This window comes from Sturnira hondurensis, unplaced genomic scaffold (genome assembly GCF_014824575.4).
Source record: "Sturnira hondurensis isolate 20B ecotype Veracruz unplaced genomic scaffold, ASM1482457v3 Scaffold0020237, whole genome shotgun sequence".
In the NCBI taxonomy this organism is placed as follows: Eukaryota; Metazoa; Chordata; class Mammalia; order Chiroptera; family Phyllostomidae; genus Sturnira; species Sturnira hondurensis.
The window spans coordinates 1063083-1317028 of NW_028092868.1; the positions used below are offsets into that span (position 1 = coordinate 1063083).

Genomic DNA, 253946 nt, shown 5'->3' on the forward strand with positions numbered 1-253946 from the left:
TTTCATTCCATTCTTTCAGGTCTCGATAGTTGAGCGACCAACCAGCTGGATGTGTGAATTAATATTAGTAGTCCAGCTAGACACTCTAGAAAAGACAGAATTGCTCTGGACCTCCCTTGCTAAGGACATATCATGACCAGCTCCCAGATACAGCATCTCCCAACTCATTTCTCTGCTTGATCTCCCTCAGAGTTGGGTCACCTGTACCTGGGTTTTCATTGGAGAAATGGTCCAGGAAGGCTCCCTGTCCACACCTGTGCCTGAACCGGAGCCTTCAAAACCCTACTCTCAAGGAGGAACTAGCGGAGGTATTGCAGACACAGGGCATTAGTGAGGGGATATTCGGAGGCAGGGACTGCACCAGTCAGCAAATGCCAAACCAAATCGGAACACCCCTCTTGCTCCTTGTCCACAAGCCAAGTCCTTCCATACGCTGGCAGAAAGGCCCTGGTGAGCCTGGCAGAGTGGCAGATTTGTGTACCAGGACCCCAGGAAGGGAAAGATGGCCGTGAATGCCCCCTCCCAGCTCCACAGAGGCCCGCGCTTGGAGCAAGGGGGAGATCGACCTGCAGTTACCAGTGCTCAGTTCCAGGCCCGAAGGGGTGTCAGGTGGGTGGCAGCTTCCCCCTGAGTGGCCTTTATCACCCCACTGACTGAACCTAGAATGGGGTTTCGTGTGGACAAAGGGCTTTCACTTCCTTTTACATTTTATTTACACACAAAAAAGCTTAGAGGTAGAAATTAAATTAAAAAATTGTATTATACATTTACTAAACCACTTTAATTGAAAAGAACCAACTTATGTACTATTAAGACAAGCGGTCACAGTACTTACATTTTTCCTTTGGTTGGTGGTTTGTGGATCAGACGTGATTCTTTTCCCAAGGCTTTGTCTCCCCCAATCAAAACACCACGGGTGTCTTCAAAATGGACCTAAACATTCGGCACAAGCTACCCATCGAGCCACTGTTCAGCAAGTATTTATTGAGCTCTTACTACGTGCTAGGTGTGGGGCTGGGCGAGAGGCATGAGCAAAATGGACCCTGCCCATGAAGAGCTCCATCTACCCAGGACAAGCAAAGGGCTTCAGCTACCCAAGTCCTTGTTATGTCCACCACGAAACGTGCTGCAGAGGTCGGGTTTGTATTTTATATTGATGATATAATAGTCAAAGTCTAAGAAAAACCTCGACTCACCCCTGCCCGTAACCTCACTGCCTTAGCAGAATGATTTCCACTTGCCTTTTCCTCTGGTTCGAAACCACAGCACGCATGTTGTCCTTTCGACCAGCAGCCACCATCACAACCTACTTACCAGATACTATTTTCCCACCATTTACATTTTTACATATTCCTGCCTGGTCTTATAATTAGCTTTTTCAAGGGCTACCTGCTATTCTATCCTGGTTCCTGTGCCAGAATTACACATTATTTCCCCATGGTTGGAGCTTTACCTTTTTTTTTGTGGTGGGGGGGAGGCAATGTGGAAAATAGTTGTGCCCATTGACTCAACAATGAGTGAGTGACTCTGGAGTGCCACTCGGGGCCTGTGCTGAGAGCACCAAGGGCCCAGGGGACGAACAACCAACTTGGGACACCATAAAGATCAAGGTGCCATTAGCCCTTAAAGTCCCAAGGAACATTGGCAAACCATTGCAGTAAAATGAAAGGATACCTGGGAAGACATACAAAGTGAATTACACTAAAAATCCCCAGCAGAAGGGACTCAAGTCTGAGGGGCTCCAAAGAATTCTCCATTTTCGAAATGACTGAAGTAAAGTGTTTGAAGAAGTCCCAGCTCCCAAGTTTCAGTCACCAGCGGAGCTGAAACTACCTCCGCACAAGTTGTATTTCTAAATGGCAACTCTTCTGATTCATTGGTGACCGAGGGAAATTCCCTTCATTTCAAAATGTTCTCCCTGACCCTCCTGACCAGCCAGAAAGTCCCAGACTCTCCTCCTGCCTGCGGGAGAGTGAGGCCAGCCCGTGCTCAGGATGGCAGGGCTACCTCGTGGCCTGGCCTCTCTGGCCCTTCTGTGGTCTCTCCACTCCTCACTCCACACGGGGCGGGAAAGCAGCCTAAAAGGGGAACCATGGCTTGGATTTCCTCATTAACCAAGTTTTCCACTGCTTCCTTAGAAGTAAAAGAACGCCCATTCACTTACTCTACCCCAGGACTGTCTCTACCACAAAACCCCATTCTCTGGTAAAACCTCTATCTCAGCTGCCAGAAACTGAGGTAGAATTTTAAAATAAGGTGCACAGCCCAGCTGGAAACTTCAGGTCTCAGGCAGCCTGGGGCAAGTTGGTGAGTTTGTGGGTTCTCCTGCTCTATATTCTGAGGCCCAGCTGTGCGCCAAGTAGTATAGTAGGAGGGGTGGCTACTGGTCAGATTTGCCCTTCTGGAAACTTCCACACAGCAGAATTCCTCCTCGTTTTCCCCTCCAGGGCTAGCTCCCCTTGGGAGACCTGGCAGAGCACTCGCAGCATAGGATTGCGCCAGGTCGGGAAGGGCAGTTCACTTGCCCCTGCAGAGCCTGGAGCCCTGGGGGCAGACACAGGTCTCACAGGGACAACCTGGTCAACACCCTAGAATCAGTGACTCAGGAGCACCCTCTGGAAGCTTCACCCCCTCCCTGTCTTTACCAGATAGGGGATCCAGGACAGGTCCCGTCCAGATCCGGTCCGGTCCAGGAGACGGGACCCTCTCCACCAGTACGGGGCTGCACACTAAGGACACGAGGCAGTTTGGTCTGAATTTCCCTGACTTCAAAGCATTTCAGAAAATGAAATCTCCCACTAGACACAGCTGAAGGAAGAGGGTTCCGCAAAGGTAGGTACTCAGTAGGTACCCACCACTGAATAAATGCATGTCTTTTTTCTTGGCAAGCCCCAGGAAGTGGGGATAAGGAGCATCTGCGGAGCTTCTGCAAACCACAGCCAGAAAGAGCCTATCAGAGGAGGAGCCCAGAAACACTGCACCTGGTTCGCAACCTCGGCTGAAAGCTGGGGAGCTACAGCTTTAAGAAACCCTGATGTTAGAGGAATGGGCGACTCGAGCCAAGTCGAATGGCCCTGGCAGAATCCAGGTGATGAGTATTTGGCTATTCACTGTCAAATTCTTTGAGTTTTGCTATATAATTGAACATTTTCATGATGCAGTGTTGGAAAGAAAATCCTAATGCCTGGGCCCCAGAGATGGATTGATCTGGTGCAGCCTGTACGCCAGGAGCTGAAAGAGCTCTGAAGTGATCCTACTATGCAGCCAAGGTCAAGTCCCTTTGCTGTATGTGGGCCAAGTACGGTTCAGACCAGCAAAATCAGCATTACCTGGAAAATTATTGGACACGTGAATTCTGGGGTCTCAACCCAGATCAGCAGAATCAGAAATTCTGGGAGTAGACCCAACAATTGGTATTTAACAAACAAATGCCTTCTGGTGCACACTAGCTCAAGTCAGTTGTCCTCGAACTTGGCTGAGGAAATGGGCGGAGGCAACAAACAAGCCCCGACTGGTGTGGCGGTGTCCCACAGAGCAGCGGGCTGCTGGTCAGATTCCCGGTGAGAGCACACGCCTGGGTTGTGAGTTTGGTCCCCAGTTGGAGCGCATGCGAGGGGAGCCAATCAATGTTTCTCTCTCACATCGATGTTTTTCTCCCTTCCTTTCTCCTCCCCTTCCCCTCTTTCTAAAAATAAATGAACAAAGTTCTTTTTTAAAATAAATGAACAGCCCTGGTTGGTGTAGCTCAGTGGATTGAGCGCGGGCCTGCGAACCACACAATCGCGGTTCGATTCCCAGTCAGGGCACATGCCTGGGTTCCCGCAGGAGACGCACGAGGGGCAACCATATATTGATATTTCTCTCTCTTTCTCTCTCCTTCCCTTCCCCTCTAAGATTAATAAATAAAATCTTTAAAAAAATGAACAAACAAGATTCCAGAACCAGCCTCAGACCTCCTACATTAGGCCGCCGGAGTCTATACAGTCAGCTCGGTAGTCTATACAGTCAGCTCGGTACTCCTCAGCTTCCGAGCTCATCAAACCCAGCACGCGTCGCATTTTGATGAGAAAAAAGGGTTCAGCACTTGCTGCTTGCTTGGGAATTGTCCCATTTGCCAGAACTTATGTAAGTCATGACCCCGCCCTACAAGAGAAAATTTCTTACAGAAAAAATTCCTTCGGTACATGCCCATTTCAGCATTTGTCAGTAGTTCCTTCAGAAGTTCTGGAACAAATGAACAACTAGTACCAAGCTACTACTGTATGCTTTTTTGTAAGTTCCCCAGTGATTCTGACATTAACCAAGTTCTGGGCCCAGCCTCAACTCGTGTCAGTCTGGAGCTGAGCCCATCAGAGGGCCTGAGGGCGGGGCCTGGGCCGAGGCTCCCAGAGTCCCAGAGGAGGGGGTGAACAGGGCCTGTCTCCTGGCTCCTTGCTCCACAGCGCTCTACACTCGCTGTGTTTGCTTCTTCTTTCTGTAGGTCAGGTGGTCTTGTGGGAGCCCGGGATGACAGCTCCCTTTCTGTAGCCTCCTACTTCTCAAACCTGGCTGCACTTTGGGGTTACCTAGAGCTTTAAAAAATCCAGAAAGCTTTCTCTGAAATAAGTAGGGTACAAGAAACATCCTCTGGTATCATTCCACCTGTAGAGAAACCTCCTCTCTCTCCGGCCTGCACCTGCACCTAGTAGGTGAGAAGGGAATTCCATAGCTGCCTACTAATCGCTAATTCTGCCCAACCCACTTTGTGAGCCAGCCACATTTGTGGAACCCAAGCATGAGAAGTAGGGCTAGCTTCTGCTCTGATGTCAGCCTGCCCTGCACCCCCGGATCATTCCCTGGGTTCCATGAAGTCACCAAGGAGCCTCGAGGAGTCCCAGCTCCTTACCAGATAGGGGATCCAGGACAAGTCACGTCCAGATCCAGTCCCGTCTAGGAGACGAGAGGACAGCAGGACCCTCTCCACCAGTACAGGGCTGCATTCTAAGGACACTAGGCAGTTTGGTCTGAATTTCCCTGATTTCAAAACAGTTCAGAAAATGAAATCTCCCACTAGACACAGCTAAAGGAAGAGGGTTCCCCAAAGGTACGTACTCAGTAGGTACCCTTAAATGGGGTGACTGGCACAGAATTCCTCACCTTCCTTGTCTAAAACTTTCAGCAAGTAGTGTCCCCAAAATAGTACTGTGAGAGGTCATTGGAAAAGGGGCCAGGGGAGAAAATGAGGCAGGAGAAGGACTAAAAACTCTGGGGGAAGAGAAGTTCCTCAGGGTAAGTGCAAGGCAGGAGGCTCAACATTAACACAGGAAAGGGGCCCTGCGTGGATCAGGAGCAATGAAGGGCATGCACTGCCCGCAGGGCAACCCAACGGGACCTGAGACATTCCCTCTCCTGAGCTTGTCACCAAGTACCCGGGCAAGGAGCTAACAGCGTGGTGGGGATCAAAATGTGTCAGGGTCCCCATTGTGCAGGCAAGGAATCCCAGGATCAGAAAAAAATAAAGCATGTCGTCCTAAGTCATCCACCAGGCAGAGAGAGGGCCAGCTCTGTCTCCAAAGACCCAGCCCTTTCGGCTTCTAAGTAGCCAGGCTCAGACCAGGCTCCAAGTCTGGTGCTCTTTCCCCGTAGTAGCCGCAGGAAGTTCTCAAAGCTCCTAACGAAAGTCACAGCCAGAAGCCCTTTTCACAATAAGGGTCCTGACAGTGAAAGCTCCACGTTTTCAGTCCCCAACCCCCAGCCTCCTGCCCCCCCCCCCCCCCCCCCCCCCCCCCCCCCCCCCCCCCCCCCGGAACACTCTCCACCTGGCTGCCTTCCCAGCCTTGAGTCCCACTCTTCCTTTCTCAATTGTTCCCAGAGCCTTGATCTGGGTCTTTCTTGGCCAACATGTCTGAGGTCTAAAACACAAGGATTGGCCCGGTGACTTTTTTTTTAATGGTCCTTATTGTATCCCAAACCAAACAAACACCCAGGAGAATCACTAGTGTATGACAGGAAAAGGCAGGAAAGTTTGAACTTCTAGCCACTCACCCCTCTCTGGCTCCTGTCCCTGTCCCTGTCCCTGTCCCTGTCCAAGCTGGGCTACCAAGGACTAAAACTGAGCAGGAGGTTGGGTTCCTTAACACCTGGCAAAGTCAGGGAAAGCTTGAGTCTTTACGTTAGATGGAACCCCCTTCAGGTCAGCTGACGGTCTGGTCCAACAGAGGGCTCAGAGATTGTTACTCAAGGTCTGCTCCACGCCCAAAGCAGAGATGTGCAGCCAGCCTGGGAGGTGGTGCAGGAGGGGGAGGCCAACAGGGCAACGAGGCGATAAGAATCCCACGTCCTCAGGCCTTTTTCTGTGCGAGGGTTCACGTCTCACATTCGTGACTTGGTAAAAAGTACCGAAATGAAATGCAGGAGATGGTTTCACCTATCGATCCATTAATCTATTTATTCATTCCTCACTCAATTCATTTATTCACTCATTCAGTAGATAGTTTGGGGGCATCTGCTGTGAGGCTGGCACTGCTGTTCACAAGGAGAACAGTGACAGAACAGCCTGAGGAGTTCAGTTAGGATTGCCTCAAAGGAGTTCATGCCCCTCAAAGTGTTCCTAACACCTAAGGCCGTTCGCTACACACGGCCTAAGACACCGATGAAGCCTCTTCTCAGAAAAATGACAGTTACCATAAAACTGTGCATGTAATTTTAGAGGTTTTAGTGAATGCTCAGAATTAGACCTCCCTGCCTTCTACCTAGGACCTTCATCCAATTCTCCATGACTGGAGGATTTCCCTACTGTAGGCTGCAGTGTCTCCACCTATAACATGAATTTTCTAGACTCCCTTCAGCAGACAATCCCGGAGGTATTGTCTCAGATCTGTCCCAGTTCTCAGATCTCAGAGGTCAGTCATTTCAGAAGCTCTCCCTAACCCCAGGATTCAGAGAACTGGCCCGTTGCAGTGAGATTAGGAGAAAAGCAGATAGGACCTTGAAAGATCTTGAGGGCAAACAGAAGGTGGAGGGCATAGAGCATTATCCTTAACAGAGATAGAAGGAAAGAATTCTGGGTCTCAGCCCAAGGTACACACAGTCTCCCCCCAGGGCAAAGGTTGTCTGGATAGCACAGTGATAAGTTACTCTGGAAAGCTTAGCTTTGGTGACACCCAGTAGCCACCCCTTCAATCAGAGGAATTCCCAGAAGTATGAGGTCATCAGATTCATCTGTGCATTCAAATAGGTAATTATGGAGGGGATATTATCCAGGGATACCAAGTAAATGACCCCAAGAAGGTCCCTGACCTCATGGGCTTCCTTTTTAGGGGGGCAAACAGCAGACGACTCACATGTAAGACAAGCAAGAGCACTTTAGGTAGTCATAAAGTGAGAAGAAAATAGAACCAGTAATGGGGTAACTAGGGCAGGGGCTACTTAACGTAGGATCCACTGAAAAGGTGAAGTTTGAGGTTAGAATGACAGCAACGAGCCAGCCAGGAGAAGACGGGAGAAAGCCTTTCCAGGCAGAGGGAACAGCAAGGGAAAAGGGCCTGAGGTGGGAAAGAATTTGGCAAAGCAGTGAGGGGGAAATGGGAGGGGGCTCTGGTGTCTGAGGGGCAGTGGGGTGACACCATGTCAAACTTTGCAGGTGAGAGGAGCTAGAAGCCACCAGAAAGTTTTCCAGAGAAGAAAGAATAAATGACCTTAAGACCGTAGGGGGTGTCCCTTTCCTTTACCTCTTGGACCTCATTCCTTCCCTCTCTCCCCACAGCCACACTGACCTCCTTGCTTTTCCACAAACAGGACCGCTCCAGGCCAGTCGCCTTGCGTCCTTCTCAATGGCTATTCCCTCTGCCTGCAACACTTTCCCCCCAGATATCCACGTGGTTCACCCCATCATCTGCCAGTCTTTGCTCAAATGATACCTCTCGGAGAGGCCTTCCCCACCTCCAAACTTATAATTGCAACTCCTCAACCAACACTCACTGCCTCCCTCCTCTGCTTTATTTGTCTCCAGAGTACTTACCATTTGCTAACACATCAATCAATTTGCATATTTGTTTGCTTACTGTCTGACTCTGCTGGAACATCCGCTCCATGAGAGCAGGGATTTAATTCACATGTTTTGTTCACCACTGATCCCCAGTACCCAGAAGAGTGCCCAGCAGCACTAGACGGTGTTCTGTAAATACTTCAGGAATGAATGATTACAGTAGTTTAGACACAAAATAATGGGGGCTTGTAACAGGATGGTGGCAGAGCAGATGGAGGCAAAAGGCAGGGAGAATTCTGGAATGTTAGGCCGAGCGAGTCTAGAGCTGGCTGGTCCCCTGGCCACGTGCTCTGCACGACCCCCCACACATTAGACCTGTGGAGCCACAAGCACGGGGATCCCAGTCTCAAACCTGCGTGTCTCCTCGCTCCGTCTTGCTTTTCTTTTTAGCATCGCATCTGAACAAGACCAGGGGCCAAAATAAATAAATAAATAAAACCACGGAAAACCACCTTGTTGTTGAGACTAAGACCAGAACCCAAAATCCCCTACAAGATGTAAATAAGTAGCCAACCTAAATTTATGTAGAACTTAGCACCTTGTTCTCACTTTTATTGTTTTTTTTTTTTTTTAGATTTTATTTATTTATCTTTAGAGGGAAAGGGAAGGAGAGAAGGAGAGAGGTATCAATGTATGGCTGCCCCTCGTGAGTCCCCTACTGGGAACTGGCCTGCAACCCAGGCATGTGCCCTGACTGGGAATTGAACCGCGATCGCGTGGTTCGCAGGCTCACGCTCAATCCACTGAGCTACGCCAGCCAGGGCGTGTGTTTTTTTTTTTTAGATAAAATTTACATACCATAATATTCACCCTTTCAATTCAGTGGGGTTTTTTAGTGTGTTAGTATCCATCACCACTAGTACCAAATTGCAGAACATTTGGGTTACCCCAAAAAACACCCCTGTACCCATTAGTAGTCACTCCTGTAAGACATCTCACAATGGCATATGAATGATTTAAAATTAAAATCACTTGAGAAGCAGCAGGAGCAGGAAGAGCTCTCTGATTCTCCTCTAAGTTCAGGACACAGATCTCGCGACAGCTGCCCTCCCTGAGGCTGAGAGACAACTTTATCGCAAGAGTTATAAAACCCAGAGACGACAAAGCCTGTATAAACCAACCTTGCAGCTCCTTTACTAATTTATCACCCAGGCCCAAACCTAGCTTAGCGTCCTTGCTAATGAGTACTAAGTTTCTTTGTTCTGTCAATGTCTCAGAAACTCACTGTTCCTTTGTCTAAAAAGTATCAAAACGTACCTAGCTTGACCATTTCTTTCAGCCTCATTTTACGATCTGAACTGTGATTCTCCTCCGTGCACATATTAACTTGGTTTTTCTCTTGTTAACCTAGTCTTGTGCCCAGTTTTATTCTTTTGTAAATAGTCCAACCGTAAGAACTAAACGATGGTAGAGAGTCGATTCCCCCCACCCCCACCCCCACAGTCCCAACTCCTCCTGCTCTCCGACCCTGGCAACCACTAATCTACATTCTGCTTCCACAGACTCGTCTATTCTGGACATTTCCTGTAGACTGAATTGTATAACATGTGGTCTTTGATGACTGGCCTTTTTAGTTAGCGTAGTGTTTTTGAGGATCACTCATGCTGAACACGTTACCCACACTCCATTCCTCTTTGTGCCCAGTGATACCCCACCGCATGGCTGCACCTCATTCCGTTGCTCTGTTCGTCTACTGAGGGACGTCTGGGTTGCTTCTGTGGTTTGGCTTGCACAGTCATGCTGCTCTGAGTGTTCATGTACAACCTTTGTGTGAACATATATGTATTTCCCGTTCTCTCGGGTAAATACTCAGGAGTAGAACTGCTAGGTCATCTGGTAACTGGATGTTGAAATTTGTGAGGAACTGGTGGACTGTTTTCTGAAGTTGCACCTCTGTTATCATCCTCACTTTGCTGATGAGGAAACCTAGGTGAGGAGGAAACTGAGGTGAGGAGGAAGTAAGGAGATGTGCTCATGTTCACCAGCTTTTTTTTTAGAGAGGGGAGGTGAGGGAGAGAGAGAGGGAGAGAAACATCCATGTGTGATTGCCTCTCACTCACCCCCAACAGGGAACCTGACCCCACAACCCAGGCATGTGCCCTGACTTGGGATTGAACCTGTGACCCTTTGGTTCATAGGCCAGCACTCAACCCGGTGAGACACACCAGCCAGGGCCATATTCACCAGCTTTCGAATGGCGTACCACAGGGCACTGATGGGCTTGCTCTTGAAAAGGAATCCTCTGCTTCCCTCCAATGCTGCTTGTCCGTTTTTAAAACTTTGGAGTGACTTCTGTGTGCTAGGTGCTAGGATGGCCTCAGAGGTAGAGATAAACCTAATCTTTGCCCCCTGGGAGGCACTGTCTAGTGGGGAAAACAGACGGTAAGCAATGATTACAATTTTGATGAGTGTAATGGTGCTCTACGAGAGGAAACATCGTGTGACTTATCCTGTCCTTTGCGTAGCAAGAGTCTGGGCTTGGAACCAGCCTGCCCAGGTTCAAATCCCTGTTCCCCATGTACTAGCTGTGGGATCAGCCAGGAAAGCTCCCTAACCCCCTGCCTATGTCTCTGTTCCTCATAAGGAAAACAGGCTAAGCCCCAGTACTTAATCTGAGGGGTGGAAGGTGGATTTGATGCATCAAAACCTGTATATCTCTTAAACCCTGGCCCAGATGAAGTCCAAAAAAGTACTAGCTGCTGAGGTTGCCCTTACACTACACCTAACCCATCTTTCAGGGGTACGAATCCTGGTCCCTCTGACCTGCACTGCTTCCCACCGCATTTCCCTGCACTGACCCTACAACACTCTGGACAGAATTAACCCAAATCCCCTCAGGGCTCTATCCCAGCATCTGCACTTCAGCTCATCTGGTCTGATGCTCCAGTTAGCACTCCCGAACGCCAGGCTCCACGTTGCACAATGAAGGAAATGCTTTTTCTCTATTTATCTTTTCTTCTTAACTAGATTGTGAGCAACTTGAAGCCAGACTTTCTCACTCTTATACTTCTAAAAAGAAAAATTATTTGGCCTGAAAAACAAGCAGAGGCAGAGTCATAGTGGATGGTAGGGTCACAGGCTCTGGAACCAGACAGGACCAGGTCTTAGTCCTGCTCTTCCACCTCCAACCACCCGACCTGGGCCGGTTGCCGAGATCCTCGGAGCCTCCTTTCTCATCTGTGCAATGCAGGTAGGGGCAGCTGCCTCTTAGGGCCATGGCAGGCTCTGCAGTGAGCTCGGCGCCCTGGCTGGGCAGCACGCCCAGCAGAGGCAGCCAAGTACAGGAAGTACAGAAGGTCAAAAATGAGCTCGCGGAGATGTCCTTTGATCATTATCGTGCACATTGATTGGGTCGAATGGAATAGAATTTGCTGTTTGGGCTACTTTCCCCTCCTAACCTCATAGATGCTTCCTTTGTTATTTTTATTAAACAAAACAGGAACAGAAAGTATTCATTTAGCTGTACGTCCAGAGAGCTATGAAGAAATGCAGCGATTGTGTAATTCCCAAACTGCCATGCTGCACGTCATCGCCCACCAGTGCGAGAAATGCTCTAACTCCTAAACTCTACTCTGTCCCTAAGGAGTCTCCTGGGCTGGCCTCCACCCTTACTTCAGAGGTATGACAGAGGATATTAAAAATTCTTCCCACTCAGTGATGCAAAAGTGATCACACATTGGTAGTGCATGTCCCATATTTAATCTTCAGAAGTTTGTGAGGAATAGTAAATAACGTCTCTGCCTTTGAAAGGTGCCTTTTCTTCAAGCGGATTTCATTAAGGATGAGATGCTTATTTCTATCAAGAGCAGTCACAGAATTTTTGTATTGCAATGATGGAGAATCCAAAAATAAATGCCATACACACACACACACACACACACACACACACACACACGAATGAAGTGGCTTTCCAATCTTTTTCTGTTGCAATTCCAAGAGGCAGCAGCCGTGTGGGGGAGGGTTCTGGCCCCCGCGAGTCTCACCGAGGTTGGTACCTGAGGGCACTGGGGCGTCAGAAGGAGGCCATGGCAGCTCCTGCTTCCTGTCCACTTTGTATTCAGAGGCATCAAAAACCAGGAGAATTTTGCATAAAAGGAGCCCCCATATATAATTCTAAATTCAGAAAAACCTCGCTCTTTTTGGCAGAGGTGGAGCTGGAATCCACCCTTATTTGGACGAGTGAACTGTGGGTTAACGATATAAGAAAATGTGAGAAAACAAATTCTGCCAGGACCCCAATATAGGCAAAAGACATGCTAATCATAAACCATTCTTACCTAGAGTCCTTTTTCAAATATTCTCTAAGATAGACTTTTCATCAATGAGTTTTTAATTTGATTGTGAAATCAAACATAGATTGAAGGCATACGGCACAGGAAATACAGTCAATAATATTGTGATAACTGTGTAAGGTGGCAGGTGGGTACTGGAATTATCAGGGGACGCCTGGTAACATTTATGACCATCTAGCCACTACGCTGTACCCTTGAAACTAATACAAAATAATATTAAATGTAAACTGAAATTGAGAAATACAATAAAAAAATAGGTTGGTGGTGACTAAAACTGGGCAACTCAGAAGAAGAGGAGAGGAATGAACCGGCCCAGGCTGAGCTGATATTTAACAGACGCAAATCCGACTTGGAGAGTGAAAGTCGGGGGCAGTCCCCAAACCCACACACGCCTCCATGCACCGTAGAGCCCTGCCCACAGCAGGCACCCCAGGGCTTTGCTCCAGACCCTTCGCAATGACGGTTTCGGAATCAGTCACCAGAACACACGACTGAAGGGATATAGCATATCTGAAATGAACACTTACTCGGAAACTCCCACTCTCCTGAAAGGCAACCTCAGACCCCCATAGTCTGAATTACCCTTGGGAGGGATTCAGAGCCCCAGAAGCACACTCCCCACCCTTTGCTCCTTGTTTCCAGGTGGAGGCAGTTGGGAGAGGGTGGGTGACCACTACTTATGTCCAGTATGTTCCTTGGGTCTCTAGCAGTCCCTTCATCACTGCCCAGGGGTGTCCAAGGAGAGGAGTCTGCCTGGGCCGCCCAACTCATGCTGAGAGGGTGCCACGTTCAGGCACCCTCGGCACAAATGCCTCCCTTTCAGATTTCAGCACAGCAGACACTGTGGTTGCCATGGTTTGTTCTTGTTAAAATCCTCAAACCCTTCTCTGCTTGAGGAGAGAGTCTTGGATCCAGAAGAAGTTAGAAGACTCTTTGTAATCTTCCAGGGCACACCTCAGGGAGCAAACCTCGTGGTCTTCCGAAGTAGGATCAAGAACTGGGAGGGAGGGTGAGGACTGGGGAGAACTAGATGGCTCGGCCACCTTTGGTACATGCGGTAGCCTGTGCTTATTTCTACCAGTCGGATTCCCCAGTGTGGTGTGGAACCAGAAGCGCAACCTCCCTCCAACCCACTTCTTCCTCTCCAGGGGAGATGCTGACCGGGAGGGGAAAGGGCAACAGACTAAGCCAGCAGGGACCTGGGGGCCTGGCCCTGCCTCCAGCTGTGCAGTGGATCATAGGGAATTCATTCCATGTCTCTAGCTTTCTTCCTTTCTTTTCTAAACATGGGGCTTCCACACTTTAGGTGATAACTTCTGGAATAGGGTGCAGTATTCAAATAATACGTGGACATTCTTCTGGAAAGAAGTGCCTGTGCCTTTGCCAGGGGATGGAACAGTGTCCTGACCTCATGTGGATAAAAGGTCACGACTGAGGGCCCTGTGCTCTGACTCTGGGTGGCATGGTGGCCATCCCCTGGGCTTGCCCTTTGATGGGGTTTTATGCAGGTGCTCACCGCAGTGACCATACACTGCAGCTCAGACACCACCAGGGCACCCCGCTCCGGGACTCCTTCCACCCACAACCGTGATTGTTTTTATTGAAACACATCTTGTTTGGGCTGCAGAACAAGAGATTGAGTTCCCCATGGTGACACTGCCACCTCTCCAACTGGTCGCCAGTGTGCTTGCCTTTCACAGGGTGCGTGTTCCCAGGGGCAGGGGGAGAATGGACTCCAAGGACGCTGTTGTCAGCTGCACAGTTGACACTCCAGCCTCTTCTCTATCCAAGACCTTCGTCCTCAAGCAGAGGAAATGTTCAGGATCTTAACAAGAACCAAACCATGGTGACCTGGTGACCCAGAGTGTTCGCCCTCACTGAAATCCGCAAGGAAAGTAGGGCAAAGGCTTTTGCATCCAGGCTGCCTGGAAATGATGCCTTTTCTGCATGAGCTCAGCAGCCCAGGAAGCGGCCCGAGCTCCTCTAGCTCCTTCGTGTCTCTGCTTCTCGGTCGTTCTACCAAACAGCTGTGGCCCACTGAGCACCCCTAGACAGCCCAGGAATGGGTGTGAGAGTGTGGGAGCATCATTTCTCATTTACCCATTTGTTTCTGATTTGCTCTGCACACTTATACCCGCCCTCAGCACCATGCCTTTCTACGGTTGTGATCTCTTCCTACTCTGAATTCTTGGCTCCAATACCCTTGCCAGCCCGTGAGTTCCCTGAGGGCGGGGACTGCGTCTGCCGCACTGAAGAAGGCTCTAAAGCAGCACCCTCAGAAATCCCTGGGACACCCCTCTCCTTCGTCTGGCTGACAGACCAATCACAGAGACGGGCGGAAAGGTGAGAAGGCAGCAAGGAGCCTGGAGTCCAGAGAGACTCGGGGAACTGTCACCCTCCTGCAACGCAGGCTCTTGTTTCTTGTTTTGAGTTCATCTAGGGATGAACTCAAAATTATATTTCAGGGTGCCCCACAGCAGTCGTGAAGTCATATGAAAATGTCTGTGATTTCTTTGGGTGACAGTCACAGGCACTACTGTGGTTTGACACCCACATTCACAGTGGAAAAAAACGCTCAATTTTAGTTGGAGGTTAGTGGAAATTAACGTATAATTTATTCCCACTCACGTTCAGACTCCTTAAATTCTCTCTGTGGAGCTGCAGGGTTAAGAGTCCACCACCCGGACCTTCCCTGGTTGTGAGACGACAGCAGGACTTCTAGGGCGGTGGCTCCCATGGGCCACACATGAGAATCACCTGGTGAGGAGACACTGGCCCCACCCAAGTGGAATCGCTGAGGATGGCGCCCTGGCACCCAGGGTTCTGTTGTTGCTGTTGTTTTAACCCCCCAGGGGATTCTAGATTCTGCTGTGCAGCCAGAGTGAAGAGCCACCAGCTAGAGGGAAGAACCAAGGGAAGCGAGCCTGTGTTAGAGGCTGGGCACAGAGCAAGCCCGAACTCTCCTCACGAGACTGGAGCCTGGGCATCACTGCCCACCCGCCAAGCCTTAACCTATGGGGAGTTGATCCCAGGTTGGGCCTAGTGCTGGGCACAGAGAACACTACAGAGGGAGGCTGTCCTCAACCCACGCCCCTTCTGGCCTTGGGCTGGTGATGATCTTTCTTGGGTAGAGCCCTCCCTCCAAGCTATCATACCCTGCACAATTGTACCTCCTCTCTTTTCTGAGCTCCACACCATGGTCCATCTACAGCCTGTCCCAGCCTGCCTCACCCACAGGCGACCACCTTGAAGAACTCCAGGGACACCACTTACACTGGGTTCTATGAAAACGGTGCCCCCTGGAGTTGTTCAAAGAGGGAACTGACCATCCCGATTAGAATGCAAATTCCTTGAGAGCAGCTCTGAGTCCAGCTCTACTCTCCGCTGTCTCTCTGCTTCTAGCACTGACTCCGGCACAGTCTGCAAGTGTTCTAAAAATTCCTTTCTGTTCTCTACATCTCAGCTCCCTTGTAGAGGAAGGTGTGGGGGAGTAATCATTCTGGACTCTACCATTCTTCACCACCCATTCACTTGTTTATTCATTCCAATCCACAAATATCTGAGTACCTACGATCTGCTAGGTGCCGTTCTAGGGGGTCTGAGCTATATCAGTGAAGAAAAGGTAGAAATCTTTGCCCTCATGAAGTTTACAGTTTAGCAGGATGGGGATGGGGCGTGGGTGAGACACTGACATGTCATGCCTACGGAGGTTAGACGGTGTGGTAGGGGAAATGAATGAAGGAAAGAGGTGGTCAGAGTGAGATGTGCTCTTTTTAAATAATGTGATCAGGGGCACTCATCTGAGAAGGAGACATCTGAGTAAGGTCTTGAAGGAGGTGAAGAAGTGAGCCAGATGGAGAGCTCACCCCTGCAAGGGCCTGGAGGCCACTTGCCTCCTCCCAGAAGAAAACAGAAGCCAGCCTCAAACCATGAAGGGACACAGTGAAAAGTCTCAGGCCTATCCCCAGGAGGAAACAAGGGAAAAATGGAAGAGGGGGTTTTAGGAACTTGAACTTCGATACCAAGTAGCAAAAAAAATTCAGCTCTTATTATCTGGCAAAGACAACGTGAGAATGGCATTGCACTGAGAGCCAGGGATGGCCAGCCTCCACCCAGCGAAACAATGGGGGAAGTGGGGCTGAGGAAGTGAAACTCATGAGCCAGAAGACTTGGAAGGCCTGCCCCACCCAAGCACAGCAGCTCTGGACAGAGGGCTGGATGCCCAGCCCCCAGCCCCGGCCTTCCCACTGCTCCATTCTGGCCCTGGCACCTTTGGTGGGCCACCCCTATCACCTGCCCTCTCCCTGTGTTCCTTGAACTCATCAAACACAGTTCTATTTCAGGGCCTTTACATTTGCTCTTGTCTCTACCCTAGACCTCTAGAGGCAGAGATCTAGGGTAGAGATCTCTGACATTCACTGTGACCTCAATCCTGTTCTCAAAGACCTCTTTGCCTCAGAGGTCTTCCTTGTGCATCTTGTACTTTAAAAATAGCTCACCACCACTCTCACCCTGTTCCCCTCCACCCCCCACCCTGATTTCCACAAGCTAATATCCTGTTATATATCAATGCACTGGCTGTGTCTTAAGGCAGTAGAGAGTGAGCTCAACGGGGCCAAGACTCGTCTTCATCACCGTGTGGACAAAAAGGGGCCACATATTAAACCTCATCAGCTCAGCAGCGGTCTGCATGGCAGCCTAACAAACTCAGAGACCTAAAGCTACCACATAGGATGGTCTGCAGTTAAAACTTTCTGACTAAAAGCAGATCATGTCGTGTCCTAGGCTAGAATGTTCCCTGACAAAAGCCCATCTTTAGCTTGACTGAGCCTGTCTATCACCTTTGCGCATCTATGATAACACACCTTTGGAATGCCAAGATAATTTCCTTTTTTCGGACCCCTCAAAGCACAAGCAGGGCACTAGAGGAAAGACCACAAGCCCCCTCATTGTTATTGTTATCATGTTCATTGTTGACTGTTANACCAATGCACTGGCTGTGTCTTAGGGCAGTAGCAGGTGAGCTCAACGGGGCCAAGACTCGTCTTCATCACCGTGTGGACAAAAAGGGGCCACGTATTAAACCTCATCAGCTCAGCAGCGGTCTGCATGGCAGCCTAACAAACTCAGAGACCTAAAGCTACCACATAGGATGGTCTGCAGTTCAAACTTTCTGACTAAAAGCAGATCATGTCGTGTCCTAGGCTAGAATGTTCCCTGACAAAAGCCCATCTTTAGCTTGACTGAGCCTGTCTATCACCTTTGCGCATCTATGATAACACACCTTTGGAATGCCAAGATAATTTCCTTTTTTCGGACCCCTCAAAGCACAAGCAGGGCACTAGAGGAAAGACCACAAGCCTCCTCATTGTTATTGTTATCATGTTCATTGTTGACTGTTAACCATCCCGTACCCACCTGTGTGAAAGAGGTATGTGTCTATCATTTTGTGATTTTATCCAATCCCAGAGGCCCCCCCTTCCCTCTTTGTTTCCTCCCGCCTCCCTAATCCGTCATCGATGGATTTCATGTAACCCCCTTATGCCACCTCTTTTGACTGTAATGTTTGAAATAAGATGCCAAACTGCCGATTTCCAGAGCATTTCTTCAATCTGTCAAGGTTTTGCTTCTGAGCAATTGCCATCAGTCTGACTCAAATAAATTCATAAAAATTCTTGCAGGTTTGGACATTTCTTACAGCCCTAATCCAATTGTGTTTTGTTTTGTTTTGTTTTTAATGGTAGCAGCATGGTTCACTAAGCTGTGCCTTAGTACAGGCTCTGGGGCTTGCCTGTGGTGCTCTTGGTGCGCAAAGCCCGGCCGTTCTGCCAGTTCTTTCTGAGCAGTGACACCAGGAACTTGACAGTGAAGTGGATGTTGCACACAAGCTCAGCATCTGTCATCTTTACATGGCCACCAGCCACTTCGAGACACAGTGCTTTCTTCGTCTGGGACTTAATTGTGAATGTCACTTCACCGACTCTGGCCACCATGTTCTCATTGTGGCTCAACAGGGAAGGGAACTTGATTCAGGCCTGGGCCCAGGCTTCATGGGATCTTCTTGATCAGAGACTCTGAAGCCAAAAAGGTGTCATACTTCTTGGCCAGCTGATTGACCAGTTTCTCATTCTTGTTGATTTTCTTCAGTGCCTTGATGTCCACATGGGGGAATGTCCATGGCCTTGGCCTCATCACAGCGTTGCTGGTCCCCCAGAACACACACAGAGAACTTGGAGTAGGGCGTGGACCTAAGCCTGACGGTGCCTGAGAAGCATCTGCCCTTCTCTAAGGGTCATAGTTCTTCGAGCCGTCTGCAGCTCCACCCAGCTTGCACTGGCTCCCAGGCAGGACTTCCTGCTCCACCTCGTAGCGGGGGTCAAGGGAGATCTGCTGCTCGTGATTCCTCGTGCTGCAAAAACTGGAACAGAACTCCAATTGCCTTTATAAGTAGAAAATATTTGGATAGGGGGAAGAAGATGTGAGACACAAGGAGAAGGCTGTGTGACCACGGTGGCAGGGATTGGAGTGGTGCATCTACGAGCCGCGGGTGGCAGACGCCTGCCAGAAGCTAGGAAACGGGAAAGGATCTTTTCCTACAGCCTTCGAAGGGAGGAAGGCACTACTGACACCTAATTTCTGACTTCTAGTCTCCAGAACCGCAAAAAAAATTTCTGTCTGAAGCCAGTCGGTTTGTGGAGCTTTATTAGGGCAGCCCTAGGAACTAATGCGCCAGTGTTATCTGGAACTCCAGTCCCGTAAGTGGCCAAAAATGGATCACTGCATTTGCTGGGTGCCCATCTGTGGAGGACCCCAGCCACAGTAGACATGTCCCTGCCCTCAAGGAGCTAGTGAAGAACACACGATTTACAGCTTGTTTACAGCTTGCAAAGATTTCCCTGCCCATTCTCGAAACAGCATCTTCCAGAAAGAGGAAGCGATGGACCTGCAGTGAAGCAAGCTGACATTGTGAAGGCACATGCTGACTCAGTGGAAAAGGCCTCAAGTCCCAGGTCACAGGAAGTCATCACAGAGCGGCCCTGACTGACGCAAACATAATGCCAGTCATGTATGTCATTACAAATGTCCTCATTACATTTTCAAAAAGCAAAAGAAACAGGTAAAATTAATTTTAATATTTTATTTAACCCCAACTATCCAAATCACCTTTTCATATAGTATAATCATTATAAAAACTGTTGAGGTAGTTTTATTCTTATTTCATACCAAGTCTTCAAAATCCAGATGAGCACAGTACACCCCAGTTCAGACCAGTCGAGTTCCAAGCGCTCCATGGCCACATGTGCTAGAGGCCACCGCACTAGACAACGCAGTCGTAGAGGCTTCCAGGCACACTGACTGGGCTTAACATAGGCCCACAGACCTCTAGGGCTTTGTCAACGAGCTTTGGAAAGCCCCTTCATTTCCCTGAGACTATGAGCTAACATTTGAGTCCATGTGCTTTTCCCTCAGGAGAGGATTGATATTTCTACTGGATTTCAAAGTGGTCTGGGCTCTTCCAAAGGGTTAAGAACCCCTGCAGTGGTTACAGACTTACAGGCTGAAGTCGGAGCCTGGCTCCTTCCTTTTATGGTCCAGGAATCTGTGGACAGAGAAGCAGGGTGCCTTATTCAAAGGATCATATCCAGGTCTAGGAAGGTTCAAGCATACTGGTTAGGAGTATGGGTTCAAAGGACCATACTGCTTTGTGATGCAGTTTGGACTAAAAGCCATGGTTCGAGGCTCTGTTAGTCCCCCACCCACCCCCACTGCTCATGTTCCCAGTCCTTGAGGGCAACTGAGATTCTTGTGATATCAGCAGTGGGGAAGGCATAGTTGGCGGAACCAAAGTCTGCAAGCAGCAGTTTCCACAGTTTCGTGTGCCCACAAGTGTGACACATTCTTCTGCACTTATCTTTTATGTCATATGAGTTTCCACAGAAAGAACTTTTCCTCTTTTTTTTTCTTTTTTGCTCTTGTCCCATCTTCCTCATCAGGAGCCTAGCAAGTGACCTCTGTAAGTGACCCCCTTGCCACTCAGAGAGAGGCTCCCAATAGAAACACTTTACCCCCTCATTGAGGGTGGACCTACACTGAAGGCTCCTTTACAATGGGAGTCCACAGATCTGGCTGGTCATCAGAATCACCTGGGAAGGGAGGAGTTGGGGAGTCAGACCCACACACCTGAATCCCTGGGAAAAGGGCCCAGGAATCCGCTACTGAGAGGCGGATCCGTTTGTGTTTACCTTTGGATGTGTTTCTTTGCCCTAAGGACGTGGCCTGGCAGAGTGAGAGCTGGGCTTTGACGTCACCTGAATTTCGAAGCTGCCTTCCTCTCACTTTCCAGCTCTGAGACTTTGGGCAATTTTTGTTTTCACTTCTCTGAGTCTCCATTTCCTTACCTGCAGAATGGAGATAACATGAGATTAAATCACCTGCAGCTGTTAAGAGCCTTGCTTTCCTCCCTTGCAGATTCCAGCCTCCTGGTCCTCGCCCTTGCCTTCCCAGCCACCGCCAACCGACTCCCCATTCTCCCCCATGTGACTGGGAAGTTTCTTTCAAGAATGTGGTCTAGTGGCTTGAAGAAAAACCAGATGTTTCAGACACTGGCATATTTAGGGTGAAGACACTTCCTTGAGTTCCTCCTAAGATGCCAAAATAAAGACAACCATAGCTATCCCCCAGAGGATGGAAAAGAATATTCCTGAAACCAATTTCAGAGTCTTGACAGGATCCAAAGGAACACTACAGATTTCCCACAAAGTCAGTGGCTGGAATCCTGCAATTTCCTTCCACAGAATGTTAGTGTTGACTCATTTAGAGATGATGTACTTTTTTAAAGTCCATAAACTTTCAAGGAAGAAATGGTTTCAGAAAGTCCCTTATTGAATTACTCTGCAAGATCCTCCGAGGGGGCCGGCCCAGCTCTAGCAGTCCTGGCCTCCCAGAACATCTGACATCTACACCGTCTTCCACTGCCCTGCCTCAGACCTCCACTCCACGTCGGCCAGGCTCCTCCTGGTGGCTGAACACCACCAAACCACGCTAGCCTGGGTCCTCATCACCACGAGTGCCTTCTTGTCCTCCCCACCCATTCTCATCCTTCAAGTTCTACCTCCTCAGAGAAATTTCCAGGTCTCCCCAGGTCCCCAAATTTGCAGGCTCCTTCTTCTGAGTTCCCAAAGTCTTAGTTACCGGCACTTCCTCCCTGACCTCTTTACTGGGAGCTGACTGGCAGCCTGGGTTCTTAGGCAGGGCCCAGTGCAGGGGCCCTGAACAAAAGAAGTGCTCTATAAAGCTTTACTTGTTGCTTTATTTGATAAGCCTTCCAAGGGGTGGGAGTGGAAATTCAAATTAACTTAGGGTCTAGTCTAAATTGTATCAGCCCTGCATGACTTGGTTTAGGTCAAGTCCTAGTCTAAATTGTATCAGTCTGAGACCTGCATGACTTGGTTTAGGTCAAGTCCCATTGAACCTGAAGCTGCAAAAGAGGAAACAAGAGTTTCAACAAAACAGCCTAACCACAGTGTGCACATATCTTGTTTGTTATCTGCAGTGACGCTTTTGGTTTCAGACACAGAAGCCTATTGCAAGATTAGTTTTCTGGTCCAGGAACTAGATCTCTGCTATTAGATCAGCTGGAGACAATGAGGATGAGCCTCTACTCAGAGTTTAGGACCTGTCACTTTCAGAAAAACTTTTCCGTAAACGGGCTTCTTTTCAGCAAAATGAATCACAAAGTCAAAGAGAAAGCATATTGAGAAGGAAAAAAAAGTTCTGCCCAGGGTGTGTTTTCCTGAGTCATTAGCTTGTTTTATTTCATGGAAATACTATTGAATTGTGTAACTTTTCCCGTTGGTTGCTAGAAAGCTCAGAGTTAGTCCTGTGACCCTCCAAAATGAGGATGTCTATTTCTGTATTAGCCTCTTCACTGGCTCCATTTTGTGTTATCTTCACTTTTTCTCTATTTTTATCACCAACCTGCTGAAATTTGTCTTAAGTCCTACTTAGAATAAGGAGGTGGGTAAGAGAAGGAAAAAAGTGGTCCTTGCCCTTGAGGAATCAACACTAGATAAGTAAGGAAATAAGTAACACAAAAGGAAGTTAACATTTATTTAGCACTTACACAAGGCAGTAGGGTATATACCATCTCACTAAATTCTCCAAAAGTCTCAACAGGTAAGTAAGCACAGAACTGTTTTCCTCAAATTGAAACTAGAAAAGTTGGCGTTTTTGCTGCCTGTCACTACAAGAACCAATAAGTAGAGACAAGGATTGGATCTTCATGGGTGTTTTATTCAGATGTCAGCCATCTGAGAAGATGGCAAATTCTTTAACCTCAAAGACCATCTTAACATCTCGAGCCAAACTTTTTTATAAGGAGAAGGAAAGGGTAGGTAAGGGGTTTGGGAAAAGGGTAATCAAATAAGATTCACAGTCCTGTCACAATTTTCCTAGTATATCTGCTGATCAACTCTACCTGAGTCACTTCCCTCCCTGGAACACAGTGGCTCAGAAACCATCTCCACTGCTTCCACACTCCCGGGGGCACAAAGGCTGAACTACTCGTAGACGTCTTAGAGTCAGGAGGTCCTGCACTCCAGTTCCTGGAACAACAGTTTTCCACATGCATTAATCACCTAAGCCTATCAACTATGACTGAAGCTAAAATCTTTAACTCTCAAGTTTCCCTATCAAAATTACTTTTATAGATGGGAAAGAGAAGCCAACAGAGTCACGAGACCAAGATCACACAGTTGCCAAATAGCATGTCTGGGACCCAAACCCAAGTGCAGGTGATAACAAAGCTTGGGCTCAGAGGCACAGTATTTACAATCAGATGTTAGGGGCCAAAAGCAAAGCGCTGCATTGGTTTTCACAGAGAATCTGTGGAGGTGCCAGCAGTAACTTCAGGCTAGCCTGCTCTACAAAATGCAAATGTCTTTCACTCAAACAGAGAACATTATTACTAGGTTCATAGTATGTTGGCAGTATTAACAACTACCTTAAAAAGCAAAGCATGTGCCCTGGATGGTGTAGCTCAGTGGATTGAGCACAGGCCTATGAAGCAAAGGGACGCCGGTTCAATTTCCAGTCAGGGCACATGCCTGGGTTGCGGGCCAGGTCCCAGTGGGGGACACATGATAGGTCACCATGCATTGATGTTTCTCTCCCACTCTTTCTCCTTCCCTTCCCCTCTCTCTTAAAATAAATAAACAAAATATTTTTTTAAAAAAGTAAAGTACCTGAGGGTCCCAATGCTAATGCTCCCAACTTCCCCTCAAACCCAGGCTTCAGGGAGGACACAGGGACTGCACACCTCTGAGGGCAAGGACAGTGTCTCATTGTTGACACCGTGCAGATGAAGACAGCTATACTCAAACCCACGAAATTGTATCCTGATCACACACATAACACACGGAGACACATTCAGACCCCACAGATTTCTATAGAGGCACCTGCCTTTTCCATTATAGCACTGCTCACAGATGTGGTCTACAGTTTTTCAAATTTCAATAAAAAGGGAAAAAATAGTAAGCTGGCTACTTTATTTACAGAAATAACAAATTAAAAACAGAACTGTCCAACTTGATTTGGGGGGCAAATCCAAAATGTGTAGGGAAGGCAGCAGGCTGGATGACCACAGGAGTTGATGTTGCAGTCTTACTTCAAGGGCAGTCTAGAAACAGTATTCCTTGTTTCTGGGAGACGACAACCTTTTTTTTCTTTTTTCTTTTAAAGGCATTCAACTGATTGAATGAGGCACACACTATGGGAGGTAATCTGCTTTATTCAAAGTTGACAGATTTGAATGTTAATCTCATCTTCAATGGACTGATTGTTTGTATCTTCCAAAAAGTCATATAATGAAACCCTAAAGTGTGATGGTATTAGCAGGTGGGGCCTTTGTGAGATAATTAGATCATGAGGGTGGACCCTTCATGAATGGGACTCGTGCCCTTATAAGCAGAGGCCAGAGAGCTAGCTCATTCTTTCCACCAAGTGAAGACACAGTCAGAAGACGGCTGTCTGCAACCTGGAAGAGGGCTCTCACCAGAACCCAACCTAGCTGACGTCCTGACCTCAGGCTGCCAGCCTCCAGAATGGTGAGTAATACATTTCCATTGTTTTTAACTCTCTATGGCACTTTGCTATAGCAGCCTAGACAAAGACATCTAAAAAATACCTTCCCAACAATATCTAGACTGTTGTTTGACCAAGTAACTGGGTGCCTAGCCAAGCTGACACACAAAATTAACCATCTTGGGCACTTAACTAGTTTTGTGACTTGGGCCTCAGTGACAATACCTGCTTTGTAAAGTTGTTGGGAGGGTCCAACAAGGTGCACACATGAGTCTGCTTCGCACAGTGTCTGGCACACGGTGAGTGGGGAAGGTCAAAGTGGGGCCCCTGGCAGCAGTGTATGAAGGGGCCAGGCCTCTGGACTTCCACACAAGTGGCAGTGGCAGTTGAACCACCTCACCAAACAGGGAAATGCACTCTGCCAGCTCTGAGAGCCACATGGGAGCAGGGACACATCATCATGACCCATACTTTCTGGGAACACAAAAGCCACAGTTGTCAGCTGCCTCTCTCTAGATGACCTGACCATAAGGTCTTTTGAGCTCTAAGCTGAGAGCACTGATGCAAGTAATGCACCAACTGAAGGGGAACAAGATTCCATCCCAAGGGCCAGCCCAGTGACCTGTCTCTGTGTCTTTTGGCACCCTACAGGAAGGAGCAGGCCATCAGATACATGTATTCAGGAAAGGTGAGGAAATCCAAGATGGAAAAGGAGTGAGTGGAAGCTACACTAACCTCCTCCAAGGACCAATCTGGAATTACAACTAAATTGTGAAGAAATCATCTGGAATAAACAACTGAACAATAGCAGGAGAGAAGCCTTATAACCACGGACAGAGAGAAGAAACCGCTTCACCACAACATGACTGATACAGAGTGCGGAAAAGATGCGAGAGGGCTGGCTGGATTTCCACTGGCGGCAGCTGAAGTTCTGGAGGAATATTTCAGTAGCCAGGGGATGCCCCTGAGAAGTGTGGGAGCCCTAGCTGGGCTCCTCAGCCTACAGCACTGGAGCCTGAAAAGTACACAGGTAACATCCAGCTGTGAAAAGCAGCGGGATTTTTCTTTGCCAGAGATAGATGGTTGGAGAAGCAAAGAGTAGTTTAAAAGGCCAACACACAAATATTCATATGCAGCCACTTACCTGAGTTCCAGCAAAGGCGGAGGACAGAGTGGACTAGAGACAGTTGAGAGACTGGAGATGGTGGCTTTGGAGAGAACTGAGAAAGCAGCTGCCAGGATTGCTGTGCTGAGTCATTCCCCATACTGTAGGAGCCATCTTGTTCAGGCAGAGCACTCCTTTCCAAGTGGAATCAGCCTGAAAGGAAGCAGAAATACTCTGCCCCACCCTGTGGAGCTTAAGCCTTGCTGCTGACTACACAGTGACTAGATTAACAACTGAAGGAGGGGGCAGCAGACTGGTAGATCCCTGGTAATCTTCTTATGGCCAGACTGGAATACCATCTGACGTCACCAGAGGCAGATCTATAAAGGAAAAACAGTGGTAAATACAAGATGCTACCAAGTCGAAATCCACTGAGTTCTACTCCATGATTTGTGATATTTTCTTTCTTGCATAGCTTTTTAAGATTAATTTCTTATCCTTCAAGTTTGTGGATATTAAGTCACTAGATTTTATATTATAGTCTATTTCAATTCTCATAATTTTCTCCTCCATTCTCTCACTGTATTTTACTTTCTTCTTTACTCTTATTATTTTAGTTTCAAGTTTTGTTTTCTCTCTTGCTACAACTTTTTCCCATTCTGTACTCTTATTATTTCTTCCCCATCCAGCCTCTCAAAACCAATTTTCTTATTTTTCCTGCTCTTAAAATACCTATATTCTCTCTCTACCTTTATCAATCTATATTTGTTTGTTGTAGATAAAGTAGTTGTTCAATTTTTTCAATTTTATCTCACTTTTCAATTTTATATCTAAATCTTCAATATTTTTGTATTTCAAATCTCAAATTTTACTATTCCCCACCCCTACTCCATTCTGCCTTCATCCTGTCCTTTATTTTTTTTTTTTGTCTCACACTTTAACTTTTCCCTGTCTTAGTCTGGTTTTCATTCTTCACTCTTAGTATTTCATCTCTCTCTGTCAAAATCACTTCCCTTTTCTCAAGATATCTCTTAAGCTTTTTTCCTTTCTTTTTTTCCTCTTATTCCCATCCCACCTATATTAATCTTAGCTCATTTGTTATTGACAGTGCTGTGGTGGATCTGTTTCTCCAATTTAGTTCCTTTTTATTATTATTTTTCCTTCTCTTTTTCTCATTTAAAAAAATTTCTGCTTAAACCTAATTCTATATGCTTCCTTTCTTACTCCACTCTGCCTTCTTCATTCTCTTTTTTATTTATGATGTAAATTTTACTTTCTCTGTTCATATTGCTCTGATTCCTTCCTCTCATTTTTGCTGCTCCCTCTACACTATCAAAATCATTTTTCTTTCATTTAATCATCTCATATTTGCTTCTCCTTCCTTAAAATATTCTTACTGTCTTTACATCCTTATTGATACTGGTTCATTTGCTGTTGATAGTGGGATTGTGGGTGAAAGTTATTTTTGCAGGTGTGGGTTTTTCTGGACTGTGTGGTTTTGTTCTGGAAGCACCTGCACAACAGCATATAATATTTGGTGGGTGTAGTGACCCTCAGTCAGTCAGCTGGAGAAAAATACCCACCAAAGAATGGCCCAACATTCAAAACCCAATTACATCCAGAGAGTCAACATAAACTGCATACAGTGCATCCCAAAATCACTAGGTTTGGGAGATCAAGGAAACTGCACCACTACATCCCACAGGTCTCCTACCATAGAAATTCACACCACAAAGACATGGAGTCAAAGCAGATAAATTTAAGAAGTATAAACACAAAAAAAGTCTTCCTTAAAATGGGGAGACAAAGAAATACTCCCCAATTGAAAAGAAAGGATGAATCCCCAGAAAGCGTGCTAAATGAAATAGAGACAAATAAACCATCAGACACTGAGTTTAAAAAAAATGGTTATATGGAAGCTCAATGAGCTCAGTGAGAATTACAAAGAACTACAGGGAAGCTACAAGGAACTTACTGCAAACTATATCACCATGAAAAAAGACATAGAAACTATCCATAAAACTCATGAGGAAATGAAGGATACAATTTCTGAATTGAAGAACACAGTAGAAGGAATTAAAAGCAAGCTAGATGAAGCAGAGGATCAAATCAGTGAGCTGGAGGAGAAGGTAGAAAAATATTCCCAGACAGAACATACAAGGAAAAAAGACAAAAAGAATGAAAAGGGACCCCGGATGGTGTGGCTCAGTGGATTCAGTGCTGGCAGGTGAACCAAAGGGTTGCTGGTTCAATTCCCAGTCAGGGTACATGCCTGGATTGTGGGCCAGGTCCCCAGTAGGGGGCACATGGGAGGTAACCACACACTGATGTTTCTCTTCCTCTCTCCCTCCCTTCCCCTCTCCAAAAAGAAATAAAATATTTTTTAATATTTTATTTATTTATCTTTAGAGGGGAAGGGAAGGAGAGAGGGAGCGAAATATCAATGTATGGTTGCCTCTTGTGTGTCCCCTGCTGGAAACTGACCTGCAACCCAGGCATGTGCTCTGACTGGGAATTGAACCATGGTTGTTTGGTTCCCAGGCCTGCGCTCAATCCACTGAGCTACACCAGCCAGGGCTAAATAAAATATTTTTTTAAAAAAGAAGAATAAAGGGGGTCCAGGGAGCTGCAGGACAACATGAAACATAATACTATCCATGTAATAGGGAGAACAGAAGGAGAAGATGAGAAGCAAGGGATAGAAAATCTGTTTGAAAAAGTAATGACAGAAAACTTCCAAAAATGTCCCTAATTTGATCAGAGAAAAAGTCACACAGATCCAGGAAGTACAGAGGGTCCCAATCAAGATGAACCCAGAGAGACCCACTCTAAGAAACATGATAATTAAAACAGCAAATTTTCAAGACAAAGAATCTTAAAGGCAGCAAGGGAGAAACAAGAAGTAACACGCAAGGGAGCTCTGCTATTGCTATCTACTGACTTCTCAACAGAAAAACTATGAGCCAGAAGAGATTGGCAACAAATATTCCAAGTAATGAAAAGCAAAGGTCTGCAACCAAGACTATTACAACCAGCAAAGCTCTCATTTAAAATGGAAGGTGAAATAAGGAGTTTCCCAGACAAAAGAAGCCTAAAAGAATACACCCCCATCAAACCAGCACTGCAATAGATGCTAAAGATACTGCTTTAAGAAGATGAAGAAAAGAGCGAGAGAGAGGAACACAGGTACAAAGGGGAAAATGGCAATGAATAAATACCTATCGACAATAACCTTAAATGTAAATGGATTAAATATGCTAATCAAAAGACATAGGTAGCTGAATGGATAAGAAAACATGACCCACACATATGCTGCCTAAAAGAGACCCATCTCAGAACAAAAGACCTACACAAACTGAAAATGAAGGGTTGGAAAAAAAAATATTCCAAGCAAATGGACAGGAAAACAAAAGCCAGGGTAGCAATACTTATATCAAACAAAATAGATTTCAAAACAAAGGTCATAAAGAAGAGACAGCAGAACACTTCATAATACTCAAGAGAAGAATCCATCAAGAAGACATAAACATTGTAAACAAATATACACCCAACAGAGGAGGACCCAAATATATAAGGAAAATCTTGGAGGAACTCAAGAAAGATATAGACAGCAACACACATATAGTAAGGGATTTTAACACCCCACTGTCAACAATGAATAGATCTCCCAAACATAGAATCAACAAGAACCTTGTAGCATTCAATGATGCACTAGATCAAATGGACTTAATTGATATATATAGAACCTTTCACCCCAAAGAAGTGAAATACACATTCTTTTTAAATGCACATGGAGCATTTTCAAAAATAGGCTACGTGATAGGATATAAAACAAGCCTAAACAAATTTAAGAAAATTGAAATTATAGCAAACATTTTCATGGATGACAGTGGCTTGAAACTAGAAACCAATCTCAAGGCAAAAACTCAAAAACAGTTAAATTCATGGAGTCTGAATAACATGTTATTAAAGAATGAATGAGTTAAGAGTGAGATCAAGTAAAATCAAAGAGTTTCTGGAAGCAAATGAAAATGAACTGACAATAGTCCAAAATTTATGGGACACAGCAAAGGAAGTCCCTAGAGGGACATTCATAGCAATACAGACCTACCTAAAAAAGATAGAAACATTTCAAATAAACAACCTAACTCAGGGGAAGAATCCATAATAATACTCAAGGGAAGAATCCATCAAGAAGACATAAACATCTCCATAGCTACAAGAACTGGAGGGACAACAACAAAGCCCAGAGCAAACAGAAGGAAGGAAATAATCAAGAACAGAGCAGAATTAAATGACATAGAGACTAAAAGAACAATTCAAAGAATCAATAAATCCAGGAGCTGGTTCTTTGAAAAGATAAACAAAATCAATAAGTTTTAACCAGACTCATCAAGAAAAAAAAAGAGAGAGAGGACCCAAATAAATAAAATCAAATGAAAGAGGAGAAATTACAACTGATATCACAGAAATACAAATGATTGTAAGAAATTACTATGAACAACTATATGCCAAGAAATTTGAAAACCTGGGTGAAATGGACAAATTTCTAAAAACATATAATCTTCCATAACTGAATCAGAAGAAACAGAAAGCCTGAACAGGCTAATAACAGCAAGTGAAACTGAAGCAGTAATCAAACAACTCCTGGCACACAAAAGCCCTCAACTGGATGGTTTCACAGGAGAATTTTACAAAACATTTAAGGGAGAGCTAGCCCCTATCCTCCTCGAGCTACTCCACAAAAATCCAAGAAGAGGAAAGACTCCCAAACTCTTTTTATGAGATCAGCATAATCTTAATCCCAAAACCAGGCATAGACACAACAAAGAAAGAAAACTTCAGGCCAATATTGCTGATGAACATAGATGCTAAAATCCTCAACAAAATATTGGCAAATCACATTCAGCAATGCATTAAAAAGATCATACACCACGACCAAGTGGGATTCATCCCAGAGATGCAAGGATTGTACAATTTATTTGCAAATCGATAAACAATACATCCCAGAAACAAAATGAAAGACAAAAATCACAAGGTCATATCAATAGATGCAGAAAAAAAATTTGATAAAGTACAGCACCCATTTATAATAAAAAAAAACACTCAGCAAAGTGAGAGCAGAGGTAGCATACCTCAACATAATAAAGGCCATATACAAGAAACCTACAGCCAACATCATACTCAATACGCAAAAACTAAAAGCTTTCCCACTAAGATCAGGAACAAGACAAGGGTGTCTGCTTTTACCACTCTTATTCAACATAGTACTGAAAGTTCCAGCCACAGCAATCTGACAAGAAGAAGAAATAAAATGTATACAAATTGGAAAGGAGGAAATAAAACTGTTTACAGATGATATGATGGTGTACATAGAAAACCCTATAGACTCCACCAAAAAACTACTTGATTTAATAAGTAAATTTGGAAAAACAGCAGGATACAAAGTCAATATTCAGAAATTGAAGGCATTTTTGTACACAAGCAATGAAATATCAGAAACAAATTAGGGGGAAAATTCCATTTACTATAGCAAAAAGAAAAATAAGGTACCTAGGAATAAACCTAACCAAGGAGATAAAAGCCCTATACTCAAAAAACTACAGAACACTGAAGAAAGAAATTAAGGAAGACACATATAAATGGAAGCATATACCATGTTCATGGATTGGAATAAATAACATCATTAAAATGTCCATACTACCCAAAGCAATTTATAGATTCAACATAATCCCTATTAAAATACCAGTGACATTTCACAGGTATAGAACAAATATTTCAAAAGTTTATATGGAACCATAAATCATCACAAATAGCCTCAGCAATTTTGAGAAAAAAGAACAAAGTAGGAGGGATCATAATACCTGATATCAAACTATATTACAAGGCCACTGTAATAAAAGCAGTCTAGGACTTCCAGCCAAGATGGAGGCATATGTAAATATGCTTTGCCTCCTAAAACAAGCAAAAGAAGGACAACAAGCCCTGGCTGGTGTAGCTCAGTGGATTGAGTGCGGGCCTGTGAACCACATGATCGAGGTTCGATTCCCAGTCAGGGCACATGCCTGGGTTGCAGGCCAGTTCCCAGCAGGGGACTCACAAGAGGCAACCATACATTGATATTTCTTTCCTTCTCTCCTTCCCTTCTCCTCTAAAGATAAATAAATAAACTTTATTTTAAAAAAAGGACAACAATAAATTTAAAAACAAAACATAACCAGAAGTGCCAGAAAATCAAACTGTATGGAAGTCCCACAACCAAGGAGTTAATGAACAAATATTCATGAGACTGGTAAGAGGTGTGAAAATAGGCAGTCAGGGGGGAGAGGACTCACGGCAAGGCTGCAGCTGGAGGACTGGGCAAGGCAGCAGCTGGTGTAGCAAGAGGTCCAACATTCATGTGTGAATATATTGGAAGGAACAACGGGTGAGCAAGACAGGCCATGCAACCCAGGGTTCTATCTCAAGGAAATAAGGCCTCAAAATTTCTGACTGAAAAAATCTGTGAGGGTTGAGACAGCAGGAGTAACTCCTAGCCTCACAGGAGAGTTCTTTGGAGAGACCCACAGGGTCCTACAAAGTACCCTGTGGGTCTCTCCAAAGAACACAGAACCATCCACCTGAGAATGAGCACCAGAAGGGCCCAATTTGATTGTGGGTTGTGGGGGAAGAGACTGAAAGCCGGCCAAGAGCTGAGCAAGTAGTACTGTTCCCTCTTGGACCCCTCCCCCACATACAGCACAACAACGCAGCAACGTGTGTTGCCCCGCCCTAGCAAATACCTAAGACTCTGCCCCTTACAACTTAACATCTGTGCCAAGATTAAAAAAAAAATATACACACACACACACACACATACACAGTCCTATTGAAAGGACAAATCAAAGCTCCAAAAATAAAACTAAGCAATAAGTAGATAGTCAACTTACCAGATGCAAAGTTCAAAACACTGGTAATCAGGATGCTCACAGAAATGGTTGAGGATGGTCACAAAATGGAGGAAAACATGAAGGCTATGAAAAGAGAGATGAAGGAAAATGTACAGGGAACCAACAGTGAAGGGAAGGAAACCAGAACTCAAATTGACGATTTGAACCAGAAAGAAAAAATAAACATTTAACCAGGACAGAGTGAAGAAACAAGAATTCAAAAAAAAAAAAAAAAAAAGGAGAGGCTTAGGAACCTCCAGGACAACTTTAAACATTCCAGCATCTGACCATAGGGGTGCCAGAAGAACAAGAGTGAGAAATTGAAAACTTATTTGAAAACATAATGAAGGAGCACTTCCCCAGTCTGGCAAAGGCAATAGACTTGTAGGAAGTTCAGGAAGCTCAGAGAGTCCCAAAGAAGCTGGACCCAAGGAAACACACACAAAGGCACATAGCAATTACATTACCCAAGATTAAAGATGCAGAGAGAATACTAGAATCAGCAAGAGAAAAGGAGACAGTTACTTACACAGGAGTGCTCAGAAGACTGTCAGCTGATTTCGCAAAAGAAACCTTGCAGGCAAGAAGGGGCTGGAAAGAAGTATTCAATGTCCTGAAAGGCAAGAACATATATCCAAGATTGCTCTACCCAGCAAAGCTATCATTTAGAATGGAAGAGCAGATAAAGTGCTTCCCAGATAAGGACAGTTAAAGGAATTCATCATCACTAAGCCCTTATTATCTGAAATGTTAAAGGGACTTACCTAAGAAAAAGAAGAAAATAAAAAATACGAACAGTAAAATGACAACAAACTTACAACTATCAACAACCAAACCTAAAAAAACAAAAACAAACTAAGCAAACATCTAGAACAGAAGAGATTCACAGAAATGGAGATCACATGGAAGGTTAAAAGCGGGGAATGAGAGGAGGAGAGTAGGGGAAAAGGTACAGGGAATAAGTAGCATAAATGGTAGGTACAAAGTAGACAGGGGAGGTTAAGAATAGTATGAGAAATGGAGAAGCCAAAGATCTTATATGTACAACCATGGACATGAACTAAGGTGGGGGAATGATGGTGGGAAGGGGTATACAGAGTGGAGGGAATAAAGGGGAGAAAAAGTGGGACGACTGTAATAGCATAATCAATAAAATATATTTTTAAAAAACAGTCTGGTACTGGCATAAGAAGAGACACATAGATCAATGGAACATAATAGAGAGCCCAGAAATAAACCCATGTCTTTTTGGTCAATTAATGTTTGACAAAGGGGGCAGGAGCATAAAATAGCCTCTTCAACAAATAGTGTTAGGAGATGTGGACAGGTGCATCCCCCCCCCCAAAAAAAATGAAACTAGACCACCAACTTACACCACACACAAAAATAATCTCAAGGTGGATAAAAGACTTAAATATATGTTGTGACACCATAAAAGTCCTAGAGGAGAACTTAGGCAGGAAAATCTCAGATACTTCACACAGCAACATTTTTACTGATATGTCCCCTAGAGCAAGGGATATAAAGGAAAGAATAAACAAATGGTTATTTACAATAGTCAAGAACTGGAAACAACCTAAGTGCCCATCAGAAATACATGGATCAAAAAACTATGGTACATTTACACAATGGAATACTACACAACAGAAAGAAAGAGGGAGCTGTCCTTTGTGACAGCATGGATGGAACTGGAGAGCATTATGCTAAGTGAAATAAGCCAGGAGGTGAAAGACAAATACCATATGATCTCAACTATAAGTGGAACCTAATCAACAAAACAAATAAGTGAGAGACATGGAACCAGAGATATGGAAATAAAGAACAAACTGACAGTGACCAGAGGGGAGCGGTTTGGGGAATAATAGGGAAAGGAAGGGGAAGAGTCAAGTGAGGGAACATGTATAAAAGACACGGACAAGGGGGGGCGGGGAGGGTTGAATAGAACAATGATAAGGTTTTTTTAACTCTCAATAAAATAAGACAAAAATTGAACTTTCTTTAAAAGAACAAAAAGGATCACCAAGAGGCATACAAAAGGATTACAGCGAGTTCACCCTACATGAAAAAGTGGGGGTTTTTTGCATGTTAAATTTAAATCTAAAAATACACAGCTTATAGCAAAGGCACATATAAAAGGGAATTATTTCCCTAAGAATTAAAGTGTTAAAGTCCAAGTGAAGCTTGGAAAATTCCTTGGCAAGGTGAGTAGGGAACCTGAGACAGATCACTGAACACATTGACACCCTACTTACAGCAGATGATGGTCACCAGGGCCGAAGGCCTCCAGGGACTGGCAGGGGCAACACTGAGAAAACAAGGACTTCACCCCCAAGGCAACTTCTCTTCCCTAGAGACAACATCTAAGTCTCAGAGATATTTCTGCTCCAGGACCAACTGTAATGACAAAAGACAAAAGACCCCCTGCTCCACCACTGACCAATCAGAGGAGACCATGGCCCTGAAAGGACACACCTGGAGAACTGGTGAATATTCTGCTGAACCCCTCCCCTGAGACCTGCTCTAAGATTCCCACCTGCAAGAGAGCTTTTGACACCATACAGCTTTTAGAATACTATTGATTATACTCTCTATGCTATACTTTTTGTCATGAGGACTGTTCTGTAACAACCAATTTGTATTCCTTAATCCCTTCACCTTTCTCTCCCACCCTGCCAACTCACCTCCCATATGGCAACCTGCAAAACGTTCTCTGTATCCTGTTCTGCTTGTTCATTTTGGTTTTTAGATTCAATTGTTGATAGATATGTATATATTGCCATTTTATTGTTCTTATTTTTATCTTTTTTTCTTTTTTTTCTTAAAGAAGACCCGTTAACATATCAAGTAATACTGGTTTGGTGGTGATGAACTTTATCTTTTTCTTGTCTGGGAAGTTCTTTATCTGTCCTTCAATTCTAAGTGATAGATAGCCTTGCTGAGTAGACTAATCTTGGTTGTAGGTCCTTGCTTTTAATCACTTTAAATATTTCTTACCAATCCCTTCTGGCCTGAAAAGCTTCTTTTGAAAAATCAGTTGACAGTCTTATAGGAGCTCCTTGATAGGCAAATAATTGCTTTTGTCTTGCTGCTTTTAAGATTCTTAAATTAACTTTTAAAAATTGTTTATTTATTTTTAGAGATAGGGGAAGGGAAGGAGAAAGAGTGGTAGAGAAACATCAATGTGTGGTTGCTTCTCAGTTCCCATACTGGGAACTGGCCTGCAATCCAGGCATGTGCCCTGACTGGGAATAGAACCTGCGGCCCTTTGCTTCACAGGCCTGTGCTCAATCCACTGAGCTACACCAGCCAGGGCTAAAATAACTTTTTAAAAAGGGGAAAAAATACAGTTCTGAGTGTAAGTGTAAGTAACATGCAACAAATTCTAATTTGGAGATAAGTGAAATAGAAAGATTAAGAATCATATATGGTGATAACCAGTATCTTTTAAAATGGATGAGTTTGCTCCTGGGAGCATAGAGACTAAGAACCTAGGTCAGAATCCTTAGGATTTCATCATATTTAAGTGACAGATTTTAAAAGCTCATGAAAGAAACACAAGAGTTGCCTGGCAATGCAGAAGTGAGGGGAAGTGCAGTGTTGCGAAAGAATGAGGAAATTTTTCAAGGAGGGAGCATCAGTCTGTCAGATACCACACTATTGTTAGGTAGGATGGATAGCAAACCAAGGCCCAGAGGAGTAGGGAGACATGTCTCAGCTACTAACTCAGCAACCTGAGCCTGGTCCATAATCTTGTCAGGTGTTACATCATCACAAGATATACCATGGTAACTCAGGAGGAGGACTGTCCTTGGAATTCTGTGCATTGTTTCCACTACCTGGGAAAAAAGCCTTTGAAACTGTGCTTTCGTTCCAAGTCCTGAAAGGATGGAAAGGACCCACAGTGCCTAAAGGAAGAGACCAACAACACCTTTGGTTACTCCCACCCCACCCCCAAAGCTGGCACCACCTTTACCTGTTAATCAATATGTAACTTCTTCACTCCCATCCTACCAACTATATAAGCCCTCATAACAAAAGACTCTCCATTCTGTGGCCTCCCGGCCTCAGGCCACCCAGCCTCTGGCTACCCCATGCTTTTGCCGTCCTTGCTTTTGGCTTTCTCCACCATTTCAGCAAGGCCCATTCTCTTCCATGAGAACATATCACCAATAAACCCTGCTTGCCTGCTAATAGACATGCCAATTTGTAATTCTTTACTGCATTAGCAAGAACAGGGTTTGTCCTTTAATACCATCAGGAGGTCAGGAATGATGACTGAAAAGTTTCCATTATATTTAACGGTATGGAGGTCCCTGGACTTCTGGTCAATGGCCTAAGTCCATCATATGTTGTATGCACATATATATATATTGGTTTATTGGACTATGCACTATAGGTATATATACAGGTGTCTTGGACTGCCTGGTTATAGAAATAGGAGGGAAGGGTTCCATTTTTCTCATTTGGAGGTCCAAGCTCCTATCCACCTGCCATGTGGCCCTCCTCCTCTCTATATGTATATGGTACTAAATGCAGATCCAAGTTACAAACATATGTGTCTGTCTTGCACTTTGCGGATATCCCTAAAACACTCTGTCTACCACTGAAGAAAGAATTGCATCCCCATAAGCAGGTACTCAATTTTCATTTTAATCGGATGTGACCAGAACATGGCCTTTCTTGGGTGGGAGAGTCAGGGAATGTGAATATTTGCTCCACTCCAAACTCATCAGGTTCCTGAGAGACAGTCCTGACTTTGTATGCAGAGTAGTTCACATCAGGCCACTGGGACAACCATATGGGGATTTCCATTCAAATCCCCCAAGAATTTCTGTTTTTCAGTCTGTTTCTCAGCAAACAGCCCCTCTTTCCTTTTTCTTGCCTCCCTTGAGGCATTTTAGGATATTCTGCAAGGGTCATTAGGGAGTCCCCAGCTTTCATCTAGAAGGTTTCCCCCTTGGGCCCTAAGAGATGGTAGTGCTGTGCTTACTGATCTCAGCCCCACACTTGCATACACCCAGCAGACTTCTCCTCTTACTGCAGAAGGAGATCCTTAAAAAACTAGGAGGAGACTTCTGGCCAAGATGGAGGCGTAGGTAGACACACTGTGCCTCCTCACACAACCAAAAGTAGGACAACAATTTAAAAATAAAAAACAACTAGAACTGACAAAAAACTGAACTGTATGGAAGTCTGACTACGAAGGAGTTAAAGAAGACACATTCATCCAGACCAGTAGTGGGGCGGAGCCAGGCAGCAGGACAGAGAGGACTCTCGGCAAGGCAGCTGCTGGCAGACTCAGCGAGGTCGAGGATTGTGGAACAGGGAACAGTGCACAAGGCAGCTGGTGGACCCTGCAGTTCCACATTTGCATGCAGATAAACCAGGCGAAACCAGGTAGTGGGACAGACTGCACAACCCAGGGTCCCAGCACCAGGAAATAAAACCTTAAAGCACCGACTGAAAACCCCTGTGGGAGTTGAGGCAGCAGAAGAGACTCCAGCCTCACAGGAAAGTTTGTTGGAGAGACCCACAGGGTTCTAGAACACACACAAACCCACCCACATGGGAATCAGCATCAGAAGGACCCAGTTTGCTTGTGGGAAGCAGGGGAAGTCACTGAAATCTGGCAGAGAGTAGAGCAAACGTCATTGTTCTCTCTGAGACCCCTGCCTCACATACAGCGTCACAACCCAGAGATGTGGGCTGCCCTGCCCGGGTGAATACCTAAGGCTCCGCCCCTTACTACATAACAGGTGCGCTGAGACGAGAAAAGTGGCCCAAACGAAAGAACAGATCAAAGGTCCAGAAAAAATACAACTAAGCAATGAAGAGGTAGTCAACCTATCAGATGCACAGTTCAAAACACTGGCAATCAGAATGCTCACAGAATTGGTTAAATTTGGTTGCAAATTAGATGAAAAATGAAGGCTATGCTAAGTGAAATAAAAGAAAATGTACAGGGAACCAATAATGATGGGGAGGAAACTGAGACTCAAATCAATGGTGCGGACTGGAAGGAAGAAAGAAACTTCCAATCAGAAAAGTATGAAGAGACAAGAATTAAAAAAAAATGAGGAGAGGCTTAGGAACCTCCAGGACATCTTTAAACATTCCAGCATCTGAATTATAGGGGTACCAGAAGGGGAAGAAGAAGAGCAACAAGTGGAAAACTTATTTGAACAAATAATGAAGGAGAACTTCCCCAATCTGGCAAAGGAAATAGACTTCCAGGAAGTCCAAGAAGCTCAGAGAGTCCCAAAGGAGTGGGACCCAAGGAGGAACACACCAAGACACATCATAATTACATTACCCAAGATTAAAGATGAGGACAGAATACTAGAATCAGCAAGAGAAAAGGAGACAGTTACCTACACAGGAGTGCTCAGAAGACTGTCAGCTGATTTCTCAAAAGAAACCTTGCAAGCAAGAAGGGGCTGGAAAGAAGTATTTGACATCCCGAAAGGCAAGGACATACATCCAAGATTGCTCTACCCAGCAAAGTTATCATTTAGAATGGAAGGACAGATAAAGTGCTTCCCAGATAAGGTCAAGTTAAAGGAGTTTATCATCACCAAGCCCCTATTATATGAAATGTTAAAGTGACTTATTTAAGAAAAAGAAGAAAAAATACAAATAGTAAAATGACAACAAACTGACAATTATTAACAACCACGCCTAAAACAAAAACAAAAACCAACCAAGCAAACAACTAGAACAGGAACAGAACCACAGAAATGGAGATCACATGGAGGGTTAGCAACGGGGGAGTGGGAGGAGGAGAAGGAGGGAGAAGGTACAGAGTATAAGTAGCATAGATGGTAGATAGAAAATAGCCAGGGGGAGGGCAAGAGTAGTATAGGAAATGTAGAAGCCAAAGAACTTATGACACATGGACATGAACTAAAGGTGGGGGATATGAGTGGAAAGGGATGTGCAGGGTGGAGGGAAGTGAAGGGGGGGAAATGGGGCAACTGTAATAGCATAATCAATAAAATGTATTTTAAAAAAAGAACTAGGAGGAGGGCCTTGCAGCTCCTTGGCTACCTAAAGCTCCTGGGAATGTTCATTTTTGTCCTGTCCCCAGGCTGGGTTCTCCTTGAATACCAAAGGCACAGAATAACTTTCTGGTTCAGGATGCTACTCTCTATAAAAGGTGTTCCAATACACTCTAGCTTTAGCATCCTTCTCGTAATTCTTTCTTTTTTTTTCTTAAAGATTTTATTTATTTATTTTTAGAGAGAGGGGAAGGGAGGGAGAAAGAGGAAACATCAATGTGTGGTTGCCTCTGAGCGCCCCCTACTGGGAACCTGGCCCTAAACCCAGGAAGGCCCATGCCCTGACTAGGAATTGCACCAGCGACCCTTAGGTTTGCAGGCCAGCACTCAATCCACTGAGCCACAGCAGCCAGGACACCTTCTCGTAATTGTAAGAGCAGAGGTTCTTGCACTTAATGTACATGAAAAATCACGTGTGGTTCTACTAAAATGTAGATTCCCGGACCTCAAGCTCAGAGTTTCTGATTAGTTCTGGGCTTGATCCTGGGAGTCTGCATCTTAACAGGTACCTCAACATGATCCTGATGCCATAGGGCCTGGGACTTGACTCTAGAAAACAACTCCCCAAACCTATTATTGAAACTATGACCTTAGGTATAATTATCCCAATTCTTCAGTAGTCATTAACAGTCACTCAATAATTATGTAAAAGAAAATCCATGCTGCCAACCCTGGAACAACCCAGAGTTGCCCCTATGAGAAACAGCTTAATTAGCAATCAACACTTGAATTTGGGGCTCATATTTAAAACCTATTTGTTTTCTCTGTTTCTGGCAGCTCAGTACCTTCTCTCTGGAAGAGTGGTCACCCAAGCACACACCTTATTATCAGCTGCCCTTAGGAGGTGTCTGCCCAGGTCTCTAAGCACCCCGAGGAATCTCAGAGTGACTTTCGTTTATAATGTCAAGTAAGATTGTTTCAAACATACCTCTATATTTGGCATACATACTTGATTAAATTCATGTGATGAGATATATTATTTTCAAGGTAAGAAGGTAAAAGCAGGCCCATCAAATTAAGTTACAACTTGGAACGTCTGTCACATCCCCAGTGAGTGAAATTTAACCTACTCTTCCAGAAGAGGTTGGGAATCATTTCTCCTTATTTTAAAGTGGAATGTAACTAGATTTTATGGGCCCTAAAATAAACAAACAAAGGATTAAACATTCAGAAGCAGAGTTCAAAACTATTGAGCCTAAAAGAACAATAAGTTCATAACATAAAGCCATTTTATAGTTTTGCATGATCAGTAGAGCAAATTGATAATTTATTCACTTTCATTTTTATAATTTCTTACATGATTGTACTATTTTCTTCGTGTCTAAGAAACAGCTTTTGGGTGAAAGTTAAAAGCAAAAAAAATCATCCATACAAGATTACAAACCCCTTCGGAGGGTGATGATAACAAACCCTGACTCAGGGTGGTAACAGGAAAGGTACACTGATGAAGACAACCAGTGGAGAGGAAGTGAGTGGGATAATGCGGAAGGAACGGCTGGGGGGCGGGGGGTGGGGAGTGCTCTGTGCCCATCCAGTTGGTGTGTGGCTGCCACAGGTCACGGCAGGCTCAGAAACTCATCACTTAGCAGGTTCTCTGGTTTGTTTTTCTTAACTATTTTTTTAAATATTTTATTTATTTATCTTTAGAGGGGAAGGGAAGGAGAGAGGGAGAGAAACATCAATGTATGGTTGCCTTTCATGCGTCCCCTGCTGGGAGTTGGCCTGCAGGGAACTGGCCTGCAACCCGGGCATGTGCCCTGACTGGGAATTCTTAACTATTTTTTGACCCTACTTTCATATAGAGCATGTATATGGCCTTATCACTTCCTGTAGATGCAGAATTAATACTGGGTCATGACCTTACTGAGAAAAAAAAGTTACTGGTTTAAACGGTCTGGTTGGCTTATATGGGTTGAATGGGTTACATGGGTGAGATTTTATGTGAACTGTGCTTTGGGATTTCTCCTTCATGCATAGTTTCTGGTTGCTTTCTTGAATTTTTTTCCCATTCTAGGTTTTTTTCAAAGTCCAATAATAATAAATGGTAAAGTAATTGGAATGGCTATTATGATCCCCACTTGATTTTTTCCCCTAAAAGATTACATCTTTCTGAATTGTAAAATGACTAAAAGCCTCATCTGTGTACTGCCTCTTACAATGTAAATGCAGCTACATACACTGAGTCATTTAAAAAATGTTGAAAACTAAATAATAAAAATGTCCTTACCCTAGCATACACACTTGAGTTTTGTCTCTTCATATCTCATGGTTAGTAACTTATTGTGCTACTCAAAAACAAATTGGAGCCTGGCTGGTGTAGCTCAGTGGATTGAGTGCAGGGCTACGAACCAAAAGATCACAGATCGATTCCCAGTCAGGGCACATCCCTGGGTTGCAGGCCAATTCTCAGCAAGGAATGAACAAGAGGCAACCATACATTATTTCTCTCCCCCTCTCTTTCTTTTCCCCTCTAAAGATAAATAAATAAAATCTTTAAAAAATTGGAGCCCTGACTAGTGAGGCTCAGTTACTTGGGCATCATCCCACATACCAGAATGTCACAGGTTTGATTCTTGTTCAGGGCACACGTCTGAGTTGAGGGTTCGATCCCTGGTCGGAGCACATACAAGAAGCAACCGATCAATGTTTCTCTCTCACATCAGTGTTTCTCTCCCTTTTTCTCTCTCCCTTCCCCTCTCTCTAAATATAAGGTCTTAAGAAAAGAAATTGGAAATTTAAAAAAAAGCAAATTTGCAAACATTGCAACAGGTACTTTGCTACAAATAATTTTCAAATAACCTGTGTATATCTACACAGCTATAAGTACGGTTTGGACAATGTATGTTGTTAGGTTAATCTTCCCTTATTATAGCTTCTACCTGGCCTAATGGCTTCTCAGCAATTTTACTTGAGCTCTCCCTTTAGGTGTAGTTGTCCCTTCTCAATGTCCATTCTAACTAAAGTTGATAGAACCAACTTAACTTTGTGAAAGACATTCACATAAGACTCAGGGCAAGTCCCCAAAGCTCTTGATAACTTGTTCCACATTCTGTAAAAGGAGAATTACAATATGCATGTCAAAGTTTTTGAGACAATTATATAAAATAATGCATATAAAATGCTTGGCAGAGGGCCTGGAATAGATTAGATAGCGCTCAATAACATTAGCTTTTGTAACTATGTTATATATAAAGTACAAACAAACTCTAAAAGTAAATCAGAAAAGGCAAGAGTTGGCAAAACTCTGCCTACAGGCCAAATCCAGTCTACCACCTGTTTTCGTGAGTAAACTGCCTATTTTCATGAGTAAGGTTGTTTTTCTTTTAATTTTTTTAAAATTTATTTATTTATTTACTTAAGAGTAGTTTTTTTTTTTAACTATACTTATTGATTTGAGAGAAATATTAACTTGTTGTTCCATTTATCCACGCATTCAGTGGTTGCGTCTTACATGTGTCCTGACCAGGGATCAGACCTGTAACCCTGGCATACCAGGATGACACTCTAACCAACTAAGCTACCCTGTCGGGTCTTGTGTTTAAAGCTTTTCTAGAACCCAGCCGTTCATTCATTTGCACATTGGCTACAGCTGCTTTCACAGCAGCATTGAATAGAGGCAAGACTGTATGGCCCAAAAAGACTAAAATATTTACCATCAGGCCCTTTATAGAAAGTGTGCCAACCCCCAAGTTTCAGAAGAAATTTAATTGGCCGAAACTAATATTACCTGAAATGTGGACATGTGTATTTTTTTAATATAATTTTTATTTAATTCTTGTTCAAGTACAGGTTTCTGCCTTATATTCCCAACCCTGCCCGCCCCCGGCCCCATGCTCCCCGCCTCCCTCCCCTTTCCACCCCCCACCCTTTGTTATTGTCCATGTATCCTTTATACTTGTTCATGTGAGTCTATTCCCTTTTCCCCTGTGATTCTCTCCCCTCTCCCCTCTGGACCCTGTCAGCCTGTTCCGTATTTGAGTAAAAATATGGAACGCTTCACGAATTTGCGTGTCATCCTTGCGCAGGGGCCATGCTAATCTTCTCTGTATCGTTCCAATTTTAGTGTATGTGCTGCCGAAGTGAGCACTGGACACGTGTATTTTCTAACCACAAATTAAAATACGTGTCTATCAAGCCCTTCCTCTCACATGATCCCTGATATGATTCAAGGAGATGCTGACAGCTTTGATTCAAACTGTGATCTGAAGAGCAGAGATGAACAAGGTGTGGATAACCTACAAGAGTCCACTGAGTTAGAGGCAATTGCAACAACTTTCCTGGAGGAACTGCAAGGGAAGAGGAAAAGTTTCTCCTTCGTCCAGTGTGTGGTTCACCAAAAATAATAGCAAAGAAATGAGACTGGCATTTAAACAAACCTGTCATTAATCACTAGGATTTTCTCCAAAAGACAGTCCACAACGTAAGACCCTAAAACTCACATACGTACAAATGTCAGCAGTTTCTGAAACAACTGCTTGGGTATTATGTAGTCTTCTAATAAGCAGGCATTCAACATATTCACTTCTTTAAGTGAATAAAAGAAGTGAATGAATGGATGAATGATGTCTTTAAGCCCATCAGTTGTCTAAATCCAGCAAGACGAAAAGGAAAATTGCAAAGATATTTTGCGTCAAAAATCTTTTTTTTTTTAGCCCTGATTGGTGTAGTTCAGTGGGCTAGGCATTGTCCCACAAGCCAAGGGGTCACCAGTTTGATTTCTGCTCAGAGCACGCACCTGGGCTGCAGGCCAGGCCTCCAGTTGGAGGCACACATGAGACAAGAGATCTCACACAGCAATGTTTCTCTCCTTCTCTTTCTCCCTCCCTTCCCCTCTCCCTAAAAATATAAGATCTTTTTAAAAGTCATTTTGTATTAGCTCAGTATTTAGTCTTGATCTAATAACTGGTTTTAGGGATAAGGAAAAGAGGAACAAAAGGTTATTTGAAATCTATGGCTGTGATAGGTGGTTTACTCTAGTGCAAATTCTATCATGATGCCAACACTTCTAAGGGTTCTGGGCATATGTATTTCACGTAAGACTTGACCAAATTAGCCTAGAACAGTGACCAACTTGTAAGGGCAAGCCTCTACTACCTTTTAGTGGCTCTATTGTAATAGGGACAAAAAAACCCACAAGGACACAGTTTGTCAGAGTTCAAGCAGATAAAACAATGTACGTTTTTAAAATTTTTATAAGAGCTTATTTAAGCCAAACTGATGAGATACGCTGGGGAGCAAGATCTCCAGTGCTGCAGAACAACACGAAAAGAATCCAGTGCTGCCAAGAAATCTGATACACTCCGTGATAAAGTAACAACTAAAGACGGGGCACTACCATGACTCCAGACTCAACCAAAACTAGTGCGAACGAAGTAACAGATTCAGGTTTTCCTTTGGATGGAGACCTTGGCCAGCCGCCGCATTTGAAGTTCCCTAAACCGGCCTTCGAGGCCCTCTGTCTGCACAGCGCTCAATCCAGAGCAGGCTAGGGTACCAGCTCTCAGAGGGTTCCAGGGACCCTCCAGGAGGCAGTGACCCCAGTGAAGCTATTTCATGATCAGAAGACACTACCTTTTTCACCCTCGCTCTCTCACAAATGCAGAGCAGTGGCGTTTTCCCAAGGCCACGTGACATGTTATACCACTTACAAAAATCAACCTCTTTCCTTTTAAATCTCTTTTATAAAGATATTTATAAAAATGTAGAATATGCCACTCTTTTTTTGAAAAATAGTCGTTTTTCATAAATGATTCTGTTTAAATTCAAGGAACTTATTACTGTCATTTTAACATAAATTGTTAACATTTTCTTAATTTGAATTTCAAATAGGGTAAATATAAAAAAGATATAACCTATATAAATAAACAAAAACTCTTTGGCATTCTCACTCTTAATTTTTAAATGTATTCGAGAGAGAAGGAGAGAGAAAGAGTAAAACAGATTTGTTGTTCCACTTTTTTATGCATTCATTGGTTGATTCTTGTATGTGCACTGACCAGGGACTGAACCCACAACCTGGGTGTATCAGAACAATGTTCTAACCAAGTTACCTCACCAAGGTGGCATCCTCAATTTTAAGTGCAAAGGAGCTTTAAGATCAAAATGTCTGACAACTGCTAACATCTAGGGAAGCAATGAATTCTCAGAGGGCGGCTGTCTTTGGGAAACCATACTCCGGAAATGCAGTTTATGGAACAGGCTACATGAGTACTGTGCAAGACTGCAAAGCAGTCAGCGAGATGTTCTGCTGATAACTAAAGACAAAATCTTAATATGTGAAAAGTCACTACAAACAGTAAATGACGAACAGCAGAGTATATTGATGGGTGTTAGGATAAAGACTGGTTTTAAGACCAGTGCCTGTTATACTTGAATTTTATCTCTTGAACTCAACTTGAATCACACTGTTGGGAAGAAGAAAAGCTATCAAGATTTTAGAGGCTGTGACTTACAGATCATATTAGAGTTTAGCACAAGGACTAGCACACAAGAGCTCAGTGAGCTATTTGTGAAAACGAATGAATGACTACATAAGTGAAGTCATTAAGTTGAATAACGTTGGTAGCAAAGCCCTATCAGGAAGGGCTTACGATGCCAGTAACTGGGGTGCAGAGCTGTTATCATTATGACCAAGAAATCGCCTTCTCCTTTGCCTCCTCCTGATCCTCTTTACTTTCCTTTTAAAGTCTGATGAAGGGATGTTATTAGCAATCATTTAACCTCAAGCATCCAAACTCAGTATGACCTGCCCTAGCCAGTGGCTGATTGGTTGTTCATCATCCCATACACCAAAAGGTTGTAGGTTCGATCCCTAGTCAGGGCACATATTAGGTTGTGGGTTAGATCCCCGTCCAGGGCATGCACAGAAGGTAACTGGTGGATGTTTCTTTCTCTTTCCCTTCCTCTCTAAAAAAAGATTGGTAAACATGTCCTTGGGTGAGAATTTTAAAAAATCCACTCACTCTATGACCTAACCAGAACTCTAATTTTTGACCCCACATCTCCCTCACAAAAACATGCTTCTCCTACGTATTTCAACTTAACCTGGTTCTTGATTCTTTTCCCCTCATGCTTTACATGTAACTTTTTAGCATGTCCTACGATTCTACTTCTAAAGCACAAACTGTATTTATCCACTTCTCTCCATCCCTAGTCTATCACCCTAGTCCAAACCGTTTAGATTAGTCTTAATTGAACCTAGCTTGTTTTCCTGCTTCCCCTCTGGTGCCACCCTGTCCCCCTACAAACTGTTCTTCCCCCAGGCACCAGAGTGGTTTCCTAAAAATGCCAATCAGATCACACCACCCTTCTTTCAACAATTCGATGAAGCGTTCCTCTGCACCTGGAATAAAATCCTACTCCTCTCCCTTACCTACAAAGCCTCCTCATCTGGACTCCTCACCCCACCCCTGCCCCACGCCCTCCCACCCCCACCTCTTTTGCACCAGCCACACTGGCCTTTCCCACCTCCTAAAAGGCCCAGTGCCAAGCCAGCCATTGAGTCTCTTACCTGCAAGTGTTTCTGCAGAAATTTAGAGAAAGTTGGCAATAGTAAAACCATGTTACAAGCCTGAAAGACCTCGAAGTCATTAAGGTCCCTGAAAATAGGTATAAGAAAAAATGAAAAGTAAAAGTAAATAAAATGTCCAACATCTTCCAAAGTTTGTTCCAGCCTGAGGGCCTAGCATTCTCTGGAATACTCTACCGAGGAATCTTTACTTTGCTGCCTTTTTTCCCTACTAGTTCCAAGCTCAGTGTCAACTCCCAACTTTTCAGAGGCCTTTTCAAATCCCTGGAGCTAAAGAAGCCCCCTTCCCATTGAACATTTTCCACATCCCTCACTATGTGAGTGTTCCTTTCTGAATAACACTCACAACCTAAAATCAATCATCTTCTGCACTGTTTCCTTTCTCCATGGGAGCAGGACTTGGTTTATCTTGTTCATCACTCTCTACTTAGAAAAGCGAGAACAGTGCCTGTCCCATGGTAGATATTTAATAAATACTAAATATTCAGTGCATTACCCATTGCTGTTACACTCAAAAGATTTTTTTCCTGGCTGATGACCTCAAAGAAAAAGCAAGGTCTTCATTACACATATATAAAGACTACAGAATCTCAGGGGTGACCTAGTCCTAATCTTTCTGAAACAAATTAATAGGCAAGTCAACACACAGACCTATTCTCTGTATAACATTTTACAAATGATCTTGATTTTTCCACTGGAAAGGGACTCCATTTCAATTCTGCATGTCTTAAAATGACTAACATATTAACAATGCCATCATGAAGTACATATCCTTTTCCAACAGTTTTTATTTACTTATTTATTTATTTATTTATTAGAGAGTAGGGAAGGGAAGGAGAAAGAGAGGGAGAGAAACATCAATGTGTGGTAGCCTGTTATGTGCCCCCTACTGGGGATCCAGCCTGAAACCCAGGCATGTGCCCTGACTGGGAATTGAACCTCGATCGTATGGTTTGCAGGCCCATGCTCAATCCACTGAGCTACACCAGCCAGGGCTCCTTTTCCAACAGTTTTTAAAGATTTATATAATATACCAGGATTCTCTGATGAGAAACAGCAGCCAATTAGGATTTTTTCTGACACATGGTAGTATCCCCAATATTCATTCAATAAATGAGATTTTAATGTTTTCTATCTGTGCAATGTTACTGAAGAAATTCTTCTCTAACTCCACATTAAGGCAATACCTCTGAAATATCAAAAATTGATTCCTGCCCTGGCTGGTGTGGCTCAGTTGATTGAGCACCAGTCTGCAAACTGAAAGGCTGTCAGTGTGATTCCCAGTCAGGGCACATGCCTGGGTTGCAGGCCAGGTCCTCAGTTGGGGCCGTGCAAGAGGCAACCAATTGATGTTTCTCTCCCTCTCTTTCTCCCTCCCTTCCCCCCTCTCCCTCTAAAAAAAAAAGTACTAATAGTTAAAAATCAATTCTTAGAAGAAAACAAGAGTAAATGAAAGCTTTTATTAGTGAAACAAGTAAATTTATTACATTTGCAACAAGGCCCTTTCCTCCTATAAATGAGACAAACTACAATACTTTACAACATAACTTAGTTTTTTGATATTTTCAAAAAGACTTCTTTGGGAAATTAGGAAAGTAAGTATTTGAGAAAGAATAACTACAGAAAGTTACTTTTTCAGTTTTAATATAACAGGCTTGTCTACCAGGTATGCTACTCTGCAATTTTTCTCTTAAAGAATCCATCAATTACTAGACAACAAAGAAACTATGTTCAGAAATGAGTCAGGAAAGGTTTATTTAAATAGGAAACAAGCAATCTAAAATACCAATCACATGTCACTTTAACAAGGCAATTTACATAATTAGGTATTAACTTACTATCTTTACGTTGATTAAGGTCCTAGTAAAGCCTCAATTGGTATGACTGTATCTCAAGTTCAAACTATACTCATCTGGCTATAAAATTAAGTACCACAATGGAATTAAGCCCGTTTGACTGAGGGAAAAAATTCTCTTCCATATTGCACATATTCTTTCATAAATATATAAGGATTGTTAAGTCGGGGCCATCTTGGTTCTGAATCTCTCCATTTTTGTTGGAAGAAGACTCACCATCTCTTTACTAAGTTCTAGCTCAACTTCTATTTCCTGGGCAGCCTCAGGGTGCTTTTCACAGTAATCAACAATAAATTTATAATGTTCCAAAGATGTTGCCAAGTTTTCTAGCTCTTTCCTGGGATCTGAAGTGATGATTCTACCATAAAGACGGGCAACTCGAAACTTAGCTAACATAGCAGGGCGAAGAACATCTTCCCCTATATGCTCAGGAAATACTTTATTTGGGTCTCTGAGGGAGTCTAGGAAGAGCTGGTAGTACTTCAACGCTGATTTATTAAGATTATTTATTTTTTTTATGATGTGTGAATCAGGATCCCTTAGCTTGTCGGCAATGGCAACCTTCAAATCCATCATATCATAGTAAGCATGCGCAATTTCAAACTGAATCTGTCTGTTGACCAACAGATAATACTGCGGATTCAGGTCCACAATGAGCGGCTCTAGCATGGCTATTCTACGTTTATGCATCTTGCACCGTCTCTCCATGTCAGTTTCAAAGAAGGCAAGAACCTTGAACAGAGCACTGTGGTCTTGGACAACTTCAATATGGTCAGTGACATAACCATCGATCTGAAAGAACTCTTTTGCCTCGGAGACGTAGTACTGACCCAATAAGAAAAGTTCTCTGGCTTCTTCAAAATCTAAAGGTCTCAAATAGCTCACTTTCTCTTCTACTGCAGAGATGGCATCGCAGAGTTCACCGGTTCCAAACTGCACAGCTTTTTTCCTAACACTTTCTTCTTCATCTAGCTCTTTTTTCCTTAAAGCTCTAAGTTCAGATTGTTTATCAAGATCAAGCTCTCCTATATTGTCCTGAAAGAAAAAATAGTCATGGTTAAGTACGACACTGACCTCCTGGTGTCAAATAACATTAAAGCAACTGATGAGTAAAAAAGACAAAACCCTCTTATGTCCTAGCCTGATTTATGGAGGCATTATACTTTTAAACATCTTTTAAAACTTCTTCCTTCTAATTATATTTCAATTATATTAAATTGAATATAGAAGTTAGGAAGAAGTAAATAGATAAACCACTTACATACTTTATTCCTCTTTAGGGAACTCATATTAAATACATATGAAAGAACATTAAAAAATGTGAAACATTATATGCATGTAATATGTTATTGTTAGCATTAAAGTAAAACTGCAATATAAATCCTAAAAATATTTCAAACATGCCATTAAGATTAATGATATGATATTTATGCTATAACTTATTTAGTGAAATATATTTCAGAGAAATGCTCTAGGTCTTTTAAAGACACTAAAGTGAAGAGAGAGTTAAATCCACCTTTGTAGTTAGTTATCTCTCCAGCCTTCTGAGACACATATATGTACACAGATAGCTAAGATGGTTAAGAAATAGAATAAGCTCATTCTCCCCTTCCTGGACAACAAAATTAGTCATCTGATCCCTTAATGCTCAGCCTCGAGGTCTGTTCTTTTTCCTCCTGATTTGGTCCCTCTAGACTGCACTGTTCAAAGGAGCCATTCACCACACTGAGAGTGACTACTACCTGAAATGTGGTGAGTCCAAAATGAGATGTAGGCTGTGTAAAATAATACTTATCCAATTTCCAAGAAAAGAAATGTTTTTATCTTCACCTGAGGAAATGCTTATTGATTTTAGAGACAGGAGAGGGAGGGAGAGAGGGACAGAAACATCAATGTGAAAGAAAAACATCGGTATGAGAGAGAAACACTGATTAGCTGCCTCCAGTATACATTACAACCAGGGACCAAACCTGTTACCCAGGCGCGTTTCCTGACTGGGAATTGAACCCATGACCCTTTGGTCCATAAGACAATGCACCAACCAACTGAGCCACACTGGCCAAGGCTCCCAGAAATTTTTGTATGAAAAAAGTTCTAATTAGGACCTCTTAATTTTTAAATATTGGTGACATAGAAATGACAATATTTTTTGATGTTCTGGGTTTTAAAATAATTAAAATTAACTTCACCTGCTTCTTTTTTTTTCCTTCTCTAATGTGGCCACTAAAAAATTTAAAACTACACATGTAGCTGGTATTCTATTTCTGCTGGACAGCACTGCTCTAAACAGATGACTCCACCCACACCACGGCTTCAGTTCCATTCATGGGAGGAGGACTCACTAGTCTACAGCTATAGCCCAGACCTCTTTTCAAGCTCCAGACCCAGAACTGCAGCTCCCTTGACGACATCTCCTCTCAGAAGATTCAGAGGCATCTCATCCGCAACACTCACGCCCCTGTTCTTCTTCAGCAAACAGGTTCCTATTCTAGCGTTATTTTAGGGAAGAACATTTCATCTATGTGGACGGCCAGCAATCTAGGAATCATCCTTGAGAAGTCCCTCTCCTCTCCCTTTACCCCATACTTCCAATCTATCACCAAGTACTTAATATTTTGCTTTCTAAATACCTTTTGAATCTAATCTTTTTTCTTCTTCACATGTCACTATTTGTATAGTGACAAATAGTGACTATACGGTGACTATTTGGACTGCTATGGTGGTCTTCTAACCACTCTCCCTCATTCACTCTTGCTTTCCCTCAATTCACTCTCCATTTTGCTACCTAAGTGACTGTTCCAAAAACCCTTCAAGGCTTCCATTCCTTAAAGGCTCTGCATGTTCTAGCCCCTTTCCAATCTTGTATCACATGCTCCCTCACTCTCTTCCAGCCTCACAGGGCTCTGTTCATCCCTTCTAATACCATGCTCCTTATGCCCTAGAACTTTAAAACATGCTGCTTCAGCTCCTTGGAATGATGCTCCCTCCTTTCTCCAGTCTAGTTAATTGCTACTCAATCCCAGAGCTTCCTTCAAATGTTCCTTACTATTATATCTTTTCATATCACGCATCTTTGTGGGACTTGTCAAAGCTGCACTTTCACACAAAATCAAAAACCAGGTTTTTTTGTTCATCAGAGTACAATGAGTAGCGCAGAGCTGGCATAAACATTTACTTAAATACATCTGTGTACATTTAAGTTTAACTGAAGAAGCCTTTTGAAATAAACAGATGATCAAATGACGAAGTTAAAGTAATAAAAAAGGTCAGATTGAAGAAAATCTGAGTAATTTTTGTAGCATGACAACTATTTGGGTTTAATGCAGTCAGGTGGCAGGTTCAAGTGCCCAGTCTGGAAAACGTCAACTAACTGAAAGGTAAGAGTTAAACCACGCATACTTTGCTTGACACAGTAACTTCCAATGCAAGCCATAAGTCTCTAAATCTTGTTTACTTACTTGCTTCCTGGCTGCTTATTTATTTGCATGCTTTCTGTGCTGCTTTTTGAGCAGAAGAAAGCTGACAGCTCTTCCTGGCTCCAACTTCTCTAAATACAAAACTCCCTAGTTCTTTTCCCTACTTTCCCTACCCTCCATCTTTAAAATGCTCTCATCTTCAAAAGACCTTTGCTCCTGGGGTTTTGTAGTTTTACTTTGTGTGATAATTTTATAAGTTTCTGTGTTATTTACTGACAAAAAGTATTTTATTTTAATGAATACAAATAGTAAAAATGAAGCATAATAGCTCCTTCAGGCAAGTCTCTGTTTCTACACTTAGTATAGTGCATCCAAATGATTTCTTTTTTCTCTACTTTAGTGGTTAGAAACTAGGATTCAGTATGGATCCATAATGATGATGATGATGGTTAACAGTTATTGAGAACTTGGTACATCTCGGGCACTTTTCTGAGACACACACATACAAATTTAACTCTCATAACAACACTATTAAGTACATACTATTATTACCAGTGAGGGAATTGAGGGACAAAGAGATTGAGTAAATTGCCAAGAACACAGAGCTACAAACTGGCAAGGCTGTTTCTGGATATATTTATATTTATCACTATAAAAATATGTATTTACAGGGTGGGGCAAAAGTAGGTTTATAGCTGTGAGTATGCAAAACATAATTTATTCTTATGTTATTATTTATTACTTATTGCATTATTTCCCATATACACTATAAACATACTTTTGCTCCACCTCGTATACACTGCATAAGGTATACAAAGATTAGTAGAGTTTTTTTCCTGCCCTCAAGTTGCTTATAGTCTAAATCGAGGTAAAGGAACATGAATTGGAGTAATACAAGGCAGAATTTAAATGACTTATGAAGGAGTAAGAAAATTTCTACGAAGTTTAAAGGAAGGAAGTATCTATAAAGGGTGAAGAACTATGAATTTAATAATTATTTGAGAACCTATTGTACCTGGAGATAACATAATATATATGATGCAGACCTCACTTCTCAGGAAATTATATTCTTTTATTTCCAAAAGATTTTATTCATTTATTTTTTTTTTAAAGATTTTATTTATTTACCTTTAGAGGGGAAGGAAAGGAGAGAGGGAGAGAAATATCAATATATGGTTGCCTCACATGCGTCCCCTGCTGGGAACTGGCCTGCAACTCAGGCATGTGCCCTGACTGGGAATCAAATCGCAATCCCTTGTTTCACAGGTCCGAGCTCAATCCACTGAGCTACACCAGCCAGGGCTTTATTCATTTATTTTTAGAGAAGAGAAGGGAGGGAGGAAGAGAGGAAGGCAAACATCAATGTGTTGTCTCACACTCCCCCAACCAGGGACTTGGCCTGCAACTCAGGCATGTGCCCTAGACTAGAAAATGAACCGGCAACCCTTTGGTTCACAGGCTTTTCTTTGGATAGAATATAACTTCTCAAAAGACTTCAGGCCCTGGCTTGTATGACTCAATGGACTGAGTGCCAACCTGGGAACCAAAAGGTTGCTGGTTCAATTCCCAGTCAGGGTACATGCCTGGGGTGCAGGCTGGGTCCCCAGTTGGGGGCATGTGAAAGGCAACCAACTAATGTATCTCTCATATATCAATATTTCTCTCCCTCCCGCCCCACCCTATCTCTAAAAATAAGTAAAATCTTTAAAAATACATATTTATGAGAGCATTCTGCATGTCTTGCATAATAAACATGCAGTGAGCCCAATAAGCTAATTCCAATTTTAAGCTTTCACTATGTCTTGTTCATTTAAGAAAAGATGGCTTTTGACTGCATTACCTGCATTGAAAGTTGAGCATTCTGCATGAGCGTCAAACAGTATTTGATCCAGCATCTTGCTATTTCCCCTTTTCTTTGATGATAAAGCTCTGGCACATCTCCTTCAGCTTCAGTAGCTAAAATTACAAACATGATTTGTCTAAGTTAATAGTCACAACTGTAATTTTCATTGTGCACTGTACTGAATTCTTTTTTTATATCACTTTTTCCTGTTATAAAAGTACAGATCATCACTGAAGCATTGGGGCAGGGTGGGGGGAGTCCCACTCCAAATCCCTACTAACCACAGGCATTCACTTATATTATTTTTGCATATTTCTTTCTGATTTTTTCTTATGTCTTATCTGTAGGTGAAGAAGGTCATGATATATATATTTAGTTTTAAATACAGCTTTTTCTTCCTATATTATACCTCTAACACTTTACCCATATCATTATCAACCCTTTAACATCATTTGTAAGTATAACATGATATACAATTAAATAAATACGCCATTCTTTAACCATTTTTCTGATACTGGGCATATGTTGTTTCCAATTCTTTCCATTACAAATCACTCTAAACATGAAAATTTCTGTGCATAAATCTGTCTGGATTTCGGGTTATTTCCTTAGGACACATTCCTACAAGCAGAGTTCACTGGGTCAGAGTTGACATCATGTAGAATGTTCTTGATACACACTGCCAAACTGTCTTCAACAAATACTCTAACCAACATTTCAGGCTGCTCAATGAAAGCATTTAAAAAACGTTGGACACTTATATTTTTAACCTTACTATTTTGAAGAGTAAAAATACAATGACATCTTACTGGTAGTTCAGTTTTTACTGATTTTGGGGGAGGAATCAGTACCTCTTAGATTTCAACCAATCTACAATGAATTCAATGTAATAAATTAAGGGGGAAAAAACCAACTATGGCAAACCCTTGAACAATGTGGGTTTGAGCAGCATGAGTCAACTTATATGTGGATTTCTTTTAGTAAATATATTGGAAAAATGTTGGAATTTGTGACAATTCAAAAAAACTCCCTGACAAATCATAGCCTGGAAATACCCCCAAAATTAAGAAAACGGTGTCATGAATGCATAAAATATATGTACATACTAGTCTACTTTGTCATGTACTACCATAAAATACACACAAATGTATTATACACAGTTAAAATTTATCAAAACTTATGCACAAACACAAACCATACATGGCATCATTTGCAGTTGAGAGAAATATAAACAAATGTAAAGATGCAGTATTAAATCGCAATTGTAATTTATGGTTTTAACTGTAAATTAACTGTGATACATACTGTACCACTGTAAAATTTCATAGCGACCTCCTGTTGCTACTGCTGTGAGCTCAAGTGTCGATCTGCTCAAAATGCTGTGTAAATGCTAAGCATCCCTGAACAGTTCCTCTCTCTAGTAAATTGCATATTGCAGTAAAAAGTGATCTCTCATGGTGCTTGTGTGTTTTTCATATTTAGTGCAATACCGTAAGCCTTGAATAACACTATGGGACCCATATGAAGTACCTCTAGTGATGCTGGAAATGCTCCCAGGAAGCAGAGAAAAGTCATGTTATTATAAGAGTAAGTTGAATTGCTTGATATGTACCAGAGATTGAGTTCTGCAGCTGCAATGGTCTGCTGCTTCAAGATAAATGAATCCAGCATAAGGATCAGTGTAAAAAAAGAAAAGGAAATGTGTGATGCCATAATTGCAGCTACACCAGTAGGCATGAAAACCGTGAACTTTTTGAGAAATAACCTTTTTATCTCTTACTGAAAATGTATATTTTTGAGTGCAGGATTGCTTAAGAAAGGCATACCTATAGATTTGAGGCATACATAATATAATTTGAGAAAAAGTAAAGTCATTACATGACAATTTAAGGCAAAAGGACCTAAAGCTGGCGAATTTAATGCCAGCAATGAATGGCTACTTTTAGAAAGAAGTTTGGCTTTAAAATGTCAAGGTGACAGAAGTGGCAGCTTCTGTAGACCAAGAGGCAGCAGGAAAGTTCCCGAATGCCATTAAGAAAATCATCACAGAAAAAGGGTATCTGCCTGAATAGGGTTTTGTTTTGTTTTTAAAGATTTATTTCTTTTTAGAGAGAAGGGAAAGGAGGGAGAAAAAGAGGGAGAGAAATATCGACATGCAACAGAAACATCAATGTGCAGTTGCCTCTCTCATGCCCCCAACCAGGGACCTGGCCCACAACCCACGCATGCGCCCTGACTGGAAATCAAACTTGCAACTTTTCAGTTTGCAGGATGATGCCTAACCCACTGAGCCAGCCGAGCCAGGGCAGGGCCAGGTTTGTAATGTAGACATGAAATGCCCTATTGGGGGGGATGGGAAATGCCACAAAGGACTTCTATTAAGGAAGAGAAGCAAGCACCATGACTTTGGGCAGGAAGGGATAGCCTACCTCTACTGTTCTGTGCAAATGCAGTCGGGTTTATGATCAGCAGTGGCCTTATCTACAAAGCCACTAACCGGAGCCCTGAAGGGAAAAGATAAATACCAGCTGCCAGTCTTCCGGTTGTATAAGAAAGCCTGGACTGGTTCCATTGATGCTTTGTCCCTACGGTCAGGAAGTACCTTGCATGCAAAGAATTGCCCTTTAAAGTTTTTGATACCACAATGCCCCTGGCCACCCAGACCCCATGAGTTCAACGCTCAGGGCAGCTAAGTGATCTACTGCGCCCAAACACTTTGCCTCTATTTTAGCCTCTGGCTCAGGGAGTCATAAACACCTTTGGGGCTCATTATACACAGTGCTCTATGGCAACTACTGTCAATGCTATGGCAGTGAACCCTGACAGAACATCACGAAAGTCTAGAAGGATCACAGCACTGAAGAGCCATCATTGTTAGAGGAAAAGCCATGAAAGCCATCAAGCCCCCAACAGTAAGTCCTTGCTGGGGAAAACTGTGTCCAAATGATGTGTATGACTTCAGAGGACTTATGACAGAGCCAATCAAGGAAATCATAATTGTGAATGTTACAGAAACAGTAGGGGGGTGATGAGGGTTTTAAGAATCTTAGAGTAATTCAAGAGCTAAAAGACACACCAGAAGGCAACTTGATGGAGATGAGTGCCAGGTTACAACATCGATGCAACCTGGCAGCCAAGGAGAGTGGACTGGAATGTGCACATGCATGAACAATAATGACTTCACTGTACTAGTCATTGGGGGAGGGAGATGCCATGTTGAGTGAGCATGTGTACTGTGTGGGCATTGCATTCAAAATGGCCAAGTAAGTAGAGCAACAAATCTGCATCAAATTTTGTGTTAAGCTTGAACATTCCTCTGTGGAAACTATTCAGATGATTCAGGAGGCCACAGCTATGGGCAGCTGGGGACTGGCAGCTCCATCACAACAATGCACCTGTTCATGCATTGTGTCCCCTGCAGTTTTTTGGCGAAACACCAAATCGCCCAGGTAACTCAGCATCCCTACAGCCCAGATTTGGTGCCCTGAAACGTCTGGCTTTTCCCAAAACTAAAATCACCTTTTTTTTTAATTTTTATTTTTTATTGTTATTCTAGTACAGTTGTCCCAATTTCCCCCCTTTGCCCTCTTCCACCCAGCAACTCCCCTTCCCACAGTCAATTCCCTCACTGTTGTTCATGTCCATGGGTCATTCATACCTGTTCTCTGATTAGTCCCTTCCCCTCGTTTCCACCATACTGCCCCCCTCCCCACTGGTCATTCTCAGTCTATTTCATGTTTCCATGCTTGTGGATCTATTTTGTTCATTATTTACTTTGCTCATTAGATTTCTCTTATAGGTGAGATCATATGGTATTTGTCTTTCACTAAAATCACCTTTAAAGAGATTTCAGGAACTTCCGCCAAGATGGAGGCATAAGTGGAAACACTGTGCCTTCTCCCACAGCCAAGTTTGAATACAACAAAGGTTTGGAGAACTAGGACACACCCAAAGACCAGAAAACGGAATTATACGGAAGTCCGACAACTACGAACCGTTCAACGGGAACGGTAAGAGAGGCGGAGCCAGCAGTGGAGCTGGGTCGGGCAGGACAGATCCCCCGACCTAGGCGCCCAGGCAGCCCGGAACCAGTCGGGGTGTGGGGCAGACTGACCTCGGTCACACATTCGCGCACAGTGAGATGGACCACGCAGGCCCCAGGGGGCGAACCCAGTGGTGGAGGGCTGACGGCGTTGGCACATTCGCGTGCAGTGGAACGAAACGTGTGGGCCTGGTGACGGTGGTGGCTGTGGTGGCTGAGGTGCTGGTGGGGGCCACGGCGGCAGGCGGCAGAGGGAAGCCATTGTCCCTCTTTGACCCCACCCCCACATACAGCATCACAACCCAGTGACTGAGTTGCCCTGCTCTGGTGAAAACCTAGGGCTCCGATCCTGCTACTTAACAGGCACGAACAGCCCAAAAGATGGTGCAAGAAGAACTCAAAGTCCCAGAGCCAATAACTCTAAGCAACCAACAGATTGCCAGCCTCTCAGAAGCCTAATTTAAGACACTATTTATCAGGATGCTCACAGAACTGGTAGAGTACAGTCATAAATTAGAGGAACATATGAAGGCTAAACTAATTGAAATGAAGGGAGATGTCCAGGAAACCAATAGCTCAGAATGAGGAAAGGAAACTTTCTGAACATAATGTTCAGAATGATGGAAAGGAAACTGGGACTCAAATCAATGGAATGGAACAGAAGGAAGAACGAAACATCCCACCAGAAAGGAATGAAGAAATGAGAATTCAAAAAAATGAGGAGAGGCTAAGGAACCTCCAGGACATTTTTAAACATTCCAACATCCGGATTATAGGGGTACCAGAAGGGGGAAAGCCATGAGTGGAAAACGTATTTGAACAAATAATAAAGGAGAACTTCCCCAGTCTGGCAAAGGAAATAGACTTCCAGGAAATCCAGAAAGCTCAGAGTACCAAAGAAGNTGAAAGGACAGCAAATACACAGGTATTAACAACCACACCTAAAACAAAAGCAAACTAAGAAGACAGCTAGATCAGGAGTGGAATCATAGAAATGAAGAACACATGGAGGGTTAGAAACAGGGGGGTGGGAGGAGGAGAAGGGGGGAGAAGGCACAGAAAATAGCATAGATGGTAGGCCGAAAATGGATAGGGGAGAGGGTGAGAATAGTGAGGGAAATATAGAATCTAAAGAACTTGAGACACGTGGTTATAAACTAAGGGGGGGAGAATGGTGGGGGAGGGAGTGTGCGTGTGGAGGGGAATGAAAAGGGGGGAATAGAACAACTGTAATGGTATAATCAATAAAATATATATTTAAAAAAAAAGAGATTTCAGACTGTCGATGAGATTCAGGAAAATACAGCGGGGCAGTTGATGGCAATTGGGAGAACTGTGTGGGGCCCCAAGGTGCCTACTTTGAAGGGGACTGAGGTGTCACTGTCCTGTATACAATGTTTCTTGTATTTTCTATCTTCTTCAATAAAGGTCTCTATTTTTCATATTAAATGGATGGATACCTTCTGGTCAGATCTCATATTATCATGATCACGGACTTGTTCCCAAACTTAATGCTGTGAGTTTAACTTTATCTGAGCCTATTTCCAAGCCTTCCCAAGGTTGCAGACATTGGAGGTAGGGAACATTCAGGTTTGTGGTCTTTTGGCTCAAGCAGTGTAGATACGAGCTTGCAATGACCCTGCTTGTGTTTAAATGCCAGCTCTGCCCCCCACCATCTGTGTGATACTAGAGGTTGCTGGAGTTCTCCATGCTTCAGTTTTTATATCCATCAAATATCGAGTGCAGCAGTGACTGTCCCATAGTGCTGCATGAGGATTTAATGAGCTGATGAGCACAGAGAACTTAGGACAGAGCTGGTACATGTAGGTGCTCAACACCATTATTACTCAAACTGCACTAACAAGAATCACTCACACTGGTTTTCAGAATACTTTAATTAAAATATGAATTCTGTATTTCATGCCTATAAATGGATCTTTATGAGGCACTGAAAGCAGGTTTCTCTAATTGTTTAAGCATTTGCTTTTATCACTATGCCTATGCTGTGGTCTCTGTTAATAAAAAGTGCTGACCAAGTGAAGGTCAGCATCACTCCTAACCAATTTGTCAAAACTTCTAATTTAGTGGAATCCAAACTGAAATGGTTTCTCATGAATTAAAAGTAGTTGTCATTCTGAACATCCCAAAATAATGTTCAGAATGATGAAGGTGGTTTAATGAAGGGTCAATTCTTTCATTTTGTAGTATGAGTCCCATGTCCAGTTTTACCGAATTATTGTTACATTTGTGTAAGGATTTCCCTTTTACAAGGAAAAATTTATTTAAAATATTTTCATGGCTTAAATCATTTTGGTTTTCACTAGATTTTTTCACTACTATTTAAAAAAATTTTATTACAGCCCTGGCCAGTGTGGCTCAGTTGGTTGGAGTGTTGTCCTGAACACGAAAAAGCTGTGGGTTCGATTCTTGGTCAGGGCACATACGTAGGTTGTGGGTTCAATTCCCAGTAGGGGTGCATACAGAAGCAAACAATCAATGTTTCTCTCTCACATCGATGCCTCTCTCTTCATCCCCCACCTTCCTGTCTCACTAAAGTCAATGAACATGTCCTTGAGGGAGGGTTTTTAAAAAATCCTTTTTAGCATGAAATAACATTTTCAGTCACCGTTAGAGTAACTGAAGTATACCTATTAATCTACATACTTTCCTCTGTAGTCTTCTTTTTTCCCATCAACAAGGGTGTGTGCCCAACACCACCGATGCCAAGTAAACAGAAGCACTGCCCAATCTCCACAGAGAGAATCTACTCTCCTCCCGAGGAACACAGGAGCTCCCAGTGGGTTGGAACCCACTGATGGAAGTTCCCAGTGGGTTGGAACGTCTCCCTCAGGTGAACATTTGTTTCAGTAGGAAAAGTGGTTTTTATCCCAAACATTAAAACTTTCTACCTGAATCCTCTTACAAGAAAACAACACACAGTTGATTCTTGTTCTTCATGGTAATCATGTTGTATAAAGTCTCTGTGGACACTGAATTAGCAAATGCTGAAACACTGCTCCTAAGGTAAATACAGGGTTCAGTTCCAATGGGCTCTGGTCATAACATGTTTGTCAACTGATCAAAATGTAACATTATACATGTGTTCATTTAAAGACACCTTATTTAATATAATTAACACTGATCATTAACATTGAGTTCATGGCCAACGGCACTATAATGTGCACCTGAATGAAGCTTATCTCACTGTATTCTCTCCATAAGGCACACCTCACCCTTCACATGCTTAGGAACACTAGACATCACATCAGCACTGCAATCGGGGGCCATTTGAAACAACAAAAAGCACAAAATTATAAAAAATATAGCCCTAAATAAGCTATAAACCACACTTGTTTTACAGTGTGAGAGCTGAAACAAGAAGACAAAGCATTGCCTTGTTCAACCTCAGTTGGGAATGTGCTTCTTGGACGACTCAAATTCTTTGCTATTCTGCGCATGCCTGCAAATGAGCAGAGAAGTACATCAAGTACTGACTCTGGAGTTAAAATTAGTTTGTAGCAAGTAGGTGAATTCCTAAATGTGGAATCCACAAATAGTAACGGCTGACTGTACTTTGGAACGTGCACTTAGATAGGAAGCCCTGATTTTTCCTTTTCAGGAATGACCTGATGATCTGGATTCTTCAATTTCTTCAGGTTTAAAAGCAAAAGTCACTGGATTGATACCTTACTAAAACATGCTCAGGTTGGGAGGGAGGGCTGGGATAGGAGTAAAAGACAGAAAATTGTACTTGAACAATAATTAAATTAAAAAAAAACATGCTCAGGGAACCTATGTAAGAATGTTACATATTTTAGAGGGCAAAGTATTTTTTAAATTGTATTTTATTGATTATGCTATTACAGTTGTCCTGATTTTTAAAACCCCTTTGCCCACCTCAACTCAGCAATCCCTCCACCACTGTTCACATCCATGGGTCATGAATATAAGTCCTTTGGTTACTCCATTTCCTGCACTGTACTTTACATTCCCCAAACTATTCCATAACTACATACTGTACTACTATTTTTACTTCTTAATCCTCTCACCGATTCCCCCACAATCAACTGGCAACCATCAAAATGCTCTGTATCCATGAATCTGTCTCTGTTCTACTTGTTTGCTTAATTTGTTTTTTAGATTGAATTGTTGATTCCTATGTATTTTTTGTCATTTTATTGTTCATAGTTCTGGTATTCTTCTTTTTTTTAAATAAGTTCTTTTAACATTTCACATAATAATGGTTTAGTGGTGATGAAGTCCTTTAGTTTTTTTACTGTTTGGGAAACTGTTTATCTGCCCTTCAATTCTAATGACAGCTTTGCTGTGTAGAGAAATCTTGGCTATAGGTTCCCACTTTTCATGTCATTGAATATTTCTTGCCAATCCCTTCTATCTTCCAAAGATCAAACCGAGATCGTGTGGTTTGCAGGCCCGCACTCAATCCACTGAGCTATGCCAGCCAGGGCGCAATATACAACCTTGAAATGAAAATTCTGGTTCTAGAAAAGAATTGCTATAAAGAACATTATGAGCCCTGGCTGGCGTAGCTCAGTGGATTGAGCGCGGGCCTGCGAACCACATGATCTCGGTTTGATTCCCAGTCAGGGCACATGCCTGGGTTGCGGGCCAGCTCCCAGGAGGGGACTCACGAGAGGCAACCCTACATTGATATTTCTCTCCTTCTCTCCTTCCCTTCCCCTCTAAAGATAAATAAATAAAATTTTAAAGAAAAGAACATTGTGAGGACAATTAATGAAATAGAAATACACATTATAGATAAAAGAATTATATTGTTTCCTGTTCTATGATTACATAAGAAAACATTCTTATTCTTAGGAAATACATGCTAAAGTATTAAGGGGTAAGGGAGCTTAATGCATGTAATTTTCTCTCAAATAGTTCAGAAAGAAAAATAAGATTTCTCTTCAGATGAGCCAATTATTAAAAATTGGTGAATTTAGAAGGGCACATGGTAGGTAGTTTTTTGTTTTATTCTTGAATTTTTTAAGTTTAAAAATATTTCAAAATAAAGCTTTTAAAAACTTACACATAATAAACATACACACATAAACTTACTGTCTTCTGTGGCTGGGTTCTTTCCAATTTGACCAAAAATGACATTAGCAGCTGATAAACAATGCCTGGCCTCCATGAAACACAGCTGGTAAGGAAATAAACAAGAGTAAATGCAAGTGCCCCACAGCCTTACCTGCAATTGACATTGCATATTGTCTTTTGATATGGGAAAAGCTATTAAATTCAGGTAAAAACCACTAAGGAGACTCTGGAAGTTGCTGAACATTAAGAAGGTATATAAGACATATTATAGTATTACCAGGTTAAAAAGTTACATCAAAGAAGTACAATGCCCCCAAACTCTTAATAATCCAAACTGGCTGGAAGACAGCTGCTGATTCAAGTGGCTCTCCTCAGGTAATCAGTAAGTATCCGACTCTCATCATGTAACTATCATCACCATATCATCGTATCATATGACGATATAACTATCATCATAGACTCCAAGTGCCTCAGACAGTCTTTCGGTTCAGTCCAAACAGCCAAAGTCCCATGCATGATAAATTTGACCATTTACATTGTGTCAAAGGATGTAAATATTTAATTTTTTTTAGGTTTAGAAATCCCTTTTATATCCTACCATTCAAAGGCAAAAAGAATCAATTCTGAAAGGAAGAGATTCCTGTCTTCCAAAATCTTTGGAATTTATAATGAGGCTTCCCACCAAGTTCTGAAGTCAAAGGATTTCCACAGATAAACTTTATGAAACTGCTTTAGCAACGTGCTTGGAGGACTTCATAATTCAAATCTGGTCACAGTAAATTTTTCAAACACTTGGAGAAGATCTCCTTGTTAATATAAACACTTTGCATTTATCATGTAAGTCACAGGACCACCCAGCGGAAGTACAAAGTTAAAGTTCAACTTTTAGTTGGAAGCCACCCTCATTAAATACAATGTCTACTTCATATCAGATTTTGCTAAGAAAATTTTTAATGCTTAACTAGGACTTCAAATCTCAGCATTAAATGTAGCTCTCCAATATGGCAAATTTAGAAGCCATCTTGAGAATAGCTGGGGATCAACCACGTGTAGTATTAGCCCAGCAACATCTACAGATCAAAATGTTGGCGTTAAACCTCAAAAAACTAGAAGTTACAGTTTACATAAACGGCTTTCATTGTCCCTCCACAATTCGTTGCCCATCATCACCACTTCCACTTTTTGCAGACCGGCTCCCTGTGAGCAACCACTACCAGAACAGCACCCTTGTGCCCTCTGGGTGGCTGGTAAATGTGGGACTTCAGCACTTGACAGGGAGAAACTCAGTGAGTAGTGAAACCTCATCACTGGAACCAGATGAAGATGAGGGTGATATAAATCACAACTGCTTTCTTAAAAACATGGTTCAAACCTCTCTTTGCAATACAACTTAGCTGGTTGTAACAAAAACTCACAAAACATTTTGATTAAAAAAAAAAAGCACAGGGTAGGGGAGGTACTGATAAAAATTACTGCATGCTCCACATAAAGAATGCTTAACAACTTTAAGTGTTAAATTACATTTTAAATTAATATCAAGATATCTAAGTATTAGTAACATCAACGTTATTTTAAGTGTTAACTAAAATCACAGTGAACACGTAATTTTAAAGTTGCTACACGAAATAAATAAGGGGCCTCCAGAAGCTATAAAAATGGTGCCACAAGCAGAGGCACAAGACAACACTTTTCGATGACAGCACAATGAAATGGGCGCATGAGTTCGATTTAACTGAACACTCTGATATATGCAGTGGCACTACTTACACACTTGAGCTTAGACCAAAGTCCTAGAAGCGATGCTGCAGTCACCACAGCCCTTTCTCTCCTGCTAATAGCTTTTCTGAATGAAATTCTGTAGGACAATACTTTAAACATAGGGCGCATTTACAGAACCAGCACTAAAAAAAAATGTAGAAAGTCTAAAGGCCCACTAAGGCTACATACAGTAGCAGGTAAGCAGAGATATCTAAGAAGGAACTCTGATAAGCAAAAAATTACTAAAACTTGTGAATCAGAAATACAAATAAAAGTAATTTTTATTGCTGAGATACATGATTGAGAAAATCTAGCTGGGAAAGGTGGCTTAAAAGTGTTTCAGCATTAAAAACTCTTAGGACTAGGCCCTGGCTGGTGTGGCTCAGTGGATTGAGCACCAGCCTGGGAACCAAATGGTCACAGGTTTGATTCTCAGTCAGGGCACATGTCTGGGTTGCCAGCCAGGTTCCCATTAGGGGGCGGGTAAGAGGCAACCATACATTAATATTTCACTCCCCCTTTCTCCCTCCATTCCCCTGTCTAAAAATAAATAAATAAAATATTTAAAAAAAAAACAATTCTTAGGACTAGAGAAACAAATAAATCAACCAGAAGTATACAACATGATTCTGAATAATTATGATAAAACAACTAAAAAGCTCAAATTTGTCCCTGTGTAATACTCCAGAAAAGTATATATCCATAATAAAGACCTAGAACTCTGGAACTGAACAGATATTTCCATCAGAAAAAATATTATCATAAAGGAATTAATTCTAAAGAATAACTGAAATGCATCACATGCTTTTATCAAAGCCCACATTTAACAGTCCACTTCCTCAGGCAAATTCTTGTAACTACCAGATTACCACTGCCTAAAGATAAAGTTATATCTACAAGATAAAATCTTCACTTTAAGGTAACATCTCACTAAAATGAATTAAGATAGCATGCTTATAACAAAAAAGAATTGGTCTTAGGTAACATGTAATTTTAGAGACTAGAAATGTAAGACAATGTAAGACATGTAAGACAATGATAAAACTCAGTATTTTAAGATTCAATAGATTAATGCAAAAAAAGCTACAGAATTTTAGTGCACTGGCAAATTGGGATGTACTTTTCTGTCTAGTTTACATCATAAAATATAAGCTACTTATTTTTAAAAGACGGTATTTTTTGAGGCACTTTTTGGTCTATATTTCACATATTCTATCAGAAACCTGGTTAGACAACAACTTCAAGACGCTTACCTTATTGATGTAAAATTGTGACAGGGTGGCGGCATTGACAGCCCACTCCATAGGGTGGTAGGCGCTGTGCTCCAGCTGGCGTTTTAGAGTACTGTGGCAGTACTGTGCAGCCTTCTCAAACATTTCCATGTGCTGGTAGACTTGAGCCAGGTAATACAGGTTATGAGTATAAACCTTCTCAAATCTATGAAGGAAAAAACCCTTATTTGCATAATGGTTTACAATTTATACAGAACATTCATATATGTTTACCTTGATGCTCTCACCAACTCTTGAATTGGCTATGGCTACTCTATCTATTTCACAGATAAGGAAACTGAGTCTTAGATTTGAACTGGGTCACATATTAGCAAATGGTAAATGAAGGTTTTAATCTGTATCAGAATCTACATTCTAGAATCTTTGAGAATGCAGTGAAAGAGAAAACATGCTTTTTTTGAACAATCATCTATACTACGTAGAAATACCTGTGGCGGCTGATTTCTATACCTACTCACCGTTTTGATCTCTCTTGTTCAGTAAGTTTCTCTTCTTCAGGGAGAAAATGCTCAGTAGGATCAAGTGGAGGAATCCCAATCTACAATTAGAAAAACAAAACTCTAAAATTTTACTCTAAGCACCAAGCGCCCTCTTCTGGAGAAATGAGAGAAATCAAAAATTTTAATGGTCCAACATACTTTCTACCACTTCATTTCATGTTACCTTAGAAGTAATTTTCCTAACCATAAAATATGAAAGAGTCAAAGCAATAAAAGGAGATTTCCTACAAACTCACATGTGACAAGATTTTAATTACTGCTTCTGGTGAATTTCAAATACACACACAAAAAGAGAAAATTTTGCTTTTTTAAGTATTTTAAGTCTTGAGTCTGTATGGTAAAAAAAAAAAAGTTCTTTTAAAAACCTGGAGGCTTAGGAACCTCCAGGACATCTTTAAACGTTCCAACATCCAAATTACGGTACCAGAAGGGGAAGAGAAAGAGCAACAAGTGGAAAACTTATTTGAACAAATAATAAAGGAGAACTCCCCAATCTGACAAAGGAAATAGACTTCTAGGAAATCCAGATGGGACTTCTCTCAAAGAAGTAGAACCTGTGCCTCATTCTACTTCTTTGAGAGAAGTCCCATCTACAAGCCCAGTCTTAGTTTAAACTGAATTCACTAACCACCAAATAGCAACAATGCTTCCCATTTAAAAAAAAGTGGTCTTATATCCTGGATACAAACACTAAAAACATCATGACTTGGGCTCCTAGAATTCCCAGAAAGTAAAAATGGCAAAGACAGGAAGCAAGGCCCAAAGCAAACACAATAGATAAGCAGCTCTTCAGAGACGGCCTCTACAATTTTGAGACCTATTTATTTAGTATGCTTATCTCTGTCTTGATGAGGGGAATTAATGTTTTATTTTATGTGCATACTTCACTGTTATGACTACCATACTCTGTGTGTGACATTAACAGTTAAATCAGTCTCTTAACTAAAACAGAGGTATACAAGTACAGAGTTTCATGTTTCCTTATTAATACTATTCTTTAATGAAATATTATAGTTATTTGGTATCTACAGATTTTAATTTAGTAAGTTCATGTATTAAGAGTGAGAGCTTAAAATCACAAAAGAAGCCCAACATCTCAGTTTGGCTTTGTGGTGCTCTGCTCTCCTTAGGACTTTAGGAGAAAAGTGGTAACACCAAGATAGAAAAGCTGTGACTTAAACTTCTCCAACTTGGGGATACATTCCTCAGGAAAAAAGTAAGTGTTAAGGGCTCATTAACACATACTCTAAATGTACATTCTAAAATTTCTTGTGGTGCTCTGGCTGGTGTGGTTCAGTGAATTGAGCACCAGCCTGTGAACTAAAGGGTTGCCAGTTCAATTCCCAGTCAGGGCTCATGCCTGGGTTGCAGGCTAGGTCCCCAGTATGGGGTGTGTGAGAGGCAACCACACATTGATGTTTCTCTCCCTCTCTTTCTCCCTCCCTTCCCCTCTATCTAAAAATAAATAAATAATCTTTAAAAATAAATAAAAGAAAATTTCTTGTGGTTATAATGAACATGTTGATTTCCTTCAACCTTTATCCTTCAGGGGCAGCTAGTTATAGGTAGAGACCATACTTTATTCATATTTGATTCTGCAACACATTTGCATAGTACCTGGCACATAGCAAAAACAATAAACTCCTAATGAATTAAATTGACAAAGCAAATAGGAATGCTGAGTCTGTGCGTTCTGTTTACTGTACATTCCTTCTATCTGCTATCATCAATTGATACTACAGTGTTCTTTTTTTTTAATTTAAAAGATTTTATTTATTTATCTTTAGAGGGGAAGGGAAGGAGAGAGGGAGAGAAATATCAATGTATGGTTGCCTCTCATGTATCCCCTATTGGGAACTGGTGTGCAACCCAGGCATGTGCCCTGACTGGGAATCAAACTGCAATCGTCTGGTTTGCAGGCCCACGCTCAATCCACTGAGCTATACCTGCCAGGGCTGATACTACAGTGTCTTTAAAGAAGCACCTCACACTCGTATTTTACACTAAGTCCAACTGCTAAGTGAGGCAGCATAGTGGTTAAAAGTATGGGTTCTGGAGTCAGATCTTGTGGGTTGGAATCAACAGCTTCACCACTCACTAGTGGGTGGAGTCGAGTCACTTAATCTCTTGTGCTGTTTCCTCATCTCTAAGATAAGGATAAAAAGTATCCACCTCATAAACTGTCATGAGGATTAAATGAGTTAAAATTTGTAAATCATTTATATCAGTGCCTTCAAGTACAGCTTTTCGGTGGCCACCTAGACAGCTCTCTAGAGAGGTCCCTATGTATAATGAAGAGTTATATATAATATTGTGAGTGAGGAATTCTTAATATCGATTCTTGACTAGTTTCAATCAAATCTTAAAATTTATCTGACATGCAACATACCTCTTTCATATACTGATTATATAGTGCTTCTGATGATTCCAGGTAAGCTTGTGCTGTTTCAATTTCTTCTCTTTCAGACCACAAGATACCCAGATTATTCTGCAAAATAAAAAAAAGAAACAATGACAATATAAACTTCTAATTAAAGTAACTTTCATAGTTTCAAAGTCAACATTACCCTATCAAATAGTACTAGTCTTACTAACAGTGAGTTATTCACATAACAATATTGTCCTCATGTAGTGGTAAGCGGCTACAGATGGATACCTAATGATTCCTGCCCCCTGGTATTCTTGACCTTGCACAATCTCTTTCCCTTAAGTATGGACTGGATTTAGTGATCTGCTTTTTGTTTTTCTTTTTAAAAACTTTATTTATTGCCCTGACTGCTGTGGATCAGGTTGGACTGACTTACAACCCAAAAGGTCACTGGTTTGTTGGTTCAATTCCTGGTCAGGGCACATGCCTGGGTTGCAGGCCAGGTTCCCAGTGGGGGCCATGAGAGGCAACCACACACTAATGTTTCTCTTCCTCTCTTTCTCCCTCCCTTCTCCTCTCTCTAAAAATAAAGAAATACAATCTTTAATAAATAAATAAATAAAATCTCCCTGGTGTAGCTTGGTGGATTGAACACCAGCCTGCAAAACGAAGGGTCTCACATTCAGTTTCCAGTCAGGGCACGTGCCTGTGTTTGTACAAGCCAATGTTTCCCTCCCTCTCCTCCCTTCCCTTCTCTTTAAAAATAAATAAAATCTTTTAAAAAGATTTTATTTTTAAGTTTATTTTTATTTTTTGAATGTTTATTTTTTAAATCTTTTTTAAAAGATTTTATTTATTGTTTAGAGGGAGGAGAAGGGAGGGAGAACGAGAGGGAGAGAAATATCGCTGTGAAAAACATCGATCAGTTGCAACTGGGGACTGAACCCGAAACCCACACACGTGCCCTGGCCAGGAATGGATCCAGTGACCTTTCACTTTGCAGAATGACACCCAACCAACTGAGCCACAGGGGTCAGATGGCTTGCTTTTAACAAACAAAATATGGCAGAAATGATAGAGTGTCTCTTCCAAGACTAGGTTACAGAACACTGTGGTTCCTTTCTGGGTGCTCCCTGTCTGTCCCACTCTCTCTGAGGGAAGCCATCTGCCATGCTGTGAGTCACCTGGTATACAGACTCTTGTGGCAAGCACTGAGGGAGGTCAACTGAGGCTCTCAAACCAACAGCCTGTAAGGAACTGAATCCTGCCAGCAATCCTGTGAGAGAGCTTGGGAGATCCTCCCTGACTTGAGCCTTCAAGTGCAGCCCCAACAGGACAACAATCTGATGACATACCTTAAGCCAGAGACCACCAGCTAAGCCATGCCTAGATTCCTGACATAATAAAAGTTTGTTTTTTCAAGACGTTAAATTTGGGGTAACATTTTAATAGCAATAGATAATATACATAGAGATAAAGATGAGCCAGAAACATGTTTTCAAATACCTACAATTTCCAGAGACCTCTTAAAAAGGAAACATATTCAACAGTTATTGTTTGGTTCAAATCCTGAATAAATGGACATGAAATCTCAAATTTCAATTATTCAAATTATGTTATAAAAACTCTGAAGATGCTATGTACCTTTACTCATCAGTGAAGTCAGATTCCTAATGTTTACCATTTCAAACAATGAAACATGTGATTTTCTAGAGTTCTTAAAATTACACAATTTTTTAATTGTATCCAGTCAACTAAAGAATTCTTCATTTGTATTGTCTTTTCTTGTATTGATCACTTCCTTTGATCTCCACAGCACCAACTTCCTTCTGCTGCCACAAAGGTCTAAGATTCGGCACTAAATAACCTTTTAAAACCAAGCCAGTTTGTCCCCTGCCATATGACCCTTTATCAGGCCCTGTACAGAGCAACTCAGACCTGTTAAAAGGGTCAGAACTCAAGACTGCATGCCCAACCCCTTTTTAGAAAACAAAGTTAGACTGCCTCCCACCCCTTGGGGCAGTCCTTTAGGCAAGAGGAAACTTCAGACACTGGATTTCTACCATCTTTTTTTTTTTTTAATTTTCCTAGGAAAGGGTACAGGATAAGAAAACAGTTTTTAATACAAATTCTTTTTGTTTTTGTTTAGATTTTATTTATTTATCTTTAGAGGGGAAGGGAAGGAGAAAGGAGAGAAATACCAATGTATGGTTGCCTCTCATGCGTCCCCTGCTGGGAACTGGCCTGCAACCCAGGCAGGTGCCCTGACTGGGAATCAAACCATGACCCTCTGGTTCGAAGGCCTGCACTCAATCCACTGAGCTACACCAGCCAGGGCTTAATACAGATTCTCAGTCTGGGGTCTAGATGCACAAGGTACCCAGGAATACAATTCAGAGTCTATGAATGTGGGTGGGAAAAGCATTATAATTTATTTTCATTATGTTCTACTAAAATTTAGCATCTTTTCATTATAAATGTGGGAAACAAAATGCAACAGTATTTAGTACCTGAGATTTTGTGACTCATCAAAGTGAAAAAACCTCCATATTACAATTAGCTGATATCACAAAATATTTATATTAATCACTACTTTAAAATTATAGACATTTGCCCTGGCTGATGTAGCTCAGTGGATTGAGCGCGGGCCTGCAAACCATACAATCGTGGTTCGATTCCCAGTCAGGGCACATGCCTGGGTTGCAGGCCAGTTCCCAACAGGGGACTCATCAGAGGTAACCATACATTGATATTTCTCTCCCTCTCTCCTTCCCTTCCCCTCTAAAAGATAAATTTAAAAAAAATAAAATCTTTACAAAATATAAGTAAATATAATATAAATCCTACAATAATATACCAGAAAATATTGTACCATTCACGGAACATCATCATGTTCTTGCCCTCAAGATACCACACCAGGTTTGGAAAAGGTTAAATATAAAATAAAAACAACTAACAAAGTACTGCTACTGTTGAATTCTACTAAATATGTAAAGAAGAAATAATACTAACTCTACACAAATTCCTCTAGAAAAGTAAAGAGGAAAGAAGAGTTCCCATCTCATTCTAAATCAAAGACATAAGTAAACTACAGACTGATATCCTTCAGGAACATATATACAAAAAATGTTACCAAATTTTAGCAAATTGAGTTCAACAGTGTATAGCAACAGTAACAATTTACCCAAGTTTTACTTGATTAAATATTCCAGGTGTTTATCACAAGAAGGAAAGGTTGGTTTAACATCAGGAAGTCAATGAAATTCACTGTATTAAGACTAAAAAATAAAAAAACATGATCACCTCAGACACAACAAAAAAATGATGCTGAATCAAAGAAGTGAGACCAATGAAGAGTATGCACTATATGATTTCATTGTGAAATTCTAGAAAATGAGGGGGAGGAGGGCAAGAAGGGAGAGAGAAGAGTAAAGGAAGAAGGGAGGGAGGGAGGCGTTATCAAGGAACACAAGAAAACTTTTAGCAGTGATGGATATTTTCATTACCTTGACTGCAGTGACTGTTCCATATGTATGTCAAAACTCATCAAATGGTATACTTAAGATATGTGCAGTTTTATCATGTCAAATTGTATCTCAATAAAACCATAAATGCACACAAAAGGTATTCCTTAGACATGTGTGTGTATCCTAGGGTAGAGGGATAATCGACCAATATGCTAATGTGTTAGGGAATTTTACTAAAGCAATGTGCAATAGCTTAGAGTTTCTACTCAAGATGATAATGCAAGTATATACTGCTGACAGCAAAAATTTGATAATCTAATGTGGGTCCAGATTCCCTACACCTATACTTTGCCAGAAGAAGACACCAGATTGTGCCAAAACAGCCAAAATACCATAAATTCACACAGTGATACTTTCAAACTTTTTCTTACATACACACATAGTCTCTTACCAAAACAGAATCATTCTCCATAATTCCAAACACGCCTGTCATCCCTCTCCCTCTCAAGATTGATCTTTTTGGTTAACAAATACAAATCATAATTTTAATGGCTGCATACTGTTCTTCTATATCAACGATTCTCGACCTTTTTCATCTCGTGGCTAACTAATTCTTAAAATTCTGCAGCACACTAAAAATACATATTCAATTTTTTTCCTGATCTAACAAAAATAACTATACTTTTTATTCATACTGGATGGCTACCCCATTGGCTGTTGTCATTTTTTAATTTGACAATCTAAAAGAAAAGAGGTCAGTGCCTTGACTAGTCAGGTATTGCCTGTTTTGAAAATTCTTGCAGCACACCAATTGAGATCATTGTTCTATATGAATGTATCAGTATTTACTTAACCATATTTCTACTAATAGTTTTTAAATTACCAGGGCCATGATGAACATCCATGTTAACATACCTTTGCATATAAATCCCAATATTATTTTATAATACTGATGTGGAATTTTTCAAAGTTTTAACTCAAGAGTTCTAATACCCCAGGGGGAGTGGAGTAGGGTATAAGGGGACTAAACAATAATGGAGAAATATACAAAAAATAAATAAATAAAACCAAGAGTTCTGACACCTCTGATCTTCAGAGAAGTTGGATAAATTTATATTTCCCGTAGCAATAATGTAAATGGCTTACTAGCCATTTACTAGCCATTTACTTTTTCAGTCTCTCCAACTATGAATATGATCAATATCTTTAATAATCTCTCCCAATCTGATATAATTTTTCTATTTCATTCTTTTAGCTTGCTTTATTATTAGTGAGGTCAAATTTCTCATCACACATAGCAAATATTAAATGTAATAAAATGTTTTGGTGTGTTAATGCCACCGGAATAAACACATCAGTTAAACAGTAGAGTTAAGAAACAGACTAGCACAAACTGAATCAAACTAAATTACTACTGCTATACAGTTTTAGTACCCAGTAGGCTAGTTTTAGTGCATTACTTTTCATATTTTTATATTCACTTTTCTTTATTCTTTCAGATAAACATAATCGTTTTGTCAAGTTCCAAGAAAAAACCTATTGTGATTTTGGCAGAAACTGCACCAGCCCTACAAATAGATGTCAGGATGGTGATGCTATGATGTTTAATTTTACTACCCTGGAACATAGTACATCTCTCCTTTTAAGATCAGCAGGTGTGACTTAAGTGGATTGAGTGCCAGCCGGCGAACCCAAGAGTTGGGTTCAATTCCCAGTCAGGGCACACGCCTGGGTTTCAGGCCAGGTCCCCTGCAGAGGTGGCAGGAGAGGCAGCCTCCCATTGATGTTTCTCTCCTTCTCTTTCTCACTCCCCTCCCCTCTCTCTAAAAATAAATTTTAAAAAAAGATTATCAATTCTATCACCTCTAATACTGCTATTATGAATGCAATTTCTAAAAACAGTATTTTTAACAAGTTATCGCTTATATAAAGGAATACTATTGATATATTTATCTTATATCCTCCTTCATCAAAAAGATAATCTCACTAATTTCTCAGTTGTTGACTTCAGCTTCTCTAGGATCACACATACAAATGATTTTTATTTTTATAAATTATTTTACTTTTCCAAAATAACTCTCATTTGATCTCTGTACTATTATAGTGGACAGAACATCTAATTAAGGTTTGTGTTTCTGATTTAGTTAAGGATACATTTAATCAGAAAAGGTTGGCTGTTTGGAATATGTATGTTACTGAAGGTAGATGTCAAAGACTGTAAGACACACAATTATTTTTTTAATATATTTTTTAAAGATTTTACTGCCCTGGCTGGCGTAGCTCAGTGGATTGAGCGCGGGCCTGCGAACCAGAGGATCGCGGTTCGATTCCCAGTCAGGGCACATGCCTGGGTTGCAGGCCGGTTCCTTGCAGGCTAACTACCAGCAGGGGATGCACAAAAGGCAACCATACATTGATGTTTCTCTCCCTCTCTCCTTCCCNACTCTCATTTGATCTCTGTACTATTATAGTGGACAAAACATCTAATTAAGGTTTGTGTTTCTGATTTAGTTAAGGATACATTTAATCAGAAAAGGTTGGCTGTTTGAAATATGTATGTTACTGAAGGTAGATGTCAAAGACTGTAAGACACACAATTATTTTTTTAATATATTTTTTAAAGATTTTATTTACTTATTTATCTCTAGAGGGTAAGGAAAGAGGGAGAGAAACCTCACTGTATGGTTGCCTTTTGGGCGTCCCCTGCTGGAGGCTCCCCTGCAGGGAACCAGCCTGCAACCCAGGCATGTGCCTTGACTGAGAGTTGAACAGAGATCCTCTGGTTCGCAGGCCTGTGCTCAATCTACTGAGCTACACCAGCCACGGCGACACACAATTATTTTATGTATCAAAAAGAAAACACTGCCAAGTAAATAACAAAATCAAACAGCTATAAAGGCACAATGATTTCAGATATTAAAATATGAAATAATACACACATTAAAATTAATAAAATACAATAAGCAGTGGAGATGCTATACTACATTAAGGAAAGTTTCTATTTTTGAGATATTGAAGTAATTTTTTATTTTCTTTTAAATATTTTATTTCTCCACCTTTAGAGAGATGGGAAGGGAAGGAGAAAGGGGGAGAGAAACATCTATGTGTGAGAGATCCCTCAATCCGTAGCCTCCAGGGCGCAGACCTGGCCACAAACCCAGGCAGGTTGCCCTGACTGGGAATCAAATCAGCGACCCTTTGGTTCGCAGGCCAGCACTCAAACCACTGAGCCACACCAGCCAGGGCAATATATTCAAGTAATTTTTTAAATATTCTAAGATCTTAAGCAGCCACATGGTTTAAGAAAATTTCAAATAATTGAGGTCTTGTTTGAATTCAGTATCTTATTAATTTCATTAGATCACTCATCCATTCAACAAATTTTTAGAATGGCCTACAAGGAGCCAGGTACTAAGGTTACCAACAGTAAGCAAAAAAAGCTATAGTTCCTATTATTATACAGCTTTTAACTTTATTGGGCCGTGATCATAAAATATGACCTATACAATTTCTTATTCAATTTTGAGGTTTTTGAGGCCTACTTACCATAATATCGATTTTGGTAAATGTTAAGTACCTGGTATACACAAGTTGTATTTTGAAGTGTTATGTTCAAATCTGACGAGAATGTCAGATTTTTTGGTAAACCAGGTACCATATAAATGGGGAACAAAGTGATATAAGAAATAAGATTCCGAAGGTGGGGAGACATCAATTAGGAATAAAACTATCAAAATAAAGTTACTAAAAGTATGAGGTGAGTCTTGAGATGAGTTTTAAAGAATGGGCAGGAGGACTTCGCTGGGGAACAAACGAATGAATACGGCAAGAGTAGAAACTTTAGATTTCAAACATTTTGTTTTAAATTAAGAATGTACTCCGGCCACTATTTGTAATTTCCTTGAGACCTTAAATTAAGATTGAAACTACTTTGACTTTTCCTTAACAGAATGAACAGGATGAGGACTGGTGGAGAAGTTGGAAAAGGCATATGGGATGGTAGGAGTCTCGGGTAAACAATGGCTTTGAACACGGCTAGGCGAGGCTGCAAGAGAGGTGGCAGTGGGCGGTGAGAGTGAAGAGAAGGCTGGAAGACGCTAACCCCAAAGCTTCAAAAACGTGGGTCAAATTGCGCCTCATAACACTCTGGCCCAGGCAGGAGTCGGGGCCTCTCTCCAGCCCCCGCCTCGGGCCGACGGCCGCGGGCCGGGCTCGCTCTCACCTGCGCCTGGATGTACAGAGAGACGCAGTCTTGCGACAACCGGTACTTGCGCAGCAGCCTCAGGCATTTCGCCAGATGCTCCTCACCCGCCGACAGCTCCTCCGTGTCGATGAGGTTCACCCCGAGATGGAACTCAATGACCGCCAGCCTCACTGCCCGCTGGGCGACCGGGCCCTCGACCTCCACCAGCTCCGCCGGCAGCCCCAGGGCGTGGGCCTCCGCGCCCAAGCCCTCCTCGGCCGGAGGCAGCTCATCCTCGTCCTCCGGCGCGGGGCCCAGCAGCGCTTTGACCTCTTCCAGCAAAACTCGGGCGCCGTATTTGGACTTGTAAGGCTCCTTCTCGGGGTTTTTATGCAATTCTACCCGCGACAGAGCCAGCGCGGCCTGGAATTTCTCACGAATCTCAGCCCACGCACCATTCGCCATAGCGGACTCCGCACCTCTGGGTTCCTTTAATGTTTCCAATTGGGACTCCCGCCTTCCTTCTGCTTTGCGACACTTCACTTACGGCCCGATAGGCCCGAGCGCTGCAGAACGGTAACCAATGAAGTCCGCAAGGGAACCGCAATATGCTCGGCAGTGACCAATGGAAAGGCGTATGATTACCTTAGTAACCGCTGTCAAAGAAACGAGGTTGTCGGAGGTGGTCACACCTGCAGCCCCGCCCTCTGCTTTGGTGAATTCTCTCTAGAACCAGCGAAGTTCTGTCTATGCAAAACTACTGGCTGGCTTTAATATAACATGGAAATATTGTTTGCAAACGTACCTAACCTTGTTTTTGATATAAGCTGAGAGGCATAATTCTTTTGGTATTAGTGTATAACTCAGCCCATCATGATAAAATGTAAAAGGATCTCTTAGTATTAATACGCAGTGAAACTGCGTTTCTCGAACTTAATTCGTTCAGAAAGGCTATCCAGAAGCGACTTGTTAGGAAACTGAATCTCCTTAGTCTGTCACCTGAGAAACGGTGACATCATGTAGGTATCAGCAAGAAATGCTTGTAGGGCGAAGAAGAAATTTTGTTTGCCACCGAGACCTTTTTCCTGTGAGCAACTTGGTCGAGAACCGAATTGTTCTCTTCAGCCTGTTGAGTGAAAGGTACGAATGTAAAAAGCATTCCGTGATAAGCAAATATTTCACTTCAACTCTGAAATACGGGTTATAGAGTTGTACACAACTTCCCAACATAAGAGTTTTAATTAAATCCCAGAGCTGTGACAAGACACATGGGTTTGACTTTTTCCATTACATACCTTCATAAATGAGCAAGTCAAGTTCGGGGCACAGTGGAGGGGGTCGGAGACTATGTAAAATGTTTTGAGATACACAAAAGAGCACTGATTTCGGAAACTGAGATCTGCCTATCAACAAGTTAACTTTTCTAAGCTTCAGGTGTCTCATAGTAAAACATAAGTGATCATGTATTACTTTACAGAATTATTCTAAGGCATAAAATAGATCTTTCTCTTAAAAATGTTAGGGTTCTTCAGGGTTCCATCCTAATTTTTGTCCCAGAGACCTTATGCATTTCTAAAATTTCCGCTACATGTGTTGTTCTGCTAATTCATGCACTCGGTTGATTCTTTTATGTGCCCTGAGTGTATCACAGGACCAAGCTCTAACCAACTGAGCCAGGGCCTAGGGTAATTTTTTTTAATGCAAATGGTCTATAAATGGGAGATGTTAACCCTCACTCAATTAAAAGATGCAAATAAAAAAGATGCAATATCATTCTGTACCTAGCAACAGATAGAAAACTAAAACTCAGGGGTTCATTGCTGTAGGGAAATAGTTTCTCTCATTCACTGTAAGGTGGGAATGTAAACTAGTACTGCATTGGAGAGCAACCTGCACCAAAATTTAATGCACATTTACTTTGATCCTGAAATTCTTTTAGAAAATTTATCCTAAATTGACAATCAGGCAAGCAGGCAAAGATTTACACAAGGACATTCATTTTAGGGTTGTTTGTAAGCGAAAACTCACGTGGACATCTAGAGTCCTGGCTAAATATACAGTGAGATACTATAACAAGGTGCAGCCTAGAGGGGGGACCCAAATAGGGATTTGTAATGGGGTCCCAGAACTCAAGGTGTCCAGGAAATATTAGAAAAATATGTAGGATGTCCTCACTGCCCCCCCCCCAACCCAAGGCTGAACTGGGGGATGGGACACATGGAGCAGGGCCATTGAGAGCTGTTTTGTACAGCAACAGCTTTGCAGCTAGCTTCTGGCATTGCCATTTAATATATCTATAACCTTCAACTGGTTTCATAGATATGTTAAATAGGTGTGGCCATGCTTTGAGCCAGGAGGATGGAAGTGACTTCCACCCAAAATGTAACTGGGAGGCAGCTCCCCCTCGTTACAGCACCTGTGTGAGAGCTTGGAGATGACTGGCTCCAAACCATGGGGCCACACCTGCCCAGACTTATTATGGCAGCCCAGAAAAGCTGGAATATAGGAATGCTGGAAGGTGTAATTGATTGTAGGAGTTGGAAATGGGGCTGCAGAGAAAGAGTGGCATGGGGATTTAAACCCAGGCGCAGCAGCCTGACGAGGAGAGAACCATGCGGCTTTGGCGGAGCAGGGATCCCACGGCTTTGGGGTGCTCCCTTTTGCCATGTGGTTTAGGAAGCAGGAGAGACTTTCCCTGAAAGAAAGGGGGTAAAAGGACTCTTGCTGGTAGGTCATGAGAAGGTGCCAATGGCTTTGCATTAACTGGAAATCATGGCAGCGACACAGCTGATGGTGCTGCAAGCCTGAATCACAGACTCGTACTTCTCCTGAAATACCATACCCCAGACTAGGGCAAAGGGAGAAGGAAGAACTGTGTGCATCTGTGGGTATTCTAAAGGACTTTATAAGTATTTTAATGAAGATATTAAGCCACTACTCTAACTCTGTATAGTTTTTAAATAGTTCCTTTCCTTTTCACAAATCTCTGGCATTGAGCGATGTTTTTCCTCTAGTGGTGGGCATAGTGAACCTAGTCAGGGGTCCTTTAGATAATAGTATATTGTATATCCACCTTGGGTCTGTTCCATAACAATATCATGTAGTCATCAAAATGTTGTACCAATACTTACAGAAAAGGGTGCACAACATGTTGAGGGAAAAAGCAATTCCCAAAACTGAATGAATGATTCCAATTTTGTAAATGAACTCCTGAAGAGATGCTCACAAAAATGTTAACTATGTGTTGACTATTAGTTTTTTTTCCAGTACTTAAACTTTCACACCCATTATGTTACTTTTTAAAATTTTATTGATTTTAGATAAACATTGATTTGTTGACCCACCTATTTATGCATTACTGGTTCATCCTTTTTTAAAAAAGATTTTATTTATTTTTAGAGGGGAAGGGAGAGGGAGAGTAATATCAATGTATGGTTGCCTCTTGTGCATTCCCTGCTGGGAACTGGCCTGCAACCCAGGCATGTGCCCTGACTGGGAATCGAACCTTGATCCTTTGGTTCACAGACCCGTGCTCAATCCACTGAGCTACACCAGCCAGGGCTGGTTTATTCTTGTATGTGCCCTGTTCCAGTAATCAAACCCACAACCTTGGCATGTTGGGACAATGGTCCAACCAACTGAGCTACCCAGCCAGAACCACCCATTACTAAAAATAAAAATTTCAAACTATTTTCAATTTTATGAAAAGTCACCAAAAACATAGCAAGTACTAATACTTTTATTATAGCAGAAAGCAGTATTTTATACATTAAGTCAATTTTATAGTAAACACATTTTATGTACAATTTTAAAGAAACCACTGTACAGATAAATTCGATGTAAAAATGGGTTATATTTTAAAAGATCATCAATTTGAAAATATTTTCTCTATAGAATATAGTAAAAATGATAGCATTCCCCAGGCTAGCCCAACTAGCCCATTTCAACCAAGAAGTAGGTGAATTATACATTTATAAATATGCTTTGAATTCTGGGACCCAAGAAACTTTAGGTTCATTTATTGAAATAGCCATAAATATGCTTTCCTTAAAATTAAGTTACATAAAGGGAAATATCCAATAATCTTCCCTTTACTTTTGATTTAGGCCTGATTATGTTTCTTTAGGCTAATCTACATAAAGGTTTTAATGAAGGACAGGTATTAGGTCTTTTTACGTGCTTCACAAGGTACCCATTTGTATCCAAACTGAAATGTTTTGGTGGTTATGAAAGTATGCTCAGTACTGGAGCAAAACCAGAATCTAACAGATTATAATCTACAAGGCACATGAGTTAGTTCTCTGGCACCCAACACCTTCCCCTAAATGCCTGTGGCTTGATAGGAAGGACTGAGGAACAGGAAGAAAAGTGGTAACATTGACAAGTGGATCAAGGAATAAAAACCAAGAGAATTTCCGAGAACAGAGAAATACCAGTCAGGATTCAAAGACAGGAAAGATAGTGGAGTTGGCTATCTGAGCACCTTACTGCAAAGTGATTGAGAAAAAGGCAGTTAGAGATAAAGACTCGACCTAGTGAGAGAAACTGGGTTCCAGGGAGATTTCAGTTAATTAAATAAAAACAAGACCGGCCATGTAGTTTAACTTCCCCCAACATAGTTTATTCCCTGAGATTCCAAGTACAGAATTTCTAGAAATTAAGGCGAAAGACAACGGCACTCTTAAGCTCCTAGACAATGCAGAAAGTTTCCAGAGAAGTATTTGAGAACTCAAGAGACCTATCTGGCCAGAGGCTGTATCAAATTCTTTAGTACCCTCAAAACAACAGCTTAAAATAACCACACGTCTTGTTATGTTTTTTTTTTTAATTTTTTGTTTTTAAAGAAAAGTTTCCTAAGTAGCCAAAACCTCCCAATGGAATAACAGTCTAATAGAAATTCCTACACTGTGGATACAGGAACTAAGCCTTTGAGAAACTTAAATGAGATCATTTCACCTAAATTTTAGCTTGCCTGTTAGATGTTAACATCCGGAAACATTAATGACCAGTAAGTTTTCACCATTAAAAGAATCCTTTATCATGCACCTTTCGCCTGTTCTTCCCTTTGCTCTCAACAGATACTTCCTTCTCACATATGGAAAGTATTTTCAGTTGGTTTTTTTTTTTTTTTTGGACTCTTCAGCAATGCAAATCTCTGCCCCCAAACTCCCTTAATCCTTCCTGGCAAATAATGTTTCTTCCAATTGGAAGTGGTATATGTTATCACCAAGCCCCACTTACCCAGCCTATTAGTACAAAGAAAGTTATGGGGGTATCCTATACATTTGGAATCCCTTAAATATACTTGCTTTCTATTAAAATACTGTTATATATAGAGAGAGATATGCAGATGTATAAAACCTGTGAATTCACTGAAGCACAAATCACCATCTATTCAGAAGCTAAAAATGTATCAAAATGCACACACAGAACAATGGCTAATCCACATAATGTGTCCTATCAAATGCATCACCATCCTCCAAATCTAGAGCACATGCTGGCATAAGCTTTATTACATCCAAGATAAGTTTAAGATCTTGCTTCAAAACATTGCTCAGTATTAATTCTCAGAAGACATGTTATAGGCCCACGTGAGGAAGGCCAATTACAGACAGAGCGCTTCTCCAGAGACTGTGGCATTTCCCATAGGTATGCAGGGGAGAACACTATTAAGAGATACTTTTAAGTATCAAGACAGGTCAACTTAAAAGTATAAGCAGATACAAGCTTAACTTTATCTTATAATCCGTAAGAAAATGCACTAGAATAAAAACTTAATGAATTCATATACCTTTTCAAAAGGAAAACCTGATACAAAGGTAGCAATAAAGTTATGACAATCATCAGATGAAATAACTTGGAAGAAGCTTGTCTCTGGAAGAGATGGGCCTGGACGCTTGGTCAGGTAGGAAACACAATGTGCTTTTAACTTTGTGTGCAAAAAAGGCTCGGGTCCATGGAGCCAAACATAGTTCTGTTTTGCCATATAAATTTCCTACTTCAATTACTGACCAAATGCTTTACTGAAACTCCGTTTCTGGCCTTTGTTTTGGGATCTGTTATTCCTGCCGCCACCTCCTGATCGCTGCCTGCCACCTCCTGATCGTTGTCCTCGGAAGTTTCTACTGCCTTCCCGCTGTCCCCTGAAGTTTCGGTTTCCTTCCCGCTGCCCCCTGTGACCTCGCTGACCCCTGAAGTTTTGGTACCCCTCCCGTGGTCCTTCCAGCTCCGGTTGCTCCGTGGCCACAGAGAGTTGCCAGCGTCGTGAATCATGCCATTTTTCCTGTTGAGAGATGATTTTGTTTTTACCACTTTGATTTTTTTTCATTGAATTTGGTTTAAAAAGGCAGGAGAAAGACATTTTTGCCCTTTCTCAAAGAGAAAAACCAGACTGATAACCTCAGTGCTTAAAAAGTCACTGGTCAAAAGTAGTTACCCTCATGGCCCAAAAGCCAGAGCCACTGAAGTGTGGAAAAATGGGTTTCACTGTAAGAAGTACCCACTTACTGTGTCATCCTCACAGTATCATTTATGCAATTCAATTACTATAGGGCACCCAAAGCTGCCAGCTGGTGAAACATAAATATACCACATACAAACATATTTCTCACAGCAGTGCTGAATTAAAAACACAGACATTAAAACTGTTTATGTAAAACCCTTATAACCTACATATATGGGAGTGGGTGAAAGGCTGGATATGGTTGACTACTCTATAGAAAGAAAAACAGAAAAAATATCTGAGTAAAACATTAGGAGAAAAAAATACTAAACTTTGTAACTGTCTTTTAGTCTAAAGGAACTAGAGCTGCTGTTTCCCTTTCTACTATTCTGTATTTTCAATAATGAAGATTCTACAACCTAGACGTGTTAACTTCCAACTCCAAGAGAAAGAATACCTGTATTTCTGTTACTGCAGCGGCACGGACATCAAAGCAAACGCCCTAGAAATCAAAACAAATACAAGTCAACCCCGCCTTTGACTAGAATTATAAAATGCACGTTAAATGACACTCTAAATGACCAGATAGTATGTTTAAAAAAAAATACATTTCACATTGATATTTTTTTTACCCCTGTCCCGGTGCTTGAGGATAGAACCGGCGGACTGGAAACCATTGGCACCGAAGACATGACGCCGAGGGGGATGGAGCCCTTTCCCTCTCCCTCCGTACATTACGGGGATCCGGACCGCACACCTGATGCCTGACCCCCGCCAAGAAGAGGAAGGTTCACATTGATATTTTAATATCAACCAAATGCTGCTTGTAAATGGTCTCTATTTTTTGTCATTGACAATTTACTCAAATGCTTGTGTATTTCATTTTGTTTTTTGTTCTCTTTCATTAACTTTTCATATTTCTTATTACTAAATAATGGAATCGAAAACTGTGAAAGAAACAAATATTACGTAACCAAGAAAGAAATTTTAAATGTATTAAAAAAATTAAATGTATAGGATTAGAAGTATACTAGACTTTTTTCTTATAAGTGTCCATTCTAGAAATGAACCCATGGAAAGTAATAAATTTGCCATTATTAAGTCAAAAAATACCCCATTAATTTTAGGCAAACTTTATTATTATTTTTTAAAGATTTTATTTATTCATTTTTAGAGAGAGGGGAAAAAGAGGAGAAAAAAGAGAGGGAGAGAAACACCAGTGTGTGGTTGCCTCTCACGCCCCATACTGGGGACCTAGCCCGCAACCCAGGCATGTGCCCTGACTGGGGATTGAACTGGCGACCCTTTGGTTAGCAGGCTGCACTCAATCCACTGAGCTACACCAGCCAGGGCTAATTTTAGGTAAACTTTAGACCAAGGCCATCATGTTGTACCTCCCCAAAGGATAATAACAAAAAGCTAAAGATATAAAACAAAAGAACTCAAAAAATGATTTAGAACTGACTAGAGATCATTCTCGGCTATCACACTGTGCTCATCTTAAAGTAACTATTAGCTGCATTTATGGCTGATGAAACAGAGGATTGGAGAGGGCAACCAACTGGTCTAAAGCCCCAAAGATGATAGAGTAGGTTTTACAATTCTGGACAGTATACCTCCAAAATCTATGATCTTTAACCATTAAAATACACTGCCTTTCATCAAAAAAAGTGACAACTGGTCACACTAAAGGCAAAAAAACCAACACCCCCCCACACACACACAAAAAGGGCTTCATTTTCTAGCTTTTCATAATTCATCCTCCTATGAAAAAGTTTTCTAAAAAATTAAATAGAGGACACTATCTTTGATAATAAGCAGAGATTTCATCTCCAACTAAAGAGGTCCTTCTGTCTTTTGGTCTCTACAAATACTATATTCAAACTACCCCTGCAACTGACACAGGCACCCCCCTCTCTCTACTGGTTATCTTATTTTATGAGGAACACCCCTTCCATCCACCAGTTTACCCAATTATAACCACAGGCAGTAACAGGTACTGATACATTTTGTCATCAGTAGGAATCTTCATTTACCTGCTTACTAAGTAGTCAATGCCAGGACTCACTGGGGTATAGAGATACCTCAACAGTCTTTGCCTTTGAATAGGTTACCATGTTCTTTTTTTTTTTTTTAATCTTTAGAGGGGAAGGGAAGGAGAGAGGGAGAGAAACACCAATGTATGGTCGCCTCTCGTACATCCCCTGCTGGGAACTGGCCTGCAACCCAGGCATATGCCCTGACCGGGAATTGAACCTCGATCCTCTGGTTCACAGGCCCACACTGAATCCACTGAGCCACACCAGCCAGGGTGTTCTTAAGACACGGTTCTTACCATGTTCTTAAGACTCTCAGCCAGCAAGCACAGCCAGTAAAATTCATCAGAATGAAGGTATGCCCTAAGACCTCTGCAGTACAGATAAAGATGCCCACATCTCTGCTGTATGGCCAGGAAAGAGGTCTCATACACAGTGGGTGCAGCAAGCACTTGGGATGAGGGAAAGCACGGCGCACTTGGCATTACTGTGCTGGTCAGGCCATTAACAGAGAACAGGACTCAGAAGAAAGAACACCAGTTTTGGAAGGCAAGATTTTAAAACATGAGTTTGAATTAAAGACTGTGAACTCAATACTGAATGCTTGTTTTAAGTTGCTTAATAAACCCCATCGTAGTGGAGATGTCAGGGAAGCAGCTGCATCTTCAAGTCCAGCACTGGATGCAGATGGTTCAGGCTGGAGACATGGATGGGGTAGTTATCAATGACTAAGTGGAACTGAGTCATGGATGACACTACCCAGAGAAAACAGAAAGTGCAGCATCCCCCTAGACCAGGGAGAAACTACTGTACAGTGTTGTATTACCCGCATAAACCTAAAGAACCACAAAATAGGTCCCAGGCTCCCTTACCTGCTTTCCTTTGAGAAAGACCATCCCCTTCACTTTGGAATCAATCTCCTCACCCAGTTGCTCTTTCAGTTCTTTCCAAGCATAACTAATGTTTGGCATTTCAATTGAGCACTTCAAGATCATGGTCACAAAGCCCTATGGAAGAAAGGGCAACAAAACTGAAGTCTCAAAAACAAACAATTTATAAATACCTGCCCTCGTGTTTCTAAAATATCTCTGGAAAAGTTCTCCCTAAAAGGATATACCACTGCACACATCCACACAAATAAGTACAAAACTGAAGAATTCTGAACGAGACTGGTGGATTGTGCCAAGGTCCATAATCCTGCTATGAATTCTAGTTTCATAAACTGTTTCCATGGGGGGAAACTGGGCAAAGTGTACGGCGATTGCACTACATCATCCCTCACAACAACATGTGAATCTATCATCTCAAAAAATTTTTAAAAAGCACACACCTTCTAAACTTTCTAGGTATTCTGGTTGAATGAATTATATATATTTGTATGTGTGCATATATTTTAAAATTTAAAAAATTGAGACATAATTCACATAACCACAGAATTCACCATTTTAAAGTGTACCATTCAGGGGTTTTCAGTATGTTCACAAAATTTGCAACCATCAATACCACTAAAATCCCAGGACACTCCATCGCCCTGACTACAACCCCTATGCCCATCAGCAGTCACTGCCACTGCCCGCCCCTTTTACTGGTACACTGGTGACCACTCATCCACTCTATGTCTCTATGCATTTGTTTATGCATAGATTGGAGAGAGAAACATTGATTTGTTGTTCTCCTTATTTATGCTTTCATTGGCTGATTCTCCTATGTGCCCTGACCAGGGACTGAACCTACAATCTTGGTGTTTTGGGACGATACTCTAACCAACTGAGCTACCTGGCCAGGGCCAAGCATCAAAATTTGATAGGGACTCTTACCGCCTCTGAGTTGATCAAGGAGCGCTGGTCTACGGACGTGGCACCTGAGATATGAGCCAGCGCCGCCGCCAGGGCTTCCACGGCTCCCTTCTCCTCTATCAGTTTCTCAGCTGACTGCTTGAAGTGACTAATAGCAGTGGGAGGAACAGAGTCCAAAAGCCTACGGTTTGATTGAGAATATATTTGTTAGCAGAAGGGAGAAGTAGACAGATTTCATTTTCAAGACAACAACATCTCAAGATAAATCAGTAACTTTTGAACAAAATCTTCTGTATGTTTAACACATCTTTTCAGTGCAGTTATACAAGCATCACATTTCTGTAGTAACAAATCTATTTCTTTGAGTATATCTAAATAATTCTAACTACCAACCCCCAAAAGTTTTATCCTAAGGCAATAAGATATTAAGATGTTAATCAGTGTTACAGAAAAAAAGTATAAACAATTTTAAAACGTGTATCAATATAAACTAAAGAAACCATGAAAAAGATACAATGAAATGCCATACTATTAAACCTGATGTTAATAAATAATATATTTTATAATAAGCATATGTTACTTTTAGATTCAGAAGATACTACAGGTATTTACATTCTAAAATAAAAGAAAAAAAAAGACTCCCAAACTGTTAAAAATGATACAGGCCTTTATGAGACTATATATTTGCCATCTTTCACATAGCACCACCAGCATCCTTATCTCTTTTCTCCTTCCCAGCCATCTAACCCCAAATTTCCTTATGAGGTGTCTGTCACAGGAAACCCTGTTTGCAGGATGCTTAAAGAAAATCATGCTAAAATAAACTTGAAAAATGCTGAGTTAGAAGTCTTTTCATTTACAGTCTTTCCAATGATAACTTTCCCAAGTTATGAATATGCTAATATCCACCACTTCTTTTTAATATGAACTCCCCCTGTTGATTTTTAAAATAAGTATGTCACACATTTGTAAGCAATTATGGAAAACGCTCTGGTCCCAAGCAAGAGACACCCGGAAAACAAAACCGCTTTCATGCCAATCCCACTCACCCCCAGGAATATACACTGAACAGCCAGGATGCTAAATAAACAGTTAAATATCCTTCACTTCATAGGACAATCCCACACAATAACTTTCCTTGCCCCCAATGACACTGTTAATCTAATCCTATCTAGATATTTACTATAACTAAAATAACTCATTCCTCCCAGGTGAGAGACTGGATTAATGAAGATTTAGAATATAATCTGTTCCAATCTAATTAGTCTCCAGATGGGAAGCACCTATACCATACATAAGATACAGTTCCTTAAACTGCCTAAGACAAACCAAACTTCCTCACCAGAGGACATTTTTCTCATTGCTTTTTAGAGAGAGAAGAAAGGAGAGGAAGAGAGATAGAGAAACATCAAAACGAAAACCACTGACTGAAGTTTGCCCGAGCCTGCGATCGGATCAGGGATTTAGCCCATAACCTACGAATGTGCCCTTGCCCTTCAGTTACGGGACAATGCTCCAACCACTTGAGCCACACCCGCCAGGGCAAACTGAACTATTAAATAGTAATTTCTACTAGTGAATAACAGGATTAGGCAGGGATAAGTAGAAACAAGGATTTCTACTTTGCATAATTTTGTTTCAGCACCATTGGAGAGTTTTAACAACGAGAGGGTTATAAATTGTTAAAAATAATGAATAATGCCCTGGCTAGTAGTATGGCTCAGTGGACTGAGTGCCGACCTGCAGGCCTAAAGGTTGCTGGTGGATTCCAGGTGAGGAATCATGGGTTGCTAGCCATGTCTCCAGTTGGGGGCATGTGAGAGGCAACCAATCGATGTTTCTCCCACTCTTTCTCCCTCCTTTCCCCTCTTTCTAAAAATGAATACTTTTTTTAAATGAATAAAGAAAATTTGTTTTAAAAGGCCCAACCTCATTACCGTGCAAAGACATGCAGTAACAAGAGCAAGTGCTAAAACAGACCGCAACAGTGGCAGGAACATACCTGATGGCATCTTTGCTGGAAGCCTTTATTATCTCTGTTGCAGAAGGAACGCCTATTCGTTTAAATTTAATTCCCTACAAGAAAATGAACCACAGTTTAATGTACAACGTGGCCATTAACTATTTCTACTGAGATTGGTAATTTTTTATATTTTCCAATCATAGTTGTTATACATTTATTTCTAAGATAAACTTTTTATTGAGAACAGTTTTAGATTCACAGAGAGTTCCTATATACCGTGCAGCAAGTGTCCTTACCGTTAGGACTGTGGCACATTTGTCACACTAAGAAACCAGTTGTACTGTACTATATCCAATCCAGGGTACTACATTCCGTCCATGATTGATCATGTCTCCTTAGTCTCCTCTGACCTGCAGCAGTCTGTCTTTCCTTGCTTTTTTATGACCTGGCAATTTTAAGGAGCCCTGACCAGGTACTTTGTAGACCGTCCCTCCATTTGGCTCTCTGATATTTTCACACGCTCAGACTAGGGTCATGGGTCTTGGGGAAGACGGCTCGAGGTGAGAGCCACCACGTTACTTCCTATCGGGGTACATGCTTCTCACTGATGATCCCCTGGCCAGGCAGCATCTGTCCACTTTCTGCAATGTCATGTCTCTCCTGCCCGCCACTCCTAGTCTAGTCTTTGTACGTGGTCACCACATGCAGTCCCTCAAGGAGAAGGAGGGAGACAAACCACCCCGCTCCTGGAGGAGGCAGTACCTACCGTACAAATTTCCTTACAGAAGAATTCCTGTAACTCTCTCATCTATGCATGTATATCTGATGTGTTCATGTTATCATTGTCTGAAAACTGCCTTTCTAACAGTTTAGAAAGGCCAACTGAATATATATTTTTATATGGGAAAAATATTTTTTTCATATAAAACAACTCTTATAATTGTAGATATGAAAACAAAAGCACTGCTTTCAAATGCAAAATTATTTCAAAATGGGCTTTACATTACAGGACAATATATAAAACGTGTCTAAAAACAAGCTTTCGGTCACGGTCACACCCTGGAAATGAAACTAATTTCAAGTAAAAAAAAAACTGAATGAAGAAACCAAAGGCTGACTTAGAGCTCATTTGCTGAATGAGGCTAAGAAAACAGTTTTACCGCTTTTTGCTCCACTTGTGCCAACTGATACTCTTCCTTGTGCTGATAGAAGCAGATGCAAACCCCCGTCCTTCCCGCTCTGCCCGTTCGCCCAGAACGATGAATGTAGGACTCCACATCCTATTGAAGTAAAATAGAAGCGACACGAACAGAAAGAGGCAAAGACCCGAGCAGTCCACACAGAGGCAAGAGAGGTGGTAACATGCCGGGGTGTGAGGGGAAAACTTCTCTAGCATTTCAATTTACATGAAGGTATTGTGACAATTTTTCAAAACCCCTCAATCAGTGGGGCCCCTAGCCTGTGGGCAGATCTGCACAAAGCATCGTCTAAAAACAGAGCTGTCCAACACAACCATCACACGTCATTTCAATATGCAATTTTCTGTAACCGCACCAAAAAGTAAAATAAAACTAAAATAAAGGTTAGGTTAATTTTATTGTTTTATTTAACTCAACGTACCTAGCAGTTTTGTCACTTTGATGTTACCTATTTCAAACAAGTTATCAAATGAGGTATTTTGCATTCTTTTCTCATGTTTTCAAAATCCAGTGTGTATAACAGAAAGTTTAAAATAAAAGACATTCCAACATGTGCTCTGCATTTAGAGCACATACCATTTCAGACGAGCTGCATTTCAAGTGTTCAGCAGCTACACCTGGCTGTGGCTACCGTATTGGACAGATAGGCATGCAGGCTCACTTAAACAACGTCTATGCCACACATGGGACTTCCTTTATAAGAACTGAAGATTTCACAGGTACCAGGCATTTTTCCATCATTGTACACATTTAATCCTACCAGATTTGCCAATTATGGGGAGGTTATGGGATCTTCACACTTGAAGTGATATAGACAGGCTCTTGCAGACCGGATCTCATGTGACAAGCACTGGGCACACCACATGGACTACGTCTGAGGGCCCTCCCCGAGAGGTTCCTGCCCCCCACAAACCCTGGCAGCTTCAACCACGAAGGCTGTTAACTATAGGCCTTTCTCCCTTCTCCGCCTCTAGCTCCTAAGTTTATCCCTCCCACCTCCGCCCCATCTAAGTCATACCCATGTTCAAAGTCCAGTTCAAAACTGCACTACTTCCACGAAGCCTTCCAGGACTCACCCTTTAGCCAGAAATTATTGTTCCAGCCTCTGACCAGTGACCACACTTGCACTCAACTGCCAGTTCTGAGGGGACGGCCTCACAGTCAATTTTAAAACCATCCCTAGCACTCAAGAAACAGCTATTATTAATCACATGAAAGTAAACAATATAACTTCCATTTTGGCTTAGTACCCAAAAGAAACAACAAAACATAAAACACTTACCTTCGGTGGAGAACTTTGTATAACCAGGTCAACCTCAGGGATGTCTAACCCTCGTGCAGCAACATTGGTTGCAACCAAAACCCCAAAATCACCATTTCTAAAACCTTTCAGGGTGATTTCCCTTTGCTTCTGTGGAATGTCTCCATGTAATGACTGGGCATCCTGCCAAAGAAATAAACTAGCTTAAGAATACCAGATCCAGCAATAAGGGTACTTCACCAATGAGACCTGTAGAAGACACTCATATTTTGGTGATACTTCTGAAAATAATACAAAGGGGAAAGAAAACATGTGCCTTTCATGGACAAGCCTCCAAACTAGTTCCAATCCTTGGTTATTAAATCAACTATACTAATGGGACACAGAACACCAGATAAGGGTGATCAAATCTGGCCCTGGCTGGATAGAGTGTTGTCCCAATACGCCAAGGTTGCGGGTTCAACACGTAGTCAGGGCACATACAAGAGTAAACAATAAATGCATAAATAAGTGGAACAACAAATGGGTGTTCCTCTCTCTCAAAACAAAAAAAAACAACAAAAACTAAATAAATAAATCCATAAGTAGATTCTCCCTCCCTAAAGGAAAGGGAGAGGAAGGACCCACCTGCCTTATGGAGACATTCTGAGACAACTCCTGGGCATCTTTCTTGGTCTCACAGAAGACAATGGTGCGCCCGTGAAAACCACTGTACACTCGGATCACGTCCCCAATAACTGCTGCTCTCTGAGTCCAGTGGCACTTGACGGCCAGATGCTTAAAGAAGAGGCAAGAAGAAGATCAATTTCACGAAGCTCAGCTGGAACCTGACATTACTTGCTCACCACTAATGGTACTGGAAGCAGTTGTTTAACTTGGCCTAGAGCAGACTCACTGTTTAGAGAAAAAACTAAACCATGAAAGCAGAGAGCCTTTTCCTTTTCTCCAAAGAGCATGTGACTTCTTTATTTTCTGACCTAATCATGAAAATGTAGGAAAAGAAATATCATTCAGAGTCCTACAGGAAAGCAAATAGCTGACAAGAGAAAAGTTTCTGTATGTTTTGTCCTTCCATCCTTTGAAAACGCAATCCGGCCCTGGCTGGGCGGCTGAGTTGGTTGGAGCATTGTCCTATGCACCAAAAAGGCTGCGGGTTCAATGCCTGCCCGGGTGCACACAGGAGGCAACTGATCGATGTTTCCCTCTTGCACTGATGCTTTCTTGCACTCTCTCTCAAATCAGTAAGCAAATCCTCAGGTGAGGATTTGTTTACAAATGCAATCAGTAGTCGGTTACTGTACATGTCTATTCCGTGGGTGCAATGAATTTGTGTAGGTACCAAACTCTAAGACGAAAAACAGCTTCAACACAAAGCACCAGATTTTTCCACCGCTCTCTAGTGTTTAATGTCTGGGGGTAATCTCTGTTTAGATAATGCAGACAGATTTAGGTCTCAAAGGATTCTGAAATCAGGGTAAAAGATGGTAAAATTTAGAAAACACAGATATCATATAGAAATCAAACAAATATATCTTTACTTGGCTTTTCACATGGATCTAGTATTTACACAGAAATTTGCTAGTCTTAGAACTATCAAGAAAAAAAAGATACACAATTTATTACTAATTCCAGCAACCAAATAAATCATTTACCTCCACAGTTATTGCGGCTTTCTGAGTCTTTTTACCAATCAGGTCCACCTGTTCATATGTAGATTTCATATATTTCTTAGCAACATTAAATACCCAATGAGGGCAAGTTGCAGAAAAGAGCAGTGTTTGGGGATTGTCTTCTGAATCTTTTGGGGGAAAAAAAGTTAGTATGAATAACCCAAACAAACCTACAGATTATTCCACTTCACCCGATTCTTCCTGGGTCCATTAATACTCTACAGCAACCACTAGGCCAAGCCAGGCATTGAAGACACAAAAATGAAAAACAGGTTCCCTACAGGCAAAGAAATACTGCCTAAGTAATTTATGTAAAGGACCCTTAAAATAGCAAAAGCACTCTGAACTTACTTTGTTTTCTGACCAGTGGCCTTTACGAACCAACTGGAAAATCCCACCAACTGGAAAACACCAATTCATTGCATTCTCATATATTTCCAATGGCAGTATAAGCTGGTAGAACCCTTTTAGAGAGCAACTTGACAATGTATATATTGAGGAGCATGAATTATTCCTATATTTCAACTCAGGAATTTCACTTCTGGAAATCTATCCTAAAGAACTAATGCTAAATTAACTGTGGTATGAAAGAAAGCTATCTGCACAAAAATGCCTCTGCCTGTAAGCAGAATTATTTATATTACCTAAAAATTAAAATAGATGGGTGGAATTAAATCCTGGCACAACTACTTCATGGACTATTACGCCAAGTTTTAATATGTTCAGTAAGGCTATGTTAATGCACACACACACACACTTACACACAGTAGCACAAAGTCAGGAAGAAATATATGAAAGTCGAGTACACCAAACTGGTAGATACGAAATCTGCCTCTTTACTCTCACATTTCCCACATTTGTGACAAATCATGATTTATTTTTAATTCAAGTTTTCCTGAGTAAAATAAGTCACTTCCCAATTTCTGAAAGCTTCATTTAACTTTTAAAATAGCTACTTAATCATCAACCCTTCTGATCCCTTTTATCAATTCCTTGAACTTGGGAGTTTACCTTTCTTATACGCCACACTTAAAATCTCTTCCACTTGATCAGCAAACCCCATATCCAACATCTGGTCAACTTCATCCAAGACAACATGCTTGAGTTTGGTGAGATCTAGCTTGCCATTCTGCAAGTGGTCTTTGATACGACCTGGTGTCCCCACCAGGATGTCAATCCCATTCCGCATACGGTCAACTATAAAGAACACAATGACAAGATATGCCAGGTTGTTAAGTTCTTTATAGGCGGGGGTACCAATTAATAATTTTTATTCTAAATATTTACTAACCACAAGATGATATACTATGCACTGAAGAGAAAGATACCAAGATACTCCATAATCTATTAGAAAAAACATCTAAGTGACAGTCCAGTGTATTATGTGACATATGTACCAGTGGATATGGTATTAGCAAGAATGAAATGACTTCCTTAGCTTGTAGAAATATCAAGGTCTCACAAAGTGAGAGTAAGAAGCTTTTTTGTTAAGATTTTATTTATTTAATTTTAGAGAGAGGGTAATGGAGGTAATGAGAGAGGGAGAGAAACATCAATGTGTGATATATTGATTAGTTGCTTCTTGCACGTCCCCCATTGGGGACTGGGCCCACAACCCAGGCATGTTCCCTGACTGGGAATCGAACCGGTGACCTCTCAGTTCACAGGCGGGTGCTCAATCCACGGAGCCACACCAGTCAGGTTAAGAATCTTAAAGCAAAAGAAACTTTTTATGAGGTTGAAATTTAGGGAGGATGAGACAAGCTAGAAGGGCAAGTATTTTAAGAAGATATAGAGCCCTGGCTGGTGTAGCTCAGTGGATTGAGTGCAAGCCTGCGAACCACACGATCGTGGTTCGATTCCCAACCAGGGCACATGCCTGGGTTGCAGGCTAGTTCCCAGCAGGGTACACACAAGAGGCAACCATACATTGCTATTTCTCTCCCTCTCTTTCCTTCCCCTCTAAAGATAAATAAATTATTTTTTAAAAAAGAGAAGATATAGAGACATTTGGGGGGAAAAGGGTTCAATATAACTGGGATGAGATGGCAACAATGCAGCTTTTTATGCAGCTGCTGCTGCAGCACAGGGATGCAGGGCACTCTGCACACACTGCCCAATTCAGGCCTTGCTGCAGCACGGCAGGGTGAGCTTAGCAATGCTATTTTAGACATGAACAAACCAAAGAACAGAAAAATCAAGCAACTTGACCTTGAAATCCCACAACTACTCTGTGAGCGGCGTAGATTCAAACTCAGGTCTTTCTGATGCCAAAGCCTACGTTCATTCCACCAAAGCTGAAAAGAACTAAGAATTGTGTGCCAATGCTAAGACTTTTTTCTTATTCCTTGAATCACTTCCTGAATTATATATCTGCTCTGCATATAAAGCTTTAAGGTGTTGAACTGGGAAGTAATTCAATACCACAGCTAAGGTTGCAACATGTGGCCCTTGGGCTGAGAGGAAGGAAGGAAGGAAGGAAGGAAGGAAGGAAGGAAGGGGCAGAGACCCAAGGTCCTGGACAAATTAAAAAGAGTAACCTTGAATTCTGACTTTCTAGTTTCAAGGGCCTTTGAGTCCAGTGAGATACCTTTGCAACCTTTAGGTAAACATAGATACCACAAAACTCCTACGAATAAACGGTCTGACACAGCATCATGCAGTACCATGTTACTGACCATCTTTAAAAAAAAAATTACAAAGAAAACCACCAGAATGACTAGACCAGGAAAAGCCGGATGTCAAGGTTAGAGCCAGCCAGGGCATCCAACGACAAATGGAACCTTCCTTCCCTCACTTTTAGACTTACTTACTTTGACCTCCGTAGGGAGTTCCGCCATAAAAACAAGCCACTGCCAACTTTTTTGTGATGTCACTGAAGTCTTTGCTTACTTGATTTGCCAATTCCCTTGTGGGTGCAAGAACCAGCACCTGAAAACAAACAAACAACAAAAAAACTAAAACTAAACTGAATTCATAGCACTATGCAGTATTTGTTTCTTAACACATTTGGAATTCACCAGAAGGTCCCCCTCATCCTAACAAGTAGCTTCAAAACACCTCGTATGTGCTTTGTGATATGCTGTGGAAGTAGAAGGATCATAAAATGCAGTCCCCGACAAACCTACACAGAAGAAAAGATTACCACTCAGAAGAAAAGCAGGTAACCAAAGCACGGTGCTCCAGGAGGGCTGCACGGAGTGCGCTGAAGGAACCGGGCAGTTTCATGGCACTGCTAGCGCTTAAGGGAGCGCTTAAAGAGCAGCACGCCAGGGAAGGAACAGCTTGAGCAAGGGGTAATACTGCCGATAACATTAGCTAATACTTGTGCTTTTACAGTGTTCTCAGGTTCTACTAAATGCTTAATATGCATTATTTTTATTTAATTCTCACAAGTTATTAATCTATAATACTTACAATTGTATCATATAATTGCACTATGACACCTCTAATAAATAACACACAAAAGATTTCTAAAACCAAAGGCTAAGAAGAGGCCAAGTCCGGATTCAGAGACAGGCCCCAAACCTGTGGTCTGAACCTCTACGCCACAGAGCAACTGAAGTAGAATGGGAGTCAGACAAGGAAGACAGGGCCAGCACGATGAGGCGATTCGAACCCTGGAAGAACCTGAGTTCGACCAACAGGGCACACTACACAAAACCACTACAGATCCTCCGGTAGAGTAACAACGTGACACCAATACGATTTAAGGGGAACAACCTAATACGTTCACCCAGCAAGCATTGACTGATTATCCAGTAGGTGCCAGAATGGTTCATTTACTGCTGTAGTTGCTAATAGCAGTGCACAAATAAACTAATGAGGCGGGGCACAGGCACACAAAGCGGTAAACAGGTGAGGTGGAGCCAGGGATTTAGGTACAAGAACCCCCAGCCAACGTGGTAACATGCACTTCAGTGAGGGAAGGAGGCTTGGCCTCTCCTTCTATTCACACATCTCTACTAAAAGCAAAAATGGCAAAAAAGCAAAAAAGACACTTGATCAAACATGTGAGCCCTAGGGACACTTAATAGTTTAAAAGGAACTTGATGAGCATTGATAAATAATACAGGGGACCACAATCAGGGAATGGATTACAATGTTTAAATATATAGGATTAGCAGCCAACACTTTCAATACTCAAAAAGGCTTTAAGGAGAACCCAATCAAGAACACTAGGGTTTGTAAATACCCAAGAGATGTTTTTTCTTGTGTAGATTTGGAGCCCCTGAGGTCTGCATTAAAGCGAAGAGTTACCTGAGGAGCACGGCCCCTCTTCCGGTCTTGCAATTCTCTCAGAAGCTTCTCAATCAAAGGGATGGCAAAGGAGAATGTCTTCCCAGTTCCTGTCCGCGCTTGTGCAATTAAATCTTTTCCACTATACACATGGTGAAATGTCTTTGCTTGTATAGGAAACAGGAAGGTCACCCCACGGGCTGTAAACAAATTAACCGTATTATCAGCCATAATGGAGGGGATATTCTACCCTCTGATCAACATTACAAAGTCAGGTTCAAATATCTTCTGGTAGTGAAGAATCAACTTGACTAAAAAATATCAACAAATTTTAAAGCACAAACTGAAGTATTTACTATCTTAAGAGATTAAGTCCCTTGTCATGAAATCTCACTCACAGGTCAGTATAAGCCTGAATACCAGGTACTTTTAGGCAAAGTCCAAACTGTGCCACATCTGTTTCAGAAAACACCGAGCTGAGCACCTATGACCACCTAGCTCATTCACAGGTACACTAAGATGAATTCTAAGCCAGGCTGGTATGATTAACCTAGAGATACCTTAAGAGGTAGAAGAGCCCTGGCCAGGTAGCTAGTTGGTTAGAGTGTTGTCTTGATACACCAGGGCTGTGGGTTTGATCCCATTAGGGCACATACAAGAATCAACTAATGGCCCCTGGCTGGTGTAGCTCAGTGGATTTAGCATGGGCCTGAGAACCAAAGGGTCACTGGTTTGATTCCCAGTCAGGGCACATGCCTAGGTTGTGGCCAGGTCCCCAGTAGGGGGTGCACAAGAGGCAACCACACATTGATGTTTCTCTCCCTCTCCTTCCCTTCCCCTCTCTAAAATAAATAGAATCTTAAAAGAGGGGAGGGGTTATAAAAGGACTAAATTGTAATGAAAAATAAAGTTTTTAAAAATCTTAAAAAACAAACATGTATCCTAGTTCATCTCAAAAACAGCAGAGCTCTGGCTGGTATGGCTCAGTGGATTGAATGCTGGCCTGCGAACCAAAGGGTCTCCAGTTCAATTAATTCCCAGTCAGGGCACGTGCCTGGGTTGCAGGTCAGGTGCCCAGTAGGGGGCTCATGAGAGGCAAGTGCACATTGATGTTTCCTTCCCTCTGTCTCCCTCCCTTCCCCTCTCTAAAAGTAAATAAATAAAATCTAAAAAAAAAAAACAAAAACCAAAAAAACCCCAGCAGAGTGCTTCTAAATAACATGTCTAAATTTACACAATATTTCTAAGAATATTACCTTTGAGAAGTTTAATGGTCTCTTCAGATATGGGGAAATTAGAGAAAGCACCTTCTTTTTGTTCCACAGGTATTTCCTGTCAAGTAAAGGGCCACAGGAAGAAATCAGTAAGTTTACCCCTATTGATTAATACATAGAAGACTTCTGAAAAAGTAAAGTAAAGAACATATTCTAAAATACCTCTTGTCAATCAACCAAAAGACATAAAATTCTTGGTAGGTAAATCAAGCTCTAAAAAAGGAAATAATCTATAAAACCCTAAAAGAAAAAACTGTAGCAAATATACACTACACATACACAATATATGGTTAGTGAAGGCGGACGCAGTCTCAACTAAGACTATCCCACTGCCATTCCAAACGGATGCACTGCTGCAAGGTCATTAGCCCTTTTCCATAGCGACATTGCTCATGCACATCCACGGGAAACACGGAGCAAACAGTGACATCACTTGTTAGTAAAAAATCTGAATGCCCAACAAAGAAATAATCATGTGAATCTCTAGACATGTATGTAATGTATAATGTAACCATTAAGATTTAATATTTTTATTTAACAATAATAAATAAAATAATTAAAATAAATTAAATATTTTCTAGAAATGGGGGAGCCCTGGCTGGGTAGTTCAACAGGTTGGAGTGTCATCCCATGCACCAAAGGCTGTAGGTTCGATCCCTGGCAGGGCACCTATGGGAGCAACCAACTGCTGTTTCTCTCTCACATTAGTATTTCTCTCTCTCCCCCTCCTTCCTCTCTCTAAAATTAATAAACAAACATGGCCTCAGGTGAGAATTTACAGAAAAAAATTAGTGTGGGAAATGCTTATATAAAAATGGAAAAGTCAGGATACAAGATTGTATACAGTACAATCCTAACCTGACAAAGAAAGTTCCACATACAAAAAGTACAGCAAGGAAGTACCGAAATTTAGTAGGTTATGCCTGCACCTGAAAATGTTTAATATTCACCAAGTTACTAAGTGCATAAATTTTAGGGAGCCTTCTTTAATTTTAATTTTTGGGGGGGACTTTTTAAAAATAAATTTCTAAATTTCCTAAATTCTCTGAATCACAAAATATTATTTTATAATCAAAAAATTCTTAAATGTTGATCAAGATCTACATCAAACAGAAAATTGTTTATTAGAATCAGGGTTTTTCTTTGCTGTGTTTTTGAAAACTGCCAGAATTAGCTTCCAAGTGGGCACATTTATTTAATCATCCCGTTCAAGTCAAGTTAGTAAATGGCCTAAACAAAGAGACTTAGTGGTCCTACTTAACTGTGATTACCCCTCAGAGGGAAGCTAGGGCCTATTTGCATGACTAAATCCTTCCTGTTGATTTCTGACTTGCAATTCCCAGCTTTTTCCTCCCTTTTATCCCCTTTCCACCCGCAGCACCCCTTTGAGCATCACACCCACCTTAGTTCATGTCCAGGGGCTGTGCGTATCAGTTCTTTGGCTTCTGTTTCCTATACTATTCCTAACTTCCCCATGTCTATTCTGTGCCAACCAATTATGCTTCTTATTCTCTATACCTCCCCCCATTCTTCTCCTCTCCCTCAAAACTGAAAACCCTTCTAGTGATCTTGACTATGATCAGAAGTACATTCTACATAGATAAACCTTACCTGTTCCAACTCACTGTTACTTTCTTCACTGGCAGCTTCATTGGAGTTAGAGTCAGGTCCAGAAAAAGAGAATCCATTCTTTAGTTTGGAGCTTTTCTCCCCAATTTCTCCATTCATTTCTTTTTCTTTCTTCATCTTTTTGGGTTTAGGAGCACCTAATTCTTCTTCAGAAGGCTCCTCATTTTTCTTAACTTTTTTGGTTTTAGAAGAAATATCTTTCTTTTCCACGGGCTCTTTGGGTTTTTTTACACTTTTGATTTTAGGAGAAATCACTTCATCTTGAGATGGCTCCTCTTTAATTTTTTCCTTTTTGGATTTGGGAGAATTCATGTCAACCTCAGAAGGCCCTGCTTTCTTTTTAACCTTTTTAACCTTTGGGGAAATAGCTTCTTCCATTTCTTCTGCTGCCTTTTCAGTCTTGTTAGATTTTGGCTTCTCTTTTTTACCTTTCTAAAAAAAATCAATAAAGGAAACATAAACAATGAACAAAGCATCTGATAAATTTGTATAACACATCAATTCTAGATTACTTCCAAATCACACAATTATGAAGAACACAATTTCGGGGCATTTTTCAACATTTGTACTTTCACCCAGCAATAAGGCAAACATCAAACAACATGCTTCTTAGTACTATTTCTTAGCTATATGGAGATAATATCAATAGGTCAATAATTCCATTAGCTTAGAAGAGAATGCCTCTTAGTAACCACTCAATTCATGTTGGTCAAATAAGTAAAAATTAAATTTTCACAAAGGATTTGAGGTGACTCATGGGATGATGCTCCCACAGGCTCTAAACTAAATACACTATAGCAAGTGATCAAGTACAGTTTAATTCTGGTAAGAGAAACAAGGCCATGTACGTCCACAGATGGAAGATGTTAGGCAGACTTTTCTTCCCTAGAATTCCTAGGGAAAACAAGGATTCACAGTATCTGTCTTGACCATCTCACAAGTGCAAATGAATTTAGAGACATTTCCCGTACCAAAAAGCTGTAAAAACCTCACAATCTATCAATGCACATATAAAAAAGATGAATCTGCCCTGGTTGGTGTGGCCCAGTGGATTGAGCACTGGCCTGAGAACCAAAAGGCCTCCACTTCAATTCCCAGTCAGGCACATGCTTGGGTTGCTGGCCAAGTCGCCAGCTGGGGGTGTGCAAGAGGCAACTGATCAATGTATCTCTCCCACATCAATGTTTCTCTCCTTCTCTTTCTCCCTCCCTTCCCCATCTTTGAAAATAAATAAATAAAATCTTTTAAAAAGATGAATCTAATTTAAAGAAGGGGAAAAGGGGAAGCACAAGTTACAAGGCCATGGAATAAGTGAAACCTCAAAAACCAAAGCAGACTATGATTCCTACCAGAAATGTCTTGACTTCCAACTTTTCATATTACTGAAAGCTTAATTACTTAATATTACTGAAAACAATTAGGTGGTGTACCTGTTAAAACCTCCTGACAGAGCCCCAACACAATGCCAGAGGTACAAAGACTATTACATTGAGCTGTATCTGCCTTCCTAAAACCTCAAGCCTGGCCTCTGCTCTTAACTCATGAATGGGGGTAATCTCTCTCACGTGACCGACTTTCAGACACCTGAAAAGTATACCTGGTCTCCCTTCCCCCCAGCAGGACTTCAGCTCTCATCACGTGGTTCCACCAAACAAAAGTGGATTTCCCATCCCGGTGGTCTCCTTTGTAATATAATGGAATTTAGTCATGCCCCTCCTAATTTGAGCACCTCACAACTGGACAAGTTCACTGATACAGAGCAGGTAAAGCCAGTGAAATGTTGTCCCACCCGTGAAGCAAGTCTGTGGTTCCCCCACTTCCCACAAGGCCAAAATACTGCAGTTGTAAAACTTCCCATCAAAAAAGACCCAGAAACAGCAAGACAAGTCATATACAACACAAGTTCGGAGGCAATTTTTGTTCCCACCGACCTTATCTCAGAACGGACTCAGTCAAACAGTGAAATCACTATTTAAAGCAACAGCAAGGGGGCAGACAGCTGTCAAGGTGAAGAGACTACTGCACTCTGCTGGGCTATCCCCAAAACATGGTGTCCAGTTAGCACCACAACAGAGCTTTACATTTCGATGGGTAATCTGGTCAATAAACATTAAGAAGAACTGAATTACTTAATTTTCTAAGTGCTGCTTACCGGAAAACGATACCTCTCTTAATGGGATCAAAATGTCACTGCTTACACCGCGCACGTGTGTAGTCTAGTCTAAAGCGTCAGTCCCTACCTACCTGGACTTAAAAGTCTCCGCGCACGCGACCCGCCGGGAGTTAGGTCTGAGCTTGAGCCAGAACGTGGGGCCTAACCGTGAACATCCAACTCTGTGCACCTGCTGCGGGACACCCAGACTCCGGGACCACGTGGGACACCTGGTGCTCCCTTCCGTTCCGCTCTCTCCCAGCCCTACCTTGGGGGCTCCCGGAGCGCGGGGGGACGCTCACCGTCCGCGGAGGACACTACCCCAGACGCCCTTTTGGCCGAGACCCACGCGGGTCTCCGGAAAAGCCGGGCCCGCACCGCGCTCCACGAAATCCCACGCCGGGCCCTGCGCCTCTCAGCGCCCCGGCTTCCCCGTCTTGCCTCGCCCCAAGTCCCTCCGCCTTCGGGGGTACCTTCTCATTTTGTTTTCGCGGTGTCTCCATTTTTCCTATGGCTGCGACTGATTCTAAATCCGTGTCACTAAGGAGTTTCCCTGGCATCATTCAGCACAAGATGTGTAGGCCTGCCGATCTCGACCACCGCGTGGAGAGAAAGAGAGCCCTAACCCTTTGGTCCACCCAGCCTTCGTCACTTCCCGTAGCACAGCAGTTCCCCCGGAAAAAGAAAGCGCTAGGGAGGCGGAGCCACACGTGGTAGTTCGTAACCACCAGGGATTCACGGTACCTGGGTTTCGTGAATGGACTCCTCGGCCCTTGAACTAGCGCGTATGTGCAGTAGGCTAAAATTGGAAGGAAACACAAAGGTTGGCTTTGTATTCAAACACTGGCCAGATTCTTCCTCCGCCTGGCCTGATAAATACAGACTTGTAGTTGCCATTTAGTGGCGCCTTTTCGATGCTTTAGATCAGCAGTCCCCAACCTTTTTGGCACCAGGAACTGGTTCGCTCGCTAGCCCACCGCTCACTTCCTGCTGTGTGGCTCGGTTCCTAACAGGCCACGAACTGGTACCTGTTCACAGCTGCAGGGTTGGGGACCCCTGCTTTAGGTTATCATGAACAGGTTCGCGATACGTGTATTCTTGATAATTTTGTCCACTCTGAAAGGAAGCACCCAGACTCACAAGCTTGGTGTAGAACTAGAATTCAGGAGGGTCTGGTCATTTATTCATGCACTCAACGAATTTCCTAAACTTCCTCTGAAGTAGTAATCCAAAGAATTGGGAGCCAATTCATAAAATCATTTTCAAAGATGGGATAAGGTCCTGGCAAGGTAGCTCATTTGGTAAGAGCATCTTTCCAATACACCGAAGTTGTGGGTTCAATCCTGATTTAGAGCGCACAAAAGAATTAACTAACGAATGCATACGTGAGTGTAACAGCAAATTGATGTTTTCCTTTCTCTATATAAAGTCAATAAATTCGTTTTTAAAAAATGGGTTGAAATCATGGCTGGCTTTGAAAACTTGCCTTTGAAAACCTACACTATTTGCTGTGATTTGTATACATTACCTGTATTTCTCCGACATGAAATAGGTATAACAAAACCTACCTCACCCTTTGAGAAAATTAAGATAATGGATGAAAAGGGGTCAGCAGTGCCTGGCACAAAGAGCACAATAAGTGAAAGCTATTATAACTCATAGCAGTGTTAAGATGTATAGAAAATTCAAAATGCAATAATTTTATGACAAAAGAAAATGCTGCAAGTTTTCTGTATTTCACAAGACTAATTTAATGACACATTTTTAACATGACAGTTTAGTCGTGGCTGGTGCGGCTCAGTGAACCAAGTGCCAGGCTGCAAACTACGAGGTCGCTAGTTCAATCCCCAGTCAGGGCACATGCCTGGGTTGTGGGGCCCCGCCCCTGGTTGGGGGGTGGGTATAAGAGTGTGAGAGGCAACTGATCAATGTATCTCTCATACATCAATGTTGCTCTCCCTCTTTTTTAAATTTTTAAATTACTTTTTTAAATTTTATATTTTCCAGTCTCTCCCTCTTTCATCCTTTCTTCACTTCTAAATAAATAAAATCTTTAAAATGACAAGAGAAAANTAAAATCTTAAAAAAAAAAAAGATGTATAGAAAATTCAAAATGCAATAATTTTATGACAAAAGAAAATGCTGCAAGTTTTCTGTATTTCACAAGACTAATTTAATGACACATTTTTAAAATGACAGTTTAGTCGTGGCTGGTGCGGCTCAGTGAACCAAGTGCCAGGCTGCAAACTAGGAGGTCGCTAGTTCAATCCCCAGTCAGGGCACATGCCTGGGTTGTGGGGCCCGGTCCCTGGTTGGGGGGTGGGTATAAGAGTGTGAGAGGCAACTGATCAATGTATCTCTCATACATCAATGTTGCTCTCCCTCTTTTTTAAATTTTTAAATTACTTTTTTAAATTTAATCTTTATATTTTCCAGTCTCTCCCTCTTTCATCCTTTCTTCACTTCTAAATAAATAAAATCTTTAAAATGACAGTTTAAAGAGAAAAATGCCATGTTTCACATAAACTATTATTTGACTTTTCAGTCTCAAATTTTAACAGATAAATTTGTGTAACATATACTCTGGGATGTCCTTGAGCCAGGAGCCTTAATTTATCCATCTTTGTATCCTTAAGATTTCAGATAGTGCCTGGTACATAGAAGCCTGTCATAGAAACCTTGATTGATGGTTAAAATGGCATCATGTCACCATGACTGGTGTGGTTCAGTGGATTGAGTCTTGTCCTGCAAGCCAAAAGATTGCTGGTTGGATTCCCAGTCAGGGCATGTGTCTGGGTTGCAAGTTTGGTCCCTTGTTGGAGCACATGCAAGAGACAGCCAAAGTTTCTATTCCCTCTCATTGATGTTTCTTTTTATCTCTTTCTCCCTCCTTCCTCTTTCTCTAAACAAATAAGTAAAATCTTTTTGACGATTTTTTTAAAGACTGGCATTGTGGTGGGGGGAGAACCCCTTGAAATACATTTTAGCTGTATGTCCAGGCAGGAAAGTAATTCAATCATTCTGGTATTAGGTGTGAGAAGAGGGGGAGCCAACATGAGTGCAATCAACCAACAACAGACTAAGAAAATGCTTAACATCTGGGACTTCGGGATTGTACTGCAGACTTTAGAGGACATAAGTAAGGGACCATTCCCTGCCTCAAGTTGATAAACCACAAAATGTGATACTGATGTGTGTGATACTGCTATAAATAGTATAAGGAGCCCTGGCTGGTGTGGCTCAATGGATTGAGTGCTGGCCTATAGACCAAAAGGTCTCTGGTTTGATTCCCAGTCCGGGCACATGCCTGGGTTGCAGGCCAGGTCCCTGGTTGGGAGCTTGTGAGAGGAAACCAATCAATGTACTCGCACATCAGTGTTTCTTTCTCTCTGTCCCTTCCTTCTCCTCTCTCTAAAAATAAAATAGTTTAAAAAGATGGTATAAGGACATTTTTTATTAACAAGACATGTTCATCAAGTGTGTGGGCTCTAAACACTACTAAAGGAAAAATGTTGTCAAGGCTTATAAAGTATGTAAGTTCCTTTGTAACATACCTGCACATAGTCACAAGGCCAAAATTATAAGAGTAAAGTTGCCAAAGGCCCTTTTTGGTTCAAAAATGGCCAAATTACTGTATTGAATCTAGTCATCAGTATAAAATTTAGTAACAAGTAGAAGATGAATTTTATATACATTTGATAGGAAATGTGAAGTTCTGCTTGGATATTAACCACACCAGACTAGTTTCCTTTGATGTAGATGGTATGTATTTCCATAAAATTAAGGGGAGAATTTGTTGCAAAAAGTATGTATACATACTTGTATACACACAATGAATTCACATCAACACAACAAATTATTTACAGTAATTATCTCTGAGTGATGTGATGATTATGGGTGGTTTTTATTCCATTCATTTTCTTTTTTTTTCAAATTTTCAACAATGGACATATATTACTAATATTTTAAAAATGTGGCTTTAGCCCTGGCTGGCGTAGCTCAGTGGATTGAGCACGGGCCTGCGAACCACACGATCGCGATCGCGTTTCCATCCCAGTCAGGGCACATGCCTGGGTTGCAGGCCAGTTCCCGGCAGGGGATGCACAAGAGACAACCATACATTGGTATTTCTCTCCCTCTCTCCTTCCCTTCCCCTCTAAAGATAAATAAATAATAATAATAATTTAAAAATCTTTAAAAAAATTTATCAAGCATAACCCCAAAATATATGAAACAAAAACACCGTGAGAAGAGGCTCTCGGCATTCACATCTAAATGTGAACTCATTATAGGTGGGGTAACGGTGACAGGAGGAGGAGATCTGACTTTGGTGGTGAACACACAATACAATATACAGATGATGTATTATAGAATTGTACACCTGAGCCCTGGCTGGTGTGGCTCGGGACTGAGCACCAGCCTGCAAACCTAAAGGTTGCTGGTTTGATTCCAGGTCAGGGCATGTGCCTGGGTTGTGGGCCAGGTCCCCAGTTGTGGGTGTGCAAGAGGGAACCAGTTGGTGTGTCTCACACATTGATGTTTCTCTCCCTTTCTTTTCCCTTCCCTTCCCCTCCCTCTAAAAATAAAGAATAAAATCTTAAAAAAAAGAATTATACATCCGAAAGCTATGCAATTTTATTAAGCAATATCACCCCAATAAATGCAATAAAAATTTTTAAAAGCCCTAGACAGATAGTTCAGTTAAAGCAAGGGTCCCCAACCCCAGGGCCACAGACTGGTACCACCTGTGGCTTGTTAGGAACTGGGTCACAGAGCAGGAGGTGAGCAGCAGGTGGGCAGGCGGGTGAGCAAGCTATCCAAGCTTCATCTGCATTACCGCCTGACCTCCACCTTCTATTAGATCAGCAGCAGCATTAGATTCTCATAGGAGCATGAACCCTACTGTGAACTGCACATGTGAGGGATCTAGGTTGAGCACTTACGAGGATCTAATAGCTGATCTGAGGTGGAGCTGAGGCGGTGATGCTAGTGCTGGGGAGCGGCTGCACATACAGATCATCATTAGCAGAGGTGTGACTGCACAGAGACCACAATAAATCAACTGCTTGTGGATCCATATCAAAACCCTATCAGTGTGTGGCAAGTGACAAGTAAACTGCATCTGCTGGCAGGCTGTAAGGCCATCCCTCCACCCCCATCTTGGGAAAAACTGTCTCCCACAAAACCAGTCCCTGGTGCCAAAAAGGTTGGGGATCCCTGAGTTAGAGTGTTGGCCTAATACACCAAGGTTGCAGGTTCCATCCCCAGTCAGGGCACATAGAAGAAACAACTAGTGAACAAGTAAATAGAACAACAAATTGATGTTTCTCTCTCACTCTTTCTAAAAATCAATTAAAAATAAATAAATGAATAAATGTGAATTCATTATTGAAATATCTAATGCTGAAGGTAATAAAACATTATTTACTAATTCAAAAACTGAAGAACAAAGCAACTGATTCAAGTTCAAATAGCTGGCCAGAGTATCAGACTGGAGGTTCTCAATGGCCAAAAAGTGGTACCATGAAGTGCTGGGCTCTATGAGGAAGGAGCAGAATAAAGGTAAGGGGCTGAAGGACCCTAAAGCTGAGATTTTGGTGAGGAATTTGCCCTGCCTTTTCCTTGTCCCAGAAGACATGGAAAGCTATTATTTAATCTTTTAAGGACCTACCTCACTTTACTTATTTATAGGGAAGCCAACCTTCTTTAGCAAGAAGACCCCTTAAATGCATCTCCATCCTGCTAGCATTTACCTACATGCTTATCTTTTTTCACTCTCTTTCCTGAACACTTCAGTGGCCAAAACAAAGCCTATGAAACATTCCGAAATATGACAGTTGCTGTGTTCTCATTACTGCTTTCCCCGTAGTGAAGATCCCAGCAATAAGAGCTATTTATCATTCACCATATTTAGACCTTTCTGTTTTACTAAAAAGCTGTTTTACTAGCTTATTGTGTGTTTATCCATTTTCCCGTTCCTTTTACCTGACTAAATTCATGTGCACTCATCATGTTCAAAATCTTTTTGTGCGGCTAGGTGCCCTGGTGCAGAGCTCTCAAATCATTCCATTTAGTCACTGCCATGGACCTAAGTTTATGTGTCCAATTGTGTCACTAGATTCTGAGCTCCCTCGGGCAGACTCAGCACTCCTAATTCGCCTTTGTACCCCAGGCATAGTGCCTGGACATTATACACACACAACACATTCTGACTCAAGTACTAGTGCTCGCACCTAGAAATAGAGATCCTATTTCATCTGGGGTATAAATCCAGAGCTCACAATTATTCGAATCAGATCCAGGTGGGATTTTTGCCCCATCATAGTTATCTGGAGCCCTGTTCCCCACAATCAGAATCTCCTCCTTTCTCAGTCCAGCTCTGAGAGTCCTTCCCTACATCTGGGCTTAAATGAAACCTGGCTCTTCCTGAAAAATGCTCCCCTGGCAGCTTTCTCATGTACACGAGTATGCAGCTTTCTCATGTACACGAGTATGCTGCTCATTCCCTCACATTCCATGTGCCCTGCCTGGTGTCAGTGTCCTCTTCTGCAAACTATTCCTCCTTCACTCTCATGTAAATACACTTTCTCTTTGAAGGTATGTTGTATTATCACCCTATACCCCTCCTAATTCAGGTAATTTAACAAGCCCCACTATTCCTTGTATTTGGCTACCTGGCTTCTCCCTTCCTCAATTCTGGTTTGTTTTCATTCTGAGAGTTCATTGCCCATGAAAACTACCCACATAAGCCGAGGCTTCAGTTCTTTGACCACCTCAACTGAAATAACCTTTGCCCCCAACAGGCCTACTATCACATCCTGCACCTGTCTTCCCAGCTGCTGTATTTGTGAAATCTCAAATTCAGAATCCATCACTGACCTTCAGTCCCTGGGCCCTTCTACACTCTCCATTATCAACCCCATCTTCACTTCGATCCCTAGGCAGTCTAGATTCTCTGGACCATTACTCTGGTCACTTTTGCTGAGTCCTTAATATTAAAAAAAATTAAATCAGTTGTTAGAGAGAGAGGGAGAAAAAAACATCAATTTGTTGTTCCTTATTTATGTATTCATTGGTTGTATGCGCCCTGATGGGGTCTCACACCTGCAACCTTGGCCTATGATGATGCCCTAACCAATGGAGCTACTCAGCCAAGGTGAGTTCTTCACCTTTTCATTTTGTCATCCTCTCAGCGCAGAGCAAAACCCCAATCCTGGACCAGTCAACTGTCTCCTCCCATCTCCCTCTCTACAAGAGAATGGCAAGTGTTGCTATAGGAAAGCGCTCGTTCGATCACTCTAACTGCTGCCACTACATATCCAGTCTCTCATCTCAGAGGCCCTCAAAGCTAACTGTAACCCTCAGTTTGCCTAGCGAGTTCGCCATCTTGTTCTGTATTTAATACTTCAGCGTTTCTCCACTTTTCTCAAACCTCTTAGCCTAGTATTTCCCTCTCCACCTTGAGTAGATGATGATGCAAGAAAAAAATAGAAGACAGGAAGCAGGCACTACCTCAATTTTTTACCCTAATACCTTAAAACTAACCTGCATGATAATCACTTTCTTCCTGATGTACTTAAAATGTTACAGATGTGCTTCTACCATCGAAGGCTAAAATCTCATGTGTGCTTGGTCCCATCCCACTGGATCTTCATAGGGATTTTCCTCCATCATATATTTTCTTTTCCTCCCTCCTTTCTAGTTCCTTCCCATATTAATATTTTAATATGCCCAAACCTCCTCATCCCCAACACCCCCTCCCAAGACACAATTCTTACTGTGATCTCATAGCCCGTCTTCTTTTTTTAATATTTTATTTATTTATCTTTAGAGGAAAAAGGAAGGAGAGAGGAAGAGAAACATCAATGTATGGTTGCTTCTTGTGCATCCCCTGCTGGGAACTGGCCCCTGCCAGGAACTGGCCTGCAACCCAGGAATGTGCCCTAACTAGGAATCAAACCACGACTGTCTGGTTCACAGGTCCACGCTCAATCCACTGAGCTACACCTGCCAGGGCTCATATCCTGTCTTCTATGTTCGGCTATATTCTTCCCTATTCACAGTCAAATTTCTGCAAGACATGTTCATTTTTTTGTCCCTACTTCATTTCCCATTTCCTGCTGACCTCACTGCTAAATGTCTTCTACTCTCATCAGTACATTCATNCTGGGAACTGGCCCCTGCCGGGAACTGGCCTGCACCCCAGGAATGTGCCCTAACTAGGAATCAAACCACGATTGTCTGGTTCACAGGTCCGCGCTCAATCCACTGAGCTACACCTGCCAGGGCTCATATCCTGTCTTCTATGTTCGGCTATATTCTTCCCTATTCACAGTCAAATTTCTGCAAGACATGTTCATTTTTTTGTCCCTACTTCATTTCCCATTTCCTGCTGACCTCACTGCTAAATGTCTTCTACTCTCATCAGTACATTCATATGGTTGTTCTTCATGTCCAATGTCTTTTTTGCCAAGTCCAATGAATTCAGGCTCATCTACTGATTCCTCTGAAAGACTCACACTTCTGGGCTTTCTATCCTCTTCTCTACGTAACCCTTAATGGGATCCCCTTTCCTCTGCTATTCAGTAATAATATTGGTGTGTCTCTTAGTTCTCTGCACCTAAATTCAGAATCCCTCAGTGACCTTCAGTCCCTGGGCCCTTCTACACTCTCCATTATCAACCCCATCTACACTTCAATCCCTAGGCAGTCCAGACTCTATAGACCATTACTCTGATCACTTTTGCTGAGTCCTTAATATTAAAAAAAAACTTTTTAATTGGATTTTTAGAGGGAGAGAGAAATACAGATTTTTCGATTTTTGCTTACAAAGCCTCTCCCTTCTTAGTCCTATACTTTCCCTGGACAATCACACCTATTACCTTAATGACAATGACCATTTTTTGTGTATTATAACTGAATCTTTAGGACAGATGTCTTCTGCTTCAGACCTATAAATCCCACTGCCTACCATTTACCTCCTCTTACATATCTCACAAGATACTCAATGTCAAAATATATCTATTCCGGAACTAATCACGTCCTCTCCCTACATAGCTTTTCTTGCTTTGTCCTAGTAGCTTATCTCAGTGACAGAAACCTAGGTTTTCATTCTGCCTCTCTCATTTTCCAATTCAAAGCACTTAAGTCCTAACAATTTTACTTCTTAAAAACTTCTCAAATCTGTTTCTCAACATCAACTGCAACAACTTAGTGCAGTGGATTAGAGTGTTAGTTCAGAAGCTAGACTTCCCTTGGTTCAAATCCTCACTCCACTATGTGTTATCTGGCTGAATGGTTCTGGGCCATCAACAGCCTCTTCAAGCACCTCAGTTCTCATGACTAAAAATGTATTACCTATCATTATTAGTGAAGACCATCATCACCTCTATTTTGGATTATTCTTTTTTAAAAAAATATTTATTTATTTTTAGAGAGGGGGAAGGGAAGGAGAAAGAATGGGAGAGAAACATCAATGTGTGGTTGCCTCTCATGTGGTCCCCTCTCACTGGGGACCTGGCCTGCAACCCAGGCATGTGCCCTGACTGCGAATCAAATCGGTGACCCTTTGCTTCACAGGCCCATGCTCAATCCACTGAGCCATGCCAGCCAGGCCTATTTTGGATTATTCTAATACATGACTTTCAACCTTTTTCATTTCGTGGCACTCATAAACTACTTACTAAAATTCTGCAGTACACCAAAAAATATATTTTTTGCCAATTTGACAAAAACAGGTATAATTTGATTGATTCACAAAAAATAACAAAAATAATTCCCTACCCTCCTTTGCTCCAAAGTGACTTTTTAAAAAATTGGGTGCCTATATCTGTATATAAGGATTTCTGGTATCAAGAATTAACCAATCAGATGCAACCTTATTATGCCATGTGACCAATAAGATGTAATTTCTGTTTTACAATTTATATATTTATATTTCAAAGTGGCATTTACACCAGATGGCTATTGTGATGGCTGTTGTCATTTTTTTAATTTGACAATATAAGGGAAAAAGAGGTCAGTGCCACTGACTAAATACTCAGGTATATTTTTAAAAATTCTTGCAACACACAGGTTGAAAATCACTGCTCTAACAATAGCTTTCATTTTTAAAAAGATTTTATTTATTTTTAGATAAAGGAGAAGGGAGGGAGAAAGAAAGGGAGAGAAATATCAATGTGTGGTTGCCTCTTACCCCATCCCACCCCCTGCACTGGGGGACCTGGCCCGTAACCCAGGCATGTGCCCTGACTAGGAATCAAACCAGTGAGTGACCTTTTGGTTCACAGGCCAGCACTCAATCCACTGAGCCACACCAGCCAGGGCTGGTCTAACAATATCTTAAGAAGTATTCTGGGCCCTGGCCAGGTAGCTCAGTTGGTTAGAGCATCATCCTAATATAACAAGGTTTCGGGTTCAATCCCTGGTCAGGGCACATACAAGAACCAACCAATAAATGCATAGAACAAATAATTGTTTCTCTCTCTCTCTCTCTCCCCCAACACCCTTCCTCTCTTTAAAATCAATTAAAAACAAACAAACAAACAAACAAACAAAAACTCCTGTCTTCCAGTCTGGCTCTTCTGCAACCCAATCTCCTCAGTGCAGCCAGTAATCGTTCTAAAACTCCAATCTCATCATGTTAATTCTTACTTAAATCTTCCTAAAGGTTCCCACTATTCCATTCCAGGGAATGTTTGAACTCCTTTGCAATGAAAAATGCATACAAGCTTTTTTTTCCTCCCAGGAAGAATCAGATAGGAGCAATCAGGGTATTGCAAGTTCTGCTTAAGCAGAAAAGCTAATCACAAATAATGTGACCTCCAATCATCATGTTATAATCTGCCCTTAAAAAGGAAGAACAGGTAAAGATTATCCTACCTGACTACTGTTCAGCTTTTAAACTCTGGCCTCTGTATTAATTCCTGTCCTCTGCTTGTCATATGCAAACCATACTGAATTATAGATCCTTAGACTTACCATGTTATCTCTTGCCTTTGGGATTCTTTATATACTGTTTTCTCTGTCTACAAAGTCCTCTGAACTCTTCCTCATCATACACATAATACCTGGGTAGATCAACTGGTACTTTTGCTTTACTTCTCCTTTTGAGCATCACTTCTGAAACCCTTCCTAGGCCTTAGACTGGTTAGGTGTCCCCCAACCAGGTCCTTAGCTTTCATACCTACCTTCATTTTAGGAGCTAGGTGTTAATCTCATTCATAGTGGCTTGTCTTTAGAATTGAAGTTCACTGAGGATAGTGACCATGCCTAAGGGTTTATCTCTATATCTGCCTAATGATTACTAGTGATTACTATACAGTCCAACAATATCTGTTGTATAAATTACTGAATGTGCATTCCTTGCACACCCTTTTAATTAACTACACCTAGAATTTCTCTTTACACCTAGAATTTAAGATGCTATACCTAACTAATCGTATCACCAGTTTATAAGACCCTTTAATGTGGAAGGGATCTCTTATTATATCCCATGGAAGGACTAATCTAAACACAGATACATACTTTGTAAAATGCAAATGAGCTTAAGTAAGATTAACTTGACTGCCATGTTTTATAAAAAACTTAAAAGATTATATTCAGGAAAATTCTAACACATAGTGAAAAAGACGTAATAAAAGGAGGTTTTTTTATTCAAAGGTGTAACTGGATAAGTAGATTTGTTTACATCCATTCTTGTGAAATACTTTTTAAAAAAATACAACCAACTTCTTTGTAACAGACACATACCTCAACTACGATGATCTAATTTTTGGTGGATAATGTACATGATTAGGCAGAAACAGGTATGCTCACACTGGTAGATTAATTATCAAATTCTCAGTCAAAACTCCGTTTGTGGCCCCCACTTCTTGACCGATTTCTATTCCCACTTCGTCTTCTACCATCTTGTCGATTTGCTGATCGACTGCCCTGTCGACCCTGTCTGCCTGCCCGGCCACCAGATCGACCACCTGACCGACCTGACCGGCCTGACCGGCCACCTGACCAACCACTCCTCTGTCTGGAATTAGAAGATGTGTTTCCATCATAATATTCTTCAATTTCGGGTAACTTGGATGGCACTGACAGTATCCAGTCTGAATCATGCCACTCTGCCTGTTGGGGGAATTTACAGAATTAATATAAATGTAAAACAGAAACTATAAGCAAGCACATGAATACAAGATACTTTTTCCCACACCTATTGGCTATTAAAAGGCCATTAAATTCAAAGTATGTGAAACCAAATTTAAAACCAAGAAAAAAAACCATTGAAAGCACATTCACTAAAGTTCCTAAGTTTTAGCCTTAGGCGAAACTCTCAGGCCCATTTTGAGACTCTGAATTCATATTCAATTTATATATTCTGGGGAGGAGTGTAAGAGGGTATAAGGGTAATAAATGGTAATGAAAGAAAAATACAACAAAATATAAACTATTAAATATACATTTTAAAAGAGGGTACTGATTTCTGTGCATAAAACAAGTCATTAATAAGTAGTACATGGCTATCAGTAGGTACATCAACAGACACAAGGAGTGAGAGCTGATAATGGAGCTTAAAACCTGTAAACACCAGCTGGGGACTAAAAAAACGTAGCCATTGAAAACGATTTGGTATCAGGATAACTCAACAAAGATAAATCAGCAGCTCATATGAGCATCACTGTGTTATATCCTGCTACACTAACTGTTCTTCATTGTGATGAGTTGCCAAGCAAAGTTAATACTAAAATAACTTGTTAAGAGTAAGCAGAAGCAAACACCCATATACACCATTGATGGCTGTATATGACCAAAGCCTTCAAAATACGCAAACCATTTGGCCAAGCAGCCATCTTTAAAAATTCATCTTTTAGAGCCCTGACCAGTGTGGCTCAGTTGGTTGGGTGTCATTCCACAAAGCAAAAGGTTGCAGGTTCAATTTCTGGTCAGGGTACCTGCCTAGGTTGTGGATTCAGTCCCCAGATGGGGCACATGTAAGAAACAGCCAAAATATTGCTCTCACATTGATGTTTCTATCTCCCTCCCTTCTCCTCTCTCCAAAAACAAACAAAAATTTTAAAAATTCATCTTAAAGAGATAAACATGGCAATGTATAGTTAGCTATAATAGCTTTCAGGACTGACCTGTTTATAATAGTATATTAGTGGAAATAATCTAAATGTCAGAAAATAGGACATTAAGAAAAGTTTGACACCCATAAGGTCAAATGTCAGGGAGCCATTCAAAGTAAATAACTGTACAGTTGACACAGAAATGTATTCACAGTATGTTCTGAATTTTTAAAAGACTTAAAAAGAACACTCCACTCTTGTTTCAAATTATGTAGATAAATATGCACAGGGGTGCAACAGACAAATTCTACACTATAGGAACCCAGTGGACAATGTTTCTTCAACAGATAACATATAAAAAAGATTTTTAAAAAGAGAGAGAAAAGAGGGAGAATCTATAGATTAAAAGAGACTTAAGAAACATCACCCTGTTTGATGTAGCTCAGTGGATTGAGCGTGGGCCTGCGAACCAAAGGATCGCAGTTCAATTGCCAGTCAGGGCACATGCCTGGATTGCAGGCCAGTTCCCATCAGGGGACGCATGAGAGGCAACCATACATTGATATTTCTCTCCCTCTTTACTCCCCTTCCCCTCTAAAGATAAATAAATAAAATTAAGAAAAAAAAAGAAACATCAAATTATAATGTGTGAACCTTATAGGTGTTGTATTAAAAAATACTTAGGTGACAACAGGGGAAATAAAGTGTCCTTAGCATTATAAGTATATGGTAATATTTGTGGTTGAAATGACAGAATACCTAGAATTTGATTCAGAAGTATAATACAGGAGAGTGGAAAAGTGGATGGAAGTAAATGTCAGGAGCTGATAATTGCTAAGCTGAGTGATGGGTACCTGAGAATTTTTATACATTTCTATTTTTTCTAAGTTTGAAATTAGTTATAAAAATATTTTAAATTATAATTCAAAATGGATTTTTTTATGCTAAGGAATTGTTAAATGATTTAGGCATGATAATGACATTGTGACTATGTTCTTAATTCCTATCTTATGGAGATACATGCTCAACTCTTTCAGATAAAAAAAAATTTAAATACCTGTAACCTTTCCGACTCAGTTGTGGGAACATCAAAGCAAACACCCTAAAGGCAAAATAAAAACAGTTTTGTTTAGATACATGAGTTGGTTTTTTTTTACAACTAATATGTTAATACTTGATGGTAATCTTTATATTCGCTACAAAAAAAATGACCAGGTGTGTCCCATGATGGCTTACAGGATTAAAACAGCTAATACATAATAATGCATGACAGTGGCTGCTTACTGTATTTTCTAAATCTGAAAAATAACGAAACACAATGTCTAACCAGAATCTCCCACTACTAAGAATTCAGAGCATACTCAAGAGGAGTTTTTGTGCTCTAGAATCGAAAGCACAACAATAATGTTGTTCCACATCCTTGATAAAATGATCTAATAAATTCATTTAGAATTAAGTGCCAGAAAGTTTCGCTCCCAAAGAGCTGCAGTGTTTAGCAGATAAAGAGGTAATCCAAGATGTAAGTGTTTAGCAGATATAATGCAAGAAGTTTCCTATTTGATCTTCATTGTCAGTTAGGTTGAAGGTTCACTTAAACTCAAGTACAGCAACTAGCTAAGCCTTAATGATCTCATTATATTTTCCCTCCCCTCCACATTTTTCCTGAATATGTATATTTGTCTCATTCTTGCCACAAATCTTTTAGAATGTAAATAATATTTAACTCTGACATAATTATTTCCAATACCCAATCAAGTAATTAAATTCTAAGCTAAAAGGAACCTCTATAGTAAAATTAGATGAATATAACATCTTTTCTCAAAACCATTAGAAGACACCAGTCACTATGATTATAGACAGTCTAACTTTGCTATTCCATAAATGTATTAAAATACTTAGTTCACTTCATTATCCTCTTTAACAACCAATAGCAAGCTACTCAAAATTCAGTATTGCACCCTGGTTGGTGTGGCTCAGTGGACTGACCGCCAGCCTGGGAACCAAAGGGTTGCTGGTTCGATTCCCAATCAGGGCACATGGCTGGGTTGTCGGCCAGGTCCTCTGTGGTGGGGACCTGGCAATATAAGGTTGCATGAGAGGCAACCACACATTGATGTTTCTTTCTCCCTCTTTCTCCTACCCTTCCCCTCTGTCTAAAAAATAAATAAAATCTTTAAAAAATCAATATTGCATATTCCCCAAATAACAGAGTTATTTAGCTGATGCAATCATAAGTTATTGGGTTGACCAAAAAGTCTGTTATGTTTTTTCATAGGATGGCTCTAGTCGTGCTTAACTTGTCTTTAACATCATTTGAGACAATGTTGTTAGATTGTATTGTGAGAACTATTACATCAGCATGCCTTTTTAAAAAAACTTACAAAACTGGTGAATTTTTGTGCAGCCATTTTAATATTGAAAATGGAATAAGATATGCAACGTTTTGGCATATTATGCTTCTTTATTTCAAGAAAGGTGAAAATGTGGGACGTCCGCCAAGATGGAGGCATAGGTGGAAATACTGTGCCTTCTCCCACAACCAAGTCTGAATAAAACAAAGGTTTGGAGAACAAAAGACACAGCCACAAAACAGAAAATTGAATTATACAGAAGTCCGTCAACCACTAACCATTCAAGAGGGATGGTAAGAGGGGCGGAGCCAGCAGCGGAGCAGGGTCAGGCAGACTGACCGCGGTTGCACATTCACGCACAGTGAGATGGACCACGCAGGCCCCAGGGGGCAAGGGCTGACGGCGGTGGCACACTCGCGTGCAGTAGAACGAAATGAGACGGTGGCAGCTGCCGCACCCGTGGGGGCCGCAGCAGGAGACGGCAGACAGGACGCCATTGCTCCTCATTGACCCCGCCCCCACATACAGTGTCACAACCCAGTGACTGAGTTGCCCTGCTCTGGTGAACACCTAGGGCTCCGATCCTGCTACATGACAGGCATGAACAGCCCAAAAGATGGCGCAGGAAGAACTCAAAGTCCCAGAGCCAATAACTCTAAGCAACCAGAAAATAGCCAGCCTCTCTGATGCACAGTTCAAAACACTGGTCATCAGGATGCTCACAGAACTGGTTGATTATAGTCACAAATTAGAGGAACATATGAAGGCTAAACTAATTGAAATGAAGGGAGATGTCCAGGAAACCAATAGAGTTGGAAACTGGGACTCAAATCAATGGAATGGACCAGAAGGAAGAACAAGACATCCAACCAGAAAGGAATGAAGAAATGAGAATTCAAAAAAAATGAGGAGAGGCTTAGGAACCTCCAGGACATCTTTAAACGTTCCAACATCCAGATTATAGGGGTACCAGAAGGGGGAAAGAAACAGCCACGAGTGGAAAACTTTTGAACAAATAATAAAGGAGAACTTCCCCAGTCTGGCAAAGGAAATAGACTTCCAGGAAATCCAGGAAGCTCAGAGAGTCCCAAAGAAGTTGGACCCAAGAAGGAACACACCAAGGCACATCATAATTACATTAGCCAAGACTAAAATGAAGGAGAGAATCCTAGAAGCAGCAAGGGATAAGGGGACAGTCACCTACAAAGGAGTACCCATCAGACTGTCAGCGGATTTCTCAAAAGAGACCTTACAGGCAAGAAGGGGCTGGAAAGAAGTATTCCAAGTCATGAAATCCAAAGACCTACAGCCAAGATTGCTTTATCCAGCAAAACTTTCATTTAGAATGGAAGGACAGATAAAGTGCTTCTCAGATAAGGTCAAGTTCAAAGAGTTCATCATCACCAAGCCCTTATTATATGAAATGTTAAAGGGACTTATATAAGAAAAAGAAGATGAAAAATATTAATAGTGAAAGGACAGCAAACTCACTTTAGGTCGTTGTTAACAACCACACCTAAAACAAAAGCAAACCAGGAGGACAGCTAGATCAGGAGTGGAACCATAGAAATGAAGAACACATGGAGGGTTAGCAACAGGGGAGTGGGAGGAGGAGAAGGGGGGAGAAGGTACAGAAAATCGCACAGACAGTAGGTAGAAAATAGATAGGGGGGAGGGCAAGAATAGTGGGGGAAATATACAATGTAAAGAACTTGAGGCACGTGGTTATAAACTAAGGGGAGGGAGAATGGTGGGGGAGGGGGTGTGCAGGTGGAGGGGATGAAGGGGGGAATAGCACATCTGTAATGGTATAATCAATAAAATATATATATTAAAAAATTGCATAGGAAATGGAAAAGCCAAAGAACTTACATGCATGGCCCATGTACATGAACTAAGGGGGAAGGGGTTGCTGGAGAGAAGGGGGGTACCAGGTGGAGGGGGGCTAAGGGGAAAAATTGGGACAACTGTAATAGCATAATCAATAAAATACACTTAAAAAAACACAAATGAAATGCAAAAAAAACATTTGTGCAGTGTATGGAGAAGGTGCTGTGTCGACAGAACATCTCAAAAGTGGTTTGCAAAGTGTCTTGGTACTATTGACACTTTGGCCAAATAATTCTTTGCTGTGGGGATGGTCTTACGCATTGAAAGATGCTTAGCAGCATCCTTGGCCTCTACTCCCTAGATGCCAATAGCAGGAGATAGACAACATGCTCAGAATATCCAAATCAACAGTTATTGGTGAAAATGAAAAGTGTGTCTTTTATTTTACCGAAATAACCTAATGGACTTTTTGGCCAACCAAATACTTAGTCTTATAGAATAAACACATAAACCTCACAATAAATATATAAGGGCAGAAACATAAATAACTTGGACATTAGATAGTCAAACTAAGCAGAATAACTTAGTTTTATAAGATAATGGGTTATTTAAATAAACCCCCCAAAATTTACATATGGAGAAAACAGTATTACTTATTTCATCTTAGACTTCAAAAAAAAGAAAGAAAAAACCTGTTAGTCTACATAAACATTTATAGTAGTTTATTCAAAAGCTTTTTACTTGTCTAGAAACGCCTACCATATTTCCTTTCAGGAGGCACATTCTGGTAATTTGGGACACGGCATTACTACTCAGCTTTCTGTTAAGTTCTTTCCAAGCACAGCTGACATCCTGTATTTCTTCTGGGCTTTCCAGAGTTATGGTCACAAACCCCTTAAGGAATAAAAGTCACATTGTGTTTGGGAAAAAAAGCAGCAGCAGCAGCAATGAAGTTCTAGTTCTGCAGTCCTTCATGACAAACATACCAACCTATGAGCCAACAGTATAACATGACTGCTAAAAAAATAACTTCTTTGAAACTATATCAATAGAAGATGAGTGTTTATAGATCACTGAAAGTACCATTTAAAAAAATTTTTGTATGCATTTTAGAGAGAGAGATGAAGACTGAGAAAGAGAAATGTGGGTTTTATTGTTCCACTTATTTATATATTCATCAGTTGATTCTTAAATGTGCCCTGACCAGGGACTGAACTTGCAACCTTGGTGCTACGGGATGTTGCTCTAACCAACTGAGTTACCCACCCAGGGCAAAAGTACCATTCTTTTATGTATTGCTGTAAAGACTATATTTATTTCTAACTCTCATGCTTTAAGACATTAGAGCATCAGAGAAAAGATAGGTAGTAAAGAATTAAGGAAGTCAATTCTGAAAGAATCTAAGTTAACTTAGAGTGGAAAAACAAGAGGACATAAATCTCTTCAAACTTTTTAGGGACTATTGTATGAGCAAAAATTACTTGCTCTGTAAAACTTCACTGTACAGGAACAGGCTCAACATGAGGAAGATATATGGAGGCATTCGTTTAACAAGTATTTCAGAGTGCCCTCCATGTATGTTCCAGAGACTCTACTACGTGCTGGAAATTCAGTAGTAAATAGTCCTTCCTCTCATGGAAGTTACATTCCAGTGTATGGGGGAGGGGGGTGGGAGTGGTGAAGTGGGGTAGATACATATAGGGGGAAGAGGGGGAAGGAGAGGAAGAGAAGGGAAGAGAGGGATAGAGTTGGACATTAAGTTACTCTCAGTCGTGGCTGGGTAGCTCAAGTAGTTAGAGTACGCCCAGTACACCAAGGCTGCACATGTGATGGCCAGTCAGGGCACATACAAGAATCAACCAATTAAAGGAGAAAGAGATAGAGAGGGGGAGGGAGAGAGAACCAATGAATGTATAAATAAGTGGAACAACAAAGAAATGTTTCTCACTCTCTCCCCCCACCCCACTTCTTTCTTGCTCTAAAACCAATTAAAAATATTTTTAATTAAAAAATTAAAACTAAGTTATCTCATTAAATAAAAAATTCCTATTAAAAAAAAGTCACTCTCAGCAAAATGACATTTGTCTAGATCATTAACACCTGCCAAGTGGAAAATACCAGATGACCCAGCTGTACTCATTTATTCTGTACCACCTAAGTCACATGTAGTTTCCTCTCCTGCTCCTTTTGCTCTCCTCTCCCACTGACACTCTCTCACAATCTCTCTGACTCTCTCTCCACCCAGATACCAGAGAGCTCTTTTTCTGATGGGGCCCTTCACCCAGTGACTCCCCTCACCTATACCACAGTGAGTAATAATACATCTTTGAACTACTTGAAAGCAATGGTTGTGGTGTGGTTTGACATCTGACATTGACATGGCAGGGGGCCAGGTCAGATGATGTTACTTACACACACACACACACACCCCCGACATATACAGGCAATCCTTACTTTGCATGGTGCTATGTTAACAGTTTATTTCTTGATTGGCATGGTTCCAAAGCAACTTAAAAAATGAAGAATAGGTTCTGGTATGCAAATTTCAGATAACACAGTGTGGTGCAAAGTGAAGATTTCCTGTATTTCTCTCTAGATAGACAGATAGCTGTGATTCAACTTTAATGTTTATTTCAAGTGCACAGAATTTTTTCACAGATTTCTACCTTATCAGAGGTAATCAAAGACCGTGGTTCAAAATTCGATGCTCCAGAGATATGGGCTAATGCTGCAGCCAGTGCATCAACTGGCCCTTTCTCTTCTATCAGTCTCTGAGCTGATGGTCGGAAAAAATCAACAGCAGCATAAGAAACGGAAGCCAGAGACCTATGGTTTAAAAATAGCAAATTTCCTTGGTCAATGCAAAGGGAAATATTTAGGGAATGAATGGGAAAAGAAAGAGCAACGTTTTTATATTTCAATATAACTAAGTATCTGCTGGTAAAACTGGTGATTAAATTTTCTGATATTTGAACTAGAAGAGCTTAAAGATGAATAGCCTAATACAAAAGAAAAAATTATTCAGCAAGGTCAGAAAGCATACCTGATGGCATCCATGCTTTTAGATTTAACTAAATCCATTGTAGAAGGAACACCTACACGTTTAAAAGTAATTCCCTGAAAATGAAAGAATTACATTAAAGAAAAATGGAAATCTTTACAATTAATTCCTAAATTAATATAGTTTGTTGAATTTCCATTTCTTGGACTTAGGGATTTCCAAGCCCTAGCAGATGAAAAGATATGTTTTTTTTTTTCTAATAAATCACCAATCACAAAATCTAGAAAGAAAAAAGATTTTTTTGAATTGCCCCTTAGTTACAAACATGGAATTTCACTTGCAAAATAAAGCTGATCCTCCCCAAAAGAAAATAATGTTGTTTACCACTATCAATTTTTTTCTTATTACCCTATCTCCTTTTACAAACTACATGAAAGCATATATAAAAACACACCATAAAAATATAAAATGTGAACTGCCACAAAAAATCCATTACCACAAAAAATGTGTATTTTCTTATAGAAACTGGCTTATGCACCATTATTCAATATAAGCTTCACTGTTACACCAAGACAATGTCACAGTCACCATTACAATGCTGAACACTAAGAATTACTGAAATCACAATGCACCTCTGATTTTACTATTGAGGGAAAAATTCAATAGAAAAATGAGAAAGTCAGCTCTTCTCTCTCCACATTAAAAGCTATATTAAAACAAAGTCTTGCAGCTAGTATAAATTTAGATTTCCACATGCCTCTCACATCCAAATGCAGCTTAAACTGAGAATAAAGATTTATCTGTGAGAACAAGTAATAGAAAGAATTCTTTTTAAAGGCACCATTTAGATAATAAGCCTGAAATAACTTAACTCTCTACTTACTGCTTTTTGTTCCACATATCTTAGTTGACCTCTTTCTCTTGGTTGATAAAAGCATATGCAAATCCCTGTCCGGCCAGCTCTACCTGTGCGTCCAGAGCGATGAATATAGGACTCAACATCCTAAAAATAAAAGAGGTAATACTTTTTTAAAAACTAGCAAGTTACGGTCATTCTAGCATCCAAATAATAACAAAACTACTGCTACCAGTAATATTTTTAATTCAATCCTGTTGCTTTTTTTGACATTCCAAAGAATTCTTATGTACAAGTTTGGGACAAAGAGGTTATGATTTAAAACTTTATTATGCACCTTATCCCAGGACTCTTTACATGGCAACTTTCTATAATTCCTTTGCATGTGTGTATGTTTCAGACACAAATATTGAAGTTAGCAATTTACAGAGGCATCAGATTCTGATCAATTTAAGCACCATGGTGACAAAAAATGGCAATGAGCAAGAACATACAACATTTTTCACATTCAAAGCAGTATCTTGTAAATAAAATGTAAATTATACAGTTGTCCCTACTTTCCCCAAATCAAATCTCATTTCCTACCTGTGGAGGAGAACTCTGAATCACCAGGTCAACCTCAGGGATGTCCAAACCACGGGCAGCCACATTGGTTGCAACCAAAACTTTAAAACTACCTTCTCTGAAGCCTTTCAGTGTAATTTCTCTTTGTGACTGTGCAATGTCCCCATGTAAACACTGGGCATTCTATTGGAAAAGGGGAAAAGGAGAAAAGGAGGTGTACAGCTCATACTTACAAGTGACAGCACCCTAACACCATATATTCTGAGCTTTTTGTTGTTTTTTCAAATCTGATTTTCTGACTACTATAACACATACTTATTGTTAAAAAAAAGTGAACATTACAGAAAAGCGTCTCTTAAAATCAGCCTCCTACATAATTCATTGCTAGCAGTTTGGTGAATGCTCCTCCAGATATACATATTTTTAAATACACACACTTCTCACATACACTACATATAATCTAACTTTATTTAAATCATCATAGCCATTTTCCACATTTATAATATATGACTACTTAATTTTTAGAACTATATACATATGATTCCTTCATATGGATGCAGTATCATTTCTTTTAGCAATACCCTAGTGGTGTGAATGTTTGGGTCATACCCAAATCTTCACTTTCGGAACCAATACTGGAGTGAACAGCACTGCACTTGTACCTCAGGACACCTCTGTGTGTGTTTCACCAGGATGCATATCTAGAAGCTGAATTTCTGGGCCAAAAATTCAAAACATTTAACAAAAGAGGTTATACCCACTTACTCTTAAACATTCTCTGACATTTATTTTCTCATACCCTACCTACTCTGTATACTATGGGTCATAATTCTTGTGACTTTAATAGGCAAAAATAATTTCTCAATGTTATTTCAATGTATATTTCTATAATTTTTACTTAAGTCGAACCTATTTATACTATTTATATATATTTTCTACCGCTTGGTTGCAAATAATTTTCCCAGCATTATAAACTAGTATTCGGAGCCGCTATTAAAATTTAAAAGTTTATAATAATGATTAAACCCTAACCATGTCTAAACCTTGGTATTTAAGCCTGACACATTCATGAGTTAATTCGCTGAGTACTTACTATGCACAAGGCACTAAGCTGGTTCTGAAACAGTCATAAAGTAACAGTCCGGGAAAAGGCAAGTTCATAGGTATTTTCAATACAGTGTGACATGTGCTATATAACCAGGAGCAGGGCACTACAGAAACATCTAACAGGGAAACCTGATTCAATCTTACTTGAGAAGATGGTAGCAGTGAAGCTGAGACCTGACACATAATAAGGAACCAGTAGTCAGGTAAAAGGGTGAACAGGAGAGTAGAGTACCTTCCATGCAAAAAAAATACACAGAGTGTCCGGAGAACTACAAATATTTGAGCTAAATATTGCTAAATCACAGAGTAAAAAGGAGAAGTGATAAGAGAGGAGGCTAAAAGGCATATGAATTTCATCCTGAGGACAATATAGAACAACTGAATGTTTGTAAGCAGACTATCATTAACATATTTGCATTACAGAAGGAACACGCTGGTCACAACATATAGAATGTAGCAGTGTAGAAGGAACACACTGGCTACAACATATAGAATGTAATAGAATGTATAGAATGTATTAGAAAGCAAAAGCAAGGGAGACCTAGGTAGCAGGCTGTTGTGAAAATTCAGAAGAGGTACCATATTTTGCTGTGTATAATGCACACTTTTTTGCCCAAATTTTTGAGGGAAAAATAAGGATGCTCACTATACACGGGTAGTACTAATTCTGTATCTATATAAATGTTTTCAATTGTTTTATTTATGCTTACGTGTTAAAAGTATAACTCTAGAAAGCAATAACAGTATCTATATGCAAAATAATACCCTGGAATATGGTAATCACCCCCCCTAATTATAAATAAATAAATAATTCAAGTACTTATTTCAATAAAAATTAAAACAAAAGGGTTTTTTTCCTGAAAGTTTGGGCCAAAACATAAGGGTGCACATTATATATGGCAAAATATGGTATCCCTGGCCTCACCAAGGCAGTGACAATGACCATCTATTCATTCAACAAACATTTAGTAATATACAACATTTTGGGAACTAGGACTGAAATGGCAAAGACAAATTTAAGACCGCTGGCCCTGGTGGTGTGGCTCAGTGGATTGGGCTTGGGCTGTGAACCAAAGGATTGACGGTTTGATTCCCGGTCAGGACACATGCCTGGGTTGCAGGCCAGGTCTCCAGTGTGGGCCATGTGGGAGGCAGCCACACATTTAGGTTTCTATACTTCTCTTTCTCCCTGCCTTCCCCTCTGTCTAAATAAATAAATAAAATCTTTAAAAACTAAGACTGCCACAGTGATCATGGTTCTTATACTCTGTTGAAAAACATTAATCAAATAATTTGGCACACAAATTTAGCTAACAAGTCTAATGGATGATTCATGGGTCTTAGAGCCAAAGACCACTTATAACAGGACAAACTGACTTAGTGTGCTGCAACGAAAAGGTCCCTGAAAAGTGGTTCTCTGAACTGATGTCTGAAGGTTGAATAGGAGTTGCTAGGCAAGAGCTCTGTGGTGACAGGAAGAACGGCATGTAAGGAGAAAGTGTAGTAAATGGGGGGAAAATGTAGTAAGAAGATGAGGGTGGAAAGGTAAGTAGAAACTAAACTATAAATGAATTCAAGAACTATTAGTAGATGAAACTGGGAGCACTTCATGAAGAGAGTGGAAATGAGTATAAGGGAAAGGAACATTATACATGACTCCCATATTTTGAGCAACAGTAAGAGAGAATCCAAAAAACACTTTGTAGTTAACTAGATGGCAAATGCTAAGAAAGAAAAGCCAAGGGTGATAGATTTGTTGCTTACAGAAAGATACATCATTCAACAATAGGAGTGCTAGTGAAAGACTAGGGTAGGAATATAGGAGAGAATGAATTCAATTTTAGGTACACAATAGATTGTGATTATCTGTAGGCAGTACAGTAAATGCAAGTCTAGATACTGGAGACAGCTAACCTGAAAAAAGATTTGGACATCATCAGCATATAGGCAGTATTAAAGGAGTAATGAGATATACGCATCTCTACACATCGCTATACTTCTGTGTTTCTATACTGATTGCTTGCTATAAGTACTGTGGCTAAACAATACTTAATGATTTTATTTAAATCTTAAAGTATAAGAAATTATTTTAATACCACTTTTAAAAACAAAAACATAGGAAGATGGAGGAGTAGGTGGAAACACTGTACCTCCTTATACAACCAAATTTAAGGGCAACAAAGATTTAGAAACAAAGATTCTAGAAACAAAGATTTAGAAACAAAGATTTAAAAACACAACCAGGACAGGCAGAAAACTGAACTGTACTGAAGTCTGAGAACAATGAACCATTCATCCAGACCAGTAAGAGGGGCGGAGTCAGTGGCCAGTGGAGAGGGGTCCCAGCAGGAAGAGGCAGTGGTTAGCAGAACCGGGTGTGGGGAGGAAAGGAGGCACATAAGGCGGTTGGCTGACCGAGGATGCACATTCACGCACAGATAAACCAGTCAAAAGGGGGGGGGGGGGCAGTGAGACAGACTGCGCAACCCAGGGCCCCAGCAATAGGAAATAAAGCCTAAAAGCACCAATAGGAAAAACTTCGGGGGTTGAGGTGCCGGGAAAAGTTCCCAGCCTCACANAGGGCAACAAAGATTTAGAAACAAAAACACAACCAGGACAGGCAGAAAACTGAACTGTACTGAAGTCTGAGAACAATGAACCATTCATCCAGACCAGTAAGAGAGGTGGAGTCAGTGGCCAGTGGAGAGGGGTCCCAGCAGGAAGAGGCAGTGGTTAGCAGAACCGGGTGTGGGGAAGAAAGGAGGCACATAAGGCGGTTGGCTGACCAAGGATGCACATTCACACGCAGATAAACCAGTCAAAAGGGGGGGGGGGCAGTGAGACAGACTGCGCAACCCAGGGCCCCAGCAATAGGAAATAAAGCCTAAAAGCACCAATAGGAAAAACTTCAGGGGTTGAGGTGCCGGGAAAGGTTCCCAGCCTCACAGGAGAGTTCACTGGAGAGACCCACAGGGTCCCTGAACATACACAAGCCCACCCACCAGGGAAACGAGCACCAGAAGGGCCCAATTTGCTTGTGGGAAGCAGCAGAGGGGACTGAAATCCAAAAGAGAGTGGGACAAGCGCCACTGCTCCCTCTCCGACCCCGCCCACACATGCAGGGTCACAACCAAGCAACTGGGTTGCCCCGCTCTGGTGAACACCGAAGGCTCCGCCCCTCATACATAACAGGTGCTTTTGGACAAGACCAAAACATTATGGCTCAAACAGAACAGATCAAAGCCCCAGAGCCAATACTTCTAAGCAACCAAGAGATAACCAACCTATCAGATGCACGGTTCAAAATACTGATGATCAGGATGCTCACAGAACTGGTTGATTTTGGTTGCAAATTGGATTAAAAAAATGAAGGCTACACTAAATGAAATGAAGCACAGGGAACCAATAATGACGGAAAGGAAACTGGGACTCAAATCAAAGGAGTGGACCAGAAGGAAGAAAGAAATAACCAAACAGAAAAGAAGGAAGAAACAAGAATTCAAAAAAATGAGGAGAGGCTTAGGAACCTCCAGGACATCTTTAAATGTTCCAACATCCGAATTATAGGGGTACCAGAAGGGCAAAAGAAACAGCCACGAGTGGAAAACTTATTTGAACAAATAACAAAGGAGAACTTCCCCAATCTGGCAAAGGAAATAGACTTCCAGGAAGTTCAGGAAGCTCAGAGAGTCCCAAAGAAGTTGGACCCAAGAAGGAACACACCAAGGCACATCACCATTACATTAGCCAAGATTCAAATGAAGGAGAGAATTCTAGAAGCAGCAAGAGATAAGAGGACAGTCACCTACAAAGGAGTTCCCATCAGACTGTCAGCTGATTTCTCAAAAGAGACTTTACAGGCAAGAAGGGGCTGGAAAGAAGTATTCCAAGTCATGAAATTCAAAGACCTATATCCAAGACTGTTCTATCCAGCAAAGCTTTCTTTTAGAATGGAAGGGCAGATAAAGTGCTTCTCAGATAAGGTCAAATTCAGGGAGTTCATCATCACCAAGCTCTTATTATATGAAATGTTAAAGAGATTTATCTAAGAAAAAGAAGATAAAAATATGAACAGTGAAAGGACAGCAAACTCACAGTTATCAACAACCACACCTAAAACAAAAGCAAACTAAGTGGACAGCTAGAGCAGGAGCAGAGCCACAGAAATGGAGATCACATGGAGGGTTAGCAACAGGGGAGTGGGAGGAGGAGGTGCGGGAGAAGGTACAGAGAATAAGTAGCATAGACAGGGAGAAAATAGACAGAGGGAGGGCAAGAGTACTGTGGGAAATGAAACTAAAGAAGTTGAGACACGTGGTCATAAACTAAAGGGGGGGAAGGGTGGGGGAGGGTATGTGCAGGGTGGAGAGGAATGAAGGGGGGAAATGGGACAACTGTAATGGCATAATCAATAAAATATATATATGTATTTTTAAGATTTTTAAAAATTTATCTTTAGAGCGGAAGGGAAGGAGAGAGGGAGAAAAACATCAATGCGTGGTTGCCCCTCACACGTCCCCCGCCAGGAACTGGCCTGCAACCCAGGCATACGCCCTGGACTGGGAATCGAACCGAGATCCCCCGGCTTGCAGGCCTGTGCTCAATCCACTGAGTCACACCAGCCAGGGCAAAAATATATTTTTTAAAAAATGGAAACATGGGCACAAAAACATGAAGTGACTTGCATAAGTTTAAGCATCTAGTAAGTGACATGACTGGGAGTTAAACACTGATCTTTCTGACTCCAAAGTCTGTTTTATTATTCACTATGCTCACAAAGAATATTTTAACTAAGAAGGAACAAGTAGAGGTTAGAAATGTGAGGAATGCCAAAATTTAACACACAGCAATAATACAGAAAGACCTTAACAAAACTGGGAAAAATTAGCCAGAGGGATGAAAACCTATATGATTTCACGGAACCTAAGTTACAATGGGTTTTTTCCCCCTCATAATAAAATAGCCACTTTATTATTCAATTCTCAAAATTACACGTTAATGTTTTAAGGAAGGAAACATTATCTTACTACTTTTTTAAAAAGCCATAAGCAAATATAGTTTAAGTTAGACAGTTTTTCATAGCGAATTTTTCAAATATACTTTTTTCTGGTACAAACTGACTTAAAAATTAAATTTAAATTTTAAAATACAAATTAAAATTCCTGACATTTCTTCATTAGTACATAAAATCTTGTATCACCCATAATGGTAAGTTTCTACTACTGTTTACCCACACAGCAAACCAATGGAGGAAAAACTGCATTATTCTCAACCATAGAAAACAATTACCATCCAGTACAGTAAGATCTCACCCAACCTCTGCAGCAAGGTAATCCCTCCCCACAAGATAAAGCGATAGCTTCTAAGACAGCTGCTCCTGAGTGTTCTGAAGCAATTAACAGGAAAGGTAAATCAACTGTGCTCCAACACTATTTAGCATTTATCTGTTTATTCTGGATACAAACCTCAAGCTATGCAATTAAACATATGGGAAAGATGTTGACAGTGCAACCTTTGAATTTCCAGTTCCCACAAAAAAAACAGAGCAAAAAGGATAACAAAATTAAAATCCAAAGACAACATCTATGACAAAACTAAGTGACAAGGTATTTTCATGATTTCTAAAATATGAGCAAGTAGGGACAACAGCTGTATATATGTAAGGAATTTGCTAGTCCTAAGAACAGACACTTCCTGGAGAACATAATGGGCCAATCTGAGACTAACAGCTGAAACTGGGAGAGTTTTCACGCACTGAAGGGTGACAGTGAGGAGCCAGAGGTAAGGTCTGAAAGAGGCTGGAGCAGTCTGGACCCTGTAAGGACTTTCAAAACGAACAAGCCAGTGCTTCCTTGCCAGAACATAGCCCCACACTGAGGAGAAACTGTTGGACCTAGAATCCAAACTGAGGATGCCAGAGACCACAGAAGCAAAAGAGAGAGAGAGAGAGGGAATATAGCCAGATAAAAGTGATGGAAAAGACAGCTAAAGCTGAGAAAGTGGGAGACCTTTTTTTTTTTGAAACACCTTTATTGCAGTACAATTTACAGACCAAATTCTTAAACACTAACAAAAGTAACATAAGCAGCAGCTCTAGAGCTCTGAAGTAGAAAACTCATACCTGTTCATCTAAAACTCAAAAAGATTAATTTCATCTAAAAATGAATATCAGAAGATACTGGTTAAATCTTATAAAAGTTAATTAGGAAGGGGAAAAAATAAGCAGACTAGTATCCCCACAAATAACGAAAGAGCTCTGCAAAGGCATGTACACAAAACAGATGAAAAGTTTAGCATATTTCTGAATGAACTAAAATTTTTTTAAATGATGTATGAAAGAACAAGAAAAATGATGTATGAACAAACAAGAAATGCGAAAAATTAAGGACTAAGGTGAAATGACTCAAGTCATGAGTAGAAATAAAAAATAAACACTTTACACAAATGAAGAGTATACTGGAAGGAATACAATATTGAGTAAGCACAATAAATGATGCTTTAAGAATGTTAAGTTTTAAAAATTGAAGAAAGAAACTAAAAAAGATTTGAGATAAAGTAAAAAAGGAGAGAAAAGAAGAACCAACATATTTATAACAAGAGTCTGTTAAGAAAAACCCCAAAGCAATCAAACTAAATACCAAAAAATTGTAATTCAAGAAAATTTTGCTGAAATTAAAAACATACACATTTAACATTAGAAATTGCATGTGTACACTGTGTACCCAGAAAAAGTGACCAAGAACACCACTAAAATATATTCTAGTATAAGTACTGATTTTTTTTAAAGATTTAATTTATTCATTTCTAGAGAGAGGGGAAAGGAACAGTGATGTCACTGTTCCTTTCTTTACCAGTGACAAGACTGGTAAAGAAACACTGATGTGCAAGAGAAACATCCAGCTGAGTTGCCTCTTACACACTCCCAACCAGGGACCTGGCCCATAACCCAAGCATGTGCCCAGACTGGGCTCACAGGCCCGGCACTCAATCCACTGAGCCTCATCAGCCAGGGCAACTGCTGATTTTTAAAGAAAAAGAAAAAAGCTTTTTGCATTCAGGCAAAAGACCAAAATCCCTTATAAGGGGAAAAAAATCAGACTGGCATCAGACTTTTAATGGTATGCTTTATTCCAAAAACAATAAAAAAATTAAGATAATGAAGGAAAGAAAATTTAAATCAAGGATTTTATATCCAGCCAAAATGATTTTCAGGTATAAAGCTACAATCACGCTATTATCAACAGGCAATATTGTTCCCATGAGTTTTTCACCAGGAATATACTAGATAACAAGTCACAGACAAGAAAATGACTAAAAAGAACTAAAGAAGCCCTGGCTGGTGTACTCAGTGGATTGAGTGCGGGCCTGCGAATCAGAGGATCGCAGTTCAGTTCCCAGTCAGGGCACATGCCTGGGTTGCAGGCCAGTTCCTGGCAGGGGACACATGATACATTGTATGTCCCCGGCAGAGGCAACCATACATTGATTTTAAAAAAAGAACTAAAGAAACAATGACATAAAGACCAATGGCATTATTACAATGGCTGTTAAATTAACATCATAAAAAGAAAAAGAACTAGACATCATATACCTTCTAATGGAAGTATACCACCTATAAAATAGTTTTGCTCCAAATAAACAAACCTGAATTTTCAGAAAGTACAGAAGACAGTGGAACATGTTAAATGATATAACACAGAAGCAATACTCTATCAGGGGTGTCGGACCTTTTGGCATCTCTAGGCCACACTGGAAGAAGAGGAGTTGTCTTGGGCCAGACAATAAATACACTGTGACATGTAATCACAAAAAAATCTCATGTTTTAAGTAAATTTATGATTTTGTATTGCAATGCATTCATAGCCATTCTGAATCACATGTGGCCTGCAGGTACAGGTTGGACGACCCTACCTAGATTATGGAAACTTGGCTTGTTAAGCAAGAATAAAAATCTATGAAAAAAAATAGAGAAGGGATCCATATATTGATGAGATTTAATGAAATCACATAATGAAAGAATCCTACTTGCTTCCAGATCCAAGAAAAAAAAACTATAAAAGGCAAAGCAAAACATTTATGAGGCAAATGAGAATCTGAACACTAATTGCTATTTCAAGGTATTAATTACTGTTAATTGTTTAAATAACAACATGGTGAGTTTTTAAAAATAATCCTTTTCTTTTATAGACACATACCCATATTTAGGGACATATGTTATCTAGGGTTTGCATCAAAATGAGTTAGGAGTACGAAGTGAGTAGAATTTGGATGAAATAATTATTGCAGCTAGAGAATGATTACATAGAGGTTCATTACACTGCTAACTTTTGTGTCTCAAATTTTCTCCAATAAAAAGTTAAAAGAAAAAAACACATGGACTTAGTATTCTGATTCATTCATTAAATATTTGTGATTTGTTTTGTAACACAACTCTAAAGTACTACCTACTCCCACCTGCAGACACTACGTTTCAATCTCTGTAATATTCAAGCTCACATTTGCAAAATCTTAACAAACTTCATGAAAACAGGAAGAACTGTATCCTGATTTAACAGATCAAGAGAGGCTAGCTACAACTTCTTTCTGAATTAGACTCAACTCTACAAATGACTATTGAACCTGGGCCACAAAGGACAATCTAGTTTTTTGTTGAGTGATTGATCCCTATAATCTCAATTAAAGAAACCATGAAAAAAGACTTACCTGTTTTATGTGTGGATTCATGGCCATTTCAGTCACATTCTTTTTGGTCTCACAGAAAATAATAGCCCTCCCTTCAGAACCACTGTAGACTTGAAGGACATCTCCAATAACTGCTGGTCTCTGAGACCAATGACACTGGATAGCCAAATGCTTTGAGAAAACAAAATGCCAAATATCTATTTCATTAAAATTAGCAAAACTGATTTCTCGAGTATATATTTTTTCTATCTGTTCAAGAATTGGCCTTGCTGGGAGACAGAAAAACAAAGACTCTGCCCAATCCCATTTAAAAACAATGTACAAATGGCTATCAATAGATGAAAAGACAAATAAATGGCAGTATATATACAACGGAATACTACTGAGTACTTAAAAGGAACCAACTAAAAGAGAGATGGAGAAACCAACTACTGACACATGCAACATCATGGATGAATCTCAAAACATATATTGGGTGAATAAAGCCATGAATAAAGAGTATATATACATTGTATGATTGCATTTACATGAAGTTCTAAAACAAGCAAAACTAATCTATGGTAGCAAAAAATCAGAACAGTGATTGCCTATGTATGAGGGATTCAGGGGGCAGAAGCATGAGGGGACTTTCTGTGATGATGATAATATTCTATATTTGATAGGGGTTTGGGTTACACACATGTATGAACTAATCAAAACTAAGTAAGTGTACATTTAAAAATTTGCATTTTTGTATGTAAATCTTATCTTTAACAACTATAATACTATATGAACAAACCTTGAAAGCACCATGCTAAGTGACAGAAGCCTAAACACAAAAAGTCACATATTATATGATTACATTTCTATGAGATAGATATCTAACTGGGTAAATCCACAGAGACAAAAAGCAGACTGGCACTTGCTAGGGAAGGAGAAAGCAACTACCAAATGGTCCCAGGTTTCCTTTTGGGATGATGAAGTGTTTTGGGAATAGAAGATGGTGGTACAACATTGTTAATGTACTAAATGATATTAAATTGTACACTTTACAAATTTAAATTAAGTTATTAGAATTTTACCTCAATATAAATTAGTAAGTATTACTAATATTTAGTAATTAGTAAAGACAGTAAGAGCTCTAAAGACAGTCATGTTAAAATACTTATGGGGCAGTACACTGATTTCTGCAATTTGAAATGCGTCAAGAAATAAAATGGATATAGGGATGGGTAGATATGTGATAAAGCAAACATAGTAAAATGTTAATGACAGATTCCAGCTGTAGGGTGTATGGGTGTTCACTGCAAAATTCAACTTTTTGTTGTTTGAAAATGCTCATGCTAAAAAACTTAAACTGTACATTTTAAATCTGTGCATTTTAAAATATATCTCAAAATTATCTTAGAAATGTAACATAAATTACTGTACACCTGGAAAACAGAGGAAAGCATGCAAAACTAAGAATCATTTTTACTCTCTACGACAAAGTCTTGCTTCCCCCACTCTCAAAAAAATAACAAAACCCCCCTGTATCTGATCAAGCCTAACCATTAATAATCTAACCATTAACTCACAGGAAAATGAAGTCAGAGGAGCATGTTAAAGAACACCACCGAGTTGCAAATCAGTAAAGTTGAGACTGTGGGAAACTTGTAAGACAACTAACTGACCAATTCTTTTCAACAAAGTATTGCAAGGAAAAAAATGGACAGAAAAACCTACGGATTATAAAGATTTAAGACATACAAACCAGTATAAAGCAAGGATCTTATCTGAATCTAGATTCAAACAAACTACTTAAAAAAGGGGGGGGTAATGTGGACACTGGATATTTAGTTGTATTAAAGAAAAATTGTTTTCTTTTACTGTGATAGTAACTTTTTGGTTTGCTGTTTGTTTTTTTAAAGAGTCCTTATCCTTTTAAAAAATATACTAAATTACCTGAAGGTGATATGGTAACCAGATTGCTTTATTTATTTATTTTTAAAAGATTTTTACTTATTTTTCCAGAGAGGAGAGGGAGGGAGAAAGAGGGGGAGAGAAGCATGGATCGGCTGCCTCTCACACATTCCCAACTGGGGACCTGGGCCCACATGTCCTGACTGGAAACAGCCTTTCTGTTTAGAGACTGGTGCTCAGTCCACTGAGCCACACCAGCCAATGCCATAGATTGCTTTAAATGTAAGGATGAAGAAAGACTGTATGGGTGTATAAGAACGATCATTCTTAAAGCCTGGTGATAGGTATATCAAATCCCTTCAATTTTTGTATATGTTTGAAAACATCCTTAATAAAATGTTTCACTGATACATTTTACTTTCTTACTGTAAAACTTTCAGTCATTACAAAATACACAAAGCTTCATCTGGCCATCCTATCAATAAAAAGTTCTCTTTCCTAGAATTATTATTAAGTTGATGTTTATCCTTCCAACCTATCTTAAAAAATCTAGCATTTTTGTGTTTTTATAAACAGTATAATTGTGTACATATTGTTTTGTAATTTGGTTTGTATTGCTCAAATGCATTCTTTGTAACCACTATGTTGTATTTACAGATCATACTATTGTTTGTTAAGCCTATTTTAATCTATATCCACATATATGTACCTCTATTAAATGGAGAAGTTATATATATGGTACATACCTATCATAAACCATGCAAATATTACCTTTAATATTATTTTTGAAACATATTATTAATTTAAATTTTCATGGAGTCAAAATTATCAACCTTTTTCTTTATACTACATTCTTCTGACTTTCCATTTACAAAAGCCTCCCCTTTCCAGAAATCAAATAACTATTCACTTACATGTGCTTTAAATGATTTTATGCCTAATTTTCAAAAATCTCTTGAAAATTTTTTTGATATAGAATATGAATGAGGATGTAACTTTTTTTCACTGAAGCTTTAACAAATTACCCCAGCACCATTCTTTTTGAATTGATACAAAGTACCTCCTATGCCTCATTCTACACACTTTATAATTCCGTCTTGGCTGCTTGTTTCTCTCCTAGAGTTTGTCTACTCATGCCTTTTCTCCCTATTTATTCTGTTCTGCTCTTCAATCTCATACTATAGAATTACATAAGTATCTCACTGACTAAGGGCAAAAAAGATTTGGACCGAAGTGGTACCCAAAACTTAAGTTTAGCTTCAACAAATTTCAAAATACCAACTAAATGTTAAAATCTGTCATGCTGGAAAGCTACTTACTTCCACAGTAGTTGCAGCCTTTTGAGTCATTTTTCCAACAAGGTCAACCTGTTCATATCTGGATTTCATATATTTTTTTGCAACTTTGTATACCCACTGTGGGCAAGTTGCAGAAAAAAGTAAAGTTTGAGGATTGTCTTCAGAATCTTAAACAAAAAGAATTCAAATGCTTTTTTAATATCCCATGATGTAGTCAGCTCTTAAAAATCCCCCTAAACTTTGAGAAAATAGTGAAAATTTCAAAATGTGAATTTTGAACACACAAACTTCATTACAATTATTAAAACTTTCAACTTTCAAAACCGGGAAAAATATAAACAAGACAGAACCCAGAAGCAAGGTGAGAATTGAAGAAGGAACAATGGGCAAAGAAAATGAAATGGAACTTTCAATAACATGAATTAGTAAATCTAACTGCTGACTATAAAAAAGGATGGAAGAAGGCAAAGAAAACAGAATATAGTTACTTAAAATATGCTATCATATTTTCTTGTTCATGAAAAGAACAGATACCAAATAACTTCAGTTCTGTTAGAACACTGGGGACAATGCAGTAAAAATTACAAAGTAAAAATTTAAGTTTTTAGATAAGAGAATAATTGCTAATATGCTTATTTTGAATTAGGATATACCAGTTTTGTAGGACTCATGGATGATATCTTCAACTTGGTCAGCAAAACCTAAATCTAACATTTGATCCACTTCATCAAGCACAACATGGCGCAGCTTAGAAAGATCCAATCGGCCGCTCTGCAGATGGTCTTTGATCCGACCAGGGGTCCCAACCAAGATGTCAATACCATTTCGAATATGATTAACTGTGAGAGGAGAGAGAGATCAGCAATATGTAAATGAATATATATTTTCCTATTATTTCTTTTGATTATTAAAGTAATAAATAGATCTTTATGCTACTATTATACATATTTACTCACTTTGGCTTTGATATGATGTTCCACCATAAAAACACGCTACGCTGAGTTTCCTAGTTATATCTTTGAAGTCTTTGGCTACTTGATTTGCCAGTTCCCTTGTAGGAGCCAAAACAAGTACCTGAGCAAGAGGTTTAAAAAACAAAAAGACACTTTTCTAAAGATGTCTAAATTTAAATTGAGAAGACTTTTTTTAAGGTACATTTAAAACTAGGAATCTCAGCATTAATGGTACTTAATGACACCACAAAAAACAAGAACAACAGCTTATATTCATTTTATTCTCCCTTACTTCCTTCAGATCTCTTTTTCAAAACTCACTTTTCTCAATGAGCTTCCTAACCCTCTTTTCATACCCTCATGCCCCAGTTTCTCCTTAGCATTTACACCATATGATATTTATATTTTACTTATTTCCTATTGTTTCTCACTCACTAAAATGTAAGCTCCACGGAGGCAAGAATTTATGTCCATTTGAATTATTGTATACCTTGTTCTTCAAACAGTACCTGGCAGAGAACAGATACTCAAAAAACATTTGTTGAATGAATAAATGCTCACGATGTGCCAGGCACTACTGCTTTACATGAATTACCTCATTTGACTCTCACAAAAACCCTGTGAGGTGGATTATTCCAATTTTACAAAAGAGGAATCTGAGTCTTAGAGGAGTTAAGATCTTGCCCAAGACCAAACAGCTAAAGTGGTAGAGCTGAAATTTCCAGTAACAACCTTTCGGCGTAAAAGTTTCTAAGGCAGTGCTCAGACTGTGTCCTATTTCTATTATTTGCAATGTTTCCTAATTTTACCTAAGAAGCAGAATTCTCTGAAAAAGATTTGCCCTGTTGGCCAACCTGACCCAAGACCATTATGACTAATTACATTCATGTATGTCATATTTTCATACTGCAATACCATTTAATAGTCTCAAAGAGCAAATTACTTTTCGTCACGTATCTTTTGTGACTAATTGCTGATTTTTCTTCTTCACATTTTAAAAAAGATTTTATTTATTTTTAAAGAGAGGATAAGGAAAGGAGAAAGAGAGGGAGGGAAACATGATACATAAGAGATACATCGACTGAATGCCTCTGGCTCAGTACCAACCAGGGACCTCACCAGCAACCCAGGCATGTGCCCCAACTGGGAATCTAATTGGTGACCTTTCAATGTGCAGGTAGGCGCTCAACCCACTGAGCCACACGAGCCAGGGCTCTTCTTAACTTTTATGAATCTTAAAAGAAACATGGATTCTAAAAAAGTCTACCTTTAAGCTAAAATTTCACTAGGTCCTCTCTGTTCTTCACTACTTATACATCAGGACAGATCTCCAGTACCCCAATAACATAGGAATCAGCAATATCATTCCATAATCTCGTCTTAAAGTCAACCAATGAAAAAAAATTGATAATTTGCTAAATGACCAAATAAATGAATACCTCTTAAGCAAATTCATTATTTAAAAGCAAAGGATATGACTAAAAAAGAGAAGAAAAAGGTCACTAAATACACTAACTATAAATTAAATACTCCTAAAATTACATATGCTGGCTTTATAATAATTATAGTTATCAAAGATATCTAAGGGTCCATAAACATTCATATGCAATAACCACTCCAGCTTTACTTGAGATTTTACTTTTAAAGATTTTACTTACTTATTTTTAGAGAGAGTGGAAGAGAGGGAGAAAGAGGAAACACTCATGTGAGAGAGAAACATGAAAAGGCTGGCCATAAAAACACGCACCTCGCACACACCCCAGCTGAGTGGGGGCCAAACCCACAACCCCAGGCACGTGACCCAACAAGAATGGAACTTGCAACTTTTTGCCTTGAAGGACTTTGCCCAACCAAATGAGCCACACTGGTCAGAGTGAGATTTCTTTTGTTTAAAAAAAAAAAAGAAAGAAAGAAAGAAAGAAAAATCAACACATTTTTGCTTTAGGACCCAAAGTTTTACTTTATGCCACGGGGCTAACTTTTCTATCCTGGGGGTACTTGAACTCAAAACCAATATACTCTTTCTTTCCCTTTTCATTAATGTTTAAACCTTTTACTCCCTATAATGGTTACCTTTGGTGAGCGGCTTTTTTTAATTGTCTCTTGATTTCTTTGGAGTCTTTCAATCAAGGGAATGGCAAAAGAGAATGTCTTTCCTGTTCCTGTCCGTGCTTGAGCAATTAAATCTTTTCCTTCATATACAGGACCAAAGGTCTTAACTTGAATAGGAAAGAGATATGTTACCCCTCGACCTGTAAAATGAGATTTCATTGAAATATTTATTTAAGACTAGAATTAGAAAAAAATATATTTCTTTGAAAATGATAATCCTGATTCCTCAACGTCTGCCTAAAGATATACCACCTAGTGACATTTACAGTTATTCCTACTCCAAAGAGGAATTATTTTTTAAAAAGATCTAAACTTTTGACAAATATATATGATTCTTTAGATTTAAAAACAGATCAGGATACCCAAAAGAATGATGTAGAAATAACTGCAATTAAAGATGAGCTATTTATGCTTTCTATATTCTCCTTTTGGCCAGAAAATCCAGTTTTTAGATTTAGATTATCCATTGCACATCCATTAAAATTCATAGTACCTTTCAGAAGCTTTATAGTCTCTTCAGAAATAGGGAAATTGGAGAAAGCTCCTTCCTTCTGTTCACGTGTTAGGGTCTGTCAAAATGAAATCAAAGTTCTAACATAGTTCACATTTGACTAAGTATTAAGAATCTTTTCCTCACTTACTGTTTTCAGTTTTACTAAATAAGCTAACAAATCAACTTTAGCTTAATACTTGCAAAAACTATATAGATTAATTTATAAGGTAAATTAGTGAGAAATTCTTTCAATTTCAAAAGAATCCCTTTAAATATTGTAGCAAGCTTATCAATATATTTTCCCATAATACATTTTTAAAAATTCACACATAAAACTCCCTTTAGAAATACACCTCTTACATAAATCAAAATATAGTTCCATTTAACTAAGATATTACAAAAGAACTATTTAATAAGCTAAATCACATTCAGATACAAACAGTGCTAACTATGGGGATTAACACCAGCCAATAAAAGTCCTAAAAGAAATCACACAATGAGGAATGTAAATTGCTCCCAAAAATAAGTTTAAAAGTTGTTCTATTTTTTAAAAAGTTGTTCTATAGCTCTAAAAAGCATTTTTTAGGTCACAAATACAAAGAAAAGTTCCCATAAGCTTGAAAATATCTTTAACATATGTACAGGTTAGGGTGACATTATCATTTAACAGTCATTAAAAATTCTGTGTTCCACTCAGTGTGTATATAGAACAAAGACAATATATCTACCTACAAACTTTATTATTGGTGTGTTTAAGAAATTATTTCCAGAACCACACACAATAGCAATTTTCAAATAGGGAATCAAATAAAAGACATTAATAGCAAAATCAAATAGTAAGCCATTAAGGAAACCTCAATGCTGTCAACTTTTTAAGACTAACAGAAAAATATATTATGAAAGTAGTATATTTTCGGACTTCCGCCAAGATGGAGGTGTAGGTGGAAACACTGTGCCTTCTCCCACAGCCAAGTTTGAATACAACAAAGGTTTGGAGAACAAAGACGCAGCCAAAGAACAGAAAACTGAACTATACGGCAGTCTGACAACAACGAACTGTTCAAATGGTCTGGTGAGAGGAGCGGAGCCAGCAGCGGAGCAGGGTCAGGCGGGAAGGATCCCCTGACCCAGGTGACCCAGGCAACCCAGGTGACCTGGGCGACCCAGGCGCGCAGTCAGCCGGAGTAGCATGATGGACCTGGTGAGAGGCAGGCTGAGCAGAGTTGCACATTCGCGTGCCCAGATAAACCCAGCAAAGGAGTGAGCAGTGAGACAGACCAGCCCAGGTAGCAGGAGGAGGCAGAGGGGACCACCTTGATTTCCTTTGACCCCACCCCCACATACAGCATCACAACCCAGTGACTGAGTTGCCCCGCCCTGGTGAACACCTAGGGCTGCGCTCTTCATACATAATAGGCACCAACAGTCCAAAATATGGCTCAAGAAGAACTCAAAGCCCCAGAGCCCATAACTCTAATCGACCAAGATATAGCCAACCTATCAGATGCACAGTTCAAAATACTGGTCATCAGGATGCTCAGAGAACTGGTTGATTTTAGCCACAAATTAGAGGAACATATGAAGGTTAAACTAATTGAAATGAAGGGAAATGCACAGGAAACCAATAGTGATGGAAAGGAAACTGGGACTCAAATCAAGGGAGTGGACCAGAAGGAAGAACAAAACATCCAACCAGAAAAGAATAAAGAAACAAGAATTCAAAAAACTGAGAGAGGCTTAGGAACCTCCAGGACATCTTTAAACGTTCCAACATACGAATTATAGGGGTAACAGAAGGGAAAAAACCAGCCACGAGTGGAAAACATATTTAAACAAATAATAAAGGAAAACTTTCCCAGTCTGGCAAAGGAAATAGACTTCCAGGAAGTCCAGGAAGCTCAGAGAGTTCCAAAGAAGTTGGACCTAAGAAGGAACACACCAAGGCACATCATAATTACATTAGCCAAGATTCAAATGAAGGAGAGAATCCTAGAAGCAGCAAGAGATAAGGGGACAATCACCTACAAAGGAGTTCCCATCAGACTGTCAGCTGATTTCTCAAAAGAGACCTTACAGGCAAGAAGGGGCTGGAAAGAAGTATTCCAAGTCATGATATCCAAAGACCTACAGCCAAGATTGCTTTATCCAGCAAAACTTTCATTTAGAATGGAAGGACAGATAAAGTGCTTCTCAGATAAGGTCAAATTCAAGGAGTTCATCATCACCAAGCCCTTATTATATGAAATGTTAAAGGGACTTATCTAAGAAAAAGAAGATGAAAAATATTAACAGTGAAAGCAAACTCACAGTTATCAACAACCACACCTCAAACAAAAGCAAACCAAGAGGACAGCTAGATCAGGAGTGGAACCATAGAAATGAAGATCACATGGAGGGTTAGCAACAGGGGAGTGGGAGGAGGAGAAGGGGGGAGAAAGTACAGAAAATAGCATAGACAGTAGGTAGAAAATAGATATGGGGGAGGGCAAGAATAGTAGGGGAAATATAGAATCTAATGAACTTGAGACATGTGGTCATAAACTAAAGGGGGGAATGGTGGGGGAATGGTGGGGGAAGGGGTGTGCAGGGTGGAGGAGAATGAGGGGGGAATAGAACAACAACTATAATGGTATAATCAATAAAATATATTTTTTAAAAAAGTAGTATATTTTCACAGCAGAAATTTTAGAAACCATATATAAACAGAAAGAAAAATTACCTGTAATCCAGTCAGCTAAAGTCAGATCTGAAACAAACACTCTCCCAATCCTCACTCTATGCACATAGAAATTTTTAAAGTAAAAATAAGAAATACTGTATATAGTGTTCTGTAATCTGCTTTTTTTCACTTAGTAAGAGACACTGAATGCCTTCCTAACATTCTCCTATGACCCTTAGGATAGATATATGTTATTGCATATAGTGTATTTTATTAAGCCAACTGCCTTACTACCAGACACTTAGGATGTTTTAATTTTTGGCTATTATCAACAGTGTCACTGTAATAAGAGAACTTATTCCTACATTTCTGCACACCTCATTTTTATCTCCTTAGGAAGATAAATTTCTAGAAGTAAAATTCCTGAATCCTAACATGATCTAAATAAAATTATAAACAGGTAAGCTTATCTGTTCTTTTATTTATTTTGCTTATAAACAGGCAAAATCCCAAAAGAGCAAGAGCAACTGGTGTGGTCCTCTACCATCAACACAGATTTGTAGGGCCTTATTTAGATCAACTATGTAATGTAAGTGCTTCCTGACCAATAGCAAATCAAAAATAAAAACACCATACTGTAAGGCAAGGATTCAATATCTCTTCCCAAAACTCCCCAAAGATATACAGTAAATTAAGCTCAAATATATTTAAATTATCAGTAACTATCAGATTTTTTAAAATATAAAGAATTATTAACTACTAAGAATTATTAAGAATAGCAAAGTTGTTTCTTTCTGAGGACGTAAATAATTTACTGAACATTTGTAATACCTAGAGAAATCTATGAACTCTGCAGAAACAAACCAAAGAAAGTCCGTGCAAGAAAATATCTACTCTAACAGGTACTGGGCAAAAGCAACAAAGATTCCTCCAAAATACCCAGGGGAACAGATTTCTTCAGATCACTTTTCTCTCATTTCTATTGTTAAAATGCAGCTTTAAGATTGAGTTACAAAGACAAAGATCATTTAAAGTTTCTATTGTTATAAAAGCAGAAAAAGCAGAAGGCAAAATACACCAAGTCAAGTGGGCTTAATGTACATTGTTTCAGGAAGTCAGAAGTCAATTCATGAGTACTGGTAGGGTGGGAAAAACTACAAGAAATGCAAGTAGGTGACCATCAATAAGCAATTCGGAAAAAAGTTTAAGAACCCGAACGTATAGAAAAGGTTTTAATCTGATTATCCCCCACCTCCTCCCCAAAGAAAAGGCAATACCTTAAAAGAAACAAGGGACAAAGGAAAAAAGACTCATGAGGTTTCGGCTATAAAGACTCCAGGGTTCAAATGAGAATATTGGAATACTAAGAAGGAAATATTATAAAATCATCTTTAATTAGTTTAAACAATCAAATTAACCTATATTTCAAGGATAATGTCAAATGCAAAACAAAAAGTATCCATACCTCCTCTAGCTTATTATCACTTGATTTATGAGAAGAACTATGTAAGGGAGACATTCGCTTTGACTTTTTTTCACATTCATCAATATCTCCATTTGGCAGATCTTTTCTTCTTGACTTATGAGATTTAGAAACTTCATTTGAAAGTCTATTATATCCTTCTTCAGTGTCTCCATTTAGCTTCTCTTTCATTTTAGCTTTTTTGGACTTGGGAGCATCCAGGTCATCTGAAACACCATTTTCTCTTGTTTCTGATTTCTCATCTGAGTAATAATGGTGCCTTGACTTTCTCCTATCACTCTGTGAAAAAACAAAGAAGCAGTGACAAGCCCTCCTCTAAGAGTAGAGCATGACTCCCCAAACAGTAAAGCTCAATATACAGTTAAAAAGTAACCTGATAGAAATCGAAGCTGGTTTCCAATGCCAAGTTTTAGCCTCATGTATTGCTTTCTCTCATCTCTTACATCCTCAAGATTTGGCTTCCAGCCCCTGTCTAATCCCATCATTAGATTTAAAGGAAATTAAAATTCCTCCTTTTCAGAAAAAGAATGAGAACCCATGATTTATAAGCTAAAAAACAAACAAAAACTTCAAATATCTCCAAGAGAAAAAAATATTAATACTTATTGAGTACCTACCCAGCATTGTGTAATGTGTTTTCGGCTTATCTTGTTTAAATCTTCATAACAACCCTATAAGGGAAGTACAGGTCCATAATCCCTTATCTGAAATTCCGATATCCATAAAGCTCTGAAAACCGAAAGTTTTTTTGTAACTTATTTGGAGATAAAACCTTACCTGACCTGAACTCATTTGGTGGCAAAATTTGACTTGAATTAATACGAGGTTATCTATAGTCCTTATTTATTATACTTAGTATAAATATTCATATTTAATACTAAGATGTTTGATTAAAGGTTGGGGGCCCAAAAACCCTACTGGGGTGTTAGCCTTCTAAAAAATCCCCAGAATTCTGAATTCCAAAATACATCTAGCCCCAGGGATTTTGGATAAGGGATAGCGAACCTGTATTACCTTTGCCATTCTACAGATGAGGAAACGGAAGTTCTTAGAGGCTAAGTAACTTGCCAAAGACCCACATGTTAAGTTTCCTGCAAGTGGAAGTACTAGAAATCAAGGCCCATTTGACTTGGAAGCCCATGATCTTTTTACAACACGCTTCCCCTCTGAACATTGATAATAACAGGTTAATGAAAGAATAAATGAAATGAAATTATATAATTCAAATTAACTGTTATACTCCCATGAAAGAACAACTATATTAGAAATCCTGTAAAGTTTTTCAAAGTTTTACAAATTTAGTTAACTTTTCCTTTTTACAAGACTATTCTGCAGATTTAGTTTTAAAACACCAGACTAGTGGCCAGTACTTTAATATCTGCAGACAGGAAGAAAACAATCTGAAAATTTAGCACTTCAGAATTACTTGGTCAAACGTTCAAAATAAATTAGATAGTACTGATTAATGTTGGTAAAAGCTATTACCACCAAAAATTTCACCATGATTTACACAATTTTTACAGAAATATTTTCACATACAATTTTCTCATCCATAAAACAGGAGTTTCAGTGAAAACTAACATGTGAAATGCTTTGTAAATGGTACAGCTTTAAATTAACCTAAGTTATACATTTATATATTACAGCATCCGATCTTTAGTTAACTGAACTAGCCCACACCTCCCCCAAAGCAACAGCTTCTATAGAAATACAAGGCTACTTAGAGAGCCAGCCGTGGACTCTGAATTGCTCCTGGGCCAGGCACTTCAAGGAAACGAAGCAAGGTCAAGTGACACCTCTAGGTCCAAGCCCACCAATATGGCAAGGTGATGAGATACGTTGTTCCACATCTGATCCACACTGCTTGATGGGCTCCACTTCCTTGGTTTCCATGACACTCTATTCCCTCCTTATCTTCTTACCTCTCCCTTTAGTGCTTCCTCTTCCTCCTCTTTCTGTGGATGTTACATACATTTTCATACCATTTTCATAGCTTCAACATACACTGCCAGGCTACCTTCCTCACTTGCACTCAAATTCTGGGAACCTAAGGCCCAACTCCAGAGCTCAATATACCCAAAGCCAAAATTATCTTCAACTTATTTGAGTACTCCAATCCGTTTCTAACTCACATGGCCCCAGAGAGCAGAACCTTATCACCTTCCCACCTTACCACAAAGGTAAAGCTGCCATCCCATCCAAGCAGTTTACCTGTACTAAAATATACACAATATAAAATTTACAATTTTAACCATTTTAAACCGTACAATTTTGCAGCAAGGACTTCTGGAGAATGTATGCTCTGAAAGCTATCAGTTTAGATTATAGTGAAATGTAACAATGGTCAAATACATGGTTATTTCCCTCAGGAATCTTCGGGAAATATTTAGGAAGATATACACAGGAAAAATGAGCTAACTTTACAAGAAAGTGAATAAAGGTCAATCAAATGGTAAAGAAAGCACTAGAACAAGACGTCAGAGGGGAATGAGATTACATGTACACATTAAAGTGGTTAGCGCATACACTAAACCATAACAGATGGACAGGATTTTAAAGCAAGAAGAGAAACAAGTATTTCAGGAGGAGACAAAATTAAAATAACTGCTAGATGATTCCACTTATATGAGGTATCTAGAGTCATCAAATTCACAGAGACAGAAAGTAGAATGGTGGTTGCCAGGGGCTGAGGAAAAGAGGCAAAGGGGAGTTGGTGTCTAATGGGCACAGAGTTTCAGTCCAGGAGAATGAACAAGTCCTGGAGATAAATGGCATAGAGGGCTGTTGAACAATATGAATGTACTTAATGCTGCAAAACTGTACAGTTTCTTTTATTATTATTACTTTTGATACTTACCTGAGGATATGTATATTGATTTGAGAGGGAGAACTGGGCAGAGAGGGGGTGAGAGAAAGAAACATGGATAGGCTGCCTCAAGTACATATCCCCACCAATATCAAAAATCAACCTAGATATGTACCCACCAGGGATGGAACTGTATATCTTTGGTGATACTCCACCCAAATGAACCACCCAGTCAGGGCAAATCTGCAGTAAAACAGTTAATATGGTAAATGTTATGTTGTGTATATTTTAGTACCAAAACAAAATGAAAAATACCAACTGGCCTGTTGAGGTAGCTTACTTGCTTAGATCGTGGTCCTGGTAAAACAAGGTTCCAAGCTGGTCCCAAGTCATGCCATATACAAGAATGAACCAATGAATATATAAATTAGTGGAATAACAAACTGATGTTTCTCTTTTTCTTGCAAATCAGTAAATAAAAATGTTTTAAAAAATTTTTTTAATGCCCTGGCTGGTGTGGCTCAGTGGATTAAGTGCTGACCTGCCAACCAAAGGGTCACAGGTTTGATTCCCAGTCAGGGCACATGCCTGGGTTGCCAGCTGGGTCCCCAACTTGGGACATAGGAGAAACAACCACACACTGATGTTTCTTTCCCTTTCTCCCTCCCTTCCCCTGTCTAAAAATAAGTAAAAATAAAATCTTTTCAAAAAGGACTTTATTTATTTTTAGACAGAACAGAAGGGAGTTGATTTTATATTTATTTATTTTTAGACACAGGGGAAGAGAAGGAGAAAGGGAAGGGAGAGAGAGAAATATCAATGTGTGGTTGCCTCTCCAGCACCCCACACTGGGGACCTGGCCCATAACCCAGGCATGCACCCTGACCGGGAATCGAACTAGCGACCCCTTGGTTCACAGGCCAGCACTCAATCCACTGAGCTGCACCAGCCAGGGCAAATAAAATCTTTTTAAAAAATAAAAATGAATTAAAAAACCTGCGTGGCTGGATTGGCAACCTTATTACCCTGTAATAAGGTTCTACTCTCTGGGCCTATACAGAATATTTTCATTCTTTTGTCAAATGTCAGCCCTCAAACACCTCTTCCTTACCCTCCTCAGCTTTTTTTCTTCAGGTGTCATTCTTTGGAGGGGCTGGATGAAGGGGAAGACTCTACAACTCCACAGGTTAGTTGAGAGAAGAAGGGACTTAAATTCCTTGATGAACAGTCTGGCACAAATTAGGCTCAATAAATACTTGTGAAGTGAATGGAAATACTAACAGTAAAGTCTATTAATACAACCCACATGATCTCCATCACAACCAAATCCTGGCAGTGTTGCCTGTGATACTCTTGCTTAAGCCTCTAAAGACTAGTTACCGAGGTTTGTAAACCTAAGGCCGCTCTCCCCAAGATTCTCGCACACAGATCAGGGTGATGAAGAAGTAACACACATTTAAAGCAATCAGTTTTCTTAAACATTTTCTAAGACGGCCAACACGAACCAAATAACAGGCCCCGCTGCTTAAGAAAAAAAAGAAAAGAACAAATTACGTGTTGATGGGAGCTTGAGTCTGCCCATCTCGCAGGCACAGACGGATAAAGGGCTGAGGACCCAAAGCCCAATGCCGCCCTTCTCCAGAAGGAGGGAAGAACGGCCCAGGAACGGCCCGGGAACGACGGATGCGCGAAGGGAGGCCCTCGGATGCTACGGCCCGGTGGTGACAGGCTATCAGGGACAACTACCCTCCCCGCCCTAGCCGGCGCAGTCCAAAAGGAGGCGCGGCCCATCCTCAGCGTACCTTTTGCCTCTCTTTTTGACTCTCGGTCTCTTCCAAGGGTGCCTCCAGCTCCATAATGTCGCCCCAGAGGAGTTTCCCAGGCATCATTGGCAGTTGCCGCCTCCCTCAGGGCACGGTGGCCACAACCACCTAAGGCTAGCGACAGCGTGAAAGGAAGCGGGGGCAGGGCGGCGGACCGGTCAAAGCCATGCGTCACTTCCGGGACACGCACCGCCGGACGCGGGTGGAGAGGAAGTAATCCGGGATACTCTAAATTTAAATTCTTCCCTTGAGTCACAATCTCCAACCAATGAGTGTAAGAAAGCTCGATTGGCCTACCCTTGTTCTAAAGTGATTGGCTTCTAACGGTAAAAACCTGGCCAATCTCCATAAAGGACACGAGAGCTGATTAGCATAAAATGGTTGTGGGGATGGGGGTTCCGCTCTTCACCTCCCACCCCCATCCCAATATTTCTCCTCGGCACCGCGGAGACGCTTCGGGGCTTCCCAGCATGCAGTGCGGGGACTAGAAAGCCTCTCTAGGGCGGCGAATAAGGCATCCCCCCCACCCCCCACCGCCCCTGCGTACCGCGGACTGGAGCGGGAACAGCCTACTACAGAGCCAATGTCGTGCCGCCCGCCGTTCGCCCACGAAAGCTGAAGACCTCCACCCCGCCTGTTAAGGCTGAAGCGTAAACTTCCAACGGCTTGGCGCAAGGCCTGCAGTCTTGCGTTGGTGGCAAGGGGCTAGGTGTCCCTGAAGTGAAAGTCAGGACCAGGCAGCGGTCCCTCAAGTCTTAGATATTTTGTCATGAAGTTGGTCCTAGGTTCATTTTAGGTCCTTCCCACATTCCCCATTTGAAATTGAGGAAATTAAACCCCTAGAAAGGGATTTACTCATCTGAAGTAACACAATCAGTTAGTGGCAGTCAAGACTGGAAGAACTCATCTCCTGAATTCGAAATCAGTGCCTTTCCTGCCACACCTACCTGAAAGTTTTGAGTTTCTTAGCAAAGCGTTTGGGGGAAGATTGCTCTCATGCAACACAGAATAAGTAGGAAAACCCTGGAGAAACTTGGAGAAAAAATAAGCCTAAATGTCTTCAACACATTATGTATTTGCAGTGAATGAAAAGATTTTATTTTTCCTGATGAGGATTAACTGTCCCTGAATTACATACAATCTTATACAAAACTGGAAAACTTGACAATACAAAGGGCTAATTCCTTAGCACCTGCCTTTTCTTACATCACCTTACTAACTGCTTGGCTTTCTTTTCAGAGCCATTTCCTTTATCTCTTCTTAATCTCTTCAATCCGGCTGCTCTTGAATGGAGGACAAGAAACCAAATTGAGAAGTAGGTGCAGGAGCACTTCACAGACCACTTGACAATGTCCAGCCTTGTAGCCTGAGCACCAAACCTCTGTTTCAGCAAAATTACAAATTGCTACATGTCCTGGAATTTAAGGGTTGGTCCTGAGTAGCCGAAACCACAAAAATTAAATCTGATTGCCATGAGCCATCTGCCCAATTATGAATGGACTTAATGTCAAGGGCTCCCACCTTATGGATTCAATACTGTGAACCAAACGAGTGTTCAGCTAATGACTGTGGAAAAATGCATCTCTCCCTATCAGGGGTGTCCAACCTTTTGGCATCTCTGGGCCACACTGGAAGAAGAGTTGTCTTGGGCCACACAGTAAAGGCACTTTGGCATGTAATCACAACAAAATCTTAATGTTTTAAGCTAATTTACGATTTTGTGTTGGGCTGCATTCAAAGCCATCTTGGGCTGCATGTGGCCTGTGAGAGGCAGGTTGGACACCCCTGTGGACCTGGATTATGAGAATAGCTATGCATTTCTAAATCTGTGCTTTTTTCTAAGTCCTTTTGTCCCACTCTCTTACATTCACCCCCAATTCTACCATGGTGAAGTTCATGGCCCTGCAACAGGGAATAATGTGCAAAGGAATACAGAGTGGATGCAGTTAAGGATGTCATACATGCAAAATTGGGATAGAAGGAACATGTTAATATGTTGTGATTGAATAGCAAATACAGATGAAGTAAACTTCAGTTTTTCAAGACTATTTTTGGCATTCATTTTTATGTCAAAGGTCATACAGCAGGTCTGTAAAAGAAAAGGACTAGACTTCTATTCTCTCAATGCAAGAGAGTTATATTAGTGTTTTTCAGAATGACCTTCTGTGATTTAGGACACTACAAAGCCTGCCTTTCTAAACCCCAAATTCATTTAATCAAATCTCTGGCTGCTGATTATATCAGGTGGAAGGGGCAAATGTGTGCAAATTAAACCAAGTTATAAGTAATTTGACCAAGCTGTGGCTTCGCTGAAAAAAAAAATTCGATACTACTATCTGTGTGTTCTCAATGGGTATCAACTAGAAAACTTGGAACTGGGGGTGGGAAAATGGAGAATTATTTTTTCATTTTGTTCCCTCTATAAATCTCAAGAGATTTATATCTGATGAAAGTGGTGGGGGGGGTAGCATGAAAGGGCAACATAATTAAAATGCACAAGTAATTCAAAATATAGTATTACTAGAACTTCTCTATTTTCCAAATATCTTACCAGTCACTGATATTTCTTTCTTAAAATTTAAGAGTTGGGCACTGACTGGTACGGCTCGGTATGTTGAGCACTGTCCTGCAGACTAAAGGGTCATGGGTTTGATTCCTGGTCAAGGCTCATGCCCAGGTGGCAAGTAAGGTCGCCAGCTGGGGGCAGGCGAGAGGCAACTGATCCCTGTTTCTCCCTCACACTCATGTTTCTCTGTCTTCCTCCCTCCCTTCCCCTTTTTCTAAAAATAAAATCTTTTTTAAAAATATAAGCATGGGCGAGCCTCATCTGTTGTTTTGTTCAAAGGTTCTATAAAGATTTCCCAGGGCTGAGTATTTAAGACACTGTGGCCAGCTCCTCTTGCTACAGCTCCTGCAAATGGGCTCCTCTGGAGGAGTCTCACAGGGCAACTGGCATCAACGGAAGAGAAGAGACGGCCATATGGAGAGGAAACCAGGCTTTGGGCACACAGTCCGAAGGGAGGCACACAGGAAGGTTTGCAAGATTTGACCTGAAGTTTGATGAAATGCGTCTAAGAACCAGACAGACAGCAGGACCACACGTGAAACATGCCCATTGGAAAATGAGTGGAAGTGCAATAAATCCTAAAAATTCTGATCTACAAAAAAAAAAGATTTCCCTTGCTTTTGGCTTCAACGCATTAAACTTTATGACCTTAAGATAAAACAAGATGACTATAAATTTATCTCTTTCTGGTCATTCTCAAACCTACAGGGCTAGATTTTTAACTCTGTATTTAGAAAGCAAAAAGAGCCATCATTTTGCATCTGAATGTCACTTTTATGTGATGAGAAGAATGGAACTATCATTTTAAAATGTTAGGATATTGAAAATAGTTTAAAGACCTGGCTGGTGTAGCTCAGTGGATTGAGCGCGGGCCTGCTAACCACACTATCGCAGTTCAATTCCCAGTCAGGGCACATGCCTGAGCTGCAGGCCAGTTCCCAGCAGGGGACTCACAAGAGGCAGCCATACATTGATATTTCTCTCCTTCTCTCCTTCCCTTCCCCCCTAAAGATAAATAAATAAAATCTAAAAGAAAAGTAAAATAGTTTAAGGAGTAGTTAAAAATTGGTCAAGAGGCACTGGAGTCAGAGAGTGTAAAGAGTACTAAGAAGTAAGGAGAAAATGAAAAAGGGAGTAGGAGGGATTTTCTGCCATTGCCAGCCATATGACTTTGGCCAACTCAACCCTAAAATCTGTTCTTTGTTATGAATTTGGGGACAAAAATAAAACCTTCTTTGTTTAGTGCAAAGAATTGGGAAGGATCAGCTGATACAACAGTACTACATAGATGATGCTTACATTTCTACATTTAGTTATAAAGGAATTTTGCTAGAGAGGAATTTGCTATAAAGGAATTTTAGCATTTATTTTTGAACATATTATGGTACAAGAAATTTTATGTAACAAATAATTACAAAATACAAGAATAGATGCAAGGCATCTCAGGTACTACCCATGTATAACATGCATCCTTATTTTTCCCTCAAAAATTTGGGCAAAAGTGTGCACTATACATGGCAAAACATGGTACTTTATACAAGTTTTGGATCAAGTGGTGGGCGTAGTCACAACATTTACCCCAGAAGAGGGCACTATTACCCAAAAAATGGAAACTGCTACAGATTAAAGAGGGAACACTCTTCCAAGGTTTCAAATGGGAGGATTTGTAGAGGCCAACAAAACGGTCATTAGCTTCTTTTTCTTTAAATATTTTATTTATTTATCTTTAGAGGGGAAGGGAAGGAAAGAGGGAGAGAAATATCAATGTATGGTTGCCTCTCTTGCGTCCCCTGCTGGGAACTGGCCTGCAACCCAGGCGTGTGCCCTGACTGGGAATCGAACCGTGATCGTCTGGTTCACAGGCCCGCGCTCAATCCACTAAGCTACACCAGCCAGGGCATTAGCTTCTTTTTGATACTCCAGTTATGGTTTCATGATTCTCATGTCTCTCTTCCTCGCCCCTTTTAGGCACTAGTCTATCTTCCCCATTTCCCAAAAGCCCTCTGAAGATGGGTTTTCAAAAAATAGTAGTTTCCAATCTTTTCAGTACTATAGCTCCTTCCATTGTTCTGATCTCATGGATCTGACACTTTGAAATGTTTTATATGCTAAATTTCATTTAGTAATAATTGATTCATAATCATTCTTCTAATCTATAAATAAGATACAAATGCAATCTTACAGTGTCACACCAGCATGTGATTGATAGTGGTGTTATTGAGCTGGTATCATTTGAGTACTGACAAATTTAACATTTTACTTAGAAAGGAGTTAGGCAAAGGAAATGTACAATTTTTATTAGGATTGTTGAAATATTGAAAATAGCTTACACTACAAATTAGTAGTTACAAAATAGTCACAGCAATATAAAGTATACAGCATTGAGAATATCAATAATATTGTAATAACTATGTATGGTGCCAGGTGGCTACTGAAAATATTAGGGGGACACTCAGTAAAATAGATGATTGTCTAACCACACCATGCTGTATACCTGAAACTAATACAAAATAATATTGAATGTAAACTGTAATTGAAAAATAAATTTAAAAAATAGCTTACAGCCCTGGCTGATGTGGCTCAGTGGATTGAGCACTGGCCTGCGAACCAAAGCACCAATAGTTCGATTCCCAGTCAGGGCACATGCCTGGGTTGCGGGCCCTCAGTAGGGGGCGTGCAAGAGGCAAACACACATTGGTGATTCTCTTCCTCTCTTCCTCCCTCCCTTCCCCTCTCTAAAAAGAAATAAAATCTTTTTTTTTTAATAAAAACAACTTACAGAAGCCAGTTACTCCTGAGGATTCCTAGGGGTATGAGTTCCAAGACTGAGAGGACAAACAGGATCTCACATTGTGTGGACATCTGCAGTAAGCTCCTGCTTTGTATATTTTACCCCTATTGATAGCATAAAATAGTAACTGAAAATGTGTTAGCCAAAAGCATAACTTCCCCAGGCATGTCTAGATTTTTTTTGTAGGTAGGTTCAGTATCATTGGTATCCCACTAGTAGTGGCCAAGAATACTGAGAGTGCATGCATCCATATCTAATGTTCCTTTTTTTTTTTTTTTTAGGAGAGAAACACCAATGTATGGTTGCCTCTTGTGAGTCCCCTGCTGGGAACTGGCCTGCAACCCAGGCATGTGCCCTGACTGGGAATCGAACTATTGGTGCTTTGGTTCGCAGGCCGGTGCTCAATCCACTGAGCTACACCAGCCAGGGCTTTATCTAATGTTCTTGATCCTGTTGATATCTTCCTGCTTGCAGCCATCTGAATAAGCGGCATGGTGACAGGTGCTCCTAGTATGATGTCTGGGGCCTTGAAGCTGGAGTAGGTTGGATTGGATCTCCTTGCCCAATAATTTACTACAGTTGCCAGGTTCTGGAACATTTGTGGAGTGATCTCCATTGTAATGGGATGAGATATTGCCCCTCTCTAGTCAAAGTATTGGCCAACGGTCTTCCTCACAATCTTGATTTTTCTCCCCAAAGATCCAGATTTCATTGAGCAATGGAGGGAGAGCTAGTGATCGACGCATGCAATGATCCAAGAAAATTTTGATCGTGTAGTAAATTCTCATTTGTCCTGGACTTGCATGAAGTTTTACTCTGGTCTAGCAGACCTTCCTGGAGATTCAAATTCACCATCTAACATTATAAAAACAAATGACGCAGCCCTTTGCTGACCATTGAGCCAATCAATAGCTGGACCGGTGTTGTAGTCGAGCAGGTTAGCATGCTCCCCATGGCCTGGGCCTTGCAACGTTACCATTAATGTCTCGAACGGCTTCTGAACCTGAAGACTATTGGCTTCAGGCTTGTCACTGGATGTGATGACAACACCTATTAAGAGATCACAGCAACACCTCATGATGGAAGTTGTTTCAAGGGATAAGAACTTTCCCTTTCAGTTTTTCCTTTGAGGTTGGATCCATAAAAAGCCTTTGTTTTAAGTCTACCTTTGAGCGGAGCCACAAAGTATGGTTCTTTTGATGCTCCGGAGGCTATAAAATTCCTGTGTAGTCCATCAAACAGGAAACAGAGGAATATAAGACTGCCCATTGCAGGGTGGAATCGGGATCTGTGAGATGCTTCTAGCATTGATTTGGCTGCTCTCTCAATGTCTTCAACCTCTCCTATGCCAAGCTGTGGCTCGTCCGAGTCAGTGCAGGCTGCTTGCCTTTACGCAGATGATAAAGATCAATCGACACATCCAGAGTATCATCCATGGTGGTCAATTGATACGAACATACGTAGTTGGTTCTATTTCATATCCAGATTGATTAAAAATATGTTCTATAATCTTTAACTAAATTGAATCTCTAAATGGAGGAACTCCAGACAACCTGGCAAAAACAGTCCATGTATTTACCTATCACACAAGTTTTGTGAATATAATTATACACACATATATTTGTAACAATATTAGGTACCTGCTGCATTGAGCACTTTCAACAGATTATCTTAAAGTCTTACAACAATGTGTGACACAGATATCATGACTGTCTTTCTTTTACAAATAAGAAAACTGAATCAGGGAAGTTTGGTAACTTTCTCCATCACAGTTACCAAGTATTGGAATTTAGATGCAAACTTGTCTTTCTTCTAAGTGCAGGTCATCATGCTGCCTCGAGAGGCCAGATTTCTCATTAGAGAACAGATGGATGAGAAAAAAATCAAGAACAAACATTTCCACATACAAAAATTAATATTGGGCCCTGGCTGGTGTAGCTCAGGGGATAGAGTATGGGTCTGCAAACCAAAAGGTCACAGGTTCAATTCCTAGTCAGGGCACATGCCTGGGTTGCAGGCCAGGTCCCCAGTAGGGGGTGTTTGAGAGGCAACCACACAGTGATGTTTCTCTCCCTCTCTTTCTTCCATTTTCCCCCCTCTGTCTAAGAATAACTAGATAAAATCTTTTAAAAAATTAATATTGCGGAAAAATGAAAGTCACCTATTTTAGAAAATAACCTCCTAAATAACAATTTAATAACACACATACCCATCTTTAATATCTGTAGTCATATGTTGTGTTTAATACACAACAAGGGAAGTTTATTGGTTTCATAACAGGCTCCACTGAACACATTTAGAGTGTCATAATGGATCCAGTAGCAAAATTAGATAACTTTCATTGATCCCTTGATGTGGCTAAAGCCACAAAAAATCGGATTTCTCAGTCTACAAAGAAACTTGTCCAAATCCCAAAATCAAATATAGAACAGAGTTGATGATGCTCCTTTTTCCAAGGATTGGCCGGGATTGGTGCAGGGATAGAGAGCTGAAGTCAATACTCAGGAATCTCACGAGTTCAGTATTTCACTGAATCTTTTTTTCAATATTTTATTTATTTATTTTTAGAAAACCTGGAAGGGAGGAAGACAGGGAGAGAAACATCAATGTGTGGTTGCCTCTCACACACCCCATACTGGAGACAGGCCCACAACCAATGCATGTGCCCTGACTGGGAATCAAACTGGCAACCCTTTGGTTCATAGGCCCACTCAATCCACTGGGCCACACCAGCCAGAGCTCTTTTTTTTTTTTCCTAATTGAGATATATTTGACATATAACCTTCACTGAAGCGCCAAACCTTACCGTTGAAAGGAACCTTCAAAATCATCTAGTTTGGCCATCCCGCTAAACTAAGTACTGGAAATACCTCTGCAATGTCAGCCCATGGATCACCAAACCTCTACTTAAATGCCCTAAATAATGGGTAATTCATTCATTTACAAAACGGCTTATTTCATCCACAGGTAGTTTTGACTAATGGGACATTCTTCCGACTGAGCTAAATCTCCTAATTTCCATTAACTGATGCTAATTCCAAGCTACAAGACCCCCTAAATAATACCTCCCCCACAAAGTTTTTCTACCCAGATTGCCCTTCTCGCTACTTTGTCCAGGGTTTCAAATGCCTTTGTGACCACGGCTAATCTTCTTGGATAGGTTGGTCAGGGCCACTGAAAACCAATAGTCAGTACTGAGTGGTCCAACCACTGCAAAACGGAGGAGTGTGTCTGATTTCCCCTCCTCGGCATTCCCACCCGGCTTGGAGGCAGTGCTCCACCATGCTGTCCTTTATCTGGCTTTCACTGTTCCCAGGCTAGTGAGGGTTGGAGGGGCACTCTCCATTTATTCAATTATCCTTGAGATCTAAGGCCTTGACAACCTTTAGAAACCTCTTAGAAGAAACATCCCTCAACCATAAGTCAACATTAGCATCTACATAAAACCTGTCTTAACTGTTCCACCTTCCCCAAACCCAAGAGAACTGACCATTCCACAGTTTGATCTGAAAAGGCCTGCCAGAAAAAAATTCTGGCAAAGCTATGTAGGTCTTACCCTGAGCGAAAATGGATCAAATGGTTTCTCTTCTCTCTAAATCTCTAATTCAGAACCTTCCTTTTACTCACGAACCATCTGCAACCATTTTGCTTCCCTTCTATCTCCACGCCTTCTGAGAACATACTGACTTCCCACTGCCATGCTGTAGAGAGAGGCTCCAATGTGGGGAGGAACAGAGAAATGGTAGAGCCAGATGTTCACTGCCACAGGTATTTTGGACATTGCTAGTCAGTCACCATGTGGAGCCATTGTTCATGTTCAAGCTGGTCACAGAGAAGACCTTGGCAGGAATGACAGAAGGAATTCTTGTTGCAAAGTACCTAACAAATCTATGTGAATTCTTTCTGATAATGATACAAGACTTTAGTTGCAAACAAGTATCTTCACAACCTAGAACACTATCTTCTGGATTTTTGTGTTGAAATCTGGCAAGATTCATTTAACATAAGAACCCAGTATTATTGTCAGCAGAGAAATTCACACTGGGTAGTAAGTTAGCATCTTATGTACTTGAGAAACTAATGAAAATTCAAGGTAATACATTTCCATGGAAGAGGACAAAGAAGTCCATTTTTTATTGCAAACAAATTCATAGTAGAATAAGCTTTAAAATAGCTTTAAAATGTCAAAAAGGGGGGGGAAAGCCATTAGCTAGAACAAAATATGTAAGAAGATTAACAAAATAGCACACTTGGCTTTAGAGAATTCTTGTATACTCTTGATTAAAACATCCTATATGATGCTGTATATTTTCACAGAAAACAAGTTGCCAAAAGAAAAATAAGAGTTAAACATTTATAACTGGAGTTAGTTGTAATAAGGAACTGGGTGTGAGTGTTTGACCGCTCTTTGCGCCTTCCAAGTTCTGCAGAAAATTCTGTCTTCTTTTCAGTCCATCCACAATGACTGAATTATTAGATGCCAGACTCTGTGTCCTAAAAATATTAAAAATACAATTATTACCATCAAAAGAAGTTAATTGCTTTGCAGTAGTATCACATTTACTAACACTAAAGTGCATCTATCAAATAAATACATTTAAAATCTAATAAAGTACTCTTTACATTTTATTTTCTTGATTTTTTTTCTAAATATTTTATTTTTTTATCTTCAGAGAGAGGGGAAAGGAAGGAGAGAGGGAGAGAAATATCAATGTGTGGTTGCCTCTCATGTGTCCCCCACTGGGAACTGGCCCACAACCCAGGCATGTGCCCTGACTGGGAATCGAACCGCGATCCTTTGATTCACAGGCCTGCACTCAATTCACTGAGCTACACCAGCCAGGGCTATTTTCTTAATTTCAATAGAGTTTAATTTATCTATTTTTAAAAAGATTTTATTTATTTATTTTTAGAGAGAGGAGAAGGGAGGGAGAAAGAGAGGGAGAGAAACAGTGTACAAGAGATACATGAATCAGTTGCCTATGTACAACCCCAATTGGGGACCTGGCCTGCAACCCAGGCATGTGCCCTGACTAGAAGTTTAACAAGTGACCTTTCAGTTCACAGGCTGGCACTCAGTCCACTGAGCCAAACCAGCCAGGGCACTCTTTACATTTTAAATGCTTCTCAAGAGCTCCTCAATTATTTGACAGCTGCTTTCCAAGAAGTTCATACTTTCTCAACAACATCTGTTCTCAGAGCCATTATCAAGTACATTCTAGTAAGAAATAAGTTCCTGCCCTGGCTGAGTAGCTCAGCTGGTTAAAACATCGTCCCAATACACCAAGGATGTGGGTTCAATCCCCAGTCAGGGCACACATAAGAATCAACCAATGAATGCATAAATAAATGGAACAACAAATCTATGTTCCTACCTCTCTCCCTGCCTCTTTCTCTCTATAAATCAATCAATAAAAGAAACAGAAATAAGTTCCTGGGAAACTCTTCTGCACAACTAAAGTAACTGATATAATTCTTTATAATTTATTTTTTGAGAAGTCACATGGAAGGGAAGGGCTAACTACAGTGTTTTTCATATTGAAAATGTTCCCTTCCTTGGAGCTGTAAGCTATGCTAGCACCTTCTCTAACGTATCTGCCTTGCTTTAACCACACTGGACATTTGACATTTTGCTTTTGACATTCCCCCTTTCCCGCTTTCCCTCCTTTGGATCCGTGTCCACTGCATTAAGATATGTCTCAACAGTGTGTCCTCCACACCTGACTGGCGTGGCTCAGTTGGCTGGGCGTCATCCTGCAAACCGAAAGGTTGCCAGTTGAATTCCGGTTAGGGTGCGTGAGAAGCAACTGAAGGGTGTTTCTCTCCCTCTCTTTCTCCCTCCCTTCCCCTCTCTCTGAAAATAAATAAATCAAATATTTTTTAAAAGTATGTCCTCCAATAAGTCTCCCATATAGCCCATCACTCTTAATTACACATCTCTTTAGCAGTTATGAAGAATTTATGCTTTGTTCTTGTGTTCGATTTATTTGTTTATTGGTCTCCTCAACTAAATTAAATTGTAAGCTTCCTGCAGGTAGTCACAATATCTTGTTCATCCCTGTCCCCCAAATCCTTATGACAGTACAGCACATAATCGATGTTCAAATGCTATCTTCCCTCCCTTTTCTATACATGTCTTTAAGGACTATAGTTTTAAGATTGTTTTTTAAAAAAACCCATCAGCAACTTTTAAGAAATTAAATTTCTCAAGATTTCACAAATTTAAATTCTCAATTGCATATCAAGAAGTAATTTCCCTTGTCTATTTTTAGTTTGTTTTTTATTTTGCTTAGCTTTTGATAGAGAGAAAACAGAGAACCCATGGCTTATTCATTAAAACCACCATTGTCTACTTCGGAGACAGTATGTTGTGATAATTTAAAGACTTATTATGAAGCAAACAAATTGCTGTTTCAAGCAGAAAAGATCAGTTCTCCAGTAAAGAAGTAAAAATGGCCTTGGCTGATGTGGCTCAGTGGATTGGGTGTCGGCCTGCGTGAGCCAAAGGGTTGCCGGTTTGATTTCCAGTCTAACATACATTCCTGGGTTGCAGGCCAGGTCTCCATTAGGGGGCGCATGAGAGGCAACCACACATTGATGTTTCTTGCCCACTCTTTCTCCCTCCTTTCCCTTCTCTCAAAAAATAAATAAATAAAAATTTTTTAAAAAAATTAAAAATGTGGCCCTGGCTGGTGTAGCTCAGTGGATTGAGCATGGGCCTGTGAACCAGGGGATCATGGTTCAATTCCCAGTCAGGGCACATACCTGGGTTGCAGGCCAGTTCCCAGCAGGGGACCTATGAGAGGCAACCATATTGATATTTCTCGCCCTCTCTCCTTCTCTTCCTAAGATAAATAAATAAAATCTTTTTAAAAAATTGTAAAAATGTTTTTAAAAATGCAGACTTCTAGATATTTAGCCTGTTATAAATAATCAGATATGTCTGCAAATATTTTATGTAAAAACATTCACTGCAGATATATTATAGCAAAAAAAGGGAATTATCAGAATGTCAAAGGAAGAGAAAGAATGGTTACATACATAATGAGGTCTGCATAATGGAATACTAAGCAATCATTAAAAAAATGAGTTGGGTCTAAATGTATTGATTGAAGGACAGCCATGAAGGATAGGTGAAAAAAGAAAGCCNTCAGTGGATTGAGCATGGGCTTTGAACCAAAGGGTCACGGTTTGATTCCCAGTCAGGGCACATGCCTGGATTGTGGGCCAGGTCCCCAGTGGGGGCCTTGTGAGAGGCAACCACACATTGATGTTTCTCTCCCTCTTTTCACCTTCCCTCCCCCTCTCTCTAAAAATAAAGAAATAAAATATTTTTTAAAAAGTAAAAATGTGGCCCTGGCTGGTGTAGCTCAGTGGATCGAGCACAGGCCTGTGAACCAGAGGATCGTGGTTCAATTCCCAGTCAGGGCACATGCCTGGGTTGCAGGCCAGTTCCCAGCAGGGGACTCAAGAGAGGCAACCATACATTAATACTTCTCTCCCTCTCTCCTTCCCTTCCTCTCTAACATAAATAAATAAAATCTTTTTAAAAAAGTAAAAATGTTTTTTAAAATGCAGACTTCTAGATATTTAGCCTGTTATAAATAATCAGATATGTCTGCAAATATTTTATGTAAAAACATTCACTGCAGATATATTATAGCAAAAAAAGGGAATTATCAGAATGTCAAAGGAAGAGAAAGAATGGTTACATACATAATGAGGTCTGCATAATGGAATACTAAGCAATCATTAAAAAAATGAGTTGGGTCTAAATGTATTGATTGAAGGACAGCCATGAAGGATAGGTGAAAAAAGAAAGCCGCAGCTCTACATGATTTGTTGTTAAAAATAATTACATTTATAAATGCATAGAAAATGTCTAATATATATATATATATATATATACACTAAACTATTAACAATAGTTCAGATCACCTCTGCGGAATGGGAATAGAAAAGGTTGATACCAAACTATTGAATGGAGACTTTGAGTTTTATGTTTACATTTCTGTATCAGTCTACTCTTTCCAAAAAGGTAAAGAATACTTTAAAGATTTTATTTATTTTTAGAGAGAAAGGAAGGGAGGGAAAAAGAGAAGGAGAGAAACATCACTGTGGGAGAGAAACATCGATCCGCTGCCTCTCATACACACCTCAACCAGGGACTGAAACCACAAACAAGGCACGTACCCTGACTTGGAATTGAACTGGCAACCCTTTGCTTTACGGAAGGATACCCAACCAAGTGAGCCACAACGATCAGGACAAGAGGTACACAATAAGTTTATATAATGAAAAAACTGTAAAGATATATTCTAAATTTTAATATGACCTTTTAGGAAACTATTTAATAACATAGGATGAATGTTCATGATATACTATTAACTGAGAAAAGCAACATACAAAATAGTAACTATGAGTCCAAAAGAAAAAATATATAGATTGATATATTCAGACTGAAGCATTATAAATATACTAAATATAAAAGAACTTTAAAAAAATATTTTATTTATTTATTTTTAGACAGAGGGGAAGGGAGGGAAAAAGAAAGGGAGAGAAATATCAATGTGTGGTTGCCTCTCACATGCCCCCTACTGGGGACCTGGCCTACAACCCAGGCATGTGTCCTGACTGGGAATCAAACCAGTGACCCTTTGGTTCACAGGCAAGCACTCAATCCACTGAGCCATACCTGCCAGGGCTAAAAGAGCTTTTTAAGGTATCTAGATGATAGGGTGACTATAGGTGTTTGTTAAAATACTTTTTAGTACCTCTCAAATATTCCATTTTATCATCTGAACAGTGTTATTCAAACAAATTGGCCTGGAAAATATTAGTGGAAAGTAGCTACATCTCTTTCTCAACCTGTGTAAAACCAGGAATATAAGTGAAAGCTTCCCGCCCTCAGGTCGGGTAGTGCTTGGTTTATAGCCGTTCCTTCCTATTTTTAGAAATAATTCAAGATTTAGTAGTAGTGGCACAAATTTTGGCTCACATTAAAAATGAACTACACCAGCCCTGGCTGGTGTGGCTCAGTTGCATGAAGTGTCATCCTGTAAAGTGACAGTTCACGGGTTTTATCCCTGGTCAGGGCACATGCCTAGGATGCGGGTTTGGTAACCCGGTCAAAGAATGTTCAGGAGGCAACCAGTTAACGTTTCTCTTTCACGTCAATGTTTCTCTCTCTCTCTCTCCCCTTCCCTCCCTTTGCCTCTGTGAAACCAATAAGCATGTCCTTGGGTGAAGATTTTTTTATAATGAACTCTATCTTACTATATAAGAGGTTTCATTGTAACTTTACATAATTTTTTCCATAAAATAAAGACTGGCAGAATCGTATCATTATAAAACGTTTACTCAGGAGTATCCGACTGAGTAACTCAATATTCCCTTGATTTTGATAATTCCTGTGGGATAGTGGCTAATCACTTTGATATGCACTTACCGTGGAGAATCTATTCCACTATCTCCCGCCATGCTGTGATTTTCTGTTCCTTCCAAGTGACTGTGTTCATGTTGGATATCCGCAGCCATCACTGGCACATGTGAAGTGCTGAAAAGTTCTAACTTTTGTGTGAGCTGTGTTCTCATTTCACCAACAGAGTCTTGGGGGCGTGCAGCCTCGGAGCTNGGACCTGGCCCACAACCCAGGCATGTGTCCTGACTGGGAATCAAACCAGTGACCCTTTAGCAAGCACTCAATCCACTGAGCCATACCTGCCAGGGCTAAAAGAGCTTTTTTAAAGTATCTAGATGATAGGGTGATTATAGGTGTTTGTTAAAATACTGTTTAGTACCTCTCAAATATTCCATTTTATAATCTGAACAGTGTTATTCAAACAAATTGGCCTGGAAAATATTAGTGGAAAGTAGCTACATCTCTTTCTCAACCTGTGTAGAACCAGGAATATAAGTGAAAGCTTCCCGCCCTCAGGTCGGGTAGTGCTTGGTTTATAGCTGTTCCTTCCTATTTTTAGAAATAATTGAAGATTTAGTAGTAGTGGCACAGTCAAATTTTGGCTCACATTAAAAATGAACTACACCAGCCCTGGCTGGTGTGGCTCAGTTGCATGAAGTGTCGTCCTGTAAAGTGACAGTTCACGGGTTTTATCCCTGGCCAGGGCACATGCCTAGGATGCGGGTTTGGTAACCCGGTCAAAGAATGTACAGGAGGCAACCAGTTAACGTTTCTCTTTTTTTTTTTAATTTAATTTATTTATTTATCTTTAGCGGGGAAGGAGAGAGGGAGAGAAACATCAATGTATGGTTGCCTTTTGTGTGTCCCCTGCTGGTAGTTAGCCTGCAAGGAACCGGCCTGCAACCCAGGCATATGCCCTGACTGGGAATCGAACCGCGATAGTCTGGTTCGCAGGCCCACGCTCAATCCACTGAGCTACGCCAGCCAGGGCACCGTTTCTCTTTCACGTCAATGTTTCTCTCTCTCTCTCTCCCCTTCCCTCCCTTTGCCTCTGTGAAACCAATAAGCATGTCCTTGGGTGAAGATTTTTTTATAATGAACTATATCTTACTATATAAGAGGTTTCATTGTAACTTTACATAATTTTTTCCATAAAATAAAGACTGGCAGAATCGTATCATTATAAAACGTTTACTCAGGAGTATCCGACTGAGTAACTCAATATTCCCTTGATTTTGATAATTCCTGTGGGATAGTGGCTAATCACTTTGATATGCACTTACCGTGGAGAATCTATTCCACTATCTCCCGCCATGCTGTGATTTTCTGTTCCTTCCAAGTGACTGTGTTCATGTTGGATATCCGCAGCCATCACTGGCACATGTGAAGTGCTGAAAAGTTCTAACTTTTGTGTGAGCTGTGTTCTCATTTCACCAACAGAGTCTTGGGGGCGTGCAGCCTCGGAGCTGGCTTTCCGCATGCTGTAGTAATCAAACGTACTTCCGTCAGCGGATGCTGAGGCCTGTGTACATTTAGCAACACTGGGCTCCTCTTCATAGTTAAAACCAGACTGGGTCACTGACTCGAGGCCACAGCTTTCAGCAGAGAGATTAGGATTTTGGCTGTCACCCGGCTTAGTGAACAGCCCAGGGGGGTTGTAACATTCATTTCCTTTAAGCTCCTGAGGCTCAAAACTCTGTTCTTTGCTGTTGCACTCGGTCAGAGATCTTTCAGTCACCTTTTGTTTTCCTAAATGATTCCATTCGCTTTCCCCGGTAAAGGAATACTGAATGGGGCCAGGCAGCACCTGGCACAAGTCATCATTCTCAGAAAAGTCTTCCTCCTCTAGGTATAATGAACTGCAGGCGCCATCATCATCTTCCACTTCATTCTGATACAAGGCTCGGTCATTGTCAGAAAGCACTTCATTTTCCAGACTCCCAGTCTCTGCTTCCTGCACACATGCCTTTCTCATTAGTGTTTCCTCTGAGTCTCTGTCTTTTCTCTCAGGTTGTCTTGAATGGTTCACACCAAGTGGATAATCCAAAAGACCAAGATTTCGGAACTGGTGTGTTGTTTTATCAACTAATCTACAAGCAGAGGATGCTTGGTCCAAAGAGAGGGGACCTGGTGATGGAAGGACACTCTGTGCTTCTTTTGCCTCCCCTAACGTGTCAAAATGAGAATAGCTTTTCCTCAAGACTTCAGGCATTACCTTGTTTTCTCCACCATATACATCATATGTCAACATGCTTTCCCTAAAGGAACAGCATGGACTATCATTCTGCAAAACACTACACTGAGAGTAACTTAGCAGGTGATCTCTTAAGTCATCATTGATAGCTTTGACGGTAGAGTTATTCACGTAAGTGGGTTCTGCCCTCAGTTTATCGTTGCACTGTTCGGCACATGGCTGTCTGGCCTCTTTCTCAAAGATTCGTGAGGAATCTAAAGATCTTGACCTTTGGAAAGGCTTTCCTTTTGGTCTAATGTGACCGGATTTCAGATCACTGGTCTTCTGGAGATTGTGCCTTTTGGCTATTGGGCTCCTTCGGTGAGACAAACCCTGGAAAGGATTACTGATTCGTTTTTTGTAAATCAAATGGGAACCTAGCTCTGATGGGTCCTCACCAAGTGGTTTCTGAACTACTGCTTCACTTGGGCTTTTAATTCTGGGGGTGGGCTCTGTGGCAGGGAGCTTGGGGTGTTTCTCCAGTCTAATGCTTGCTGGCTGAGGCTCACTTCCCTGACTCCTCACTTTGTGCCTGTCTCTATGAGAATGGCCCCGTCTTCGAGGCTTTGCAGACCGGCTCTGCCTTTTCTTTACTCCCTCTCTTGAAGGATATTTCTGCCCAACTGTTAGCATATCAGTGGAAGTGCCCTGGCTATTATATTTTTTCTGTTCTTCATATTTTTGCATTAGAACAGTATGTTTGATTAAGTTGTCAACAGTCAGAATGGGATTAATTCGTTTGATTATCTCATGTTCAACGTCTCGAGGGATATTGTCCAAATTATCTTCATCTCGGACAGGCCATTCTTCTGGTGGGAACTGGGCACAGAAACTCCTGTGCTCGGTTCTGGACTTCTCCTTTCGGGAGATATTGCGCCAGAAGAGGTTGAAGCCAAACTTCTTGCCTTTGTCTCTATCTTTCGTACACGGTAAAGGTTTGGTGCTCTCAGAGACGTGATTCTCTTCACACACAGAAACTGCTCGATTCTGTACCAAAGATTTGGATTCCCCAGGACCTTTCTGGCCTTTTCTCGTTGCTTCTGGGGCAGCTGGGGGTTCCTGTGGATGCTGAGTGCGCATATCAGGGAAACACTGGCAAGACTGACAATGGGAAACGGGCACAGCATTTTCCTTGGCTAACTCTGCAAACTCTGCACAGCTCTCCATGTTCACCAGATATGTGATGCAAGCTGGCGTCACATGCCTTTCATCTCTCTTGTTTTCTTGGGGGGTTGTATTTGTGATGAAGTAAGTCTGAGGAGTAACTATGAAGTATCCTTCTCCAGTGTGATAAATCTTCCTTTCTTTAATCAGAGCTCCCAGAGTGGTATAGAGAATATCCTGAGATGGAATTGCAATGCCTAAAACAAAAGCATTTTACACTGTTAGAGTTTGAAGAGACACTTTAATGAGTAAAATCAGTAACACAGAAATGACCACACATTGCTTGATGAACCTAGAGCTAATTATAACATAATTAATATACATAATTAAAATGCCACAGAAGCATTAACAATCATCATTCAATTGAGTAATAGGAATATAATTTGGTCCACACAAAGGCATATGGCCAGGGTATCAGTTAAGCAGAGAAAAATAATCTGAGTTCACTCAAATAAAGCACTAAGTTATACAACCTGTTATAAATTTAAATTGTGCCCAAGGAAAGTATTTGTAGGAGGAAACATGGGAGTTGTTGAAAACCAGTCTCAGCCCTGATTGGTGTGGCTCAGTGGGGTGGGCATCATCCCATGAATCAAAAGGTCACTGGTTCAGTTCCTGGTCAGGGCACACGCCTGCAAGCTGGCCAGTTCACCAGTTGGGGGCGTGAGAGATGCAAATCAATGGAAGTTCTCTCACATATCAGTGCTTGTCTCCTCTTCTTTTTCCCTTCCTCCTCCTGTCTCTAAAAAGAAATACATAAATTCTTCAAAAAAGAAGGAAAGGAAAAAACAGCCTCACAGCTTAAATCCTAGGAATTCAAAGAGAAAAAATAAAAACCATTTCTTGCTTGGGCGAGGGCAAACTACCTAAGATCTAGATCATGGTGTTTTTTCAAACTGGGAAAGTAGCTAATAATTTAAAAATAAATTTCCATTTCCAAATGGCAGGGTTCAAAATTGTATTTATATTGTGAGAAGAATGTTCAAGATGTTTGTGTAAGTATAACACTGGAAGAAAATACATCAGTATGTTACCCTTGGTTTCTTTTGGGTGGTGATACTGTAAGTGGTTATTTTTCCATATTTTTTAGATTTTTTAATAATAAGCATATTCATTTTATAATGCAAGAAAATGAAAAATAATTTTTTTTCATTTTTCTCTCCTACATATTGGGATATCATGCAGCTATGAAAAAAATGGGATCAGCCCTGGCTGGTGTGGAATGAGTGCTGGCCTGCAAACTGAAAGGTTGCCGGTTCAATACCCAGCTAGGGCACATGTCTGGATTTTAGGGATGGGATAGCATTGAGGAGAAGCAACTGATTCCCATTTGGTGTTTCTCTCCCTCTCTCTCTCCCTTTTCCTCTCTCTAAAAATAAATAAATAAAAAATAAAATCTTTTTAAAAAATGAGATCAATATATGCTGATACAGAAAGATCTCCAAAATATGTTTGTAAGTTAAAAAAAGAAAGGTACCAAGAGAATGTACAGAATGATCCAATTTATGTCATACAAAAAAGAATACATATACTAGAATATCATTTATGAAAGCACACATAAGAAACTATAGACAATAGAAATTATTGCCTCTGGCCCTGGCTGGTGTGGCTCAGTGGACTGAGTGCTGGCCTGTGAACCAAGAGGTCAGCGGTTCGATCCCCAGTCAGGGCACATGCCTGGGTTTTGGGGCAGGTCCCCACTTGGGAACAAGTAAGAGGCAATGGATCCATGCATCTATCACACATTGATGTTTCTCTTCCTCTCTTTCTCTTTCCCCTCTCTCAAAAAAAAATAAAATAAACTCTTTTAAAAAGTGGATATCACCCAATTTGCATTGAAGATGATTTATAATAGAAACCACCAAACACACAAAATGAACTAATAGAGAAAAACTTGTTACTCTACCTGGGTAATGTTTCATCAAATGCTCCAATAGTGATTCCTGTGTTACTACAATCTGAGCAGCATTCATGTCAGATATAGCACAGCAAAGAACTTCAGCCAAAGGTATAAACTGTGATTGGACTATTGGATTCATTTGCACTGGAAAGACATCACCTAAATTAGAGATTTAAAAAAAAAAGAAAAGGTGACAAATTTTATAAAATTTAAAATATCTGGAATTAGTGAATCAAGAATCTTTATAAAGACTGAATAGCAAGTGGAATTGGTATTCTTTCCTCAGTACTCAGAATCTGTTAACATGACATGCACAAGAATAGAAACTGTAGAAGAAAAAAGTTAACATGAAAGTCCCTACTTTTAAGAAGTATGTAGTATCTGTTGGTACAAGAAAAAGTTTCCAGCATTGGCTGAGGTGGTTCAGAGGATTCACTGCTGGCCTGTGAACCAAAGGGTTACTGGTTCAATTCCCAGTCAGGGCACATGCCTGGGCTATAGGCCAGGTCCCCAGTAGGGGCTTGCAAGAGGCAACCACACATTGATGTTTCTCTCCCTCCTTCTTTCTCCCTTCTCCTGACTCTAAAATTAAATAAATAAAATAAAATAAATTTGTTTAAGTTTCTATATGAAAGGCACAAAGTGCTATCATAGTTCAGGTCAGACAATACCTATACGACAATTCACATATTTCAAAACACTTTTTGCCCTGGCCAGATAGCTCAGTTGGTTAGAGCATCATCCTGATACACCACGGTTGTGGTTTGAGCCCAGTCAGGGAACATACGAGAACCAACTGATGAATGCATAAATAAGTGGAACAGCAAATTGATGTTTCTCTCTCTCTCCTTTCTATTCTATCTCTAGAATTCAGTTAACATTTTTAAACAGGTTTTAGTTATTTCTTTTTTTGAGAGCAGGGAAGAGAAGGAGAAACAGAGGGAGGAAAATATCAGTGTGCTAGAGATACATCAATTGGTTGCCTCTCCCACACCCCCAACTGGGGACCTGGCCCCCAACCCAGGCATGTGGCCTGACTGGGAACCAAACCAGCGACCTTTTGCTTTGCAGGCCATAGCTGAATTCACTGACCCACACCAGCCAGGGCAATAATATTTTTTAATCATTTTTTAGTCATGGCTGGTGTGGCTCACTTATTTGGAGTGTCGTCCTGTAAACTGAAAAATCACAGGTTCGATTCCCAGTCAGGACATGTGCCTGGGTTGTGGATCTTATCCCTGGTTGGGGCAAGTACAAGACACAGCTGCTCAATATTTCCCTTTCCCATCCATGTTTCTTTCCCCCTCTCTCCCCCTCCCTTCCCCTGTCTCTAAAATCAATAAGTAGGTCCTTGGGTGAGAGGAAAAAGGGAAAAAAAGCATTTTTTCATCCCTGGTTGGCATGGCTCATTTGCTTGCAGCATCATCTGATAGACCAAAGGGTCACGGGTGTGATTATCCCATTGGTCAGGGCACATACCTAAGTTGCAGGTTCAATCCCCTATAGGGGTGAGTATGAGAAGACAACCAATCTATGTTTCTCCTTCCCTCCCCCTCTGTCTCCCACCCCACTTCCCCTCTCTCTAAAAGCAATTAAAAAAAGTCCTCAGGGGAGGACAAAAAATTATTTTAAAAGCAGTTTTTTCTATTAGCTATCTGAGACAGGCAGGGATGGGATTATTTCTTTAAAATATATAAAGGCAGAGGCAGGCGGCAGTAGGAAAAGGGGAGGAGGGTGGCAGCAGTGCTGGAGCACCCCTCCAGGGACCTGCGTTCAGGGGAACGGGCCCTCCCTTCTCCCCAAGTCCCAGAGCCCGCATCTCTGGGGCAGTGGCAAGGGCTGTGAGACCTGGGGAAAAATCATTACAGCTAAAGCAGGAAAAACCTCAATTCAGGTATTACACAAATACCAGCGAATACTAAAGGAAGACCAAGAACATCCTGGTTTATGAGTGTGAAAGGTCTTATGTGCAAATACATGTGCCCACTTTCACTTTCACTTTCAGAGTAACTGTTGGTGACCTAACCTGCACAGGTGAAGGTACAAGAAAGAAGCTGGGAAAACACAGAGCTGCAGAGGCTGCCATAAGCATTTTGAAAGTTAATGAAAGTATTTGCATGATCCCTTAATGCCTTATCGTTCCAAGCAAGCAAAGAACCTGGCTCCTTCATTCCTTACAGGACCTGGCTATTCATCAAGGTTGGAGACTTCCTGAATATGCCCTTTCCCAGGAGGGAGGCTCTGCTCATCAGAGAGAACATACCACAAGGTGCAGGATACAGTCCTTTATGGAAACTGGAAAGGTGACATCAAAAAAACAAGCCAAGAGAAATGCTGCTGAGAAGCTTCTTCCCAAAGTCAGTAATATTTCTCTAGAGAACCACATTTGTTTTGTTTTTTAAGATTTTATTTATTTTTAAAGAGAGGGGAAGAGAGCAAGAGAGAGAGAGAGAGAGAGAAAGAGAGAGAGAGAGAAAGAGAGGGAGAGAGAGAGAGGGAGAGAAACATCAATGTGTGGTTGCCTCTTGCATGCCCCCTACTGAGGGCCTGGCCCAAAGCCCAGGCAAATGCCCTGACTGGGAATAAAACTGGCCACCCTTTGGTTTGCAGGCCAGCAGTCAATTCACTGAGCCACACTAGACAGGAGTGAGAACGACATTTCTTTGTTTGTTTGTTTGTTTTTTAAATATATTTTATTTATTATGCCATTACGGTTGTCCTATTTCCCATCCTGCATTCCCCTCCACCCTACACACCCCTTCCCCACCATTCCCTCCCTTTAGTTTATGTCCACGTGTTTCAAGTTCTTTAGATTCTATATTTCCCATACTATTCTTGCCCTCCCCCTATCTATTTTCTACCTACCATCTATGCTACTTATTCTCTGTACCTTCTCCTCCTCCCACTCCCCTGTTGCTAACCCTCCATGTGATCTTCATTTCAATGGTTCCATTCCTGATCTAGCTGTCCTCTTAGTTTGCTTTTGTTTTAGGTGTGGTTGTTAATAACTGTGAGTCTGCTGTCCTTTTACTGTTCATATTTTTCATCTTCTTTTTCTTAGATAAGTCCCTTTAACATTTCATATAATAAGGGCTTGGTGATGATGAACTCCTTGAATTTGACCTTATCTGAGAAGCCCTTTATCTGCCCTTCCAATTTAAATGAGAGCTTTGCTGAATAGAGCAGTCTTGGATGTAGGTCCTTGCCTTTCATGACTTGGAATACTTCTTCCCAGCCCCTTCTTGCCTGTAAGGTCTCTTTTGAGAAATCAGCTGACAGTTTGATGGGAACTCCTTTGTAGGTGACTGTCCCCTTATCTCTTGCTGCTTCTAGGATTCTCTCCTTCATTTGAATCTTGGCTGATGGAATGATGATGTGCCTTGGTGTGTTCTTTCTTGGGTCCAAGTTTTTTGGGACTCTCTGAGCTTCCTGGACTTCCTGGAAGTCTATTTCCTTTGCCAGACTGGGGAAGTTCTCCTTCATTATTTGTTCAAATAAGTTTTCCACTTGTCGCTCTTCCTCTTCTGGTACCCCTATAATTCAGATGTTGGAACGTTTAAAGATGTCCCGAAGGTTCCTAAGCCTCTCCTCACTTTTTTGAATTCTCGTTTCTTCATTCTTTTCTATTTGGCCATTTTTTTCTCCCTTCTGGTCCACTTTCTTGATTTGAGTCCCAGTTTCCTTTCCATCACTATTGGTTTCCTGTGCATTTTCATTCATTTCAATTAGTTTAGCCTTCATTTGTTCTTCTAATTTGTGACTAAAATCAACCAGTTCTGTGAGCATACTGATCACCAGTATTTTGAACTGTGCATCTGATAGGTTGGCTATTTCTTGGTCACTTAGAGTTATTGGCTCTGGGGCTTTGAGTTCTTCTTGAGCCATTATGTTTTGGTCTGTTCACTCCAGTTATATATGAGGGGCAGAGCCCTTGGTGTTCATCAGGGTGGGGCAACTCAGTCACTGGGTTATGTGATGCTGTATGTGGAGGCGGGGTCAGAGAGGGGCAATGGCGGTCTCCTCTGCAGCTTCCCGCTGCTGGGGCCTGCGCAGTCTATCTCACTGCTCGCTCCTTCACCTGGTTTATCTGTGTGTGAATGTGTGACCTTGGTCAGCCAGCCTCCGTGCGCTCTCACTGGCTCCTCCCATTGCCACCCCACACCTGGGATCTGCCAACCTCCACCTGCGTGCCTGAGTCGGTCTGGCTGATTTCGCCTGCCTGACCCTGCTCCGCCAGCCACTGACTCTGCCCCTCTTACCAGTCTGGCTGAATGGTTCGTTGTAGTTGGACTTCCATATAGTTCAATTTTCTGTATTTTGGTTGCATTTTTGTTACTAAAACTTTGTTGTCTTTAAGCTTGGTTGTGCAAGGAGGCACAGTGTTTCCACCTACACCTCCACCTTGGCTGGAAGTCCAAGAACCCCATTTCTTTAACAAATGTAGTAGAATATTATTTTTAAAAGAATTTATTTATTTTATCTTTAGAGAGAGGGAAGGAAGGGAAGGAGAGCAACACTGATGTGAGAGAAAAACATCAATCAGCGACTGTGGCAGGCACCCTGACTAGGGACTGAACCTGCAACTGAGACATGTGCCTCAACTCGGAATCAACTGGTGACACTTCGTTTCTCAGAATGACACCCAACCAATGGAGCCACACCAACCAGGGCAGTACAATATCCTTTAGGATGTACTTGGCATTCGTTGAGAAATTCTCCTAGTGAAAAGACCAGCCCACTCAAAAGAAGCCTCCTCAGTATTCCAAATAGAGACTACATCCAACTGCTTCGGGAAATTGCCAAGAAGCAAGGTTTTAATACAACATATTTGGCTATAGAAGAACTGGGTACCAATGACAGCATCAGTGTCTCACTGAACTGTCCACCAGTCCCATCGGTATCAGGGCTCTGGGATCTCCAGCGGCAATGCACAGAGTGATGCCATTCACAATGCTTTGCGGTACTTAAAGATAATAGCAGAAAGAAAGTAAATTTGGAGCAACTTAGAAAAAAACCCTTCAGCAGCACATACACAGTTCCTCTTTCAACCCTTCCCAAGTAAAACATTTACTGTAATATCTGAGGGCGTGTGTTGTTTATAAACCTCTTTCATAGATTCCACCAATACTACACATTTAATTATGTCTTAGTTACTTAACTCTTTTTAAATGGCTTCAACTTTACTGGTATATTGTACTTATAAACTTTGTCCCATAGAGAGAGTGTAGCACCCATTTAACAATGCCATGTGCAAGGAAGAAAGAAACTGCATGTTTATTAATGATGATGATGATGGCAATGATGAAATAAAACTGCTAACAGCAGTCAAAAAATAAAATATATAAAGCCATAGAAAGCTCAAATAATTGTCCCAAGGTCTAAAAGCAGGTAAAGTAACAGAAATAGATCTTCAGACACCTAATCCCAGTATTTCATCATTCCATACTTTTCTTGATTGGAACGATTAAGACTGGAACTCTCTTTGCCATATCTACTGTGAGGATGAAGACCATTCTCAACAGTCAGACTGATGACATTCTAGAAAATGTCGATGTCACTGTGAAGGGACACAGAGTTACTATGAAGGGCCCCAGAGGCACCCTGTGAAGGGACTTTAAACACAGTCTGAGTGTGTAGAACTCAGACTCCCTGGAAAGAAAAGGAAGAGGCTGTGTGTTGACAGATGGTGGGGAGATAGAAAGGAGCTGGCCAACATTAATATCATCTACAGTCACATACAGAATTAAGACCAAGGGTGTCAGTTACCCTGGGCTTCAGTTGCAAGATGAGGTCTGTGTATTCTCACAGCGTCACTATTCAGGACAATGGTTCTTATGTTGAAATAAGAAATTTCTTGGGCAGAAGATACACACGCAGGGTTTGGGTGCAGTCAAGCATTGCTTGGTAGCTATCTGAAGCCCAGAAAGATGAGTTGATTCTTGAAGGAAATGACATTGAATTTGTATCAAATTCAGCAAGCTACAACAGTTGAAAACAAGGATATCAGAAAATTTTTGGAGGATATCTGTTTCTGAAAAAGGAACAGTTCAGCAGGCTGATGAATAACATCTAAGTTGTCTGTCCAGCTATTGAAACAGCAAGACGCCAGGTGACTCCTCAGACATATCTGTGACATTCTTAAAATGCAATAAAAGCCATGTGTTGAGGTAAAGGGAAAAAGAAGACTTTAAAAAGAAAAGGGCGGAAGTGTTTTCCAATTAGCAAGAAGACATGGAGCAAAACCATCAAAGAAGGAAAACACAAGGTATGTAAGAGCATGGGTAGAGCTACCCTCGGTTAGACACAGTTTAGCCTTATGTCTGAACAAAATGGAGGATAAGGCTGGGAATGTAAGCTGGACCAAATTGCCTTTCCTCCTTACCAACTTATTTATGTTCTTCTTAACTTGCCATTACTCAGGTTGAGTTTTAGATTCTGTTGGACATCCAAGGGAACTCCTCAATTAATTGGAAATAAAAGACTGGACTCAGGAAAGAAATTTGGGCATCAACTAATAGAGATGAGATTTGAAGCTAAGGAGTAGAATCAGTTCTTTAACAGAAGAGTAAAGAAGGGTGCCGAGGAACACTTAACTAAGGGACTAATCTACATTTAAGAGAGAGTAAAAATAGTAACCCGCAAAAGAGGGAAACCACAGTAATGTGGGAGGGAAGAAGAGAGCAAACCAAAAATATGAGGGGAGAAAATACATCACAATGAATAGCAAAACAACAGTCTCAAATGTTTAAAAGAGATCAAAATGGTTGAGGGGGGAAAGGGGCTATGGGATTTCTTGACTGAAAGATGACAATGGGGACTTTCAAGAGATCCATTTCCATAGAAGTGAACACAAATTAAATTCACGTTGAAGGGAAGGGAGTTGGTGAGGAAAAAGTGAAGTAAATGAATTTCCTTCTAGGCCAGGGTTTCTCAATGTTTTGGGCCAGATATAGGGTGACCACCTATCCCAATATGCCCTAGTCACCCGAGCTGGATAATTATTTTGCTGTTCAGACTTGTGCATTGTAGGCTGTTTAGTAGCGCCCTTGGACTCTACCCGCTAGGTACCAGTAGTATCTCCCACATTTGCAGCAACTGAAAATGTCTGCATTGCCAAATGTCCGGGGGGTTAAAGGTACAGGTGGAAGGACTAGCTTAGCATTGAGCAAAATATTACTTCATCTGAGACTTGAGGGGAAAAAAACGAGGGTGGCAGAAGACTGGAAATATATTGAGGCATAGAAGAAAAAAATTTGCACAGCAAGGGTTATTTGATCTCTATCAAGTTATATAGGGAGAGAGCGGATAGGCATGGGATGAGGAAAAAATGGGAATGACAACATAAAGGATGGAAAGAAAGTTTGAGGAGCTGTTCTCGGAGTATATTAGGAAATTAAAAAAAAAACAACATGAAGATTATGAAGGAGCCCTGAGTCTCAAGGTGATTTAAGTATGGTGAGAGCCATGGAGGCCAGCAGTGCTTCTATAAGTTTAACATGCATATGAGAATCATCAGGGGATTGTGCTAATGCACAGATTTTTTTTAAAGATTTTATTTATCTTCGAGCCCTGGCTGGTGTAGCTCAGTGGATTAAGCGCGGGCCTGGGAACCAGAGGATCGCGGTTCGATTCCCAGTCAGGGCACATGCCTGGGTTGTAGTCCAGTTCCCTGCAGGCCAACTCCCAGCAGGGGACTCACAAAAGGCAACCATACATTGATGTTTCCCTCCCTCTCTCCTTCCCCTCTAAAGATAAATAAATAAATAAAATCTTTAAAAAAAAAGATTTTATTTATCTTCGGAGGGGAAGGGAAGGAGAGAGGGAGAGAAACATCAATGTACGGTTGCCTCTGGTGCACTCCCTACTGGGGACCTAGCCTGCAACCCAGGCATGTGCCCTGACTGGGAATTGAACTTTGATCCTCTGGTTCACAAGCCTACGCTCAATCCACTGAGCTACGCCAGCCAGGGCCACAGATTTTGATTCAGAAGGTCTGAAGCGGAACCTGTGATTCAGCCTTTCTAACAAGCTCCCAGGTGATGTCCATTCTTTGGAGCAGCAGGGGTGAGCGTGTTAATGACTGCAATGTTAAAGTAGCTGACCATTCAACAAATAAACAGGGCCCCGGGACTACATGGGGAGTCAAGTGTAGCCAGAAGGAAGCCAGAGAACTGAGAAAACTTTGGCCCTACATATCCTGCAGAGACAGTTCAGAAGCAGGTACACTGCACTGGTTGCTGAGGGGGGAGGAAGGAGGCGAGGACTGGCGAGTGAGAAGGGTTGCAGCCAACACTGGTGAGCCGCCCAGAATACTTATTGTATCTGCACGAAGATAAAAGACTTCCTTAAGGAAACAGATAAGCAATGTGCTGTTATACCTCACTGGTCTGTTTTCTTGTTTACTTAAGCTTCTCTGTCTGGCAGTCTGTTTTCTTGTTTACTTAAGCTTCTCTGTCCGAGCCTTGGAAGGGCACAGCACAGGGCAGAACTGCGGCTGTGACGTCCTAGGGAAGGATCTCCTGTTGGCCTGCTTGTGGCCATCCCATGGGATTCTGAGAAGCCAGGATGAATGGCTAATCAATTAATTCACATTTCGAAGGGCAGTGATGAGAGACGGTGCTCTGAAGCTGTCCAAGTGGAATGGTAACTGCCTTAAACTCAAAATCCTCCTGGACCTCTACCTCTAAGCTAAAGGTAACAAGGCTCTCTGCTTACCCTCATCTCCTCTTTGCTTTTCTTCTTCCCCTCCACATCTGAGATTTACTTTCTTCTCTTTCAGCTCCCTCCTCAACCCGACAAAACATAAAATCAAAGTGCCCTTTCAAATATTTGGATACTTCTTTAACATAACTCTATGTGCCTATTTAAAATAAGTGACTCTAAACTTTTATATATCTCTCTTCCTCATCTCCCAAAACCCTGTGACTTTTTTCTTGTATGTTATCTTAAGTTGGTTGCCGTTCCCAAGAACGGCATATAGACTAGAAGTCCGTAATTCAAACACGAGGGGGGGAAAGGTGTCCTCTCTTAGAAAGATATGGCCTAAAAAGTACTGGAGTAGAGGGCAAAACCTAAGAAGGCCTTCTTGCTGAATCACACAATACACCTTCAAGCCTCACCTCACCACTACCCTAACCCTAGTCACTTTGAACTTTGAGATGGGGGGAGGGGCAGGACACAGCAGTGGCAGCTCTTTTCTCTGCAAACCAAACACAGGAGTTGTTGCTGAGGTCCATTATTTGGGGCTCTATTATGCCCTTGGGCTAGACCTGAAGCAGCCCATTTTCTAGTTCGATCCTTAAGATCCTTAAACTCGGTCCTCTTTTTGTAGGAAAACTTACAATCAAACTAGATTTTCCATGGGGCTCGGGGTGGGGGTGCATGGGATGTTCCTACATGTTTCTTCGCAACCTCTTGTAATATCTATAATTGTTTCAAAATAAAAGTTAAAAAATAGAGATTTCAGAATGCACTCTATTTGGTTGGCAAGAAGAAATGTATCAGAAATAGAACTTTTTTCTTCCATTTTTAAAATCCCAGACAATTTCTTAAAAAGAATCCTAATGCTACTTGCCAAATCCAAAGACACTCTTAGAAATTGTGCTCAGAATTCCTACTAGTGTGGGGAATGTGTATTTCATTTTTTTAATTTTATGTATTTTTCATTTTTAAATGTATTTTAAATTATAGGTAACATTCAGTATTAGTTTCAGGTGTCATCATAGGGATTGAACTTTATATACCTTAGGAAGTGATCACCGCAAGAGTAAACAAATTGACTACAAACTAGGAAGACAACTTATTCTTTTCTTCTCCTTCAAATTAATACAACTGTAAGTCAGCTGCATTTTAGAGAACATGCCAAGTCGCATTTAACCTCTGTTTTGGAGCTCCCTTCTAGACAAAGCTTAGCAGTTTCTCAGTACATTTCCTTCATAGCCGTTGCTAAGTTACGCCTGCAGGTGCATAAATCAAGAGTTTCTTGTGCAGGAAAGCAGAGTGAACCCTGACATGGGAACGTCTGTGACAGATGCAGGAATTATTTTCAAGCTACAGCCACAGTCTGTTTTGGTTACTTCTGCTTTTCTTGGGGTTTTGGAATACAATAACTAAAATACAAAAATGAACATTTTGTGTTTAAAAGCCCACTTATGGATTTTACCATCAGAGAAGGCCGGCCCTGTGGTTTTACCCTCAACCACTAATAATGTAAGTGAAGAGCACCCTTAAGTTCAGGCCTGCTATGGCCCTCCGACCCTTGAGAAGGAGCAGGGATCAGAAGGCTAGGAGAGGCTGGCGAGCAGAGTAAACAGTTCACAGCAATGCTCTCTGTTTACACAGCCTGGTACTCTTGGGTTCTGTGGAAATTGGAAAAGTGTTTAGGCTGAAAGACTGGTTTCACAAAAAATATCAACAAAGCAGAACCACACAGATTTGTGCTTGCTGCATTTAATGACACCTTTTCTGCAAAGAAGATTTTTATTAACTTACTCATATCTTGCTGCATTTCCAAAAAATTTAGTTGATATATAAAATTTGTTTAAATTTCTAAATTGTGATAAGGCAAGTTATGAGTTTTAAAACAGTTAATTTTTATAAGTCTTCTTTTTGGGAGAAAAAAATAGTGCAAATGAAATGTATGCAACATGTAGATGCCCAACCAGCAAATGAAAATATAGAATTTTTAACTATCAAAGCTGATGATGTCCAGTAAAGTCCAGGGCAGGCCCTTTTAGCCTGGGATTCTAAAACAGTGAACAGAGTCAGCCTCCTGCTTGAGGGACATAAATTCACGTAACCCTAGGCAATTAATCCCTGCCCCCTGGAGCCTAATGACAGTGGCCTGCACAGCCTTTGGCCAATAGGAGCAGAACCCTGGAAAAGCATAGCTTGATCTTGGAACTGGTGACAATAATTCCATAACAATCTGGTGCAGTCAAAGATCTCATGAAAATGCTGAGGAAAGGGGGGTGGTGGTTTTTTTATGTCAGGGCACAACAAATGCCCCTTGCTGGCTGTTTTCTAGCAGCAAAGAAAAGTGGCTGAAAGAGCCATTTCCTGGCCGGTTCATGAGGTATGAATAGTCGCACCCCAAGGTAAAACAGCAAGAGGTACATTCAGGACAAATATGGGCACAGCAAGGCTGCCGTTCACCAGACCCAGAGAAAACAGCTGAAGTAGACCAAGCAAACCCTCCCCGAGCTGCGGGACTGGGGAAAGCTTCAACCAGGGATAGTGGTCTACATCTGCCAGTCACAGATCATCAGTTGGAAGCGTTAGTATGATTAAAGCAAGCCTAAACTCTCCACCCTCATAAATGGGAAGCACTGGCGTCAGCAGAGGGCTTGTCTGGCAGGGTTATTTTCCTCAGGGTTGGTGGGGAGGGAGCAGTACACGCCCACAGAAAAGCAAAGCAATACCAGGGTTCAAACATCTTCTCTCCACGCCTTAGAGGTGATTGACTACCAATTAGTTTATGGCAAGGTTTTGTATCATGACCATTTTAGAGGCAACAGCCAGATGCAAAGAAGACATGTGACCTCAGGTCTCCAAGTGAGAAAGGCAGAACCCACATCAATTTGCAGTCAGCCTGGCCCAATCCTGTGTTCTCTTTGTCCACTGAGAAAACCCTTGAAATATTTTTATCAAAATTGTGTTTCTTTTTTTTTTCCAAATGACATGCACAAGACTATTTACTGCTGTATTGTTGTTGTCATTATAGCAAAAGACTAAAGGAAAAAATAAAATATTTGTTTATAAAGAGGACACTGGTGAAATGAGCAATGGCAAACACAGTGGTGTGCTGTGGAGCCATAAAAAAATAATGAGAGCCCTGACTGGTGTGGCTCAGAGGGCTGGCCATTGATCCACAAAGTGAAAGGCCACTGGTTTGATTCCCAGTCAGGGCACATGCCTGGGTTGAGGGTCTGGTCCCCAGTCGGGCACATACGACAGGTGACCGATCGGTTTCTCTCTCACATGGATGTTTCTCTCCCTCTCTTTCTCCTTCCCTTCCCCTCCCTAAAAATAAATAAATAAAATCTTTTAAAAAATAATGAGAAAGATCTGTGTATGATATCTAATATCTGGCCAACTTAGGTCACCCTCTAGTCCTCCCAAATAATGAAAACATATTTTTAAATTTTTTTTAGATTCTATTTATTTATTTTTAGAGAGAGGGCAAGGGAGGAAGAAAGAGAGAGAGAAACATTGATGTGTGAGAGACATGTTGCCGCTTGCACGCCCCTACCAGAGACCTGGCCTGCAACCCAGGCACGTGCCCTGAGTGGGAATCGAGTCAGTGATCCTTTGGTTCTCAGGCTGGCACTCAATCCACTGAGCTATACCAGCCAAGGTTTATCACAAATAATTTTTATATTACCAAAAAAGAAGTCAGTTTTACATTTTACATTTCAGTCTGTGATTAAATTTTATTTAAATTTTGTAAAGACTGAATGGTAAAAGGTGAAGTTTTTTTGTTTTGTTTTGTTTTTGCAAAGAGTGTCCATTCGTTGCAGCATCATTTGTTGAAAGATTCTCCTTTTGTCATTTAGTTGCCCTGGCACTTTAGAATTTCTTGCCCTCATCCACTACCTTAGAAGGGCAAGGCCTTCTTGGACTGCTACTCGTCCTGGGAGCCGCACCACATTCTGGCTACTGGGCTGTCGCAAAGGCAGGAGAGACTGGAGTTGGTGGCTCTGGGAAGAGAGCTGAAGGGACCGCTGCCAGGATCCCTGAGCGGAGTTCTTTTCCACACTGTAGCTGCCATCTTTCTTTGAGTGTGTTTCTTTTGATATCTGATACTACAGTTAAGTTTCAGGGACAAAGTTAGTTTTACATAAAAACTTTACCTTTCGTGGAAAGGCAGTGTTTCCATTTTATCTTATATTTACATTTATCTTATATTTTAAAGAACCTAAACAAATTCCAAAAGGGCCTCCTCATGGAAACTAAATTCTGACATTTTAATTTGGGGTGCTTGCATTTGATTTTAAGATCCATAAGAGACTGTGCTACCAAATATGCAAAACAAAGGAGGGTTCTTTGGAAATGTGGAAAGCAGGCACATCAGAACTTTTTTTGTGTCATGCTATAATGTGAATTTGCCATAAAATTAAATTTTAGGCAAAACTAACTCTTTATTTGCTTCATATTCAAAACACAAACTTTTCTCTAGTATAAAAATATTCAGTCCCTATACAAATGTGTTTGTGAACTCTGTGCTAGGCAGCCTGCCAAAAATTCATGCAATATTGACCTTCAAACGGTTAAACTGAGCTACTCAAACTCTGCTAATTACCCGGACACGTGAAATCTGAGACCATCTGTTTTGGGCGCCCGCATTGAATCACGCTGTGGGAAAGGTATCTTCCGCGTGCATTAGAGATGACAACAGAGCATGAATGAAACAGCCTGCAGATACACTCAAGTTTAATGAAAAGGGATGTTTTTGTTCTAAGTAATCCAAGAAGCTTCCCTGATTTTAAACTGTACTTTCATCCAATACAGAATTTCTAAATTTCTTTAACATTAAAGTTAATCCTAACCTTTGAAAAAAATGGAAGTCTTTTGTAACAACACACATCTCATCAGAGATAAGACGCTGTGCGAAAATTTCTACAGCTGTAAATAATTAGATCTATTGTATTATAACTTTAAATGGGCTCAGAAAAGCAAACAAAATGGGAACAAAAGGAAAGGTTTCAGGCCAGCAAAACCAAGCCCCTCTCCGTGTCACCCTTTTATTTTAGTAAAATAAAGAATGCAAACACTTTCCTCCGCATTTAGAAACAAAAGAGTTCCAAGACTCAGAAACTGGCTGTGGTCTGAGGGTAGCAGGTTTATCTACCATGGCAGCTGAAATCCTTTCTCAAGCACGACGATGTTTATTTTGGACTCCTAGACAAATGGTTCCCCTTCTGGGAAATGCCCTCTATTGAAAGGCTGAAGGCTTCCCTCGGAAGCTGGGCTGTTCAACAGCAGGAGTCCTTAGTGCTATCTTCTTCAATGGCCATCAAGTGATACATCCATTAATATCCACTATCAGCTGAACTGCAGAGGCCCTGGGCCACTTGTGACTCAGACACACCGCGATTTGGTTGTCAGGAGAGACAAAGAGGTGGCCCCACCTCAGGGAGCCCTTTGAGCCTCTAGCAGCCTTCCCCCACGACCACCACCCTCACTTTGGGTGGAGATACAGGGACTACAGACTGGGAGGGAAGGAGGTGAATAACTCAACCCCTTTGGTTTTTTAAAAACACTAAAACTCATTCACATTCATCCCCAAGCCCTTCCCGCCCCGGGTGCCCTTTCCTAACTTCTCTTCCCTCCAAGTCTTCCACTTTGGATATGTTAATGACTTACCCAAGTGTGTTAGTTTTCTAAGGCTGTCAAAACAAATTCACATAAACACAGCTAGTGGCTTAAAAGAACACAAATGTATTATCTCACCGCCCGTAGGTGAGAAATCTGGGCCTCGGGGCCTGGGCTCTAACTGGGGGCCTGGGGAAGACTCTGCTCCCACACTCAGATTTCTGGCAGAATTCAGTTCCTGGTGGTCCAAGGACAGAGGACTGGGGTCCCTATCCCCTTGAGGGCTGTCCGAGGGGAGCCTCTTCTCAGAAACTTAAAGCCACCTGCATTTCTTGTTCTGTCCTCTTACTCTTCAAAGACAGTGTCTTCTCTCTGCTCAGATTAACTCTCCCCGATCTTAAATTGCCTCGTTTCTGCTTTCAGCCAGAGAAAGTTCTCTGCTTTTAAGCGCTCATGTGATGAGATTGGAGCTACCCAGGTAATCTAAAATAATCTCCCTAGAATCTATAACCTAATTACATCTGCAAAGTCCCCTTTGCCACCTAAGGTAATGTATTATTAGGTCAAGTAATCTGATTGGGGTTCTAATCCAGAGCTATGCGGCTCTGAGTAAGTCACCTCTCTGGGTCCCACTCTCCTTGTCTATAAACGTGGGGCTGAGCTAGATCAGCATTTCCCAAAATGTGTTCTGTGGAAATTTGTTCTACGAAATGCTCTGCGAGAAAAGGGTCCCAAAGTTGAGTGTTTGAGAAATACTGCTCGGAGTCACGTGAGCACTGCTAAAGGCCCTGAGAACTGTAATGGACGACCTAGTTCAAGCCAATGTTTCCCAGGCATATGTGGCAACGATCCCCTTTCTGCAACACCTAGTACTGCTGTGTCTTCTCTCCATTTACACTGGCCTCCCCCTGAATAATCTGTACTTTCTCATCTTGGCAGCCTTGTCCTTATTTCCTCCACCTAAAGCACTCCTTCCCACACCAAAGTGTTTAAAAATTCTCTCATGAAGACTGGCTCACTGAGCTAATTGGTTCTTGCATGAATTATTCACTGATCCCCCCAAATGTAAATATATTCCCCTTCCTACATGAATCAGTTAAGAAAAAGTAAACAAGTGGCTACTGTAGTGCAGCCTTAAGGACTCAAAAAAAAATAATAAATTGATTCGAGCATCACCCTGATACTTCAAGGTTGTGAAGTTGTGGGTTTGGTTCCCATTAGGGTATGTACAAAGATCAAAATGAATACATAAATAAAGGGAACAACAAATCTGTTTCTCTCTCTCCCCCACCCCCAACTTCTCTTTAAAATCAATCAATAAAAAATTTATGTCCTGGCTGGTGTAGCCCAGTGGATTGAGCATGGGCCTGTGAAGCAAAGGGTCATGGGTTTGAGTCCCAGTCGGGGCACATGCAGGCTGGGTCCCCAGTGAGGGACACACGAAAGGCAACCACATATTGGTGTTTCTCTCCCACTCTTTCTCCTTCCCTTCCTCTCACTCTAAAAATAAATAAATAAAATATTTAAAAATTAAAAAAAAAAACATTGACAGAACACAATCCTTCATGCCTCACCCAGCAAATGTTTATTGAGCACTGACTGCACACCACCTACTGGGGCTACAACAGTGAACAGGACACAGCCCTTGCCTTCGAGAGGCTCCAATTCTAGCAGAAGAGCAGTGGTTTGGGGTGATCATAACGCAACATGAGGCTTATACTTGGTAAGACTGGGACTCAGTACTCCTCGGTCCCCCTCCTGAATGCCATTTTCAGAAGAGTACAGATGTTTGGGGAGGACTGTCACAAGGAATAAGCATCAGGTTTGTCCCTGTGGGGTCTTGGGGTACCTAAGCATAGAATAGAGGGAGCCCTGGAATTGGTCGGGCAGACCTGGACCCAAATCCTCCACTTCTACTTCTAGACTGTGTGCCCTTTGAGTAGTCATTAGTGGCCGTAACTGTCCACTATGATTAACAGCTCAAAGGTTATTGTGAGCAAACATCTAGAAGTAACTGGAATAAGATTTGACACATAGTTTTTCTATCAATATTGGCACTCTGTAGCTTTTCTTCTCGAAATAGAAATATTAAACTTGACCATCCTTTGTTCCACGTCATTATTAGTACTTCAAGTTTCTCTTGTAAGGCCATGGCTCTGCACATGGACGGATCTCTTAGCCAGTTCTGACTTTTCCCAACTCCTGCCACCTGACTGACCAGACACCAGTGCTGACCATGATCTGGAGAAAACCTGGAAAAAGGCACTTTACGTTGGTCAAGCCTACTGCTAGTCGGGCTTTGTTCTATCAGCAATATTTTGTTGTGACCCTGCAGCAGATAGTGTAGGACGCACGTTCGACACGCGTTCCCAATTACCCTTTTCTTCGCCTTCTTCTGGTGTGGAGGCAGGAAAGCATGATACCCGGCTTCCCAGCCCCACTTTAAAAAAAAAAAAACCCTACAACTTTCTTTTTCTAAACATTTTTTAAAGATTTTATTTATTTTTAGAGAAAGGAAGGGAGGGAGAAAAAGAGAGAAAGAAAAATCAGTTGGTTGCCTTTCCAAAGCCCCGGACCAGGATCATCGAACTGGCGACCTTTTGGTTTGCAGGCCAGCGCTCAATCCACTGAGACACCCCCGCCAGGACGCAGCCCCACTTTAAACCAGTGAATCACCGTGGTCAGTGAGATAAAAGCAGCTGGCTGGCACTGCCAGGATAGGCCTCTCAAGGAAAAGGCCCTTCCTTCATTCATCTTTCACCCTTACACTCTTGATCCTTCCAGCCCAGACCTTGAAGAGGATGCAACCGCCCTGTGACTGTGAGTGGACAAGCATGATGTCAAAAAGCCACCCACGAAGGCAGGCAGCACAGAAAGGGCACAGGTGTCTGAAAGCTTGGCTGAGCCGCTGTGCTGGCCCCAGGCTACCTACCTCCAACTTCCTGTTATGAGACAAATCTACCCCTCATTTGTTCATGACACAATAAAACACATCTCTAACTAAAATTCTTAGGCAAAAGACGTCTGACATTTACTTCCTCCTCATATTTCTGTGGGCAAAATCTTTGTCCTAATAAGGCCTCAATGAAAGCTTCTGGATTTTATACCAAGCCAATGCTTTTAGTTCAGCCCCTTAACTGCTGTGAAGCTAGAAGGACATCCCGACGAGTATTTACAGAAGAGATGTTGGGGCTCCTGCTGCTTTTCACGTCAAGTCTGAGACATGCCTCGAGAAGAATGAGATGCAGAAGCTTTAGCCAGTATTGCCAATCTTTAACTGCTCGGGGAAATTTGTACTGAAAAGGTTCCAGTAGGCACTCTGACGAGGAAGGCTCCCCTCATTGCATGCAGAAATCAGAGGGGGAGATAAGAAGTGTCACAGCTGTACAGCCCGTTCTCCAAATCTCCAAATGGGGGTCTACAGTTACAGCCCTGGGAATGGGATGCCTTTCAATCTCTCCAGAAAGGAAGTCTTGTGAAATGGAGCCAAAAGTCAGTATCACCGTTAACATCAATGTAAGATTAACTCGGGATTTAAACAGACAAATAATGAATAACCCCACTTATATTTCAGGGGCAGGGAATCCCTCCTGCCATTTGCTGAAGAAAGGGGCGTTCGGTCCTGAAAGAGCCTGGATCCCTCCGGGCCTGGGTCTCCATGGCTGGCTCAGTGTGGTGGGCCGCAGGGGTCGCCTGCACCAACAATGGCAGGGCTCCAAGGCGACAGAAGCTGGGAGAAAGCTCTTCTTTATTACATCATGAGATCAACACAATTAATGCTGCCTTTTACCCCAGACTACTCACACACACACACACAAGTACTTGACCAAAAGCATCACCAAAACTGCAGCCTTGCTTGCTCCTCTCCTACTGACGAAGGTGGCAGCTGGTGACTCAGAACAACAAACGGGGTCTTCCCTAGAATCCAAGCCCAGAGACGCCCCCTCAGCAGTGCTGCGTGGCCCAGTCAGCTACCCTGTCTCCCACCCGAACCGCTCCTGCACCAATCTGGAAAGCATCACTGGGTTTCTGTGTCAATGGTCCCTTTCACGTCTCCCAGACGGTCTGCTATGCTCCAGCTGCTTTCAAGTTGATTACAGACTCTTAGGGCCTCCTGAAATATTAACTTTTAAAAGATAAAAGCCACTCTGCGGATACAATTCACATAAGTATAGTGTTACTGTTGAAGCACTTCTAGCCTGTTACAAACTTAAAAGACAAACTTTTTGATTTTAAGATGGTGAATTCCCTTTTCTTCAGCACAGAAGGCTTCACGTAAAATCTGGACAGATGTGACTGTGCCTCAGCAGGACCTCAGCATATTTTCACAAGGTCACTGCCTCAGAAATTAAATGTAAACGTCTCCACCCTGAGAAACCTTAAAAGAAGCCGCAGGTCTTGCTTAATATCAATGGCTCTGGTTTTACACATGAGGGTCATCTGATCACTGCTTCTAAGAGGCAACCACCTACTTACTTCACCCTGAGCCATCCATTACTGTAACTTTGACCCAAGGCAGCCGGATGGCTTCTCAGATTACATCGTGGTAGAAAGAGTGTGGGTCTGTACACACCACGTTGTGAGCCCAGGCAGAAACTGCCCGGGCCACCTGCAGGGGTCATCTGACCTCTCCCTTCGGCTTCCACGCAGACATGGCTCCCCAACCCCACCCAAAACAAATGCACATACTCCATTCCTCACTCTCTTGGGTTTCAACCCAGAGAAGGGGCTCCAACATATCTTCTAAGTACACTAGCTTCCTGGCTTATTGCTTCTCTAACACCCTCTTTTTGTTGTCTAAGACTGACATTCTCCACTTCCCGTGAAACACCCCCTCTCCCAAGTGTTGCACAGGCAGTACTCCTGCTGACCTCGCCAACCCTCCTGCCCAAGCCACCCCCCCTTCCCACTGCCACCTCAGCTTTACGCCTGGCAGCCCAACCATGATGCCTCTACTCAGAGACAGGAGAGCAAAGCCAAACAGCAGAATTGCCTGGAGCAACATAGACTGCTGGGTCATGGAAGTCACACGTCCACTCTGCTTCCAATGTGGCCCAATGGAGCAAACTGTTAGCAAGAGAAACAGAATGTTTGACTTTGAAGAGTTGGGGCTTTCTGATAAATGTTGCTGAAATCTTACCCCAGGTCAGTGTGGCTGAGTTGGTTGGAGCATCCATATACTGACAGGTTGCGGGTTTGAGTCCAGTCAGGGTGCATACAGGAGGCAACCAATCAATCTCTCTCTCTCTCTCTTTCTCTCTAAAAGTCAATGAACCAATCCTTGGATGAGGATGAAATCTTGGGATCCTCAGCTAAGTTAATTTACAACTGTACCACGTAAAAAATAATATAATGGAGCCCAACAGTTATGGCAGCAAGGATGATGAGACCCTGATTGTCACATCCTTTACTGGGAGAGCCAGACGAGAGCCCTGAGGCTGGTAGCAGGATGTGAAGCACATCCAAGGGAATGAACAGCAGATACATTGAAAGGGTTGGGAGGTTTGTTAGCTAGATATCAGCAGAGAAGCTTGGGAAATGCAACCCTAATGGCACTTTTGGATTGTGTTTTCTCCTCCAGATGGCCTAGGATTTCTCACAGTTGGGATGTAGGTGGGGCAAGAGAAGCTCGTGCTGCTCTCTCCTACAAGTAAGAAGAGAACATTAATAAGTCCCCACAGCCAGAGAAAGTCCATGAGGATTGCAGAGCTAAAATGCTGACTGCCGCAGGGCAGTGTCTAGATTGCTGCACTGGGGACACTTCTCTGCTCCCCTCTGACCCTTAGTTCCCTTTGTCCCCCAGCTGGTCTTCCTGTTTCAGGAGACACTCCACTAGTCTCTTTACATAGGTGAAAAGAAGGGACTAGATGGGAGATTTTGAATGTTGATCACCCTGTTGGATACTAGAGAAGGGTCATGGTATAGGTAGAAATGCTGAGGACGGTAGAGTGAAACCTCTGTGAGCGAGCAGAGAATTCTGGAGCCTTCTCCCAGAGGCCAAGGGTGGAAGAGGGAAAAGGAGAGGGTTGTTCAAAAATGCCACCCTGCAGCCTGCATTTTGGCTCACTTATGCAAGGAAACAGCTTCTCCTTGGGGCTGTGATATTTATTCCTGTAAATGCTCACTTGAACTACTAGGAGTTTGTGCAAAACTTTGCAGTAGGGAAAAAGTTTCTAAATGTCTTTGCATTGTTTTCTGTGTCACTACATCAGAATGTATGGCAGAAACTGATTTGAATGTTACACACTTATCACAGGTGCTGGATATGACTGTCTTGATCAGGAAAAGCTACAAAAAAAAAAGTGTTCATGGGACTCCCTTCCTTTTTGCCACCTGTGGGCAAAACAGATACGTCTTTAACCCTGAGGTTCCGGCAAAGAGGAGAAAACTGTTGGCTTCTTGCCATCAAATTGGAAGGCCAAAATCTTCTTGGCCTCAAGGTGTGGGAGACAGAACGAGTGCAGAATTCTTGCTAGGATGTTTGCCTTTGGAAAGCAGTGTGCCTCGAGAGCAGGAGAAGGGAGGCAGTTTCCAGACAGGGTTACTAAATATGTGCCTTTTGGAAAAGCAACCTTTTAAGCTTTTTCATGAGCTCTTGTGGAAGTCAGATGTGCCCATTTGTGGAATGGGTCAACTCAACTCCATGACTGACAAATAGAAATTGATTTGGAAAGGAGCTTAAAAAAAAATCCTTGCAAGAAAGGCTGTGCTAGCCAGGCAACAGTTAGGTTTACCTGAGAAATGGGTAGCTATCCCCTTCAGGTGCCCCAAGCAGGGAAAAGTTGCTAGAGTTTGGGAGAAATCAGAGGGAGTCCTAGCTTCACAAAGTTTGCCTCAGTCACCTGGGGGCCAAGCTCACCCGTGCCCCTAGGGGTTTTCAGCTTTGTCAAGCTGAAAACAGCTGTGGACACCCTGCTCTGTCAGCAGAACCTCAGAATTCTGCCCTGACCATTCTAACCATGATGTGTCTTTCTCTCCCCTAACAATAATCCCAGATCAGCTTGCCTGGATGAGCTATTAGGAGATTTAAATTTAAGTCCGTCTGAATTGTGTGAAAAATGTTCCAAAAAGAGGTTTTTTGTCTCCCTTGCACCCAGCCCTTCTGGAAGAAAGATCTGGGTGAGAGGAGAGGAAGATGGAAAACACATGAGAAGTCACAGTAATGACACACACTGATTGTATAACAATGGAAGGAAACCAAAAATCGAGGCCCCAGGAAAGGGAAAGCTTTAGACTGGGGAGATGTAGGGGAAGGTGGGGGAGGAATGAATGACCTCTGCTTATTAGGGTCTGCTCCTGGAGTGCTCCCATGCTGCTCTCCCCACCTGCTGCCCTGTGCCAGGTTCCTAATTGCTTTCCTTGCTGCTGTGAGCACTCCAAATTCAAACTGAGTTCTGAGCATGCTCTTGCTGCCTGACAGCTGACAACGGACAGGAGGGGACAGTCCCAGCTCCTGCATTTTCCATCCAGACCACCTCCAGGTGTCATCCACACCTTGGGAACAGATTAACTGGTGTCCTAAGTAAGCAGGACAGACTGAAAGTGCCTGCAGGCAGTCCCTCTGCAAACAAGAACTGAACTGACCTGAGTTAGTCAGGCTGAAGTAGGAAGCCCCAAAACTTACTAATTAGTGGGAGGCTGGAGGCCACACTGGGGGTTCTGCCCACTTGTACTCCCTAATTGATGTATATTCCCACTCGGGGGCCCCAAAAATTGTAAACTTTGTCCCTCAGGGTCCATATGTGGCTTTTGGGGCTGTGTTTATGAAAGGCCTGCATTAACTTAATGATGGTGAAAACGCTGACTTACACCTAGAGGTGTTAGCAGAAACACCGAGTGTTTAAGGAAACACCCCACATAAGCCAAGTAGCCCTCAGACATGAACTCTGAGAGCAGCTTATCTACACTGTGAGTTATTCCATGAGAAAGGCAGGATGAAATATATTCCTCACTTTTGCTGATGCGATTCATGACCCTGTCTCAGGCTCAAAGGTGTTCAGGTTAGCTCCAACTTAACTAGGATGAGGCACATAACAGTATTTGCCAGAGACTTCTTTCTTGCAGGCCACGGTAAAGTCTGCGCAAAGTATTACTATAACCAGCTGGGCCTGGATATATGCTTCAGGCCAGGTAGGCAAGGTTAACACAGAAACCTGAGCAAGCCACCAGGCATTCTAAGGTAGATATTTACGGTAAATGAAATTTGTACAATGGACTAAAACCAGCAGGAGACCTGCAGGCTAAGACTGAGACCAACACAGCGGGACTGACCTCATCCTGTCCTCGGGGGACTGCTGCTTAAAAAACCCAGGCATTTGGTTCTAGCTGCTGCTGGTCAGATTTTTTTTTTAATGGCCAATGGAGTGGCATATTACAGAAAATTTTACCAGTAGGCAGCTAAGGAGAAACATGAGAAATGGAATCGTAGGGTAGTCACAATTGGAGTTTTCTAAATAAATTTGTTGAAAACTTGGGATCCTGGGCTAAGAGCAAGTCTTGGAAAACTAATTTGCAACTGTATCAATAGAGCACCCCAGAGAGATTTATCCAACTGTGGAGGTATGTGCTTATATTTCAAGGGAAAAGGAGGCCCAGGACCTTGGGAACATCTCTAGGTCAAAAAGCTGACGCTTATCTGACCCCTGGAGAGATGTGTCTACACTGCAGAAGCCAGAAGGCTTTCCATCTTGACTCCAAGTAGCAGAGGCTTTTCTCCTTTCTGGAGAAGGAGAGGCAATTGCCTCATGTTAGCAGAGAAACTCAGTTTTTCTCAATTGCATGCCTATGAATGTTCCGCCACTTGGTGTGGCAGGTTCTTCCAACTGCTCCTCATGGCGTTGCCTCAGGACCCGCGCAGCTGTTACGCAGGGAATAACTAATCTGGTCAGTGTGCGGGACTCCGTGGACCACCTCTTAGCAAAACAAAGCTGGGGGATACTATAAAAAAACACCACTCAAAGTCTGGGAATTGTTCTAAAGACATACACCAAGTGACGCAACACTTACTCAAGAAAATCTAGTAAAATATGCAAGTCAGAGAAAGACAAATACTGTAAGATTACATTCATGTATGGAATCTAATGAACAAACTGAACCAACGAGCAAAACAGAGAGAATCACAGATAGTGAGCAGGCTGGCAGCTCCGGGGAATGGGGGACGAGGGGGCGGAGGGACTGAGGAAAAAGGACACATGGACAGCATTGTGGTGACTGTGGTGGGGAGGAGGGTCCAAGGGGGATAAATGGTAATGGAAAAAAAACAAAAAAAAACTAAAAATATGACAAAAAAACTGAATCCCCTCCCAAAAAGAAAATCTAATAAAACTTGGTAAGAACAATGATTCTATGCCAATTGAGCCACCACGTACTCCATCCCTACCCTTCCCCTCAACTCCAGCTCAATTTGGTGAAATCTCCACTTCCGGTGAATATGGCCAAGAATCCAGGGCCCCGTCTCCCTCGGTTCCCGATCGAGGTTTACCATGTCTCACTAGGAGAGGCAGGCGGCTGCATTTCCCATCTCCTCCAGCTGCAAACTGAAGAGGCTACATTTAAATTCCTCAGGAGTGTGCCCAAGAAATTGAGGGTTCTCTTCCTCTACCCAGTCCCTACCCACCTAGTCCTGGCTCTGCCCCAGGAGCTGCAGGCCAAGAATACTGGATCTCAACAACCTTCACCTCAGTTTATTTACAGGGCACAGGTTCCATCCTGGTAGAACAGGTTGAGAAGACTGTAGGCTACCATTGTGCCCAGCACCACAGCAGTGGCTGAGTTTGCGCAGCGGGAGAGGCAACCCATAGGAAAGAGTTCTAAAACACTCCTCAGCCCTGATTGGTGTGGCTCAGTGGACTGAATGCTGGCCTGCAAACTGAAAGGTTGCTGGTTTAATTCCCAGTCAGGGCCCATGACTGGGTTGTGGGCCAGATCCCAATTTGGGGGTATGCAAGAGACAACCAATCAATCAACGGATGTTTCCCTCTCTTTCTCCCTCCTTTCCCCTCTCTCTGAAAATAAATAAGTAAATATTTTATAAATAAATAAATAAATAAAATCTTAAAAATAAATAAAACACTCTCCAAAAGAACTAACTTTATTTTAAAAATTGTGCAGGAAAGTTCAAGCCTAAGGATACTCCTGAAAAAATAGCTCCTCTAAAGAACAATGAGCTGACCTATAGACCAGTTCATGCACCAGAGAGAACCAGAAAAAGACAGAGTTAAGAAGAACACTCCTGGGGTCAGATAAAACCTCAAAGACTGACCTCAAAAACCATCCATGCCAGAATTTAATTCAGTCAGACTGCTGAGCAAGTCTGACCCAGAGAGAGCACTGTTGAAAACAAGAGCGCACAATCAGCGAGTAATTATTTGAGCCTCATAGGAGTGGCATAGTACTCAATGAAGCACACATTCTAACAAAGAGTCAGAGACAGCCCTGCTAAAGTCTAATGTCATCCTAGGGTGACTATGTGCAAGACCTAGGCTGCATTCTCTGAAGAAGAACAGCATAGGCTTCATGCTGCTGGGAAGACAGACTTCACTAAAGCAGCTTCATCAAGTTACAAAAGCAAACAAATACAAGTCCTAGAGAGGGGAGAGAGGAATCTGTGCCCAGAGTTGGCATCATGTCCATTACCTAACATGTCCAGTTTTCAACATCACAGGACAGGCCAAGGACCAGGAACCTGTGACTCACATGCAGGGGGAAAGTAGGAAACAGAAATTGCCTGTAAGAGGGGTTAGATATCAGACTTAAAGTAGCCATTATATGTTCTAAGAACTAAAGAAAACCATGCTTTAAAAAGCACAGAAAAGTACGAAGACAGTGTCTCACCAAATACAGAATATCAGTAAAGAGAAATTATAAAAACAAAATGAAAATTCTGGAGTTGAAAAGTATAATAACAAAAATTAAAAATTCATTAGAGTGGTTCAACATTAGATTTGAGCTGTCAGAAGAATCAGTGAACCTGAAGATAGAGCAACAGAGAATACAGAAGCAATCCAAAGAACAAAGAGAAAACACAATGAAGAAAACAGAGCCTCAGAGAAACACAGGACTCCTTCAAGTGCACCTGTCTATGTGTAAGGAAGAATAACAAGAGGGCAGGGGACAGGGAAAGGAGCAGAAAAAAAATATTTGAAGAAATCATAGTAAAATTTTTCAACAGTTGCTGAAATACAAAAACTACATCCAAAAAGCTCAAAGAACTTCCAAGTATAAAAATGTTACACACACATCAGAGAATGAAAATACTGAAAGCCAAAGACACACACAGACACAAATATCGTAAAAGCAGCAAGAGAAAAACAACTCAACACACACAAAGAAGCCTCAAATAGATTAACAGCTGACGTCTCACCAGAAAAAATAGAGGCCAAAAAGCAGTGTGATGACATTTTTGCAGGGGGGGAATAAGATAATTTTATTTATTTTAAAGCACATTTTATTGATTATGCTATTACAGTTCTCCCATTTTTTTCTCCCATTTATCCTCCTCCACCCAGGACCCCCTCCCTCCAGCATTCTCCCCACTTAGTTCATGTCCATGCGTCATATATATAAGTTCTTTGGCTTCCCCATTTCCTATACTATTCTTAACATCCCCCTGTCTATTTTGTACCTACCATTTATGCTTCTTACTCCCTGTACCTTTTCCTCCATTCTCCTCCCGTCCCCCACCGCTGCTAACCCTCCATGTGATCTCCATTTCTATGATTCTGTTCCTGTTCTAGGTGTTTCCTTAGTTTGTTTGTTTTTTTTAGGTTCAGTTGATAGTTATGAGTTTGTTGTCAATTTATTGTTCACATTTTTTATCTTCTTTTTCTTAGATAAGTCCCTTTAACATTTCACATAATAATGGCTTGGTGGTGATGAACTCCTTTAACTTGACCTTATCTGAGAAGCACTTTACCTGTCCTTCCATCCTAAATAAAAGCTTTGCTGGACAGAGTAATCTTGGATGTAGGTGACATAGTTAAAGTGATGAAAGAATAATCTGTCTCTATCCAAACACCTCGTGTACATTCCAGATAAAAATTAATAAAGATGAATATTAAAAGCCAACAATGATCTAATTGAACGATGCAGACATTTAATGACTTTTCACTGACACAATGGAGGACGATTATACTAGAAACCGAGTTAACACTCCCATGGTTCTGTAATCATGGAGCATTCAAACTTTCTACAGTGTTGAGGCTCTTCTTCTCCCATTCTTTCTGCAAGATGGAGTTGTGTGTGACTTTGTGTGGAGACCTGTTTCCCTTTATCAAACCTGGAAAGATATTTGGTCTTCATCCCAGTTCCCGGCACAGGGCTCCTGAAACCCTTGGAATTTCCTGAGTGACAAGGTGATTGGTGGTCCCCTAGACAGCCTCACGATGGGTGCCGATTGTCAGAAAGATCAAGCCTTGATTAGAAGCTTGGAACCTTCGGCCCCACTTCCTAACTTCTAGGCATGGGGGAGGGGATGGATATTGCACTGATCACTCGTGGCCAATAATTTAATAAATCATGTCTTTGTCATGAAACCTCCATAAAAACTGTACAAGGAAGTTCAGAGAGCTTCTGGGTTGGTGAATACACCAAGGTGCTAGGAAGGGTACAGGAGCTCTAAACCCTTCTCCCCTCTACCCTACCCTATGCATCCCTTCCATTTGTTCCTGAGTTGTATCCTTTATAATAAACTGGTAACAGCAGGCAAAGCACTTTCCCGAGTTCTATAAGCTGTTCTAGCAAATTACTGAACCCGAGGAGAATGGCTGTGGGAACGCCTGACTTTACAGACAAGTTGGACAGAAGTGTCAGTAACCTTAGGACCCACTACTTTTTTTTTCTCAAATGTTATTAGAAAATACAATTCCAGAGAGAGTAGAAGATACAAGGACAGCTGAGAAGTGGGTACAATACACAGTTCTCTTTAAATCAGAGGCACAGAGGGTCAGAATAACAAGAACTACAGGCAAAAAGCCAGTAATACATCCGTGGTCCATTCATCAGGAAAAGTCGGCTCCTGTTCTCCACTTCCCTAGCACCTCCCTGCAGCAGCCAGCTTTATCCTTAGCATTTTTAATTTAAAAGAAAAGTTTAAACTTCCTTGCTGCCCTATAGCTGCCATGAATGGAGCTTCTTTCCCCAGTTGTGGGATGACTCAGCCAAAGGGGGAGTATCTGACCCTCCGGCTCAGGGAGGAAGCTGGGAAGGACAGACAGCAACTCCACTCCCCAGTCATGGGGCATATCCAGCCAATTTTAAGTTTAAAACATTAATATCAAAGTCTCTCCCTGTTTTTCAAGGAAGATAAGCTTTGAAAAAAAGCACAAGAGTGAATTTCAAATCCAAGTGGTAGGAAATGAGGAGTAGTAAGAGATAAGAGACCCAGTCTCTCCCTCCCAGTTCCAGGGTATCCATCACAGCTCCAGGCCAGCCTCCTTAAAAGCAAAGAAAACCACTGGAAAAGAGTATTTTGATGGGACTCCATGCCCCTTTCCTTCAGACAGAGCACCCCTTTGGTTCCAAACTAAAGAGGTTTATGGACCCACAGAACGAGAGAAATTACAAAAATTGTGACAGAAATGTGTTTGGTGAGAGAAGCAGCACAAAAAGAGTGCCGTGTTGTGGGGAAGCCTTCCCGGCACTACCAGCAGGCAGCCGCATTGGCACCTGCAGCCCAGAGCCCCTGCCCAGGGCCCAGATGCCTGTGGGGGAAATGAAATCAAGAGCCGGGGCAGCGTTTTATCCCGCAGAGAAAAATGAAGAAAGACACCTATGGGGGAGCAGCCCGGCGTATTCACTGGGACCAGACGTCCCCAGAAGGGCAAGGGAATGGAGGGGTAGGTGCCGTATTCAGGGAGAGTCCTAGCAAAGCAGGGGAAGATGAGAGGGAGAAGTCCCCCCTGAAAGAGCATGGGTCCCTCAATACAGGGAGGACCCAACACTTTCCACTGGCATCTGAAGTAAGAACACTCTTGTGGGACTGCACCTGAGACCTGTAAGTCTGATGCTAACTCCAGGCAGTCAGTGTTAGAACTGAATTGGAGGACACGTCACTGGCATGTGCAGAGAAGGAGAGAATTAGTAGATAAACTGGAGAATTCACCCTTCCTGCTTCTCCCTCGTCCCCTAGGCCTCCACCCTGTGTAACTAAGGCTGGTGGTCCCGGTCAGTAATGTTTCTGTTGCTACAGCCCCCATACTCCATGAGGCCTGGTGAACCCACACAGAAGTCTAAGTATAAATAAACAAGATGTCATGGAATCGCAGTTACTGACAAAGTGTCAACTTTAAAATTAGTGTGTAACAGTACTCAATTCCAAGGAAACTTGCAACACAACCTCCCCTCCCCACCCCCAGGAGTTACCTTATAGTTGAGGGAAGTTGAAAAGTTGGCGTCTTAGAAACCCTAGTCCATTGTTTCCTAAACATCAACCATTTGGGTCACCTTTGGGATTTAAGGCCTATGCACATATACCATTATCTTCAAATCAATTGTTCAGAAATCATTCCTGAGGGAACTTTGTCTGTACTTTAAGTGGAAAATCGGTACTATGTGCTATAATAGAAGGTGTACCTTAGTTTGTTTGTTTGTTCTTTTTAAGATTTTATTTATTTATTTATTTATTAATATTTTATTTATTTATCTCTAGAGAGGAAGGGAAGGAGAGAAGGAGAGAAACATCGATGCCTGGTTGCCTTTCGTGAGTCCCCTGCTGGGAACTGGCCCGCAACCCAGGCATGTGCCCTGACTGGGAATCGAACCTCGATCGTGTGGTTCGCAGGCCCGCGCCCAATCCACTGAGCTACACCAGCCAGGGCTTGATTTATTTATTTTTAGAGAGAGGAGAAGGGAGGGAGAAAGAGAGAGAGAAAATTAATTTAAAAAAACATTAATTTTTAAAAATTAATGTTTAGCCCTGGCTGGTGTGGCTCAGTGGATTGAGTGTGGGCCGCGAACCAAAGGGTCGCCATTTGGTTCCCAGTCAGGGCACGTGCCTGAGTTGTGGGCCAGGTCCCCACTACGAGGTACAGGAGAGGCAACCACACATTGATATTTCTCCTTTTCTTCCCCTCTCTCTAAAAATGAATACATAAAATCTTAAAAAAATATAATGTTTAAGTGTATACCTGAATCAACTTGTGTACTATGGCCAATGCTGTGCATAGAACACATTGGGAAATAACGCCCTACTCTGGTGGGTGGCGTGAAAGGGTAAGAGCAGAAATAGAGGCATTGTCTTTGGAAGTGCCCTGGGTTGGAGAACCAGGCTTCCTTCGGAGAAAACCGTCTTCGACTTCTTTCTTTTTAAAGGCACCTCGAGTAACCACTAACCTCCACAGTGCTTTGATTCACTCACAACACTAAAAAGCAGTTATTTTTATTACCAAGGCTTTCAACCAGCAAATGTAACTGTGGGCAACTGCAGGGCTGGACAACTAAGCTCAGTTGAAAAACACACATAGCCCTGGGCTTTCTGCAAAGCACCATCCCCTAATGCTATTGCTCTCCAGAGGTGGCCCATTTTATATGACCCACCATTACCATTTAAAGGGCACACCACTCCTTTAGTCCTTTCTTAGGGTTGGGGAGAGAAACAGATTCTGGCAAAGGCCGGGATAAAAACAAAACACAAAGTAAACACCAAAACCGCTCCTTGCATGTAATTGTTTTTACCTGTATTCCAATAAGAATCAAAATTTGGAACAGGGATGAAAGAACACTCAGGAAAAGAATATGAGAGTCAAATGCACATACCTTGTCTTGCTGACGCAATTTTCAATTTTTCAAAATAAGATTTTTATTTACTAAGTTACAAATAATATGGACTGGACCATTCCGTATTTTGAGAAAATACTGATTTATAAATTAAACAATAGGAAGAGGCAGGAATTACTGGCCTATGAGAATCACCCGATGATTCTATGGGATGAGAATAGTACATTACTGTATGGAACATACTCACTGACTGAAGGTAAAGTCCAGAGGGGCAGGGACTGGCCACGTAGGGGAGGAGTTAGGACTGGAATTCAAGTCTCACAGCCTCATGGGCCAACAATGCCTGGTTGAATATGAAAAAGCAAAGCCTAGGGCACACTAACACAGTCCTAATAAAGGTAAAAGTTGTGACCATGTCTGTTTTCACACTATAGTGATTTCTCAGCACGTGGAATCAAGATGGCCAAAGCACACACTCTGAGTGACAGAAGGAGGCCTGCAGGACAGTCTGAGGTATCAGACCAGGCACTGTGCCTGGCTGGCACCCCATGAGGTTCACAATAATAATGAACTGCTGCCCTGACTGCTGCAGCTCAGTGGATTGAGCACCAGCCTGCAAACCAAAGGGTCACTGGTTTGATTCCCAGTCAGGGTACAAGCCTGGGTTGTGGGCCATGTCCTCAGTAGGGGGCGTGCAAGAGACAACTACACATTGATGTTTCTCTCCCTCCCTATCTTCCTCCTTTCCCCTCTCCCTAAAAATAAGTAAATTAAATCTTTAAAAAAATAACAATAATAATGAACTCTTAACATTTATTAAGAGTTCACTGTTGCTGGGTACTATTTTAAGCACTTTACCTGTAAGTTTCATGTGATCCTCCAAAAACCCAATGCAGTTTCATTGTCTCAGTTTTACAGAGGGGAAGCAGGGACATGAAGCGTTCAGTCAATTGGCTACTGTCTCAGTTAGTGGCCCAAACAGGACTTGAAGTCAGGCAGTCTAGATCCAGAGCTGGCGCTCGTCACTGCTGACATTTATTGAGCACTATGCTCTAAAATCCCTCTGCCCTCTTCTTAAGTATCAGCCCTGAACCCCACCGTCCCCTCAACAGCCCACTGAAGGCTGGGTGAAAGGCGCTGTGGACCACTGCAGCTTAGATGGAAGGCAGCCAGAGAAGTTGGGTTGAGCCTGACCTGCCTGAGGTCTGGCCAGAATTATCACCTTCAGTTACGGTCAATAGCACAGACTAGAGGCAGGCTCCTTGCCTCTGACCCAATGGAGATGAAAGGAAATATGACAGATACGCTTTCCAGTGTGGTGGAACTGGCCCTCGGCCTATGCCCATGGGGCAAGAGAGCCAGTATCCCTTGCTGTGTCCTGCCTGGTAGCCAGGTCAGAGCTGGCCTAGTGTGGTTCTTGATCCACAACTAAAAAAAGGCTGTAATCGATTCCAGGCAGGGTGCCGACAGGGGAAGATAAACCTTGAAAAGACTTCTACTTCCAAACTCCAAGCCCACGTCAACCTGACAAAACATACTCCCCAACAACCCAAGAAACCACCATAAACATGTACCTGCTGATGCTCTTAAAACTTAAGCCTGGGGTCATCTTTTGTTGCCTTTCAAAATATTTTCCCCCTCAGTTGGTATGGATTTTCTAATTCTTCCCAAAGGAATTGCTCCTTTTTGATCCTCTGTGTCCCTCTGCCTCCTGGAAATTTAAATGGATCTTCCGAGGGTTCCCTTTTGTCTGCCTCCTCATGCACCTGCAAAGCTTACTCTTGGGTGTCTGGAAGGCATTTGGTTTCACAGAAGGCTTTCAAGGACTGTAGAAGTCAAAGGCCAAAATTTACATTTGTAACAGGCAGTCAAAAACAAAGATTTAATGGATCTATTGTGTCCCTACATCAGAAGACTCAATATGAAGGTGTGAAGTCTCCTGAAATTGATCTATAGATTTAACACAATCCTAATAAAAATCCTAATTATTTTCCTTTGTAAATTAACAAACTGACTCTAAAGTTTATAAGGAAAAGCAAAGGACCTACAGTTGCCAAAACAAAAAGAAACAAAGCTAGAGGTCTTACAATACCCGATTTGAAGATTTCCTGAAGATTTGAAGATTTCCAGCTACAGTGATCAAGACAGTGCAGTGACAGTGAAGAGACAGGTACGGGGATCAAAGGAACAGAATGGGGTCCAGAAATAGAGCAGCACACACAGAAGTCAAGTGATATTCGACAAAGGGCCAAGGCTACTCAATGAAGAAAAGGACGGACTCTTTAACAAATGGACATACACCTTCAAAAAAAATGAGCACAGGCCCAAAACTCACCCCATATACAAATATGTACATGAAATGCATCATAGGTCTAAATATAAACTTAAAAGCATAAACACTTTTTAACGATAGCATAGGGAAAAAAACCTTTGTGATCTTAATTAGGCAAAGAATTCTTGGCACACAATAAACACGCAAATGATAAAGAAAAACCTGATAAAGTAGACTTTACTGAAAGTTAAAAACTATTGTTTGCGCCCTGGCTGGTGTAGCTCAGTGGATTGAGCGCAGGCCTGAGAACCACACGATCGCGGTTCGATTCCCAGTCAGGGCACATGCCTGGGTTGCAGGCCAGTTCCCGTCAGGGGACACACCAGAGGCAACCATACATTGATATTTCTCTCTCTCTCCTTCCTTTCCCCTCTAAAAATGAATGGGTGGAATCTTAAAAAAAAAACTATTCTTTACAAGCCACTGGTAAAACTAATAATAACAAAAAGAGAAGCCACCGGGAGAAAATATTTGTAAAACACGTATCTGATAAAGGATTTCTATCTAAAATATATGAAGTCCTACAATTCAATAAGGGGGAAAAAACAACTTTTAAAAATGGAGAAAGAAGCCCTGGCCAGTGTGGCTCAGTTGGTTGGGCAGGGTCCCATAAACTGAAAGGTCATGGGTTCAATTTCTGATCATGTCCAGGTTCTAGGTTCAATCTCCAGTCAGGGTGCTTATGGGAGGCAACCAATCGATGTGTTTTCTCTCCTTCCCCATCATCCCTCTCTCCCCCTCTCTCTAAAATCAGTAAGTATATCCTGTGGTGAGGATTAAAAATGAAAGGAGGGAAAGAAGGAAGGAAGGAAGGAAGGAAGGGAGGGAGGGAAGGAGGGAGGGAGGGAGGAAGGAGACAGACAGAAAGAAAGGTTTTAATACATACTTCAAATAAGATACAAATGGTAAATAAGCACATGAAAAGAGACTCCATTCCCTAGGCATTAGGGCAACAGGAATTAAAACCACAAGGACACCCTGATGGGTGTAGCTCAGTTGACTGGGTGCCGTCCCTGCAAAGGGAGAGGTCACAGGTTCCATTCCTAGTCAGGGCACAAGCCTGGGCTGTGGGTCTGCTCCCCAGTCAGGTTGCATGCAGGAGGCAGCCTTTTGAAGTTTCTCTCTCACATCGATGATGTTTCTTACACTCTCTTTCTCCCTCCCTCCCCATTCTCTAGAAATAAATAAATATTTAAAAAAACAATGAAATACCATTGTCCACCTATTAGAACAGCTAAAAAATAAAATAAAATATCAAAACCTTAACTGGAATACTCATACATGGCTGGTGGGAATGCGAAATGGTACAGTCCTTTGGAAAATGGTCCTTTCATCCCGCACCTGGCTATTTACCCAAGAGAAATAAACACACATACCCAAACTAAGATCTGTTAGTAAATGTTTACTGCAGCTTTACAATCCCTGAAGTCAGTAAACAACGTAAATGTCCATCAGTAGGTGAATGGATGAACATGGGTGAATGTGGGCTATCTCCATAACTGGATACCACTCAGCAACAAAAAGGAGTGATTACTGATACATATATTGATGAATCTCAAAAGTGTTATCCAAAGTGAAAGACACCAGACATAAAAAATGGCACACGATGTCATTTATGACATTGCAGAAAAGGCAAAACTATAGAGATGGAAATCAGATCAGTAATAGCCAGGGGTCAGGGGTTGAAGGCTGGCATTTATTACAAAGAGTCACTAGGAAATTTTTAGGATGGTGAAAATATTCTATATTTTAATTGTGGTGGCAGTGACACTACTGTTCACAATTGTCAAAACTCAGACCCGTGTAACTAAAAAGGATAAAATTTTCTGGATGAAAATTGTATCTGCCCTGGTTGATGTGGCTCAGTGGATTGACTGCTGGCCTATGAACCAAAACAGTTTGATTCCCCGTCAGGGCACATGCCTGGGTTGTGGGCCAGGTCCCAGTGTGGGGCATGTTAGAGGCAACCACACACTGATGTTTCTCTCCCTCTCTTTTTCCTTCCCTTCCCCTCTCTCTAAAAAGTAAATAAATAAAACATTTTTAAAAAGAAAAGAAAATTATATTTTACTGAATCTTCCAAAAAGAAGCTAAATATTTCATTTCAAAATATAATTTACAGCCCTGTCTTGTGTGGTTCAGTTGGTTGGGCATCATCCTGAAACGTGAAAGGTCATCAGTTTGATCCAATTAGATCCTGGCCAGGGCATGTGCTTGGGTTGCACATGTTGGTTCTCAATCTAGTCTATCGTGGTGCATACCAGAAGCGACCGATTGATGTTCTCTCCCTCTCTTTCAATCTCCCTTCCCCCCTCTCTAAAAATAAATAAAATCTTTAAATATATATACCATGTATATATAATTTATAAGCAATTGCACTTATGTGAGACTAATCAGCCATGGAAAAATCTGTGTTGGGAGACCCTTGCATCAAATGAACACGGTTACAATGGATGGTTTAAGACTTGGGGGGGGACAAAAGCTATTTTGATTAAAAAATAATTTTACAAAGGACTTTCTGGTTTTTAATTAACTGCTAAAGAAATGGTGCAGAAATTTGCATTAACCAGGGGGGATCTTTTGCACACATTTTTCCCTAATAGATACATTTCTGAAGTCAATATTATCAATATTAGAAATGATCCTGGGCAAGCAGTTTCCATTTTCTCACCTGTAAAAAATTACCTGATCTAAAGAGTTCTCTGTATTGTAAAAGCTTAAAGTCTAATTTGCCTCCCAGCACAATTTAGCTGAACCTCCAGGGGGCCTTTGAAAACCCTCTGATCTATGAAACCTGTGAATTCAAAGGAAGTCAAATTCTATCCCTTCCTGTCACCTCCACAGTGTGTGTGTGTGTGTGTGTGTGTGTGTGCGCGCGCGCGCGCGCAGCGCAAGCATGGCAACTGTCATTTAGATGGGGAGGACTGCAGGGTCAGCGTGCTGGGATAACTCTGCCCAGGGCACGTGACTAACACCCTTCAAACAACCCAGACTCTGTCCGCTGCTCCCCACAGCCCAGCCCCACCCTCCATCCTCCAACACACTTACGGCCCTGGGGGAGAGGCACTTGGGCAGTCTTTACTCTGCCTCCCTCCATCCCACCGTCACAGATGCTCTCAGACTGCGGCCCTCTCTAGGGCAGGCCTCTGGTCCGCTCTATGGGCTGACCAACTCCTTCCACAGGAAGTGGCTCCACAGGAACCCAGAGTTTCCCAAGAACGCCTCCAACATCTGCCCCAGAAGAGGTCAGGCAAGACGGGTTTCCATGGTAGAATAAAAATGAGGCACTAGATTTTTTTCCTGCCTCCTGGATGTGGCACACCAAGCACATCAGCACACCAAGGTCTCCCAGAAATCTTTGCAGTAAGGGAACCTGTTTAAAAGGGGTTTCCAAACTCCCTTAGCTGGGAAACTTTCTTTCATGTTAACACCTAGTTACATGTCATGGAGCTACACACAATCAGTGCTATCAACTTCCCTGCATTTATATTTTTCCTTTTTCAAAATAACATTTTTGGACACCTTTTGTTTCTAAGAAAAAAGATTCATGTAATATGCTAGCACTTATGTAAAAAATGGGAAGGATATCTCTATACATATTGATTGTATAAACTATCTCTGGCGTGATCAAGGGAAACTAACGGGTCACTGTAGCTGTTTCTAGAAAAGGGAAATGAGTGGCAGCGGGCAGAGGGAAGGGGACTTCTCATTGTGCACCCTTTGTATCATGTGAATATGTTACCTGGCAATCCATTAAATTAAAATTAAATTAAAATAGTAAGTACTGCCCGTACATGTGTGTGGGTGTGGTTAGAGCATCATGCTGATACACCAAGGTTGTGGGTTTGATCCCAGGTCAGGGGCACATACATGAAGCAACCAATGAATGCATAAATAAATAGAACAACAAATTGATGTTTCTCTCTTCTCCCTTCCACTCTATCTCAAATCAATAAAAAAATTAAGTAAATAAAATAAAACAGGTACTAAAAAAAGCGATACTTTAAAAAATATAAAAACAGCCCTGGCTGGTGTGGCTCGGTGGGTTGAGCATGGACCTGTGAACCAAAGGGTCGCCAGTTCGATTCCCAGTCAGAGCACATGCCCGGGTTGTGGGCCAGGTCCCCAGTGGGGGCCATGAGAGGGGCAACCACACATTGATGTTTCTCTCCCCGCCTTTTTCCTTCCCTTCTCCTCTCTCTAAATAAACAAACACAATCTTTTTTAAAAGATGCATTTACACTGACAAGCACATGCACATACAGTGCATGCACACACATGCACACACCAGCCATAATCAACCCTGGAGATAACATAACCATCGTTAATATCTGGTGTTGTACTTCAGTTTCACTTGTTTATTTCTGCTTTAGTTGCCTGTGATGTTGGTGTCATATTCAAGAAATCATTGCCAAGACCTATGCTATTAGTTTTTCTTCTATTTTTCTTTAGGAGAGCCCATAGCAGTTTCATGTCTCACATTAAGCCTTTAATCCTTTTTGAGTTGATTTCTGTGTATGGTGTAAGGCAAAGGTCCAATTTCATTCTTTTGCACATGGATATATCCAATTTTCCCAGTACCATTTGTTAAAATTCTCTTTTCCCCATAGTGCATTCTTGACACCCTTATCAAAAATCAGTTGACTGTACATGTGTGGGTCTATTTCTGGACGTTCTACCCCGTGGCATTGCCATGTGCGTCTGTCTTCATGCCAGTACTACACTGCTTTAATCGCTGTAGTGCTGTACCATATTAAAGTTAGAAAGGGCAATGCCTCCAGCTTTGTTTTTCTTGCCCAAGACTGTTTTGGATATTCAGGTTCTTTTGTGATCCCATCTAAATTATGTTGGTTTTTTTCTGTTTCTGTGAAAAATGCCTTTGAGATTTTGATAGGGATTGCATTAAATTTGTAGATCACTTTGGTTAACATAGGCATTTAAAAAATATCAACTCCTTTAACTCATAAACATAAGATAAAATCACCTTAAATTAACCTTAATTAAATTAACATAATAAAGGCTATATATGAAAAGTCCATAGTTAGCATAGTAATCAATGGAGAAATGATGAAAGTTTTTTGTCCAAAATCAGGAATAAAACAAGGATGCCCACTCTCACCACTTCTATTCAACACAGACCTGAAAGTCCTGGCCAGAACAACTAGGCAAGAAAAAGAAGTAAAAGACATCCAAATTTAAATGAAGTAAATTTAAATTTATCTATTTGCAGGTGATATGATCATATATATATATAGAAAACCCTAAAAACTCCACACAAAAAAACTATTACAACTAATCAACAAATTCAGTAAAGTTGCAGGATACAAAATCAACATACCCAAATCAGTTGCATTTCTATATACTAACAGGAACTACCCAAAAAGGAAATTGAGAAAAAAATCCCATTTACAATAGCCTGAAAAGAATAAAATCCTTTGGAATAAGTTAAGGAAATGAAAGACTGAACACTGAAAACTATGAAACACTGATGAGAGATAACACAGACAACAAAGAAATGGACAGACAGTGGTGCTTGTACTTTGTACTTTTCAAAGTGTTTTCACAGATAGTGTCTCTTCGAGCCTGATGCCAACTCTGTGGAATAGAAAGGACAGATAAATGCTCACCAAAGACAAGGAAACCAAGGCCCCAACAGGTCTGGATGAGAAGCTGATCACTCAGCTGATCAGTGACAGAGGATTCCATCTGCACAGCCCCTGGTTTCTTTCTACGGTCTTACTCAGATGACAGATCACCACTTCATGAGCACCAATGGTATAAAGTGCAATAGGTCCATAGGGGTCATATAACCCCTCAAAGGCACCGCCACTGCCGGCAACAATCTCGATGGAAGATAATGCACACAAAAGGCTGGGAATTACAGGGTGGGGCAAAAGTAGGTTTACAGTTGTTTACATGGAAAAATACAATGAAAAAATAATAATGCAAAACTAAACTCTGTCATGCACTCACCACTGTAAACCTACTCCTGCCCTACCCTGTGTTTACCATGTATCATGTTAAACATTATTATAGTTATCGCACACACGCAGGCGAGCACTCTACTACTTAACACTCTTCAGTGGCCTCTGGCTCAAACCCACACCCTTCGGAAGAGCAGTCAAGGCCTGTCACAGGCCAGTCCCTCTCCAGGACCACATGCCACTGCCCACCTCCCGCCCCATGCACTGGCTGTGTTCAACTGCTATGATTCCTCATGGGGACCATGACCTGGGACACATATATCTCCACTGTCTTTAATATGTACTTCTTGCACTAGCTAGGCAGCTCAGTTGATTAGAGCACCGCTCTGACACATCAAGGATGCGCGTTTGACCCCCCTTCTGATCCCTGGTCAGGGCACAACAAGAAGCCAACCAATGAATGCACAGATAAGAGGGACAACGGATCAGTGTTTTTCTTTCTCTCTCCCTTCCTCTCTTTCTAAAAAATCAATAAATAAAAATATTAATTCAAAAATATTTAAATGCCCTTCATCAAACTAACTTCTATTCGTTCTTAGTTAAGGCATCGCTTCTTCCAGGAGGTCTTTCCTGGAAACAGGTGTGCATGTGCAATGCAGACAGGACTCGCAGCAAGGCAGAGGCTGGAGGACCAGGTCGGGCGAGGCTGTGACTGGCGGGCAAGGCGGCAGCTGGTGGACCCAGCTAGGTGGTGGATTGCGGACCAGGAGTCCCACATTCATGTGCAGATAAACCAGGCGGAACCACTGGGGAGAGAGACAAACCGTGTAACCCAGAGTCCCTGTGCAGGGAAATAAAGCATCAAAACTCTAGTTGAAAACACCTGTGGGGGTTGAGGCAGCAGCAGGAGAAACTCCCAGCCTCACAGGAGAGTTCATTAGAGAGACTGAAAGGGTCCTAGAATGTACACAAACCCAACTACCGGGAATCAGCACCAGAAGGACCCAAATTGCTTGCAGGTAGCGGGGGAAGTGACTGAACACCAGCAGAGAGTGGAGCAAGCACCATTGTTCCCTCTCAGACCCATCCCACATATGATGTCACAATGCAGCAGTGAAGTGGGTTACCCCACCCTGGTGAACACCTAAGGCTCCACCCCTTATTACATAACAGGAGCACCAAGACAAAAATGGCCCAAATGAAAGGACAGATCAAAACTCCAGAAAAATACAACTAAGTGATGAAGAGATAAGATGCACAGTTCAGATGCACAGTTCAAAACACTGGTAATTGGGATGCTCACAGAATCAGTTGAATATGGTTGTAAATTAGATGCAAAAATGAAGGCTATGCTAAGTGAAATAAAGAAAAATGTACAGGGAACCAACAGTGATGGGAAGGAAACTGGGACTAAAATCAACAGTGTGGACCAGAAGGAAGAAAGAAACATTCAACGAGAACAGAATAAAAAAAAAGAATTCAAAAAAAAAAATAAAGTCAGGCTTAGGAACCTCCAGGACATCTTTAAACATTACAACATCCAAATCATAGGGGTACCAGAAGGGGAAGACGAAGAGCAAGAAATCAAAACCTTATTTGAACTCTGGCTGGTGTGGCTCATGGACTGAGTGCCAACCTGTGAACCAAAAACTTATTTGAACAAATAATGGAGAACTTCCCTAATCTGGCAAAGGAAATAGACTTCCAGGAAGTCCAGGAAACTCAGAGAGTCCCAAAGGAGTTGGACCCAAGGAGAAACACAGCAAGGCACATCATAATTACATTACCCAAGATTAAAGATGAGGAGAGAATCCTAAAAACAGCAAGAGAAAAGGCAACAGTTACGTACAAAGGAGTGCTCATAAGACTGCCAGCTGATTTCTCTAAAGAAACCTTGCAGGCAAGAAGAGGCTGGAAAAAAGTATTAAAAGTCATGAAAGGCAAGGACCTACATCCAAGATGGCTCTATCCAGCAAAGTTTTCATTTAGAATGGAAGGGCAGATAAAGTGCTTCCCAGATAAGGTCAATTGAAGGAGTTCATCATTACCAAGCTCTTGTTATATGAAATGTTCAAGGAAACTATCTAAGAAAAAGAAAATAAAAAATATGAACAGTAAAATGATAACAAACTAATGGCTATTAACAACTGAATCTAAAACAAAAGTGAAAACAAACTAACCAAACAACTAGAACAAGAACAGAATCACAGAAATGGAGATCACATGGAGGGCTATCAGCAGGGGAGTGGGTGGGGAGAGAGGGGAGAAAAGGTACAGAGAATTAATAGCATAGATGGTAGGTAGAAAATAGGGTGAGGGCAAGAATAGTATAGGAAATGTAGAAGCCAAAGAACTTATAAGTATGACATATGGACACAAACTAAAGCAGGGGAATACAGGTAGAAGCCAGTGTGCATGACAGAGGGGAATAAAGAGGGGAAATGAGGCAATTGTGATAGCATAATCAATAAAATATATATATAAATAATCTTGCATTGGTGTTCTTCAGTAGTAACGCACACGAGATTCACAAGGATATTCAAAGGTTCAATGCATGGTACAACAAGAAAAGGAAGATGACCATGTTTAAAGTCAAACAAAAGCATGGAGCTGACAAACAAACATTTCAGGACATTCACTGCTCAGTGAGCAGCAGAGTAAAGGATGAAAATATCTAAAATTCAAGAATGAGCCCTGGCTGAGTATCTAAGTTGGTTGGAACATCATCTCAATGTGCCATGGTTGCAGGTTCAATCCCCAGTCAGGGCACATGCAGGGAACAACCAAAGAATGCATGAACAACAAGTGGAACAACAAGTTGATGTCTGTTCCTCTTTCCCCCTTCCTCTTTCTCTCCCTGAAAAAAAATCTTGCTAAAACTCAAGAATGACTCATTAATTTGTTTTCCCTTGAGGAGCAACAGACATGTAACTACACCAGTGACGAGAGACGCTACTAATGGCAGGCATGGGGGAAACCAAAGAGCACCCAACTCAGGCACCCAGCAGAGGGAACAGCTTGCCGAAACAACCTGTGTGAGAGCACAGCTGATTGAGAGGAGAGCACCTACATTTGGCAGAAGGGAAAATGTGACAGGCAGTCTTACACGTCAGCCTGGATAAGCTACAGCCTTGTTTTTCAAACGCTAACCCAGGCATTGCTGTGAAGCTATTTTATAGACGTGATTAGTAAAGGGCCTTATTCTACATAATCTATGTTTCAATCAACTGAAAGGCCTTAACAGAAGAACTGAAGAAATTCCCCCTATGAGAGGCAGCTTTGGCTTGTGCCTGAGATTTCCAGCCAGACCTTCATGATGGCTAGACTTAGATTTTGGACTTTCCTCGCCAGCCCCCACAATCACACCGAGTCAATTCCTGGTAATCTGTCTCATACTGGTTCTGTTTCTCTGACTGAACCTTGCCTCATACAGGAAGGCAGGCACCTTTTAGAAGGTGGAGAGAAAAAGGAAGCTAGTGTGGAAATGGATTAGAGAGCCTTGCAGTGCATGGTAAAGACTGGACTTTAACTGAAAGGCTAAGGGGAACAGCAGATGGCCTCTGAGCAAATGAAAAGCAGAATTAGAGCTGTCTCTTAGAGTGTCATGAGTCTGTCTATGTGTGGGATGGAGAGTAAACCGGAGTGTACAGGGTCACACAGGAGACGGCACCACAGAAAGGGAGGAAGCTGGAGCCATGATTCACAAAGGAAATGATGAGATCTCGCGTGGACAAAAGCCCAGCGGTGGCGATGGAGAAAAGGGATGGATCTGAGAGATGCTGAGGACTGAGCCTCGTGGAACTTGGTGACCTACTGGCCTGGGGCAGGAGAAATAGGGGAGAGTAATCCAAGCTGATTTTGGGGTTAATGGCTCTTTTCATCCGACTGGATCTCTAAGTGCTACATGGCAGCAACTAGAGGTGTCTTCTCTCACCCACTGGTTGCTTTATCAAAACATGGAGCTAGAGATTCTCGTTAACGACCCAGATGCTGCATACAGATCATCCAGCTTGGTAACAACAATATGCCTATGAGACACCCTGTTGTGAGCCCTTCGGCTCTTTAAAACCAAACCCTTCGACTGCCCCTGCACGGAATAAGGTAAAAGGCAACAACTGGCAGAACAAAGCCAAAAAAATATGGCTGGAAAGGTCGTGGGTGAGAAGGAGGGAGATGAGAGCAGGGGCATGGTCAGAGCAGCTGTTTCTGCCATTTTCTGAGCCTTAGAGTGGACTGAAGGCCTGCTGGGAATCTGATACCCTCTCGGGCAGTGCGTGTGCTGGTGAAAAATACCAGGGCCTCTGCAGGAACCCCGGGAGGGCTGGTAGCAAATAGAAGGGAAGACAAGAAACCCAAGTAACACCAGTCAAATCACAGCCTTCATTCTGTGCCCTGTCTTCAAAATGGGGAGAATTTTTGCAGCTTATCACTCGTAACAGTAGAGATGCAATCCACAGTACCAGACAATATAAAAACATGAAAATGGGACCTATTCAAAAAAAAGGGCAACCAATGAGAATAACTGACTAACCCTGAGATGAACAAGATGTTAGAATTATAAGTATTTGAAAGATTTTATTTTCTTTTTTTTTAGAAAAGGGAGGGGAGGGAGAAAAAGAGGGAGAGAAGCATCAATGTGTGGTTGCCTTTCACATGTCCCCTACTGGGGACCTGGCCTGCAACCCAGGCATGAGCCCTGACTGGGAATCGAACCGGCCACCCTTTGGTTTGCAGGCCAGCACTCAATCCACAGTCTGGCGCTCAATCCACTGAGCCACACCAGCCAGGGCTAGAGTTATAAGTATTTTAAAGAAACTGATATAACTATGCTGAAAGATAAAATAAAATACATGCTGGTAATGAACAAATTACAAATATTGTCAGAGACTTTAAGATATTTATTTCAGGATAACCAAAGGGGATCTACCCCAAAATAAAAATATAGGTCCATACAAAGACTGACACAGAGATGCTCACAGCAGCATTATGCATAGTGGCCAAAAAGTGGAAACAACCCAGATAAGCAAAAGTAACCCACACAATGGATTATTATTCAATCATAAAAATGAAGTTCTAATACATCATGATACAACACGGATAAACCTTGAAAACACTATGCTAAGTGAAAGAAACCAAGCACAAAAACCTACACACTGTGATTCCATGTAAATGGAATGAAATGAAATGAAATGAAATAAATAAATGAAATAAATAAAATGAATAAATGAAATGAAATAAATAAATAAATAAATGAAAATAAATAAATGAAATGAATAGAACAGGCAAATTCAATGTGTGGCAGAGACAGAACAGAAGGTAGGTTAGTGGTGGACAGCCGTTGTGGAGAGAAAGAGATTGCTAGTTCCAGAATAAGATATGGTGATGGTTGCACAACATTGTGAACATCCTAAAACCCACTGAATTATGCACTTTTTAAAAAAGATTTTATTTATTTATCTCTAGAGGTGAAGGGAAGGAGAGAAGGAGAGAAATATCAATGTATGGTTGCCTGTCGTGAGTCCCCTGCTGGGAACTGGCCTGCAACCCAGGCATGTGCCCTGACTGGGAATCGAACTGCGATCATATGGTTCGCAGGTCCGCGCTCAATCCACTAAGCTACACCAGCCAGGGCTGAATTATGCACTTTAAAATGATAACTGTTATGCTATGTAAATAATAGTTTGATTTTTTAAAGGTAAGGTACAAAAATTATGGAAAACTGGGTGATGAATATTGAACTCTGTAATATCTGCAATTTTTCCATAAGTTTAAAATTTTTCCAAAATACAATTTATCTAAAAATAATACTATTTACACCTTGGCTGGTGTGGCTCAGTGGACTGAGTGTTGGCCTGTGAACCAATGGGTCACTGGTTCAATTCCCAGTCAGGGCACATGCCTGGGTTGCAGGCTGGGTTTGTAGTAGACGGCACATGAGAGGCAACCACACATTGATGTTTCTCTCCCTCTCTTTCTCCCTCCCTTCTCCTCTATCTAAAAATAAATCAGCCCTGGCTGGTGTAGCTCAGTGGATTGAGCGTGGGCCTGTGAAGCAAAGGATCGCAGTTGGATTCCCAGTCAGGGCACATGCCTAGGTTGCAGGCCAGTTCCCAGTGGGGGACACATGAGAGGCAACCACACATTGATATTTCTCTCCCTCTCTCCTTCCCTTCCCCTCTCTCTGAAAATAAATAAATAAAATATTTAAAAAATAAAAATAAATCAACAAAATCTTTTTAAAAAATAATGCTATTTATAATAGCATCTAAAACATTAAGTTCTTAGGAATATAAACTTGACAAAAGATACTCAAGACCTGTACACCAAAAAATACATTAAGGACAGTCAAACAGAGAGACATGTTCGTGAAATGCTAAGATGTCAACTCTCCCCAGATTAGGGTGACCAATTCTCCCAGTTTGCCTGGGACTAAGGGGGTCCCAAGATGGCAAGATCATCACTTCTAAAACCCGGGCAGTCTCAGGCAAACCAGGATGAATTTCTCATCTAATTTCCTACCAATCTACTATTCAATACAATCCCAATCAAAATCCCCGCTAGATTTTTTTTTTAAAGAAACTGACACACTGATTCAAAAATATCAATGGAAAAACAAAGAAGCTAGAGTAACCAAAACGATTTTTAGGAAGAACAAAGGTAGGAGCCTCACAATATCTGATTTCAAGCCACACTATAAAGTGCAACAGGGCAGTGTGGTATCGGTGACAGGACGGACTCGGACGATGGAGACAGACCCTGACATGGCCAACTGATTGTCCACAGAGTTGCAAAGGCAAGTTAGTAAGAAAGGCTTGTCTTTTCAACAAACTGTCCTCGAACAAATTAGACACATATATACAAAACAAAACAAACAAAACTCAACCTACACCACAAAGCCTTCACAAACATTATCACAAAATGGATCATAGGACCAAATGTAAAACCATAAAACTTCTAGAAGAAAATTATTGGGTTCAGCAAAATTTATTTATAGGGGAAGCAAAAAGTACAATCCATAAAGAAAAAAAATAGATAAAGTAGACAATCAATATTTAGAACTTGTCTCCAAAAGAGACCATTGTAAAACTAAATAAACAAGCCACAGGTTAGAATGTATAGTCACAAAGCATACCTCTAACAAAGGACTGGTATTTAGGACATACAAAGAACTCCTACAATTTGACAATAATAAAATAACAAGTAATAATAAATATTAGTAAAAAGACAATGCAATAAAAAAGCAAAAGATTTGGACAGACATTTCACAATGGAAATTGATAAGCACATGAAGAAGTGTTCAGGCCTGGCCAGGTAGCTCAGTTGGTTAGAGCGTCATCCTGATACACCAAGGTTGCAGGTTCAGTACTGTGTCAGGGCACATACAAGAACCAACCAATGAATGCATAAATAAATGGAACAACAAATCAATGTTTCCCCCTCTCTCTCTCCAAAATCAATTTAAAAAAATTAAACATAACCTACTCAGTGAGTTCTGCTAGGTAAGAACCCAAGAAAAATAGAAGCATATTGCCCTGGCTGGTTGGCTCAGTGGATTGAGTGCTGGCCTGTGAACCAAAGGGTTGCAGGTTGCATTGCTAGTCCAGGGCACATGGCTGGGTTGCAGGCCGGGTCCCCTGTGGTGGGTTTGCGTGAAGCAACCACACATTGATGCTTCTCTCCCTCCCTTTCTCCCTCCCTTCCCCTCTCTGAAAATAAATAAAATATTTTAAAGATTAAATAAAATTTTAAAAAGAAAAGCAGAAGCATAAAAAACTTGTACATTAATATTCACAGAAGTTTTATTCATAATAGTCATAAACTGGAAAAATTTCCCAGGTGTTCATCCAAGGAGAAATGGATAAACTGTGGTATATTCATAAAATGAAATTCTACTCATAAAAAGGAACAAACTAGTATTACAAGAAAGATGACTTTCAGGAACATGAAGCTAAGTAAAAGAACCCTCACATAAAAGAGTACATACTAATGATTCCATTTACATGAAGTTATTGATCAGGCAAAATTTATGGTTAAAAGAAAATCAGAAGAGTGGTTACTTATGAGGGTGGGAACAGAGGTGATTGGGGAGGGGTGAAAGGGAACTTTCTGAGGTAATGATAGTGTTCTAAATCCTCTTAAAAGTTTGGGTTACACTCATTTCTTTATATATTTTAAAAACGCATCAAACGCTCCACTTAAGATTTGTGCATTTCACTCAATATAAATTGCACCTTAAAAATTCTGTTGGCTACTAAAACCTATAAGCTGCCCCCCACCTCAGAAACAAAACAGAATAGGAGCTGGACCACTCCCTCTCCTCAGCATCTCTACGTGCTCCCCTGTGCCCTTCCCTAAATCACAGAGCAAGTCAGACAACATTTCAGATGTCTGGTACCATCAGGCACCCATACCCTGGAGCTGATCCTCTCCCACACCAGATCCCAAAATAGATTCTGAAATCAGTCATTTATACGTAGCATAAATTAATGGCTGGTCTCTACTTTTCAAGGGCACTTGCAAGTTTGCCTTGGTGTATCTCTCTGTGCTCACAGATGTTTCAGGATGCAGGTAGGAGGGTCAGGAGGAGAGGTGGGAAGATTCTCACACTAGTTCTCCTTCCCCAGCTTGACCTGACTCATCTGTAGTCTCCACCCCTCCTCCCCAAAGGCACACACCAGGGAACTCTGGCCTGACTCGACCAAAGGCAGAGCCTGCTGTGCCCACACAGGTCACTGTGGGGTGGAGAGGATTGTGAACCAGCCAGCTTCCAGAACACAGCTTCCTACTCAGCTATTCCCTCCATTTTTTAATTTTTTGATCATTAACCAAGGACATTTTTTTGTCATTGCCTTTAGAGAGAGAGGAAGAGAGGGAAAAAGGGAAGGAAGGGGGGAGGGATGGGTGGGGGGAGAGAGAGAGGAGAAACATCAATATGAAAGAGAAATATCAACTGGCTGCCTCTTGCCTGCTCCCTAACCAGGGGCCAGACCCGCAACCCAGGTATGTGCCCTGACTGGGAATCCAAGCAACTGAGCCACACAGGCCAGGGCCAGCTATCCCCTCTTGAAATGAATGTGGAAGAAACAAATTGACTCCATTTTCTCTTTGAGAACATGCAACTCTGAATAAAGGAGATGTAAAAACACAGAAACAATGAATTAATGAAACACAGAAACACAGAATCAAGAAAACAAATATTTTGAAAGAGCCATAGGCATTCTTATTCAATGAGAAAAGATGGAAGGCCATGATGGAGATGAAAGGGTAGCCACCTCAGCTATAAATTTCAGAAGGGAAGGAACTTGTTTGGCTAAGTGGCAGTCCCTCCCTTACGCCAGGAAGCCATCATCCATCTTTCATTTACCAAATAGGTTTGGACCCAGAGTAACAGCTGATTCGCCCAAACAAATACGGGTGTCCTCCACCCCTACCACCTGCAGTGGCTCAGCTAGGTGAACAGCTGTGTCTCCCTCCAGCTTCCAGAGCTCACCCCTTTCATCTGCTAATGAATTTTTGCCAATTTAAAAGAAAGAAAGAGGAAAAGAATAAAAAAGAAAACACTTGACTAGAGCACAGAAAAACAGTTAGCTCCAGGTTATCATGCTAAAAATTCTATGCTGTACACCTGAAACTAATATAAAGTAGTATTGAATGTCAACTGTAATTGAAAAATAAAACAACAATAATAAAAAGATCCTATGTCCTTTGGTTTTGGGAAATGCTCTGAGGAATACTGTCTCACCAGAAGGAAGATGAAGTAGAGAAAGTGAGAAGGGAAAGAAAAGGCACAAAACATGGAGCAAACCAAACCCCTACAGACCTCAGAATCAGGTCTGCTGCATCGGGGGCTCGGGTCACTTCTGTCTGTTTGGCCAAGGCACTCAAACACCCTATCTTATGAAGTTCCATGAGCATCAAGTCAAGAAGGACCACGGGAGCACAGGGTTTATAAAGCTCATGGCCGTACCTCTTACCCTGCCAGCATTTCGTCTCAACTGACTGGCAATATTCCCTATGCCCAAATACTTTTATGAAGGAGTAAGTAAACCTTAAAAAAAATACAGCAAAGAGACCAAATTGATGTAACCAAACTGATCTTTTGTTTCTTTTTCTAGGATTCTGCTGGTTCCCACAAAATAACAAGAATGGTGCAAAACCTGCGATAGTGCACAGCTGCCCTTCCCTTGCCTCCCTGAAAGCTCATTTTGCTTCTGGAAGCCAATGCTGCCAGATTCAGGAAAGCAAGCAGACTGAAACTCCCAAGTTCTTCCAGGCAAGGCAGCTCCTCCTGCCTTCTCCACCTTCTGGGGCTCTGAGATGGCCCTAGAGCCGCCTTGATGCCTTCTCTCTGCTGATCTGACTTAAGGACCCCAAGTTAGATTAGTAATTAGCCATTCTATTCGAAACAACCCCCCGCCCCCACATGGGAATTCATTGACCTGCACCAAATATGCTCTTCCCATTTTGCTCTTCAACATGTCCCAATAGGCGGTTTTGGAAAATTCCAGCTACATGTTTTTTGGTGTTTTTTTTTTAAGATTTTATTTATTTCTCTTTAGAGGGGACAGGAAGGAGAGGAGAGAAATTATCAATGTATGGTTGCCTCTCGTGAGTCCCCTGCTGGGAACTGGCCTGCAACCCAGGCATGTGCCCTGACTGAGAATCGAACCAAGATCGTGTAAGTTGCAGGCCCGTGCTCAATCCACTGAGCTACACCAGCCAGGGCGCAGCTACATGTTTTAATTCTTATCAGGACTTTGTTAAAATCCTCTAAATCATTTCTGCCAAGACACCCAAGTCAGGGATGATGAGCCAGCATAAAGACCACTGTCCTGCACACTCCACAGAATACAGTGTCCGCTGCATCCCTAGTTATGCAATGAGGTAGCATTACCTAGTGGGTGGAGGGTAGGAGCACCTGGTGGTGTGTTCACTTTGTCCACTGTGTTTTTCAGATGGCAGCAGCAAACAGAGCCAGCCCAGGAACCAGCATTCACCACTGCTCATTGGACTCCAGGGAGTGGCATCACGGCTGACTCTGACTTAGCACAAGCCCTCTCTATTTCACCCTCAGGTCTAGACCCCAACTCCACCTACCCCCTTTCTGCAATACACTCTATGCTTATCCTTTGAAAGGGGGTGGGGGAAGCAGAGAATGCAACTGCTAATTCAAACCAGAAAAACCGAGGACACAGAACTGAAAAGAGTTTTTCATCCAGACTGTCTGAAAGACCCCTTTCCCTGTGAGAATGTTGGCTTTCAGAGCCAAAAACCTATTTTCTTCACTCACTCCTGCAAGTAAAAGGAGATGAAATGTTATGTGGCTTTGGAAATGAGCTCTTTTTTGCTCTTAAGGAAAGAAAAAGGGTGTGTGTGTTGGGGTGGGGTGGGGAGGAGATGCCAGATAGAATGGTAATGCATGGAGGAGGTGACAAGCCAACATTTAACCTCACTGACCTGGGATGTAGAGACATCATCTCTGAGCAGATGAGGCACAACATCAAGTGCCTCTGACCCCCAGGGGGCTAAAACAAATGTTTTTTATTTGCTGCTGCTCCTCTGAGGAGGAGGATTTATGGACTGAGAGCAGGATTCCTTGGTAGGAGTCAAAATTCAGGGCTGGAACAACTGGTGACTTGTCAACAGCACACCATCAAATCGTTGTCACAAGCCCACATAAACGCAGACAGACAGAACCGGGCTGTTACAGGGAGCCGACAGCCTGCCTGAGTTCAGTGGCCAGTGCCAGAGAACACTCATTCAGAGGTGCTGTGGTTCAGTTTCTCAAATGAGAAGCTATTTCACACAGGTAAAAAGCTGCTGTCTGCTTTTAAACAAATGGGCTCTCTGAAAAGACTGGAAAGGAGGAATTCTATTTAGTCGACGGGGTGTGTCCAGAGAGCCATTTGTCATTTATTTTACCCAAGCAGTTAACGACCCCAAACCTTCTGCTAGTCCCTGGTCCAAGACCAGCACACCACCCAATACAGCAGTATATGAAAACCAAAGACTTTGCTCCACGTCTGTAATTAAAAAAAAAAATCAACAAATAAATTAATAACAAACACCCAGCAACCAGTTCAGAATCCGTAGATTCTGGTCAAGCCCTAATGCTCCGACGGCAGAGGTCCCTATCTCCTGATAGAACCTCTGGCTCCACGAGCACAAAGTCTTTCTCCCCAAAGCATCACTTTCCTAAGTAGTTCTTCGGCCAGGAACCTGTGAGCTCCACTGGTTGAAAGCTTTAGGGAATGGAGGCCTCCTGGAGTTGGCTCAGAGCGGCGGCCAGAACATGAGAGTCCCAGCTGAGGCTGGGAGGACAGCCCTCCTCCAGCCACCGGCCTGTTTTTTCATCCTCTCACCCCAGAGTTGAGCTGGGAGGTACACCCGCCCCGGTAACCAGGGCTCCGTCTCCGCACCCCGCGTGGGGCGCCCCTCCCCGCCTGGCCCCGCACTTACCCACCGCCCTGATGCGGAAGCCTCGGGGCGGGCGCAGTGCGCGGCGGCACCAGGCGTCGCGCAGCACCTGCAGGCTGGGGGGCGGCGCGTGCACCAGCAGCACCCCCGGGCGCAGCCAGCCCTGGAAGGTCAGCCGCGAGGCGGCGCGCGCCAGCCGCGAGTTCCAGAAGCAGCGCGCGTTGGCGCGGCGAAAGGCGCAGAACACCGCGCGCCCGCCCGGGTCCTCCGCGACCCCCGCCGCCTTGGGCGCCTCCAACCGGCAGAGCACCAGCGCCAGCGAGCCCGGCGCCAGCTGCACGGGCCGTGCCATGCTGTGCGGGCCGTCGCAGCCCGCAGCCTAGCGCATCCACGGGCGGGCGGGCGCGGCGGGCGCACAACACTGGTGGCTGACGCGTCGCACGCCTGGCGGGACGGATCGGCTTACTGAGCGAGGCGCCGGCGGTCCAGAAACCGGACTCGAGGGGGCGGGGTCAGCTGTGCTCCGCGGGGCCGGAGGTGGGGCCGGACGCGCGGCCCCGGGGCTGGCCGCCTCTCTCACCCGCGAGGCGCCCAATGAGGGTTTCCAAGTGCCTAGTCACCAGGTCATTCTCCACACCCTAGCCACGGCTCTGCCTGCCTTACCGCGGGCGACTCCTTTTACTTCCAAGCTCCCTGGCGTCCCGGAGCTCCCCTTACTACCATGGGCCCGCACGGGGGGCTGTTTCAAGTCCTAGGGCAGCCCCACAACCCGTAGACAGCGGAGCCGCCTCCGACCTCGGCGCTGGTTGCACGGCCAGGGGCCCTCAAAGGCGCAAGGATCAGCGTGGCCGCTGTCTCCCTGGCTTTGTAGTCGCTCCCAGTGAGAGAGGTCTCGATGGACAGACAGCCTAAAGGTGCCATGAACCTCACTCAGGCCGGGAATCAGAAACCCAGGCTTGAGTTTCCCTAGGTTCCTAACCTGTTTAGGCATTTTACTTCCCCTCTCTCTGAGCTTCAGCTTATTATCCTGTAAAATCTGGAGCTGGGCCACACTTGGCTTAGTGGATTGAGCCCCGGCCTGGGAATGGAAAGGTCACCGGTTCAATTCTCAGGGCACATGCCTGGGTTGTGAGTCCAGATCCCCAGTTGGAGGCATGTGAGAGGCAACCAATCAATTGGTGTTTTTCTCCCACTCTTTCTCCCTCTCTTCTCCTCTCTAAATATAAAATCTGTTAAAAGGTTAAAAAAAGAAATCTAGAGTTGGGATCTTTTCATCCAGCTTTTTAAGATTCTAGGATCTGATCCGGTCCCTGGGACATTTGTGATAGGGAAGTAAAGTGTTCCAGAGGTGCCCTGGGTTGGACCTGGGCATACTTGAAATCTGTCAGAGCACTGTAGCCAGTGCCTCAGAGCAATGAGGGACGATTGAGATGAGCTGAGTTTGGGCTCCTCCTGGAGGAATAGGAAAAGGTGAGGAAGGGCATTACAGACACAGAAACAGGCAGTGTAAGAGGGAACAGTGGTGCTCGTTCCAGACCCACTGCTCCCTCCCTAATCATCAATGACAACTACAGTAACCTAAGATAACCGTACCTGGCTCCTAGTAAGTCATGATCACAATACGCGATAGATGATGTTGTTAAATAACAATCACTAACATTTACTGAACACTGTATATTGGGGAATTAATGTCACAACTCTGTATTAACTTCTATTAGTATCTATGATTTGCAGATAAGGAACTGCAGCTAGGTTAGATTAAGATGCATTTCCAGTGACGGAGATAGTAAGAAACGGAGTCAGACAACTACCAAGTCAAGGTTCCCTCTGACAAAAAAAATATGACAAAATGTTCAGTTCAAAGAAGTGTGCAAGCCTGCAAGCACACACATCTGAACCTGCCTCTGAGATGGGGGGCGGGGGTGGACAAATACAGCACAGAGCCCAGATGAACTGAACTCCTATGTCTGTAAAATCCACAGGGAGAACGAAAAGCTCCTCCTCAGAATTCTGTCTCATGATGAGTAACTATGACTTTGAACTCCCAAGAGAAGCATCCAGCACAATGTCTTTCCCATAAGAATTACGACAATGATGATTCCCATTTACTCTCAGCTTACTCTCTGCCTAGGGTTTTACATGTGTGATCTAATTTTATTCTCAAAAATTGACCCTTTAAAATGGGTAATATTATTAAGCCCCATCTTTCACAAGAAAAAAAGTTTAGAAAGTTGAGGCGCAGGTCCCAGTATCTCCTTGCCCACTCACCTGGCTAGAGGGGGAGGGCGGAAGACCATCATCATGGCTCATGGGTCCCACCTGGTGTGAAAACTGTCCTGAACTCGATTCTGTCGCCCAAGAATTTTCATTGGAAATATACAGAGACAACCAGGCCCTTGTTAGCAGAGCCTGTCGCTGCAAGGATGCCACAAGGTAGACCCAGCTATGAAGTTTCGTGGCCTGAGATTATGAGATAGAACTGTCTTAAACTGCAGAAACTTTTGTTTAGATTTGCAAAATTTCCCTTGTTTTATTTAAGCTAGTCCAATTAGCAAAGAAGGGGGGACAAAAGTAAGGAGAAAAAATTTAAACTGTATAGCCAAATATGTATTCACTCATTTTCCTCAAGGACCAGTTACCCATCCACCCCCAAATTCTCAAACTACCACAAAATGGAACATGTTTTAAATGTTGAAAGGAAAACTATAGGCCTCCATCCCGAATGGCCTGTACTGCGTGGCAAAAGTAGAGAAATGGAACTTCTCAAGGGCCTTCCATCTTTGTAGTCCGTGTAGACCAGATGCAGAACCATTCATTCTCCACTTTCAGAGGCACAGACTTGTCAACTAAACTAAAAATTTTCAGGATAGAGGGATTTTTAATTTTTGACATTTTCAATGGACTCTATGCCTGAGAAAGGACAAAGTAATTTTAATACAATGTACAAATCCAAACTATGCTAGGCAGTCACTTAGAAAATGGATAGAACTTCATATACTTATATAAGACAATATCTCAAATATATTTTTAGCAAAAAAAAGCAAATAGCATACTAGGCCTAGTATGCTAGACCAACTACTGTGTTAAAAAAGTAAAAATAGGTTACCTGGCCAGGTAGCTCAGTTGGTTAGAGCATCATCCTAATACACAAAGGTTGTGGGTTTGATCTCTAGTCAGGGGACATAAAAAATCAGCCAATGAATGCATGAATAAGTGGAACAACAAATCAATGTTCTTCTCTCTCTGTCTCTCTCTCTCCTTCGCATCTCATCCTCCATTCCTCTCTCTCTCTAATCATGAATAAATCAATCAATAAAAAAAGAATTAAAAAAGAAGTCTCCAGAGCTTTTTTAAAAGAAAAATGGGCACATATATTCACATACTGTAGCTGGAAAATCTATAGAAGGGCAAGGGTACCTTAGAAGCTGATGAGAACAATGGTTACCTCTAGAGAAAGGAACAGGGAACAGGATGAGAAGAAGCCTTTTTTTCACTGTGCATTAATTACCACGTGTAAACACTTGTTCAACGAATACTTTCAGAAATACATGTGGGGACATTAAGAGATTATCTCTGGTCATTTTGACAAATGGGAATTTTAACAACTGTCAACTTTATTCCCCGCGGGAGTAAATAATTGCTAACAACTAGCTTCACTTCGCTCCTACTTCCAAATGATCCTTCTCTTATCCCCCTTATCCTGCCTGAAATTCCTGCCCAGATAATTCCACCTTAGGACGACAGTGTCTCCAAAGTCACTGTTAAGGCACATACACATCATCACATTTTTGTGAAGATTCTTTTAGCTCATCCAATTTGCTGTTATTTCAAGAGTACGGCGGCCTTTCACGGGCCAGGACACAGGATCTGTAAAGCGCTTTCGGGCTTCAGCGCCACTGAGGAAGGTTAACATGGCTGTCCTAGAGGAGGGAACGGGAAGCTGGGGCCTTTCGTTGAACTGGAGAAAGTGCCTTTCCCAAGAGTAGCCCCTATGGAGGAACATTTGCTAATACTTTTGGAGACTGGACCACGAGATCGAAACAGTGAAAGGGTCTCTGAGGCAATATGCTAAAGACCATCACGGGGGCCTCTCTGAGCCAACACGGAGCTTCAGAGCTTGGTGGTCAGTGGAGGAGGAGCAGCCCCTGACACCAGTATAGTGCGGCAGTATGTACCAAGGCTACTATAATGAGCATCCTTGGGCAAGACAAGGCCCCCTTCCTCATTTTCTGCATGCATGTAAGTCCCAGTGTGGGTGTTTGTTTGTTTGTTTGTTTGTTTTGTTATTTGACAACTCCAAGGAGTAGAATCCCCAAAACCTACTTAAGAGTCAATCTTTGGCCAACTCAGGCAAATGGAACCTGGAGTTTGATTTTATTTGGCTTAGAAAACTGGGCCTGAAAAAGAAGAAATTCATACTTGCTACATTATAATTGCTAGAGAAGGTAAACGAGGTCATTAGATGCCTGGCATTCATCCGAAGCAGAGTGTTCAATGCTCTTCACTCCCCGACTCCAGCCCATCTTTCTGGCTTCATCTCCATTTCCATTCCTGCCCTGTTTTCTTTCTCCTTCCTTCCTTCCTTCCTTCCTTCCTTCCTTCCTTTCCTTTCCTTTCTTTCTCTTTCTCTCTTTCTTTCTATCTCCATTTCCATTCCTGCCCTCTTTCCTTCCTTCCTTCCTTCCTTCCTTCCTTCCTTCCTTCCTTCCTTCTTTCCTTTCTCTCTCTCCCTCTCCTTCTCTCTCTCTCTCTCTCTCCCTCTCCTTCTCTCTCTCTCTCTCTCCCTCTCCTTCTCTCTCTCTTTCCCATCATTTGGTTTTTGGTTGCCTCTCTCATGTTCCAGTCAGGGACCTGGCCTGCAACCGAGGCATGTGCCCTGACTGGGAATCAAACCGGCGACCTTTGGTTTGCAGTCTGGCACTCAATCCACTGAGCCACATCAGCCAGGCCTGCCCTCCTTCTTTACTCCACACCAAGAATCTTGTGATCCAGCAACCCCAAATTACACACCTTCCCAAGCAGATGCTCCCACGTCTTTGCTCACACTATTCTATCTGACTATAGGCCTTTTCTCTTTCTACCAGGTGGTATCCTGCAAAACCCAGGGTAAAGCCTGTGACACATCCAGGAAGATTTCATCTGTTCTTGGAGCACATTGTTAACACATATGTTAAGGGCTATAATATTTAGTTACCTGTCCCATCAGGTAAACTGAGAGTCCTTGAGGGCCAGGCCCTTGACTGGTTCATCTCTGTGACCCAACACATAGCCCTAGTGTCTGGGCTATGTGATTCATTCCACCTAAGTCAAATCTAATTTAAGTACCGCGTTTTCTCAGGATAACTGTGCTCTTGGTGCTTCCTCCCTAGTCTGGTGTCACCATACACAGACACAAACACAGTTCTGGTTCCAGGGTGAATCGCAGGAAGTTCTGGTTGTCCAACAGTCAGTGTCCAGAGCAAAGCCCCGAGGACAGGCACACCCAGGACTCACACCAGGGCACCTGGATTTCAGTGACTTGCCTGGAGTCTGTTTACAACACACACGTTATACTGAGGGTGATGCTTGGATTAATCACCTTAAATTTTTTTCCACAACAAATTCATCAGGCTAAAGTTCCTACGCTTTAATGCAGAAAAAATCAAGCTTTGACACTTAAGGCTGATTTAGAAAGCATTTCCTATTTAGATTCTCTTTATTATGATCATTTCTACTTCTATAGCACCTTTCTTTCCTTTACTAGGAAAAAAGAAGCCTGGAGACTTTTCTTTCTATTTCTCAAATAAAAATGTGAGGTTTTGCTAAGCAACTGTGTTGACTTAAAGGGCAGAGAAAAGGAGGTGGAGGCAGGAGAAGGACATTTAATGACATTTCTTTTCTTTAAATTACTTTCTTTATTCTTGGGTAAGACTCTGAACTGCACTAGCTTCATCTGTTAACTGGCAATAAAGATACTTGGCTGACCTGAAGGATTCCTTAGGGTCCCTTCCAGGTTCCAGATTCTACAGCTCCACCTTCACACCCGAAGACAGAAATCTGGCGTCTTTGAAACAGTCATTGAGTCCCACGAGGCACTAAGAGAAGCAAAATCAGGGCCTGAGAGCCGGTGATCCCCAGAGCCGATCCTGATTTGCCTTTAAACAATTCACTTCTTTATCTTTCCAGGGGCGAGGGGCCAACAAAGAAAATAGTATTGGAGAAAAGAAAATTCTTAGCTTGGAATGTGAAAAAGCTAAGAATGCTAGGGATCCCATTGTTCTCATATGACAAGTGTTAAAGAAAAAAATTACTCTTCCCTGACTGATGTGGCTCAGTTGGTTGAGCATCATCCCACAAAACGAAGGGTTTCCAATTTGATTTCTGGTCAGGGCAAGTGCCAGTCCCCAGATGGGGGGAGTACAAGAGGTAACTGATAGATGTTCCCCCCGCCCCAGCCCGCATCGATTTTTCTCTCCCTCCCTCCCTGTCTCTTCAAAAAGAAATAAATAAAATCTTTTTGAAAAAATGATTCTGACCTTTGTTAACATGGTGAGGAAGACTTCATTCAAGATTATTGCAAAGTCTAGACAGCAGGCAGCTACAAGGCAAAGACAGTAGAGAATCCAGCGATTTTTGCCGATAAGCAGAATGAGGGAGTTAGTGGCTAGAAAATTACTAATGGAAGGCCGTGAGGGTAGGAGTATTCTTGCTAAACTGACCTAACAGAATTCTTGCTAATGGCAGGTCAAGGATTAGACATCAAAAGTGGGGGATGAATTGATCAGATATCAAGGGGGGGGATTTCCACTAAACTGACTGAGCAGGATTCTTGCTAAGACTCGCTGGGCAGGCAGAGAAGAACACAGGGCCCAAAGTCAAAGCCTCATAGGAACCTGGTCAAGGTTCCTGTGGTCAAGAGGAGTCTTTGTCAGGGCCAGTAAAAACCTCTGTCACTCTGCCCCTCCCCACTTCACTAAAGAACTAATACCGAAAAAACATTTTAAACTTCCCGTAGGTTGTGCAGGGCGGGGGAGGACCGTAGAGAGGAGATGTGATGGAGGGAGGCTTGATTTTGGGTGGTGGCATACAGTATAGGGTACAGATGTGCTGTGGACTGTGCACCTGAAATTTGTATAATTTTGGTAAGCAGGGTCACCCCAATAAATTCTACAAATAGGAAAAATAAATAAATAAAACATTCTATAATCCCATATTTCTTTGGAAAGTAGGGAACTGGAAAAATTATCATTCTATTAACAGAAATTATATCTAAATGGTGGGATTACAAGCAATTTTTTATTTGAGGCTTTTCTCTACTTTCCAAAAGTTGTGTAATAAAAAAAATTCTCAGTAACTTTTGGTTTAAAAGAAGGTAAGGCAGCCCTGGCTGGTGTAGCTCAGTGGAGTGAGCATGGGCCTGTGAAGCAAAGGGTCACCGGTTCAATTCCCAGTCAGGGCACAGGCCTGGGTTGCAGGCCAGTTCCCCAGCACGGGACACACGAGAGGCAACCATACACTGATATTCCTCTCCCTCACTTCTTCCCTTCCCTTCTAAAGATAAATAAGTTTTTTAAAACTTAGGGAAAAAAAAAGAAGGCAAGGCGGCTGGCTCTCCTACACTGGGTCTGTCGAAGTCAATAAGCTTTCTAACCAAAATGAAGACTCCATCACTCTACCTCCCCATTAAACGCAGGGTCAGAGGGCAGATCTCAGAGCTGTAAAAAATTACTTCCGGAAAGAAAGCTGGAGCACCAGCCCATCGAGAAGGAGTGCAACTAAGTGCCCTGGGGCCAGAGCAACTCAGCAGAATTCTTATTATTTGAAACATTCAAAACCAGTTGAACTCTTTCCTTACAGCCCCTGCCCCCACCTCCTTCAAAAGAGAATAAAGAATGGAGGTCTGAGGCAAGGTGCCAAAACCAGTTCTAGGATTTTAAAGGAGAAACCACTTCTCTTCAGTTTTATTACCTCCAAGGGTGTAAAGCTGGGCCTCCTAGCCCCCATTTACATGCAAATCAGATTTAAAAAATGACTTGGCCCAGCTCCAGGTGCTCGGATCTCAAAGGAACTCTGTTTCCAGACGGCCTTGCATTCTGGCGGCAAGGCTGTCTCTCCTCTGCTTTCTTGCGGAGGGAGGGAGGGAAGAAAAGGTGCCAAACCATCTCACTCACACGCTGAAATTCTCGGGGATCGGGGGTCGGGAAACAAACTGTTGCTTCCCCCTTCTTACAATCGACCTGTTACCAGTTGTTTAAGCTTCTTAACAGCAGGAATCCAGGATCACCTCTTATTCAAGCATATATATGCTCTAGAATGCCCCACAGAGCACTGCTAACAAGCAAGAAAATGGCTTCCTGAACAAGATGGTAAAGAACGCAAGTGTGATAGGAGAGCACTCATTCTCCAAATTAGTACCAACCAACCCGGGTTTAGTGCTAAACAGATGGAGTTTATTTGGCATACAACAAATAAAATATGAGACCTTGTAGAAGTAACAATCATACAATAATAATAAATACTTACTGAGCCTGTTATACTTCAGGTACCCCTTTGGATAGTAAAGAGGAAGACACAAAGATTAAGGAAGCATTTTCATCAGCTGAAATAGCTTACAAGCTAGTGTTTTTCTCTCTTCCTCTGAGCGGCACCCATCTGTTGTTCCACCCACTTCCGCATCCATTGGTTGATTCTTGTATATGCCCTGACCTGAGATTGAACCCACAATCTTGGTGTATTGGGACTACGCTCTAACCAACTTAGCCACCTGGTCAGGGCCAAGCTACTGGTTTTCAAACAGCAGAGTCTTCATCACAAATTCATGACAAGAAAAACAAAGCAGGGGAGGAGAGAAAATTTGAAGGAGACTGAGAGGCATGTCAACCAATGCAACGGAAAGTGTGGACCTTATTTGGATACTAATTTGAACAAACCAAATGTAAAACAATTTATTAGAAATTTGAACACTGACTGGATATTTGATATAAAGAACAAAAGCAAAAACAAAGGAATGCATGAAATATTATTTATGAAGAAATAAATATGCTCTTATTTTTAAGGAAAATTTTATTGATTGTTATTAGTTGTCCCAAATTTTCCCCTGTTGTGTCCCTCCATTCAGTACCCCATGTCCTCCAGCAATCACCCCACTTAGTTCATGTCCATGGGTTGTACATTTCAGTTCTTTGGCTTCTCCATTTCCTATACTATTCTTAACATACCCCTGTCTATTTTGTACTTACCAATTATGATTTTCAATTCCTGCAACTTTTCCCCCATTCTCCCCCTTCCCCCTCCTGACTGGTAATCCTCCACATGATCTCCACACCTATGATTCTGTTTCTGTTCTGGTTGTTTGCTTTGTTTGTTTGTTTGTTTGTTTTACAGTCAGTTGTTGAGTGTTCTAAATGTGTTGCCTTTTAAAAAAAGATTTTACTTATTTATTCTTAGAGAGAGGGGAAAAGAGAGAGAAAGAGAGGGGAAGGGAGGGTTGCCTTTCAAGCACCCCCTACTGGGGACCTGGCCCACAACTCAGACATGTGCCCTGTTTCAGAATCGAACCACTGACCCTTTAGTTCACAGGTTGGCATTCAATCCACTGAACCACACCAGCTAGGGTGCCTTTTATATGTTCATAGTTTTGATCTTCTTTTTCTTAAATAAGCCCCTTTAACATTTCATATAATAAGAACTTGGTGATGATGAACTCCATTAACTTTACCTTGTCTGGGAAGCACTTCATTTGCCCTTCCATTCTAAATGATAGCTTCACTAGATAGAATAATCTAGCTTGTATGTCCTTGCTTTTTATCACTTTGAATACTTCTTCCCAGTCCCTTCTTGCCTACAAAGTTTCTTTAGAGAAATCAGCTGATATCTTATGGGAACTCCTTTGTAGGTAACGCCCTGCTTTTCTCTTGCTGCTTTTGAGATTCTGTCTTTATCTTTAACCTTTGCCATTTTTATTATGATGTGTCTTGGAGTGGACCGCTTTGGGTTCATCTTGTTTGGGACTCTCTGCGCTTCCTGGACTTGTATGTCTATTTCCTTTGCCAGATTAGGGAAGTTTTCTTTTATTATTTTTTCAAATAAGTTCTCAATTTCTTGCTCTCCCTCTTCTTCTTCTGAAATCCCTTTGATTCAGATGTTGGCACATTTGGAGGTGTCCCACAGTCTTCTTATACTATCTTTGTTTTTTTGAATTCTTCTTTCTTATTTCTGTTCTGATTAAATGTTTATTTCTTACTTATGTTCCAAATAGTTTATTTGAACCCTGGTTTCCTTCCCTTCACTGTTGGTTCCCTGCAGAACCTGTAGGTTCTCTGCATCTGATAGGTTGGCTATCTTCATTTAATTCAGTTGTTTTTTTTTGGGGGGGGGGGTTTGTCCTGTTCTTTCACTTAGGCCATCTTTCTTTGTCTCCTCAATTTGTCAGCCTCCCTGTGTTTGTTTCTGTGTATTAGGTAGAGCTGCTTTACCTCCCTAAGTGGCATGGACTATCGTTAAGAAGGCACCTGTAAATTGTGTGGGGTGGAGCCTTAGGTAATCGCCAGAGTAGGGCAACCCACTTCACCACTTGCGACTCTATGTTGGGGGAAAGGGGACTGTGCTACTGCCTGGCTTCTGGAGGTTTGCCCAGTACTCGCCCCCTTTCCAGCCACTTCACCCACTCTTCCTTTGTGACTAGTGCTTTTCCAGCTATTGTCCTGGTGTTTGAATCCCACAGTGGGTGGGTTTGTGTATGTTTTAATATGTATGTTTGCATATGTTTGTCAGCCTGTTAAGTGGAGTTTCCTGAAAATCCTGCAGTTTCTTCTGCTATGCCAACCCCCATTGGTTTTTACAGCCAGGAGTCATGGGGATTTATCTTCCCAGAGTTGGAACCCTTGGCTTTGCAGTCTGGCCTGGGGCTGGGATTGCTGGCTCCCAAGGTCTCTCTCCTGATTTTTATCCACTACATGTGAATGGGGGGCCACTCCCGAACATGCCACTGGTGCTGCCACCTCTCTGCCCATCTCTGTGTTTCTGCCCCTCCTACTCATCTCAATGGATGTGGCTTCTTTAAATCCTGTACTGTCAGACTTCCGTACAGTTTGATTTCTGACAGTTCTGGGTGTTGTTTTGAGATTTAGTTGTAGTTCTTTTTGTGGTGGTATGAGGAGGTGAAGCATGTCTACCTACACCTCCATCCTGACTGGAAGTTCAAATATACTCTTAAAATACTTCCACGTTGCTGCCTCATCCTCTCTGCCCTCCTCCCAACTCACCCACAAAATACCTCCATCTTTAAAAATATATATATGTGTGTGTTAGATAAGTTGGTAATTTTCTTTTCTGCTCTTCAACAGAAATGATTACTAATGCTCAGTTATCACCTCTTACAATAAGGTACATCTGGGTAGCAGAGTCCTTATAAAATATACTTGCCCAAAACACAAAAACATTAATATTTTAAACTAGTGTCTTCGAAGGAGAAAAATGTCCTGTTTTCAATAAACTCTGGCTTCATTCTCTCCCCACCCACAAAAACAAAAACAAATAAACAAAGAAAAAGAAAACACCCAACGGCCCTGGCTGGTGTAGCTCAGTGGATTGAGCACGGGCCTGCGAACCAGATGATCGCGGTTCGATTCCCAGTCAGGGCACATGCCTGGGTTGCAGGCCAGTTCCCCGCAGGGGCCAGTTCCCCGCAGGGGATGCACGAGAAGCAACCATACATTGATGTTTCCTTCCTCTCTCCTTCCCTTCCCCTCTAAAGATGAATAAATGAAATATTTTTTAAAAAAAGAAAAAGAAAAAAGAAAACACCCAAGGAAGAAAAATAGCAGTTTTGGAAAACAGAAATAAGTGTTATGAGCCTTCAAATAGAGTTAGGAAACTACAAATTTTGGTTGCTATCAGAGTTGTGACATTGTCCTCATGTTAGGCCAAAATCCACACTGAGAATATGGAGATACATTTCCTTTAAGTAAACTAATTTCCATTTCATATACGTAACACTGCTTAGGTTGACTTCTGCTCCAACAATACAATCAGAAAATCTAATATTATACCTAAAAAAAAAACCCTTTGTTTCATCTGTTCCTATTACTTCCATTTTATCAAAACATACTTGATAAAGAAACTGAAGCCTAAACTGGAGTTAAACTTAAGTTAGGCAAGTGCCCAGGGTCCCATAGCTAGTTAGTGGTTGGTCAAGGAGGGGAAGTGAGAGAGATCTCCAACTCTTAGTCTAGAGCAGAAATCAGCAGACTACAGGAGACAGGCCAAATCTGGCCCACTGCCTGTTTAAGTATGGTCCGCAAACTAAAAATGCTCTTTACTTTTTTTTAAATAAAGATTTTATTTATTTATTTTTTAGAGAGAGGAAGGGAGGGAGAGTGAGAGAAACATCAGTGTATGGCTGTCTCTTGAGTGCCCTCTACAGGGAACCTGGCCTGTAACCCAGGCATGTGCCCTGACCGGGAATCGAACCAGTAACCCTTTGGTTCACAGTCCATGCTCAATCCACTGAGCTACACCTGCCAGGGCTTTACATATTTAAATGGTTGGAAAAAATCGAAAGAAGAAAAACGTTTCTTGACATGCGAAAAGTATATGAAATTCAAATCTTAGTGTATGAAGTTTATTGGAATACTGGCACACTCATTCATGTATTGTTTTCTATAGCTGCTTTTTTTCCAGCAGAGTTGAATAGCTGCAGCACTTGCTGGTCTCCAAAGCCTAGAATATTTCCTCTCTCACCCTTTGCATAAAAAAAATTTGCAAAATCTGGGCTTGCCTGGGTAGCTCAGTTGGTTAGAGCCTCAACTCAATATGCCAAGGTTGCAGGTTCAATACCCAGTCAGGGCACATACAAGAATCGCCCAATGAATGCATCAATAAGTAGAATAACAGATGGATGTTTCTCTCTCTCCCCTTGCCCCCTCCTCTTCCTCTGATTTTTTTTAAATCAATTTTTTTTAAAGTTTTCAGAATCTTGGTCTAGAGCCCTATAAGTGTCAAGACTGCCCTAAAGACAGAGCCAGACGTATGAAAAGTACTTCTCATACGCAAATAATAGGCCTTCTGGGCCTCTGGGTCCAACCCAGTTGCTTTATGATGTATGTTGGATGCTGCTGAAAGAGGAGAGAACCAGTAATTGCCTCATGCGTCCTCCAGCCAATATGCTGAGCTGAGGTGGGGTAATTTACTTTCTGTTCTCACTGCCCATTCAATCATGAAGCCTCTCAGCTAAGCCTGTCAACAAAGAGACCAATTAGTGCCAATTTCGATGTGAAAAGCACTTCTTTAAGGCAAGACCAAGATCACAACCTCATTTCACACAAACTAGTGAGGGTCATAAGGTTAACCTGGGTTAGATTCAAACCATGGCTTACACAGTGAAAAGCATCCTTCTGACCAATCCCTAGAACTCTCTACACTCCTCAGGAAAAGGGTCCAAAAACTCACCTTATTTACCAGAAGGGGACCTAACACTTCAGGAGTAAATAGCCAGTGGGGCCTGCAAATTAAGTATCCCTCTACCAGCCTCCCTCAGACTTCCCCCAGATGTCTGTGGAAAGACTGTTTTGGAGACATGTGTAGTAATTGCCTTGCCTGAATGCGGTCGGAGAATACCGGATGGCAGCCCCTCCGCTTCTGACTTCCATGTGTTTTAGGAAATCAGAGACCCACCTCCAAGGGCCAGTGAGTTCCCAAAACACATTTCTTATGAGTGAAAGTATTCTTCTGCATGAAGAATGAAGACACATTTACAGACAACCTTATTTTATACAAGAGTGACCAAAAAATCCCTGTAAATAAACTTCTTTTGCTGTACGTGGTAATATTTAAGATGGGCAGAGCTTACTACTCAAACCCTTTAGTGGATCGTTTCACAATAAACACAACTCTCTCTGTGTGTTTGAGAATGCAGGTTTGTTATTCAAAAGGATCCCATTTTTTAAACAGAAGTGCTATTCACATAATATAAATTGATTATTCTAAATAAATCAAAATTATTCATTCTCAAGTAAGCAATAAAAGGGTGTGCAGTCCATTCATAATGCCATGATTATTTTGTCAATGTATCCTATTCACATTTGGTTAAATTTCATTTATACTATGAACATTGAGAGAGCACATGCACCCATTTTGTTTCTGTTCTTCAAAGAATTTAAAGTCAAGAATTGTTTTTTTTTAAACCAGCAATTTTCAATCCATGTGCCATGAGAATCTTTAAAACATGCAATACCTGACTAGTCACGGGCTCTGACCTCTTTTCCCTTAGATTGTCAAATAGAAAAATGACAGCAGCCAGCACAGAAATAGCCGTCGGTGTGAATGAATCAAAATTATACCTATGTTTTGTCAGGTCAGCAAGAAAATGTATTTTTTGGCATGCCGTAGAATTATAGTGATTAGTTTATGTGTGCCATGAGGTGGAAAAGTTTGAAAAATCACTGTTCTAAACCAATAAACTGTCCCTCTGGACATTCAAATTGCCAAACGGTGATGAGAGGTAAGTCACACTAGTGGACAAGGGGGAAAGTGAATTCTTTTAAACTGGCCTGTGATAACTCAGAAAGCAGATTTACTGGGGGTCCTGGGTTGTAGATATTTCCTTGGGGACATTAAATCTTTCACAACCTTTCCCCAAACCATACACTTAAAGAATGCCTCTATTGTTTTTGAAAAAATAATACATCTCATAATTAAAAATTTAAACATATGAAAGAAAAATATTCATTTCAAATTCTCCAAACAGAAATGATCATCTTTAGGCCTGGCTGGTGTAGCTCAGTGGATTGAGCGCAGGCCTGTGAACCACACGATCGCGGTTCGATTCCCAGTCAGGTCACATGCCTGGGTTGCAGGCCAGTTCCCAGCAGGGGACTCACAAGAAGCAACCATACATTGATATTTCTCTCCTTCTCTCCTTTCCTTCCTCTCTAAAGACAAATAAATAAAATCTTTTTAAAAAAAGAAATGATCATCTTTAGCAAGGTGAACATTTTTCTAGGTAAATAGAAAAATATAAGTTTAGAAGTTGCCTTTTTGTAGGTCAAATAATTGGACATAACAATCTCATGTGGTTCAACTTAATATACTGTCTTCTGTTTTATTTTGTTCAATTTCCTCAAGCCTGTTAGCTCTCTGGTTTTCAGTTTGTTACTCCATTTTTCATTGATTTTAAGGTGACTTTTTTGGTACAGTTTTATCTGACTTCTATTCATTTCACAAGCTCTGCCAGTTTATTTTTTCTCTTCTTTTGTTTCTGTCTCTTCTGTGAATGTTTGTATTCCTTCAACCTTTTAAAAAAGGAATATTTCTCTTTTTTAAAGATTTTATTTATTTATCTTTAGGGGGGAAGGGAAGGAGAGAGGGAGAGAAACATCACTGTATGGTTGCCTTTCGTGTGTCCCCTGCTGGGAACTGGCCTGCAACCCAGGCATGTGCCCTGACTGGGAATCGAACTGCGATACTCTGGTTCGCAGGCCTGCACTCAATCCACTGAGCTACACCAGCCAGGGCTAAAAAAGGAATATTTCTTAAAAATCATAGAGAACTATTTTTCCGAGCCCATTCTTTTGGGGGAGATTTCTTTTGTGAATTCATGTTTTTGATCACCTTTTATGTTCCTATGAAGAGGAGAAAATTTTTTTTAGATTTTTGTTTCTTTATCTTTAGAGGGGAAGGGAAGGAGAGAGGGAGAGACATATCAATGTATGGTTGCCTCTCATGTGTCCCTTGCTGGGAACTGGCCTGCAACCCAGGCATGTGACCTGACTGGGAATCGAACCATGATCCTTTGGTTCGCAGGCCCGCACTCAATCCATTGAGCTATGCCAGCCAGGGCAAGAGGAGACTTTTTATACTTAGGTCCTATGTTCTTTGGGAAACCTACCCTTGTATTATCTCAAATGCTCTTTCACCAAATCTGTCATTCCTTTGCTTTCACTAGGAATACATCTCCCTTCAGCTTTCCGGATTCAAGGGAATTGATGCAAAGCCCTCTGTCTAGTGCTACCCTGGCAGTGCTCACACTCCTTTCACCTCTAAGGCTTCTCCTTAAGTAAGAAGCTAGGTCGGAGATTGTACAAATGGCTTGGTTTATCCCCAGCTCTACCATCGGGACAGAATCTGAGTCTCTACAAGCATATTCTGTTTCTCTGGTGGCCTGTCCCAGATGGTTTATCTCGCTTTAGCCAAGAATATTCCTTCAAAGATGGTGGCACTTGTGAGAAAAATCCATATTCAAGGTCTATATACGAGTGGAGGTACACGCCCACTTCACAGTGGTTATGGCTGTTTTTTCATTGGAGGTGGAAGTTTTCCCTCAATTTCATTATTTTTGTTTGTAGTAAGTTTTAATACAGGATAATAAGCAAAAATAACTTTATTTCAGCATTTTTAACTCAATATACCATTCCCCAACCCAAATGTTTGGGACAGCCCCTTGCTAAGCATCCAGAATGCCTGCCCTTTTGGCTCTCATTCATCTACTTCCTGCCCTCAAACATTCTGTATGTTTGATTCCTTCCCATTATGGTTGATAACAGCTCCATTCTTAAACCCCTATGTTCGACATTTGCAAAAGAAAAGGGGAAACCACAAAGCGCTTTTGTGTATCAAGGTGCCTAACTCAAATTGCCTGGTGGCAATTTCCATGCCACAACAGAAGTTTATGCTCAGAACCATGTCAGGTCCTGAGGACACACTATGAGCAAGAAGGAGAAACACAGCTGAAGTTATTGCCGAAGCAGCAACACAGCACTTTCTGACTAGTTCATCACAGCTACATCATCATTATCTTTTTTTAGCTACATCATTCTTAAACTGCATCTACCATAGACTATTTTCCAAAAATAGTACAGGCTCTCAAAGAAGAATTTTTAGTAATCCAGTTCATTATGAAGAGAATTTGAGACATCTTGTTTTTATTTGGTATCTATTGTGAAAACTAAGAAAAGCAATCCAACTGTTTTCACTTCTTTCCATAGCGGGGGAGGACTTCAGCCTGCGTCACACGGTTTAACAGGCAAATAATCCTCTAAGTGTGTGTGATCCCAGGTCAGCCCCGCGCAGTTCTGGTATGTCACCTCGGTGTGTCCACCCGCAAACAGGGAGGGTGAGGAGAAGCTCTGTATTGCGTAACTTCAAAAGGTGACTAAGGAAGAAATTGGGGTAGGAGAGGGCTAAAACAATACCAAAATAAGATGATACATTATACTATGAAACACAGATTTTATAAATATGATTTATAAATCTTGTAAACTGTATCTTATTTATACAAAATTCCAGAGTTTTATAATATTTTTAAAAGATTTTATTTATTTTTAGAGAGGGGAAGGGAGGGAGAGAAACATCAATATGTGGTTGCATCTCACATGCCCTCTACTGGGGACCTGGCCCACAACCTAGGCACATGCCCTAGACTGGAATCGAACCAGTGACCCTTTGGTTCACAGGCCAGCACTCAATTCACTGTGCCAAACCAGCTAGGGCCTATAATATTTCCTTACTCCAGGTTTATTCATTCTGCTTTATATTTCTGGTATCATTCTCTCAATTAATATTTAGAAGTACTCCTGGTCAAGATGGAGGCATCGGTAAACACACACCTTGGTAAAACTTGGTAGGTAAACCTTGTCTCCTCGTGCAATTATAGCAAAAATTACAACTAGACTACAAAACGAGCATCACCCAGAATTGTCAGAAAACTGAGCTGTGTGGAAGGATTTAAAGAAGCCACATTCATCCGGATGGGTAGGGGGGTGGGGATGCAGAGACATGCAAAGAGGCATGGAGAGGCGGAGAGGTGCAGAGACTAGGAACAGGCAGTCCCACATCCACATCTGGTGGATAAAAACCAGGAGGGATACCTTGGGAGTGAGGGATCCCATCTCCACACCAGACCACCCGGCCCAGGGTTCCAGCACCAGGAAGGTAAGTCCCTTTAACTACAGGCTATAAAAACCAGTAGGAGTTGGGGTGGTGAAAGAAACAGTGGAATTCCCAAGATGCACTTCTTCAAGGGCCTGCAATGGACTTATGATTCACACAGATCCACCCTCTCTGGGATTCAGCATCAGGGCAACAGCTGGAAGGGGACCAGTGACAAACGGGGAGAAAGTGAAGTGACTGGCAATCAGCTTCCTCCAAAGCAAAATGCCAAAGGCTAGGCAGTGGCACTGTTCCCTCTCTAAGCCATGCCCCCATACAGAGCCACAAAGCAGTGACATGGGTTGCCCCACTGTGGCAATCACCCCATATAGCTTACAGGTGCCTTTCTACAACAGGCCACGCTACTAAAACAAGGAGTCAGAGCAGCTCTACCTAATATGCAGAAGCAAACACTAGGAGGATACCAAATTGAGAAGGCAAAGAAATATGACCCAAATGAAAGAAAGATGATAACTCCAGAAAAAGAACGGAATGAAATGGAGATATTTTGATCAGATGCAGAGTTCCAAACAGTGGTTTTCAGGATGCTCCAGGAATTCATAGGGTACTTCAGAAGCATAAAAAAGACCCAGGCAGAAATGCAGGTTATATTAAGTGAAATAAAGAAAAACCCATGGGGAATGAATAGTGGAGGGGATGAAGCTAAGAATCGAATCAATGATTTGGAACACAAGGAAGAAGCATTCAATCAGAACAGCAAGGAGAAAAGAGAAATTTTTAAAAATGAGGATCGGCTAAGGAGGCTCTGGGAAATCTCCAGAAGTACAAACGTCTGAATCATAGGGATGCCGGAAGGAGAAGAGGGAGAGCAAGAAATTGAAAACTTATTTGAAAAAAAAAAGAAAGAAAACTTCCCTAATTTGGCAAAGGAAATAGATGTACAAGTCCAGGAAGCATAGAGTCGCAAACAAGTTGGGCCCAAAGAGGACCACACCAAGACACATAACTAAAATGCCAAAGGCGAAAGATAATCTTAAAAGCAGGAAGAGGAAAGCAGAGAGTTACCTACAAAGGAGTTCCCATCAGACTATTAGCTGATTTCTCAAAAGAAACTTTGCAGGCAAGAAGAGATTGGCAAGAATTAAAGTGATGAAAAGCAAGGACCTACAACCTAGATTACTCTATCCAGTGAAGCTATCATTTAAAATGGAAGGGCAGATATAGTGCTTCCCAGACAAGGTAAAGGTAAAGGAGTTCATCATCACTAAGACATTATTATGTAACATGTTAAAGGGAATTATATAAGAAAAAGATCAAAATGATGAGCATTAAAATGGCAACTAATTCACAACTACCAATAATTGAATCCAAATAACAAACTATGCAAACAAGCCAACGAACAGAATCATAGATATGGAGATCTTTTGGAGGGTTATCAGTTGGGAGAGGAAAGGAGGAGAATGGGGAAAAAGGTGTAGGGATGAAGGAGCACAAACTGGTAGGTACAAAATAGACAGGGGGATGTTAAGAATAGCATAGGAAATGTAATAGCCAAAGAACTTACACACGATTCATGGACACAAAGTAAGGGGGGGATGGGGTTTGCTGGAGGGATTGGGAGTACTGGGTGGGGCGGCAAAGGGAGAACAACTGGGACAACTGAAACAGCATAATCAATAAAATGTTTAAAAATAAACAAACTTGGGATGTAAAGCCATTTTCACATTTGAGAGTGTGTTGAAGGTATTTAGTAAAGGTATGAGAATCTTTGTCATAACAAGAAGAATATCCATTTACTCATAAAAAGTTAATAGTGAATAATCCCTTTACAAGGGGAAGCATTTTAAGATGGGCAACATGACACGTAAGTAGTTACTGCTAGGAACAGTACAAGACAGGAGTGGCTCTGACCCTGCATCATATATGTTATTTTATAAATAACTTATATGTTATAAATCTTATAAACTGCTATTTTAAGAAGTTTACTAGAGTGTTTTACTGTCAATATAAGCACAGTTAGCCCTGGCTGGGTTGCTCAGTTGGTTGGAGGGTCATCCTGATACACCATGGTTCTGGGTTCCATCCCATCAGGGCACATACAAGAATCAACCAATGGCCCTGGTTGGTGTGGCTCAGTGGAATGAGCATGGGCCTACTGAGAGGTTGCAGGTTTGACTCCTAGTCAGGGCACATGCCTGGATTGAGGGCTGGGTCCCCAGCTGAGGATATGCAAAAGGCAACCAATCAATGTCTCACCCCTTCTCTTTCTCCTTTCCTTCCTCTCCCTAAAAGTAAATATGTAAAATCTTTTTTAAAAAAACAACCAATGAAGCCCTGGCTGGTGTGGCTCATTGGATTCAGTGGTGGCCTGCAAACCAAAGGGTCGCTGGTTCAATTCCCAGTCAGGGCACATGCCTGGGTTGCAGGCCAGGTCCCCAGTAGGAGGTGTGTGAGAGGCAACCAAACACTGATATTTCTCTCCCTTTTTTTCTTCCTCCCTTCCCTTCTGTCTAAAAATAAAATAAAATCTTAAAAAATCATCAACCAATGAATGAATAAATAAGTAGAACAACAAATTGATGTTTCTCTCCCTTCCTAAAATTACTAAAAAAATTTAAATATAAGCACCATTAAATTACAGCTGGCCTGGATCAGCATTTTTTAATTGTAAAGCTGGAATTCAGATTCTTCTTTTTTTATTGTAATAAAATCTATTTTCATGTGTAGGTCAATCAATCTTTTCCTGTTCGCACTGTCTAAACCCCTTATACCGTATCTCTACTAGGTTCCTATCTCTTACACTTACACCATGACATTTCAGTGTTTTGGTGTAAGCTGTCCAGTGCCCAGTGGTCATAGAGGTATATTAACTGCAGAATTTCCCATTCTCTCAATAAATCCTGACAGAAGTGTATGTGTGACTTCATACACTTGGGCAAATGGACTCAAATGATGACTTTCTTCAAAACCTTTTGTCCTATTCTGCCTCCCAGAAACCAGGAAGTGGTCTGCTATTTATTAAAGAATATTTATAACAAATCCATAATAATTTAAAACAAGAGTACTGGCTGAATGCCGAGGAAAGGAAGAAGTTTGTGCACCACAGCTTTAACCTTGACTTCAGTTTTTTTTCTGGCGATCTGCAGAATGCTGGAGGCCCAGGTGACCAAGGGTCAAACATGACCAAGACTTAAAACAGAAAGAACTGTGGTTTAAAGGGTTAGCTCTAGAATGGTAGAATTCTCATTTTATTCCAAATTCCAGTTCTCATGGTGATGGACAGTTAGATGGTTCTCTTCTGAAAACAGTAGTTCAAAGGCTAAACATTCACTTTCTGGAAACATTTCCAAAAGCCAGGTGAATGCCTACAGCGAGCAAAAAGCCTGGGATAAATAACAGCTGGGTTTGGAAAATGGCCTAAGGGTAGCCTAAAGCTACAAGTGTACTTTATGCTGTAAGGAAGAATGGGTTAAAATAGGCTTTAATTAAATATTTATGTTATAGCGAGAAACAGCATGTGGTCTTTTGTGTGGCCAGGAACTGGCTTTCAACAGCCAGTTTCTTTCTAACTACAAAAGAAAACAAATGGACATTAAATATTTATTCCTTATACTATATTAGAAGTAGATTCTCCTCTTTCCCTGCCTGAAGGGAGACAAAAAGGGAGATATCTCCCCTGAAGGGAGATAACAAGATGGGCGGGGCGGTGTGGGGCTGGGCGGGGCGGGGGGGAAGGGGCGCGGGAGGCGGGGGGCAGCTTCAGCCAGAAGGGAGGCTTGAGGTTTTACTGTGCCCAGATGAAGTGAAATACTGAACCCCTCACCATTTATCTGGGGACCACAACAGAGTAATTTTTTATTTTTGAGGGTTGCGTGTCCTCACCTTTCCAATGGGGAAAATAACGTGACCTGTTTTTTGTGTTTGCTGAAGCACAGACTACTAACTGCGCTCTGTGAATTTCCCACTTCAATATGACCCTTGCAAAGGAGAATTTGTGTTACTAATAAACTAACCCCAAGAATAACTTATCTTTTTGGCTTATCTGGAATTGGAAAACTTAATGGTCATGAACCAGAGCATGCAAATTGACATTGTCTCTTTAGAGATGGTTTTCAAAAAGTTTTGAAGTCTAAGATGTGTTGTAGTGACTTCTATTAAATAGCTTCCTGAAGCTCACATTGAAAACTGTTGCCTGCGTTTTAGTCCCATTTGCCTGACCTGCTAGAGCAAGAGCGGAATGTCGTCTATTGTTGGATCACACAAACAGGCAACCCAAGGTGAAATCTGCACCTGATTGGCTGCTGAGAGAATTTTTTAGGACAAAGGCCATGAAAATACAAATTAATGCTAATTTTAAAGTCTTTGGAAAAGGTTAAAATTCTGAAGTTATAAACCCAGGACAAACCTCATTCAAAGAGGTGCCCTCTGAACCATGTGTTACAATAATGACATTGTAGTAGTGAAATAGGGGGAAAACTTAATGATTATATGGCATTCTTCGATGTTAAATCCAAGGCACATGAATTATAAAAACTGGTGAATTGGAAAGTCATCTGCTCTCAAGACACTGTAAAACAATGCCAAGTGCCAAACATTTAAAAGGTGATTGAGATATCTAAACCTAGACTTCATAATATTTTATTTTTTAAAAAAGACTTTTATTTTATAGAGGGGTGAAGGGATGTAGAGAGAAAAACATTGATAAGAAATACCAATCAGTTGCCTCCCGAATGTACCCTGACCGGGAGCCAAAGCTATAACCCAGGCATGTGCCCTGAATGGGGATTGAACTGCTGACCTTTCGCTTTGTGTGATGATACCCAACCAAGTGAGTCACACCTGTCAGGGTGACTCCATAATATTTTAACGTTTAAATACCTTAGTAAAGAACAGATGTTTTAAAATATTCATTAAAAAATGAGGGAGGAAATTTCAATGAGGGATAAGCTAAAAACTATAGTTACCCCAAGTTAATGCCAGTTTTTGTCACGAGAAGGAAGTCCTCCTGACATTCATGCACTTGTAAGAACAAAATGTCAACATTTTCACACCAGCTTAGGATCTCCTACAGAACACAGGGATTTTTTTTAAAGGTTGTATTTATTTTGAGAAAGAATCCACCAGGCTGCCTTTCAAATGCCCCCAACGAGGGACCTGGCCCACAACCCAGGTATGTACCCTGACTGGAATCGAACCTGCAACCTTTCAGTTTGTGGAACAATACCTAACCCACTGAGCCTCCTCCAGTCAGGGCTGCTTGCTGGTCTTGAGTTTACTTGAAGCTTGTGGATGATGACAAGCTTAGTTTCCTAAAGTGGTGTTTATGTGCAGGCTGCTGGGGGCTCTCAGGCAGCCAAGGGCTGAACATGACCAAGTTCTAAAACTGGAACTAAATGCTTAGTTTTTGAATGGCACAGTCCTTATTTTATTTCAAATCCAGATTCACTCTGAATTTGTTTTCATGCAATTTGAAATTAGGTTGGCTCTAATGAAACATTAAATACATTAGAGTGCTTAGATATTTTAAAAAATACTTTATTCTTAGAGAAAAGAAGGAGAAAGAGGGAGACAACGATTGGTTGCCTCTCAGACACCCCAACTGGGGACCTGGCCCGAAACCCAGGCATGTGCCCTGACTGGATATCAAAGAGGCGATCTTTTGATTTGAAGGCTGGAACTCAGTCTACTGAGTCACATCAGCCGGGTCAGAATGCTTAGGTATTTTTGATTAGTAAATATCTGTAAAACCGCCCGAGGGTTATGCCTGCATTTCCACCCTGCCTAGCTGTATCAGGTTCTCTCTGAACTGCAGATTTAGGCTCAACAAGCTTTGAGCAGATCTAAGCTGCGTGACATTCTAAGAAGTGTTGTTCATCACACCCATGTCTAGCGTGCATTATTTTCATTGTCATAAATGTAGTATAAACCCAAATGCCACCACCCTCCCAGGGCTCCAGTCTTCAATCAGAATTGGTATGGGTGGGCCTGTCTTTGCTCCTGGACTCTACCTAAGTTTGTTGAACTCAGGTTCCAACTCTGAATCCTGCCTCTGTGGCTGGGGTCTGGACAGTCCCCAAAATCCTCTTTAGGGCCTGGCCTCCATCTTCATGGCCCTACCACTGACTGAGGTCTAATTCAAGCTAATCAACTTTTCTGCAACTAAGATTATAATCAGCCTGAGTTTTAGTAACACTGACAGCCTAGAGGACTACCATCTCCTCATCCCCTGTATTCTCTCCACCCTCCAGATTAGACCTTTGGACACTGAAGTCAGCCTGTACACAGTAATTGGGACCATACCCCTGGGTATGGCCTGGGGGACAACACAGTTAGAATGACCCCCACACACCACCAGTCCCACTGATTACCAACATACTCTAGTTCCCTAACTCAGTGGGGCAACAGTTTACAAATGTGCCTAATTTACCCCAATTAAGTTTCCCTTACCATTGCCTTGCCCAGTCAACGTAATTTCTCTATGAGGGCCCAACTAGTCCTGGAAGCTCCCCTTTTGCCTCAAGGAGAGAACACAAAGCTCTTTAGTTAAGGCTTCCAAGGGTGAAGTCACTGCCTTGATTAGTAGTCCCTTTAAGATTTAGGAAGATGACTAACCTCTGGCTGGAGACACACAGACAACCTGGAACTGAAATGATAGCCTTTGCTCACACCTCACCTATTTCCAAGCCACCCTCTTATTGCTGCTATCTAATCCTTGCCCTCTCATGTTCTTGTTCTCCCCATTGTCAAAAAGGCTTCCTTTGTTGTCTGTTGTTTACTCCCCCTCCTGCTTACCATCTCCATCCTTTTCCAATCTTCTCTAGGGTTCTTGTCCAAGCCAGCTGATAGGCCTCCTCACCACTCACCTGTTCTCCCAAGGAAGCACTTAACCACCTTCACAAACTGTTGTTTGAGCAACCTACTCAGCACTCACCTGACAGTGGAAACTATGCTGACCACACAGCATAGTGTGGATTATGTTCAGAATCTGATACCTCATAAAGGAACGACATGGTAATGTAGATTGAGGGTGAGAAGTACAAAAAAAAATCCTACAAAGATTGCTTTTTCTCAGCCTAATTCAGTTGCTTGAGCAGTTACAACCCTTCCTATGAAGAAACTATCTTAAAGGAGCTTTTCAAAGTGACTATCCTATAGGCTCCCAGACTTGCATTCATTCATTCACTCAACAAATAGCTTACACTTAAATTTACTTAATGTAGTAATTTACCCCTAAAGAAAAAGCCCAAGTTGCTCAAAATATTTTCAAGGCAACTGCTGCTTTTCTTGGAGGATTTTTATTTTTATATCACATATCAAATAGGGAATCACCTGCTCTGTGTATGTTATATGTTAGTTTGGAAGTTCTCTGAGTTAACCTAGAACAGCAGCATTAGTCAGTTCCTGGAACTTGTTGGAAATGTAAATCCTTGGACTCTACCAGACTTCCATCAGCAATTCTGGCACCCAGTCAGTAGTTTAACAAGCATTCCAGGCGATTCTCATACATGCTACTTAAGAGCCACTGCCTCAGTTTAGGAGTAATGAGCACATTCAGACTGTCACTAATGGGGCTGCAATAAGGAGCAGACTCAGCGACTTAAGTACCTTATCTATGACTTAATATATTTTCTACACACATAAGAACTAAGTATATAATTTATAGTCAAAAGTACTTTGTGACTTAATCTTTACTCATGTACAAACCTGACGCTTGTCTTGAAACTAGTGAACACCAAAAGCAGGTCAATTTCCACACAAGGTGAATAAAAGTAGATAATAATGTTTGCCTTAGACATCCTGGCTTTACACTTGATATAATGTGTTGATACAATTATTCTTGGCCCCATCCGCTTCTCTCAAAAGGTTCCCAGTTTAGACAATAAATTTATGGCCTAAATATACGCACTTTGTTAATAAAAAATAAAGTGCTGAGCCCTGGCTGGTGTAGCTCACTGGAATGAGCTCAGGCCTGCGAACCAGAAGATTGTGGTTCGATTCCCAATCAGGGCACATGCCTGGGTTGCAGGCCAGTTCCCAACAGGGGACCCACAAGAGGCAACCATACATTGATATTCTCTCCCTCTCTCCTTCCCTTCCCCTCTAAAGACTAATAAATAAAATCTTTAAAAAAAATAAAGTGCTGAAATGTGTAGTGATTCCTGAAAAAGTCTTATCATTCCACTAAGCTTCATTTAACAAAAACAATTTGTAAAAATTTTTTTAAAAATATATTTTATTGATTATACCATTACAGTTGTTCTATTCCCCCCCTTCATTCCCCTCCACCTGCACACTCCCTCCCCCACCATTCTCCCCCCTTAGTTTATAACCACGTGTCTCGTTCTTTAGATTCTATATTTCACCCACTATTCTTGCCCTCCCCCCTATTTTCTACCTACCATCTATGCTATTTTCTGTACCTTCTCCCCCCTTCTCCTCCTCCCACTCCCCCGTTTCTAACCCTCCATGTGTTCTTCATTTCTATGGTTCCACTCCTGATCTAGCTGTCCTCTTGGTTTGCTTTTGTTTTAGGTGTGGTTGTTAATAACTGTGTGTTTGCTGTCCTTTCACTGTTCGTATTTTTCATTTTCTTTTATATAAGTCCTTTTAGCATTTCATATAATAAGGGCTTGGTGATGATGAACTCCTTGAACTTGACCTTATCTGAGAAGCACTTTATCTGTCCTTCCATTCTAAATGAAAGCTTTGCTGGATAAAGCACTCTTGGCTGTAGGTCTTTGGATTTCATGACTTGGAATACTTCTTTCCAGCCCCTTCTTGCCTGTAAGGTCTCTTTTGAGAAATCCGCTGACAGTCTGATGGGAACTTGACTGTCCCCTTATCTCTTGCTGCTTCTAGGATTCTCTCCTTCATTTTAGTCTTGGCTAATGTAATTATGATGTGCCTTGGTGTGTTCCTTCTTGGGTCCAACTTCTTTGGCACTCTCTGAGCTTCCTGGATTTCCTGGAAGTCTATTTCCTTTGCCAGACTGGGGAAGTTCTCCTTTATTATTTGTTCAAATACGTTTTCCACTTGTGGCTGTTTCTTTCCCCCTTCTGGTACCCCTATAATTCAGATGTTGGAACGTTTGAAGATGTCCTGGAGGTTCCTAAGTCTCTCCTCATTGTTTTGAATTCTCATTTCTTCATTCCTTTCTGGTCGGATGTTTAGTTCTTCCTTCTGGTCCATTCCATTGATTGAGTCCCAGTTTCCTTTCCATCGCTATTGGTTTCCTGTGCATTTCCCCTTCATTTCAATTAGTTTAGCCTTCATATGTTCCTCTAATTTGTGACTATAATCAACCAGTTCTGTGAGCATCCTGATAGACAGTGTCTTGAATTGTGCTTCTGAGAGGCTGGCAATTTCTCGGTTGCTTAGAGTTATTGGCTCTGGGACCTTGAGTTTTTCTTGCGCCATCTTTTGGGCTGTTTGTGCCTGTTCAGTAGCAGGATCGGAGCCCTAAAGTGTTCACTAGAGCAGGGCAACTCAGTCACTGGGTTGTGACGCTGTATGTGGGGGTGGGGTCAAAGAGGAACAATTGTGTCCTGTCTGCCACCTGCTGCCTCAGCCCCCACCGGCGCTGCAGCCACCACTGTCACCAGGCCCATGTGTTTTGTTCCACTGCACAAGAGTGTGCCACTGCCGTCAGCCCTCCACCACTGGGTTCGCCCCCTGGGGCCTGCATCATCCGTCTCACTGTGCGCGAATGTGTGACCACGGTCAGTCTGCCCCACACCCCAACTGGTTCCGGGCTGCCTGCGCGTCTACGTCGGGGGATCTGTCCTTCCCGACCCTGCTCTGCTGCTGGCTCTGCCTCTCTTACCGTCCATGTTGAGCGGTTTGTAGTTGTTGGACTTCCGTATAATTCCGTTTTCTGGTCTTTGGGTGTGTCCTTGTTCTCCAAACCTTTGTTTGAATACAACCTTTGGTTGTATTCAAACTTGGCTGTGGGAGAAGGCACAGTGTTTCCACCTATGCCTCCATCTTGGCAGAAGTCCATATTCTTAAATATTAATTTTAAGTTTATGAAGTTTCACACTGTTTTGTATTTACAAGACAATGTGAATACAAAATTGTAGGAGAACAAATTCCTTTCCTGCAACCCAGAGACATGGCGACTTCATCGCAGTTAAACCAGGGCACACACTACACACCCATGTCCTACAGAGGAGCCTTTCACGGTGCCTCTAATTACTGTGTTCAGGTCAATCCTTTGCTACCATCAATATACGCTCTTGTACCTACTTCATATCACTATTGGGTTAGCCAATCTATTGGGTTAGCCAACAAGTCCGTAAAGTTTTTTCTGTAAAATAAAAGGCATATTTTTCATTTTCACCAAAAACTATTGATTTGGATATCTTGAGCATGTTGGCTATCACCTGCATGGTATAACGTTGATTGCTCTCAAGCAATGGCTTGTTTTGGTTGACGGCTATCTATTTCCATTGATCTACCTGACCATGGAACATCATCCCGTAAGAAGTCTCTAGCGTGAAACTTTGCAACCCACGTTTGACATAATTGATGAGTCACAGCACCTCCACATACTGCACAAATCTTTTTTCCCATTTCAGTTGCATTTTTACCTTTCTTGAAATAATAAAGCATAATATGCTAAAAATGTTGTGTACTTTTTCCACCTTCGATATTAAAATAGCCACACAAAAATTCACCAATTTTGATGTTTTTTTAAAAAATGCATGCTGATACGACAGCTGCACAATACAAACTAACAAAATTGTTTCAAATGAAGTTAAAGATAACCAAGCACTACTAGAACCATCTTATGAAAAAAACCAAATGAACTTTTTGATCAACCCAAAACATGGCTTCTGACAATGAAAACTCATCCTGGGTTATCTCTGATCCACAATGCTACCGTAGTGTTAACTTGTGGACTTGCAAAGGTCCAATGAGATAGGAGCCATTCTGGGCTAGAAAGGCCACATTGAAGAAAGTACAAGAGGAGTGTCTCACCTACACTATGTATACAACTGCCAGGGTGCTATGAGGGCCCTTCAGTACCATGTCAAATCTTAAAAATGAATCTTGAGCCCCACTGTGGTACTTTTTATGAATTCTAGTCAGTAAAGATCTAAGTAGCTAAGGGAATTCAGGCTCTGAGGAGCCTCTCAAGGGTCAATTCTTACCTGGATCAGAGAGATTCACAAAGACTGGCCTGGAACCAACCAACCCACTGAAGATACTATTCCTTTCCTGCTGAAATTGTCAACAATTTTCTGTAGGTACCTAAAGAGGGTATCTTTACTGTTTGCTATATACAAGTAGCATTACCCATTTTCATCAAATTCTTTAGTGCCCTGTGGGCATGGATAGCCATGGGCAGACTCCATTAACACATTTATAAGTTTTTCCATGTTCTAATAGGCAAACTCATCCATGTTGAACACATTCCAAATTCCTTTCTTTAGCAGAAAATTGTTTCGAAACTTTTTTTTTGCCTTCTACATAAATACCATCTTTCTCACCAGAAGTGACCATCTCTGTATTAAGGCACAATACAATTATACTGTCATTGTGGCAGAAATCTTTACTGTTTCTTCCCTTGATCTTGGCTAAGACTGTGCTCCATAGGAGTAAGGTACTCAGTATTTGTTCTTCAACCAAAGCACAGAAAAGGTGCCTGAAAGCTGAGACTCTTGGGATTATCATGGTCTTTGGTCCTGTGTCCAAGTTCATAAATCTCTACTGCTGCTGAAAATGGATATTAAAATTTGTCAAAAACATGTAAGCACAACTTCAAGTGTCATTCCTCTGGGGTCCACCTTCAGCAGAAATCTCCGAAGTTTTGACCTTTAGCAAAGGCACAGTTATTTATCCTGGCCACTCTACAGAATTAAAGAGAAACTGCCTAGGGGTACACAACTGATGGAATGTTCTATGAAAGTCTTGTACCGGTGAAGAGGTGAGGCACACTTACATGGTAACACGTTCAGTGACCCTAAAATTCTCAGGGTGTACAGAGAAGGCAGATGAGAAGGGCATCAGCTAATCTGTCCCACCTACTCTAGGCCCACCCAGTTCAGGTTTTTTACATGTTTCTTTGGTTTTATACTTACACTGACACAATGTTTTGCAAAGAATTGACAACTAAATTATTTACATTTCACTCTACTAAAACACAAGAAAGAGGAAGTGGTAAAAATCCCTGTGATTGTGGAATTCCTCAAAACGTAATTTGTTCATATTCTTAATATAGAGACTTCCGCCAAGATGGAGGCATAGGTGGAAACACTGTGCCTTCTCCCACAACCAAGTTTGAATACAACAAAGGTTTGGAGAACAAAGACACAGCCAAAGAACAGAAAAATGGAATTATACAGAAGTCCAACAACAACGAACCGTTCAACTGGGATGGTAAGAGGGGCGGAGCCAGTAGTGGAGCAGGGTCGGGCAGGACAGATCCCCGACCTAGGCATGCAAGTGGCCCGGACCCAGTCAGGGTGTGGGGCAGACTGACCATGGTCGCATATTTGCGCAGTGAGACGGACCACGCAGGCCCCAGGGGGCGAGGGCTGACAGCGCTGGCACACTCGCGTGCAGTACGATGAAATGCGTGGGCCTGGTGACGGTGGTGGCTGGTGCACCTGTGGGGGTCACGGTGGGAGGCAGCAGATGGGATGCCATTGCTCCTCATTGACCCCGCCCCCACATACAGCGTCACAACCCAGTGACTGAGTGGCCCCGTCCTGGTGAACACTTTAGGGCTCCGATCCTGCTACTGAACAGGCACAAACAGCCCAAAAGATGGTGCAAGAACTCAAGGTCCCAGAGCTGATAACTCAGCGACCGAGAAATTGCCAGCCTCTCAGAAGCACAATTCAAGACACTGTCTATCAGGATGCTCACAGAACTGGTTGATTATAGTCACAAATTAGAGGAACATATGAAGGCTAAACTAATTGAAATGAAGGGGAAATGCACAGGAAACCAATAGCGATGGAAAGGAAACTGGGACTCAATCAATGGAATGGACCAGAAGGAAGAACTAAACATCCGACCAGAAAGGAATGAAGAAATGAGAATTCAAAACAATGAGGAGAGACTTAGGAACTTCCAGGACATCTTCAAACGTTCCAACATCTGAATTATAGGGGTACCAGAAGGGGGAAAGAAACAGCCACAAGTGGAAAACGTATTTGAACAAATAATAAAGGAGAACTTCCCCAGTCTGGCAAAGGAAATAGACTTCCAGGAAATCCAGGAAGCTCAGAGAGTGCCAAAGAAGTTGGACCCAAGAAGGAACACACCAAGGCACATCATAATTACATTAGCCAAGACTAAAATGAAGGAGAGAATCCTAGAAGCAGCAAGAGATAAGGGGACAGTCACCTACAAAGGAGTACCCATCAGACTGTCAGCGGATTTCTCAAAAGAGACCTTACAGGCAAGAAGGGGCTGGAAAGAAGTATTCCAAGTCATGAAATCCAAAGACCTACAGCCAAGATTGCTTTATCCAGCAAAACTTTCATTTAGAATGGAAGGACAGATAAAGTGCTTCTCAGATAAGGTCAAGTTCAAGGAGTTCATCATCACCAAGCCCTTATTATATGAAATGCTAAAGGGACTTATATAAGAAAAAGAAGATGAAAAATATGAACAGTGAAAGGACAGCAAACACACAGTTATTAACAACCACACCTAAAACAAAAGCAAACCAAGAGGACAGCTAGATCAGGAGTGGAACCATAGAAATGAAGAACACATGGAGGGTTAGAAACGGGGGAGTGGTAGGAGGAGAAGGGGGGAGAAGGTACAGAAAATAGCATAGATGGTAGGTAGAAAATAGATAGGGGGGAGGGCAAGAATAGTGGGTGAAATATAGAATCTAAAGAACTTGAGACACGTGGTTATAAACTAAGGGGGGAGAATGGTGGGGGAGGGAGTGTGCGGGTGGAGGGGAATGAAGGGGGGGAATAGAACAACTGTAATGGTATAATCAATAAAATATACTTTTAAAAAAATTGTTAATATACATTGAAGTTAATTATATAAAAATACTCTATAAGCCTACAAAATCTGGTGTCATCCAAAAGCAGATGTTATTAGAATAACACCAAAATCACCTCTGAGATTTTCCAAGTGTATTAAGTGTCAACAAGTGGTTATTTCTGACTCTGATGAGCTTCTGCCTTGATCATTTCTGGCATGTTGTTTATGGAATATATTTCAAATATTCTGAGATAGTATCTTGTAACATTAATTCTTTGGATTGCATTCAAAAATTTTTTAATTGTTTTGCTTTGATGACATTTTCAGGGGCTTAGGCCTAATCTTTGCTTTTCCAAAATATGCTGGGATTATTTCTAGTAATCCAAGCAGTCTCACTGTCTCTTGTAATGGTTCACTAACAATTTCACAACAAAAGTAGAAACAGGAAGTTCTTTCCTCTATTAGGACAGCTAATATCCAAGAACCAGCACTCTTTTGCTACTTGAATTTTATAACAGGATTAAGATTCTCATTTTCTTCATCAGTAAAACTATCCATTCATTTGATTTTAGGATTGTTAGAATGAAAGACGAGGGCACCTCAAATCATCTTAAAGGGGCACACACACTTAAGGGAGCTGGAGAAGAATCCTGTAGTCTTTGAATAATCTGATTCATAAACCCATTATTAGTAGTCACCTCCAATTCCAAGTACTAACAGGTTGTGGTTAGGGGATCAGACCAGGTAAAATATTTAAAAGTATGAATTGGATGATTACTGAACATTTTGAGAGGAGTGAAAAGTATACATAAGCAAAGTCTAAGTCTCACTGCAATTCTCTTTAAAAAGTATTTTTTGTGTTGTCATGATTCTGAAGAGTAGTTTTCCAGGACTTAAGCAAAAATCAGAAATACTAAATTCTTAAATTTCAGTTGTCCCACAATGACTGTGAACCAAGCACTAGAAATGCAAAAACAGGCACTGAGGACGTAAAAATGATGGCAAAATAAAATTAAATCTTATAGACTACTTTGTTATATGATTAAGTTTTTTGACTTGGTTAATGTTTAATGAGAGAATAAATTACAGTTAGAGAATAGGCTGCATTTTTACTTCTGAATATTCAAAACAATTAAAAAAGGCAAAAACAAGTTCTCTTTTCCTCATTTTCTCTAACATCAAACTTTCTATATGTAACTTGCTTTTTTTCCTAGCTTAGAAATTTACCTCCAAGAAATCATATAGTGAAAAGATTTATGGTTTTTCTCCATTCTCCCAGTATTATTCTGATTTAAGTTTAATATCTGGGAAAAATAAGTCTGACAGATGAGCTTTATAATTATTTTTCTCTTATTGCAATAAAAAATACTCTATTAAAGAACTATATTCTTTGCTGTTTTTTAGTTAAAAGTTTATCTGCAAGATTTTAGTTAAAAAGTTTATTTCCAAATAACCATAATGTTTCATCTTCCTTCAAAAGGTGGACAAAATAATTATAAATTATGGATCAATCTGTAATCTTACGTCAGAGATGTTTAAAAAAACCGTAAGACACATCATGGATGGAACCGGAGAGCATTATGTTGAGCGAAATAAGCCAGGCGGTGATCAAATATCGTATGATCTCACCTTTAACAGGAATCTAAACAACAAAACAAACAAGCAAGCAAAATACGACCAATGACACTCAAATACGGAACAGGCTGACAGGATCCAGAGTGGAGAGGGGAGAGAATCATAGGGGAAAAGGGGAGGGACTCACATGAATAAGTATAAAGGACACATGGACAATAATTAAGGTGGGGGCGGAAATGGGAGGGAGGTGGGGGGCAGGCAGTGCAGGGAATATAAAACAGAAAACTGTACTTGAATAAGAATTAAACAAAACACAACAAAAACAAACAAACACCGTAAGATCAGAAAA

The 253946-nt window shown here is 41.5% G+C and overlaps 5 protein-coding genes, 4 non-coding genes and 3 pseudogenes across 14 annotated transcripts; 3 read left to right on the top strand and 9 right to left on the bottom strand.

Moving 5' to 3' along the window:
- Nucleotides 1-18049: 18049 nt before the first annotated feature.
- On the bottom strand, nucleotides 18050-19085 carry LOC118975354 (60S ribosomal protein L10a-like; annotated as a pseudogene).
- A 24386-nt stretch (nucleotides 19086-43471) lies between these two features.
- On the bottom strand, nucleotides 43472-43578 carry LOC118975451 (U6 spliceosomal RNA). The gene has a single exon (XR_005064055.1). It is a non-coding gene; the product is annotated as a U6 spliceosomal RNA (small nuclear RNA).
- A 3400-nt stretch (nucleotides 43579-46978) lies between these two features.
- On the top strand, nucleotides 46979-47107 carry LOC118975463 (small nucleolar RNA SNORA33). The gene has a single exon (XR_005064065.1). It is a non-coding gene; the product is annotated as a small nucleolar RNA SNORA33 (small nucleolar RNA).
- A 1444-nt stretch (nucleotides 47108-48551) lies between these two features.
- On the bottom strand, nucleotides 48552-77331 carry KIFBP (kinesin family binding protein). Its single transcript, XM_037029216.1, has 7 exons — nucleotides 76845-77331; nucleotides 69177-69275; nucleotides 66746-66825; nucleotides 66249-66432; nucleotides 63256-63340; nucleotides 54132-54247; nucleotides 48552-49910 (listed from the first exon to the last, which is right to left on the bottom strand). Exons 1-7 carry the CDS (start codon nucleotides 77268-77270, stop codon nucleotides 49035-49037), a joined length of 1866 nt encoding a protein of 621 aa, XP_036885111.1. The 5' UTR covers nucleotides 77271-77331; the 3' UTR covers nucleotides 48552-49034.
- A 3199-nt stretch (nucleotides 77332-80530) lies between these two features.
- DDX21 (DExD-box helicase 21) lies at nucleotides 80531-103110 on the bottom strand. Its single transcript, XM_037029141.1, has 15 exons — nucleotides 102940-103110; nucleotides 100297-100746; nucleotides 98668-98743; nucleotides 97433-97611; nucleotides 95986-96103; nucleotides 94184-94369; nucleotides 93155-93300; nucleotides 92130-92279; nucleotides 91524-91685; nucleotides 90203-90322; nucleotides 89082-89155; nucleotides 87101-87260; nucleotides 86156-86290; nucleotides 83705-83749; nucleotides 80531-83088 (listed from the first exon to the last, which is right to left on the bottom strand). Exons 1-15 carry the CDS (start codon nucleotides 103027-103029, stop codon nucleotides 82810-82812), a joined length of 2370 nt encoding a protein of 789 aa, XP_036885036.1. The 5' UTR covers nucleotides 103030-103110; the 3' UTR covers nucleotides 80531-82809.
- On the bottom strand, nucleotides 83880-84035 carry LOC118975460 (small nucleolar RNA SNORA57). Its single transcript, XR_005064062.1, has one exon. It is a non-coding gene; the product is annotated as a small nucleolar RNA SNORA57 (small nucleolar RNA).
- A 10108-nt stretch (nucleotides 103111-113218) lies between the features above and the next one.
- Nucleotides 113219-113354, bottom strand: LOC118975457 (U8 small nucleolar RNA). Its single transcript, XR_005064060.1, has one exon. It is a non-coding gene; the product is annotated as a U8 small nucleolar RNA (small nucleolar RNA).
- A 734-nt stretch (nucleotides 113355-114088) lies between these two features.
- Nucleotides 114089-149598, bottom strand: DDX50 (DExD-box helicase 50). 4 transcript variants are annotated; one of them, XM_037029195.1, is made up of 16 exons: nucleotides 149406-149598; nucleotides 145415-145468; nucleotides 144780-145076; nucleotides 140656-140731; nucleotides 140124-140302; nucleotides 138054-138171; nucleotides 137751-137936; nucleotides 137119-137264; nucleotides 133940-134089; nucleotides 124151-124312; nucleotides 123593-123712; nucleotides 122752-122825; nucleotides 122375-122534; nucleotides 120468-120602; nucleotides 116585-116629; nucleotides 114089-114586 (listed from the first exon to the last, which is right to left on the bottom strand). In XM_037029195.1, exons 1-16 carry the CDS (start codon nucleotides 149490-149492, stop codon nucleotides 114308-114310), a joined length of 2268 nt encoding a protein of 755 aa, XP_036885090.1. In that variant the 5' UTR covers nucleotides 149493-149598; the 3' UTR covers nucleotides 114089-114307. The 4 variants fall into 4 exon arrangements, with proteins under 4 accessions (XP_036885090.1, XP_036885092.1, XP_036885091.1 ...); XM_037029197.1 differs by having other exon boundaries at nucleotides 145415-145526; nucleotides 149406-149494; XM_037029196.1 differs by lacking the exon at nucleotides 145415-145468.
- Nucleotides 149599-155217: 5619 nt separating this feature from the next.
- LOC118975288 (endogenous Bornavirus-like nucleoprotein 2) lies at nucleotides 155218-157627 on the bottom strand. The gene is made up of 3 exons (XM_037029138.1): nucleotides 157590-157627; nucleotides 155933-156170; nucleotides 155218-155894 (listed from the first exon to the last, which is right to left on the bottom strand). Exons 1-3 carry the CDS (start codon nucleotides 157625-157627, stop codon nucleotides 155595-155597), a joined length of 576 nt encoding a protein of 191 aa, XP_036885033.1. The 3' UTR covers nucleotides 155218-155594.
- Nucleotides 157628-158901: 1274 nt separating this feature from the next.
- On the bottom strand, nucleotides 158902-220645 carry STOX1 (storkhead box 1). 3 transcript variants are annotated; one of them, XM_037029262.1, is made up of 5 exons: nucleotides 220244-220645; nucleotides 169508-169660; nucleotides 165611-167798; nucleotides 164232-164414; nucleotides 158902-159277 (listed from the first exon to the last, which is right to left on the bottom strand). In XM_037029262.1, exons 1-5 carry the CDS (start codon nucleotides 220551-220553, stop codon nucleotides 159130-159132), a joined length of 2982 nt encoding a protein of 993 aa, XP_036885157.1. In that variant the 5' UTR covers nucleotides 220554-220645; the 3' UTR covers nucleotides 158902-159129. The 3 variants fall into 3 exon arrangements, with proteins under 3 accessions (XP_036885157.1, XP_036885155.1, XP_036885156.1); XM_037029260.1 differs by lacking the exon at nucleotides 164232-164414 and having other exon boundaries at nucleotides 165488-167798; XM_037029261.1 differs by lacking the exon at nucleotides 164232-164414 and having other exon boundaries at nucleotides 159161-159277; nucleotides 167611-167798.
- Nucleotides 169849-174616, top strand: LOC118975283 (interferon-inducible double-stranded RNA-dependent protein kinase activator A-like; annotated as a pseudogene).
- On the top strand, nucleotides 175004-175567 carry LOC118975368 (60S ribosomal protein L9-like; annotated as a pseudogene).
- Nucleotides 220646-253946: the final 33301 nt, after the last annotated feature.

Coding starts and splice junctions, on each gene's coding strand:
- KIFBP (XM_037029216.1), bottom strand. CDS start 77,270: ATGGCGAATGGTGCGTGGGCTGAGATTCGTGAGAAATTCCAGGCCGCG. Junction 69,276..76,844: donor CTCTGTACATCCAGGCGCAG/GTGAGAGCGAGC, acceptor TTTATTTTGCAG/AATAATCTGGGTATCTTGTG. Junction 54,248..63,255: donor GAACCCAGCCACAGAAGACA/GTAAGTTTATGT, acceptor TTGTAATTTTAG/CTACTGAAGCTGAAGGAGAT.
- DDX21 (XM_037029141.1), bottom strand. CDS start 103,029: ATGATGCCAGGGAAACTCCTTAGTGACACGGATTTAGAATCAGTCGCA. Junction 94,370..95,985: donor AACTCCCTACGGAGGTCAAA/GTAAGTAAGTCT, acceptor TGTTCTTTATAG/TTGACCGTATGCGGAATGGG. Junction 90,323..91,523: donor TACAAAGTTCTCCACCGAAG/GTAAGTGTTTTA, acceptor TTACTTCAATAG/GATGTGGAGTCCTACATTCA.
- DDX50 (XM_037029194.1), bottom strand. CDS start 149,394: ATGGGCCGCGCCTCCTTTTGGACTGCGCCGGCTAGGGCGGGGAGGGTA. Junction 137,265..137,750: donor CCATGAGTCCTACAAAACTG/GTATATCCTAAT, acceptor TTTTTGTTTAAG/ATTCTGAAGACAATCCTCAA. Junction 120,603..122,374: donor CTTTGATTACCTCTGATAAG/GTAGAAATCTGT, acceptor TTATTCCTTAAG/GGGTTTGTGACCATAACTCT.
- LOC118975288 (XM_037029138.1), bottom strand. CDS start 157,627: ATGGCCAAACTAGATGATTTTGAAGGTTCCTTTCAACG. Junction 156,171..157,589: donor TTTGAAGGTTCCTTTCAACG/GTAAGGTTTGGC, acceptor ATCTGCGTAAAG/GCAAGCAGCCTGCACTGACT. Junction 155,895..155,932: donor AAGGTAGACTTAAAACAAAG/GCTTTTTATGGA, acceptor AAAAACTGAAAG/GGAAAGTTCTTATCCCTTGA.
- STOX1 (XM_037029262.1), bottom strand. CDS start 220,553: ATGGCACGGCCCGTGCAGCTGGCGCCGGGCTCGCTGGCGCTGGTGCTC. Junction 169,661..220,243: donor CTTCCGCATCAGGGCGGTGG/GTAAGTGCGGGG, acceptor TCTCTAATTTAG/GTGATGTCTTTCCAGTGCAA. Junction 159,278..164,231: donor AGTGGAATAGATTCTCCACG/GTAAGTGCATAT, acceptor TAATATTTTTAG/GACACAGAGTCTGGCATCTA.